Below are 288358 nucleotides of genomic sequence, written 5' to 3'. Positions count from 1 at the left end.
CTTCTTTTCCTTCTTTTTCTTCTCGTTGTTGTTACCTGGTAGCTTTTATGACAAGTGCGCGACGCAAGCGCTTTTTGAATATTTTGTGTTGTAGTTCGTTTTTAATGAGACATGACGGAGAATATGGTGAGGAGGAGGACCTACTTAAATTAATTTGAAAAAAAAATGTGGCGTCCTGTTGTTGTCGGTACTTGGTAGCCCTTATGGCAAGTGGGCGACGCAGGCGCTTTTAGGAATACTTTGAGTTGTAGTTCGTTTTTAATAAGAAATAGTAGAGAATATCCTGAGGATGCAGAAACGCATTTTACCAGACGCAATTATGCCCTAATACTCGTATTTTCTATTTCGAGTCTTCGGTGCGTCGAAATGGCGAACGACTGAATCACCAAAAACAAGGAGGAGAATGACACCAAATGCAAAACGGGATTGTCCATGAAGCGTTTCTTCTTCTTCTTCTTCTTCTTCTTCTTCCCTTTTTCTTCTTCCCTTCTTCTTCTTCTCCGCTTTCTTTTGCTTCTTCTTCCTCTTCTTCTTCTTCGTCTTCTTCTTCGTCTTCTTCTTCTTCGTCTGCTTCTTCGTCTTCGTTTCTTCTTCTTCTTCTCCTCTTCTGCTTCTTCGTCTCCTCCGCTTTCTTCTGCTTCTTCTTCTCCTCTTCTTCTTCTTCGTCTCCTCCGCTTTCTTCTGCTTCTTCTTCTCCTCTTCTGCTTCTTCGTCTCCTCCGCTTTCCTTCTGCTTCTTCTTCTCCTCTTCTGCTTCTTCTCTTCCTCCTCCTCCTTCTTCTTTTCCTCCTCCCCCTCCTGCCCTTCTTCATTTTCTTCTTCTTTCTTTATTTTCCTTCTTTTCCTTCTTTTTCTTCTCATTGTTGTTACCTGGTAGCTTTTCTGACAAGTGCGCGACGCAAGCGCTTTTTGAATATTTTGTGTTGTAATTCGTTTTTAATGAGACATGACAGAGAATATGGTGAGGAGAAGGACCTACTTAAATTAATTTGAAAAAAAATGTGGCGTCCTGTTGTCGGTACTTGGTAGCCCTTGTGGCAAGTGGGCGACATAGGCGCTTTTAGGAATACTTTGAGTTGTAGTTGGTTTTTAATAAGAAATGGCAGAGAACACCCTGAGGATGCAGAAACGCATTTTACCAGACGCAATTATGCCCTAATACTCGTATTTTCTATTTCGAGTCTTCGGTGCGTCGAAATGGCGAACGACTGAATCACCAAAAACAAGGAGGAGAATGACACCAAATGCAAAACGGGATTGTCCATGAAGCATTTCTTCTTCTTCTTCTTCCCTTTTTCTTCTTCCCTTCTTCTTCTTCTCCGCTTTCTTTTGCTTCTTCTTCCCTTTTTCTTCTTCCCTTCTTCTTCTCCGCTTTCTTTTGCTTCTTCTTCCTCTTCTTCTTCTTCGTCTTCTTCTTCTTCGTCTCCTACGCTTTCTTCTGCTTCTTCTTCTCCTCTTCTGCTTCTTCGTCTCCTCCGCTTTCTTCTGCTTCTTCTCCTCTTCTGCTTCTTCTCTTCCTCCTCCTCCTTCTTCTTCTCTTCCTCCTCCTCCTTCTTCTTCTCTTCCTCCTCGTCCTTCTTCTTTTCCTCCTCCCCCTCCTGCCCTTCTTCATTTTCTTCTTCTTTCTTTATTTTCCTTCTTTTCCTTCTTTTTCTTCTCATTGTTGTTACCTGGTAGCTTTTATGACAAGTGCGCGACGCAAACGCTTTTTGAATATTTTGTGTTGTAGTTCGTTTTTAATGAGACATGACAGAGAATATGGTGAGGAGAAGGACCTACTTAAATTAATTTCAAAAAAATGTGGCGTCCTGTTGTTGTCGGTACTTGGTAGCCCTTATGGCAAGTGGGCGACGCAAGCGCTTTTTGAATATTTTGTGTTGTAGTTCGTTTTTAATGAGACATGACGGAGAATATGGTGAGGAGAAGGACCTACTTAAATTAATTTGAAAAAAATGTGGCGTCCTGTTGTTGTCGGTACTTGGTAGCCCTTATGGCAAGTGGGCGACGCAGGCGCTTTTAGGAATACTTTGAGTTGTAGTTCGTTTTTAATAAGAAATAGCAGAGAATATCCTGAGGTTGCAAAAACGCGTTTTACCAGACGCAATTATGCCCTAATACTCGTATTTTCTATTTCGAGTCTTCGGTGCGTCGAAATGGCGAACGACTGAATTACCAAAAACAAGGAGGAGAATGACACCAAATGCAAAACGGGATTGTCCATGAAGCGTTTCTTCTTCTTCTTCCCTTCTTCTTCTTCTCCGCTTTCGTTTGCTACTTTTTCTTTTCCTTTTTTCTTCTTCTTCTTCTTTGTCTTCTTCTTCTTTCTCGTCTTCTTCTTCGTCTTTTTCTTCTTCGTCTTCTTCTTCGTCTTCTTCTTCTTCTTCTTCTTCGTCTCCTCCGCTTTCTTCTGCTTCTTCTTCTCCTCTTCTGCTTCTTCGTCTCCTCCGCTTTCTTCTGCTTCTTCTTCTCCTCTTCTACTTCTTCTCTTCCTCCTCCTCCTTCTTCTTCTCTTCCTCCTCCTCCTTCTCCTCCTCCTTCTTCTTCTTTTCCTCCTCCTCTGCCCTTCTTCATTTTCTTCTTCTTTCTTTATTTTCCTTCTTTTCCTTCTTTTTCTTCTCGTTGTTGTTACCTGGTAGCTTTTATGACAAGTGCGCGACGCAAGCGCTTTTTGAATATTTTGTGTTGTAGTTCGTTTTTAATGAGACATGACGGAGAATATGGTGAGGAGGAGGACCTACTTAAATTAATTTGAAAAAAAAATGTGGCGTCCTGTTGTTGTCGGTACTTGGTAGCCCTTATGGCAAGTGGGCGACGCAGGCGCTTTTAGGAATACTTTGAGTTGTAGTTCGTTTTTAATAAGAAATAGTAGAGAATATCCTGAGGATGCAGAAACGCATTTTACCAGACGCAATTATGCCCTAATACTCGTATTTTCTATTTCGAGTCTTCGGTGCGTCGAAATGGCGAACGACTGAATCACCAAAAACAAGGAGGAGAATGACACCAAACGCAAAACGGGATTGTCCATGAAGCGTTTCTTCTTCTTCTTCTTCTTCTTCTTCTTCTTCCCTTTTGCTTCTTCCCTTCTTCTTCTTCTCCGCTTTCTTTTGCTTCTTCTTCCTCTTCTTCTTCTTCGTCTTCTTCTTCTTCGTCTGCTTCTTCGTCTTCGTTTCTTCTTCTTCTCCTCTTCTGCTTCTTCGTCTCCTCCGCTTTCTTCTGCTTCTTCTTCTCCTCTTCTTCTTCTTCGTCTCCTCCGCTTTCTTCTGCTTCTTCTTCTCCTCTTCTGCTTCTTCGTCTCCTCCGCTTTCTTCTGCTTCTTCGTCTCCTCTTCTGCTTCTTCTCTTCCTCCTCCTCCTTCTCCTCCTCCTTCTTCTTCTTTTCCTCTTCCTCTGCCCTTCTTCATTTTCTTCTTCTTTCTTTATTTTCCTTCTTTTCCTTCTTTTTCTTCTCGTTGTTGTTACCTGGTAGCTTTTATGACAAGTGCGCGACGCAAGCGCTTTTTGAATATTTTGTGTTGTAGTTCGTTTTTAATGAGACATGACAGAGAATATGGTGAGGAGAAGGACCTACTTAAAGGGACGGTCTCGTACAGATCGGGCGATTCCGAAACTTAGCTGAAATTATATTCAAGAGTGCTACAGAAACACAGTCGCGAAGTTTCAACCAGAACAACGAAGTGGTTTTCGAGAAATTTGCAGGAATTTGTCGTGACAGCAGACGACGGAAGTCGCAGCTGGATTCAGCTCCCTCTCATGCAACGTCACATGTGACGTGGTTATGGTATTTATGGTGGCAGCTCGCCCATTGGGCGACCGAAGCGCAATGCACAACACAGTCGGAGGTGTATGCGCTTTGCGCTTGGAAGTTGTCACGCGCGACGTCGTAATGTCTGATAGCAAATTTAGCGATAGTGACGGGTCCCTGTCACTAAGTGGTGAAGATGAGCTCATCGGCGCCGATCGATTGAAGAACCGGGGACGTCGATGAACCTTTAGCTACTGACCCTTTGCCACAACAACGTGGTTATAGCCAGTGAAAGTAGTGGATGATCCCGAATCGATTGACGGGTAAGACTCATCCATAAAAGCGCACTTTTTTGCGTATGTATGTTCCGCCTGATCGTGACACCATTCTAAATTGTACAAACATTGCAGGTGTGTGTGTAGCCACTGCTCGCCAATACCAGCATGTGTTGTGCGCACAATCCGGAACCTGTTTCGATCCGTCACGTACACATGGTGTTGTATTCTCCTGAAAGGTGTTGTAAGGTTTGTTTTTGTTGCGCAGCTTTTTATTTGCATATAAAAATGTGTGTTTCATGGTACGTTATGCAAAATTTCAGACTTGGGCATTTCGTCATATGTATCAGAACTTGGATAGACTGCTGAAGAAAGCTGCTCTCTCTATCCATTCCCGCAAGCGGCAGGAGGTTGTCAACGTGATAAGTGAATGCTTTCCATTCATGTCATTACACCTGGAGCAAATGACATACTCAAGGATAAGCTGATCTACGTCAACGTCTCCAATTACCCCTGGCCTATCTGCACATCTCACATATCCACTCATCCCACATATCTGCATCAAAGACCATGCTTCTGCATCGAATGAGCCCTTATCATCATTGATGATTATAATATTTCATATAAAAAATACCTAGACGTGCATTACGAATGTGCAAGATGGAAAACAGCCTTATTTTTGCTAATGTTATGGCGGTGTGTTCATGACTGTTCAACTGTTTACATATCAAACTTACCTAGACGTCCATGACAAATTTGTAAGACGGAACAGCGGTTTGCAACTTCATGTTGTCTGCCTTATTGTTGCTCATATTACACCGGTGTGCTCATGAGCCCATGCTGACTTAGATTTTGATTCGATATCAGGGATTGCACACGAACATGTCCAGCACGTTGAATATGAAAGATGTGGAAATGTTTAAAAAATATAAAAAATACGTAGACGTGCACGACAAATTTGTAAGATGGAACAGCAGCTTGCAACTGTTCGACATCTCGTCAGTCTTATTTTTGCTCATACTACACCGGTGTGTTCATGAGCCCATGCTGACTCAGATTTTGATTCGATATCAGGGGTTGCACACGAACATGTCCAGCACGTTGAATATGAAAGATGTGGAAATGTTTAAAAAATATAAAAAATACGTAGACGTGCACGACAAATTTGTAAGATGGAACAGCAGCTTGCAACTGTTCGACATCTCGTCAGTCTTATTTTTGCTCATACTACACCGGTGTGTTCATGAGCCCATGCTGACTCAGATTTTGATTCGATATCAGGGGTTGCACACTAACATGTCTAGCACGTTGAATATGAAAGATGTGGAAATGTTTAAAAAATATGAAAAATACGTAGACGTGCACGACAAATTTGTAAGATGGAACAGCAGTTTGCAACTGTTCGACATCTCGTCAGTCTTATTTTTGCTCATATTACACCGGTGTGTTCATGAGCCCATGCTGACTCAGATTGTGATTCGATATCAGGGGTTGCACACTAACATGTCTAGCACGTTGAATATGAAAGATGTGGAAATGTTTAAAAATATGAAAAATACGTAGACGTGCACGACAAATTTGTAAGATGGAACAGCAGTTTGCAACTGTTCGACATCTCGTCAGTCTTATTTTTGCTCATATTACACCGGTGTGTTCATGAGCCCATACTGACTCAGATTTTGATTCGATATCAGGGGTTGCACACTAACATGTCTAGCACGTTGAATATGAAAGATGTGGAAATGTTTAAAAAATATGAAAAATACGTAGACGTGCACGACAAATTTGTAAGATGGAACAGCAGTTTGCAACTGTTCGACATCTCGTCAGTCTTATTTTTGCTCATATTACACCGGTGTGTTCATGAGCCCATGCTGACTCAGATTTTGATTCGATATCAGAGGTTGCACATTAACATGTCTAGCACGTTGAATATAAAAGATGTGGAAATGTTTAAAAAATATGAAAAATACGTAGACGTGCACGACAAATTTGTAAGATGGAACAGCAGTTTGCAACTGTTCGACATCTCGTCAGTCTTATTTTTGCTCATATTACACCGGTGTGTTCATGAGCCCATGCTGATTCAGATTTTGATTCGATATCAGAGCTTGCACACTAACATGTCTGACACGTTGAATATGAAAGATGTGGAAATGTTTAAAAAACATGCAAAATACCTAGACGTGTACGACAAATTTGTAAGATGGAACAGTAGTTTGCAACTGTTCGACATCTCGTCAGTCTTATTTTTGCTCATATTACACCAGTGTGTTCATGAGCCCATGCTGACTCAGATTTTGATTCGGTATCAGGGGTTGCACAGTAACATGTCTAGCACGTTGAATATGAAAGATGTGGGAATGTTTAAAAAATATGAAAAAATTATTAAAAAAATATCTTATTTTTGCTCATATTACATCGGTGTGTTCATGAGCCCATGCTGACTCAGATGTTGATTCGCTGTCAGCAGTTGCAAGCTAACATATTCCAGCATGTTGATTATAAAGGTTGCAGAAGTTGAGTATTTATGTAGTCATCATTTTATTGTCCCTTACTGTAATGTACGTCTGTAGCACTGACCAATTGTGTTAAAATTGGGTTGTTGGTATCGGGTAGTCATAATGATGTTCAGCAGCAAGCTCTCAGCAACCTGTCGTCCTGTCCTGTCAACAAGGTTGTCTTGTCTTTTGCTGCTTGAACATCATATAATCACAACACTGATTTGTGGATATAACTTACATATTTATATTATGCCATACTTTTCTCATATCAGCAATGTGCAGGGAAAAATTAAATAGAGCTGTGAAGCCTGCGAATTTGATTTATATTTGTGACCCATTATAATATGTGTTGATTCTGGCACAGGAAGGAGTACCACTCTCATCAGTTAGCGTAATTAAGTTACTGAAGGGGTACAAGACAACATTATTGAGCATAGTTTCGCGATATACTGCTCCGGTAGGGATAATACTTTAGAGAGGCTATATGCAAAGCAAACTGATGTAGCCTGCTGGATCAAGCACTTCCTTCTCGCAGTACTACCGAGATACGCGGGACTGCCGTTTCGTGCGGTGCCGACAATTTCTGTACACATCATTTTCGGAAATTATCAACAAAGTAATACCTACCTTTCAATACTGCGTATCCAGTTCTTTGGACACCGTTGCCGCTAACAGTTGACTGCGTGACGGCCGGTCGACAACTTTTAGTTTGAGCTGCGTCCGGCGCCGTCTCATACATATCGTGCTCGCAGAACGTCTCTTACCTCATATGCATCGTGAACGAAACGTGCGGAGTACATGCACGCGTGTGACAATCAGACCTTTTGTTGAACATGCTTCGAGTATATGTGACTCCCAACACTATATCCACTTTCGTCACATATTGTCGTCGACAAAATATTTGTTATACACCCGGGTTATGTTTCCACCACTTCCTTACGGAATATTCTTTTCGCAGGTAAGACGAACTAGAAATGCTCAAAATACCGAACGATACGACAGGTTAGTAAATAAGCGTCAACTGCCTTAGGTGGAGTCATCCACGTAAACTCCAGCTCGAAGAAGATGCGAGACGTATTGACATTGTTGTTCGGCCACATTTTACAATACGCGTCTTTCGTTTGACCACACCAAGTGCAGCAAATTTATTGCCGTCGCCGTGATCCTCGAGCACCTTTTGGAAGTCGTCTGCTCTCACCGCTGCAAAAAGGCGCGAGAGCAGACGATTTATTCATCCAATAAGCGGTCTGCCATCGTAGCGGATATCGCTGTTGCCAACAGAAGTCGCGATGTGCTGGCGCTGTTCTTATAAACTTAATTCGTTTATTTAATAACCGTTACGATTCTGGACGAGCGAATTCACAGTATTACGTTTTCAGCAATGAGGAATCGAATGGTACGCTTTGTGGATGGTCCAGGGTGTACGAGACCGTCCCTTTAAATTAATTTGAAAAAAAAAGTGGCGTCCTGTTGTCGGTACTTGGTAGCCCTTATGGCAAGTGGGCGACACAGGCGCTATTAGGAATACATTGAGTTGTAGTTCGTTTTTAATAAGAAATAGCAGAGAATATCCTGAGGATGCAGAAACGCATTTTACCAGACGCAATTATGTCCCAATACTCGTATTTTCTATTTCGAGTCTTCGGTGCGTCGAAATGGCGAACGACTGAATCACCAAAAACAAGGAGGATAATGACACCAAATGCAAAACGGGATTGTCCATGAAGCGTTTCTTCTTCTTCTTCCCTTTTTCTTCTTCCCTTCTTCTTCTTCTCCGCTTTCTTTTGCTTCTTCTTCCTCTTCTTTTTCTTCGTCTCCTACGCTTTCTTCTGCTTCTTCTTCTCCTCTTCTGCTTCTTCGTCTCCTCCGCTTTCCTTCTGCTTCTTCTTCTCCTCTTCTGCTTCTTCTCTTCCTCTTCCTCCTTCTTCTTTTCCTCCTCCCCCCTCCTGCCCTTCTTCATTTTCTTCTTCTTTCTTTATTTTCCTTCTTTTCCTTCTTTTTCTTCTCATTGTTGTTACCTGGTAGCTTTTATGACAAGTGCGCGACGCAAGCGCTTTTTGAATATTTTGTGTTGTAGTTCGTTTTTAATGAGACATGACAGAGAATATGGTGAGGAGAAGGACCTACTTAAATTAATTTGAAAAAAAATGTGGCGTCCTCTTGTCGGTACTTGGTAGCCCTTATGGCAAGTGGGCGACATAGGCGCTTTTAGGAATACTTTGAGTTGTAGTTCGTTTTTAATAAGAAATAGCAGAGAACATCCTGAGGATGCAGAAACGCATTTTACCAGACGCAATTATGCCCTAATACTCGTATTTTCTATTTCGAGTCTTCGGTGCGTCGAAATGGCGAACGACTGAATCACCAAAAACAAGGAGGAGAATGACACCAAATGCAAAACGGGATTGTCCATGAAGCGTTTCTTCTTCTTCTTCTTCCCTTTTCCTTCTTCCCTTCTTCTTCTTCTCCGCTTTCTTTTGCTTCTTCTTCTTCCCTTTTTCTTCTTCCCTTCTTCTTCTCCGCTTTCTTTTGCTTCTTCTTCCTCTTCTTCTTCTTCGTCTTCTTCTTCTTCGTCTCCTACGCCTTCTTCTGCTTCTTCTTCTCCTCTTCTGCTTCTTCGTCTCGTCCGCTTTCTTCTGCTTCTTCTTCTCCTCTTCTTCTTCTTCTCTTCCTCCTCCTCCTTCCTCTTTTCCTCCTCCTCCTGCCCTTCTTCATTTTCTTCTTCTTCCTTTATTTTCCTTCTTTTCCTTCTTTTTCTTCTCATTGTTGTTACCTGGTAGCTTTTATGACAAGTGCGCGACGCAAGCGCTTTTTGAATATTTTGTGTTGTAGTTCGTTTTTAATGAGACATGACGGAGAATATGGTGAGGAGAAGGACCTACTTAAATTAATTTGAAAAAAATGTGGCGTCCTGTTGTTGTCGGTACTTGGTAGCCCTTATGGCAAGTGGGCGACGCAGGCGCTTTTAGGAATACTTTGAGTTGTAGTTCGTTTTTAATAAGAAATAGCAGAGAATATCCTGAGGATGCAGAAACGCATTTTACCAGACGCAATTATGCCCTAATACTCGTATTTTCTATTTCGAGTCTGCGGTGCGTCGAAATGGCGAACAACTGAATCACCAAAAACAAGGAGGATAATGACACCAAATGCAAAACGGGATTGTCCATGAAGCGTTTCTTCTTCTTCTTCTTCTTCTTCTTCATCTTCTTCTTCGTCTTCGTCTTCTTCGTCTTCGTCTTCTTCGTCTTCTTCATCGTCTTCTTCATCGTCTTCTTCGTCTTCTTCTTCTTCTTCGTCTTCTGCTTCTTCTTCTCCTCATCTGCTTCTTCTTCTTCTCTTGCTCCTCCTCCTTCTCTTCCTCCTCCTCCTTCCCCTCCTCCTTCTTCTTTTCCTCCTCCCCCTCCTGCCCTTCTTCTTTTTCTTCTTCTTTCTTTATTTTCCTTCTTTTCCTTCTTTGTCTTCTCATTGTTGTTACCTAGTAGCTTTTATGACAAGTGCGCGACGCAAGAGCTTTTTGAATATTTTGTGTTGTAGTTCGTTTTTAATGACACATGACAGAGAATATGGTGAGGAGAAGGACCTACTTAAATTAATTTGAAAAAAAATGTGGCGTCCTGTTGTTGTCGGTACTTGGTAGCCTTTATGGCGAGTGGGCGACGCAGGCGCTTTTAGGAATACTTTGAGTTGTAGTTCGTTTTTAATAAGAAATAGCAGAGAATATCCTGAGGATGCAGAAACGCATTTTACCAGACGCAATTATGCCCTAATACTCGTATTTTCTGTTTCGAGTCTTCGGTGCGTCGAAATGGCGAACGACTGAATCACCAAAAACAAGGAGGAGAATGACACCAAATGCAAAACGGGATTGTCCATGAAGCGTTCCTTCCTCTTCTTCCCTTCTTCTTCTTCTCCGCTTTCTTTTGCTTCTTCTTCTTTTCCTTTTTCTTTTTCTTCTTCTTCTTCTTCGTCTCCTCCGCTTTCTTCTGCTTCTTCTTCTCTTCCTCCTCCTCCTTCTTCTTCTCTTCCTCCTCCTCCTTCTTCTTCTTTTCCTCCTCCTCCTTCTTCTTCTCTTCCTCCTTTTCCTTCTCCTCCTCCTTCTTCTTCTTTTCCTACTCCCCTCCTGCCCTTCTTCTTTTCCTTCTTCTTTCTTTATTGTCCTTCTTTTCCTTCTTTGTCTTCTCATTGTTGTTACCTAGTAGCTTTTATGACAAGTGCGCGACGCAAGCGCTTTTTGAATATTTTGTGTTGTAGTTCGTTTTTAATGGGACATGACGGAGAATATGGTGAGGAGAAGGACCTACTTAAATTAATTTGAAAAAAAAATGTGGCGTCCTGTTGTTGTCGGTACTTGGTAGCCCTTATGACAAGTGGGCGACGGAGGCGCTTTTAGGAATACTTTGAGTTGTAGTTCGTTTTTAGTAAGAAATGGCAGAGAATATCCTGAGGATGCAGAAACGCATTTTACCAGACGCAATTATGCCCTAATACTTGTATTTTCCATTTGGAGTCTTCGGTGCGTCGAAATGGCGAACGACTGAATCACCAAAAACAAGGAGGAGAATAACACCAAATGCAAAACGGGATTGTCCATGAAGCGTTTCTTCTTCTTCTTCCCTTCTTCTTCTTCTCCGCTTTCTTTTGCTTCTTCTTCTTTTCCTTTTTCTTCTTCGTCTTCTTCTGCTTCGCCTTCTTCCTCTTCTTCTTCGCTTTCTTCTGCTGCTTCTTCTCCTCTTCTGCTTCTTCGTCTCCTCCGCTTTCTTCTGCTTCTTCTTCTCTTCCTCCTCCTCCTTCTTCTCTTCCTCCTTTTCCTTCTCCTTCTCCTTCTTCTTCTTTTCCTCCTCCCCCCCTCCTGCCCTTCTTTTTCTTCTTCTTTCTTTATTGTCCTTCTTTTCCTTCTTTTTCTTCTCGTTGTTGTTACCTGGTAGCTTTTATGACAAGTGCGCGACGCAAGCGCTTTTCGAATATTTTGTGTTGTAGTTCGTTTTTAATGAGACATGACAGAGAATATGGTGAGGAGGAGGACCTACTTAAATTAATTTTAAAAAAAAGTGTGGCGTCCTGTTGTTGTCGGTACTTGGTAGCCCTTATGGCAAGTGGGCGACGCAGGCGCTTTTAGGAATACTTTGTGTTGTAGTTCGTTTTTAATAAGAAATAGTAGAGAATATCCTGAGGATGCAGAAACGCATTTTACCAGACGCAAATATGCCCTAATACTCGTATTTTCTATTTCGAGTCTTCGGTGCGTCGAAATGGCGAACGACTGAATCACCAAAAACAAGGAGGAGAATGACACCAAATGCAGAACGGGATTGTCCATGAAACGTTTCTTCTTCTTCCCTTTTTCTTCTTCCCTTCTTCTTCGTCTCCGCTTTCTTTTGCTTCTTCTTCCTCTTCTTCTTCTTCGTCTTCTTCTTCGTCTTCTTCTTCGTCTTCTTCGTCTTCTTCTTCCTCGTCTTCTTCTTCTTCGTCTGCTTCTTCGTCTTCGTTTCTTCGTCTTCTTCTTCTCCTCTTCTGCTTCTTCGTCTCCTCCGCTTTCCTTCTGCTTCTTCTTCTCCTCTTCTGCTTCTTCTCTTCCTCCTCCTCCTTCTTCTTCTTTTCCTCCTCCCCCTCCTGCCCTTCTTCTTTTTCTTCTTCTTTCTTTATTTTCCTTCTTTTCCTTCTTTTTCTTCTCGTTGTTGTTACCTGGTAGCTTTTATGACAAGTGCGCGACGCAAGCGCTTTTTGAATATTTTGTGTTGTAGTTCGCTTTCAATGAGACATGACGGAGAATATGGTGAGGAGAAGGACCTACTTAAATTAATTTGAAAAAAAATGTGGCGTCCTGTTGTCGGTACTTGGTAGCCCTCATGGCAAGTGGGCGACGGAGGCGCTTTTAGGAATACTTTGAGTTGTAGTTCGTTTTTAATAAGAAATAGCAGAGCACATCCTGAGGATGCAGAAACGCATTTTACCAGATGCAATTATGCCCTAATACTCGTATTTTCTATTTCGAGTCTTCGGTGCGTAGAAATGGCGAACGACTGAATCACCAGAAACAAGGAGGAGAATGACACCAAATGCAAAACGGGATTGTCCATGAAGCGTTTCTTCTTCTTCTTCTTCGTCTTCGTCTTCTTCTTCATCATCATCTTCTTCTTCTTCGTCTTCGTCTTCTTCTTCATCATCTTCTTCGTCTTCTTCTCCTCCGCTTTCTTCTTCTTCTTCCCTTCTTCTTCTTCTCCGCTTTCTTTTGCTTCTTTTTCTTTTCCTTCTTCTTCGTCTTCTTCGTCTTCTTCTTCGTCTCCTCCGCTTTGTTCTCCTTCTTCTCCTCTTCTGCTTCTTCGTCTCCTTCGCTTTCTTCTGCTTCTTCTTCTCTTCCTCCTCCTCCTTCTTCTTCTCTTCCTCCTTTTCCTTCTCCTCCTCCTTCTTCTTCTTTTCCTCCTCCCCTCCTGCCCTTCTTCTTTTTCTTCTTCATTCTTTATTATCCTTCTTTTCCTTCTTTGTCTTCTCATTGTTGTTACCTAGTAGCGTATATGACAAGTGCGCGACGCAAGCGCTTTTTGAATACTGTGTTGTAGTTCGTTTTTAATGAGACATGACGGAGAATATGGTGAGGAGAAGGACCTACTTCAATTAATTTGAAAAAAAAATGTGGCGTCCTGTTGTCGGTACTTGGTAGCCCTTATGGCAAGTGGGCGACGCAGGCGCTTTTAGGAATACTTTGAGTTGTAGTTCGTTTTTAATAAGAAATAGTAGAGAATATCCTGAGGATGCAGAAACGCATTTTACCAGACGCGATTATGCCCTAATACTCGTATTTTCTATTTCGAGTCTTCGGTGCGTCGAAATGGCGAACGACTGAATCACCAAAAACAAGGAGGAGAATGACACCAAATGCAAAACGATATTGTCCATGAAGCATTTCTTCTTCTTCTTCTTCCCTTTTTCTTCTTCCCTTCTTCTTCTTCTCCGCTTTCTTTTGCTTCTTCTTCCCTTTTTCTTCTTCCCTTCTTCTTCTTCTCCGCTTTCTTTTGCTTCTTCTTCCTCTTCTTCTTCTTCGTCTTCTTCTTCTTCGTCTCATACGCTTTCTTCTGCTTCTTCTTCTCCTCTTCTGCTTCTTCGTCTCCTCCGCTTTCTTCTGCTTCTTCGTCTCCTCTTCTGCTTCTTCTCTTCCTCCTCCTCCTTCTTCTTCTCTTCCTCCTTCTTCTTCTTCTCTTCCTCCTCCTCTTCTTTTCCTCCTCCCTCCCTGCCCTTCTTCATTTTCTTCTTCTTTCTTTATTTTCCTTCTTTTCCTTCCTTTTCTTCTCATTGTTGTTACCTGGTAGCTTTTATGACAAATGCGCGACGCAAGCGCTTTTTGAATATTTTGTGTTGTAGTTCGTTTTTAATGAGACATGACGGAGAATATGGTGAGGAGAAGGACCTACTTAAATTATTTTGAAAAAAATGTGGCGTCCTGTTGTTGTCGGTACTTGGTAGCCCTTATGGCAAGTGGGCGACGCAGGCGCTTTTAGGAATACTTTGAGTTGTAGTTCGTTTTTAATAAGAAATAGCAGAGAATATCCTAAGGATGCAGAAACGCATTTTACCAGACGCAATTATGCCCTAATACTCGTATTTTCTATTTCGAGTCTTCGGTGCGTCGAAATGGCGAACGACTGAATCACCAAAAACAAGGAGGAGAATGACACCAAATGCAAAACGGGATTGTCCATGAAGCGTTCCTTCTTCTTCTTCCCTTCTTCTTCTTCTCCGCTTTCTTTTGCTTCTTCTTCTTTTCCTTTTTCTTTTTCTTCTTCTTCTTCTTCTTCGTCTCCTCCGCTTTCTTCTGCTTCTTCTTCTTCTCTTCCTCCTCCTCCTTCTTCTTCTTTTCCTCCTCCTCCTTCTTCTTCCCTTCCTCCTTTTCCTTCTCCTCCTCCTTCTTCTTCTTTTCCTACTCCCCTCCTGCCCTTCTTCTTTTCCTTCTTCTTTCTTTATTGTCCTTCTTTTCCTTCTTTGTCTTCTCATTGTTGTTAAATAGTAGCTTTTATGACAAGTGCGCGACGCAAGCGCTTTTTGCATATTTTGTGCTGTAGTTCGTTTTTAATGAGACATGATGGAGAATATGGTGAGGAGAAGGACCTACTTAAATTAATTTGAAAAAAAATGTGGCGTCCTGTTGTTGTCGGTACTTGGTATGGCAAGTGGGCAACGCAGGCGCTTTTAGGAATACTTTGAGTTGTAGTTCGTTTTTAATAAGAAATAGCAGAGAATATCTTGAGGTTGCAGAAACGCATTTTACCAGACGCAATTATGCCCTAATACTCGTATTTTCTATTTCGAGTCTTCGGTGCGTCGAAATGGCGAACGACTGAATCACCAAAAACAAGGAGGAGAATGACACCAAATGCAAAACGGGATTGTCCATGAAGCGTTTCTTCTTCTTCTTCTTCTTCTACTTCTTCACTTACTCTTCTTCCCTCCTTCTTCTTCTCCGCTTTCTTTTGCTTCTTCTTCCTCTTCTTCTTCTTCTTCTTCTTCTTCTTCTTCTTCTTCTTCGTCTTCGTCTTCTTCTTCGTCTTCTTCTTCTTCCTCTTCTTCTTCTTCGTCTGCTTCTTCGTCTTCTCCTTCTTCTTTGTCTCCCCGCTTTCTTCTGCTTCTTCTTCTCTTCTTCTGCTTCTTCGTCTCCTCCGCTTTCTTCTGCTTCTTCTTCTCCTCTTCTTCTTCTTCTCTTCCTCCTCCTCCTTCTCCTTCTTCTTCTTTTCCTCCTCCCCCTCCCTGCCCTTCTTCTTTTTCTTCTTCTTTCTTTATTCTCCTTCTTTGTCTTCTCATTGTTGTTACCTAGTAGCTTTTATGACAAGTGGGCGACGCAAGCGCTTTTTGAATATTTTGTGTTGTAGTTCGTTTTTGATGAGACATGACGGAGAATATGGTGAGGAGAAGGACCTACTTAAATTAATTTGAAAAAAATGTGGCGTCCTGTTGTTGTCGGTACTTGGTAGCCCTTATGGCAAGTGGGCGACGCAGGCGCTTTTAGGAATACTTTGAGTTGTAGTTCGTTTTTAATAAGAAATAGCAGAGAATATCCTGAGGATGCAGAAACGCATTTTACCAGACGCAATTATGTCCTAATACTCGTATTTTCTATTTCGAGTCTTCGGTGCGTCGAAATGGCGAACGACTGAATCACCAAAAACAAGGAGGATAATGACACCAAATGCAAAACGGGATTGTCCATGAAGCGTTTCTTCTTCTTCTTCTTCTTCCCTTTTGCTTCTTCCCTTCTTCTTCTTCTCCGCTTTCTTTTGCTTCTTCTTCCTCTTCTTCTTCTTCGTCTGCTTCTTCGTCTTCGTTTCCTTCGTCTTCTTCTCCTCTTCTGCTTTTTCGTCTCCTCCGCTTTCCCTTCTGCTTCTTCTTCTCCTCTTCTGCTTCTTCTCTTCCTCCTCCTCCTTCTTCTTCTCTTCCTCCTCCTCCTTCTTCTTCTTTTCCTCCTCCCTCCCTGCCCTTCTTCATTTTCTTCTTCTTTCTTTATTTTCCTTCTTTTCCTTCTTTTTCTTCTCGTTGTTGTTACCTGGTAGCTTTTATGACAAGTGCGCGACGCAAGCGCTTTTTGAATATTTTGTGTTGTAGTTCGTTTTGAATGAGACATGACGGAGAATATGGTGAGGAGAAGGACCTACTTAAATTAATTTGAAAAAAAATGTGGCGTCCTGTTGTCGGTACTTGGTAGCCCTTATGGCAAGTGGGCGACGGAGGCGCTTTTAGGAATACTTTGAGTTGTAGTTCGTTTTTAATAAGAAATAGCAGAGCACATCCTGAGGATGCAGAAACGCATTTTACCAGATGAAATTATGCCCTAATACTCGTATTTTCTATTTCGAGTCTTCGGTGCGTAGAAATGGCGAACGACTGAATCACCAGAAACAAGGAGGAGAATGACACCAAATGCAAAACGGGATTGTCCATGAAGCGTTTCTTCTTCTTCTTCGTCTTCGTCTTCTTCTTCTTCTTCATCATCTTCTTCGTCTTCTTCTTCTTCGTCTTCGTCTTCTTCTTCATCATCTTCTTCGTCTTCGTCTCCTCCGCTTTCTTCTTCTTCTTCCCTTCTTCTTCTTCTCCGCTTTCTTTTGCTTCTTTTTCTTTTCCTTCTTCTTTGTCTTCTTTTTCTTCTTCGTCTTCTTCTTCGTCTCCTCCGCTTTGTTCTCCTTCTTCTCCTCTTCTGCTTCTTCGTCTCCTTCGCTTTCTTCTGCTTCTGCTTCTCTTCCTCCTCCTCCTTCTTCTTCTCTTCCTCCTTTTCCTTCTCCTCCTCATTCTTCTTCTTTTCCTCCTCCCCTCCTGCCCTTCTTCTTTTTCTTCTTCTTTCTTTATTATCCTTCTTTTCCTTCTTTGTCTTCTCATTGTTGTTACCCAGTAGCGTTTATGACAAGTGCGCGACGCAAGCGCTTTTTGAATACTGTGTTGTAGTTCGTTTTTAATGAGACATGACGAAGAATATGGTGAGGAGAAGGACCTACTTAAATTAATTTGAAAAAAAAGTGGCGTCTTGTTGTCGGTACTTGGTAGCCCTTATGGCAAGTGGGCGACGCAGGCGCTTTTAGGAATACTTTGAGTTGTAGTTCGTTTTTAATAAGAAATAGCAGAGAATATCCTAAGGATGCAGAAACGCATTTTACCAGACGCAATTATGCCCTAATACTCGTATTTTCTATTTCGAGTCTTCGGTGCGTCGAAATGGCGAACGACTGAATCACCAAAAACAAGGAGGAGAATGACACCAAATGCAAAACGGGATTGTCCATGAAGCGTTCCTTCTTCTTCTTCCCTTCTTCTTCTTCTCCGCTTTCTTTTGCTTCTTCTTCTTTTCCTTTTTCTTTTTCTTCTTCTTCTTCTTCTTCGTCTCCTCCGCTTTCTTCTGCTTCTTCTTCTTCTCTTCCTCCTCCTCCTTCTTCTTCTCTTCCTCCTCCTCCTTCTTCTTCTTTTCCTCCTCCTCCTTCTTCTTCCCTTCCTCCTTTTCCTTCTCCTCCTCCTTCTTCTTCTTTTCCTACTCCCCTCCTGCCCTTCTTCTTTTCCTTCTTCTTTCTTTATTGTCCTTCTTTTCCTTCTTTGTCTTCTCATTGTTGTTAAATAGTAGCTTTCATGACAAGTGCGCGACGCAAGCGCTTTTTGAATATTTTGTGTTGTAGTTCGTTTTTAATGAGACATGACGGAGAATATGGTGAGGAGAAGGACCTACTTAAATTAATTTGAAAAAAAATGTGGCGTCCTGTTGTCGGTACTTGGTAGCCCTTATGGCAAGTGGGCGACGGAGGCGCTTTTAGGAATACTTTGAGTTGTAGTTCGTTTTTAGTAAGAAATGGCAGAGAATATCCTGAGGATGCAGAAACGCATTTTACCAGACGCAATTATGCCCTAATACTTGTATTTTCTATTTCGAGTCTTCGGTGCGTCGAAATGGCGAACGACTGAATCACCAAGAACAAGGAGGAGAATAACACCAAATGCAAAACGGGATTGTCCATGAAGCGTTTCTTCTTCTTCTTCCCTTCTTCTTCTTCTCCGCTTTCTTTTGCTTCTTTTTCTTTTCCTTTTTCTTCTTCGTCTTCTTCTGCTTCGTCTTCTTCCTCTTCTTCCTCTTCTTCTTCGCTTTCTTCTGCTTCTTTTTCTTTGCCTTTTCTTCTTTTTCTTCTTCTTCTTCTTCTTCCTCTTCTTCCTCCTCCTTCCCCTCCTCCTTCTTCTTTTCCTCCTCCCCCCTCCTGCCCTTCTTCTTTTTCTTCTTCTTTCTTTATTTTCCTTCTTTTCCTTCTTTGTCTTCTCATTGTTGTTACCTAGTAGCTTTTATGACAAGTGCGCGACGCAAGCGCTTTTTGAATATTTTGTGTTGTAGTTCGTTTTTAATGAGACATGACGGAGAATATGGTGAGGAGAAGGACCTACTTAAATTAATTTGAAAAAAATGTGGCGTCCTGTTGTTGTCGGTACTTGGTAGCCCTTATGGCAAGTGGGCGACGCAAGCGCTTTTTGAATATTTTGTGTTGTAGTTCGTTTTTGATGAGACATGACGGAGAATATGGTGAGGAGAAGGACCTACTTAAATTAATTTGAAAAAAATGTGGCGTCCTGTTGTTGTCGGTACTTGGTAGCCCTTATGGCAAGTGGGCGACGCAGGCGCTTTTAGGAATACTTTGAGTTGTAGTTCGTTTTTAATAAGAAATAGCAGAGAATATCCTGAGGATGCAGAAACGCATTTTACCAGACGCAATTATGTCCTAATACTCGTATTTTCTATTTCGAGTCTTCGGTGCGTCGAAATGGCGAACGACTGAATCACCAAAAACAAGGAGGATAATGACACCAAATTCAAAACGGGATTGTCCATGAAGCGTTTCTTCTTCTTCTTCTTCTTCCCTTTTTCTTCTTCCCTTCTTCTTCTTCTCCGCTTTCTTTTGCTTCTTCTTCCTCTTCTTCTTCTTCGTCTGCTTCTTCGTCTTCGTTTCCTTCGTCTTCTTCTCCTCTTCTGCTTTTTCGTCTCCTCCGCTTTCCCTTCTGCTTCTTCTTCTCCTCTTCTGCTTCTTCTCTTCCTCCTCCTCCTTCTTCTTCTCTTCCTCCTCCTCCTTCTTCTTCTTTTCCTCCTCCCTCCCTGCCCTTCTTCATTTTCTTCTTCTTTCTTTATTTTCCTTCTTTTCCTTCTTTTTCTTCTCGTTGTTGTTACCTGGTAGCTTTTATGACAAGTGCGCGACGCAAGCGCTTTTTGAATATTTTGTGTTGTAGTTCGTTTTGAATGAGACATGACGGAGAATATGGTGAGGAGAAGGACCTACTTAAATTAATTTGAAAAAAAATGTGGCGTCCTGTTGTCGGTACTTGGTAGCCCTTATGGCAAGTGGGCGACGGAGGCGCTTTTAGGAATACTTTGAGTTGTAGTTCGTTTTTAATAAGAAATAGCAGAGCACATCCTGAGGATGCAGAAACGCATTTTACCAGATGAAATTATGCCCTAATACTCGTATTTTCTATTTCGAGTCTTCGGTGCGTAGAAATGGCGAACGACTGAATCACCAGAAACAAGGAGGAGAATGACACCAAATGCAAAACGGGATTGTCCATGAAGCGTTTCTTCTTCTTCTTCGTCTTCGTCTTCTTCTTCTTCATCATCTTCTTCGTCTTCTTCTTCGTCTTCGTCTTCTTCTTCATCATCTTCTTCGTCTTCTTCGTCTTCGTCTCCTCCGCTTTCTTCTTCTTCTTCCCTTCTTCTTCTTCTCCGCTTTCTTTTGCTTCTTTTTCTTTTCCTTCTTCTTTGTCTTCTTTTTCTTCTTCGTCTTCTTCTTCGTCTCCTCCGCTTTGTTCTCCTTCTTCTCCTCTTCTGCTTCTTCGTCTCCTTCGCTTTCTTCTGCTTCTGCTTCTCTTCCTCCTCCTCCTTCTTCTTCTCTTCCTCCTTTTCCTTCTCCTCCTCATTCTTCTTCTTTTCCTCCTCCCCTCCTGCCCTTCTTCTTTTTCTTCTTCTTTCTTTATTATCCTTCTTTTCCTTCTTTGTCTTCTCATTGTTGTTACCCAGTAGCGTTTATGACAAGTGCGCGACGCAAGCGCTTTTTGAATACTGTGTTGTAGTTCGTTTTTAATGAGACATGACGAAGAATATGGTGAGGAGAAGGACCTACTTAAATTAATTTGAAAAAAAAGTGGCGTCTTGTTGTCGGTACTTGGTAGCCCTTATGGCAAGTAGGCGACACAGGCGCTTTTAGGAATACTTTGAGTTGTAGTTCGTTTTTAGTAAGAAATGGCAGAGAATATCCTGAGGATGCAGAAACGCATTTTACCAGACGCAATTATGCCCTAATACTTGTATTTTCTATTTCGAGTCTTCGGTGCGTCGAAATGGCGAACGACTGAATCACCAAGAACAAGGAGGAGAATAACACCAAATGCAAAACGGGATTGTCCATGAAGCGTTTCTTCTTCTTCTTCCCTTCTTCTTCTTCTCCGCTTTCTTTTGCTTCTTTTTCTTTTCCTTTTTCTTCTTCGTCTTCTTCTGCTTCGTCTTCTTCCTCTTCTTCCTCTTCTTCGCTTTCTTCTGCTTCTTTTTCTTTGCCTTTTCTTCTTTTTCTTCTTCTTCTTCTTCTTCCTCTTCTTCCTCCTCCTTCCCCTCCTCCTTCTTCTTTTCCTCCTCCCCCCTCCTGCCCTTCTTCTTTTTCTTCTTCTTTCTTTATTTTCCTTCTTTTCCTTCTTTGTCTTCTCATTGTTGTTACCTAGTAGCTTTTATGACAAGTGCGCGACGCAAGCGCTTTTTGAATATTTTGTGTTGTAGTTCGTTTTTAATGAGACATGACGGAGAATATGGTGAGGAGAAGGACCTACTTAAATTAATTTGAAAAAAATGTGGCGTCCTGTTGTTGTCGGTACTTGGTAGCCCTTATGGCAAGTGGGCGACGCAAGCGCTTTTTGAATATTTTGTGTTGTAGTTCGTTTTTGATGAGACATGACGGAGAATATGGTGAGGAGAAGGACCTACTTAAATTAATTTGAAAAAAATGTGGCGTCCTGTTGTTGTCGGTACTTGGTAGCCCTTATGGCAAGTGGGCGACGCAGGCGCTTTTAGGAATACTTTGAGTTGTAGTTCGTTTTTAATAAGAAATAGCAGAGAATATCCTGAGGATGCAGAAACGCATTTTACCAGACGCAATTATGTCCTAATACTCGTATTTTCTATTTCGAGTCTTCGGTGCGTCGAAATGGCGAACGACTGAATCACCAAAAACAAGGAGGATAATGACACCAAATTGAAAACGGGATTGTCCATGAAGCGTTTCTTCTTCTTCTTCTTCTTCCCTTTTTCTTCTTCCCTTCTTCTTCTTCTCCGCTTTCTTTTGCTTCTTCTTCCTCTTCTTCTTCTTCGTCTGCTTCTTCGTCTTCGTTTCCTTCGTCTTCTTCTCCTCTTCTGCTTTTTCGTCTCCTCCGCTTTCCCTTCTGCTTCTCCTCTTCTGCTTCTTCTCTTCCTCCTCCTCCTTCTTCTTCTCTTCCTCCTCCTCCTTCTTCTTCTTTTCCTCCTCCCTCCCTGCCCTTCTTCATTTTCTTCTTCTTTCTTTATTTTCCTTCTTTTCCTTCTTTTTCTTCTCGTTGTTGTTACCTGGTAGCTTTTATGACAAGTGCGCGACGCAAGCGCTTTTTGAATATTTTGTGTTGTAGTTCGTTTTGAATGAGACATGACGGAGAATATGGTGAGGAGAAGGACCTACTTAAATTAATTTGAAAAAAAATGTGGCGTCCTGTTGTCGGTACTTGGTAGCCCTTATGGCAAGTGGGCGACGGAGGCGCTTTTAGGAATACTTTGAGTTGTAGTTCGTTTTTAATAAGAAATAGCAGAGCACATCCTGAGGATGCAGAAACGCATTTTACCAGATGAAATTATGCCCTAATACTCGTATTTTCTATTTCGAGTCTTCGGTGCGTAGAAATGGCGAACGACTGAATCACCAGAAACAAGGAGGAGAATGACACCAAATGCAAAACGGGATTGTCCATGAAGCGTTTCTTCTTCTTCTTCGTCTTCGTCTTCTTCTTCTTCATCATCTTCTTCGTCTTCTTCGTCTTCGTCTCCTCCGCTTTCTTCTTCTTCTTCCCTTCTTCTTCTTCTCCGCTTTCTTTTGCTTCTTTTTCTTTTCCTTCTTCTTTGTCTTCTTTTTCTTCTTCGTCTTCTTCTTCGTCTCCTCCGCTTTGTTCTCCTTCTTCTCCTCTTCTGCTTCTTCGTCTCCTTCGCTTTCTTCTGCTTCTGCTTCTCTTCCTCCTCCTCCTTCTTCTTCTCTTCCTCCTTTTCCTTCTCCTCCTCATTCTTCTTCTTTTCCTCCTCCCCTCCTGCCCTTCTTCTTTTTCTTCTTCTTTCTTTATTATCCTTCTTTTCCTTCTTTGTCTTCTCATTGTTGTTACCCAGTAGCGTTTATGACAAGTGCGCGACGCAAGCGGTTTTTGAATACTGTGTTGTAGTTCGTTTTTAATGAGACATGACGAAGAATATGGTGAGGAGAAGGACCTACTTAAATTAATTTGAAAAAAAAGTGGCGTCTTGTTGTCGGTACTTGGTAGCCCTTATGGCAAGTAGGCGACACAGGCGCTTTTAGGAATACTTTGAGTTGTAGTTCGTTTTTAATAAGAAATAGCAGAGAATATCCTGAGGTTGCAGAAACGCGTTTTACCAGACGCAATTATGCCCTAATATTCGTATTTTCTATTTCGAGTCTTCGGTGCGTCGAAATGGCGAACGACTGAATCACCAAAAACAAGGAGGAGAATGACACCAAATGGGACCAAACCGGGATTGTCCATGAAGCGTTTCTTCTTCTTCTTCTTCCCTTTTTCTTCTTCCCTTCTTCTTCTTCTCCGCTTTCTTTTGCTTCTTCTTCCTCTTCTTCTTCTTCGTCTTCTTCTTCTTCGTCTTCTACGCTTTCTTCTGCTTCTTCTTCTCCTCTTCTGCTTCTTCGTCTCCTCCGCTTTCTTCTGCTTCTTCTGCTTCTTCTCTTCCTCCCCTCCTTCTTCTTCTCTTCCTCCTTCTTCTTCTTCTCTTCCTCCTCGTCCTTCTTCTCTTCCTCCTCGTCCTTCTTCTTTTCCTCCTCCCTCCTCCTGCCCTTCTCCATTTTCTTCTTCTTTCTTTATTTTCCTTCTTTTTCTTCTCATTGTTGTTACCTGGTAGCTTTTATGATAAGTGCGCGACGCAAGCGCTTTTTGAATATTTTGTGTTGTAGTTCGTTTTTAATGAGACATGACGGAGAATATGGTGAGGAGAAGGACCTACTTAAATTAATTTGAAAAAAATGTGGCGTCCTGTTGTTGTCGGTACTTGGTAGCCCTTATGGCAAGTGGGCGACGCAAGCGCTTTTTGAATATTTTGTGTTGTAGTTCGTTTTTGATGAGACATGACGGAGAATATGGTGAGGAGAAGGACCTACTTAAATTAATTTGAAAAAAATGTGGCGTCCTGTTGTTGTCGGTACTTGGTAGCCCTTATGGCAAGTGGGCGACGCAGGCGCTTTTAGGAATACTTTGAGTTGTAGTTCGTTTTTAATAAGAAATAGCAGAGAATATCCTGAGGATGCAGAAACGCATTTTACCAGACGCAATTATGTCCTAATACTCGTATTTTCTATTTCGAGTCTTCGGTGCGTCGAAATGGCGAACGACTGAATCACCAAAAACAAGGAGGATAATGACACCAAATGCAAAACGGGATTGTCCATGAAGCGTTTCTTCTTCTTCTTCTTCCCTTTTTCTTCTTCTCTTCTTCTCCGCTTTCTTTTGCTTCTTCTTCTTCCCTTCTTCTTCTTCTCTTCCTCCTCCTCCTTCTTCGTCTCTTCCTCCTTTTCCTTCTCCTCCTCCTTCTTCTTCTTTTCCTACTCCTCCTGCCCTTCTTCTTTTCCTTCTTCTTTCTTTATTGTCGTTCTTTTCCTTCTTTGTCTTCTCATTGTTGTTACCTAGTAGCTTTTATGACAAGTGCGCGACGCAAGTGCTTTTTGCATACAGTGAACTCTCGTTAATATGACCCCCGTTAATCTGACATACTCGCTTTATGACCGTTTTTCTCGGGAACCGTTCCGCCCGGCATGTAAATCCCTCTCGTTAATATGACAATCCGTTTATCGGACAATGACCACGATTTTTGTCACAAGTAGGGTCAAACACAGGTATTATATTCCCGCTATTATGACCACCTAACATGACCCTCAGAGAAGCCCTCTGGAGAGGCTATCTGGTACCTCGCTCAGAGGATGACACGTGTTAAAGTAGGGTTGCCTTGTTATTTTTTGAGCAGATAAAGTCCGATAACGTGTCCGCAATTGATGGTGCTATTGTCCATTTAGAAAAATTAATGACTCAAAATTGTTTGACGTAGTCATTGTTAACAGATTTTTCAGAAAATAAATCATAATTACGTCAGCTTTCGTTGTGCGTAGAGGTGTGTCCGGTCCGCGGAGGGTCCGTTTCTCGTTAATATGACAATTCGCTTTATGACCAAAATCCGCGGGAACGCCAGTGGTCATATTAACGAGGGTTCACTGTATTTTGTGCTGTAGTTCGTTTTTAATGAGACATGATGAAGAATATGGTGAGGAGAAGGACCTACTTAAATTAATTTGAAAAAAATGTGGCGTCCTGTTGTTGTCGGTACTTGGTAGCCCTTATGGCAAGTGGGCGACGCAAGCGCTTTTTGAATATTTTGTGTTGTAGTTCGTTTTTGATGAGACATGACGGAGAATATGGTGAGGAGAAGGACCTACTTAAATTAATTTGAAAAAAATGTGGCGTCCTGTTGTTGTCGGTACTTGGTAGCCCTTATGGCAAGTGGGCGACGCAGGCGCTTTTAGGAATACTTTGAGTTGTAGGTCGTTTTTAATAAGAAATAGCAGAGAATATCCTGAGGATGCAGAAACGCATTTTACCAGACGCAATTATGTCCTAATACTCGTATTTTCTATTTCGAGTCTTCGGTGCGTCGAAATGGCGAACGACTGAATCACCAAAAACAAGGAGGATAATGACACCAAATGCAAAACGGGATTGTCCATGAAGCGTTTCTTCTTCTTCTTCTTCCCTTTTTCTTCTTCTCTTCTTCTTCTTCTCCGCTTTCTTTTGCTTCTTCTTCTTCCCTTTTTCTTCTTCCCTTCTTCTTCTTCTCTTCCTCCTCCTCCTTCTTCGTCTCTTCCTCCTCCTCCTTCTTCTTCTCTTCCTCCTTTTCCTTCTCCTCCTCCTTCTTCTTCTCTTCCTCCTTTTCCTTCTCCTCCTCCTTCTTCTTCTTTTCCTACTCCTCCTGCCCTTCTTCTTTTCCTTCTTCTTTCTTTATTGTCGTTCTTTTCCTTCTTTGTCTTCTCATTGTTGTTACCTAGTAGCTTTTATGACAAGTGCGCGACGCAAGTGCTTTTTGCATATTTTGTGCTGTAGTTCGTTTTTAATGAGACATGATGGAGAATATGGTGAGGAGAAGGACCTACTTAAATTAATTTGAAAAAAAATGTGGCGTCCTGTTGTTGTCGGTACTTGGTAGCCCTTATGGCAAGTGGGCAACGCAGGCGCTTTTAGGAATACTTTGAGTTGTAGTTCGTTTTTAATAAGAAATAGCAGAGAATATCCTGAGGTTGCAGAAACGCATTTTACCAGACGCAATTATGCCCTAATACTCGTATTTTCTATTTCGAGTCTTCGGTGCGTCGAAATGGCGAACGACTGAATCACCAAAAACAAGGAGGAGAATGACACCAAATGCAAAACGGGATTGTTCATGAAGCGTTTCTTCTTCTTCTTCTTCTTCTTCTTCTCCTTCTTCACTTACTCTTCTTCCCTTCTTCTTCTTCGTCTTCTTCTTCGTCTTCTTCTTCTTCGTCTGCTTCTTCTTCGTCTGCTTCTTCGTCTGCTTCTTCTTCTTCTTTGTCTCCCCCCCCGCTTTCTTCTGCTTCTTCTTCTCTTCTTCTGCTTCTTCGTCTCCTCCGCTTTCTTCTGCTTCTTCTCCTCTTCTTCTTCTTCTCTTCCTCCTCCTCCTTCTCCTCCTCCTTCTTCTTCTTTTCCTCCGCCCTCCCCTGCCCTTCTTCTTTTTCTTCTTCTTTCTTTATTCTCCTTCTTTGTCTTCTCATTGTTGTTACCTAGTAGCTTTTATGACAAGTGCGCGACGCAAGCGCTTTTTGAATATTTTGTGTTGTAGTTCGTTTTTAATGAGACATGATGGAGAATATGGTGAGGAGAAGGACCTACTTAAATTAATTTGAAAAAAAATGTGGCGTCCTGTTGTTGTCGGTACTTGGTAGCCCTTATGGCAAGTGGGCGACGGAGGCGCTTTTAGGAATACTTTGAGTTGTAGTTCGTTTTTAATAAGAAATAGTAGAGAATATCCTGAGGATGCAGAAACGCATTTTACCAGACGCAATTATGCCCTAATACTCGTATTTTCTATTTCGAGTCTTCGGTGCGTCGAAATGGCGAACGACTGAATCACCAAAAACAAGGAGGAGAATGACACCAAATGCAAAACGGGATTGTCCATGAAGCGTTTCTTCTTCTTCCTCTTCTTCCCTTTTTCTTCTTCCCTTCTTCTTCTTCTCCGCTTTCTTTTGCTTCTTCTTCCTCTTCTTCTTCTTCGTCTTCTTCTTCTTCTTCGTCTTCTTCTTCTTCTTCGTCTGCTTCTTCGTCTTCGTTTCCTTCGTCTTCTTCTTCTCCTCTTCTGCTTTTTCGTCTCCTCCGCTTTCCCTTCTGCTTCTTCTTCTCCTCTTCTCCTTCTTCTCTTCCTCCTCCTCCTTCTTCTTCTTTTCCTCCTCCCTCCCTGCCCTTCTTCATTTTCTTCTTCTTTCTTTATTTTCCTTCTTTTCCTTCTTTTTCTTCTCGTTGTTGTTACCTGGTAGCTTTTATGACAAGTGCGCGACGCAAGCGCTTTTTGAATATTTTGTGTTTTAGTTCGTTTTTAATGAGACATGACGGAGAATATGGTGAGGAGAAGGACCTACTTAAATTAATTTGAAAAAAAAATGTGGCGTCCTGTTGTTGTCGGTACTTGGTAGCCCTTATCGCAAGTGGGCAACGCAGGCGCTTTTAGGAATACTTTGAGTTGTAGTTCGTTCTTAATAAGAAATAGCAGAGAATATCCTGAGGTTGCAGAAACGCATTTTACCAGATGCAATTATGCCCTAATACTCGTATTTTCTATTTCGAGTCTTCGGTGCGTCGAAATGGCGAACGACTGAATCACCAGAAACAAGGAGGAGAATGACACCAAATGCAAAACGGGATTGTTCATGAAGCGTTTCTTCTTCTTCTTCTTCTTCTACTTCTTCACTTACTCTTCTTCTCTTCTTCTTCTTCTCCGCTTTCTTTTGCTTCTTCTTCCTCTTCTTCTTCTTCGTCTTCTTCTTCGTCTTCTTCTTCGTCTGCTTCTGCTTCGTCTGCTTTTTCGTCTTCTTCTTCTTTGTCTCCCCCCCCCCGCTTTCTTCTGCTTCTTCTTCTCTTCTTCTGCTTCTTCGTCTCCTCCGCTTTCTTCTGCTTCTTCTTCTCCTCTTCTTCTTCTTCTCTTCCTCCTCCTCCTCCTCCTTCTTCTTCTTTTCCTCCGCCCTCCCCTGCCCTTCTTCTTTTTCTTCTTCTTTCTTTATTCTCCTTCTTTGTCTTCTCATAGTTGTTACCTAGTAGCTTTTATGACAAGTGCGCGACGCAAGCGCTTTTTGAATATTTTGTGTTGTAGTTCGTTTTTAATGAGACATGACGGAGAATATGGTGAGGAGAAGGACCTACTTAAATTAATTTCAAAAAAAATGTGGCGTCCTGTTGTCGGTACTTGGTAGCCCTTATGGCAAGTGGGCGACGGAGGCGCTTTTAGGAATACTTTGAGTTGTAGTTCGTTTTTAGTAAGAAATGGCAGAGAATATCCTGAGGATGCAGAAACGCATTTTACCAGACGCAATTATGCCCTAATACTCGTATTTTCTATTTCGAGTCTTCGGTGCGTCGAAATGGCGAACGACTGAATCACCAAAAACAAGGAGGAGAATGACACCAAATGCAAAACGGGATTGTCCATGAAGCGTTTCTTCTTCTTCATCTTCTTCCCTTTTTCTTCTTCCCTTCTTCTTCTTCTCCGCTTTCTTTTGCTTCTTCTTCCTCTTCTTCTTCTTCGTCTTCTTCTTCTTCTTCTTCGTCTGCTTCTTCGTCTTCGTTTCCTTCGTCTTCTTCTTCTCCTCTTCTGCTTTTTCGTCTCCTCCGCTTTCCCTTCTGCTTCTTCTTCTCCTCTTCTCCTTCTTCTCTTCCTCCTCCTCCTTCTTCTTCTTTTCCTCCTCCCTCCCTGCCCTTCTTCATTTTCTTCTTCTTTCTTTATTTTCCTTCTTTTCCTTCTTTTTCTTCTCGTTGTTGTTACCTGGTAGCTTTTATGACAAGTGCGCGACGCAAGCGCTTTTTGAATATTTTGTGTTTTAGTTCGTTTTTAATGAGACATGACGGAGAATATGGTGAGGAGAAGGACCTACTTAAATTCATTTGAAAAAAAATGTGGCGTCCTGTTGTTGTCGGTACTTGGTAGCCCTTATGGCAAGTGGGCAACGCAGGCGCTTTTAGGAATACTTTGAGTTGTAGTTCGTTTTTAATAAGAAATAGCAGAGAATATCCTGAGGTTGCAGAAACGCATTTCACCAGATGCAATTATGCCCTAATACTCGTATTTTCTATTTCGAGTCTTCGGTGCGTCGAAATGGCGAACGACTGAATCACCAGAAACAAGGAGGAGAATGACACCAAATGCAAAACGGGATTGTTCATGAAGCGTTTCTTCTTCTTCTTCTTCTTCTACTTCTTCACTTACTCTTCTTCCCTTCTTCTTCTTCTTCTCCGCTTTCTTTTGCTTCTTCTTCCTCTTCTTCTTCTTCGTCTTCTTCTTCGTCTGCTTCTGCTTCGTCTGCTTCTTCGTCTTCTTCTTCTTTGTCTCCCCCCCCGCTTTCTTCTGCTTCTTCTTCTCTTCTTCTGCTTCTTCGTCTCCTCCGCTTTCTTCTGCTTCTTCTTCTCCTCTTCTTCTTCTTCTCTTCCTCCTCCTCCTCCTCCTTCTTCTTCTTTTCCTCCGCCCTCCCCTGCCCTTCTTCTTTTTCTTCTTCTTTCTTTATTCTCCTTCTTTGTCTTCTCATTGTTGTTACCTAGTAGCTTTTATGACAAGTGCGCGACGCAAGCGCTTTTTGAATATTTTGTGTTGTAGTTCGTTTTTAATGAGACATGACGGAGAATATGGTGAGGAGAAGGACCTACTTAAATTAATTTGAAAAAAAAATGTGGCGTCGTGTTGTCGGTACTTGGTAGCCCTTATGGCAAGTGGGCGACGGAGGCGCTTTTAGGAATACTTTGAGTTGTAGTTCGTTTTTAGTAAGAAATGGCAGAGAATATCCTGAGGATGCAGAAACGCATTTTACCAGACGCAATTATGCCCTAATACTCGTATTTTCTATTTCGAGTCTTCGGTGCGTCGAAATGGCGAACGACTGAATCACCAAAAACAAGGAGGAGAATGACACCAAATGCAAAACGGGATTGTCCATGAAGCGTTTCTTCTTCTTCATCTTCTTCCCTTTTTCTTCTTCCCTTCTTCTTCTTCTCCGCTTTCTTTTGCTTCTTCTTCCTCTTCTTCTTCTTCGTCTTCTTCTTCGTCTTCTTCTTCTTCGTCTGCTTCTTCGTCTTCGTTTCCTTCGTCTTCTTCTTCTCCTCTTCTGCTTTTTCGTCTCCTCCGCTTTCCCTTCTGCTTCTTCTTCTCCTCTTCTCCTTCTTCTCTTCCTCCTCCTCCTTCTTCTTCTTTTCCTCCTCCCTCCCTGCCCTTCTTCATTTTCTTCTTCTTTCTTTATTTTCCTTCTTTTCCTTCTTTTTCTTCTCGTTGTTGTTACCTGGTAGCTTTTATGACAAGTGCGCGACGCAAGCGCTTTTTGAATATTTTGTGTTGTAGTTCGTTTTTAATGAGACATGACGGAGAATATGGTGAGGAGAAGGACCTACTTAAATTAATTTGAAAAAAAATGTGGCGTCCTGTTGTTGTCGGTACTTGGTAGCCCTTATGGCAAGTGGGCAACGCAGGCGCTTTTAGGAATACTTTGAGTTGTAGTTCGTTTTTAATAAGAAATAGCAGAGAATATCCTGAGGTTGCAGAAACGCATTTTACCAGATGCAATTATGCCCTAATACTCGTATTTTCTATTTCGAGTCTTCGGTGCGTCGAAATGGCGAACGACTGAATCACCAGAAACAAGGAGGAGAATGACACCAAATGCAAAACGGGATTGTTCATGAAGCGTTTCTTCTTCTTCTTCTTCTTCACTTACTCTTCTTCCCTTCTTCTTCTTCTCCGCTTTCTTTTGCTTCTTCTTCCTCTTCTTCTTCTTCGTCTGCTTCTTCGTCTTCTTCTTCTTTGTCTCCCCCCCCCCGCTTTCTTCTGCTTCTTCTTCTCTTCTTCTGCTTCTTCGTCTCCTCCGCTTTCTTCTGCTTCTTCTTCTCCTCTTCTTCTTCTTCTCTTCCTCCTCCTCCTTCTCCTCCTCCTTCTTCTTCTTTTCCTCCGCCCTCCCCTGCCCTTCTTCTTTTTCTTCTTCTTTCTTTATTCTCCTTCTTTGTCTTCTCATTGTTGTTACCTAGTAGCTTTTATGACAAGTGCGCGACGCAAGCGCTTTTTGAATATTTTGTGTTGTAGTTCGTTTTTAATGAGACATGACGGAGAATATGGTGAGGAGAAGGACCTACTTAAATTAATTTGAAAAAAAAAATGTGGCGTCCTGTTGTCGGTACTTGGTAGCCCTTATGGCAAGTGGGCGACGGAGGCGCTTTTAGGAATACTTTGAGTTGTAGTTCGTTTTTAGTAAGAAATGGCAGAGAATATCCTGAGGATGCAGAAACGCATTTTACCAGACGCAATTATGCCCTAATACTCGTATTTTCTATTTCGAGTCTTCGGTGCGTCGAAATGGCGAACGACTGAATCACCAAAAACAAGGAGGAGAATGACACCAAATGCAAAACGGGATTGTCCATGAAGCGTTTCTTCTTCTTCATCTTCTTCCCTTTTTCTTCTTCTCTTCTTCTTCTTCTCCGCTTTCTTTTGCTTCTTCTTCTTCCCTTTTTCTTCTTCCCTTCTTCTTCTTCTCTTCCTCCTCCTCCTTCTTCGTCTCTTCCTCCTCCTCCTTCTTCTTCTCTTCCTCCTTTTCCTTCTCCTCCTCCTTCTTCTTCTTTTCCTACTCCTCCTGCCCTTCTTCTTTTCCTTCTTCTTTCTTTATTGTCGTTCTTTTCCTTCTTTGTCTTCTCATTGTTGTTACCTAGTAGCTTTTATGACAAGTGCGCGACGCAAGTGCTTTTTGCATATTTTGTGCTGTAGTTCGTTTTTAATGAGACATGATGGAGAATATGGTGAGGAGAAGGACCTACTTAAATTAATTTGAAAAAAAAATGTGGCGTCCTGTTGTTGTCGGTACTTGGTAGCCCTTATGGCAAGTGGGCAACGCAGGCGCTTTTAGGAATACTTTGAGTTGTAGTTCGTTTTTAATAAGAAATAGCAGAGAATATCCTGAGGTTGCAGAAACGCATTTTACCAGACGCAATTATGCCCTAATACTCGTATTTTCTATTTCGAGTCTTCGGTGCGTCGAAATGGCGAACGACTGAATCACCAAAAACAAGGAGGAGAATGACACCAAATGCAAAACGGGATTGTTCATGAAGCGTTTCTTCTTCTTCTTCTTCTTCTACTTCTTCACTTACTCTTCTTCCCTTCTTCTTCTTCTCCGCTTTCTTTTGCTTCTTCTTCCTCTTCTTCTTCTTCGTCTGCTTCTTCGTCTTCTTCTTCTTCGTCTGCTTCTTCGTCTTCTTCTTCTTCTTCTTTGTCTCCCCGCTTTCTTCTGCTTCTTCTTCTCTTCTTCTGCTTCTTCGTCTCCTCCGCTTTCTTCTGCTTCTTCTTCTCCTCTTCTTTTTCTTCTCTTCCTCCTCCTCCTTCTCCTCCTCCTTCTTCTTCTTTTCCTCCGCCCTCCCCTGCCCTTCTTCTTTTTCTTCTTCTTTCTTTATTCTCCTTCTTTGTCTTCTCATTGTTGTTACCTAGTAGCTTTTATGACAAGTGCGCGACGCAAGCGCTTTTTGAATATTTTGTGTTGTAGTTCGTTTTTAATGAGACATGACGGAGAATATGGTGAGGAGAAGGACCTACTTAAATTAATTTGAAAAAAAAATGGGGCGTCCTGTTGTCGGTACTTGGTAGCCCTTATGGCAAGTGGGCGACGGAGGCGCTTTTAGGAATACTTTGAGTTGTAGTTCGTTTTTAGTAAGAAATGGCAGAGAATATCCTGAGGATGCAGAAGCGCATTTTACCAGACGCAATTATGCCCTAATACTTGTATTTTCTATTTCGAGTCTTCGGTGCGTCGAAATGGCGAACGACTGAATCACCAAAAACAAGGAGGAGAATGACACCAAATGCAAAACGGGATTGTCCATGAAGCGTTTCTTCTTCTTCATCTTCTTCTTCTTCTTCGTCTTCTTCTTCATCATCTCCTTCGTCTTCTTCTTCTTCTTCTTCGTCTCCTCCGCTTTCTTCTTCTTCTTCCCTTCTTCTTCTCCTCCGCTTTCTTTTGCTTCTTTTTCTTTTCCTTCTTCTTTGTCTTCTTTTTCTTCTTCGTCTCCTCCGCTTTGTTCTCCTTCTTCTCCTCTTCTGCTTCTTCGTCTGCTTCGCTTTCTTCTGCTTCTTCTTCTCTTCCTCCTCCTCCTTCTTCTTCTCTTCCTCCTTTTCCTTCTCCTCCTTCTTCTTCTTTTCCTCCTCCCCCTCCTGCCCTTCTTTTTCTTCTTCTTTCTTTATTATCCTTCTTTTCCTTCTTTGTCTTCTCATTGTTGTTACCTAGTAGCGTTTATGACAAGTGCGCGACGCAAGCGCTTTTTGAATACTGTGTTGTAGTTCGTTTTTAATGAGACATGACGAAGAATATGGTGAGGAGAAGGACCTACTTAAATTAATTTGAAAAAAAAGTGGCGTCTTGTTGTCGGTACTTGGTAGCCCTTATGGCAAGTAGGCGACACAGGCGCTTTTAGGAATACTTTGAGTTGTAGTTCGTTTTTAATAAGAAATAGCAGAGAATATCCTGAGGTTGCAGAAACGCGTTTTACCAGACGCAATTATGCCCTAATACTCGTATTTTCTATTTCGAGTCTTCGGTGCGTCGAAATGGCGAACGACTGAATCACCAAAAACAAGGAGGAGAATGACACCAAATGCAAAACGGGATTGTCCATAAATCTTTTCTTCTTCTTCTTCTTCTTCTTCTACTTCTTCTCTTTTTCTTCTTCCCTTCTTCTTCTTCTTTGCTTTCTTTTGCTTCTTCTTCCTCTTCTTCTTCTTCGTCTTCTTCTTCGTCTGCTTCTTCGTCTTCTTCTTCTTCTTCGTCTCCTCCGCTTTCTTCTGCTTCTTCTCCTCTTCTTCTTCTTCTCTTCCTCCTCCTCCTTCTTCTCTTCCTCCTCCTCCTTCTCCTCCTTCTTCTTCTTTTCCTCCTCCTCTGCCCTTCTTTTTCTTCTTCTTTCTTTATTGTCCTTCTCTTCCTTCTTTTTCTTCTTGTTGTTGTTACCTGGTAGCTTTTATGACAAGTGCGCGACGCAAGCGCTTTTTGAATATTTTGTGTTGTAGTTCGTTTTTAATGAGACATGACGGAGAATATGGTGAGGAGAACGGCCTACTTAAATTAATTTGAAAAAAAATGTGGCGTCCTGTTGTCGGTACTTGGTAGCCCTTATGGCAAGTGGGCGACGGAGGCGCTTTTAGGAATACTTTGAGTTGTAGTTCGTTTTTAATAAGAAATAGCAGAGAATATCCTGAGGATGCAGAAACGCATTTTACCAGACGCAATTATGTCCTAATACTCGTATTTTCTATTTCGAGTCTTCGGTGCGTCGAAATGGCGAACGACTGAATCACCAAAAACAAGGAGGAGAATGACACCAAATGCAAAACGGGATTGTCCATGAAGCGTTTCTTCTTCTTCTCCGCTTTCTTTTGCTACTTTTTCTTTTCCTTTTTTCTTCTTCTTCTTCTTTGTCTTCTTCTTCTTTCTCGTCTTCTTCTTCTTCTTCTTGGTCTCCTCCGCTTTCTTCTGCTTCTTCTTCTCCTCCTTCTGCTTCTTCGTCTACTCTTCCTCCTCCTCCTTCTTCTTCTCTTCCTCCTTCTTCTTCTCTTCCTCCTTTTCCTTCTCCTCCTCCTTCTTCTTCTTTTCCTCCTCCCCCTCCTGCCCTTCTTCTTTTTCTTCTTCTTTCTTTATTGTCCTTCTTTTCCTTCTTTGTCTTCTCATTGTTGTTGCCTAGTAGCTTTTATGACAAGTGCGCGACGCAAGCGCTTTTTGAATATTTTGTGTTGTAGTTCGTTTTTAATGAGACATGACGGAGAATATGGTGAGGAGAAGGACCTACTTAAATTAATTTGAAAAAAGTGTGGCGTCCTGTTGTTGTCGGTACTTGGTAGCCCTTATGGCAAGTGGGCGACGCAGGCGCTATTAGGAATACTTTGAGTTGTAGTTCGTTTTTAGTAAGAAATGGCAGAGAATATCCTGAGGATGCAGAAACGCATTTTACCAGACGCAATTATGCCCTAATACTCGTATTTTCTATTTCGAGTCTTCGGTGCGTCGAAATGGCGAACGACTGAATCACCAAAAACAAGGAGGAGAATGACACCAAATGCAAAACGGGATTGTCCATGAAGCGTTTCTTCTTCTTCATCTTCTTCCCTTTTTCTTCTTCCCTTCTTCTTCTTCTCCGCTTTCTTTTGCTTCTTCTTCCTCTTCTTCTTCTTCGTCTTCTTCTTCGTCTTCTTCTTCTTCGTCTGCTTCTTCGTCTTCGTTTCCTTCGTCTTCTTCTTCTCCTCTTCTGCTTTTTCGTCTCCTCCGCTTTCCCTTCTGCTTCTTCTTCTCCTCTTCTCCTTCTTCTCTTCCTCCTCCTCCTTCTTCTTCTTTTCCTCCTCCCTCCCTGCCCTTCTTCATTTTCTTCTTCTTTCTTTATTTTCCTTCTTTTCCTTCTTTTTCTTCTCGTTGTTGTTACCTGGTAGCTTTTATGACAAGTGCGCGACGCAAGCGCTTTTTGAATATTTTGTGTTGTAGTTCGTTTTTAATGAGACATGACGGAGAATATGGTGAGGAGAAGGACCTACTTAAATTAATTTGAAAAAAAATGTGGCGTCCTGTTGTTGTCGGTACTTGGTAGCCCTTATGGCAAGTGGGCAACGCAGGCGCTTTTAGGAATACTTTGAGTTGTAGTTCGTTTTTAATAAGAAATAGCAGAGAATATCCTGAGGTTGCAGAAACGCATTTTACCAGATGCAATTATGCCCTAATACTCGTATTTTCTATTTCGAGTCTTCGGTGCGTCGAAATGGCGAACGACTGAATCACCAGAAACAAGGAGGAGAATGACACCAAATGCAAAACGGGATTGTTCATGAAGCGTTTCTTCTTCTTCTTCTTCTTCACTTACTCTTCTTCCCTTCTTCTTCTTCTCCGCTTTCTTTTGCTTCTTCTTCCTCTTCTTCTTCTTCGTCTGCTTCTTCGTCTTCTTCTTCTTTGTCTCCCCCCCCCCGCTTTCTTCTGCTTCTTCTTCTCTTCTTCTGCTTCTTCGTCTCCTCCGCTTTCTTCTGCTTCTTCTTCTCCTCTTCTTCTTCTTCTCTTCCTCCTCCTCCTTCTCCTCCTCCTTCTTCTTCTTTTCCTCCGCCCTCCCCTGCCCTTCTTCTTTTTCTTCTTCTTTCTTTATTCTCCTTCTTTGTCTTCTCATTGTTGTTACCTAGTAGCTTTTATGACAAGTGCGCGACGCAAGCGCTTTTTGAATATTTTGTGTTGTAGTTCGTTTTTAATGAGACATGACGGAGAATATGGTGAGGAGAAGGACCTACTTAAATTAATTTGAAAAAAAAAATGTGGCGTCCTGTTGTCGGTACTTGGTAGCCCTTATGGCAAGTGGGCGACGGAGGCGCTTTTAGGAATACTTTGAGTTGTAGTTCGTTTTTAGTAAGAAATGGCAGAGAATATCCTGAGGATGCAGAAACGCATTTTACCAGACGCAATTATGCCCTAATACTCGTATTTTCTATTTCGAGTCTTCGGTGCGTCGAAATGGCGAACGACTGAATCACCAAAAACAAGGAGGAGAATGACACCAAATGCAAAACGGGATTGTCCATGAAGCGTTTCTTCTTCTTCATCTTCTTCCCTTTTTCTTCTTCTCTTCTTCTTCTTCTCCGCTTTCTTTTGCTTCTTCTTCTTCCCTTTTTCTTCTTCCCTTCTTCTTCTTCTCTTCCTCCTCCTCCTTCTTCGTCTCTTCCTCCTCCTCCTTCTTCTTCTCTTCCTCCTTTTCCTTCTCCTCCTCCTTCTTCTTCTTTTCCTACTCCTCCTGCCCTTCTTCTTTTCCTTCTTCTTTCTTTATTGTCGTTCTTTTCCTTCTTTGTCTTCTCATTGTTGTTACCTAGTAGCTTTTATGACAAGTGCGCGACGCAAGTGCTTTTTGCATATTTTGTGCTGTAGTTCGTTTTTAATGAGACATGATGGAGAATATGGTGAGGAGAAGGACCTACTTAAATTAATTTGAAAAAAAAATGTGGCGTCCTGTTGTTGTCGGTACTTGGTAGCCCTTATGGCAAGTGGGCAACGCAGGCGCTTTTAGGAATACTTTGAGTTGTAGTTCGTTTTTAATAAGAAATAGCAGAGAATATCCTGAGGTTGCAGAAACGCATTTTACCAGACGCAATTATGCCCTAATACTCGTATTTTCTATTTCGAGTCTTCGGTGCGTCGAAATGGCGAACGACTGAATCACCAAAAACAAGGAGGAGAATGACACCAAATGCAAAACGGGATTGTTCATGAAGCGTTTCTTCTTCTTCTTCTTCTTCTACTTCTTCACTTACTCTTCTTCCCTTCTTCTTCTTCTCCGCTTTCTTTTGCTTCTTCTTCCTCTTCTTCTTCTTCGTCTGCTTCTTCGTCTTCTTCTTCTTCGTCTGCTTCTTCGTCTTCTTCTTCTTCTTCTTTGTCTCCCCGCTTTCTTCTGCTTCTTCTTCTCTTCTTCTGCTTCTTCGTCTCCTCCGCTTTCTTCTGCTTCTTCTTCTCCTCTTCTTTTTCTTCTCTTCCTCCTCCTCCTTCTCCTCCTCCTTCTTCTTCTTTTCCTCCGCCCTCCCCTGCCCTTCTTCTTTTTCTTCTTCTTTCTTTATTCTCCTTCTTTGTCTTCTCATTGTTGTTACCTAGTAGCTTTTATGACAAGTACGCGACGCAAGCGCTTTTTGAATATTTTGTGTTGTAGTTCGTTTTTAATGAGACATGACGGAGAATATGGTGAGGAGAAGGACCTACTTAAATTAATTTGAAAAAAAAATGGGGCGTCCTGTTGTCGGTACTTGGTAGCCCTTATGGCAAGTGGGCGACGGAGGCGCTTTTAGGAATACTTTGAGTTGTAGTTCGTTTTTAGTAAGAAATGGCAGAGAATATCCTGAGGATGCAGAAGCGCATTTTACCAGACGCAATTATGCCCTAATACTTGTATTTTCTATTTCGAGTCTTCGGTGCGTCGAAATGGCGAACGACTGAATCACCAAAAACAAGGAGGAGAATGACACCAAATGCAAAACGGGATTGTCCATGAAGCGTTTCTTCTTCTTCATCTTCTTCTTCTTCTTCGTCTTCTTCTTCATCATCTCCTTCGTCTTCTTCTTCTTCTTCTTCGTCTCCTCCGCTTTCTTCTTCTTCTTCCCTTCTTCTTCTCCTCCGCTTTCTTTTGCTTCTTTTTCTTTTCCTTCTTCTTTGTCTTCTTTTTCTTCTTCGTCTCCTCCGCTTTGTTCTCCTTCTTCTCCTCTTCTGCTTCTTCGTCTGCTTCGCTTTCTTCTGCTTCTTCTTCTCTTCCTCCTCCTCCTTCTTCTTCTCTTCCTCCTTTTCCTTCTCCTCCTTCTTCTTCTTTTCCTCCTCCCCCTCCTGCCCTTCTTTTTCTTCTTCTTTCTTTATTATCCTTCTTTTCCTTCTTTGTCTTCTCATTGTTGTTACCTAGTAGCGTTTATGACAAGTGCGCGACGCAAGCGCTTTTTGAATACTGTGTTGTAGTTCGTTTTTAATGAGACATGACGAAGAATATGGTGAGGAGAAGGACCTACTTAAATTAATTTGAAAAAAAAGTGGCGTCTTGTTGTCGGTACTTGGTAGCCCTTATGGCAAGTAGGCGACACAGGCGCTTTTAGGAATACTTTGAGTTGTAGTTCGTTTTTAATAAGAAATAGCAGAGAATATCCTGAGGTTGCAGAAACGCGTTTTACCAGACGCAATTATGCCCTAATACTCGTATTTTCTATTTCGAGTCTTCGGTGCGTCGAAATGGCGAACGACTGAATCACCAAAAACAAGGAGGAGAATGACACCAAATGCAAAACGGGATTGTCCATAAATCTTTTCTTCTTCTTCTTCTTCTTCTTCTACTTCTTCTCTTTTTCTTCTTCCCTTCTTCTTCTTCTTTGCTTTCTTTTGCTTCTTCTTCCTCTTCTTCTTCTTCGTCTTCTTCTTCGTCTGCTTCTTCGTCTTCTTCTTCTTCTTCGTCTCCCCGCTTTCTTCTGCTTCTTCTTCTCCTCTTCTGCTTCTTCGTCTCCTCCGCTTTCTTCTGCTTCTTCTCCTCTTCTTCTTCTTCTCTTCCTCCTCCTCCTTCTTCTCTTCCTCCTCCTCCTTCTCCTCCTTCTTCTTCTTTTCCTCCTCCTCTGCCCTTCTTTTTCTTCTTCTTTCTTTATTGTCCTTCTCTTCCTTCTTTTTCTTCTTGTTGTTGTTACCTGGTAGCTTTTATGACAAGTGCGCGACGCAAGCGCTTTTTGAATATTTTGTGTTGTAGTTCGTTTTTAATGAGACATGACGGAGAATATGGTGAGGAGAACGGCCTACTTAAATTAATTTGAAAAAAAATGTGGCGTCCTGTTGTCGGTACTTGGTAGCCCTTATGGCAAGTGGGCGACGGAGGCGCTTTTAGAAATACTTTGAGTTGTAGTTCGTTTTTAATAAGAAATAGCAGAGAATATCCTGAGGATGCAGAAACGCATTTTACCAGACGCAATTATGTCCTAATACTCGTATTTTCTATTTCGAGTCTTCGGTGCGTCGAAATGGCGAACGACTGAATCACCAAAAACAAGGAGGAGAATGACACCAAATGCAAAACGGGATTGTCCATGAAGCGTTTCTTCTTCTTCTCCGCTTTCTTTTGCTACTTTTTCTTTTCCTTTTTTCTTCTTCTTCTTCTTTGTCTTCTTCTTCTTTCTCGTCTTCTTCTTCTTCTTCTTGGTCTCCTCCGCTTTCTTCTGCTTCTTCTTCTCCTCCTTCTGCTTCTTCGTCTACTCTTCCTCCTCCTCCTTCTTCTTCTCTTCCTCCTTCTTCTTCTCTTCCTCCTTTTCCTTCTCCTCCTCCTTCTTCTTCTTTTCCTCCTCCCCCTCCTGCCCTTCTTCTTTTTCTTCTTCTTTCTTTATTGTCCTTCTTTTCCTTCTTTGTCTTCTCATTGTTGTTGCCTAGTAGCTTTTATGACAAGTGCGCGACGCAAGCGCTTTTTGAATATTTTGTGTTGTAGTTCGTTTTTAATGAGACATGACGGAGAATATGGTGAGGAGAAGGACCTACTTAAATTAATTTGAAAAAAGTGTGGCGTCCTGTTGTTGTCGGTACTTGGTAGCCCTTATGGCAAGTGGGCGACGCAGGCGCTATTAGGAATACTTTGAGTTGTAGTTCGTTTTTAATAAGAAATAGCAGAGAATATCCTGAGGATGCAGAAACGCATTTTACCAGACGCAATTATGCCCTAATACTTGTATTTTCTATTTCGAGTCTTCGGTGCGTCGAAATGGCGAACGATTGAATCACCAAAAACAAGGAGGAGAATGACACCAAACGCAAAACGGAATTGTCCAAGAAGCGTGTCATCTTCTTCTTGTTGTCTTCTTCTTCTTCTTCTTCTTCTTCTTCTTCTTCTTCTTCTTTTTCTCCTCCTCCTCTTCTTCTTTTTCTTCTTCTGCTTTTTCTTCTTCTCCTCCTCATTCTTCTCCTCATCCTCCTTCTCCTCCTCCTTCTTCTTTACCTCCTCCCCCTCCTGCCCTTCTTTTTTTTCTTCTTCTTTCTTTATTTTCCTTCTTTTCCTTCTTTTTCTTCTCGTTGTTGTTACCTGGTAGTTTTTATGACAAGTGCGCGACGCAAGCGCTTTTTGAATATTTTTGTTGTAGTTCGTTTTTAATATGATATGACTGCTGAACTCATGCTGAATTCAAGCCGCAGGTATCAGCCTTTAGTCCTTGCGCAACTCGTATCAGCACCGAAGAGCAACGACAATTTCGTCTTTGTCATTTTTGTGGCGGCTGGCACTATCATCAATGCGCATAGAAGCCAAGATCGGTACCCGGCGTGATAAGATGTCTGCGTGATTTCGAGTGGAACGAACCATGGGGAGGGGGGTATATCTTTACGGATACATATCTATGGGTATATGCATTGGTGGCCAAGCTGTATCAGGAAATCTCATGAATTACAGGAGGGTGGTTGGAAAAATTCAGGGGGAGTGTACACCTCCCTGCGGGGTGGGGGTAATGAAACCACTGGAAAGGACCGTAATTATAGTACTTTAGCGTAAACAGCTGAGCGGTATAGTTATTAGGCATTCGCATATACAATTCATCAATGAAAAACTTCACTTGACACACCAACAGAAACAAGTGAGCTTCTTTTCCAAATGAGACGCTGAAAATTTGAAAGGCGTTTCAAGTTCTTCGTACATAGTTCTTCACGAACGATTATCCCAACGTTCAGGAGCACTGAAATTGTCGGTTTACACACTGTATTGTTGATTTTGCTTGCATTTTCAACGTGAAAACTAAAAAAAAATAGGGAAAGAGAGATAATTAAAATTTTTCACACAATGACCCTCGTACATAACTAGTCCATCTCTACTTTTTCCTTTCTTCTCTGCACCTCTCTGCATGTGCTCGGTATAGTTTTTTGGCGCATGATATCCGGAGAGGCTGCTGCTATGCTGCAAGCCCGTGAACTTAGTGTAATAATTAAGATGATGCCATTCTCTGCACTTGTCTCCATTATTTCTTCTTAATTATCATATTACTTACAGTGTAGTTTATCAAAATGCACGTTCAGACCAGATCGCTATAGCTACTTGTTGAGGTTCATGAGTCACAAGAACTGCCCGAATGTGAATGTCCTTCCTAACGTCAACGGCAGCAGCACTACATCGAGCAAGGGTAACAACAATGCCTGAAAACCTGTTTTCATTCCGAATTCTTCATTATTGGGGTAGGGGGGGTGGGGCAGCTTTATTCTATTTAGTGGTCAAGAGCCCTCGGGGCGCAGAATAGCTGACTGCAAGCCATGCACATGCGGCCCGCGTGTGTGAGAGCCCTGATTATCCTGATCTAAGCATTGCTTCATCTTAAGCGAGAAATAAATAATGTACTCGAGGGCGCGTAGCCCCTGTTTAGCGTTATCTCCAAATCTGCTAATGAACAACTTTACTTTGACGTTCGGATGTCTAATTGCCACCAGCGATATTCTACCTTGTTCCAGTTTCTACTCCCCTATACAGGCTATGCTCAACCCCATGCCAGTCTTCGTATACCATGGATCCGTTACAACTGGTCATTGGAAATCTACAATAAACATTGGAGATCAAGTTGAAAGCTAATATAGGCTGGGATTGAAGGAACGGGTCGCACCATCAAACCGCGTTATTGTTGTTTCGTTTCAAGCTGATCTAAACTCGCTGACTGCTATGGAATTTATTTTTGGAGCACCTTACATTTTCCACGCATAACTATACTACTGAATACAACAGACATCTGTCGACGTCTGTACGTCTCTCATAGCCGCAGTTACTTTGCGGCGTTAACACGCAATAAATACAACAAGATCCCTACGGTGCGTCCGATGCACCCTACATTTGTAGTTGTAAGGAGCGAATGCCGCCTCCGTAGAAATACTTTAACCCGCTGGATTACGTCACGAAAATGCTTGCTTTCCAGGCGAGGGGGCGGCAGACGTGCATTATCATTCAGAGATGCGATAACACACCACCGAACGCTTTTCAAAGTGAATCCCCAGAAAAAAGCTCATTTTCCTGTTGTTTTGGTTTCGTCACTGATTTTCCTTTCCCGCGCTTCAGCCAATCAAATTTTCCTACCTGCGGAAGGCAAAATCTGACATGGGACTTTGAGTTAGAAACTGCAACATCCGTTGTAATTGTCTGTTCTTGTGTTGTTGTAAATTGCCCTGTGACCTATCAACCTGCGACAATACCTACAAGTATGGGTAAACAGTATTGTAAATACGCTAAAATAAAATTCACTCAGTGTTCTCTACTTCTTCACCGTATATATGTATACATATATATGTATGCGTGTATACCCATGCTTAATAGCTATGAGCGGGCAGCGGGCCATACCTGTTTCCTTTGCTACACCTGCGAAGTAGCGTTTGGTGAAATCTTTCATTTTCAAGCGACCAAAGAACAAACAGGAGACAAGATCACACACAAGTCGCTGTGTTCTTGTTTCGTGTTTGTTCTTTGGTCGCTTGTGGAATTACACCAACCAGCCCAATATACATCTGTCTATACATGTCTATATACATCAGACATTTTGCCAAATCGTCGCCCATGTGGCACTCACTGGCGCCAAATTGTCAGTTTCGTCTATTTTAGCTCGTAATAGCGAGTTTGAGTGCATCGTACGCTTTCGCCCTAGCGTACGTTAGGGGTAGCGTGTTGGTTCTGCGCACTGCGCGGAGCTCTCTTTGTGGTTTGCGCGTGCGCAGAACCACCAACGCTATCCCTTACGTACGCAAAAGTGATAGCGTACGGTACACTAAAATTCTCTAACAACTCTTGATACCAACTTGATACTGACGGTATCATCATAAAATTACGTAGTCTGTGTATCGTCTGCGGACCGTAGCTGTTGTCTTTGCTGCACCCTTAGAACTCGCACTTAGTCAATTTGTCGTCCAGAAGGCTATGACAGGCGCCAATCTGCCAATTTCATCCGGCAGTCTCCTGATATCTGGAAAGTCTCATGCTCGTCCTCACAGTTATACATCACGTCTTATTCTTTATCTTTAGCGAAAACTCCCGGCCGTGTTATCGGTGTTGTTATCAGGTCAGGGCGCGAAAAGGGAATCGTTCGCCTGAGATATGTCCTCTCTCCCTGCCCAAATCTGTTCCTCCTCACGTACTCATGCACCACCCTGTAAACTTAGCTTCATTGCGTAGTCCTCTGCTATCAGGTCAAGCCGGATTTCAGAGGGGGTGTCTCGGAATGCTGCTCTTTGAATACATACACTCTTTGGTATCACTTTCAGACTCCCCGGTTGGTCACCCCAGGAAAGCATTGCCCTCCGGCGAAGAACATGACTGCCTGTGATTCATTGTACCTTTTTACCTTCGTTTGACAAAGCACGTGTGCTGCCCTCTCCCCTTGTACATATTCCCCTCTCATTCTATGGAATTGTCTTGCGTCACCATGATATCCCATTCCTCTTAAAGACAGCGCTGCTGTCGAATCGTCGAATACCCCCTCTTAGTCTTTAATAAAGTTCCCCTTTTATTCCTTGTCCTCTAGAAGCACGGTCTCCACTTCTGATCCTTATTGAATATCTTTATTTTTCGTGGTTAACCGCATTTGTTTATTTCAACTTATGCGCGTGCAGCCATAGAAGCCATTTTAATCTGTAATTTTTAATTTCAAATACGTCTAGTGTCATTTACCTGTTTCTTTAATGGCTTTTTTTTCTCTTCATTATAATTCACTGGCTTGCAGTGTGGCATTTAGGAGTGCTCAGTCACCCTCCCAGGTGTATATCGCTCGCTGAGCGACGCCTGGTTTGCCAATTCCGAACGATGCGCAGCTACCCATAGCAGACGAGCCGCAAACACGGCGAAACACATGTCCTGTGGTGTTGTCGCATCGTTCCATGAGTATATACTAGGAAAAAAATAGCCGGAGCTCTTTGGCTGCACGTACAGCATATGTTTGTAAGTCAAACGTCGCCATGCCAGTACTGGACAGCTGTTTCGACCTTCTTGGGCCTCATCAGCAGTATGCATGCAGGCAACGTTTGAGCGGATGGCGTCAGAAGGTCACGTAACACGTGATTCCTTCCGTCGGGGTGAGCTAAGTCACCACCGAAAGCCCAGTGCGAAGCCAGTGAAGTATACTAGGAAAAGAATAGCCGGAGCTCTTTGGCTGCACGTATAGCATATGTTTCTAAGTCAAACGTCGCCATGCCAGTATTGGACAGCTGTTTCGGCCTTCTTGGCTTCTTAAAGAACCGGCCTCTTGAAGAAAAGAAAAAACGAAAACCGGCCTCTTAAAGAACGATGAGATAGATTAACATGCAAAGCTTTCGAATTGTTGGACATAAACGAAAACGATCTAAGCATGTTGCACTCCTCCGCAGGCAACCCAAGGTCGAACTCAACTGCTCACGCGCGCTCCACCTGTGTACTGCTATTTTCTGTCCGAATTAACTTGGAAGTAACTCGTTCTTTTTTTTTAGGAACTCCATAACTGCGAGTTACATTTTGGGCTGAAGAACTTAGTTATTAACTTACATTACTTACTTACGTTACATTACTTAACTTACGTTATATTTGTCACACCGTAACTTAACTCATAAAGAGTCCTCAGTCTATGCCTATGACCACGTATATTTATCTTCTTCTGACAAGGTGCAATAAAAAGCGCTAAGATCAATGTCTCACAGCCAAGTATTATTACATAAGCAGTCCACAGCGAATAGGAAATCGGAGCTTGTTGAGTTTGAGAGTTTGTTTCCAACGATATACATTCAACTAACGATGTCTACTGGTTGTAATGGAAATGCTGCTCTTTCCCTTCAGAGATAATGAGTGAAGCAACAAACCACAAAAAGTGGGTGTCCGTTTATTGACCAGCAACTTTGGCACATCCACGAGTTAATATTTTTTTTCTTTCTTGCTACTGTACAAGGAAACCGGTGGTTTGCAGAGGAAAAGCCACATCACCGTTAACACCCAGGGGTAGTGGGTGTTGGTATACAAATCCGGGATGCCAGAGAATTACAGGCGTTGGCATCACCTGCACTGGTAAAGGTGCAGCAGCCAAATTTACAAAGACTGGGGCGTTGCTTGTATTGCTCGGCGTCGCCGTAATAGCTGGAGCCACGCTTGGTCGAGAGTAAGGCGAGGCCTGCTGCATCCTACGCCTTAGTGGTGTCCGTACACGTCCAACTGCCTGCGCGCTCGAATCTGGAGGCGCAGAAACAGGTGCAGCTGCAGCGTTGGTCTGTAGCAGTGAAGGAGTCTCATGCTCTGATGGTTGAAAAATAGAAATGATATTGGCAAATATTGATGTTCTGAGGCTGGAACACATAGAAAGCACAAATACACAGACAGGCTCGAGTGCCCAAGATACTAATGGTAAAAGAAAGTCACTGAAAAGGTTAGTCAGCTGTAGGACTCGGTAATTGGGATACAGAAGATACATGCTATAGATATGATATAGTATATACAAAGATAAAATAGCTGAGACTCACACACACACATATATATATATATATACCTGGAACATTGATATCTTGCAGAGACACACTGTTTCTTGTCGACCCCAGAGCGTGTCACATCCCTACGCTGTGCCGATGAGGGCCAATCAGCTTGAAACGGCCGTCCAACATATGTATATCTTGTTTAACTCGCTCCCTTCATCTCTTGATATTTTTTCAGCATCATGTACATCATTTAGGCGTTATATCTCTTCTCATTTTTCGGAGATTTCTTTTCTTTGACTTTTTCAGATAATTTCCCTTTTGGAGTTGGAGTTTGACGGATTAAAAATTTCCCTTTTGTTGCAGTGCGATTGCATGTGTTTCTCACATTACAATGTGCGTGTGCTCGTTTCTCGTTTTCAATTCAAGTCATGTATTTTTTTTTTTCTTTTCTTCATGTACAGTCTGTTTTGTTTGTGTGCGCCAACATTAGGGTCGTCACGACCGTTCTTGGGCACCAGTAAAACATTATTATTATTATTATTATTATATAGACTACAAGTAATGAAGAGACTTGGGAGGCCGTATAAGGGATTAAAAACACTTGCTACTTTTATTACATTAATAATTAAGGGGGTACTAGAAATAGACTTACAGTTAGGGGTCGACGTTTCAGCAGCAGCGCTGCCTTCAACAGGACTAAAAAGCGTAAAAAGCTTTTTAGTCCTGTTGAAGGCAGCGCTGCTGCCGAAACGTCGACCCCTAACTGTAAATCTATTTCTAGTACCCCCTTAATTATTAATGTAATAAAAGTAGCAAGTGTTTTTAATCCCTTATATCCCTCCCAAGTCTCTTCATTACTTGTAGTCTATTTGTTTTCGCGTCCATCTGTACCCAGTTATACATTCATATATACCGTAATTTCACGCGTATAAACCGCACCGCAGATAAGCCGCAGGTCCCGTTTTTAGGAACGTTTTGAAAATTTTTTGGCAGATAAGCCGCACTCTCAGATGAGCCGTGGGCAATACGACGTGACTGATTTGTGCGACAAAGGAGACCATAGAGAAGGCCATAAACCCTGTGGTCCATACTCCGGGGTCGGCATGGTTTAGAACAAGGGAGGTCAGTTGTAGTGTTCTACCAAGATCGGATTGTGCCCTTGCTGCCTGTTTTTCTTGGATCGATGGGTCAGTGGCCTTCCAGAAGACGTGAATCACTGTCACCTCCCCTGTTACGCACTGCTCGTGCGTCAGCAGGGCGGTGCTGTTCCAGAGACACTGTTGGCACTTTCGTTAAAATCCGCGTATGAGAAAAATACAAGGAAAAATAATCATCAGATAAGCCGCAGAGGGCCTGTGAGAAAAAAAATCGCGCATAAGCCGCGGCTAATACGCGTGAAATTACAGTATATATTTATATATATGATATGTTTACAATTTGACCGTGCACTCCCAGCTGAGGACAGCTGTTTCGTTCTATTTGGAGCTCTTGAGCTTGGCGCAGGGAAGTGACACGATCTTGGGTCGGCGCTAACAGTGTGTCTCGGCGAGGCATCAGTGTCCCACGGTGACGATGCCACCTGTGGAGACCGCGGTGCAAGCCAGCAAGTACATGTACAAATGAAAAATAGACGAGAAATAGCCGAATATATGATTTAGATATGATATATATATATATATATGATAACTCGGTAATCCAGAAGATGTGAGTTCGAGTCCTACAGCTGGCCAACCTTTTCAGTGACTTCTTTCTTTCATCAGAGAGGACATGAGATGCTGACAGTCAGATTTTCTCACCGAAAAAAAATCGTACAAGCAAACAGCCACAAAAATTAAAAAACGCACCTGTAGTACCGCCAACTGCCATGGACGTCGGCACACGTGGTACGGCAGCCGTAACAGCACGCCCGCGGTTGGGTACAGCAGTGCGTCGTCGTTGAGGTGGTGCTGGCTGACGCCCCAAGCTCTCGTTGCGGGGCACTGGACGTGTGTGACACTGGAGCGCTTGCGTCCCCAAGAAGACGCGGCTTCTCGCTCTTCCGGCACACTCCAGGAAGTAGACGAACGGGTCGAGTCCCGTCCTCTCAACGTGCCTCCGCCACAGCTGTTCGTCCAGGTAGCTCTGGATATCTTTCCTCTGTGGGCCCCGGCGGTGAAGCGATCGTTTAAGAAGGCGCCAGGTCGACTCCATTGTTTTAGTGTGCACCTCACAATTTGGTCCCGTAGCCAATTGGCGCCGGTGGTTGACAACCTTGTGTACGTAGTATCTTGGTCTCCCGTGCCGTCTCCACTGCCGAGCGTCTTCGCCCAGAGTTCCGAGGTTCCTGTAGCCGCCCCAGGAGTCCGTGACGATGGTCGTCCCTCTCTCGACGTGGCGCTTGATGAGCGGTATAAGGGTGGCCTTGTCCCTCTTGTTCTTGGGACAAATCACAGCCCTCAGCTTGCCTCCTTCGTGCTGGGCATTTGGGCTTACTTCCCTTTCTACCATGCCCAGAACCCACTGACCTTTCCTGGCACGACCCTTGTGGTGCTTCCACTTGTCGAAGAGACTCAAGTCGACCTCCACGATCTTTCCCCTTCCGCCAATTTTACCTTCCGCCGCAATCTGCCTCTGAACGGCCGCGGAGACGACAGATCTGCACAGGGACAGCCAGCGAACGATCGTCTGATCCCCGATTGTTTTGGTGGCTCTCGAACACTCCAGGGTGACGTACTTGTACGAGTGTTGATCGTGGGCGAAGATGTGCATCAGCTTCAGGGCGAGCTTCAGTGGGATCTTGTAGTTCCTGAACACGGAATCATGGAAGACGGACTCTCCCCAGTTGTGGCCGTGGTTCCTGCACCTCCACCTCGCCGTCCCCTTAGCTGGGCTGAACAGCGTCGCGGGGCGACCGCACATTCTGCAGCGCATGTCGCTACGCAGCGCACCTTGCTCCATGAGCCATCTGATCACCCCGGGTTGACCTAATGCAATTTCGTAGAAATCGGGAGGAATAGATGAGCACCACTCTACGGTATCCGTGTTCATTTTGAAGACTTTTCACTTCAGAAATTACGAGACCAACTATCCTACTTTGCGATATCCACTGTACACAAACCTCGTTACAACGAAATGCGATATAACGAAATAATTTGGATTCCCCGGCAGAGGGCCATAGAGATCAATGCATTTTAACTCCCGCTACAACGGAACACTTCCTAGCCGCCGCCTCGACACAGGGAAAAGAACGAGATAAGGTTTATCCAGAAGATGTGGGTTCGAGTCCTACAGCTGGCTATCCTTTTCAGTGACTTTCATCTTTCATTGTTAATTTCTTAGGCAAATTGAGGCTTTGTATGTATTTGTCCCTTCTATGTTGTTCCAGCCTCAGAACATCAGTTCTTTCATGTATGACCCCAACGCCGATTTTAGGGTCACGAAAACAAAGGGCGCAAGCAGTGTCCTGTTCCCGCGGCAAAAGGTGGCACACGCGATGAGCTTCGGGAGGAATCTGGTGCCTACAAAAGGAAGTCCCAGTCATTCGAAGGATAGCGATTTTTCTTCTGAGGCTTCTCCTTTTCGCGCTGCTTTTGAACTGTCCGGTGGCAGCCAAGTACAGGACGAAGGTAACAGCAAAGAGCTCGAGACGGAAGGTGTCATCGCGTGCGCGTGGGGAAACGCTTCGTTCGCACGGTGACGTAAGTCACGAAATCAGCCTACGGTAGGTGATTTTCTTGACGACGACAAACGTGCCGTAGCGACGGAGAGCCTTACGGAAGACGCACTGCCATAGACGTGGAACGCCTGCGGAATATATTTCAACACAATATGGAGAAAGCTGAGGAGGCTATGGCGGCGTACAGATAATGCGTGACACCTCGTCTTCTAGGCCAACATAGAGTCACTAAATAAGCTACGCTTCAGAGTATCGACACTGAGTTCCGAGAGCGAGCATGCGCCATCTTGTTTCCGCGCCACGCCACCCACATGCACGATGCCATCTATCGTGCGCGGATGAAATGTTCCTTTCGTTTGCAAGCAGCAGTTGACGGCCTTGAGCTTACAGTGACATCCTCGGGACGCTCTGGTTGACAATACATGGATTATCGCGCATCAGTCATACACCCTTCTCTATCCCGGGAACTAATCACTATAATGGTGTGCGTGAACGCAAAAAAATGAACCGCTTCCTTGTGGTCGACAAAAGTAAGTGTCACTCTTATAAGTAGGCAGTGACTTTCTCGGATGAGACCCGATTCTGCCCGGTTATTCTCCCCCCCCCCCCCCCCCCCGAACTTACCTCCGAGCAGTTCGGGTTAAACCAGACTTCTCCCTGAATTCCAGCCACTATGAAACCCTCAAGGGACGTTTCCACTCAAGACAAAACAAAGGTGACACATTAAGAACGGGTCACTTACGCTCCCAGCAATACACCCATATGTGTAAGCACTCCCAAAGCAGCACAGCATCTTGACCCAATATTGGACCGATATTCGCAATGTAGGCCCAATATCGGGCCAACATGCTGTCTATGCCTTCAGGGATTAGCGCTCGTAGGTCTCCCCCCTCCCCTCCGCCAAAAAAAAAAAGATTAGGAAAGGACTTAATATACAAGATGAGAAACACCCGATATCACTCGAAGGCACAATTATCGCATGATTTGTCCCAGATTTACATGTTTAAAAATAGCGCCCGATTTTTACCCCCCCCCCCCCCGAATCTGAGAAAGGCATTTAACCCGAAAAAGTCACTCCCTACTTATAAGGGGACGAAGATCTTCACTATTGACGATACAGACATCAAAAAGCGTGGATGACCGCCGACATATTCCAGAAAAGCATTGGCGATGTTCACGTTCGTAGGGTTCGGGACTGGGTTCGGCTCAATGCCGCAAACGATGTGGACCGAGTCATGGCTGAAGAGACGAATGCAACCAATGCAATTATAACACATTTTCTACTCTGAGATGCATAGATACTTGCCCATAAGCTAAAAATTTCCAGACGCGAATGAGCCTCATGTCCCTGGCGTCTCGTTACCTGGCAAGGCCTAGCGAGCCATGACAAGTGCCCTACGCAGCCAGTATACACAGCCATGCATGAAGCCCTCATTCAGAGCAGCTTCCTTTCCTTTGAACTGCGCTTTGTTCAAACCAACTTTTGGTTTCTGGGAGTCTGAACTGACGGGATCGCACTGAACTAACAGTACGATAGATTGTAACTTCACAGCTGATGCACTCAATGCGAATGGGCTCCATCGGAAGGGTCTTTGAAGTTCCTCGTTGATGTCAAGACAATTTATCCCCCCCCCCCCCCCCTCTGCTTCCCTCATCTTTCCTAATACAGTCGACCCGCGTTTATCCGGACGGCTTCGTTTCCTGTGGAAATGTCCGGATGGAGGGGGAATCGAATACATGAAGCACAAAAATCCAGAGTGATCTTAAAAGGATATCTTTATTGACCATTACACAGAAAACTTACTTTACTGTAACTTACTTTCGTGTAACGTGCAAAGTCGGAAAGGGAGAAAATTCTTCCTAGCAACACCGTCTTTGTGTCAGCAAAAAGGAGGCCACGACCAGGGTTCTCGACCTCGCTTGACTAGGTGTGGGCCAAGCGTCATTCCTGGACAATGACCGGATAACTGAAGCAAGCCGATTGTTGGGCATTAGTCACTTCTGTTCCCTGGAATTCTCGTCCGAGTCCGGAAGCTGAAGTCCGGATAAACGAGGGCGAAATACGTGGGGAGAAATCCGTCCCCGTGCTTTTTTTGTCCGGATAGCGCAGGATTCGGATAAATGAAGTCCGGATAAACGCGGGTCGACTGTAATAATTAATTCACAATTATATTATAATAACTAATTATTATTACCATAATTTTACGCGTAGTAGCCGCTGCTTACGAGTCCCTCTTTTTTTTTTTTTTTTCATAGGTGCTCTGGACTATTTTACCTGGTATTTTTTCCCTACCCTGGTTTTAACGAAAGGGCCGACAGTGTCTCGTGTTTTCTGGGACAGCACAGCACCCCCCTGCGAATGCCCAAACAATGCGTAACAGGGGCGCATCCACATTCAGGTAGACTGACCCCCCCCCTTGTTGCCTTCCGCCATGCAACTCTAACCAAAGTAGTTACAGCGATTTGTGTCTTCTGGAAGGCCACTGACAGGCGTTCCATGGAAAGCACGCAACAAGGGCACCATCTAATAGTAGTAGAACACTAGAAATGACCTTTGACAGAATGGCGTAAATGCAGGCTAGCTGGTGGATAAATTCCATGATAGGCAAGCCTGCCTATCTTGGTAGAAATGACCTCCTTTGTTGTACACCATGCAATGGACCACAGGCTTTATGGCCTTCTCTATGGCCTCCTTTGTCGGAAGACCCCGTTGATGTGATATCCATTTTCACTGCATTGAAGTCACTATTGATCTTGTATCTGCGTCACTGGCTTACCGCACGAATTAGCTGAGTCCTTTTGTCCGCAGCTTACCTGCCAGAAAATTTTAAAATTTTCCTAAAAACCGGCCCTACGGCTTGTACGCGTAAAATTACGGTAATAATAATTTCCCAAAAACAGTAATCTGACAGTAAAGGATTGGTTCACAATGTAACGCATCTTCCCACGCTTCCCTTGGAACGACAACTATGTCAGGACCATAAGCTAACATGAAGCCTCTAGAACGTGTAATTTAAGAAAATTTTGGCTCGCTTTTCAAACCGCAATATTTCCGAGTCAGCGTCGAGGGAGGCGCCGGACTACATCCCGGGACGTTGACGGGAAGTGATATTCTACAGTCGCCGACCGATTTTTCGGAGATGCTCGATTATTCGGACTCGTTCGCCGAACGGCCTCTGGTCCCATAGAGTTCATGTATAAGAACGTCCAAAATTTCGGACGCCGTGCAGCTCCGTCGCTCGATATTTCGGACTCTGTTTGCCCAACCAGCGAATTTCTCTCTTGGGGTGACGGAAAATATTGGTATCATCCGAAATTCGTATCAAAAGAAATCAACCAACTAAAATATTGAGCCAAAAAATAGGCAGTGTTGATTGTTCATTTTCCATTCCTCTGAGTAGAAGAGGTTTTTGGCCAACAGCCCAGCATGTGCTGTTTGTCCGCGAGTCTCTCGACAGCGCTGTAAAGCGAGCTTCACCTACAGCACGCATGCGTTAGGTGAAGCCGACTTGCGGACTTGATGACGGCGGTGCCTATGAGAGTGTACATTTACGAAATGTCGCTTCGGGAAATAGAAGCTGATATAATCACGCAGAGCTGGAAGCGCGTTAGGAAAGCATCGACAAATTTTCCAGCCTATTAGGGCTTAGTAAAGTTTACTTTGAAGCGAAATTCGTTTCAAGCATTCGTTTTTTCGAAGCGAAAAAAAAGAAAGAGAGGACTCCGACTTAACGTAACAAATAACTTTAAGCAGACGTTTCGCCTGTCATACGACGGACATCATCAGTGCAAGACTGAGCGCTCAGTCTTGCACTGATGATGTCCATCGTATGACAGGCGAAACGTCTGCTTAAAGTTGTTATTTGTTATGTTAAGTCGGAGTCCTCTCTTTCTTTCGTTATGTCATCTCCCGGCATTTGGAGTATTTTCGCGAAATTCGTTTTTTCGGACTGCACGATTATTCGGACTTTTGCGCGATTCCCACCGAGTCCAAAAAAATCGGACGGCGACTGTATATTATATTATGTTTATTATGTTTGCTGAAGGCAGTTCTACGACTCTCAGGGGCAGACTCCTGCTTTACAGGCGTTAAAGGGGCACTAAAACGCAAAAGCGACGTGCTCTCAAATGAAAGTCCGTGTTTCAGTTAGTATAACGCAAACAAAATTAGCTCACACAGCGCTATCGTTTAGAAGAAAATGCAATGAAGACAGGGCCGTCTTTGGAAGCAACGAATGGCATCCCCAGGAGGCAAAGATTGGTGGCATCCATTGAGACAGCAGGAGAAGCGCTAGAATACGTATCGTGGGTGTGTGGATTTGGAATGGGTCCTATCGTAGTGTTCCGTATGCGCACGATGCGCACGGCATGATGCGCACGGCATGATTTGCACGGCATGATGCGCACTGCTGCAGTTTTCAATGTCGATTCACTGAATTTTAGCCCACAACAGTTCACACGAATGTTCCACTGACAACATTTACATCCTTCGGACAGCTACGGTAGTCCGCTTCGGAACGCGCACTATGTTTTTCACCGGGACCTCTCCACAGCGTGGCACGCGCAGCATGGACTAAAAACACAGACGCACGAGCTGAAATGACGTTCACTGCTCAGCGCCAAAGCAAGAAAGAGTCCGGTATAATTTTGATTGTAGTAGCTCCGTAACGGAATCAAAGTTTCGAATTACGATAACAAGTACGATAACTTGTTTTTGCATTTTAGTGCCCCTTTAAAGGAGTACAGAAGGCCATCCAAAAAAATTTCAGATTAAGACATCTGATGAAAGCGTCTGTGTCATTTTACCGAATAGCGCGAAAGGTTTTGATGTGTGCAATTTGTTACCCAGAAAAAAAAACTCACATAAACATGGCTCCGCGCGTTCACCCTTAACTCACCACTCCAGTTATAACGAGGATGAGGAGGTATGATGCCACATCACCGATGACGGTATAAGGAGAACTCGTTTTGGTTCGCCGGTCAGTGGGGGTCAGCGCCTTGTCCCTTTGCCGCCGTAAACCTGTTTTGCCAGTTCTCCCGGAGAATTGGGGATAGAAGGAGCGGCTGAAGCATTACCGAGCAAGGAGAAAGGCTTTATCAGAACCCTGAACAGCCGAGTAGCAGACGACAGCGGAGTAGCAGACAACATTTCTCTAGACCAAGCGAATATAGCGAGTAGCGAGCGTTCTCCTTATAGCATCAGCGCGAGGTTCCAGGCAGATCACAGGCTGGTACTGCTCTTCACCGCCGTTGCGCACGGTCGCTTTTTGCGGCGTATTTTAAATTCAATTTCTGCAATAATTATGATTCTGTGGTGCAAATTACTTCGCATGGTGCATCTTATTGGCCTACTTAACAGTTTTATAGCTAGAAAACTGGGTGTTAAAAATGACTTCTGCGCAACTTTAAGTCATTGTAGTAACAGAAATGAAAACTTTGCACTTGCTTCCTCCACAATGAAACGTCATTACAAAAAGTGGGCGAAAAGGTGAGAGCGACAGGGGAGCTCACGTGGTACGTTGCGTTCGGAACGCAATACTTTTATAACATTGTGTCACAGAGGCATAAGCGTTCGGATGTGCATGTTTAATAAGTATTAATCAATTGCATTAAGCATTGCGAGTTTCTTCAAAAGACTTGTCCTCCTCCGCGGGTGTGAACTCGGGTTCTCCAGAAACCCATGCAAGACTACCGTGGCTTCGATAAAAGAGATAGGGCGCAGACTAACTAAGATGATCGATAAAAGAGATAGGGCGCAGACTAACTAAGATGATCGATAAAAGAGATAGGGCGCAGACTAACTCCCTCCGTGAGTTGTTAGGTATTTAGGAGGCTTGGTGTTATTAAATCATTACTGTATCTGAGAACTCTTGTGCTTGTCTTCGTGTCCCGTGTCTCTCGGTTCCTTCATTACCGTGGCTGTATTGCCTGCCTCCACAACTGGAAACATCATCTGCTCTGCAGTACGTCTGCAACTGATGCTTCAAATATCCAGATAAAGGCAAATTGTGGACAAAATCGGCACAATTTTGTCCACTGTGAGTGTGTCCCTAGTAAGCAAGAACGTGTGTTGGAAAGCCGAAAACGGAAAATTGAAAAAGTGTCTCTGTTGCATCCCGTCTTTTGTGCACGCCCAGTGGCCTGTAAGCAGGTGTTACCCTAAAAACACGGGTCCCTATGCACACCCAGTCACTATGATATTTCACTTCTAAATCAATTGATCATTTTGTACCACCTTCGGATGTTGAGTCATGGCTGCGTCTAGCACAGTCTCGCTCCGTCAAAATTGCAGTGTTGTAGGGCTCCGTTTGCACTTCTATCATCTGATGTTCATCTGAACAGTCGTCAGGAGGTTCTTCTTTGATGTGGCACATTCCAACTGTCTCCCCTGAGGCAAAACGAAAATACGAACAACTTTAGGGGGAGTCTCATCACCAGGGGGCGATACTGTACCTCCCCCCCCCCCTCCCAACACAAAAAAGGGGAGAAATAAGCCACATTGTAAAACTTCTTCACAGTAAGTCTTCACAGTTTATCACAGTCCCCTTCTGGAATCTGGTTATGGTTCTACTCACGACATCTACTAGAGGTTTTCCCGGCGATTTTAATCCAAGCGCCATCGAAATTAATCCACGTGCCATGCAAACTTTATGGGGCACGGATTAATTTAGCTGGCACTCGGATTAAAATCGCCGGGAAAACCTGTAGATTATAACGACCGTGCCATAATCATCAACCCGCATGAGGAGCCCGTCCGCACGATCCACTAGGGGTGTTACTCGTCGGCCCGCGAGGTCTGCATCGTGATTGGGCAATGGAAATTTGAATTTTGAACGTGCAGAAGCAGACGTACGAGTACCGAAGCAGACGACAGCAAGAGCTCCTACGAAAACGCGTAGAATGATGATGATAATCAAGATTACAATGAAACATCTTCTGTGGAATATCCACCACTTGTACAAAAATATTACGGTAAGCTGAAGTACAAAGTGTTGTAGAAGTTGAGGAAGCATTAACTGGGCCGATGAGCGGCACCACTGCTAGCTTTCAAATGTGGTGCTGGGAAAGGGTGCCCATGATGTGGTCGTTGTAATCCAGTACGTAGGTCGTGGTTCTACTGCAACTTATCCGTACATGTTCCATGCAGGAACATGTTAGTTGACAAAATGTTGCTTCAAACGAGATAGCCAGACGTACGACGCCTACCCCCCAGAACACTGCACGGAACATTGACTGTCTGAATGACTGGAACATGGCAGTCATAGAAAAAGTCAGGCAACGGCAGGATGCGAACCGCACAACTCTCGATTTTTCGACGACTGCCATTTTTCAATTGTTCATGTTCCCAGGAACATTGGTCTTTGTCTGTTGTGCATTTCAGCCTCGGGACTAGTACTTTCCAGCATGTGCACCCTCTGATTACATACTTTACAAAAACCCTGTTTTGCAATAGTTTCAATAAAGTTTTCCAACAGCATAGTTTGTAATAGTCTGCAATGACACTTTGCAATAGGGTCATTCCATGCCAAACGTCCCAGACGTTGCGCTCGACCATCCCCGATTTCTGTCAAATAAACTGTGGTTGATTGTTCCCATGCAGCCAATGTACTCCCGGCTTATTTTTGCTGGAAAAAATTTTTTCGCGCCGTGGCCGCCTCTTGAAGATTGCGATTTGACAGCTATTGTTTGATTTGTAACCTACCTGGCAAAAAAAATTCTAGCAAAATAGCTTTTGCGGGAATTCCAACCAAATCTCTTCTGAGTGAAGGCAAAGCATAATACTTTCGTGCCAAGACCAGTTGAAGGTTGATGGACACTTTTTATCGAGAGTTCACGCAGAGAAAACTGAAAAATTTTCGGGAACTTTTGGAATTTTTTACGCATCTCTGCAATGTTTTCAGAGCTATTTAAACTGTTTAGCGCTGCTGTGCAGGAGGCATAGAACGTGCTAAAAATATTTTGAGGCGCGCAGACTTGGAAGAGTACGCAGAAAGAAATGATGAATTTCGGAAATATTGCTTCTTACCACATATTCGGATGTCAATTGCACACTGAGGTGGTCCTGATAAAGATATGAGACAAATTGCATTTGATACTGTGCCCCTTGGACATTTATTTTACAAAGTTTCATCGAAACACTTTTTGTTTTAGCAGCGAAAAAAAAAATGTTTAACTTGACCAACCCCCGCACTTATCCAGCATTGCACCTCAAGGCTGCTTCACCCGAAGACGCATTGTCGCAGCTGCTGCCAAACACACACAGGAGCTTCCCAAACCAAAATGCGTTCTTCAGCAAAAAACAAACAAACTAAACAACAAATTAAAGAAATTAATCTTCAAAGCTTCAGGTTTTCATGGGAACGGCCTACTGCAGCGACCCAGTTCAGTAGGAGCACTGGGCCCAGGGATGAACTTCGGTGACAACGGGCACTGGCGAGCTATTTAATAACCATAATCTGTTCGAGCAATGACGCACACAGCGCTAACTAACACTCACTCTACAGCGCCAGGCAATAATGGGTGGAGGGGAGGGGATATGTTTAATGATTATAAAAAAAAGGAAGGGAAAGGTTAGTCATGATGGAGGCTTGCTATTCCCAAAAGCAAAGAGAAACAAACAAATAGGAAGGAGGAGGAACGGATACACAGAAAGTTATGGAGAAACACAGAAAAAAAAACAGACTCTCCTTCACCAGTCGACAACAACTCACAACTCGACTCTTCAACTTCACTCTTTCGGCTATCACCAAAGAACACAATAAGAGAAGGAAAGATTTAAAACTGTCCAAGTGACGTCATTGAATATAAGGAGCCAGCTCTGGAGCAAGGTGTCGCCTCCGATCAAAGTGCCTCTCCTGTATGCGTTTGGCAGTGGCAGCTGTGATGCGTCTACGGATGAAGCAGCCTTGAGGGGCAATGCCGGATGAGTACGGGGGTGGTCAAGTTCAAATTTTTTTTTTTCGCTGCTAAAACAAAAACTGTTTCGATGAAACTTTGTAAAATATATGTTCAAGGGGCACACTATCAAATGCAATTTGTCTCACATTTTTATCAGGACCACCTCAGCGTGCAATTGATGGCTGAATATGTGGTAAGAAGCAATATTTCTGAAATTCTTGATTTCTTTCCGCGTACTCTTCCAGGTCTGCGCGCCTCAATATATTTTTAACACGTTCTATGCCTCCTACACAGCAGAGCTAAACAGTTTAAATAGCTCTGAAAACATTGCAGAGTTCCGTAAATAATGCCAAAAGTTCCCGAACTCTCCCAGTTTTCTCGGGGCATAAACTCTCGATAAAATGTGTCCATCAACCTTCAACTGGTCTTCGCACGAAAGTATTATGCTTGGCCTTCACTCAGAAGAGATTTGGTTGGAATTCGTGCAAAAGCTATTTTGCTAGAATTTTTTTTCGCCAGGTAGGTTACATGTCAAATCGCAATCTTCAAGAGGCGGCCATGGCGCGAAAAATATTTTTTGGGCAAAAATAAGCCGGGAGTACATTCGCTGCATGGGAACAATCAACCATAATTTATTCGAAAAGACATCGGGGACGGTCGTGCGCAATGTCTGGGACGTTTGGCATGGAATGACCCAGTAGCATAGTCTGCAATAGCATACTTTGCAATAGCTTTGGAATAGCATAGTTTGCAAAAGTGTGCAATGGCATAGTTTGCAATAACTTTGGAATAGCATAGTTTGCAATAACTTTGGAATAGTATCGTTTGCAAAAGTGTGTAATAGCATAGTTTGCAATAACTTTGGAATAGCATAGTTTGCAAAAGTGTGCAATAGCATAGTTTGCAATAACTTTGGAATAGCATAGTTTGCAAAAGTGTGCAATAGCATAGTTCGCAATAACTTTGGAATAGCATACTACGCAATAGTTCACTGCAGGAAGTTCCTCAGGAATACTTCACAGATAGCATTCACAACCCGAGTGCATGGCTTACAAAACTTTTACTGTAACAAAAGGAAAGTTAGATAGCAAGCAAGCTGGTGGTGACGATCCATGACATGAAAACCCGAGATGAGATAGAGGACGATAACAGACAAACACAAACACTGTCTCAAAACTCAGCTCAACTTACAAGCACAACTTACTTGAGCTGAGCTTGAGACCGTGTTTGTCTCTTATCGTCCTCTACTTCGTCTCGGGTTTTCAAGTCACGGATTTTTACTGTAACTCTCACCTCCAAAAGCCTGTAAAGCAGGCTCGTTGCAGTGCTGTTGCTGTATCTGGCCCTCGTCTGGTAGACATGGAACATCAGGAGGTTCACATTTTACTCTCGTGAGCTGATAGCTGAACTTTGGGGGCAGCTCCATTTATGACAGCCGTCAATCTCTGATGGGCTGGAAATTGGTGACTCAAATGCACAAGTATCTCTCGGCTCTTCATTAACGCGAAGCAGACACCCTTTATCCCTGAAATGACGTCAAACAGACAAGTACGTTGAGAAACAAATAATACGTCAACGGCTGTCGTATGCTCAGAGAACGTGAACACGCTAAGCGGTGAACCTATTAAACTGCACACTCACTTTTCCTAGGAGCATGGCACGTGTTTAGCTCTTCGGCATGTCCATCGGTCCCGTGTAATAAAATGTGAGTGTCAGTGAGATGTTCTCGGCAGGATCACTTGTGGCCATTGCTTATTCTGGAGAAAGAAGCATGATACCTGTATTAGAATACTTCCTAGTTGAGGAAGCAACGTGTAATTTGTGCAATGGGTAACAACGTGGACAACCGTATTTAAACTGTCATTATGCAAAAAATATAGAACTGTCAGTGTGTCTCTGCAAGGCCATCTTCAACTACACAGGTTAATTAGTTTTTTTTTTTTTTTTTTAATAAACAGTAAAACAGTCCGAAATCGGACACCTCCCCATTGCACCAGCAGGCTCTCATTGAAAATACATGGGGACAAAATTCTCTATGTGTCTATGTAGTTTTTGGATTCCAAAAAGGGGTCCTGTCAGTCTACATTGTAAGTATTCTTTAGCGTGAGCACTTGTAATTGGTTTATCTAGAGCCTTTGTACATGCTCTGCACAAAGGCAATCAAAAGTGGGCTGACGATTCAGAGACAAGTCCTTCAGCTTAATTCCAGGTGGGTTTAAACTCGCAATCAAGCAGCACACTGCTCGAAAGGCTCTGAAGGTAACACCATTGACTGGAATCCGCACGGGATTGAATCTACCAAAATTAGCAATAATTATCAGCGAAGAGTGAGTAGAGAGGTACCAGGTGTCACATATGACTATGAATTGAAGAAGGAGGGCATTTCTGGCGACACAGCTGTGTTCTTTTCCTTTTTCTTTTTATTTGTTTCCCTCGGACACCTCCCAAAGTAGGACACATTTCGGCTGCACCGCGGGTGTCCAAGATAGGAAGGTCTCACTGTATTAATAACGAATTTCGATGCAGCTTGCATAACTACATTCAGGAATGCAGATGTCATGGTCAAAATCGAGTGGCGCTCCTAATAAGCTACGTAGACATGGCGCCCCACATTTACAAGGTACCACACTTCCAAACTCTCAAAGTGCAGAGTAAGGACCTGCCGTAACGACTGCTTGTGTACTACTAAACCATATGTACTAAACCTTGGAACCACTTGTATCAAGATGGAAAGTATGTGTTCAGACGCTTGAACGCAGAACAAGGGACAACAACACAAAAAGCCTCAAGTGCCGAAGAACAATGAACGAAAGAAGAAGTAGCACTGAAAAGGTTGGCCGACTGTAGGACTCGACCCACATCTGCTGGATTACCGGTGCGAGTCCTACAGCTGGCTAACCTTTTAAGTGACTTCTTCTTCCATTCATTACTTGTATACCTGCAAACTTCTATCTTCTATTGATTCTCCCATTCAATGCTTCCATTGCTGAACGTTGTGTGGCGGCATAGTGGTTGGATGCAGCCACGCAGCCGTGGATGCGTGAAATACAATAATATGCCTAAGACTAATAAAATCGCAGATTATGGCACAAAGTTTGAAGAAAGTCCATGCAAGAAAGCCAACACTAAATTTACGTTAATTTTCATATGCGCCATTGAAAAAACGTAATCATTCACGACGGTTATCGTCGTCTGCTATGGTCATACGCTATGTGGTATGTGCTATGGTCATTGATATATTGTTATTGAAGACACTACAGAGATCAGTTGTAAATAAATAGTGCACACAGCGCTTAAAACAACTCTAATTTGTTATTCGCAACGACATCGGCACCATTCTTTCCTATATGGCGGTGACGGTGAGTAAACATGCGGGCGTGTTCGGCGCTGGCTTTAAAGTTAGTGTTTAAAGTGTTTTAAGCGCAGAGCACGCTTGTAGTAATGGCAGATTAGCTTCAAGTATTACTTAGGAGCAGCTCTTTACTTCTAGGCTGTTTTACTTTTCGCGGAAATCTACTCCCAATTATTATTATTATTAGTGACGAGATCTTCTGTTTCCTGCTATCTTGCTCCACGATTGTCCAGGACGAAAAACAATTGGAGAAGCGCCCAAAGAAGAACCTCAAGGATCAGGACACGCACCCCATGCTCGAGTAAACTGAGAAAAACAAGACTTCATCCACAGAAAACGGTAAGCTCTATCTAGCCATGTGACATTAACCTGTAGAATTCACCATGGGTAATGAAATGTTTTAACGTGTGCCACCAGAGGAGGGTTCCAACTTTTTGCTAATTTTCAAAAACCCAATCAAGTCTGAATATGGATGGATTCCGTGGCTCTACACTTTGGGTTGGAAGGTAGCTTGCACTACCTGGCATAGAACTATGTAGCTTAGAAATATACAGGGTGTTCCTTTTAGCTGCAACAAATTTTCATAAAAAGGGGAGTTGCCTTAGGACACTGTTACTTTTGTCATTGGATCACTCGATGGGGCTGCTACTAGGAAGCCGTACGACGCTTTTTCTGTGAGACGTTGAAAGTGAGGGTGGTGATATCAACGTCGTTGACACTCTTTTGTCGACCTCTTGCGGTTTATAGTAGACGACAGCGGTCAAAGACTTAAATCCATAGCGCGCGCTGTGATTGCTTCTGTGCTTCATAAGGGGTTCTAGCGCATCATGAGGATGTCAGGCTTAAATATCGCAACTACAACGTGCCCCCTAAAGTCAATAATGAAAAAGTTGACTGAAATGTTTCTGCTAATTAGTCACCTCATTGAGAGAAAATATGGTTTCCTAGTAGCAGCCCCCATCAAGTAATCCAAAGCCAAGAGTAAGAGTGCCCTAAGGCATCTCACCTTTTTATGAAAATTTGTTGCAGATAAAAAGAAACACCCTGTATAGCATAGCAGTATACAGGGTGTCCCAGAAAACATGTCATTGAATTATCATAAAAAAGCTACACCACCTAGAGTTATGCAGTCAACAGCATTTGTTCTTACTGGGGTTTTGCCACCTCTTGATGTGAATGTCGTGTTATGTAAGTTTAATTACGTAAATTTTTGCGACCTTAAGTCGGATATTTGCAAAGTAAAGATCACTTTTTTACACCACCAGTGTGAAGGGCGTATCTAATTTACTCAAATTAATGCTAATTGACAAGGATATTCACTGTCAATCATCATGACTTCGACTGAATTCGGCACGCGCTTCATATTGCTGGGGTAAAAAAAGTGACCTTTACTTGGCAAATTTCTGAGTTGAGTTAGCAAAAATTTACATAATTTAACTTAGGTTACACAACATTCACATCAGGAGGTGGCAAAAACCTAGTAAGAACAAATGCCGTTGAGCGCATTGATTCTAGGTGGCTCAGGTTTTTTTATTATAATTGAATGACACGTTTCCTGGGACACCCCGTATAGTAGAGTATTATAGTTCGAACAATCGTGTATTGCTTGCGATGCACTTGTCTGGAATCTCCGCCCTGTGGTTGTGGCTGGTCTCCTCCCTGTACCGCTGTTGCCTCGGAGGAGAAATCTTGGTTCACACAATGCCGCGAACCGGTAGAGATCATCCGTGATACTTATGTGGCGTCTGCTAGCATGGGGGAGAAAAAGAATGCTAGCAGACGACGCACTAGGCACTCGAGTATCGCGGGTGATCTCTTTCGGACGGCGGCATTGTGTGAAACAGAGCCTCCCCTCGAAAGTCGAAAATGGGACAGGTTCGTCGCATGCGACATCACCGTCGTTTCAGACAAGTGTGTCACAAGCAGTACCAGCAACCGTGCACATACTAAAGGGACCACGAAAGGATATTTGACAAGCCGACGATCGTTTTTAACTTGTTCCCCTGTACTGAAGCATTCACTCTGTGAAATATGAAGTTAAAAATGGTTCAGATAGCGAAGATATTCTTGTATTTATCGCAGAATCCTACGAGAAATGTAATACAGTCGACCCTCGATTTATGAACACCCCCGGTTCTCCGAAAAATCGTTCATAAATCGAGGGATTCATAAATCAAAAATTCTGTTAACTGAGTACTATCGAGCAAATGGAACAGTATTTCCGAGTTGGGATTGTGTTTATAATGCCATATATTGTGTAATTTTGCTTTTGACCATGCATCCTGCTGTATCAATCTCACAAAGAACAGATGTTAGCGCATTCACACTCTGTTTATTATGCAATACTAAATTGTTTAATTTTGCTTTGGACCATGTCTTCCGCTGTGTCAATCTTGGAAAGAAGAGATGTCACCACATTCGCACTGGACTGGTCTCGGATTTCCTCCGGGATTTTTAACCTCCGTTTATTAATCTCCGGGTGACAGCGACCACCTTATTCATCAACTGAGGTCAGGAACACTTGGTCGCACCTTGCGCGACCCCGGAAAACCCGTTTGTTGTTCGGATTTCGAGGGGTTAAGAACCGAGGGTGCAATACCTGGAAAACGTTTTGTCCGTTCAGGCGTCATTCATAAGACCACGGAATAATCCCTTTGAAGGTTTCTGTTGACCTCGGAACGATCCGTTCATAAATTGAGGGCAAAAACGCTGGGCAACTTCTAGTTGGTTCCCAGAAATTCCGTTCATTATTCGAATATCGAGGTTCATAAAACGAGGGGAAAGTGAATGAAAAAGTTTGGTTCCCCGTGCTCGTGTTCATAAAACGGGGGAATTCACAAATCGAAGGTTCATAAATCAAGGGTAGACTGTATAGCCGTTGACTGTCAGCATGGTTAACGGAACACGTTTTCCTCTTAGAACTTCTTCGTCAGAACATACCTCCGTCGGTGACATACTACGAGTTGCTGAGTACCGAACGATCCATAGATGCTGTGTGTGTGTCACATGATCTCTTCCTCCATTGCTGACAATTTGCCTTTCGCCATATTCCGAGTGATTTCGACGGCAGATATGCGACGTCGTTCTTATCCAAACGGAAACCGTGCACCCCACGTGGTCCCATGGGATGTGTCCTCCTGGTCGTTCACAATTGGCTGAGAGGATCGGATGGCCTGGAAGGCACATATCTGGCGGTCACGCCCCGTTATTTTCGTCTGATAACTGCGCCCCCTGTCTGTACTGAATGCGGTTAAAAGTCTATGTGTGTACGATAGTGAGGGATCACGAGAACGGTTTCCTGCGGAGTACTCGGAATTCGCGAAAGTCATTTCACGGTCCCTTTAATCTCTGTAAAATTATTAGTAGCCCACCAGTTGTTCAGGCATCACCTCGTCTTTCATGTTGCTAAAAAGTTAAATTGGTCTCTGGCATTTTGAAAAGCCAGTGCTTCCAATACGGCCATATCCCCTTGCACCAGGTGAATGCCCTTACATTTCAGTGCTCATTTATTTTCATTTATTTCAGTACTCAGTACAGTGAACCCTCGTTATTATGACCATGGTTGTTCCCGAAAATTTTGGTCATAATGCGGAATTGTCATATTAACGGGGGGATTTGCAGAGGTTTCACTGCATTGTTCCCCAGGAGTATGGTCGTAAAGTGCGTATGTCAGATTATCGGGGGTCATATTAATGAGGGTTCACTGTATACGTTTCAGTTCTACAACCTCTTCTGCCCGCCCACATACGGGGTGTCTGGTGAGAAAGTGTCATTAAATTTCTAAAAATAGGTTTAGCTTCAGAAAATTATGAAACTACTTGGAATACACACACACACAAACTTTTGCCACAGATTCAGGCCGTTTGCATTCGTGTCACACATTAATTAAGCTAATTCTGCTAATTGCACTCGAAAATTAGCCCAGCAAAGGTAACGTTTTTCTTGATGAATTTGGAAGCCAATGGCTATAGCACACTATTCCAACCGAAATCACAGTTTTTTTCAGAAGATTCGTACGAAAATTTGACAGCCACAAAACCGTCACCGTGCGAGGTGCGCTTGCTGATATTTATGTTTGCGGAAATTTTAGTTCCATCCAAATACCCTCCCTCCTATGCGAACAAGGACATAATCACGCCTTCCGCCCTTATCAACGTGCATACCGTCAGTCCCCAGCCAATGATAACGTCGGTTGCCACGGTAACGCCCTCGATCGGGTGTGGCTGTTTCCACTTTGTCTCGATAAAGGCAGAGCCAGCATTTACGCAAACGCAAATTTCATGGGCACGCCTTGCCAAGTGACGGCTTTGCGGCTGTCAAATTGTTGTACAAATCTTCTGAAAAAATCTGTGATTTTGGCTTCGGAATTCATCAAGAAAAACATTACCTCTGCTTGGCTAATTTTCGAGTTCAATTAGCGAAATTAGCTTAATTAATGTATGACGCGAACGCAAGCGGCCCGAATCTGTGGCAAAAGTCTGTGTGTGTGTGTATTCCAAGTAGTTTCATAATTTTCTTAAGTTAAACCTATTTTTTAGAAATTTAATGACACTTTCTCACCGAACACCCTGTATACAGTTGTCTCTCATTAATGTGAACAACTCGGATTATGGACAGCATTTTTTGGGAACGAAACTTCTCCAATGCATTTGCGTCTCGCATTTTTGGACAATGGACGGCACAAATGGCTAGAAACCCCGTAGAACGCTTTCACTAGAATCTACGTAGAATCTACGTAGAATCTTCACTTAGCCACGTAGAATTTCACGTAGGATCTTGTTTCACTATTATGGACAGCTTCCCCTGACGGCAAGCCGTGCACCGCCTGTCGTCTGCTTGCCAAAAATTGGTGTGCATCATGTCAGAACCCTCGCTAACCCACTTTCGGAGCAGGGTACCCGGGAGCAGGTACCCCTGTCACCCCCGGTGAATTTTCACCGGAGGCCTGTTATCCTAACCCCGATTTTTTTTACGGCGGTTACTCCCGACTAGCCAGAGTCGAATCAAGAAACACGTCCAAAGTCAGCATTTTATCTATTTAACTTTTACGTAAAAAAGTAACCCGAAGTAATTTAAATGTCGGACTCACGTAGGACACCCGCGGTGCAGAACTGCGTCGGAAACACTTTTACGAAGAGTTGTAGAAAATGTGTTTTTGATGTATACTTATGTTAACAGAGTTCATCGATGGATAAGTGTGAAGAAGGCTGTGAAAACCAAAAGGAAGGGGATCCTGCCAAAGATTCACAATGCACGGAGGACAGTTGTGAAAGAGTAGCGGAGCTGGAAAAATCGATGGCTGAGACTGAGATAGAGGTAATGGGTACCGTGTTTTATTTATAACAATAAAATAAGTATTTAAAGAGATTGAAACATTTATTTTACTTACTCCGTCCAAAAGCTTGGTTTTCAGGAAAATAAACATTTCAATCACTTTAAATACTTATTTTATTCACTTGCGAGTAGGGTTGGCACCAGGCCGGTATTATACCGGCACGGCCGGTTATGTGCTCGCTCTGCCGGTTGCCGGTAGGAAGGTGATACCGGCATCCTTTTGCCGGTATTTGTCGCTCAAGACCTTTCATAGGGACTTTTACGAGCTTTTCCCTTCAACATTCCACTACAGCTTGAATAAATCTGGAGCACAGACCCAACTCCGCGCAGTCACCAGTTGTTTCCTTAGTTACTCATTATCATTATTATCATTACACACAGGAACACGTCTCCTTGTATTGTCTTGAGCTCTCTCTCTTGTCTTCTGTGTCTACCCTTCCACCCCTCACCCACTTCCCTTTCCCGCGAGCCTTTCCTCCTTTCCCTCTATTCCACCTCCTCTCCCTCAGCCACTATTTGTCACTACGAAAGGTGGCAACCCTACTTGCGAGTGCTAGACTTCTCCCATTTTTGCCTATTTATGAAATAACAACAATATTGACTTTAAGATGATGAACATTCTTTCATTTATATATTTATAAAGGGTTTTACGTTTGCTCCTGTTACTGTTGGTCTTGATGCTTTTAGAAGGCAATATCGAATGAGAACCTCGCTGTGTAGAAAGTGAAATAAGCTCTCCTGCAGTAACCGTACTCATGTCCCCGATTGCTCGATACAGTACATTGGTGGAACGGGATGACAAAGGAACAATCGCCAGCCACAGAAGGAACACGCTAAACGAGGACCCCCCAAAGATCACATATGTTTGGACACGTCAAATTAAATGACTATGCATACTGTAAACCAGACTTGGCTGAACACGTGACAGGCACAATGGGGAGTCATTTCGAACACAATCCACCCATGTGATGGTAATTGAAATAATTGAAAAAAACCATAGAATCACTTCAGAAGCATATACTATTCTTTTTACTAATCAATCAATCAGTGAATCAATATTCTCTCCTTCCTAAACCTTTTTTTTTTTTCTCCATGCTCACTACTCGCTCCTTAAGCCCTCACCATTCACTTCGCCCTATAGTATATTAATGTGACTCTTTAGTGAGGTTGTCACTCGTACAAAATCGCTTCTAACACGCGCTGCTCCGCAGAGGAGAAAAACACGTAGCTCTCCTACATGAAGACAAGATTCCACGTCAGTTGTGGAAATTAGTTCGAATACTGGAGCTCTACAAGGGAAGGGACGGCCAAGTTCGTTCCTGTGTTATCAAGTTGCCGTCTGGTCGTATCACACGAAGACCACTGCAGTTACTCTTCCCATTGGAATGTCTGTAGAAGAAATGAGTTATCAAACTCCTTTGGGGGGGAGGATGATACAAAAACGAAACAACGAACGAATCGAACGGACACTTGTTAGACGACCCCTTAAGGGCCAGACATAAACAGAAGACCAGGCATGTAACCGAATACGCGGCAGGTTGGGGCCTGGAACGTGACTTTAACCGAATTGGACTTGATATCTCCCAATGTACGCACTTCTATTTCCGTCTGTTGTACAATAAAGTAGTGTTCGTCTGTCTTCCTAAGAAAGCAGTCGTGTTTTTCTCCTCTGCGGAGCAGCGCGTGTTAGAAGCGATTTTGTACGAGTGACAACCTCACTAAAGAGTCACATTAATATACTATACGCCCATTAGGGTGCTTTGATGTGCATGTAATAAATAATCACGTGTAAAAAAAAGAATTACTAAGGAAACAACAGCCACATGTGCTTCATCAGATAATGAATTCAAATTCCATGACTGTAATAGTGGGCACAAACACCATGGATCAATGATGCTTTTCGTTATGCGGGAAAGGGTCTTCCATGCAACTCCTCTCGGGATCAGACATCCGCAACGTAGAATCCAAAGGGCTCGTTCGAATGAGGTGGAGTGGCCGATTAAATGCGAGTGAGAGGGTGAAATCTTAATCGCACTAACCATTACTCAGAGTTAGAGGTAGCTCGTTACTGTAACTACGTTACTTTTCTTGGCAACCTGTAACTTAACTCTGTGTTTTTGTGCCATGGTAACTTTCAGAGGAACTCGTTTCTTTTCCGGGTAACTTTGCCAAAGTAACTAAAGTTACTTTTATTTCGCTTTTCACTCACGTCCACTTATATTTTCTTGCTTTCTCTCTGGTTCTTTCATGGCGTTTTATGCCATAAAACGTGATATTCAGTCAGTGACAGTATTCTATTCACGAATTAAGAACCGCTGCCATTGAAATAAAGCTGAACCATTGTGCGCCCACAGGGAATAAGATGCAAGGCATTCGAATTGTTTGACATAAACGAAAACTCAATGCAGGCAACTCAAGGTCGAACTCAACTGCTCACACGCGCTGCACCTGTGTAGTGCTATTTTGTGTTCGAAGTAACTTGGGAGTAACTCGTTCTTTTTTGTTTGTTATGTAACTCTGTAACTGCGAGTTACATTTCATGCTGAAGAACTTCGTTATTAACTTAGTTACATTTTTTGCGCGGTAACTTAACCCGTCACGAGTTCTTTATGATGGGTTACTTCTCGATCTATGCCATTAATCATGACAGGAATTAACCCCTGGAAAATGCCAATATCCTGAATTTGCCCTTGTAAGTTTCCACTGTTGACTTCGCAATGCGGACACCACCCGATTTGCTGGGATATACCCGTCAAACGAAAATCCGAAGCCATGCACAGATTGTCTTCTGCCCACCAAAAATTAGCACGCGTGACGTCCAAACCCGTGCTAACCCACCTGCTGAGCAGGTACCCCCACAGCAGGTACCCTCGGGCGATGGGAGGTGAATTTTCGCCGGCGGGTTGTGACGTCATTTCTGCTAACCCTGATTTTTTGCTCACCGCTCACCGAGAGTTACCTCCGAGTTACGGCGTTGGAGTAAAAAAACGCACTCAAAATCAGGATTACTGTGTTGAAATTTGACATAGAAAAGCAGGTTCTCTACCAACCTGGAAAAGAGAGCATTTTGTAAGGAAAATTTCCATAGTAGTAGCTGAAGTCGGGGGGGGATCGCAGAGAAGTGCCGTCGGAATGTGCGGCAAATCGTGAGTGCCCTTCGATGGTTGAGCAACTTTGCCGCATGTACCAGTTTGCAAATATGACAAGCTCGGAAGCTGAAAATTAGGGCGGCCTCACTAATACTCGATAAGTGATCTGTTCCTTCTTTTCTTTTTTAAATGTGGGATTTGTATCAAAACGTAGCAGCAGCCACCGAGTTCCTTTTTGTTTTGGTCAGCGGATTGGCTTGAAATAGTCAGTGAAGTCCTGGGAAAGTAGGGGAATTTTAAGGCTGCCATTTGGTAGACACCCTGAAAAGTAACCTGAAGTAACTGAAACGCAAGGCTTTTGTGAAGAGTTGCAGAGAATGTGTTTTTGATGCATACAGTCATGCCTCGTTAATATGGAGAGCTCGGAATTATGAACGATTTTTGTGAGGACCAAACTTTTTCGATGCATTTTCGTCTCGTTAATACGGAAGCTTGCTTTTCACACAATGGACGGTTCAGCACGGTGCACATCATATGCAGTCCACGTATTTTTATCTCGTCATTATCTACGGTATCGGTGCGGAGGGCAAGCCTCTTCCCATATTCCACGGGTGAACTAATTTTTTAAAGTAGGATGTTCCGTTGCGTAGGGGGCTATGCCCTCTCCGTTGCAACCATCCACAAGAACTATAAGAGGAAAGGGGGTTATGTGTGGACATGAAGAGCCTGGAAAATACTGTATGATGTCATGACTGTACCCAACACCAGTGATGGCTAGTAGTTAACTACATGTAGTTAAACTACCTGATTGTAGTTAAAAAGTAGTTAACTACTTGCAGAAATGCAGTGTGCAACTACTAGTTCAACTACTATTTCGAGTAGTTAACTACAGTAGTTAGGTTACTGCAGGCGCCAGCTACTTCCAAGCTTTACGGCACGATTGTGCTTCCAACTTTTACTCTGAGCTACTTGTTTGATGAGAACGGAGGTGCAGAACAATTGTGCCATGCATGTGTACTAAATCTTCACTTTTATCGATGCTTGTGAATCATATTCAGGTGTCCAAGAACACTATAGAATAAGATTGGTGTTGATGGCCAATGTTAAGTAGTTATAGATGTAGCTAAAATACATTGCAGTGGTTAAAGAAGTATTCTTAACTATCTCCCCTGAAAAGTAGTTGAACTACTAGTTAAACTACTCCATCACAAAGTAGTTAGTAGTTATAGTTAAACTTAGGGGTGTGCGAATCCGAATATTTTAAGTCGAATCAAATGTCGAATCGAATGGAGGCAAAATTTCCGAATACCGAATCGAATATCGAATATTCGTGCAAAATTTACAATACATGGGTTGCACGTGACATCACACCATAGCTTTCCTAGTGCTTTTTCCCTCTTTCTTTAGGGCCGGCGCACTCCGCCTATACGCGTGCTTCTTTTCCCTCTTTCTTTAGGGCCAGTGCAGCCCATCTATATGTGACTTTCGCACTAAAAGTTTCTATTTTGTAGCCCTTGGCTTTAGTGTAATTTTTCTGGCATTAGCTGTCACAAGAGAGACATGCAATTCTTCTGTTTAAAGCCCCTACTCGTTAATTTTACACGAGAGTGCTTCCTGCTTTTCAGGTGAGCCTACACTTACTGGAGTACTGGAGTGGTTACCTTCATTTCAAAATTTTATGTCAGGCAGTAGCATGTTATACGGATGAGGCGGTAATTGTTTCAGACAACCACAGGCCATTTGTGAAACAAACGAATTGGCATCCTGCCTCAGCTTTGCCATGAACACCCTTTTCGTGGGCTGTAGTCAAATCTATCAAATCTCGTGGGCTGTAGTCACAGATATCAAATCAAAGTCCCTCGTCGGCACTGCTAAACTGCATATGGGAGGGGCGCAAACCCTTCCACAGACGATGTCTACAAAACTAACTTTGGATAACGTACACATAGGCACTGTCCCGCCTGTGTTGGTCCTGCAGCAAGGGCAATTTCGTAAATGAGGCTTCACCTCATGCACGGAAGCGTCAGGTGAAGCCCACTTTCGGGATGTGTCGTTCATATTCGTGGAATAGTCAAATATTCGAATAATCGAATATTGGATATTCGATTCGCGAATCGAATAGTTCGAGCGTTTGATATTCGATTCGAATTCGAGAATTCCAGTTCTTTGAAGGCAATGAGCAGCAGGCTCTACGTGTTGCTGACGTTTTGCTAATGTGCAACGAAGTAGTACACCTTCAGCATTGTTTTCGTTATTTCCTCGGTATTCGATAATACGGACGATTTGCTTTATGGACGATTTTGGTTGGGGACCAAAGTGTCCGTGTTAACGAGAGACGACTGTACTTATGTTAACAGAGTTCATCGTTGGATCACTGTGAAGAAGGTTGTGAGAATCCAGAGGAAGGGGATCCTGCCAAAGATTCACAAAGCGAGGAGGACAGTTATGAAAGATTAGCGGAGCTGGAAAAATCGATGACCCAGGATGAGATAGAGGTAATGGGACCATCTTTTATTTATATATTTATTTATGTCATTACCTCAAGCCCCTCCCCCCCCCCCCTCCAAGGGGCATTAAGTTTGCTGCTTTTACGAGGCAATATCGAATGAGAACTTTGGTGTGTTGAAAGCGAAATAAGCTGTCCTGCGGTAATCATGCTGTCGTTTTCAAGTGTGACTGTCATAAGGGAGACACCTGTAAGTAACATGTAGTACCGGAGTAACATGTTCTGCCTTTGTTTGTAGTAGTGAGGACAGTGAATGTTCTCCATCCTGATGCCACTGACATTCAGTGAGCTTCCCATAGTTTCAATCGCACCCCATAGCATAGAAATCTTGCGGAGAGAGCTAGAAGGAAAGGTGGGGAGGAGGATCTGAGGAGAGAAAGAGGGGGGCTCTTCCCTCTCTCAATGTATACACTCTGAGGCATCCGTGTCGCGTCTGTTGTTGTTGTTGTTGTTGTTTTCTTTCTTTCTTTCTTTCTTTCTTTCTTTCTTTCTTTCAAATCTTAGGGTTTCATGGATTAGGGCTGTGTGTTACTGCTCCAGAAACCTTTTTTTTGCATTATGTTTGGTGTATGCTTACCAGATTCTTTTTTTGCATGCACCGCAGCAACGGTAGGTGATTTTATATGGCGCTACCCTCACCCGTATGTCCAAGTTTCTGAGGTATTCTTCTAGCATACTCCTTAAGATTTCTATGCCCCGTAGCTACCACAGTAATTTTTCATTTCATGTCCCAGCACTTATGGGTGCATTATATTTAGGGCCTGACTTTTTCGGGTTTTATTTTTGGCCAGATTCGGGGGGTAAATATCGGGTGATATTTTTCATTTGAAAATTCGGGTGTATTCGGGTTAAATCCCGTTACGGCATATTCTGTCGTCAGGAATTCGGGTGTATTCGGGTGATTTTTTTTGTTGAATAAAAATTTGTCTTAACATGGAACTAATGTTTAGCAATGTTACCAAACTTTATTTGAACAAGAGATAAACTGATGTTCTGAGGCTGGAACAACATAGAAGGGACAGATACAAACAAAGCCTCAAATTGCCTAAGAAATCAACGATGAAGGATGAAAGTCACTGAAAGGGTTAGCCAGCTTCATCGTTGATTTCTTAGGCAATTTGAGGCTTTGTTTGTATCTGTCCCTTCTATGTTGTTCCAGCCTCAGAACATCAGTTTATCTCTTGTTCAACAGGTGCCGCTTGCGTCGATTTCCGTCGTATGAATGTGTGTATGAGTGAGCAAAAATGTAAGAGTGAAAGGAGGGTGAGTGAGAGTGAGTGGCTGGTTTGTCGTCCCTTCAGATGACGCACCCCGAAAGTCGCTGGAGAGGCGTGTTAGCTTAGCTCAATTGGTAGAGCCCTGGACCGGCAATCCAGAAGATGTGGGTTCGATCCCTACAGCTGGCTAACCTTTTCAGTGACTTTCATCCTTCATCGTTGATTTCTTAGGCAATTTGAGGCTTTGTTTGTATCTGTCCCTTCTATGTTGTTCCAGCCTCAGAACATCAGTTTATCTCTTGTTCAACAGGTGCCGCTTGCGTCGATTTCCGTCGTATGAATGTGTGTATGAGTGAGCAAAAATGTAAGAGTGAAAGGAGGGTGAGTGAGAGTGAGTGGCTGGTTTGTCGTCCCTTCAGATGACGCACCCCGAAAGTCGCTGGAGAGGCGTGTTAGCTTAGCTCAATTGGTAGAGCCCTGGACCGGCAATCCAGAAGATGTGGGTTCGATCCCTACAGCTGGCTAACCTTTTCAGTGACTTTCATCCTTCATCGTTTATTTGAATGCACGCTTATGAGTGTGCCACGCGACCCAGATGTTTTCGTGTAGATTCGGGTTAAACCCGAATTTTACAGATTTCGTTCGGGGGGTAAATATCGGGCGGATACGGGTTTAACCCTAAAAAGTCAGGCCCTAATTATATTGGTGCCGTTTCTGAAAATTTTGCATGTAGCACAAACGTGTCCATTGTAGAAATGTTTTCCCCCAACAGGAAAGGCGGAAGGAAGCTCGTCATTTAAAAGAGGATGGCAATGGAATGTTCAAAAATGGCCGATTCCAGGAAGCCTCGGACGCATACACCCAAGCCTTACGACTGTGTACCTTGGATGCGGCCATTATTTATTCCAATCGTGCAGCGGCTCGGTCTCGATTGGTGAGTGTTACCGACTATCCTTGCGTTTGCTGACCAAGAGCGAGGGAGGCTCCGCCCCTTCGATGCGGGCCAATAGGAGGATGCGGAGGGCAGGCACTTCTCAAGCCTCTATTCTCGTCTGAGAGGTAGCGCAGTGTTACCGTTGTTTTTCGCGTGTCGCAAGGCTTCTGCCATGGCGCGCCAATCTAACCAACTGCCTCGCCGTCCGTTAGCCGGCGTACACGCGACTCCCGCTCGGCCTCGTTCCGATGTTGCGTTGCCGTTGTTGAGCGTTTCTGAAGGTTCAGCCATGGTGCACTAATCTAACCAACAGCTGAACGAGGCTTGGACAGGAGTGTAGCTATCATTATTTCACTTGCTGCAAGGCTTCTACCATGGCGCCCCAATCTAACCAATGGCTTCACCGTCTCTCAACATAGGGATGGGTTCAAGCGGGAATCACGCGTACGCCGGTTAACGGACGGCGAAGCCTTTGGTTAGATTGGTAGATAGAACACTGCGCCACCACTCAGGCAAGAGCAGAGGCTTGGGAAGTGCCTGCCCTCCACTTCCTCCTATTGGCACGTACCCAGGAGACGGAGCCTCCCTTGGTCAGTAAATGCAAGGACAGTCATATTGTTTGCATTGGAGGAGAGGGCCATTTCTAAGGCCCCGGGTTTTCCGCGAGGTATCGCGGAATCCTTCGGTTGGCACAGAATTTCGCAGAATCCCTTGTTTTTAGGGGTGTGCAGATATTCAAGTTCTCAAATTCGAATCAGATATCAGTCACTCCAAGTATATTTCATTCGTGAATCGAATACCCAATATTCGGATTTCCGAATGTCCGCCCATTCGCAGAATATGAGCGGCACCTCCTGAAAGTGGGCTTCACCTGACGGTTCCCTGCATGAGGTGAAGCCTGCTTTACAAAACTCCCCATTCTGCAGGACAAGCACAGATAGATTGTAGCTTAGCTCGAGGTAGCGTTATCCCAAGTTTATTGTGCATAATCCGCCTGAGGAAGGGGCGGCAGCCCCTCCCGTGTGCAGTTTAGCGGTGGCAGTGGAGGATTTTGATTTGATGTTTTGGAGTTTGGCTTACACTTAAATAATGTCTACAGCCCAAAAACAGTAAGGATGTCCTACATATGCAACTTCCATAGGGCATGTATTGTAAGCTCCTTCCTATAATCTTCCTATAAAGTTCCTATAAACTCTGTAGATGCCGAAAGATCTTTCAGCATGTATAGAATGGTTGCAGGGGAGACACGGCATTCTTTGTCAGAGGAGAGCACAAGATATCATGTATGTAATGCTGAGCCACAACAGTGCTTTCAATCTGTAATTTTTTAACACATGTTTTTTGGTCCCACATTATCCAAGAAAATAAAGTGCTTCCTGTTTCAAGCAGCCAATGACTGCTTGCCGCAGAAAATCGCGGAATTTACAAGTCAGTGCTGCAGCAGAAAACCAGGGGCCTTAGCTGTTCCACTTCGATTCGTGCAGGGCCCAACCTTCGTGTCTTTTGATTTTCTTGGTTATTTTTCGGGAGATATCCCCCTCCTGTGGCGTTGGTCCGGCTTTCTGAAATGTTCTGGTTTCGCAAAAACGTGGGTTGCCTCGCCACTTTAAAGTGCTGTATTTTGGCGTTTGTAATGGCAAATGCTTCGACCTTTTTACTATTTAGTTACCGTGTCGTAGGCTATGACCCTGCGACATATTAATCGTCTTTCACCAGCGGAAAGCTTCGTAAGAAAACTGCAATAGTGTTTTTCACAGTTTTTCTCACCCCGTTTATGCCGGTCACCTTTGCAGCATCTCAATAAAATAAGCACTAAATGAAACCTTAATGTTTGCTTTTTTTATGGTGCCCAGCACAAGCAACTGTGTTCCACTATTTAGTGGGAATTTGTGCCCGGATTGACATAGTTATGGAAATTTTGTGAAAGTTCACGAAGCGCGTACTCGAAAATGCCATTTTTTATTCATTTAAGAAAAATTGTGATTCATGGCAAATGCTTTTGCTTTCTTTTGACATAAACTTTAGCCCTGGTATAAGCACTCCAAGGTAGAGTTGCAGGGGTCAGAAATGGAAAATGATTTTTTGTGTTTTTCACGAGCGCCGAAAATTCTCGAATTTAAGCACCCGCAAAAAGATACACTGACGTCATTGAGAAACATGAGCTTCTGTTTTTCGCAAATTTAAGTTCCCACGTCAACAATGGCCTCCACCAAAAGGCGTATATATATTCCACGCGAAATCAACGACTTTTACAGTATGTCATTGCGACGTTGATTGAGATGACCCGCACAAGCAAGGCGAAAAAAACTGTGCAAAATTGAATGGGCAACAATTTTCCTTTTTTTTTTTTTTTTAAGCAAAACGTTATGCTGGTCAGAGATAATGAATATCATGCAGGGTCATAGCCCGTGACATGGGAATTACGTAGTAAAAAGGTAGAAGCGATGTCTATTACAAACACCAAAACGGTGTGCTTCAAACTGAGCATCTTCATCAATGTGCTTCAAACTGCATCTGAGCGAAACACACATTCTTCCTATAGCTATGCTCTTATTTTACATCTCGCGAACCATTGCATATAAGAAAGCCGGAACAACTCCAATGTTCATGCCATAGGTGGGTCTATCTCATAACAAATAACGACGAAAATCGAAGACCAAAAGGTTGGGACCCTGCCTGAATCGAAATGAAATCGCCTTTCGCTGCTGAAAGGGACAGTGATGACCAAAGCGCATGACCTTTTCTCCAAGGAAATGAAACCAGGAAAAGGGAACGGAATCTTTTTTTTGTTTGTTTGTTTGTTTCTGTTACTGCCAGCGATGTTTTAATTTTCATTATGTTTATGTTTCGGTTTTCAGAGCTCCCCTCCATTCTTTTTTTTTTGTAAGCTTTGAGAACGTCACAAAACTTAACACGTCTACGTGTAGCATATTCAGATACGAATTGTGAGGACTTTAGATGTACCTGCATGAAACCTTTACACAAAATTATAGTTCATGGTTTCTTTGAACAGCTCACATAGTTCACACATGTTACTTATGCTTCCAACTTGGAAGTTCCTGTAACTGTGTAAGAACCGCACCCGTAAGTCCGTACGGTCCCATTCGCTGAGGAAGGAATACGCTGGTGCGTGTTCCGTAAACCTTTGTCCATCGCTGTACTTCCCCAGTTAATTTTAGTTCGCTTCATTCAGCTTTATTTAATAAATTTATCCAACTGATTCGGCAGACGATCGTAGCAATTGCCGGTTCTGCAGTTCCCGAGTTATATTACTGTAAACTATTTTTATTTTTGTTTACGTTTCAGGTATTCCGAGTGCGTGACATTCATTTCTGTTGCTTTCACCCTTAACTGCTATGTCTCCGGTATAACACTGTTTCCGTTTCTGTTACCTCCCTCTGGATGAAACCTCATTTTAGGACCAAAAAGAAGCTGCAATAGAAGACTGCACCAGAGCAATAGAGTTGGACCCCTGCTATATTAAGGCCATATTAAGAAGAGCACATCTCTATGAAGAGACTGAGAAGCTTGATGAAGCACTGGCAGATTATAAACGCGCTTTAGAGCTGGACCCCAGCATCCAGGAAGCACGGAGGGCATGTGTGGTGAGGCACAGAGAAACTGTATATTGTTTGATCACGCAACATTTTCTTTTTTTTCTTCTTCTTCTTCTTCAGGTCCTTCCTGATAAGATCAACGAGCGGAACGAAAGGCTCAAAACAGAGATGATAGGTGAGCGGTGATGAGCATCGTGGGGAAACTGGTGTCTTTTCCGTTACAGTGGAGACCACTTATAACGTAACCGCTTATAATGTGGCTTATCCCGACCCCTAATGTTTTTCCCGTAGAACGTAATGTATAGGAATACCGCTTATAATGGTCCACACCGACGCGGGATACCGGTTATAGTGCGGTCGCCGAAGCACAGTGCGCGTTTGTTGGCGAATTCCGAAGCGTGAATCATCCACCGCGGAGAACACTTCTGTCATCTCCTCATGAGGAAGTGGGTAAGGGTGTCTTGCAAGGAGGTTTGCCGGGAAAGCGTCTGACTTCTCTTTGCATTACTCCCCACGTGCCATCTGAGACATGATCAACGCGCAGAACTTATGGAACAATCCTGTAGAGAACGACTTTGTGTCTTCAGCGGACACTTTTGACGGGCACCCATGTCTGCAGCTGAGAGTGAATAGCTATCGATGAAGCGATAGTGTATAAGCAGCCTAGAACCGTGAGGCGTGCAAGCTGGAAAACGACTGGGATGGTGATCGGGACTTTGCGGCACCAGAGACGTCTCGTAAAGATGTGATACTGTCTGTGCACAAACTAAGGTATGTCTGTGCCACGGAGTAAGAAGACTAGGAGATGAAACTTCACTCTCTCCCGCGACCAGAGAATGTACGAGGAGCACGCGCCCCAGCCCACAGTGCCATCTGTTGCACGAGGACGCAAAATTTGACAAGCATGCAGTCACGTGATACTGTTGCTTGCCGGCGGCGCAATTAAAACACGCGAATTAAGCGCTAGAAAAGAAAAAGAAGGTGAAACGCTTTCGCGATCATCGTCTCCCGTCGTCTGCTCAACAGAGACGAGAGAACGAAATTGTTTTCCGCCGATTTCGCTAAACAAGAAGCGCTATGTAGTTGACAAGCGTGACCTTTATTGCCGATACAAGCATCGTTCACGTTCATCAGTTTATCTTCATCCATAGAGGCTGGCGTACAACTCGCGAAAAGCACTGCTTTCCCCACAGCGATCCACGCAAAAGCGCAAAAATGGAAGACAGCGCCGCACTGCCATCTGTCGCGTAAAATCAGCAACTGCCTTTTTTCTCTCCCCCAACGTGACAGCCTCTGGTCGCGTGCCGGCGCTTGCTTCTATGGGCAGTTTCACCTCCTAGTCTTCTTACTCCGTGGTCTGTGCCCAGAGTGGACTGAGCGATGAGGCATTCAGTTGCTGCGCCATTGTTGGCATAGAAATCTTACGGAGAGAGGCTAGAAGGAAAGCTGGGGAGGAGGATCGGAGGAGAGCAAAGCACTTGAACGGGGCTCTTCCCTCTCACAATGTATGCGCTCGGAGGCAGCCATATTGAATCAGCCGAGGAAACGTCGTGTATTTCCAGCCCGTGAAAGCAGCCACAGTTCCAAAACCTGTTGCAACACTTGCTCGGTTGCTCCTCTGCTTCCGTCGGCTACATATTTTGTCAGTGTCCGCCCCTATCCAGTCTTGTAGTCAAGGCTGGTTGAGGCAGCGGAGGAGACGGCGTCCCCATGTGGCGTCCGTGTCGTGTCTGTTTCTTCGTGTGTGTATGTGTTTTCATATATCTTACGGTTTCATGGGTTCTGGCGGTGTGTTACTGTTCCAAAAACATTTTTGGCGTTATGTTTGCTGTATGCTTACTGGATTCCTTTGTTTGCATGCGCCACGACAACAGTAGCTGATTCAGTATGGCGCTCCCCTCGCCCGTACGTCCCAGTCTCGGAGGTTTCCTTCTAGCATACTTCTTAATATTTCTATGATTGTTGGGGACGCACATGCAAGACACGGTCAGGATAATATGCCAGACAAAAATCGCGGCATTTTTACAGGCTCTGTGAGAGCATTGAATAAACAGTTTTTTTTTTTGTACATGAAATCTCTGCGCTGTTCAGTCCGGTGCACACAACATGGTATAACAGAAAGGTGGGTGCCCAATCTCGGGCATGTATTGGCTTAAAATGTGATATTTGGTTTGAGGAGGGGTACAGCTTGTAGTGCGGATTTTCGGCAGTCCCCCAACATACGTCATAAGCGGTCTCCACTATATACGTGAGCACATCGAAGGTGTGTAGTAGAACTGTATACAAAACTAGAGACACTGCAGAAAGTGAATTACATTTTTAACGCGCAGTAAATTTGTGTCTTTTGCTCTCTAGGCAAGTTGAAGGAATTGGGCAACCTGGTGCTTAACCCTTTTGGCATGTCCACCGACAACTTTAAATTTGTTAAGAATGAAGAGAGCGGTGGCTATTCTGTCCAGTTTCAAAAGTGAGATCATTGTCCTGTATTTAGTTAATAAATTGTGTTGTTCCTTTCATTGCAAAGGGTATACGTTAGAGCTTGTCCGACATAGTTACACCTTGTGTTTTTTGGGTTAAAACCCAGTGAAGCCCAACTTTCATTGTCCTCACTTTGTGCCAACATGAGCACTGCGCTCATGTTCAATACGACAGCCATTGGTCTGAAATTGTACTTCGTTTATTTTCCAGCCGATTTAAACCCAGTTTTGCCCCGTTTTACAGCTCCTCATATAAAACCCGAAAACACGGAGGTCCAGACATAACCCCACATTCTCATGAAAGCACTAAAAACTTTATTTACAGAGTGTAATCACAAGAGTCGTTTTCCCTGGAATGTTTTTTGGGTTGAGAGAGCACAGCACAGAAAAAATTGTTTGCTTTTAAAACTTACGATATTTTTAACAATGATACGCTCCAGAAATTTAGAAGCAAAGCTAGTAAACGAGGGTCCTTATTAGGTCAGAGAAAAATTTTCACCACATTTCTCTCCTGGTATGATCGACATGCCAGTCACAAGGGATGTGGCCAGTCATGAGGTACTGCTGCATTATTAAAACCAGGAATTTGCCCCATACATTTTTAGTATCTCTCAATTGTTTAGGAGTAATGTCATCAATGCCACATGCTCATGACAGCCCAGAGTTTTTTATTAGTTCTGAAACACAATCAGGAACACACAATACTAAACCTTCACATTTGTGGTTATTTGTAGTTTGATGCACTGGGAATGTGCAACAACGTTTTAAGGAGGAAATACAGAGACTAAGTAAGAATTCAGTATGCCTGCGCATTGATAACTGGGTATGGCACAGTTTGATATGTCAGGTTAATAGATGCACGTCCGAGCTCTCTGCAGGGGCAGTTGGCTTTACAGCTAGAATAGTTTAGGATTTTGCTGCTGATTTCAGGAAACTTCTGTGCCAACAAACAAGCAATACTAACAGATTGTATTAGTGCTAAGCCCAACTTGAAGAACCAGGTCATGTGGCATAGAGGTTAGTCCAAAGATTCCTAGAGATTGCTATTCAGTGTTGTCATTTATTCTATTTTCCCCGGCACTGAGTATTTCATTGACCTTACCGTGGAGGTTTTCAATATAGTGTGGCTCTAGGCTCTAGGCCGCCTCAGCATTTGTGTACTACAAGTTAAAGCTTGCACGGTACCGTAGCCGACGTGCAGAGATGGGCAGTATTTAAATACATTGTATTTAAAATAGTATTTAAAATATGAATACATGTATTTAAGATACGTATTTAAATACAGGCAAGAAAAATGTATTTATATTTAAATACCGTTTTAGGCGTATTTATATTTAAAATACACTTAAATACACATATCTCATCCTCTTGTATTTGTGGGCTTCTCTCGAGTTCCACATTGTTAGCCTCCAGGGATGAAGGGTATCATCCACAGGTGGCTCCATTTATACACTAATTTAAAAGAATAATGTGCCTGGACTGCTCAAAGTATTTACGGAAGTAGTTACGGTATTTAAATACTGTCTTAATGTATTTATATTTTGTATTTAATTACTTTCATGATAAAGTATTTATAGGCAATATGTAAATACATGAAAACATGTAGTGTATTTTGTATTTATACTTAAATACCCAAAAAGTGTATTTATGCCCATCCCTGCCGGCGACGTGCGAGTTTTCCTGGATGGAGCATTCTGAAACACCAACAAAGCTGAAGAGCATACCAGATTAATGTTGAAAGACGGAAGTCACTGAAAAGGTTAGCCAGCAGTAGGACTCGAACCCACATCTTCTGGACTGCCGGTACAGAGCTCTTACCAATTGAGCTAAGCAAACACCCCCCACCCAGCGACTTCCAGGGGCGCGTCATCTGAAGGGAACTACTCTCTCTCACTCTTACATTTTTCTCTCATACACACAATCGTACGATGGGATCGACGCAAGCTGCATCAGTTGAACATGAGAGAACGGATGTCCTGAGGCTGGGACAACATAGCTGGGACAAATACATACAAAGAATGTATTTGTCCTTTCTATGTTGTTCCAGCCTCAGAACATCAGTTCTCTCAGATTAATGTGCCTATTTTTACTGCGTCTGTTTTATCTGTCACGTTCCCTTGTCATGTATCCCTACAGCCAACAAGCGCTCTTCTTCTTCTTCTTTCGATATGAGCCTATTTTTGCATTTTTATTGCCCATTTTGGTGTTTTTGAGGGCCTATCTGCCTGGCTACTTCCATCGTTTTTAGTGTCTAAATTTCCGGGCCCTAGATAGGGTTGACACCTTCCGTAGTGAAAAATACCGGCTGAGGGAGAGGAGGTGGAATAGAGTGAAAGGAGGAAATGTTTGCGGGCAAGAGAAAGTGGATGAGGGGTGGAGAGTATACAGAGAGAAATAAAGAACGAGCGTACTTGCTCAAGACAACAATGATAATAATAATTCATAACTAAGAAAACGACTGGTGACTACGGAGTTGGGTCTGTGCTCCAGATTTATTCAAGCTGTAGTGGAATGTTGAAGGGAAAACCCCGCAAAAGCCCATATGAAAGGTCTTGAGTCACAAATACCGGCAAAAGGCTGCCGGTATCACCTTCCTACCGGCAACCGGCAGAGTGAGCAAAAAACCGGCCGTGCCGGTATAATACCGGCCAGGTGGAAACCCTAGCCCTAGATACGCTCTCAATTCAAGAAGGCTCCAGTGACGTGAAGTTTGTAGAGTAGTAGCTGTGGTCTCCAGCCAGCCCTCTTGGCACAAAAACCTTTCTCGAGACTGAGGCCACCGCTTTTATACCTCGTACCACACTCTCTCAATGACTGCTCTTGAGATGTCGTTCACAAATTGTAACGCATTCCACAACGCGTGATCGTGACCCAAAAGGTAATTCTCACGATTCTGCTTACAAGCTGTCACGTCTTGTAGAAATATTTTTTTCATTTCTTTGGGTGGGTTAATTTCTTTATTTCATCGGTTCAGGAGACGCAGGGTACAAACTGAGTGGAAGAGCATGAGAGGAATGATGTTCTGAGGCTGGAACAACATAGAAGGGACAAGTACATACAAAGCATCAAATTGCCTGTGAAAAAGTTGAAGAGGATTAGCATTCACTACGAGAGGAATCGAAAGGGAAAGAATGCAATGCAACCATGTTGTGCAGTTCGGAGCCTGTGCGAGGATGCCCTTTTCTTGTTTGTTTGTTTGTTCCCTGGCACTGTTTTTTTTTTTTCTTTTTTTCATTTGACACGCGTCACCACCCAAATCCACCCCCCAATCCAACTCTCTAACCTCAGTCTGTTCATGTGTGCGAGTTTCGAAACATCAAACAATAATTAAATATGGTAAGATACGGATTCTGTGTGTGTACAGTGTTTGCTCTCCATGCATTACCATGTGCTTCTTCAGGTCTCCGGGTAGGGTTGCCACCTTTCGGAGTGAAAAATACCGGCTGAGGGAGAGGGGGTGGAATAGAGGGGAAGGAGGAAAGGCTCGTGGGAAAGGGAAAGTGGGTGAGGAACGTTCTAGCTGGCCCGACACAACCACCACCAGCCTTGCACAACCACTGCTCTTGTCCCCAGCGAATACAAGACTTAGTGAATAACAATGATAATAATAACAATGAATAATCATAATAATGAATAACTAAGAAAACGACTGGTGACTGCGGAGTTGGGTCTGCGCTCCAGATTTATTCAAGCTGTAGTGGTATGTTGAAGGGAAAACCCCGTAAAAGCCCTCATGAAAGGTCTTGAGCCACAAATACCGGCAAAAGGCTGCCGGTATCACCTTCCTACCGGCAACCGGCAGAGCACGCAAATAACCGGCCCTGCCGGTATAATAATACCGGCCTGGTGGTAACCCTATCTCCGGGGTCAGGATATGCGACAGAACAGAATTGGCACTTGGACGGCCTCTGCACTTGTACAGTTTCTATCCCAAGTGTGTCCCGCTCGTGCTCTGCAAGAAGCTTGTTCTGTCTCTGCTGTGTGTTCCTGCTGCGCATGAACTCTGCAGGACAGATTTGCGGGTCTCATTCGTATGGCTCCACGCCCACGTAGGTCTTCTTGTTACACACTGCAGGTTTGTGTTGTGCCTCAGGTCTGCAGAACAGGAGAATGCTCCTTTATGGCTTCTCACCTGTGGATGTCCACATGTGATGCCCAGGGCCATGCTGTGGCTGAATTCTGCAGGACAGAGATTGCAGCGCAAGTTAGTGCTGTGGATGAACACTGCAGGACAGAGGTTGCACTTTTATGGCTGCTCACCCATGTGTGTGTTTGCTTGTGATGTGACAGGGTCGTGCTCTGTCTGAACCCTGCAGGACAGAGATTGCTCTTGAACGGCTTCTCACCGGAGTGTATCCGCTTGTAACGTTGTAGGTATGTACTCTGGCTGAACTCTGCAGGGCAGAGGTCGCACTTTTATATGTCTTCTCCCGTGTGTTCGCTAGTGAAGTGACAGGGTCGTGCTCTGTCTGAACCCTGCAGGTCAGAGTCACTTGTACGGGTTCTCACCTGTGTGTGTGTCCGCTCGTGACGTTGCACGTATGTACTCTGGCTAAACTCTGTAGGACATATATCACACTTTTATGGCTTCTCACTCGTGTGTTCGCTTGTGACGTGAGAGGGTCCTGCTCTGTCTGAACACTGCAGGACAGACATTGCACTTGTACGGCTTCTCACCCGTATGTGTCCGCTTGTGACGTTGTAAGTATGTACTCTGGCTGAATTCTGCAGGACAGAGGGCGCACTTGTATGGCTTCTCACTCGTGTGTGTTCGCTTGTGACGTGACAGGGTTGTGCTCTGTCTGAACTCTGCAGGGCAGAGATTGCACTTGTACGGCTTCTCGCCCGTGTGCGTCCGCTTGTGACGCTGTAAGTACATCCTCTGGCTAAACTCTGCAGGACAGAGATCACATTTGTATGGCTTCTCGCAGATGTGTGTCCGCTTGTGACGTGACAGGGTTGTGCTCTGTCTGAACCCCGCAGGACACAGGTTGCACTTGTATGGCTTCTCGCCCGTGTGTGTTCTCTTGTGACGCTGTAGGTATGTGCTCTGGTTGAATATTGCAGGACAGAGATCGCACTTGTATGGCTCCTTGCCCGTGTGTGTCCTCTTGTGACGCTGTAGGTACGTGCAGTGGCTGAACTCTGCAGGACACAGATCGCACTTGTGTGGCTTCTTGCCCGTGTGTGCTCGCCTGTGACGTGCCAGGCTCGTGCCGTGGCTGAACTCTGCAGGGCAGAGATTGCACTTGAATGGCTTCTCGCCCGTGTGTTTTCGCTTGTGATACCACAGGCCCGTGCTATGACTGAACGCTGCAGGACAGAGATCGCACTTATAGGGCTTCTCACCCGTGTGTTTTCGTTTGTGATACGACAAGCTCGTGCTATAGCTGAACTCTGCAGGACAGAGATCGCACTTGTGTGGCTTCTCGCCCGTGTGTGTCCGTCTGTGATCTTGTAAGTGCCCACTCCGGCCGAACTCTGCAGGGCAGACATCGCACTTGTATGGTTTCTCGCCTGTGTGGGTCCGCTTGTGATGCTCTAGATGTGTACTCTGTCTGAACTCTGAGGGGCAGAGGTTACACTTGTGTGGCTTCTCGCCCGCGTGTGTTCGCCTGTCACTCCACAGCCTCGTGCACTGGCTGAACTGTGTAGGACAAAGGTCGCACTTGCATGGCTTCTGGTCAGTATGCTTGGACACATGATTGTCAGACCATGAGAATGCAGAGGGGCAGACGTTGCACCCAGAACCCTTCTCTCCGATCTGAACATCTGTTGGAGGAGTAGTGGGAGACTTTTCAGACTCATCGTGACTGTGTGCAAGCATGTGGTGTTTGAGGCTGTCTTTCGTCATGTATGCAAGTGCACATGGCTTGCTCAGGTCTGGAGGTCGATCCGTGGGCTGATCGTTCATAGTGAGTAGTGCAGTGTTGTCGTCTTGCAGTTCAACTGTTGTTGTGCTGATCTCGAGCTGTGCGTTTGAAGAAGTGCAGCCTGAAGGTTCTTGATTGCAAGTGCCTCTGGGCTGGTCCTTAATATGGAGCACACCTTCTCTTGCTCCTGAAATTTCAGAAATATGACATAAGAGTACATGCCAATCTAGGCACATCTCTGATTCACAAATTTTGAAAAACTAGATGGCGTCACTTCTGCAATGCCTTGTCACACTGTTCGCGTTCCGACTCCACAAATAATCCCCACTGTGCATGACTGAACTCACAAGCTTTAACCACACCACCCTTTGGTATTTGCTGAGTGGCAGCGTCGAACTTCCAGACGGAAGGCCCCGTGTTCGATTCGGGACAGTCACGACTAGGGCTGTGCGAATATTCGAAATATTCGATATTCGTACCAAATAACGGTACCGCGCTATTCGTATTGGAACCGAAGAACATTTCATCGAATACTCGAATATATTCGAAATTCCGCAAGCTGGCTTCAACTCATGCCACTGAGCGTTTGGCGAAGCCTACTTTACAAATCTGCGCCTCAAATATATCCTGCAAGGTGGCTTCACCTCATGCTTTTGAGTGTTAGGTGAAGCTTGCTTTACAATTTTTGACGATATCCTGCGGACTTGACGATACCCTGCAAGTTGGCTTCGCCTCATGTCTCCGAGCATCAGGCGAAGCTTAGTTTACACTTCTGCCAGTGCTGCGGGGTTGCAGGGATCGTTTAAAAGTCCGATTTGGGGGATCACTGAAAATTGCCACTTTTGAGAAATATTTTAGCAAATGTTGTTTGGATGTTTAAGCTAGTTTAATTATTTTGAGCTTTGGCTGGACCAGCAATGATGTCATAGAAAGAGGGACTTAATCACACAGCCAGCTACTTTATGTCTGGAATGACAATTTTCAGGACAATTCTAGCACAAACGTATTCATCAATGAAATATGTGTATATAGTTTGCAGTCAGTCTCACAAGCTACAACTGAGCACCAGGCTTCAATGCAAGCTTTTGCTTACTATTCAGCCATAAGCACACGTTTTTGTGTGGTATTCGACATTATTCGATTCGCTACTATTCGAATATTTTACTATTCGATTCGTATTCGATTCGAACCCAAAAATCACTATTCGCACAGCCCTAGTCACGACGTATTGTTTTGTTTCTTTTTCTTGTTCTTGTTTTCTTGAGTTACTGTCATTCTGTGCACACTGTAGTGTTTTTTTCCGGAAATCGTCATATTGTTCTTTGTACTACGCTGGTGCACAAATGTGATCAAAAGATACAGATTGCAGTACAGGCAATACGCACACGAATGAAGTTATGAAATCGGGGTTGCCAGCTATGAGCCGGAGCGTTAGTCAAATGCCAACTGAAGGAGTGATGCAATGATCATGGAGAAGTTATTTCATGCCATCAAATCTCGCTCAACAGGCCGGTTTCTTGTAGGCTGTCAACCTGCTGCACTAATAGTAATACTTCACTTCAGCATGTTTTCAGATGTGCATTTCAGGTGCACATGCTAGTACTGAAACGGACACTGATCTCGCTCATGAACAACTGTCTATTCAAACGACACTGCCCAGCTGCACCCGTCTGCACATCGGCTCAGAAGCACTGGCCGTGCACTACTGGCATGTCAGGGAGACATTCACCCTTTAGGTGTTAAGTTTACTTATTAGTTATAAGTGTGCATGTCTCATAAAAGTGATCCTTCTGCACCAGGAAAGAGGAGGAAGGAACGAACCGCCGTAATGGAGTGAGGAAATGTGACAGGCACGGAACAATGTTGCTTACTCGGCGGCGGCAAAGCAAGCTGTCTACTGTGAAGATGACCGCATTAAAGAGCCACGTTTCTCGCGAATAACTGCAGATATCCACGCAGAAGTAGTCGACTGATACAAAAGTATGATAAGTTATAAACATATTAACAGGTTACACAACTGGTGGTGCTATACACACGTTGAATGGCTGTTGGTTTCAACTGTTATTGAAGACTGTCCGTGTGACAGCCTGGGTATATAAATTCCCTTGACCATTTTTTTTATTTACCTTCTGATGCTGAGTGACAGCTGTGTCCCGTCAGGTCCTGCCCTGCCAAGATTTCATCGTTGTAAGGCTCTGTTTTCACAACTGTGATTGAACGGTCATTCGAAGAGTCCCCTCGAGGTTCTTGTTTGACGTGACACATCCCCGCTGTCGTCACTAAATTAAAACAAAACAAAAAAAGGAAGCAGTAAGCCGCATTGCAAAGTTCATGAGACAGTTTATGTCCGTACTCTTTCTGAACCTGGTTGTGCTCTATTATAACTAGGATTCCGCGTTTTCGGTTTTTATTTTTAGACGGACCTGGCGTATGTTTTTCAGTGTTTATTGATTTGCACGAAACCTGCGTGTTTCGATGTTTTTCCTGGCGTGTACATGGTTTACCCAATCTCTAATATACAGTCAAACTCCTTTATAATGAACACCTTTTTAACGAAAATACCACTACAGCAAATTTTTTTGCGGTCCCGCTGGAGCCCTATAGGACCAATAATGGACATTCTTTTTAACAAAAATACCTTTACTGCGGAATTTTTTGCTGTCCCCTGAGTTTCGTTGTAAAGGAGTTTGACTGTATTGGGGAACAGAAATCACATTGTAACTTCCGCTCGACGCTCATTCGCCATGGCATTTTACGGCTGACGAAAACGCAAACTGACATTTTTTCACAACCGCCGTACTTAATGTATCGTTTTCTGATCTGCATCAACAACTCGCCGGGCATGTGCAGCAATTTGTCTCTGTCATGTCCTGGAATGCCCTCTTTTTTTTTTTTTTTCGATTAGAACCAAATGAGGGAAAATTTGTTCGTTGTTGAAAAGGCGTTCACACGCGCAAACTTTCTACACGAACTCGAACCAACCCCCTCTTATGACCCCCTTCGAGACGGTGCAGTATCTGCGTTCTCACGTACCAACTCGGCAGCTCCACCAACAGGCAACCTCACTGCACTAGGATGGTGTGGGTGCAAACGCAACTGTCATATTCAAACATAACTCACTTTATTTTGCGAAAGATACTGCAATCATTATCTTCAAACAATGCCGATACAGAAAACTGTCACTGAATCGTAATAAAAAAACTACACCACCCATAATCGAGCGGTCAACAGAACCTGTTCTCTTTATGGTGACATGGCACTGCTTTGGGAGAGGGATTTTTGTGGGGTGAACATCCATCACGATTGCCAGGCAGCAGGAACACGCTGACAAGGGTCAGGCTTTAAAATCCTCTTTGATCACTCCTCCATCGTACATTTCCCTTCGTGTTGGTCATCGTCAAAAAGTAGGTGTATTGCGCTCTTCAACGAGATCATTCCAGGGCTCATTCATTCCCCGCACATCATCAGAATGGAATGGTTTACCTGGTTCTGTCACTTCAAATACTAATATTATAGAATTCAAAAACAGCTTGTGCGATGTTCTTCACATATACGTAATGCCATTATATATTGTCGCGGCTATCTCACTGATATGTTCATGCCGAAGTTGCTCGTTTATTGTCATTTTCTTGTGTCCGCATATTTATCCATTGTTACTGTGCTTTGACCTTGTATTGTGTCCTGCTCACTCCCCTCTTTAATGCCCCCTGGGCCTTGAGGGTATGTGTATAAATAAATAAGTAAAATAAATACTAAGGAGCACTCAGCTGCCATCAAACGTACCCCTTCTGGCCACCCGGCGGTATATGTTAGAGACTGCTCCTGCACCCCACAGTCTGACCAAAGACTGGCGTATTATCCAAACACAGGCACCAGGACGTCAGATAAATTATTGAAGCATTCTTTGTTGACAAATTTACAGACGCGTGCGCCTGCACACCGTCGATCACTTTGTCCAAGGGTGAATCAGCCTATCTGCGGCTATGTTGGCGACTTCTGTCATTCCGTCAGCGTTGAAAGATTGTTAAAGAGTTGAGCTCATTTTTTCTTGGGAATTGTTGACTGTTGATAAAGGTTCAGGTCTGCCTTGTGCAATGATAACAACTCTAAACCTGTTCGTCTAGGTTCACTTCCTTATGGCTTGCTCTTAAAATATGGGGTTTATTTTTTGCATTAAATCTAGTTGTAAGTTGGCAGCCGTGTCGTTTACATGTTCTGTAACCCTTGTCTCCGTGTTCCTGCTCCCTGGCGACTGTGGTGAGTGACGTTTCGCTGCTGGAGGCTTCTCCGGGGAACTGTAGCTCCATCTGTGGGCTGTTCTTACAAGTATACTGGTCATATGTCGCTGGAGGTTGAACATCGCCTGTACTGCAGTCAGTGGTGCCCTAGTTGTGAACCCAAACGCACAGGAGGCACCACGCCTATGCCAGCGGACAACGTGGCATGCTCAGCTATGGAAAGACACCGAATTCATACGCGTTGAGTGCGACAAAGGGGCTCTGTGCACAGCTGTACCTTCCAGGGGCACCGCTAGGCCGTTTTTTCAGGGAGGGGCAAGATCTCGGACCTGGGTGCCACTGCGCAGTTCCACGTTATTTAGGACAGATTGTGTGCTGTTTGTGGGCGATGTAATGAAAAAGATCAGTCCTATATGAAAGACGGCGGGAATTTTCAGGGATCCGCGGCCTCGACCACGTCAGCAAGGCTCTGGCAAAGTAAAAAAAAAAATGGTATTAGCCCCCCCACCCCAACGGTGGCCATGGTCCCTGCCACACTGAACCTTTGCAGACAAGTACAAAAACACAAAACATGTTCTACCTAACCAAATCACAAATATATAAGCAATATGACTATCAAATGCTTATGGAATATTCTTTGGAATACTCAATAAATACTTTCCACGATTCATCAGGAGTGTACATTGTTCATGAAGCGTTATCCATTTTGGCACACAGTTGGAATTTTTGCCCCCCCCCCCCATCAAAGGGTTAACCCGAAAATGTCAGCACACTGACACCAGCTGAATGTATAGTTTGTGTACAAGGACTTTACCATAAGCATCACCTCCTGATGGATACTCTGTGCACTGTTGTTGCTGGACCTGGCCCCCTTGTGGTAGGCATGCAACATCGAGTGCTTCCGATTTCACTCTCACGAGCTCACCACTGAACTCTGGGGAGAGCTGCATTTCTTGGAGTTGTGAATCCGAGAGCCTGGTACGTCCTCATCCCATGAAAGAGGAAATTGGGTCAGGAAGTGAAACAACATCAGCAACGCAGTCAGTAAGTCCACACAATGTGAGAATCATTTTCTTATGTACTTGACGGTCATGCAATACGTAAGGCTGATATGTATAAATATCTGGGTCTGCATTTTTCTTCTAACCTAAACTGGAAAACCCATGTCAGAATTGTTTCGTCAAATGCTCTGCAGAAGCTTGGCTACCAGAAACGAACGTTAAAATTGGCCTCCACAGATACCAAGCTCCTCGTATATAAAACCTTAGTACGTCCAATTCTGGAGTACGCTTCTGTCGTTTGGGACCCTCATTTCAATAGTGGCATTAAAGTAGCACAGAAGTCATTTTTAACACCCAGTTTTCTTCCTATAAAACTGTTAAGTTTGCCAGTAAGATGCACCATGCGAAGTAATTTACACCACAGAGTCATAATTATCGCAGAAATTTAATTTAAAATACGCCGCAAAAAGGCGACCATGCGCAACGGCGGTGAAGAGCAGTACCAGCCTGTGATCTGCCTGGAACCTCGCGCTGATGCTATAAGGAGAACGCTCCCTGATTGGCCTAGAGAAATGTTGTCCGCTACTCCGCTGTCGTCTGCTACTCGGCTGTTCGGGGTTCTGATAAAGCCTTTCTCCTTGCTCGGTAATGCTTCGGCCGCTTCTTCTATCCCCAATTCTCCGGGAAAACTGGCAAAACAGGTTTACGGCGGCAAAGGGACAAGGGGCTGACCCCCACTGACCGGCAAACCAGAACGAGTCTCCTTATACCGTCATCGGTGACGTGGCATCATACCTCCTCATCCTCGTTATAGCTGGAGTGGCGAGTTAAGGGTGAAGGCGCAGAGCCATGTTTATGTGCGTTTTTTTCTGGGAAACAAATTGCACACATCAAAACCTTCTTTCACGCTATTCGGTATAATGACACACACACTTTCATCAGATGTCTTAATCTGAAATTTTTTTGGATGGCCCTCTGTACTCCTTTAAATTTTTGCATTTAATAGCTCATAAACAGATTAACATACCCCATGAACTTTACTTTACGTTTGCACGGCCGTCTAGTCTTCGGAACTCGCACCCATTGAACATTGTTCCTATGCGTTCACGTATAGATGTTTTTAAATATGTTTTTTTTTCCTCATACAGTTGATGAATAGAATAGGTTACCTGGTGCTATAAGGGAATTACCTGTGAATGACTTTTGTAACCAAGCATGCCTGCTCCTGCTATAGCCTCACAGAGGCTGCAGTATTTGAAATAAAAATAAAATAAATAAATCCTGAAGAGGTATATTAATTAAAGTCGCTGTTTGTCGGAGGGCCAGTATCTGTGTGGGTTTCCAGTTAAGACGAAAGACATACTACCAGTGAGGGGTCATTGACGAAATTTCCCGGAGACATTGTTTTTCGTGTTAAGATAGAAGCACGATGCTTGTCTAGGTTTGACTTTTTTTTTTTTAAAGAGAATCAGTCCTGATAGCTTTCCTTTCAAGGCTTCATTTTTTTCAGACCTTACTGTATCGTCGAAAAAAAGCTTGCAACCTTCCTTTTATGGCCCCATGCTACAACATTCAATTATTCCCAATGTGAATTCTACGGGCAAATGTCAAATGGCTAAGATAAAACTCACTGTTTTCTGTGAATGAAACCTCGTTTTTCTCAACTGACTGGAGCATGAGGTCCGTGTCTTGCTCCTTGAAGTTTTGTCCTAGGTGTTCCTCCAATTGTTTTTCGTCCTGGACAATCGTGGAGCACTAAGATAATAATAACAACTTGGGTAACAACAGATATGAATAGGAAAATGCAATTGCATTAATGTTTGCAACGAACTTGTGAAAGGGAGCAAAAACGTCGATGGCCTGGTGCTGTGACACATTATTTATTTATTTTATTTTATTTATTTCCATATACCTCAAAGGGCCAGAGGGCACATTGATATTATTTTATTTAACATTAACAAGAAGCGGTTGATAGGATTGAGCTTCAAGAGTGAGGATAAGAAAACAGGGCGACATTTTAGAGCAGCATGTGACGGCACTCAAAGCCTCATACTTGACAGTGAGACGGGAGAATCAATGATGACATGTACAAGAAATAACAGTCACAAAGATATCCATGATGGTCATGAAGGTCAAGATATGAAGTTTGCCCAGAATGTGTTTGTAACGTAATTTCACTCGTATTAGCGGCTTATGCATGTTCTTTTTTTTTTTTGCACGGGCGCTTTGTGGCTTATCTGGTGGATATTTTTCCGGGGCATCTTCCCCATACCCTGATTTTAACGAAAGCGCAGACAGTGTCTCCGGAACAGCACTGCCGTTGATCCATGAAAAACATGCAACATTGGCACAATCCGATCTTAATAGAACACTACATCTGATCTCCTTTGTTGCACACCATGCCAACCCCGAAATGTGGACCACAGCGTTGATGGTCCTCTCTACGGTCTCCTTTGTCGGAAGACACGCCAGAGGGGTCGAGTAAGTGATATCCATTTTAATTCATCGATTTTATATCTGCACCACTGGTTTACCGCACAAAATCAGTAGCGTCGTACTACCCGCGGCTTATCTGTCGGAAGATTTTCAGAATGTTCCTAAAAACGGGCCCTGCGGCTTACCTGCGGTGCAGCGTATGCACGTGAAATTACGGTAGTTATAGTACGTAGAGCAATCAAGGCGACGATTGTGATAAACTGAGATGAAGTATCTCTCTGAATGTACTTTTGCACATCGCATGTTATTTAAACTGTTCCATGCAACTGAGGCGAATTCAAGAATAGGAAGTACTATTGAGAAGTATAAGTGAAAGAAGCAAGTTGAATCACGGAAGTTCTGAGTTATCTGCGAGATAATACCAAGCTTACGCACAGCAGCACCAGTAATATCCCTTATATGCGTCAGGAAGCAGACTCAAGTCCCTGACTGACGATTCATATATATGTGGTAAGATTAGTTTCAACAGATGTCCCAGCAGTGAAAACATATGTTGCGGTTGTAACAGGAATAATGAATGGCACTAATAGGAAAGGTGTCTGGACGCCACTTTCTCACACATTTTAGCGAAACGAGGAAACAAAAAAACGCACGGAACAAAGGACGTAATCAATAATAATAATAACTAGGAGTAGATTTACATGAAAGGCCAGTCAGACTGTGTGGTATTAAAACAGTGGAGATCCCAATATCGTCTCCATTGACAGAACACTACATTTCTCTTGCCTTGAAGTGAAGAAGAAAGGCTGCCCTTCAGTAACGCTTCAAGCTACTTTGCCATTACTTGAAGGGTGCTGGAAGGTTTAAAGTTGGCGATGAACATGTAAGTATGTTTATTTACCTCCATGGAGAGGAAAGAATGGTGCCGATGTCGTTACATCGTTGCATGGCGCGAAGGGTGGGTGAAAAGGGTTTAAATATAATGATATGTCTAAGAAGAATAAAATCGCAGTGTATGGCACGCATTTTGAACGATTAAACTGATCATATCACTGAGCCCGTTTTAATTTCCACATACGTAACAGAAAAGGCGTGATGAGGATGGTAAACGTCGTCTGCTACGACACGACCATCTGATGGTGATGATGATTTATGTGCAATTCGTTAGCGAAAATCCCTCCATGTCATCAACATCCCTGTTCTACTTTGAGGTGGTACACAGACTTGAAGCAAATTAACAGCACGTTATATGCTCCAGCCGGAGCAGATTATGATAGCTGTCATAGCAGACGACGGTAACCATCGTCATCACGCGTTTTCCGTTTTTTACTTTTTTCCTCCACTGCGGTAAGGGCGGTAAGTAAACATGTTGACTACAAAAATTAAAGCTTCTGGTACGCTTCTAGTAATGACGAAGTTGCTTCAAGTGTCACTTAGAAGTCTTTACTGTTCACTTCGCGGCAAAGCAAATGTGGTGCTTTGTCGATGGAGACGCTCCCAATTATTATTGATGGCATTCTTTGTTCCGCGCTTAGGCGGCTCCGGGATTGTCCAAGACGAAAAGCAATTGGAGAAGCACCCAGAAGGACAGAACCTCAAGGAAGAAGACACAGGCCCCATACTCGAGTAAGTGAGAAAAACAAGGTTACATCCATGGAGAACAATGAGTTCTATCCAGCCGTTTGACATACATAGGTTGTCGCCCCTTTGTAAGTAAGTGGAGCCCGATGCGAGCTAGGTTAACAGCACAGAACTGACTCTGGCGGAGAAGGGCAGGCTACATTGCTTTCTGGACTAGACGAGCCAGGTTCACACTGCCAACCCCGCGTTCCCTTGCGGAGAAGCTGCTGCTTTTCGCATGGGTCGCTGAGATGCACGTGTATTTTGCTGTTGCAATCATGGATGAAGGAAGACAGTGCGGACAACCACCAGCAAACCACGTCAAACGACTTTTGTTTTCTGCCACGATGCCACTCTGCATGCCGAAAGCACAGCGGTTTGTCTTTCCGCGTTTTCTTAATTCCTCGCGTCGAATGCCACCTACTTTGACACTGGAAAAGGTCTTTGAACTCCCTTTTGAGGTCAGTTACCATTTGCTGTGTGTTAGGTTCCTTTGACGGCTCTATGCTGACTACAGTCACCTTGAACAGTACCATAGATTTTGCAATACGCCCCTCCCACAAAGTGAGGGTCTAGTCAACATCACCAAGGTAGAGAAAGCCAGCGTACTCTTCGCCATGACGTAACAATGTTTGGACAGCCAATGAGGATCGTGGTTTCGACGGCCGTAGCCAATCACAAACATGCTTTCGGCAGTCGCGGCCGTAAAGACAACCACTGTCGTCCGCGAGTTGTGTCCCCGTGTGTTGTGTGGGAAAACTTGGCAATAAAGCATAAAAAGGTCTTCATCTTTCTAAAAAGTGATTTTCTCGAAAGCGTCTTACACTGTTTGTCTAAATATCCAGGTCTGCAGGTTCCAGGTGTGCTGCAATTATTTGCGGCTTTTTGAATTCGCAGAACGGTGAATCGCAGAGCAGACAAATTCCGACTCTATACTTTCACGTAGCGAAGGAGGGAGAGGAGGCTTTCTCTGTCTAGGTGGCATTGTTGCTGTGCACTTTGCCACGTACAGGTAGCCTGTTACTTCTCTCTCTTGATACGGGCAAGTTTGCTCGTTCAGGAGAACGGAAGAGTGCACTTGTGGCGACCCCCCGTGGTATATTATTGGTAAAATGGCTTACGTACCTCTAGCAAGTAGTAAGGACCACTCTGCTTCTATAAATTCCCAGAGTGCATCTTTGCCCCTCGAAGGCGTCCGTCCCTCGCATATTCTGTTCTTCAGGATTCTCCGGACGTTTCCGATAATGTTGCCTCTGTGCAGGCCACGCTTAGGGTTGCCACTTTTCGGAGTGAAAAATACCGGCTGAGGGAGAGGAGGTGGAATAGAGGGAAAGGAGGAGAGGCTCGTGAGAAAGGGAAAGTGAGTGAGGAACGTTCTAGCTGGCTCGACACAGCCACCAACAGCTTTGTGCAACCACTGCTCTTGTCCCCTCCGAACACAAGACGTAAAGAACAACAATGATAATAATAACAATGAATAATCATAATAATGAATAACTAAGAAAACGACTGGTGACTGCGGAGTTGGGTCTGTGCTCCAGATTTATTCGAGCTGTAGTGGTATGTTGAAGGGAAAACCCCGTAAAAGCCCTTACGAAAGGTCTCGAGCCACAAATACCGGCAAATGGCTGCCGGTATCACCTTCCTACTGGCAACCGGCATAGCGCGCAAATAACCGGCCGTGCCGGTATAATACCGGCCTGGTGGCAACCCTAGCCACGCTCTGGACAGGCCGTTCTACCATTTCCGGCACGATATGCACTTTGTCCATCGAAGCAAAACTGTTCAACGCCTCTTCGACGACCTCGACGTAATGCAAATGACGTGGCCTGCGCAAAGCCCGCACTTAAAGGGGCACTAAAATGCAAAAAACAAGTTCACTTCGAGTTGCGTTCCACGTCATGTTAATTTCGTGCTCGTTATCATAATTAAAAACTCTGACTCCGCTACGAAGCTACAATAAAAAATATACGGGACTGTTTCTTGCTTCAGCGCTAAGCGGTGAGGGTCGTTTCAGCCTGTGCATCGTTGTTTTTAGTGCATAGTACACGTTGCAAAGCTGATGGGTGCAAAAATAAATGTTGTCATGGGAACGGTGTCCACTTAGATGACCACTGGTCATAAGCCTTCTGAGGAACGATGCAAAGACACATAAACAAAACACAACAAGAGGGCTCAAGACCAGCAAAGACGTTTAAGTAAATGCTTTTGCTGGTTTCGGTTTGCCTATCATGAAGTTCATCCACCAGCCAGCCTCCATCTAATGTCATTCTGTCTACAAGCTGGTGAACCTGTATCGAATTGCATGGACCTTTCTACTCCATCCCATTGAGGGCAGCATAATTTGCATCCACCGTCGGCTGAAGGCTGTGTACCATGTGCGGGTGGAGATCGTCCGGCACTAAAGTACACGACTGCGACACTGGCTTGCCGAACACACCAGCTTGCAGGTTCGGCAGTTGGTCCGAGTCCCTCACTGCTAGCTCCAACGCAGGCGATGTCTCGAGAGCCTCCTGCAACGTCAAACTCCTTGGTTTTGCCAGCAAAGTCCGTTGAACTCCCTCTTCCCGTGTTGCAGAGTGGTAGCCGGCGGCCTCCGACGTTTGGGCCTGTGAACTCTCTTTGGAAATAGCACGAGCAGTGGCAACATGCAGGGAACAGCAAATATTAAAAAACGATTCAACTGAAAGACGACGCGACATATGCAACGAGAGGGTGCCGAGATATGACATGATATGCTGTATTGTAGGTGTAGGTCTGTCCTTGTGACTGGTAATGTGTGCAGAAACGTTGGGATATATGTTGCAGTGCACTTTGAAAATATGCAGTGTGCATGAACACCCCCTGCCCTAGTCATGAGCCTTCGCTTCTTCATGTCATGTGCTGAAACTAGGAAGTATTATTCTAACAAAAGTGTCACATTTCTTTCTTCAGAAGAAACAATGGCCATAAGTAATCCCATCAAGAACCTTTCTGGCGCCTCTTTTGACTGAATGGGAACCAGTGCACGCACAGGGGAACTCAACACGGATCATTCTCCTAGGAACTGTGAGTGATCACTTTAATCTATACGGTGTTCTGCACTTTAATGCGCTGGCGTTAGAGTCCTCGCTTTGAAAGAATCGAGGCGTGGTCCGTCTGTAGCCACGAAAGTGGAGAGACGAGCTCCGAAGGGAGAGGGCGCGCTGGCAGTGCAGCTGTGATGGTCGACAGGTTCAGACGTATCTGTGTGGGCGCTCTATGGGTCGTGAAAGCTGTGCGGAGGAGTGGCGGCGAAAGAAGGCTGAGGCTGCGAGGCGCTACATTCTTCATAGTGAACTACGAAACTGCCGTCGGAATGTTGGACAGGGCTGAGACTGACGACAAGCGCCAAGCCACGGCGATCCAAGCCAATCTAGGCAAAAAACATGTTTTGTCTTGCACGCTCATTGCTGTGTCTCTTCGTGTCATGTTTGATTTGATGAACACTGATCGGATGAACAGTTTCCTTATTGGACACTGGTATAAGGATGTCAACATGAGGGCAGGTAGCAAAAACTTTATTGCAGCCTGCAGGTTCTGCCCTCATCGCATCCTATCTGGGAACGTGAAAGGGTCCTAGTCAAATAATTTGATTTTTGTGCCAAGATGGCATCACTTTCTAGTCTACAGTAAGCCTTACATCTACCCAGCATAGGTTTCTATACACTCTTAGAAATAGGTCTTCTATCGTGCCGTCAAGAGCTGCCGTGTCTTCTAGATTCACGATCAGGGCCGAAGTTTTAGACGACAGATGCCCACGTGACCTCGGAGAAAAGAAAATACCATAAAAATTGTCTTACTTTTTTTCTTTTTTTTTGGCGCTTACGCCGTGTAGAAGACACGTTTGTCATTTGACCAGGCATCGTACGTCGTGACGTCTATTTCGTGTTGTCTAATAGCGTGGCCACGGTCTCTACGCGCTCAGAGTGATCACCTGACCGGCGTCGAGGGGTCACGTGATTGATCTATGCGATGGGGCCAGACGTCAGTGATTTTCCCAGCACCCCTCCACACATCCCTAACACCCCCCAAAATTTGTCGAACCCCCCCCCCCCCCCCCCAGGAATTGCTCACGACACACCCCCCCAGGGGAGTGTCACCTGGCCCTGTCGAGTATTCAAATCAAACCTTGGTATTTACGACGCCTGAGTTTTACAAGATTTACGAGTGTCAACATGCGTCTCACGCATGTTGACACTCTGATGAAGATATCCATCGAAGGACCACAGATTCCGCGACAGCAGGTGACGCCTGATGGCAGCGCTGACAAGTACCACGAGTTAATAGATAAAGCTTTTGAAAAATGGGTCCAGAAACAAAGGAGGCTGTGAAGGGGAAACTACCGCTTCACATGTAGAGAACTGCTCTGCGCCGTGTGTGCTTGTGTTTTTTTTTTGTTTTTTTGTGTGCGTTTTTCGTGACCTCTCATTGTTTTCTGTTTTTAATGTCACACAACATTTTTACCAGAAATGAAGATGCTCGCAACTCTGAACTACCTAGGTGGTATTTTGAGAGCAGCAAAACAATGTTCACCCTAAGAAAGCGTTATACTGTTTGAAAATTGAATGTTGCTTTGTTTAGCCGGAAACACAGTTGTTAATTTGCAAGTCTTCTAAAGCGCATTTGTACACCCCCATTCCACTCCTTCAAATCCCGATTCCCCCAAAACGGAAATCCTGGGAAAAGCCACTGGGTCACATCATACGTGACGTCATAGGATATGGTCATGTGGTTGTGACGTCATCACGTATTATGTCACAACCCCCACAGATTTCCAACACCGCCCCTAGAAGAAAATCCCGGAAAAATCACTGCCAGACATGCTGGCGGCGCGGCACTGCTCACGCCTCGCCTTCGACGCCTTGACGCCTGCGTTTCCTCGCTTTGGTATGCGTTTCTGCGATCCTTTGCCAGGTAAGCCACCTCCGCTTAATAAATTTTACTGCGATTACTATGCTAGCAGCAGTACTGTGACTACAGTGACTACCCGTTACTTCCCCACCTTCTAACGAGCATTTGGAAGGTGCAAGTGCGAATGGAACTGTCATGGCGATCGTGACAGAACGTCAACGGAAGTTATGTGGTGATGTTGAGGAGGGAAGCTATTCGAGGGGCACTAATGTGTTTTAAGCTGTATCCGGTTCGTAACTCAGTTAGAATTGCCTCTAAACGTGAACCTCATGAGCGCAAACGTTTGTGTATGGCGCAGGATGCGTTTGTTGTTCGGTGGCTACTTTCGACCGTAGTTTGAGTAACCATTCTCTGTCTCAGCTGGCTGCAGTGGGTATGGACGTCACCAACGAAGACTTCATTGGTGTTCAACGTGCCGCGTGCAAGAAATGTGCATGCACTTCGTATCGAAGACTTACAGATATTAGCCGGTACACGGCACAAGTGTTACCCGGAACATGCGTCCAGTGCTGGCACTCACCTGTCGACCACGTGCAAGGTAAAACAAGTGGCCGCGTTGTACGCCTTGCATGTGAGACGAGCTGATTGTAGTTATTTGTTTGTCATGATTGGCTTGACTGGTGCAGAGGTGGGCATTTTGGTGAAACCTCACGGCCCTCACGGGCACATGCCCTCGCTCGCCCTTACCCTCACTGCCCTCACGAGCACATGCCCTCACTCGCCCTCACCCTCACTCGCCCTCACCCTCACGACCCTCATGGGCACATGCCCTCACGTCCCTCACGGGCATATGCCCTCACTCGCCCTCACCCCCACGGCACTCACAAACGCAAGCCCTCACCCATGAAGGTCTTACCCTCATAAAGCCTCCCGTGAGTGCACTCATGAGGTCTGAGGGGCGCCAGGTCTGTGTGAGTGAAGTCACTGGTGAAGCCTGAGGGCATTCAGAAATGAGGTCAAATGACGCATACCAGACGTGCGCAAATTATGAAGGCATTGATGGTATGGTTCCAACGACACAACCACTTTAAAGGGCTGGTGTCCACGTATTTAGCAATTTCGTCTTCATCGCGCTGGGAACACATAAAAGCGTCCTGAGCTGACTGATTACTTGCTGATATGGTTCCAGCGACCCAACTACCGGCTGTGTGCACTTTAAAGGGCTGGTGTGCACGTTTTTAGCAATTACGTCTATGTTGCGCTGGGAACATAGCAGAGTTGACTGACGACCAGACTTGTGCCCGTTGCCAAAAAATAGGAACTAAATACTGTTACCCGTTACTTCAGAAAAAAGTAACTAAATACGTTACTTGTTACCAACATACAAAAGTAACGAGTTCTCATTACTCACTGGTAACGAGTTACTTTTACGTTACCGCTGCATAGTTAAAGGAGCCAACAAACATGCCGTCACTTGCCTTCAAGTGATTATCAATGAGAAATTGCACTTCACAAGAAGCTGATACTCGAAATTTACATCAGTGATCTTCGTTCTCTTTCGTGTGAAGACATCTGCTGCAGAAGTGGGGGTGATAGGAGGTAATGAAAACACAAGAAAAGACACCGGTTTTCGTGCCACCGATCACCAATGGTTCCCAAAAACCTAATGCATTTGAATGCACTCTCACTGACCTCACATTAGAGCCCTGCGTGGATGAGATTTTTGACACCGCGTCCGACCCGCATCCGCACACACGTTATCCGCGTCCGATCCGCATCCGCAGCGTACACAACAGTTTACATCCGCATCTGATCCGCTGAGCAAAACGCACCATCCGCATCCAACCCGCAAAAATCCGCACGTTTCAAAGGACGCGTAACCATCGCAGGAAGCATGTTGGTATAATTTCGGATGCCTCCATGCTGTCACGGAAGGACTCACGACGACAAGCAAAGGTAAACCTTTCAACAAACGCGATATGGAGAGATTTCTGGAACACGTGGAACGCTACCTCGCCGGTGCTCGCGTGGTTCGAGATGCCAGAATGCCTCCTCTCCCGTCTTGGCCGTGCATGGTCAAAGGTGAACCCGAGCATGCGCTCGCTGTCGGCGCGCAATACAAATAAATTGCTCGCCGAAAAGTTACAGCACGCGGTATATCCGCATCCGATCCGCTGCTTTCACATCCGCATCCGATCCGCACATCGCAGGAAGTGCTAAATTTTCATTCGAATCCGCAAGTATCTTGCGGATATCTGTGGATATCCGCTTCCATTGGCGAATGGGGCAGGGCTCTACCTCACACCCCTCAGGCCTCACCAGTGACTTCACTCACACAGACCTGTCACCCCTCAGACCTCATGAGTGTACTCACAGTAGGTCTCATGAGGGGCAAAACCTCATCAGTGCACTCACGGGAGACTTCATGAGGGTAAAGCCTCATGAGGGTAAGAACCTCATGAGTGCACTCACTGATGGCCTGATCGCGGGTTTGCCCTCACTCACGCTCACCTCAAAGGCATTAGGTGAGGTTTAGGGGCACTCATGAGAGCCCTCATGAGTGAGTTAGCCCAGCTATGGACTGGTGTGTTGCTCTCCGCAGCATTCAGTAAGATACCTCTCTGATCTCTCCTACATACAGACGTTAATCCGAGTCCTCTCCCTACGGAGCTGTCAGTGCACAGAGTAATGCACGGTACGTTTGTGCTGTCGTGTAAGATAATCGCATTTGTGGCGAACGCTGCTTAATGTGTCAGTGTAGTTTTAACATTGTGTGCATCCATTAGCAGCCATTGGGTGGGTTCGAGTTTACTTGGCAATCACTGTATGGACATGCGTGCTATAACACGCTTGTCTGATGTACTTCGGATTGAGTGCTTTCGTAGGGGAATGCTAGAATATGTGTAATATGCACCATCTGAGAGCGTGTGATGTCTTCGAGTAGACTTGGAAGTACCAGGTGTTCGGAAAGTGGCTTCTGGGCCCTCTTGCACGAAGCGACCCTAAGTGCCGTAATAGCGGTTTTCGCCCTTAGTGTTCGGGGTTGTGTTTTCGGAAGCGACAGATGAAATGCCTATGTAACCCCAACAATTGCTTATCGGTGTGTCCTGTCCTGCGGGGCAATCATATAGTGGGACACGATGTACCACTAGTGTGTATCTCGTACCATCGCGCTGCCGATGTCCAACTATAGCATTTACATGGTGTTTGTGTGTTGTTGTTGTGATACCAACGTACCATTGCGGTATTTAAATGTGGTCCGACGTACTGTTGCTTTGCATTGTGGTACCGGTATACCAATGTGCTATTTATGTGGTACCAAAGTACCACCGCGGAAGTTGCTTGTGGCGCCGATGTACCGCTGTGTACCATTATATTACCAATGTACCGCTGTGGCATTTATGTGGTATCATTGTGGTACCATGTGCCACTGTGCTATTTATGTTGTGCAGTGGTGGTACCAATGTACTGCCGTAGTATTTACTGGTACACCTGCACCGTTGCATACCATTGTGGCACAAATATTTATGCGGCACTTATTTCGTACTGCTGTGGTGCCAATATACCATCGCGGTATTTACTTGTGGTACCGACGATATGTTATGTACCATTGCGGTACTGATTGTTGTACTGTTGTGGTACCAATGTGCGATCGCGGTACCTATACGTGATACATCGACACCAGAACCGTACTTCAACACCACAAGTAACTACCACAGTGGTACATTGGTACCACTACCGTACAGAAGTGCCACAGTAGTGCATTGGTGCCACAGTAAATTCCACAGTGTTTCATTGGTAGTACAATGGCACATTTGTACCACATAAATCCCACAGTGGCGCACCGGTATCACCATGGCATACAGCTGTACATCGGTACTACAAGTAAATACCGCGGTGGTACTGTGGTACCAGAAGTAAATAACGTGGTGGCACATTGCTACCACAACTGTAACACATAAATGTCACAGTAGTACGTCGGTACTACCATGGCACACAGCTGTACGTTGGCACCACAGGCAACTAACGCGGTGGTACACTGATGCTATAGCGGTACCACGTAAATACCACAGTGAGACATCCGCTGCACGATGATACCAGATAAGTACCAGTGGTACTTGCGACACGGTTGTCTGAAATCTGGGTCCCATGCTATCCCGACGGTCTGCCATTTCAGGTAGACAACTCGCTGGGAATCAAGTAGTAGTAAACACTGACAGCAGGACCCAGACTACCTCTTTACTACTACTTTCCCAGCACAGCTTTGCCCAGAACTCATGCAGAGTCGTTAAAGGAGTAGTCTATAGGCCCACAACTTTGTTTCTGTTTTTGGTCAGTATGGAATGTTAGGCGGCCGAAAACAGTTTTTCCACAATTAGTGCAACCGTAGTGAAATTGGGATGCCTGCAATAGCTCCCCGAACCTCCCGTGCGCGAAACACCCTCCTTCGCCTTCACGATAGGCACGTGATGAGCGCCACCACGCGCGTCAGACGCAAGTGGTGAGGACGCTCCTCATTGGACCTGGGATCACATGATCGAGGTGAGCAACATCGCGCAGGCCGGAGCGTCTGCTACCGCTTCGGAGACTCCGATGTCCGAATGTCCGACGCTGATGTCCGAAACGGAGGGTTTGGAGGCTGTCCACGACACAGCCATAATTTTTTTGGACCGCAGACACCACGGGAAGAACGAGTGGTGCAGCCCGAAATTAACTGCGTCTTGTTCAGCGAAAACCTCGTGCTTCCCGACAGTGTGCAGCCTGTCCGACTGTTTTTACCGCGCAGTTGCTTCAGTAGCTAACAGGTGTAGCCACAATACCACCGCCATCACTTGCTTTCTGCTACTGTGTATTCTGAGATTGCACAGAAGCCACGGATATATTACTCTTCTGATCGTAATCTTATTTTCTCAGGCTGCATATACACTTTGTTTTTTGTTTTTTTAGAAAACGTGATATAAATCATATAAAGAATAAAAGTCAACAAGAAACAGCTCGCAATGTTCGTAGCAGACGGTTTTTCCTATGAACGAATGAGGGGCTCTCTACCACCAACGTCACAGTAGAGTGGGTGTGGTCTTCAGTTGGAGCGCTCCGGCCTGTCACCGCGGCAGCGATTTTCCAAATTAATTGCGCCGTGGCGAAACAACTTTGGACAGAAATATTTTGTGGGAATGCTTTTCACATACTGCTTTACAAGATGACAGAAGTACTTGGCCGTGTTAGATACCACTTTAATGCACCTTTAAGGCATGACACTGAGATTTCAGACAATCGTGTTCGCAAGGAGTACATCGGGTTCCAATGTGGTTTTTGCATTTACAAGGCCACGCATGACATGACAAAGCAATAAGTGATTGTTCCGGTCACGTGGTCATTTCATCTGTCGTTTCCGAAAATGACATCCCGAACGCTGAGGTCGGAAATAGGTAGTGCGGTGTTTAGGATCGCTTCGTGCAAGCATGCCCTGGGACTGTATTCTTGTCAAATGAAAGTAAGACCCTATTTCGCGCTGAACTGTGATCGGCGATATGGTGGCGATTGGTCAATCACGGGTGAGCACGACGTAGAGAGTCTCACTTTAGTTTCATGAGAATACGGCCCCTGCTGTGTTTCATAGCATTCTGGTTGAAGAGTGATGCGGTAACACTATTCTCAGGCGTCCTAACAATACTATCAGTATGATACGATGCATTATTGTTAAGATCGACCGCTCGTAATCAAATTTTTGCCCGGTTGGGAATACTTCGCCTGCTACATTTCCGTGCACATCCGGGGCTTCTTTTTTATTTTTGCTTGCTTTATTTGTAGTACGCCTTCACACTTGCCCAACACGCACTATACATACGGAGTTCGCTTGCATTCCTAGAATTTCTGCACGTAACTTAAAGTAGCACAGAAGTCATTTTTAACACCCAGTTTTTTTCTATAAAACTGTTAAGTAGGCCATGCACCATGCGAAGTAATTTACACCACAGAGTCATAATTATCACAGAAATTGAATTGAAAATACACCACAAAAAGCGACCCTGCGCAACGGTGGTGAAGAGCAGTACCAGCCTGTGATCTGCCTGGAACCTCGCGCTGATGCTATAAGGAGAACGCTCGCTGATTGGCCTAGAGAAATGTTGTCTGCTACTCCGCTGTTGTCTGCTACTGGGCTGTTAGGGGTTTCTGATAAAGCCTTTCTCCTTGCTCGGTAATGCTTCGGCCGCTCCTTCTATCCCCAATTCTCCAGGAGAACTGGCAAAACAGGTTTACGGCGGCAAAGGGACAAGGCGCTGACCCCCACTGACCGGCGAACCAGAACGAGTTCTCCTTATACCGTCATCGGTGACGTGGCATCATACCTCCTCGTCCTCGTTATAGCTGGAGTGGCGAGTTAAGGGTGAACGTGCGGAGCTATGTTTATGCGAGTTTTTTTCTGAGAAACAAATTGCACACATCAAAACCTTTCGCGCTATTCGGTATAATGACACACACACTTTCATCAGATGTCTTAATCTGAAATTTTTTTGGATGGCCCTCTGTACTCCTTTAAGTGTGCTGCAGCACTCTTGCCCAGCAGCTACGTAGCATTAATCATCTTGCCTGTTTCGTTGTGTCACACATTCCGCAGAAGAAATCTACAGCCATACTACTGGAACACCTGCTTGCTCACCACAAAAAAGTCAAAATGGAACGCAGCTTCGCCAATCAAGCCTTGCCATACGGCTTGGTAAGGCTAGTTTGTCCCTGTTTGTGCTATATTCACAATGGAGAACAATGAGCGGTTGGTTTGGGGCAGTTACAGGCAGTACATTACAGCTGCCGCAAAGAGAAAACAGCAGCACAAAGCAGATGTGCCCTTCACAGCAGAGCAGCAGTTTACACCTGGCTCGAGACAACGGACCTGCGGAAGATTCCTCACATCACATGCTCCGAGGTGATACAGCAGAGTGCAGTGTGAAAAATCATTTGTACGCACCACAGCTTTCCTACATGCAGCGCACTTGTGTCAACAGCCAGGTGCTGGTTTGGAGGGCCCAGGTCCATCCTCAAGACAAGACATTAGTAGCAGCGGAGATTTCATTCTGTCGGGTAAGCAATCGGATTGTGGAGTTGGAAGGGATAATTACGCGGTTATCAGCATCAAGACGGAACAAGCTTTTCTTTTTTTCTGTTCAGGAGGATCTACTAATGAATGAATTTCGACGAAGTCGGAGTAGTTACATGATCAGTGTCGTTCATGTCCAATAATTTCTGTAGTTATTCTGTGATAGAATGGTTTCTCGGGTTCCTCTATTACGTAATACCTGTAATTATGGCAAGTTTTGCCACGTTTTTCTCCCCTTTGGCTCATTACGTGTACATTAACGCAGGCGGAGAAATGCATACTGCACTTCATCATGGAGAGGCAGCGGCTCTTCCTTCGTGCACCTCAGGTAGAATTTCTTGCTTCACCATTTCTCACTTCACTTACTTCACAATGATGGAACATTGTTTTTGAAAAAAGTGGTGCTTCCTTTATTTATCAGGATTACCTTCAGCTTCAGTCTTTTCAATGAGCAGCCGCACTAACAGTTGCACCGAATTCACTGAACATAAAATAACTTCGAGGACTGAAAAGGGGTTATCCCTATTTTCACTCACTGCATTGCTAAGGAACGTGTTTCTTGCATTATAGGTGATGCATGCATAACTCCATCCAATGCAGACGGCCATGCTCAGGATTCGAGTGGTGATCACTTAGCACCTGCAGCATCAGGTATGCAAATTTGTGACGATGATGCATATGATGGAAAGCGATATAATACAATTTTCTTATATTTACAGGCACCTCCCTAAGGACAAAGGTTGGTTTTCGCAGCTGTGGGAACTGTAACCGCGTGACTACTAAGTTGAACTTGCTTAACTATCATATGAATAGCTGTCATAGGCACAATGTTATCTACAAATGCTACAAGTATCATGGAACTTCCACATTCTTTCGACGTTACAAGACACATATCAGGGAATGCAATGTCGAAGTGCATGGAACCACTCAAGTTGCGAACGTACTTAACACAACTCTTGCGGATAGCAGTGTGCAAAGTTCACGCTTAACGGCTGACCCTGTGCCAGCAACTGAATCAGCATCGATGGGCGAAAATGAGGCCAACAATGACGCGGATCCAATTCTTGAAAGATGCACTGAGAATGAGCCAACGTGACGAGAACCCCAGTCAGTACTAGAACACAAACTCTCAACCCTTTGTCTTACCCTAGAAGGACAACATAGGGTGCCGAAGTGTGCAATTGACCTTGTGGTTTCCTCAGTGCAGGACTTACTGGAAGGCTTAGGTATACCGCTTGATACCTCTAGCTTACAAAGTGACCACAAGAGGCTTCAGTTCTATCAGAAATGTTGCGTGTATGTGCCGGCAAAGCCTCTTGTCATTGAGGGGAAAAATGGGTACTTTGTCCCGCTACTTGAACTCCTGAGTAGCTTGCTTAGGCAGCAGAGCTTTTGCGAGTCTTCCTGCAGTAATATCCCTGAGCCAAAAGTAGGTGGGGTAGTGAGAGATTTCCACGATGGCCTGCGCTTCCAGTCTCGTCCCCTTCAGTCTGTTCGGAATCGCGTCATTCGAATGCTCATGTATTGTTTGACATCGATCTGGCCAATGCCTTGGGGATGAAGAGAGCGTTCCGTGGGAAGCTCACAGTCTTCTACATACCATTTTTGAACTTTTTGCCTCAGCAAAGATCCGCTGTAGACAATATTTTTCTTCTTGCGGTGGGACATAGCAAGGTACTCCGATCTGTGGAAGCGAAGTCGACTCTTCTTCAGGACGCTTTCGATGCTATCTCGGCGCTGAGCACATCTGGTGTTGTCATGGAAAGTAAACACGGACAGGAAAAGTTTTATGGCTACTTGACTGCATTTCTTGGCGACGCATTAGCATGCCACAAACGTGGCTGGCTTCAATGAATCTTTCTCGTCGAAGGTGAAGTGTCCATGTTGAAAATGCTATGAGGTGAGCACCGCTATGCCGGAGAAGCTTTTCCACACCCAATGCAGTTTTGTGTACCGACGCTCAGATCGCTGAGCAGGTACGAGCTCTTGAAGCAGCCACATCAACTCTCGATCGATCAGCGCTCTCCGCGGAGTTCGGCATCAATGGTCGTTCCCTGTTCTGTCAAGTGCCCTACTTCTCGTTGACACAGAGACTGTCTCCTAGATCCTATGCTTGTCCTTTTTTGGAAGGTATCGTTCCGAGAGAGATCACTTCGCTCCTTCGTCATGCTGTGCTCGAGGAACGGTGGTTCACACGGGCGCAGTTGAGCAATGCCAACACCAGCTTTAATTTTTCTTATCTTGTCAGTAAAAGCAACTACCCTCGGCTCTATGAGTCTGACTTTGCGACAGTAGCGTCGGCAAGTGCTGTATGGGTCCTACTTTTGCATCTCCCGCTGATTTTGAAAGGCAGCTTGCCAAGTGGCAGTGTAGCAGTGCAATGTTTCATGCTTTTCGGGAAGCTAACGCAGATTCTTCTGTCCCCAGTCTTAACTGTAGCATCACTTAGTACCCTAGAAGAGTTCATATCAGAGCATGACAGACTCTTTTGTGAATGTTATAGCACTCGGTCTTTTTTCCCCAAGCTGCATATGTTGATACACATCGTTAACCCGATCAAAAACCATGGTCCGTGTAGGCATCACTGGGTAATATGATTTGAATAAAAAAATGCACTCCCAAAGTCCAAGAAATTTTACAACTTCAAAAATATCCCTGGCTCTGTGAGCAACTTCTTTCAGGTTAGGTTGGTGCACTACCAAGAACCAAACATCCCTTGTGACAGTGAAAAAATCGCGAACGCAAAGTTGCTTTCGTCCATTACACTAACGCAGAAATTCGTTGAGGCTGGTCTAGATCCTCCTGACGTAGGCAAGACTGGGTTGTGCATGAGCAGCGCACTGGCCAATGCCGTTAAAATTGTGCTCAAACATGTTCTTGTAATTGGTCAGCTTAGCGGTGTGCCGCATTTTGTGCAGGTGAAAGACATTGTTGTATTTGTGAACACAACATTCTTTCGTTGCAATGTAATGACACTGGTTTCCATTGACAAGGAGCGGAATGGTTTTCTTTTGAAATGCTTGTCTCGTACAGTTGTACTTACCAGGCGGGCGTTCCTCCTGCCTTGGCCCCTGTACATATATGAGGACGCAGGAGCAATGTTGGCAATTCCTAAATGCATTCTCTGGTGCGAGGAACTAGGGTACGAAGCATAAGCTGCATGATCAGTGCGTTTAGTCTGGCAACTTTTACTGCGGTCAGTTAACCTAGAGACTTTTTTGTGGTTCTCCATATTTCATTTTTGCATTTTAATTTCGTCATCGAGGTTTCATTTAATTTCTTGTCACAGTTTACCGAAATCATAGCAAATGTGTAACAGTACGCTGTGAGTACATGTATAGTTCGCTGTTCAGCTTGCGAATGATGTACAATGAGTAGTTGTATGTGTGCAATAAACGCTCGTTAAGATCACCTTGGACGAATTTGAGACTGAGTGTTATTACAATGGTGCAGGGCAGCAATGCATGGCCGCACGGCCTCCCACAATTTTCACCGGGCCTCCAACTGCTTCTTCGCGGGCAAGAGCAGCAAGAGGAGAGGAGCAAACTGATTCGGCAGCTCAAAGATGAGCTAATCATTTTCCTCGAGTGCGTAACAGGCAACAGTTATCGCGGTCCTTGAAGAAATTTATTGTACAACAATGCTCATTATAAATTCACTGGAAATTTGCAGCAAGAACGAACTGATCACCAGTGGTACCAAAGGTCACAAGAGATGGCAGTACGCAGCACTGGGAAGGGAAATCGCCCACGCATATCCGTCCATGGTGTTCGAAACTGGAAAGTGTGGCACTAGAGCGTTCAAGCAGGCAGCGCAGGAGTGGGTATGGCTAGCTTTTAACCTGATGTTAACGAATTTTATTTGCAATCCTTAGCATGTGTCACGCATTATGAGAAGATGTGCATAAAAATGTCGTGGGTGTGTCAGAACACTGCCTCTGCTTTCCTTTCTAGAGTGTATTCATGCGTAGAACCTCGAAAGCAAGGACAGCAAGAAAAGCGAGAAAGAAGAGTCGCACTTCATCTGTTGTGCCTCAAGCTAGCCGGAAGCAGACAACATTTACTCTGGAGGAGGCCCTTGCGGAGTTAAAGGTACATTGTTTCTCTTTGCTTCCTTCACCATGACAAATGAAAAAAAAAAAAAAAACAGCAGATTGTGCTATTGCAGGTAAAATAATTAGAGAACAGTTAGAAACAGTTCTAGGGCCAGTGACTTTGTGAGTCCAAAATCTTTGCAAGTTTGTTTAGCTAATATTGCCATCAGTAGTGCACCGATACGAAACTGTTCCCAACCTTAAGGCGATCTTGTCCGAATGCCGTACCATTTAGGTATTAACCGTAGTAGCGAAAAGGAAACCAACATCAAGAGCCCGCGTCAGGGTTAAGGGAAGGACCCTTGTCCCTAACAGCGGCTCGTAATGTTGGGCCACCAGACAAATTAACAGCATACTTCCTGAATGAGGACGTTGTAAGTTCTGCCATTACAAATGAGCTGCCCATCCTCATTTATTGCTTTACATGATGTCTTGCAATAGAAGCAGAGGTCTGAACCGGAGCTGAACCGTAATCGAAAACTGGAGAAAAGCGTTACTTGTGACTGAACCCAACCCGAACCAAACAGAAATGATTTTTTTCAGGCTCCTCACCGAACCGGAACTGAACCCAAAAGTATGATGTGGTCGCTGGTTCGCCAGACAGTTTGGCGGCATAGCATTTTGGCACAATTGCTACACGGCTATATTTTTTGCAACTCGCAGCCCCGAGCATTCAATAGCAGTGCATCCGCAAACAGGAAACATAATATGGACGTTCTGATCAGTTGCACAACACTTTGTGGTACCTACAATGGCCTGGCAGTACAATAATACCAAAATTGTGTTTAAAAAGGTGTATGGTACGTCACGGGAAATTGACGCAAGTTTTTGAAAAAAAGGAGACATTTTTTCCTTCAAAATTTGTGGCCCATATACCCATTTGCCTCTACTCATGAACGCCCAAGGCAATCCAATGAAAGCCGTCGAAGTTCCACAAGTTGGATGATGCAGGTACCCTTTGGACTGCTATGTTATCGATTGCTTTAGGCGCTCTTGAGGCTGTGTGTTTGTCTCCTCGCCGCCTCACCTATCATCGTTTAGTCTAAGCTATAGTTTGTACCCTTTCACTGTTGTCGATACTGACCCCTATTTGACTTACCGTAATTTCACGCGTATTAGCCGCGGCTTATGCGCGATTTTTTCTTTTTGCACGCGCGCTCTGTGGCTTATCTACCGGTGCGGCTTATCTGATGACTATTTTTTCCTGGTATATTCCCCATACGCCAGCTTTAACGAAAGGGCCGACAGTATCTCTGGAACAGCACTGCCCTGCCGATGCACTAACAGTGCGTAACAGCGTCGAGTCCACATTCGAGGAAGTTGATCTTCCTGGTGCATTCCCCCAAGCAGCTTTAGCGTTCCGTAAGTGGTGACACTGATTAACGTCTCCTGGAAGACGTGAATCACCAACGTCTGACTGAATCAACGTGAAGACATGAAAAACGCCCAACAAGGGCACAATCCGATCTAGAACTCTATAGAGCTGTCCTCCTTTGTGTTGTACACTATGCCGACCCCGGAGTATGGACGACAGGGTTTATGGCCTTCTCTATGGTCTCCTTTGTCGCACAGATCAGTCGTCTCGTATTGCCCACGGCTTATCTGCAAGTGAGGCCTATCCGCCAGAAAATTTCCGAAACCTTCCTAAAAACGAGTTCCGCGGCTTATCTGCGGTGAAATTACGGTAATGTTGTTCCTATCCAAAGGGGGAAACTGTGAAGCATAAAACAGACGCCACTTTTGTGTCTTCTACCGGGGAAACCACGTGATGCGACGTCATTACCCGTGCTTTCGCGTAATCTCTATGTAGAAACCCCAAAATTACCGTATTTCAGCTGTCTGTAGAAGACATGATAGAAGATCCATTTTTAAGAGGCATTAGCGTATTTTGACTCTAGTCAAAATACGCAAATGCCACAGTGAACCGATGCGAAGATGGCACATAAGCTTTAGGGGGAAGTGTGTGTGTACAGTAGTGCTTCCGTTACAATAGCAATGCCAGATACTAGATAAGCGAGCACCATTTCAAATGGTATTGTTTTGTTTAAATTTTGTTACCTTTTGTAGCCCTTTTGTCTGTCCGCAGAATTTGGAGCGGGGTCTCCAGTGAAAATGTACCTGAGAGTAAGTTGTCAAAAAAATCGTTTAATATTGAAGCCAAATGTAAGCAAATTAAATGTACAAGGTGCTTGATATTCCATAGTGTTCAGCAAAACGTATGTGTGTTACAGGTGTTAATACACCTGAACACGAGGTCTGGTGATAAAGTTTGTGGTCCTTTTCTGGTCTCTGTCTGTCTCTCTCTCTCTCTCTCTCTTTCTCTCTTTCTCTCTGTATACTGGCTTGCACCACAATCTAGTGCATGTTTATCTCCGCATTGCTGTTCTTAGCTGAAGAGTTCAGCAGGGAGAATTGAAACTACTTCGTAGTAGTTGGAGCTGTAGTTTAATTACTGTTCTAAAAAAGTAGTTAGTTTGTAGTTACAATTACTGTTCATACAGGTAGTTAGTAGTTGTAGTTAAACGACTTTCAAAGTAGTTACCGTCCGTCACCGGGCTTTGGCACAAGGGGGACCTCACTCCGCTACCAGAGGGTAAACTGAACGTGCTGGAATGCGTGTTCCCAGACCAAGACCCCTGGAGTTTCAAGGTGTGCCTTACATGTATAGAATCCGTAAAGGGTGACAAAGTGCCCGTATTACTCTACCTCGAACAGATCAGTGTACCTCCTGAAGACTTCGCATCTGCCTGCCCTCAACACAGTGAGCGAGAGACTAATCTCTCCCAGAATACACCTCTCCTAGACTAATCTCTCCTACACTGTTCATGCAGATCCGTAGGCTCATGTACAGCGTGGGTCACTACAGCATAAGGGTTAGGGTTAACGTAGCGGTAGACGCGAGCGGGATGCCGTCTGGCCTTCGCTGGGACGTAGACCAGGACAGGTCGCTCCAGGTGCAAACACATGCACTGATACATACCGATAAGTGTACCGACGCGTGTACGGATAGCCAAACACGTGTACTGTCGGGGTTGGTCACAAAACAAGAGTTGGTGCCTTGGCTGGAGTTCCTGAAGGACGGCACACTTTACAAGTTGTACGAGGTCAAAGGGGAGCTCTCGAAGGGTTTTCAGGTCTTAATGCTAACACATTTCTGTGAGATCCACCGATGGAATGACCATGTTTTTTTTATTTCTGAACCCACTTGTCTCTTTCTCGTAATTTACAGGGGACAAGGGCAGCCAGCAGTTCATTCTGCGTTACGGAAGACGCAAGAGATACTTGTGTCTCTGAGTCATCACGTTCCAGCCCCTCGGATTCGCAACTCCAAGAAATGCAACTCTCCACAGAGTTTGGTGATGACCTCGTAAGAGTCAAATCAGAGCCACCTGATGTTGCCTGCCTACCAGAAGAGAGCCAGGTCCAGCAACAGCACTGTGGCCAGTCTCCGTCAGGAGGTGATTCTATAGTTTGCCATAGTACAAAGCACATTATGCCAGACACACCGTGGAAATGTAATTGATCTGTGGAACACGTTGCCTCAGTCAGTCACTGGCATAGATGATGTGGATGCCTTTGCTGATGCATTGTCTCGTGTGTTTGCATAGAAGCGTGCGTGGCGCGTGAGATTGCCCTTCCCGTTGTCGTGTTGTTGGCTGATTATGGATGCTCGTATTACAACAAAAAATGTTCTTTTTTTTGTAGTTTTTCTTTTTCTCACCATTATCACTTCGCGTTTTGTCCTGCGTATAACCCCCAGCAATGGTTCCTACAGGGACAAACAGTATTGCAAATAAAAAAAATTGCTAGTGTTTAAAACTGGATACATGATTGGAATTCAGGGAGAAATGGGGATTAAACCCGACAGATTTGGGAGGGAATAGTCGGAGCCATTAGTCACAATGAATTGAGTTTATCCCGCAAAAGGTCTGACCTTATTTATGGAACGATCCCGAGGGTCATGTCGTAGAGTGAGATTCTGTGGATGTACTACAGTCGAACCTCGATACTATAACGAAACGCACGGGAACCGCAATTTCTTTTGTTGTATCGAATTGAAGGTCGCGGATCGCGACCTTTGCGAGGGCGCGCAGTGTACATATGCGTCGATAACTCCCGCTACGATGTGGAAAAGTTTTCGTAAAAAATGACAACAACTACAAGTACAGCGCCAAAGAGTCACCTATGGCATTTTATTCTTGCGTGAAATAGCCGGTTATATGCGCCTGCATCATGCCTTGAAGACGCGGTGTCGCGCATTGTTCGTACACCGCCAGAGCCTCCGCAGGTTTCTGCATATCTTGTTGCGATTCTGCAAACGTTCTACGTCTATGGTAGTGCGTCTTTCATTGCTACGGCATGTTTGTCCTCGTCAAGAAAATAATCTATGCTGATTTCGTCACTTACGCAGAACGAAACATTTTCCACACGCGCGCGATGGTGCCTTGCGTCTCGTGCTCTTTGGACTGTGCTCGGCTGCAATGGGACAGTTCAAAAGAATTGCGGATAGGAGAAACCTCAGAAGGAAAATCCCTAACCTTCCAATGACTCAGACTTCCTTTTGCAGGCACCAGATTCCTCCCCACCCTAATCGCGCGTGCCATCTTTAGCCCCAGAAGCAGGACGCCGCTTACGCCCTTTGTTTTCTTGACCCCAAAGTCGGCTTTGGGGTCATACACCCTATCTCGTTCTTTCACTGCATCGAGGCGGCGGCTAAAAAGTGTTTCATTGTAGCGGGGATTAAAATACATTGATCTCTATGGCCCTCTGCCGGGGAATCAAAATTATTTTGCGCTATTGCGAATTTCGTTACATCGCGTTTCGTTGTAACGAGGTTTGACTGTACTGAGACGGCGAACATTTCTGAGGATGTTGTCATACGTCCCCAGTAAACCACAGACGTCCTATGGACACCCATGCAATATCCCAAAATGGCGATTCAGATATCTCTCGGATATACGTGAAAAACCCGAGGATGTCCATGGGTCATCCAGGAGATCAAATTTTACACACAATTTGGTGTCTTCTGGATGTCCACAGGGGATCCAGTAGTCAGCGAATGGATGTATAGGGGACATTAAAGAAGACACATATCCGAAGCACTCATAGGTTTATTAATGTAGTGTCCTTAACTGACTATATAGAGTTCACACATTTGCAGTTTAGTTGTCAAATGCAGTTGCGCTGTCATCAGCTATATCAGATCTATCAGGATGCTTTTGTCACTATATTATGGCTAGACTTTGTAGCAGTACAAGATTCATCACAGTACAGCAACACCGTGTGACCTGCCAGCATTAAAAGCCGTACCTCGCCCGCCGCACTTGGGCCACTTGGGAAAACCCGTAGTAACCTCTATTTGCAAGTTGGATGGAACGATACTGAAATACAAATCGTTACACACACGTTCGCTAAGGGTAGCGTGGCGTAAGACATTTGTAACAGTGACGAGGATGTATCTTCGCAATTCCTGTGTACCTCCATCAACTCAAAGTATACCCAACAACATTCCTGACATCCCTTCCTATCAACCACTGTGTTTTTAATTCAGGTTACCGTCACTATAAGGTCCAACAAATCTTTCCTGGGTCTCCTACAGATATCCCTGGGATCTTCAGGCTGCCTGTTATTGGACATTCAGACATCCAGAGCGCGATATCCTTCCGACATACCAGGGGCATCTGTTGTTTACTGGAGTAAGCCCAAAACTCAATGGAATTGTATGCAATAGATATCCTATGGATGTCGAGATATTCAGGACGTTCGCGACCTTGTAGGGATCTCCCAGGGATATTAATGGTTTGCTGAGTCTGGCTACCTCACGTCACGTAGCCACGAAGGATTCCTTGTTTTGTTCACTGACACGTTTATGTACGCATACGTTGCAATTCGAGTTGTGCGTTGAGAGCTATTCAGCCTGCAGTGGTGCAACTTATATTCTGGTAATGACGATGACAGCGATGGCGCACCGGTGTGTTCCCGACATGGCAAGCTTCTCTACGTAGTATGCTGCTTCGTCCCGAGAAAGTAGACGTATGATAATTTTTATTTTTTAATTGGAGGAAATTTGCATGCACGCAGATATGGAGTCTGAAAGGATACTTTGTGTCAGAGTTCGAGGTAACTCGTTACTGTAACTAAGTTCCTTCCTGTAACTTGGTACTTTTGTGCCGTGGTAACTTTCAGAGAAACTCGTTTCTCTTTCAGCTAACTTTTGCCGAAGTAACTTGAGGGAATATTACAAGTTACTTACTTTTAATTCCTTTCGCTTTTCACGCTCGTCCACTTATTGTCTTGCTTTCTCTTGGTTTCTTTCGTGGCATTTGATGCCATAAAACGATGGTGCATTAGCAATAGCCACGATTCATCGGCTTTCCCTGTCAATATAAGCGAGATTTTAGCAATCTAATTTTAGGTGCTGGCAGCGTTGATTCGCTTCCCTTAGTCAGCCACGCACATCAGTTCTTCTAACTGTCGCTAGCAGGCAGCGGCTTCTGTCTTTGCGGGTTTACTCTTAAACTGTGAAAAGAGGATAAGTGAGAGAGAGTGGTTGGTTTGTCCCTTTAGATGGACGCACCCTTGGAAGTCACTGGGGAAGTGTATCGGCTTAGCTCAGTTGGTAGAGCCCTGGACCGGTAATCTAGAAGATGTGGGTTCGAGTCCTACAGCTGGCTGACCTTTTCACTGACTTCCTTCTTTCATCATTAATTTCTTAGGTACTTGAGGCTTTGTTATGTGTGTGTCCTTTCTACGTGTTCCAGCCTCAGAACATCAATTCCCATCATGACCTAAGCGTGTTGCACTCCTCCGAAAGAAACTCAGTCAAACTGAACTCTTCACGCACACTGCTCTTGTGTACAGCTATTTTGTGTTCGAAGTAACTTTGAAGTGACTCGTTCTTTTTTCTCAGTAACTCCGTAACATAAACAAAGTACAGAAGCCGACACTGAAGATTTTTGTTTAAGTTTAATTTGTACAAACTTTCGCATGGAGGTCCACGCTTCCTCAGGTACAAAGTGAACTGGTGACACACAAAAGTATATATAGTATAGACATATACACGACTAAACACACTTCTGTACAAAGAAAGGGAAAGGAGACATGGTGCCACATGTCTGTGTACAATGAATAGCTGGGCTGATGGATAAGTGACCTCTAACCATTTAAGAACAGTAAAAGGTGTGATTGTGCACAAAAAGGCTCGCCAACCCAGTTTTGCGGGAGGGGGGTCAGGAGTATGGGGAACTAGTGGCCCAGAATGGACAAAGGGGAAGGTTACGGATTATCTAACGGAGTGCCAGATGATGACTGAAAGCGAAGATTCAAGAATTGTGCACAAATAAATATAGATACGTTAGATAAGTTTATATTTTTATATAAGTTTGTTTCTGTGATCTACAGGACTTGACTCCCCTCTTCGTATACGCTTCTAACTCCGTAACTGCGAGTTACATTTCAGACTGAAGAACTTTTGTTATAAACTTACGTTTTTCACGTATTAACTTAACTCGTAACGAGTTCTTTTTGATGAGGAACTTCTCAATCTATGCTTTGTGCAGGCTGTGTGTGTCCTTTCCCACACTTTCCCAATCCTACCTTTTGGGTAGGGGCGGGTAATAATACTATTTTTTATGATAATACTAATACACCACAACAACACATATTACAATATTAATACGCTTTTTGAAAATTGCGTATTATAATACATAATTCCAATACTGTATTATGATACATTATAGCAGTGATGGCCACTAACTACTTCTGCAGTAGTTTAACTATAACTACTTCGCAGTGGAGTAGTTTAACTAGTAGTTCAACTACTTTTCAGGGGAGGTAGTTAAAACAACTTCTTTAACTACTGCAATGTATTTTAACTACATCTATAACTACTTAACGTTGTCCATCAACACCAATCCTATTCTATAGTGTTCTGGGACACCTAAATATGAATCACAAGCAGTGATAAAAGTGAAGATTTAGTACACATGCATGGCACAATTGTTCTGCACCTCCGTTCTCATCAAACAAGTAGCTCAAGGTAAAAGTAGGAAGCACAATCGTGCCGTAAAGCTTGCGGCAAAATCGGAAGTAGTTGGCACCTGCAGTAACCTAACTACTGCAGTTAACTACTCGTAATGGTAGTTTAACTAGTAGTTGCCACTACATTTCTGCAAGTAGTTTGTAACTACTTTTTAACTACAATCGGGTAGCTTAACTAGTAGTTTAACTACATGTAGTTAACTACTGGTCATCACTGCATTATAGTAATAAAGAAATACATAATCTTTTTTTTAAAGTCCAGGGCATACACAACATTTATTTCAGAATTACACTGCCTGTTGCGTGAAACAATAGATGCATTACTGACTATTTCAAAATTTAATTTTCGAATGCTCTCCCGTACGGTCGAAGCAAACGATGTCTCGTGGCGCTTTTGACATTACCAGCCCGCATGGCATTACAGTTAGGATGATAGCCTCCCTGACGAGACTAGTAGATGACAAAGCCTTGAATCCGGGTTTTACGTTTTCCCTGGGTTTTCTGAACACTTTCGAGGTGAATGTCCGCACAGTTTCCCCTGACCTGGACCATCATACATACCAACCCCCCACCCCCCTATATGTCAATGCTACATGCTGTCCCCTCTGCATCTGTACGTGTAACTTATAAGGAAAGAAATGACAGTTATCCTTGCAAGTCCTGCCTCTGTTCCTCGTGAACTGCCACAAAAAATTAGCCGTTCAGAACAAAAATGAGGTATATTCCATGAGCAGGTCACCCGTGGCAAGTTTAAGACGTTCACAAAAGGTACATGCAGACAACGAGATACTTATCTCCCTGTATTCTAGCATGCCAATTTGTGAAAAGACAGAGGGGGTAACGGTACAGTGCGAAGGTGCAATGGCACGAACCTATCTTTCCAGAGCATGGGCTGTTGTCATCAGTGCATACTACGGCAGAGTCGTAAAGGGCTATGGCAGCGTCACATTCTATCCAGCTATGCCGTCTGGAACCACTTGGAACTGTTCGGCACCAGGTACCACTGTATTATACCTGACCACCACACCATTTCCCCATCCGTAATTAATCAGGTTCCCTGGTTCCGACCCCATTCGGGACTGAACCCATAATTTGGCGGGAATGATGGTGGGATTAAATGGGTCCTGCGGGGAAAACAGAACATGACAGGAATAAATCTATGTAGGTCTAATGATCACTGGACATACGTCTCATCCTGAGATGAGGCAAACCAAACATTAACCAGATGCCCATCTGATAATAACCTGATGCGAATCTGATAACCTGGCGCACCATTCTGAACGGTAAATTTTTTTGTGGTGGCTCATGAGAAACGGGCACGACCTGCGAGGCCAACTGTCTCTTTTTTTAAGTTTCCCTTTAGGGTTGCGAAGCAAGTGTGACTGTGAACGGAGTACAGACAGGGACAGATGGAGAGAGGACAGCAGCAAGCAGTGGAATGCAGGGGCAGTTAACGTGTCGCGGGCCAGGTCGGCGGAATTGTGCCGACATTCGCCCGGATAATCTTCGGGGGTGGGGGGGAAACGGGAAAAACCTCATGCCCGGATTCCAACCCGCACCACTTACTGGTCTTGGCTTGGAAGGCAGTCGTCCTGACTGCAACACCGCATGAGCTGATAATGCCAAATATGTGCTTTGCTTTCACCATACTAGGAGAGCACTCAAAGACTGTATTTTTGAGAAAATGTACTATTAATGCCAAATAGCCAGTAGTGCATCTAACTGTCTCCTACAACACTCACTATAAATTGGCACTATAAATAATGCAAAAAATAATATTACTGTGACTGTCTTGAGGCATTGCAATGGGGCTTACTTCTCTCCTTTTTTGTTTTACTTCAGGGGTGACACCTGGCGCATGTGGCATTAAAGAAGAACCTCAAGAGGATCTTTCAAACGAAGAACCAATCACAGAAGTGAAAACAGAGCCTTACAATGTTGCCATCTTGGCGGGGCATGACCAGACGGGACACAGCTGGCACTCAGAATCAGAAGGTGATACGAAATGGTCGAGGGCACTTAAGGGCAAGGGCAGTCCTCAATAACCATTGAAACCAACAGCCATTCAACATGTGTGCAGCACCACCAAGTATAACCTGTCAACCTGTGAAAGTGAATTAGATCCAGTGCTCTTTCGGAAGTTGACGCGCTACACGGCTGGTGGCACAGCACATATTTTGCAATGACCATCGACTTCAATGATGATTGCAGACTGCCTGTGTGACAGGGATAGTATTAGTCAACACCAAACTGAACAGCGCCATATGGACATAAAAGAGGATGCAACAGAGATGCCCTTCAGTTTACTGTCAGGCATGTATCAGTTTTCCAGCACTCACTCTCTTCTATGGAAGACTCTCAAAGGAGCAATATAGATGCGAAGATTCCTTATCCACGATTAAAAGAACAAACAACCGAGAGACACAGGGCACGTAGACAAACACGTAGAAGTCCTTTTGTCGAATCTTTATCCAATTTCACATTATTGCAACTTTTGCAGACTTTACCCACATAAGTAACTGCTTACATATACAGGGTGTTTCAGAAAACGTGCAAAATCTTATTTTTATCTATTTGTCTAAACACTATCGGGCAACACTATTTGCCTCAGGGGAGGTTTTTCCAGCACTTCTGAGTAGTTTTATCAATTTAATTTGCGAGAAATTGAAATTGAATTTTCCCATTTGGTCTGAAAAATTTGCAAAGTCAGCATCACATTTTTGAAAAAACAAAACAAAGCATTGCAAAGTACCATTTAGAAGAAGACGCAATGAAAAGAGTCTCTGGCGGCAACAAGTGGGATCCCCAGGGGGCAAAGATTGGCGGCATCCAATGGGACAGCGTGTTGTGGATTTGCAATGGGTCCCATCGTAGTGTTCCGCAGATGCGTAGCATGATGCACACTGCTGCATCTTTCAATAACAATTCACTGAATTATATTCTACAGCGGTTTTCTGACACCATTTATCTTCATGTCCTTCGGAAAGTGACGCCACTCCGCTTTGCTTGCCAGTCCGCCCACTACATTTTTCACCTGGACAGCTCCATGGTGTGGCACGACCGACTAAAAACACCGATGCACAAGCTGAACCGTCGTTCACTGCCTAGCGCCGAAGCAAGAAAGTGTCCTTATAGCTTCGTAACCGAATCAAAATTTTGAATTATGATAGCAAATACGAAATCGACATAGCATGTAACATAATTTGAAGTACCACAAACAAGTGCGTAAACATGTTTTTGCATTTTTTTGCCCCCTTTAAAACAACTAGGCTTGCTAGCTTTGCTGACAATGAGTAATCAGCATCGTTACGTGCCAGTCACGTTTGTAGGCGCCATTACGGTGATTCGTTCCTTCCTCCCCTTTCCTCTTGCAGAAGTGTCCACTTTTATGAGACATGGACTTATAAGTAATAAGTAAGCTTGAGATTTAATAAATGTGCCCACGTTGTACCAGCAGCTCGTGACCGGCGCTTCTTAGCTGATGCGTAGGCAGGCACATCCTGGCAATCTCGTTAGAAGAAACCGTTGCGCACTCGTGAACTCACTACTACTAAGATCTACTTGTCGTTTGTCAACTCTTGGCAAAATCTCCCCCTGCCGAGGTCAGTAGCATTAACGCCATAGTGTTCAGACAAGTAGATTTTTTCAGACTTCTTTTTCGTGTTATGTGAAATACCTTATATGTACATCTGTTTTTTTTTTTTTTTTTTCACAAATCATTGGTGGCAGGAACTGCGAAAAAAGCCACTATGTCGACCTGACAGGCTCACATAGCAAGCAGTATCGCTCTGTTTGAAGATGGCCCGTTCCACTTGACATGCAGCCGCGCGTAAATGTCATTTTGATTGCTCACGATTCCCTGCACATGTCAATTCTGTGAGCAAATATGACAGCCATGCCAGTGTTATATGAACCCATCTGCATACTCACTCTCCCATTTCTAAAATTACAGATTCAACAGCAAGCACTGACATGGAGCACACAGACACTTGTAATCCAGCGTCGTCAGATAGCCTGAAGCGTCCTTTCGCAATGGAGGATAAGGTGGGGGAAAAGATGCACGAGAGCGACCTCAGTCCAACTGCTTTTTCCTTGTCTGAGAGTGCCAAGAACCACATGCACAAGAATACTCACGAGATGCATTACAAGTGTGATCTCTGTCCTGCAGCATTCAGCCACAGCACACACATGCATTGTCACAAGAGGATACATACGGATGTGAGGCCACACAAGTGCGATCTCTGTCCTGCTGAATTCACCAGGCTCCACCACCTGGACGATCACATACGGACTCATACTGGTGACAAGCCGTTCAAGTGCGATCTGTGTCCTGCAGCGTTCAGGCACAGCACACACCTGCAGCGTCACAAGAGGACTCACACGGGTGAGAAGCCGTACAAATGCAAACTCTGTCCTGCAGTGTTCAGCCACAACACGAACCTGCAGCGTCACAATAGGACGCACACGGGTGAGAAGCCGTACAAGTGTGATCTCTGTCCCTCTGAGTTCGCCCAGCTGCACCACCTGAAAGATCACATACGGATTCACACTGGTGAGAAGCCATTCAAATGCGATCTCTGTCCTGCAGCATTCAGCCACAGCATGCACCTGCAGCGTCACAAGAGGACACACACAGGCGATAAGCCATACAAGTGCAAACTCTGTCCTGCAGCGTTCAGCCACAGCACGAGCCTAAAGTGTCACAATAGGACTCACACGGGTGAGAAGCCATACAAGTGTGATCTCTGTCCTGCAGTGTTCAGCCACAACACGAACCTGCAGCGTCACAATAGGACACACACGGGTGAGAAGCCATACAAGTGTGATCTCTGTCCCTCTGAGTTCGCTCAGCTGCACCACCTGAAAGATCACACACGGATTCACACCGGTGAGAAGCCATTCAAATGCGATCTCTGTCCTGCAGCATTCAGCCACAGCATGCACCTGCAGCGTCACAAGAGGACACACACAGGCGATAAGCCATACAAGTGCAAACTCTGTCCTGCTGTGTTCAGCCACAGCACGAGCCTAAAGTGTCACAATAGGACACATACAGGCGAGAGGCCATACAAGTGCGATCTCTGTCCTGCAGCGTTCAGCAACAGCACAAACCTGCAGCGTCACAATAGGACACACACGGGTGAGAAACCATTCAAGTGCGATCTCTGTCCTGCAGTATTCAGCTACAACATGTACCTGCAGCGTCACAGGAGGATACACACAGGTGAGAAGCCATACAAGTGTGATCTCTGTCCAGCAGCGTTCAGCAACAACACGAACCTGCGGCGTCACAATTTGACACACACAGGTGAGAAGCCATACAAATGCGATCGCTGCCCCTCTCAGTTCACTCAGGTGCACCACCTCAGGAATCACATACGTGTTCATACTGGTGAGAAGCCGTACAAGTGCGGTCTGTGCCCCTCTGAGTTCGGCCTGCCCCACCACTTGAAGGATCACTTACGGACTCATACTGGTGAGAAGCCTTACAAGTGTGATCTCTGTCCAGCAGAATTCATCCGAAGCACGTACCTGGAGTGTCACAAGAAAACACACACAGGTGATAGGCCGTACAAGTGCAATTTCTGTCCTGCAAAGTTCATCCGGAGTACGCACCTGCAGCGTCACAAGAAGACACATGCAGGCCCTGTCCCTCTGGGTTCACCAGGTTGTACCACCTGAATGATCACATAAGGACTCATACTGGTGAGAAACTGTTCAAGGGCAATCTCTGTCCTGCAGCATTCAAAGATAGCAGAAACCTACATTCTCACAAGAGGACACACACAGGCGAGAAGCCATACAAGTGCGATCTGTGTCATGCAGAGTTCAGCCACAGCATGAACCTGTGCTATCACAATAGGACATGCACGGGTGAGAAACCATACAAGTGCGACGTCTGTCCTGCAGCATTCAGCTACAACATGTAGCTGCAGCATAACAAGAGGACACACACACAGGCAAGAAGCAATGCTGGTATGGTCTCAGTCCTGCAGCGTTGAGCAACAGCACGAAGCTGCGGTATCACAATAGGACAAGCACGGGTGAAAAATCATACAAGTGCGATCTCTCCCCCTTTGAGTTCACTCAGGTGCACCATCTCAAGAATCACATGCGGGTTCATACTGGTGTGAAGCCGTACAAGTGCGGTTCAGCTTGCTCCACCACTTAAAGGATCACGTATGGAGTTATACTGGTGAGAAGCCGTAAAAGTGTGATCTCTGTCATGCAGAGGTCAGCCAGAGCACATGCGCCTCGCGATGCACATCATAAAATAGAGCTGTTTTTTTTAAAGAACTTTCTGCCGGTTTACGTTTCTGAACTCACTATACAATGGGTCTAAACTGCCCTTCTTTGTACAATGAATCCTTTACGAATTACATGTTGTCTTCCTAGGGACCTGTTTCTGAAGGGATGCAAACCAGTAAATGATCACTGATATGTGCATTGATTACATATATCAGAAAAGATTTCTGTCAAGGAGGAGCTGTCAGTGTCGAATACATATTTGGGTGCAAATTCTTACATCTGGCTCAAGGGGATCATATCCGTTATGTAGGGACCAAAGTTAAGAAGAAACCTATCTCAGACGGGCATAGCTGAAGCACGGTTTTTATCCATTGCCCTTTGCTCACCAGTGATTATGTTCGCCAAAATCGCATGGGATTCCTTCAATACAGGGAGAAGGATTGACATTTCACTGGCGAATTGTTTAGGTGTGATGGTCAGATGTCGGTACTTCTTCACCGGGACGCAGGTCCTGAATTGGTACAAATGACACGCGAAGGCACGTGAACGTCACCTTCATGTATAGGCTGAGATTTGAAGTAAAGATTGAACTTCACCTTCAGATGGGACCTTACGGCAGAAGCACGGAAGAAGTGATAATTTAATGGCTGCTGCGGCATATCGACAAGTTATGAATGATAGTCACGTCCCTGTTATCTGGAAAATTCGTTATCCTGGCTATATTAGCTAGAAGGAACCTGCTACAATTGACATTTGGCTTAGATATCCGAAATTCGTTATTCATATCTGGATGGGAAGTACGAGAACAGATGTCGTTGAAATTCATGTATCTGGACTACAGTCACCAGTGACCAACCCTGTCTGTCCTTGGCATTTGCCATCGTTTGACCTGTCCCGGAGTGGGGTCACCACTTGCAGGATTTCCCTGTGGGGCAAAGAGGGTCTTTCCTACTTTTTTCCAAGGTGTCGAACCGCGAAAAATACGGGCTCGGTTGGGGTTTGTGTTGCTCGGATTTAATTCTGGTTCCGTTCACATTGGGCCGCGCTAAAAGTCTAACAGATTCGCGAACTGGTCCAGCGCTTCCATTTTATGCCTCCCATAAAACTGCTTTTATCAGGAAATGCGTGGTTAGTGGCATACTGCTGTTTTCTGACAGATTGTTGAGTGCAGCAATAAACACTATGTCAAGATATCTGGGAAGTATTTCACCGCTGATACAGTCAACCATCGATTTATGAACACCCTCGGTTCCCCGAAAAATCGTTCATAAATCGAGGGATTCATAAAAATTCGGAAAATTCCATTAACTGAGTACTATCGAGCAAATGGAACGGTATTTCAGAGTTGGGATTGTGTTTATAATGCCATATATTGTGTAATTTTGCTTTTGATCATGCCTTCTGCTGTATCAATCTCACAAAGAACAGACGTTAGTGCATTCACACTCTGTTTATTATGCAATACTAAATTGTTTAATTTTGCTTTGGACCATGCCTTCCGCTTTGTCAATCTTGGAAAGAATAGATGTCACCACATTCGCACTGGACTGGTCTCGGATTTCCTCCGGGATTTTTAACCTCCGTTTATTAACATCCGGGTGACAGCGACCACCTTATTCATCAACTGAGGTCAGGAACACTTGGTCGCACCTTGTGTGACCCAGGAAAACCGGTTTGTTGTTCGGATTTCGAGAGGGTAAGAACCGAGGGTGCAATATTTGGAAAACGTTTTGTCCGTTCAGGCGTCATTCATAAGACCACGGAATAATCCCTTTGAAGGTTTCTGTTGACCTCGGAACGATCCGTTCATAAATTGAGGGCAAAAACGCTGGGCAACTCCTAGTTGGTTCCCAGAAATTCTGTTCATTATTCGAATATCGAGGTTCATAAAACGAGGGGAAAATGAATGGAAAAAGTTTGGTTCCCCATGCTCGTGTTCATAAAACGAGGGAATTCATAAATCGAGGGTTGACTGTATACGTTCATCTTCGCACTTTATGCCGAAGCCCAGTAGGATCTCTGTGGGCTTCGACTGGAATCCCCCAGTCTTTTGCTGGGCCGGACAGTCATGTAAAATGTGTTGGAGGCCTTCATCCTGTACAGTGTTGCAGAGTGGTCACTCTGCGCTCTCTGACCGAAACAGGCTCGCCTATTCTTTTTCGAGACTGGACAGGAACACTACGTGCCTAGAACAAGAGAGCCCCACTGGCTTTGTAGCCTCTGTAGAACGTTTCCTGGGCAGGGGAGCTCTTGTGTTCTGTCGCTACGAACGCATGCTTCTCTTCTTGGCCACGCGGGGCTTTCCCCCTTTTACTAGGTGTCGCCTTGGACAGTGAAGGGAGTCTGGCCATTAGGAGGAGCCTAAAACAGAGGCTCGACCTGTCAATCAAACTTAGGCGCATTTCATTGGTTACCGTTTTCTATGGGAGCTGCCATGACACCAAATTTTCTCCAAGATGGAGGATGGTGCTTGTAACGGCGAAATGGAGATTTCATGACAAAAACTTTTCACAGACTACTTTAATTTTATACTCTGAGTGTATATATATATATATATCCTCATGTATGCATCTGCAAAATCAGCTTCAACTTTCGCTCTGGCATCATTATTTACGCGAAAATGGGATTTTTCGTCGCTAACATTAGGCCTAGCTAAGACCGTGATACCAAGAAAATTGCAAGAAAGATGACCCTTATACGCAGGAGTTTGCATTACAGTAAAATCTCGTTAATTTGGATTTTAAGGGAGTGCAAAAAAATTCGAATTATCAGGGTTTCCGAAATAACGAATTTACGCAAAAAAAGATTATCTTTATTTTTTTACATGCGCTGCACTCACACAGGTTTATTTCCGTGTATACATGTCACAACATGCCATATGGCATGTTGTGACATGTATATTTAATGTACAAATAGCGAAGTACACCCCCATGTGGAAATTGCCGACTGCCAACCATCGGCCAGTGGTTAGTTTTGGTCAGCAAGCGACTAGTTCAGCATAATAAAGACGGGCCAATGTCGGCCCTAGGCTGCAAACAAACCCGAAAACAATGCAGCTACTACTCGAAACAAAAAGAAAGAAAAGACGGTTTGACGGTTGGCAAAAAGTCGGATGACAGCTGGCCAACGACTCTTTCGGCCAGCCAACGTTGGCGCAATGTTGCATAGTGATAGGCAGAGCGAGGTTTGCAAGTAGTCTGCCAGGGGGTAGATCTGTACCAAGAAACGAGCTCGTTGGCCAAGCACGGTTGCCAAGCTTGGTTCAATCTCGGTATGTTGCCTCGGCGAGAGGGAAACGCGGAATGGTGTAGCACTGCATAAGTTCAACTTTCGATTGGCCAAGTGATTGTCTCAAACCAAAAGCCTTAAGAAACAGAGACATTATCTTCATGGTGAGCTAATACAACAAGCAATTCCTCATTTCAGTGTTGTTTGTGTACGCATCAAATTAAACTTAGACACCTCACCCTTCATTTTGACTCACACGCGAGCAGGACTCTCGAATTTGTGGAAGCTCGCGAGACAAACCTATGTATAGCATATGCTGTTCTTTCTCAGGAAAGAAATGCTATTTCTTTTCTTTATACTGACCTGTTTGATTCTAGTGATCTCGGGCATATTGCGAGCTTTTACGATTCTCCCCCTATGCAGTTCCCCTACGCCGCAAGACAATTGAGTATGAATACGAGCGACGCCACAGGACTGCTTTGGCCTAACTTTGCACAATGCAGGCTGGCCAGGCTACAGATCCGTATCAACAAACAAGCTTGTTGGCCGATCATGCCCCAACCAAGGCCGAGTAGGCCAGTCTGGCTATTGCCAAGCTTGGCCCAACCTTTTTTTGCAAGGACGGCCCAACGACTTTTAGGTGGGAAGCACACATCGGCCCGGCATTCTGCCAGCGTTGTTTTTCTCCTTGGGGGAGCAGCTAAAGCTGCATGTTGCGGCGCGCTGCTTAATAGTTAGGTCATGCATGTTTTTGCAATGGGCCGTGGTTGGCCCATGCACAGGTGTTGTTCCATGGGCCGTTCTAGGGCCCACGTTTACCCAATCAGTACCCAAGCTTGGTTCCCTACTGGCCAGACATCTGCCCTACATCTGTCAGGTCGGCCCTCTACATTGGCCCGAGCTTGTGCCGGCTAAGTCGGCCCGAGTGAGGCCACTGTCAATCCCCAACCTTGGCCCAAGCTTTTTTTGCAAGCTTGGCCCGACAACTTTTAGGTTGGAAGCAGACGTCGGCCCAGTGTTTTGCCAATATTGCTTTTCCCACTGGGAAGTAGCGTTGTCATGCAAAATTTCTCACTGGGCTGTGAGAGGGCCATATATGGGTTAACGTTGGCCAGAAAGGTTGGCCTTATGTTCGTGGCCAATGGATGGTCAGTCTCAGGCCACTGTCAATCCCCAAGCTCGGTCCAACCATGTTGTCTTAGCTTGGGCCAAGGTTGGCTTAGTTGGTCAACTCCTCTCAGCCGACCTTGAGCCAAGCACGTTTTTTCACTTGGGACGGCACTGGCTTTGGATGGATCGTGGTTCCCTATGGCAGGCTTCTTTGTATCAAGGGTCCAGCACATATGCAATTTGTGCTGACGGGCTTTCACAAAAAAGAAAGTTACACAATCGCTTTGCAACTCATGTCCTCCGCTTTCTCAGCACATTGGGGTGTATTTAGATTTGAAGCAGCACGTGCGCAGTACTCCCACGGTCGTTATCATAGAGGTAGTGTACTGTCCGGAACTACTGTTTGTATCGGATGTAAAGGTGGAGAGCAGGCTTTGATAAAGCTTTCCTTGTCCATTCAGAAAGTTCCGCTTTTGCGACTTTTTCTCTCCGTTCCTCCATGGTGAGGGAGGCAGCAGTTGGATATATCACGGGGGTAGGCAGGGCATACATCCAACCAAGTCGTCCTGTTCATAATGTATGTCCACTTTGTTAGGATTTGTAGACTTCCTTTGGCCATCTCCGCTCATCCACATTGCATAGCCGTGTCTCTAAGCAGACTTTACTTGCGGCTTCCTGGGCCGGTGAGACTTGACTGTGGAATTTTCAAATCTTTTTGGCAATATAATGGCTTTAACTCTTGCATGTTATATGCCTTTCGTCTTTGCTGCTTCTCTTCGAACTCTGTTGAGGTCTTGTCGACTATCCTTGTGTTTGCTGACCAAGAGCGATGGAGGCTCCGCCTCCTGGATACGTGCCAATAGGAGGACGCGGAGGGCAGGCACTTCCCAAGCCTCTGCTCTCGCTTGAGAGACGGCGCAGCGTTAGCGTTATTTCGCGTGTCGCAAGGCCTCTGCCATGGCGCACCAATCTAACCAACTGCTTCGCCGCTTGTTCGCCGCAAGCAGCTGCCGCTGCTTTGCCTGCCGCAAGGCTTCGGCCACAGTTTCATCGTCTATCAACATCGGAACGAGGCCAAACGAGAGTCGCGCGTACGCCGGTCAACGGACGGCGAAGCCGTCAGTTAGATTGCTGCGCCATGGCCGAGGCCCTGTCGCAGGCAAAACGGCGGCAGCTGCTGGTTAACGGACGGCGAAGCAGTTGGTTAGATTGGTGCGCCATGGCAGAAGCCCTGCGACACGCGAACTAACGCTAACGCTGCGCCATCTCTTAGGCGAGAGCAGACGCTTCGGAAATGCCTGCCCTCCGCGTCCTCCTATTGACTGGCATCCGGGAGGCGGAGCCTCGCGAAACCGTTGGTTAGATTCATGGTCAGATTGGTGCGCCATGGCAGAAGCCTTGCAGCAGGCGAAATAACGGTAGCTACATTCGTGTCAGAGCCTCATTCAGCAGTTGGTTAGATTGGTGCGCCATGGCAGAAGCCTTGCGACACGCAAAACAACGGTGACGCTGCACCACCTCTTAGGCGATAGCAGAGGCCTGGGAAGTGCCTGCCCTTGTCGTCCTCCTATTGGCAGGCATCCAGGAGGTGGAGCCTCAATCGCTCTTGGTCAGCAAACGCAAGGATAGTCGGTTAGTTGTTGTTGTCAGAGTTCCCTTTGTCCAAGCTCTCAGTCTTCCATTCCACTCTGCTAGATGGTGCCCCACTTGCGTCAGTCGTTCCTCCTCCTGTTGACTTTCGGGTCCGGTTTGGCAGACAAGCCATGCGACGATGTCTTTGGTGTTCTCTTTTTGTCCTTCACTCCACACCAGTTACAAATCTGTTGCCGCATTCGAGTATGACATGTCATAAGGTTTCCGGCACGGAGCTGCACAAGTCACACGAAGGGCTTAAATCATAAAAGAGTTTGTTTCGTCTTGCGTTGGTCTGCAGGGGCCCCGTTCTCGCATGAAACAGGGGTACACTGCCCCTGTCTCCTGTATATGCAGAAGAGGTTGCTGGTTCCTTCTTGTGTATGCTGTAATGTATAAGGCTCTGCTGCTTGTTGACTTTTTTTTTTCTCCAGTCTTCGGTTGCTATATTGGTGACTTTCGTTTGCGGCTGTTTGTCTTGTTGTGCCGGGACTGTATTTTCGTTCTTATTAGTTTATTTTTTTATCCAGTTTGACTTCATTCCACCGTATCTGATGTGTTGAAAAACCCTTTGCGGAGAACGCTTCTTGCAGGTGAATCAGGCGACCCAGCTAGTGCTTCTTTGATCTTGCGTCCCTTGTACTGAAAGTGGGCCATGCCATTTCTTCGCGTATAGCCGCCTTTGCAGTAGCGATGTTTTCTCCATGTGCCCACCTGCCCAATTCTCTGCCATTTCTCCAAGGTAATTGTTGTGTCTGATGGGAGTATGATTGCGTCGTTCGCGCAAGGAAGTACAGGTACAACGGTTGTTTTCCCATAAGAGGCCTGCACTGTACCTGTTGTAGGAATGTCTGCACAAGTTCCACACTACCAAGGAAGTGCTGGAGCTTATGCCCACTTTGTATGACTTTTAATCTAACTGGTGCTTTGGGGTGATATACTTAATTTGTTTGTCTTTCTGCCAGAGAAATGAAGGGCTCTGAAAGTTCACATTTCCCTAGATTTTGCTAGCTATAACTTTGCCAAAGGCTTGGGAAGTAATACCATTATGTGTGCTTTCCATGACCAAAATGAAATAAGGAAAGCTTGTTACTGCCTCTACGAGCAGTATTGCAGTTCTTCAAGAAACATTTACGTGATGTCCTTTTGTCTACTTTTTTTTCCGTTGCTCAATCAACTATCTAGACATGAGAAAACTGATGGCCTATAGTAGTAAGCACTGACCACTAGCTGCAGGCAACACACAAGGGGCTTGAACACCATTAAATTGGCAATTAATTAGCGATTAGGACCCCACATAGTATTCGGAACCATCCAGTGAGTCACCACACTAATTGGGGAGCATTTAACTCGTGTCCAGACCACCCCTAGTAAAAATTCCAGCTGGAAATGCAGTGACAATTTCAGCTGGATTATTGGACTGGTTCCAGCCTGGAATATGACTGGATCTAGCCTGGAAACAGGCTGGTTCCGGCCTGGAATTTGACTAGATCTAGCCTGTAAACGGGCTTGTTCCAGGCTAGAAACAGGCTGCATCCAGCCGGAGAAAGACTGGTCTAGAACTGGTTCCACAGTGGACGCAGGCTGGAACAAGGCTGGATATGCAGCGTGTCTCCAGCCGGATTATCGGGTCCCGATGTAGGAGTGCTTCCACTTCAGTCTGTACCTTCTGCTGGAACTTATGTTCCAAGGCAGGAGGTTCCGCTCAAGTAGAAGCAACTTATACAAGATAAATTGCTACACAAAGCAGAAATTGGAAACACTATAACAAATGAATAAAGTGACAATCAGCAATAAATTCAAATATTTATTTTAACAACAATAACTAACACCCCATAACAGGTGTGATAATAGACATACTACAAATAGTGTACATGCAACAACAGTGGCAACACTATGAGACGATAATGTGACAGTTTGATGGAAAGTTGGGCATGTGCGAAATCACAAAGGTCACTTCTCAATCGCTCGTTTTCATTTAACTGTCCGACAAAGTCCGTCCCGTGCAAGCGGGACAATGACACATCATGAAGGCAGTTCAGATAAGTATCGGGTCACTACTGCACCTCTTGGTTCAGATTTAGGACTTGGGGATCAACCGTGCTACACACGCCGCTTACCCTTTGTCGAAATAGAGCTCGTGCACGGATTCAGGAACAAAATGCATAACAGAGCACACGACTACACAATTGCAAAGACGTTCACACTTTTATATGGTCGGCGAAGGTGAAATGCAGGAGGAAACACCTAAATTACCAGGCTGCAACGCCAACACAACAACCGACGTTTCCAGTTCAAAGCAGATTCTGAGTTAATGCCGATGGCGGTTGGTCGCATTTTACGATGAGAGCATTATGGCTAAAGTTTCAGTTTGACAAACCAGGAAAGCTCACGTTTCGCAGCGTGAAGCTAATCAACAATATTTTTTTTTTGCAATCTACTCATGTACGTGGAGTTCTGTGCATAACATTGCACACCTTTGGGTATTTATTTTATTTATTTATTTATTTTATTATTTTATTTATTTGATTATATTTGGGCATAAATTATTTGCACACATTTGTGAAATTAATTTCGGCTTTTTTCCCCCGTATATAAGCCAACATTATCTTCACAGTGTTCACAGTGAACAATCTCGCACATTCCAGCGTAGTCGCTGGAATATCTCATTTCCAGCTCGGCTCCAGCAGGGAACCATCCTGGTTTCAGAGTGGATGTTGGATGGTTTCAGAATGGAAATCAAACAGCACTAGACCCAGCATGGAAACAGCCTTGGCCAGCCTAGCCCCAGCCTGGGGTGGCCTTACCAGGCTGGTTCCACAGTGGATCCAGGCTGTTTTTTTTACTAGGGACCCTGTGTGTTGCCGGCAATCAGCGGGCATAAAAAAGAAGATAGAAAGAGAGCGGAGAGGAGCAGTTCATTTGAAATTCAACGACACCATGTCGATGAAAATCACTCTGGAATGGGCAGCTCAACACCGACCGCGATGCTGCTTGCTGGCGGCTGGTAGTTGCGGAGATAGATGACAGGTGACTTCCTAGTTGCAATGCATCACACCAGATGGCACCACTATCCCCCTCATTGTGATGTGTGAAAAAAAAATGCCAAAATACTAGTGGCGGGTAAAAACTGCAACAAGAAAGACTGCTAAAGAAATCTAAACATGCGAGGGGTGTAGTTCTGTATCGGGACCACTTGTTTTTAAAAATTAGTAAAAGGGTTAGGAAGGTAAATATTGCATAGAAGTGGAAGGAGGTCATATACTGAATCTAAAAATATAGTAAGCCTTGAAAACCCTGCATCTGATCCATCTGGTTGTTGGTTGTTCCATAGGTTTTAGTTTTGCTTCATCTCCAGGCAGTGCCACCTATACGTGGTGATGTGAACGTGAAGCAAACAGAGGAAAAGATGGCGATTTGAGGGCGGTATATGCCATAAGAAATGCATGGGGTGAGAATTTGCTTTGCTTCTAAGTTTTTGTGTACAAAGTGATAGCATTTGAAAAAAATATGGATAAAACTTCAGGCGAATGACTATCAGTCTGCAAAGTTTGAAGCACCAGTGATCTTGTATTTTATAATGTATTTTGTATAAATTTTATTTATAATGTATTTTATGTGTGTAAGTATTTATTGTAAAATGGTACACATTTCATTCATGCAGAAATGTGCCTTCAGTTTTGAATGAAACTACTTTGCAAAGTACTATCATAATATAGCAACAACCCCCTGTTTTACTGGTGGAGGAGATATATGTATATTGGAACTGAATAAATCTTTATGTATTTTTTAGATTTGTTGTGCAATATAATTGAAGGTTAATTATATTCAGTGCAGAATTGTACTCAATGATTTCTGAAGCGCAGAACGGGCATAGAAGGTGGCTTACAAATCTGATATCTATTTTCTAAATGACTAAGCAAGCTACTGCCGCCAAATATCTCGCACAAGTTCAGCGTCAGGCCGGGTAACCCACAAACGCAAAGTGCATTTAGGGAGCTTTCGTCTTTTTACTGTAAAGTGCTGTAGGGTGATTTCATGCCGAATCAGGCAGGGTGGTCTGGTCGACCTCTCCAATTTTTTTCTTTCAAACATATATTGAGACTTTGTCCCTAGGAGGCAGATTGGCCTAGTAGTTTGAGGCCAGATTGGCAGAAAGTAGTTGAAAATAATTGGCGGTTATTTTTTACTGACTTATGATTCAGATGAGGGCATTTTGAGCACTGCGCTTCCTACGAAGTTTGACACCATAACTATTCATAACTATTCAACATATTCAGCTTATGTCTTTTTATATATTTTCAGGGATGGGTAGCATTGCATCCGAAGTTCTGAAGATTCTAAGGTTTGCCTTTGTGGAGATAAAAAAATCGCAAAGTTGCCTCATTTGTGAAATATGGTACGTTTTGGAACCTCACTAGTCGTCTCTCAATTGTGATACCCGAAGTAATCTACATTGTTGTGTTTGTCTCGAAATGCCCTTTCTTCTCGTAGCGAGTACATCGTATTGTGATTTGGGGCAACGCACCCAACAGTCTTTTTGTGAGAGGTGTCTACCGAAAATGCGTAAACTCGACAGCGCGCATCCCATACATCCCCACTCGTGACAACTTTCATACTACTCACAAAGGTTCTTCATGACTACTCCAAATAAACACAGAAAAAAATTTGCTTAAGAGATGGGCGAACTTACGTTCATAACGCAACGTTACTCACAACGTAACTTCGACATCTCTGAATCAATTTTTTTTATGTGCTGTTTCGAGTCGTCATGAAGAACGTTTGTGAGTAAAATGAATCATGTCACGAGTGGGATGCGCGCTGCCGAATTTAGGCATTTTCGGTAGACATCCCTCACAAAAAGACTGTTGGGCATGTTGCCCCAAATCACAATAGGATGTACTCGCTATAAGAAGAAAGGGCATTTCAAGATTCTTTGATTCGGGTATTCGATTTCTTTTCGGTGCAGATTACTTTATGGACTAGTGAGGTTCCCAAAACGTACCATATTTTACAAATGAGGCAACTTTGCGACTTTTTATCTCCTCAAAGGCAAATTTTAGAATCCTCAGAACTTAGGACGCAATGCTATCCACCCGACAATATGTGGAAAAAAAATCAGCTGAATATGTTGAATAGTTATGAAGATAAGGCGCGTCAAACTTCGTAGGAAACGCAATGGTCAAAATGCCCAAATCTGAATGATAATCCCTTAAAAAATAATCAATTATTTTCAACTACTTTCAGCGCCAATATGCCTCATAGGGAGGAGGCTTTAATGTATGTTCGTTAAGAAGAAAAAAATAGAGAGGTCGACCGGACCACCCTGCCTGATTCGGCGTGAAATCACCCTGTAATGGATGAAGACACACACACACAAAAAAAAAAAATGAACTGGGATTAGCTTCCCGGCATATGTCCCATGGAGAGCTGAAACACGTCCCAATGGCATCGCGCAGGTACGTCCGCTGATTGTCTCTGTGATGTACTTCGGTGTTGCATTCGCACGTTTTGGGGATTTCTGGGGGATTGAATTCAGGCATCCCAGGGATGTCCCCAACGTCCCCCGATTGACATCCCCGCGATGTGTTTCGGATTCGTTTGTGTTGTCTGGGTGTGGGCCTAGATGGCTATTCGGGACCCAGTGTGCAAGAAAAATGCTTGCTCAAGCTCGAGAGACTTAGCGATCAAATCAATAGGTTGAACCACTGCCCTCGTTGGTCATCAGTGTGGAAGACCACTTACAACATGAGTGTGACACACTGCGAATTTTGTAGAATCGAATTTAACCAGCACATGCAGAAGGGGTCGCATCACGACCACACTCCCTCGAAGGCGCCAGTTCCTCAAAGTTTGCCACGACGCTGTGTGATGCGTGTAACCTTACGTGTTGTATAACGAGAGAACTCGTCGTTTGCGTGCACAACCTGCAATATGATTTGAGCTCCCTTCTCCGCCACATGCACGTTCTAAATCTGGGTGAACCGTGGATTTTAGCTTCGAGTTCAGAAAAGATAACAGGGTTCAACGTTGGTGATCTCCATTTCCGGGATACCACGCAGTTTTTCAACGTCTCCTTGTGGAACCTGCTGGAAACGTTGCTTGCCAGTGTTAGCGAGAACGCGTTTCATTGTACCCGCCAAATGTTCAGTGACAGTTTACGTCGCCTCCTCAGGAAAGACGTTTATCTGTACATCTTCGTCGACAGTTTCGAAATGTACAATTTGCCTGCGCCTCCGCAAAAGGAAGCTTTCAAAAGTGACCTGAACGAGCAAGAGATCACGGACGAGGACTATCAGTACATCCTCGACATTTTCAAATTGTTCAAATGTAAGGACCCTCAGTGGTTGCATGCATCTCTACATCAGGCTCCATACCTGCCAGATCTGCGACATCGTGCCGTATTTCGGGAAGATTGCGCTAGGAACGGATGGGGTGGATAACCTACGTGCCGTGTCCCTCACCAGTTACACATAGAACAGCGCCCTGATGCTCACTGAAGTCCAACTCGAGCTCATGAGCGATCACGAGATGTACGAAACGATTGAGAAGGGAATCACGGGATGCATGTGTAACAGCTTCCACAGATACTGTCGGGCTAATCACGAGGGGTGCGATGATTACGAACCCCAGCAAGAAAAGACTTTTATCAAGTACCTCGACATGAACAGTATGTACCAGTACGTGATGACTTTTCATCTCTCAATAGGTGGTTTCGAGTGGGTGAAAGTTTTGAGTGAAGTTACGTGGAAGCGTACACTCACCATCTATTATGGTTTGTAATGTTGAGGCCTCGCGCATACCTGCTTCCAACACGCGCTGCCATACAGGGTGGATCTGTAGTACAGACCCCGGAATTCCAACAAGGAAGCTGGGCAAAAGTACATAAAAAAAATATTGAGATGGAATTTTCCTTCCATTTGAAATAACCACCTTGTAATCTCGAAGCACTCCGTGTGAGTTTGCAAATACTAAGAAGCAACATTGTTCAGCTCATATGTTGTGTTGGGACATGTTGAAAGGGTTCAGAAACTTTAATAGATGTGATTGATTACACCATGGACACATTATACTGCATGCTAAGATACTGAGGAAAATGAATTCTTCTACGTGCCATACTGAGCGTGGTACAACACAGCGTTATAGCTCAGAGTTGTGACCATCCCCACTGGCAGCCGTAGGCACGTGATTTCTCGTGTACTGCCTGACTGGTGGCGGTGAGGGCTGTGATGTCAGAGCCGCATGAGTGCCGCGTTGGGTTTTTCCTGGGCTTTCCTCAGACGCTTTCAGAGATATGTCGGCACAGTTCCTTTAGAAGTCGGCCCAGGACGCACATTCCCCCAGGGCGTCAGTCGTGAAGTTGCCCACATCTGTGAGGCCGACAACGGCGAGCCCTTTGGACATCACCACCACCACCACCGCATAAGTTTCGGTATTCACTGTGTCCATTTTTTCCGCTTCTGTTACCCTCTTCACGGTGAAGCAAGGTGGAACAAGATTGATTTTCTCAATGTTCCTCACGAATCAGAAGTGGGTTAAGGCTACGTGGTAGGCTTGTCGTACCCCAAAGAACTGCACGTGCTCACCAGGGCACCAAAACACCCAACACTGGCACCCAAACACAGGTGTGTGGACCAGAACAAACTCTTCCCCTACCAGTGACATCTGAAATACGTGTTGGCGCTGAACGCCCCTCCCACAAATAAACCCTTGCTAACGTGCAACGACAAAGAGCGCTACGTCGTTCACTATGCATTGCTCACTCTGTGAGGTTGGGCATGAAAATAGAACGTGTTCACAGGAGCCTCTCGTTCTGCCACATCAATTTTTTGTACAAAACCATTTCGAACAGTACATTCGGTAAATCGATGCAATATGTGAGACACATGAAAAACAGCTATAGCATATGACAAAGAAAGCACGCTCCAAAAAGCTAGCTCCATCGACTGTCAGCATTTTCACATTCGAGTGACAAGTGCACCTTGTACGAGGTGAAACAGCGTCGCATCAAATGCACGCACCCCCTTTACGTGGACGCTTTTCGGGCCATGCGGTTCACGCTTAAATTGTTTCTCTCCACTCTATTTCTACCTATATTTTATGACCACTAGTTGCCCACAACACACAGAGTGGTCTGGACCTGAGCTAGATGCTCCCCAGTTAGTGAGGTACCTCCCTGGAGGGTGCTGAGTACAGTGGGGGATCCTAATGGACCTTTTTCACAGAGCCATTTATAGAGAGAGTTTAGCCATTAGGAGGAGCCTAACTTAAGCGCGTCATGCGACGTCACGGCTGAACGACCTCCCTCGTTGTGCTCTATTGTTATGCAGTCGTCAACCGGTCGCCGACGACATATTGATGCTGATCGTTGTTTACATTCCGAGGAGAGAAGTCACGTGCGTACTCCTTGCTTCGAAAGCCTTTCGTCCTTGAACGCTTTCAGTTTGGCAACAAAGCCCCCCTTATCTCTGGCGCCAGTGGGTCATAAGCCGGTTATCCCTCTAGATTACATTCAACGCGACCACGAAGCTGTCGATCAGCTTGCGGACAGCATCAATATGGCGTGGACTAAATGGCTGATAAGCGGATTCCGCTCGGATTCAGGCTTTTTGGGCGGCGCAACGACAACTCTGACGTCAAAATAAGCTTCTCCCATGAGGCGGCAAAAGATCAAAGAATGGCCAAACTCTCCCTATAAATGGCTCTGCTTTTTCATGTACGTGTCGCAGCCTAGTGGCTCTCCAACGAATCATGCTTGGCGCGCGTCAAAACAAATCCACGTGGATAGCACAAAAGACCGAAACCGCTCAGGAGTGGGGCCGACAAGGTCGCGCCATTCGTGCGGTCTCCCCACTGGTCCCCACTTCTGTCGTCCCCATAGTGAGCCATCTAGTGAAGACTGTGATAATCCTCTTCGGCGCCTCAAGGTCACACGCATGCGCATAGGCAATTGTGAGAAAGCTCCATTAGCTCTAATTGCAAATTTAATGGTGTCCTGCCCGCATGTGTATTGTGGGTAGCTCGTAGTCAATGCTTACTACTTACGCGAAGTGAAAAAGAGAATATCACAGACCACGGCGGCACAGTTACCGGGGCAACGACCGGATTTCTTGCGTCGCTCCGTCCAAAAGTTGAACTTGACCAATCTGTGCGTCTGTCGAAGGAGCTTGCATCACCTCACAAACGGACAATAGTGTGGACCACACTTTCCTCCCAGCGTTGAGCGCACATGCAATGAGACTTTTGTGCGGACATGCAAATGCCGACCAAGCCGATGCAACCTCAGTAAGGTATCCACTTATGCCTGGTTCTCAGTATTGCGTTTTAATGCGTTCGTTAGTGTTGCGTCCCTCTGCTAACCGATGCAAGCACCTTCATAAGTGATGGACGCATAGGTTCGCAGAGTTAAATTTTTGGACGGAGCGATGCAGGAAACGCGTCGTAGCCCAGATAAAGCCTCGTCCGAACTATTCGCCTTATTCATAAGTGGGCGCCATCTATGTGAGGAGACGAGAACTGCGCTTGCGCGCCATGTTTCTGTGAACTGATGCAAGCCCCTTCGAAAACGACGGGCGCATAGGTTCTCAGAGTTCAATTTTTGGACAGAGCAACGCAACATATGCCGGTCGTAGCCCCCGTAAAGCCTCAGCCGCACTATTGCGTTTTAATGTGTTCGTCAGTGTTGTGTCCCTCTGCAGACTTATGCAAGACCCTTCGGAAGCCACGGACGCTTAGGTTCTCATAGTTCAATTGTTGGACAGAGCGACGCAGCAAATGCCGGTCGTAGCCCCGGTAAAGCCTCGTCTGCACTACAGTCGAGCCCGTTTATTACAATCTTCAATATCAATAACTCTCATACTACAATGAAATTGTAGGATCCCGTCAGCAAGCCCATTGAAACACGTGCAAACAAAACTTCGTTTGTACAATGGTCATAGGAATGCCTTGCTCGTGTATAACAATGGGATTTTGCTCTGAGCCCGGGGAAAAAATGAGAACAGAACTCAAAGAATAGGGTTCCATTCGTTCAGCAATGCAAGCTAGGTTTCTTGGAACACTTTTGAGGCCTTGCGTCCTTGGGGATTAGACGCCCGAGCAGAGGGATTAGTGAGTCACGAGACAAAACTGCGTAACCGCAGCTAACGCACGCGACCTCGGAGAGGGTGGCGGAGAGACGTTTTCCTCTTTCTCCTCCACTTCGACACCGGGAGTGCCTGCAGAGCCGACAGCACACATTGCAGATCGTAGGCACGTGAATATTCGACTGCACTCGCAACCATGGCGTCCGCGTCGTCGGGAAGTCAGCTGAAGAGAAAAGCTATCAGCCTCGAGACGAAGCACAGCATCCTCGACGACCATCGTTCCGGGATTCCAGTGAAGACCTTGGTTACAAAGTATGGTCTTTCGCAGCCGACTGTTTCTACAATCATCAGGAACCGGGACAAGATCCTTGCGTCCGCGACACTGGACGGTGCGTCCGGGAAACGAAAGAGAATGTGGGGAGCAGCACTCCCGGACGTCGAGGCCGCTCTCTACAAGTGGTTTCTGGAAGTCTGTGGCCGGAATATCCCCGTAAGTGGTGCCGTTCTCACAGCGAAAGCGAAGCAACTGGCCTTTCTGATGGAGCACAAGGGGTTCAGTCCTGGAAACGGTTGGCTGCACCGCTTTAAAGAGAGACACGGCATCCGATTCAAGAAAATCGTCGGCGAAGCAGCCTCCGCAGACATCTCAAATATCGACGAATGGATGGACATGCACGCCGCGAAAATCGCCTCGTACGACGAACGGGATGTTTTCAACGCAGATGAAACTGCCTTGTTTTTTCAGCTCCTGCCGTCACACACACATGCATTGAGAAACGAGACGTGTGCTGGTGGCAAGCACAGCAAAGTTCGAGTGACGGTCCTACTGTGCTGCAATATGGACGGCAGCGATCGCCAAAAGCTGTTTGTGATCGGCAAGTCAGCGAAACCACGAGACTTCCGAAGTCTGTACAGCCTGCCCGTGCATTACAGGAGCAACTCAAAAGCATGGATGACGAAGGTGCTGGGCCCGCTTGCACGAAACAATCCTAAGTGTAACACTTGGCAAGTGTTGCACTAACGCGTTAGTGCACTAAGTTTAGGATTGCGGTTAAGTGGCTTGCACGAACACTTCGACGACCGCCCTAAGTCAAGTAATCTAAAGTGGATCGTGGCTACGAGCAGTAGCAGTTTTCGGAAGCTCTCATTGGTAGAAAGAGAACTTCCGGAGTTCATCCCAGGAAGTCGTGCGTCACGGCATGTTTGGATTCTGGGAAGTCGTCTGCTTCTGCCGTCGCACGTAAACAGTTTGTAGAACCAAAATAAGGTATTGTACTATCATTGTAGCTGCAAGAACGAGTTAGGTCACTTGTTGCGTGCTTTTATTAAATAAAATAAAGCCTGAGGCCCAAAGTATGTCTCGAATTGCTCGATGATTGGGAACTTATCGCCAACGGCAGTGCCGGTGAGAGGCACTTCGCGTGCGGCGATCATTTTGAGAGATGTTGCTAACGAAAAGCACAACACGTACGGCACCCACAGCATAAAAAAATGAGACGTTGTTAGTATTGCGAGGAAAATGCGTACTGTATTGCGAGATACAGTTGGGGCCAACGACGAATCTTCGATACACGGTTCATAGCGGCCGACATGTTAGTCCTAAGCTTTAGTGCGGTAGTTTAGGGTGCTCCTAGGACCCTTGGCCAGCGTCCTAAATTGCGCGGAGCGAGCGCCACCACTTTAGTGTTGTAGAAGTTTCGTGCAAGCCACTTACGGCTCCTGCACTACACTAAGTGGGGAACTCGTTAAGTTTTACACTAAGTTCGTTTCGTGCAAGCGGGCCCTGTTCGCCGAGTGGCTTGTCGAGCTCGATCAAGAAATGGCAAGGAAAGGCAGGAAGATCCTCCTCCTGCTGGACAACTGCAGCGCACATCGCGTCAATCCCCGGCTGTCTAACGTGAAGCTACCGTTTCTACCTCCAAACAGCACCTGCAAAACTCAGCCGCTTGACATGGGAATCATTGCAAACTTTAAGGTTTGCTACAAGCGGAGAGTGATCGAACGGATCCTTCGCGACCTCGGACCCAAGCCGGCGGCCCGTACCACTCCCGTGACGAAGATTACCCTAAGCATGGCCGTACAAATGATGTACGCTGCCTGGCATGAAGTGAAGCGCCAGACAGTGCGGAAATGTTTTGTTAAAGCTGGAATACGCGTTCCTGACGAAAACACAGGCCTGGTAGATGAGGAAGTGGAGGCAGCCTCAATCCAGGGAGAAGTGGAGGCAGCGTGGGAGCGGCTTGCGCCCTTAGACGACGTGACACTCGAGGACTTCCTGAACGCAGACACCTGCGCATCAACGCGTGAGGAAGCGACAGATGCGTCCATCATCCAGGAGGTGTGCCCAACCCGAAACGATGAACACAGTGAAAGTGAAAACGATGATGAAGACGACTGCCCAGTCACGGTGCAGCGCGCTGTGGAGGCTATCACGGACCTCAGGAAGTTCGTGGCTGCACGCGGCCTCGACCAAAACTTTTTTTTGTGCTTGGATAAACTAGAAAAGAGTGTTTGCAACAGCGGTCCAAGGCTGAAGCAAACGACGTTGTTTTCATTTTTGCAATAAATCAGGTATGGCCAATCTGCATTACTGTTGTTCTCGCATGTTTCCCGATTGTACCACATACTGCGCGACTATTTCGCGAAAACTCGCATATGACAATACTCTGTTATAACAATTGAAATTCGTGTTCCCGTCAATATTGTTATAAACGGGCTCGACTGTATTGCGTTTTAATGCGTTCGTCAGCGTTGCGTCCCTCTGCGTTCTGATGCAAGGCCCTCCGCAAGCGACGTATGCATAGGTTCTCAGAGTTCAATTGTTGGACAGAGCGACGCTGCAAATGCCGGTCGCAGCCTCGGTAAAGCCTCGTCCGCACTATTGCGTTTTAATGCGTTCGTCAGCGTTGCGTCCCTCTGCGAACTGATGTAAGGCCCTTCGCAAGCGACGTATGCATAGGCTCTCAGAGTTCAACTGTTGGACAGAGCGACGCTGCAAATGCCAGTCGCAGCCTCGGTAAAGCCTCGTCCGCACTATTGCGTTTTAATGCGTTCGTCAGCGTTGCGTCCCTCTGCGAACTGATGCAAGGCCCTTCGCAAGCGACGTATGCATAGGTTCTCAGAGTTCAACTGTTGGACAGAGCGACGCTGCAAATGCCGGTCGCAGCCTCGGTAAAGCCTCGTCCGCACAATTGCGTTTTAATGCGTTCGTCAGCGTTGCGTCCCTCTGTGAACTGATGCAAGGCCCTTCGCAAGCGACGTACGCATAGGTTCTCAGAGTTCAACTGTTAGACAGAGCGACGCTGCAAATGCCGGTCGCAGCCTCGGTAAAGCCTCGTCCGCACTATTGCGTTTTAATGCGTTCGTCAGCGTTGCATCCCTCTGCGAACTGATGCAAGGCCCTTCGCAAGCGACGTACGCATAGGTTCTCAGAGTTCAATTGTTGGACAGAGCAACGCAGCAAATGCCGGTCGCAGCCTCGGTAAAGCCTCGTCCGCACTACAGTGAACCCTCGTTAATATGACCCCCGATAATCTGACATACGCGCTTTACGACCATACTCTTGGGGAACAATGCTGTGAAACCCCTCTAAATCACCCCCGTTAATATGACAATTCCGCATTATGACCAAAATTTTCGGGAACGACCATGGTCATAATAACGAGGGTTCACTGTATTGCATTTTAATGCGTTCGTCAGCGTTGCGTCCCTCTGCGAACTGATGCAAGGCCCTTCGCAAGCGACATACGCATAGGTTCTCAGAGTTCAATTGTTGGACAGAGCGACGCAGCAAATGCCGGTCGCAGCCTCGGTAAAGCCTCGTCCGCACTATTGCGTTTTAATGCGTTCGTCAGCGTTGCGTCCCTCTGCAGACTTATGCAAGGCCCTTCGGAAGCGACAGACGTTTAGGTTCTCAGAGTTCAATTTTTGGATAGAGCGACGCAGCAAATGCCGGTCGTAGCCCCAGTAAAGCCTCGTCGTCACTATTGCGTTTTAATGCTTTCAAAGCGACGGATTCAGAGGTCGCAGAGTTAAATTTTTGAAAATTGTACCTTCCAAGTTCCAAAAATGTTTCGATATTGGAAAATGCAGGAAATGCTGGTTGTTGCCCTGGTAACTGTGCTGCCACGCGCTCTTATCTTCTTTTACCTCACTTCAGAGTCAGCTGTAAGCCGTTTCTCATATAATATCGTCGCAAAAGTGTGGACGTGAAATCCATATGCGTCTGTCACACAGACACGCTCATACACAATACAGCGGAGCAGCCTTAAAAGTGTACAAGTAACATAAGTCACATGTCCTTCCCCACTGTCTTAATTATTTTGGTTCACGCTGCTCCAGTGATAGTATGTTCTCCACTGGAATGTCTCCACTGGAAAGTCATATATGGAAAGTCTCATATGGAAAGTCTCCGCTATACAGCCGATGTTCTAAACAAAAGTAGTCCTATGTACTGATAGTGCAATTGTGTTGGCACACTGCCTCTGTGTTACGAACTAACTTGTACAATGTTGTGGCGGACTATTTTTGACACGCTTCAGTACGGTATCAAATCGACTCTCTGTAAAATGCTGTCTATCTCGTGTTGTCTCTATAAAATTCTGTCCAGCATGTGAAAAAAGCGATTTTAGGAACACAGTAAGAAGGCCATACCCAGCGTCAACGCTATTTGCAAGTGTTCATCAATTTCTCATTTCTCTGGCTAAAGCGAAAACCTGACCACTAAAGGCGTCAATGCAGTTAACACCTGTAAGCTACTGACCACACATTTCCTGATAAAGGAAGTTCTGTGGGAGGTATAAAACAGAAGTGTTGAACCAGTTTGATGTTGTTCGACACCCTGGTAACGACACCTGGTAGGATAGAAGACCCCTTTTCCCCCACAGGGAAATCCCGCAAGCGGCGAACAGGTCAGACAACAGCAAGTGCCAAGGAGAGACAGCGTTGCTCACTGGTGACTGTAGTCCAGGTAAGTGAATCCCAATGACATAAGTTCTGTCGAACTTATCGATGTGCAGTAGCAGCCATTAAATTCATCACTTCTTCCGTAGTTCTGCCATAAACTCCCATCTGAAGGCAAACTTCAACACTTACTTCAACATGTGCATTCACGTGTCACTTCTGATGAGAAGGTACCGACATCTGACGTCACAACTAAACAAGTCGCCAGTGAATCGTTAAACCGTCTTGTATTGAAGGGATACCACGCAATTTTGGCAAACGATCACTGGCAAGCACAAGGGCATCGGATATGAACCGTGCTTCAGCTATGTCCGTCTGACAGATAAATTTCGTCACAACTACAAAACAAATGCTCTCCGTAAGCCAGATGTAAGAATTACAACGAATTATGTATTCGACACAGACAGCTTTTACCTTTTTATAACCAGCTGCGAGAAATCTTTTCTCTGATGTACATATGATAGCAAATACCAGTGATGATTTTCCGGTTTGCACCACTTCAGAAACAGGTACATAAGAAGAAGACTTGTGATTCCAAAAGTATTCATTGTATTAAGAAGGGCAACTTAGGCCCATTCCATTGTGAGTTAAGAAGAAAAGAAAAAGTTCAAAAGAAAAACAGCTCTACTTTCCCCTATCGCCTGGGGCGTGCTCTGGCTAACCTCTGCAGGACAGAGATCGCACTTGTACTGCTTCTCACCAGTATTAATCCGTATGTGACACTTCAGGTGGTGCAGCTGAATGAACTCAGAGGTACAGAGATCGCAATTGCATGGCTTGTCGCCCGCGTGTGTCCCCTTGGGACGCTGCTGGTGCGTGCTCCGGCTAACCCCTGTAGGACATAGGTCGCACATGTACGGCTTCTCACTCTTGTTTGTCTTCTTGTGACGGTGCAGGTGCGTGCCATGGCTAACCTCTGCAGGACAGCTTCCATCACTACCCCTTGTGACGCTGCACGCTGCTCGCTCTGGCGGACCGCTGCGGGAGAGAGATCGCACTTGTGTGCCTTCTCGCCCGTGTGTACCTTCTTATTGCGCTGTAGGGGCGTGCTCCGAGTGAAGACTGCGAACAGAGGTCGCACTTCTATGACTTATCACCCATGTGTGTTTTCTTGTGACACTCCAGGTATGTGCTCTGGGCGAACTCTGCTGGACAGAGGTCGCACTTGTATGGCTTCTCAACCCATGTGTGTCTTCTTGTGACCCTGCAGGTATGTGCTTCGGGTGAACTCTGCAGGACAGAGATTGCACTTGTATGGCTTCTCACCAGTATGAATCCGTATGTGATCCTTCATGTGGTGGAGCCGACTGAACTCAGAGGGACAGAGATCGCACTTGTACGGCTTCTCACCCGTGTGTGCCTTCTTGTGACACTGCAGGTGCGTGCTACGATTGAACTCTGCAGGACAGAGATCGCACTTGTACGGTTTCTCACCAGTATGAATCCGTACGTGATCCTTCAGGTGGTGCACCTGAGTGAACTCGGAGGGACAGAGGTTGCACTTGTATGGCTTCTCACCCGTATGTGTCCTAATGTGACGCTGCAGGTTCGTGCTGTGGCTAAACGCTGCAGGACAGAGACCACACTTGTATGGCTTCTCGCCGGTATGTGTCCTCTTGTGGCGCTGCAGGTTCATGGTGTGGCTAAATGCTGCAGGACAGAAATCGCATTTGAATGGCTTCTCGCCCGCGTGTGTCTTGTTGTGATGCTCTAGGTGCGTGCTCCGTATAAGCACTTCAGGACAGAAGTCACACTTGTACGGCTTCTCCCTAGTATGAATCTGTACGTGATCTTTCAGGTGGTGCAGCCGAGTGAACTCTGAGGAACATAGATCGCACCTGTATGCCTTCTGGCCCGTTTGTGTCTTCTTGTGATGCTGCAGGTGTGTGCCGTGGTTGAACGCTGCAGGACAGAGACTGCACTTGGAATGCACCTCATGAGTAGGGTTGTGCATGTGGTTCTTGGCGCTCTCAGACTGGGAGAATGCAGCTGGACTGAGGTTGCAGTTGGGCCTGTTCTCTCCCACCTTATCCACCGTCGCGACAGGATGCTTCGGGTTATCTGACGACGCTGGAGTGAGAGTTCCTGTGGGCTCATCCTCAACATGAAGCATGCCAGTGCTTGCTGCTGCACCTGAAATTTTAGAAATGGGACAGCGAGTGTGCAGATGGGTTTGTATAACACTGGCCCAGCTGCCACATTTGCCCACAGTTTTGACATGTGCAGGGAATCAAAATTACATTTACGTTGCGACTGCGTGACAGCTGGAGCAGGCCCACCTTCAAACACAGAGATACTGTTTGCTATGTAGGCCTGTCAATTCGCCACGGCGGCTGTTTTTCGAAATTCGTGCCACAAATGATTTGTGGAAATAAACAGATATACAGGGTGTGTCATGTAAGACTGACGTATTCCATTGAGTTTGAGTATTCCAATTGAGTGTTCCAAAAGTTGAAATAGTGGTTGGTAATTTTTAACATCAGTTTTACGTCCTGATTTACGTCCGCCAGTCGTCTGGTACCACTTTACTATCTGGGGATTTAGTAAATGTTAGTCAAATAATATGACATCCGTTCGGAATACCTCTTTGAAAATGCATGGGCCTCTATGTGCGAGTTGAAAGTGTGGGTCTGTTAACTACGATGAAAACAGAGTATTAACATTTGACACCAGACCAGTATTTTGCACCACTGGACACCAGTATTAAAACCACAGGGAACTGGCCACCACTAGACTCCTGCACTAGAACATTCTCCAGTAGATCGTTCTGCGGTGTGTAGCATATCTTGCAACATTATTATGGATAACTGAACAAGCTTGAAAATCGTTGGATAATGTGGAAGAAAATATGTGTCTGTGTTCCTGGAGTTCTCTCTTCTATGTTGGCCTTAGAACCTATTGATATGTCCCTCGTACTGTATTTACTCGTGTATAAGATGCACATTTGTTTACCCGAAAGTGAGGTACTGCATTCAAGCGAATATTGGAACCCAACACTAAGAGGTACATTTAAAGGGAGACTTCACAAGGATTCAGAAAAAAATTAGGTGAGCATCATACCAAACATGAACCATACCCTCCATACCGAATACACCATTTGCATTCATTTTACGCGGGTAATTAATTCCTAAATGATGACAGCAGCAAAACTGAAACCGAGGGATGCCGTGACGTCACCCGGGATTGTCATCTGCTTCCAAGCCTGCATTCTTTCTCCCTTGGCGGAGGCCAGATGATGTCAGCAGAGTGTTGCTTTCAGCGCCCTCTCGCTTCATCGAGACGAAGCGCTAGCTTCGTAATATTTCGTATATGCGTGCCCTATTACAGGACTCTGCAAAAGTTAAATGAGCGATGAGGTGACATTCACCATCGCTCGAAATCCTGCCTCGTCTGCCAATCTGTCCACCAGCGGTCACCATGCAAAACATTTTCACCCTCTGGTGCGTTATAGCTATGCAATCGAATTTACGTTCTACAAAAGTCGGAAAAAGCAGCCGCAGACAGCCGACACAATGTTCTCGTGACATGGTGAAGGCCGATTTTCGGCTGTCAATCTTCTGTCAAAATCCTTCGAAAACCCCCATAATTTTGTTTGGAATAGTGTGTTAATGAGCTTCCGAATTCAGGAATAAAAATGTTGCCTGTGCTTGGCAACTTTTCGAGTTTAATTAACGCGTAGCGTGAATGCAAACGGCCTCAATCTGTGGCAGAAGCCTGTAGGAGTGTATTCCAAGACAGACTCAGAGTATATACTTCAAGTAAAACTTATTTTTACGAATTGAGTGGCATCCTCTTGCGGTCTGTATGGTATATAGTACCACCCCACGCGGTGACTGGGTTAATGGCCAGGATTCATACCTTCGTGTATGCGTACAGAGGTTTTGAGGATTTCTTCGTGGTCCCATTAAAAACCTAACCAAAATAAAATATGGTGGGATACAGATTGCGTCCCTACAGCCTTTCCTCTCTGTGCATTACAGTGAACTTCTTCGGGCTTCCGGGCTGAGGACATGCGACAGCAAATAAACTGGCACTCGGACAGACTCTTTCACGTGTTCGAGGCCTTCGCACTGGTTCATCTTCCATCCAAAGTGTGTGCTCCCAACATGTGAAGCCACAGGTTCGTACACTGGCTGAGCTAGCCTGTGCTCTGCAAGCAGCTTGTTCTCTGACTGGTGTGTGTGTTCGTGCCGTAGTTGAACTCTGCTGGACAGAGGTTGCATCGGTATGACTTCACGTCCATCTACGTCCACTTATGATGCTGCGGGTTTGTGCTCTGCCTCAAGCTTGTCGAACAAAGAATGCTCTTCTAGACTAAGACTAAGAGAGCACGAGAACAACGTAAAGGGCAATGTAGTGAGCGCCTTGGGGGCCCATGTAAAACGGCGTAGGTGCGCTGGATATGACAGTGCACTATTTTTCTTCTGAGCAAAATACGGATGCCGCGCTTTAACTTGTGTTCAAATCGAAAGCGATGCTAACAGTCCCGCTCCACGAAATGGTTGTAAGGGTGAATTACTGATTGTTTTCAACCACCAAAATGTTTCACAATTTCTGTGAGTGAATTTTTGTGAACATATAAGTCTTGTATTTCCTTCGAAGTCATAACTGCCATGACACTCTGGCGGTTTTCTATGCCGTAACACATGACAGTAGTGGCGGTGTTCGGCAGCAGTAATGATTTGAAATGACGCAATATAAAAGCGCCTTACTAAAATGAAAGCGGTACCGTAAACGTATAACACGACTCAAAGTGCGTCGCGACACATGTGCTCCCTGCGCCTCCCATTACTTCGAGCTCCGTTTATACGAACAAATATCTCGGCTTCCTCGAGTTCGAACTAGCGGGAGTCCACTGCCTGATAGAAAACTGATGGGCATTTCTGTTGCTTCCCCTTTTTTGTCCATGTGGCACCATTCAGTCTGATATCGACTAGTACTATCTTTGTCGCACAGGCAGTCTCCAATCACCGCTGAAGCTAATGGTCATTGAAAATATGCCACCAGCCACCAACCGTATAATTCGTCAACTTTTCAAAGAAGAATGGATCCAATTCACTCTCACAGGTTGTTAGGTTACACGCTTGTGTGAGATGTGGAGCTACATTCATGTTCAATGGCTGTTTGTTTCAATGGTTATTGAAGACTGCCGGTGTGACATCCTGGGCATATCTCCCCTTGACCATTTTGTATCACCTTCTGATGCTGAGTCATGGCTGGGTCCCATATGCTCGTGCCCTGCGAAGATGGCAACATTGTAAGGCTCTGTTTTGACTTCTATGATTGGGTCTTCATTCGAAGAATCTTCCTGAGGTTCCTCTTTGATGTGACACATCCCAAGTGTTGCACCTGAAGTAAAACAAAAAAAGGAGAGAAGTCAGCCACATTGCAAGGATTCAGGTCATGTGACTGCTGCCCCTGTACCCTTTCTGAATCTGGTTATATGCTCCATTACACATAGAAGGAGTGTGCTGCTTCTCGCAACGAAAGGTCGGCATAGTGCAAATGCTGCATGGGTTGATGCATGGGCATGTGAACTCCGTAGACCTCTGTAGTTTTTTATCGCATGTCCCGTTTCTCGGGACCAAGCAGCATACTATTATAGTCAGTGACAGCTTACAAATGGAACAAATTACAAATGGAACCGCCCACTCATCCATGGAAGGCTCCTGCGATTGGCCACCGGCCTTTGCACGACGCTCTGCTTCACGATGTAGTCCCGGTTCTCTCTCTCCTTCTAGTCCCCACTTGGCCGCGCCACACTACATTTGCGCACGTGGAGTGATTCTCGTGTGGGGGCGGGGTCAAGTGTATGACTTATGTTGTCACTGACTATAAGTAGAGGAGCTCCTCGTGTCTGGATCAGATCGGGGTGCCAGCGCTGTCGTCACCGGTACCAAACTATATGGTGCGTCACCCAGACTGAAGGGCCCGCGGCGCACACCTTGAATTGCTGCTTATCTGTACACACTGTGTTATAGTACGATACAATCAGGACACGAGTAAACTAGGAATCCTTTGTTGCTATATGACGAGAGATACGCTAGATAGATGCCTAAATACATGGACGCTAGACAGCTGTCTATATAGACACCAGAAGCTAGTTGGTTGCTAGATTGCTAGTTAGATGGCCAGATAGAACGCTAGTAAGATAGATGCTAGATGTAAGATAGAAAACTAGGAATTCTTTGCGACTATGTGACATGAGGTAGTCAGACGTACGACAACATCCTCAGAAATGTTTATCGTCTTGTCTCGGTGCTGCATCTGCAGAATCTTACTGTGACACGTTCCGATGGTCTGACGATGTGACGGTCAGACTTTCTTTTTTTTTTTTCGTTAAGTCCAATTTGCATCCATATATTCCTTAACAAGTCCGGGAGGGAATAGTCCCAGATCTTGGAGGGAATAATAAAACAATTGAATTCAAACCTCATTTCCCCCTGAATTCCAATCACGAATACAGTTTTAACCTCTTATCGCACAAGCAATTTTTTTCTTTGCCATTACCGCGAGTTACACGCAGGAAAAGCAAAATGATAATGTACTGAAAAAAAATATATATATATATATAGCTATATAATAACGAATAAGTGAGCCACAGACAAAGATTTACATGAAAGGAAGTAAAACAGTTAGTAGTTTAATGCATTCGTTAACGTAAATAATTAGCTCTTAGATTTAAAAACTGACAAAAATGCAGATGATCGACGTTTCGGAGGACACTCCTCCTTCTTCAGGATAAAGGTAAATGACTTTGTGCAATGGCTATATATATATATATATATGCGGAAAGAAATGAACATTTTTGGTGGCAATACACCCATCCATTAGCAGTCAACAACACAACAACGGGAAGGGCAACATCACACGCCCCGCACGCTTCTATGGAAACACACGAGACAACGCATCAGCGAAGACATCCACATCATCTACGCTAGTGACTAACTGGGGCAAAGCGTTCCACAGATCAATTGCATTTCCACGGTGTGTATGGCTTAATGTGCTTACTATGGCAAAGTACAGAATCACCTCCTGCCGGAGACTGGTCACGGTGCTGTTGCTGGACCTGGCTCTGTTCTGGTAGGCAGGCAACATCGTGTGGCTCAGATTTTACTTTCACGATGTCACCACTGAGCTCTGGAGAGAGCAGCATCTCATGGAGTTGCGAGTCAGAGAAGCTCGCCTCTTCCTTTATGCAAAATAAACTGCTTGCTGCCGTCGTCTCCTGTAAATTACAAAAAAGACGCCTCACTACAAGACCGGTGGGACCGAACTACCCAGGATTACCCTACACCAATGAACACCGTCGGGACAGAAAACTAAATCACCAGTATACCCTTTCCTCCCAGACTGTACAAGAACACACTGAAGAGGGGAGCTCATCGAAAGAAGAACCGTGTGGTTACCAAGTTGGAGACGGGACAGGTCTTTCTGCCAGGTCCACACACTGACTACAGAGGGACGAGACCTTTTCAGGTCCAGACAGAGCAGGTCGCTTCAAGGAGACACGTGGACCAGCTTCGCTGCAGCAACACCACCTAGACAGAGAAAGCCTTTGCATTGCCTCCTCTCTCTCCTTTGCTACGTTGACATATAAAGCCAGAATTCGTCTGCTACTGCGAATTCAAGAACCCGCAAATGATTGCAGCTCTCCTGGAACCTACAGACCTAAATATTTAGACAAAAAGCGCGCGAGAGATGGACTGAGAACGTTTTGCGTTTTATTTCAAAGTTTTTGCCAATTAGTACGCGGGCACGTCCAATCACAACTCGCCATGACCACAGCCGCTGAAAGCACGTTCGTGATTGGCTACGGCCGTTGAAAACACGATCCCGATTGGCTGACTCTTAAAGGGGCCGTAAACAGGTACAAAAGGTGCACATTTCTTTGTGTTATATTATTGAAACTTAGGCAGTGAAAACTCCTTGTAATTACTAACGGTCACAAACAAAAGGCGCTTGCATACGGATGAAATATTAACTGCACTCTTTTGCATTTTAGCTCCGCCCCGCGCTTTAACTTTACGTCATTTTGACGCAGTGCTTTCCTCACCAATTACGATTGAGTGTTCCACGTATGATTTTATTTCAAAAGCGGAATTGGATTAGATGAACGTGAATCCTTTTCTATTCAAAATCTAAACAGTTACAGCCTCAAACTGAAAAAGAAATGCGTTTAATTTAGGTATCATACGCGCACTACATTTTCTGTGGGCAGTAGCACGCAGCACACCGCGAGCGCGACTGAATATCCGGGACTAAAGTTCCGGAATCTTAGGTATATAGGTGCGTGATGGAACATCTTCGTCACCTTCGAATGCTTCCGATAACTGCGCTGCCGTACTTTGGTTTGAGCCACGCGGCATCGTGTCACCAGGTCGCGTGGTACAGTGGATAGCGTGCTGGCCATGTCACGTCGTGACTGGGAGGAACCCGGGTTCGAATCGTGTCATGCGATAGCAGCTCAACTGTTGACGTTTGCACCAGCCGGAGATGTTGAAGATGTCATGACGTTGAATTTCGGAACCACGGAACGGAAAACGTCGTTTCACACAAACAAACTGAGCACTCCGACTCACAGCTGATAACGAAGTATGTTTATTGGCTGGTAATTTGAAACGTCATGTGCGCAGCTCGGCCCCCCGATTGGACGGCAAAACGCTACGTAGCCATGTGACGTATACGTGGTGGAGAGAGGCTCGCTGGTTACTCATCTTTGAAAGCAGTTATATGGATCAATGAGCTGGCATGAGCCGAACGAAATGTATATTTGGGTATTATGATCTGCATTCTTTCATGGGGTATCATTATTTCAGAAATGCTTGGTGGCCTGTTTACGGCCCCTTTAATTGTTAGGTCACGTCGACGAGCGCGCAGGCTTTCTGTATCTATCTGGATGCTGTTGCTGTACTGCCCTGCGCAGGCTTGGCACTTGGGCTGTTTTGTACTCTCTATTCTTTCTTCATTAAACTTGTTGCCCGCCCAGCGTGCTTTTGTCTGTGTCAATTCTGTCTCGTCTTTACTGCTGGTTACATCACACTTAGATATGTACCAACGGGCCCAAATATTTACTCTTCTATGTCATCGTGCACATTTTTTACACACCATGGCGCACACAGGGAAGTGTCGCACGGCTATATAGAACTCACTGTTTTCTGTGGATGGAATCTTGTTTTTCTCAAATTGCATTCAGAAATGGGGTCTATTTCTTGCTCCCTGAGGTTCTGTTCTTCTCCAATTCTTTTTCGTCCTGCACAATCCTGGAGCACTAAGATAGCACGGAGCAAAGGATATCATCGATGATAATAATAACAGTAATAATAACTGGGAGTAGATTTATGCTTACGGTCAGCCTATTTTGTGCGGCGATGTTACCAAAATAATGAAGATCCCACTGTCGTCTCCATTGACAGAGCACCACATTTATTGAAGTGAAGAGCAAAGGCTGTTTCTAAGTGACACTTGAAGCTACTTTGCCATTACTAGAAACGGGCTAGAGGCCTTTAAGTTTGTGCCGATGCCGAACATGCGAACATGTTTACATGGAAGAAAGGAGGAAAGAATGGTGCCGATGTCGTTGCAAGCGTTGCAACCCGCGAAAGGTAGAAATAGAAATAGATAAAATATAATTATACGTATAAGCAAATGTGTAATTCGTTCGTACCACTCATGTGCAATTTGTTACCAACAGTTACCAACATGTCTCTGACGTACACAGACAGCCTTATATCTATTTGTTGCAGCAGACGGTCGTAGCAGACGACGTTAACCATCCTCGTCACATTACTTTTTTTTTGTTGCGCGTGTGAAACTTAACACCAGTTCAGTGATATCGGCAACTGAATTCTTTAAAATACGTTTCAGATACCGCGATGGTATTGTTAGACATACCATTATATTTGATCTCTTTCTACCCTGCCAGTCGTGCAACGTGACATCGGCATTGTCATTGACATGATTCGTTCCTCCTTTCTTCCATGGCGGCCTCCATGCATGGCGGTAAGTTAACATGTAAACGTTGAAAGATGAAAGCCACTGAAAAGGTTAGCCAGCTGTAGGGATTTGTTGTTTGTTTGTATCTGTCCCCTCTATGTTGTTCCAGCCTCAGAACATCAGTTTATCTCATGTAAACGTGTTCGACACAAACTTTAAAGTTTTTAACACGCTTCTAGCAATGGCAAAGTAACTTCAAGTGTCACTTAGAAAAAGCCTCTGACTGGCATTACGTGTAAAAGCACCCCAATTATTATTAATATTGATTACATCCTTTGTTTTGTGCTATGGGTGTCGCAGGATTGTCTGGACGAAAAATAATTGGAGAAGAACCTCAAGAAGCAAGGCATAGACCCCACGCTCACAGAAAAGAACTCAGAAAACATCGAGTTCTCTCTAGCACCGTGACTTTAGTCTTGGTCCTTGGATACCATTAAATGCTGCGTCACAAAAGGACGGTTCCAACTTTTTGCGCATTTTCAGAAATACTATCTGGTCTGAATGTCTTGAAATGATACTAATTGTATGGACAGATTGGTGCATGATAGCGAACTTTCGGCGGCCCTTGGGTTCGCAGTCGAAACCCGCTCGTTTCCAGAGGTCCGATCACCTTGCAAATTTTAAGCCAGGTTCGCTGAGGTTCGCGTACTTGACTTTTCTAATGAAGTTTAAAGAAATGCAGCGACTGATAAAGCTCTTTAAAACCGAAATAGCTGTTTGTCAAACATGACATGTCAGTGGTCAGGACGCATGATAACACAGGTCTCTTAGTGCAAAAGGAAACTTTAATGAAGATGGCGAGCGATTAAGCCCTCCATCGTACACGTTACATCTCGTCCTCCCGATCGATTCCTCAAGAAGGAAAAAAAAAAAACAAGTGAGGGCGCTCTTCCCTCTCTCCCTCCGTCTCCACCGCTTCTCTTCTCTTCCGTGAGATGGCGGCAGGTGTCCTAATAGTCTAACGCAGAACATTGCTTTAGGCTAGTCGATACAAGCTCACAATGAAACAAGTGCAACAAAGTGCGCTCACTAGCACTTATGCAATGTTTACGAAAAACAACAGTTCTTGTAAACACTACCACAGGAAGTGCAATGGAGATAGTAATAAAAATGTATCGGCATCTATCCAGCCTACAGCTTATGTCGTCTGTCAGCGTCTGCTTCGGAATAGTTTGAAAGCTATGTCTATAGGTCTGTCGGACGGACCTGATTCTTGATGCAGTGGGGTTCGTCGGATGGTCCGTGGTATGAGGAACTAGACTCTATTTCCTAACCAGCCTAACCTAGAGCTGCACGAGGCTAGCTTGCACTAACCTAACATTAACCTAACCCAACCTAAACTAAACTAACTTGATCTAACATGACATAATGAAGAGCCGACGGACTACGATGTATAAACAATCTTGTCCATTCGGCGGATCTCTCGTGTGAGTCCGACGGACCTCCAGACACTTCCCAGTTTGAAATTGCGTATTATGAAGAAACACGGTTTATTGTCCGCTGGCGTTTCTCTCTGGTGCCAGCAGGTGACCCGCGTTATATTTTTTTCCTTTTCAGGTTTCGAGCCCCCTTGCTAGTGTAATAAATATACGAGGTGCCCCAGAAAACGTGTCATTGAATTTTAATTAAGAAACTATGCCAGAATCATGCAGTCAATGGCATTTGTTCTTACTTGGTTTTTGCCACCTCCTGATGCACCTGGAAGGCGCGTATGGTCATTGCAACAGGAACTCCCTTTCCCTTCCAGCCGACAAAATACTTTCCGAGCTAACACACGTGTTGCCCGCTTTCTTGATCAGCCAGGCCTCCCAGATCTCTCTGCTTTTAATATTTCCCTCTTATCTTTGCTTTTATAGAAAATACCATCACACTTGCACTTCCTTGTGTGTATAAACAAGATATCTTGTTTACTGTTTTTATAAGAATTACAATTATAAGGAGAAGAGTTAACGTAAGAATTGTAAAAACAGTAAACAAGGTAACTTGCTTATACACACAAGGGAGTGCAGGTGCGATGGTATTTTCAATAAAAACAGAATGAAATATAGGAAGCTTTCACCTACGTCTTGCAGTGACGTGGCATGCTCGTAAGCTCCTCCCAGTGATGGTCACTTTTCGTGTTAGCGACACCCTATCAAAAGCAGAGAGATCTGGGAGGCCTGCCTGATCAAGAAGGCGGGCAACATGTGTGTTAGCTCGGAAAGTATGTTGTTATGTGAAAGGGAGTTCCTGTTGCAATGACTATAATGCCTGTGATGACAATGATGTGATGTGCAATGACTATAATGCCTAATAGTGACCTGTTGCAATGCCTTCCATGTGGCATGTCAGTAAAGTGGTTGAAAGTGATTGCCCACTCTTGAGTGTGTCTTATGTTTGTCCTGTTTTTAACGCTCTTACGTCATGAAAGTCTGTCACCAGCAAGGCCAAAAAGATATTTTATTTAACTACATGTAGTTAAACGACTAGTTAAACTACCTGATTGTAGTTAAAAGGTAGTTATCAACTACTTGCAGAAATGTAGTGGAAACTACTATTTAAACTCCTACTTCGAGTGGTTAAATACAGTAATTAGGTTTCTGCAGGCAACAGCTACTTCCGATTTTGCCACAAGCGTTACGGCACGACTGTGCTTCCGACTTTTACCTCGAGCTACTCGTCTGATGAGAACGGAGGTGCAGAGCAATTGAACCTCTGAATGCAATAAGGGGATAAGTCGACTTATCCTCTTTTTACTATTTTTGTTGCAATGACATCTACGTACCAGTATGCACCTGCCAATGAAAATTTAGGACCTTATTGCGATTTGTTGGCCAGCTACAGCATGGTAAAAAATGGGAAATGCATGTGTGTCAATGGGATGGACAATCAGATCAGGCCCCTTTTCTCATTTTGGGATTTTTCGACATATCCCCTTATTGCATACAGAGGTTCAATTGTGCCGTGCATGTGTACTAAATCATATTTTAGCGTACACACACGTTTAGGTGTCCAAGAACACTACAGGGGTTGGTGTTGACGGACAACGTTAAGTAGTTATAGATGTAGTTAAAATACATTGCAGTAGCTAAAGTAGTTGTCTAAACTACTCCCCCGAAAAGTAGTCAAACTACTAGTTAAACTACTTCATTGCAAAGTATTTAGTAGTTATAGTTAAACTACTGTAGAAGTAGTTCGTGGCCATCACTGCAGTTTGGCAACATTAGCAAGCTCCCCTCCTCGTGGGCTGTCAAGCGAAGGTGACCCCGCGTCCGGTGTGAGCAGAATTGAAACGAAATTGAGAAGGCAATGCTTAAAAAGTTCAAGGTCTAAGTAATTTTAGCGTCACACTAAAGCTTCTGATGCTTGAATATCGCCAGTGTATACTGCTCGCCGCTCGCGACAAGTCCTTCCGAGAAGTGTCGTGGAACAGGTGGCAATGGCTAGAGGCCTTGTCTTTTGACCATGGAAATTTATTTCTTTCATTGTAGTAGGATAAATACATTTAATGCAGAAAAAAAATAAAAAAAACAGTCATAACCACCATTTACGGTATCGTTCCTGCTGATAGAACTGATCTATTCACTTTTTTGTATGTGTGTGCTTTCAGTGCTGTTGTTGAAACAACAATTTATAACGCCTATAATGCCATTTTCTGTGCCCAAGTCGAGATTTTTAGCGCCTTTTGTAGGCGCCTACAACAAGTTTTTTTTTTTGTGCCTAAATATCTGGGCTCTAGTTATGGCATACATACGCTGCAGTGCATTCTAAAAACATGCATTTTGCATGAACATCCTAGCTGTGGTCATCAGCCTTTATATCTTACAAACACCAGGTGCTCAAACTGGGGAACATTTTTCTAATAAAAGTATCGTCTTTCTTTCTTCAGAGAAGACAATGGATACAAGAGCCATCAAAAATCTTTCTGGCACTTCTCCTGACTGACCTGGAACCAATGCACACACAGAAGAATTGAACACAGACCACTCCCCTGGGGACAGTGAGTCAGTGCTTTAATCCATTACAGTTACGGTAACATAACGACTACAGTTAGCTGCTTACGACTTGGTTACTTATGTTATATGGCCAGCTGCCATTTGCAAACCGTGTGTTTGTATGTTCTTCATACAAACACACGGTTTGCAAATGGCCATATAACAAGTATCGCACGCCTCAAAAATTCCTTTTCGAAAAAAGGAAGAGAGCTATGTACTGCTCCTATGCATGCAACTGTTCCTACCGGCAGGAGACAAAGGGGCAAACCCTGGACCGAGTGACGTCGAACATACGCATTACGATTTGACGTCAAACATATTACATGTATATTACATAGCTTACATGTAGTATTATAATTTACATATAATACATACAATTTTATGGTCACTTTAACGTATCATAAATGAAACTAAAATCTGTACTGTTTTCAGCATTTTTCTGTTATCTCTGCATTCGACGTGTTGTTCATGCATTTTTTTTATTTCTCGACCCAAATGTTCATTCGTAACTTGCAGGACACAAGGGCTGACAGCTGTTTATTAAGGAAGAGGCAAGAAATACTTTGAGTCATCACGTTCCACCGCATCTGATTCGCAACCCCAGGAAATGCTGCTCTCTCTAAAGTTCGACGGTGACCTCTTGAGGGTAAAATTGGAACCACCTGATGTTGCGTGCCTACCACAACAGGGCCAGGTCCAGCGACGGCACTGCGACCAGCCTCCATCAGGAGGTGATGTCATACTTTGCTATAGTAAACACATTAGGTCACATACAGCCTGCACATGCAATTCATCCGTGGAACAAGTTGCTCCGGTCAGTCACTAGCATGGACGGTGTGGACGCCTTTGCTGATGCACTGTGTTGTGTGTTTGCATAGAAGCGTGCGACATTGCCCTTCCCTTAGTTGTGTTGTTGAGTGCTTATGGATGCGCGTATTACCACCTAAAAATGTGAATTCCTTTCTGTGGTTGCTTTTGTCTGGGCATTATTACAGTGAAACCTCGTTAATGATTACCTGGCAGGGACGCGAAAAAACTACGCACTAAGCGGTAGTACGGCTTAACCAAAAACTCAAAATACAAGTCCACGTACCTGCCTAATGGAAGAAAAATGGAACATGTTTGACAAAATGAAGATAGATATCGCCTTTTATTAACTTTGCAACAAGGTAGTCCATTACTTTCGCTTCGTGCCGAGGCGGCTTCAAATCCACCAACATTACTGGCGAGCTGTTCAAGAAGACCCCGTTTTCTGGCAAACTGATTGATGGTATGGATGATGTCCTACTTTCTCCTTGATGTTCAGGACACGGTGGCATGGCGCTGTCCCACAAGCCAACACACGTGACAAACAAGTGAGAAATGAGACTATAGGAGGGGGGGGAGGTTTGGGGCCTGCTTCCACACTCTACTCTGCTGATAATGACGTCTCCTCCTCACCCCTTTTCTGGAGGAGCCACATGCTTCCAAATCTTCGTTCTTGGGGTAGGGGAGGAGCTTTTTTTTTTTGTTCTGCACGGTCTGTTTCAGAACAAAAAAGTACGCATTAACCGATATTGAGGCTGCGAGCAGCTACGGCTTAAGTGGGTAGCAAATAGTACAATGGTTTCAATGGGAGTCGCGACAGGGATTCAGCGCAACTTCGGCTTAAGCGGGTACATATTAACGACGTTTCACTGTATTTCAGTTTTCCTGCATACAACCACCCACTAATGAAAATTGCCAAGGTGATATGTGGATAAAGCTGGATACATGATTGGAATTCAGGGAGAGATGGGGTTAAAACAATCTGTTTGTAGAGTGCTCCTTTGGAACATATCACAGTACGATTCTGTACTTCTGAAGTGACAAACATTTCTGACGATGTTGCCATACGTCTGGCTATCTCACGTCACATAGCCGCAAGGGATTCCTTGTTTTGCGTGTAAGTTACGTACAGGTAAGTCTTGGATGTACAGGTCATTTACATTTGCCTCTTGCGACAACAGCGACAGCGCACCGATCTGCTCCCGACGCGACGCGCTCCTCCACTTAGTAAGCTGCTCTGTCCCGAGAAGTGAGGCGTGCGATAAACAAAGAATTCTGGGAAGTTCACATACATACACACAACAAGCACGGAGTCTCAAACAGTTGCGGACAGTTGCGCTGGCTGTACTTGTCCGTTCCCGTACCCACATTTCCGGTACCCCAGCACCGTTCCAAAACGTGGAACCTTTCACCAATAGCCCTTTCCCATGCTTCGACTCACGCAGCATTCATGCTGTGCCGACCTTTTCTGATACGGGAAGCAGCACACGCCTCTAGACCCGGCTTCACCAACGCTGGTCAACTCTGAGCCGAAATTAAGGGTTGCCAAAACTTCATTCTTTTTTATGAATGTTACTTGTTGATGCGATGAACGTTTCAGTGACAGTAACTTCCTTCAGTGAAGCACAGCTAAGTGCTAAATTCAAGTTAAGGGACTTTCGATCTCAGTTCAAATGTTATTCGGCATTGGTAGAACCGGGCCCAGCCACAACAGAGCGCAACCAGGTTCAGAAAGGGTACAGGTTGGTGGTCGTCACATGACCCGAAGCATCGCAATGTAATGTTGCTCACTTCTCCCTCTTTTGTTTTACCTTAGGGGCGACACCTGGCAGGTGTCGCATTAAAGAAGAACCTCGAGAGGAATCTTCAAATGAAGATCCAATCACAGCAGTGAAGACAGAGCCTTACAACGTTGGAATTATAGCAGAGCAGGAGCAAATGGGGCACAGCTGTGGCTCTGCGTCACAAGGTGATACAAAAAGACTGAAAGGGATTTATACTCAGGCTGTCATGTGGGCAGTCTTCAATAACCATTGAAACCAAAAGCCATTGAACTGAGTTAAGGCTATAGTGTGGGCAAATTGGTACATCACGGATTGGGGAAAAACAAGTTGGATTGGGGAAAAACAGCTCGAAAACTGTTGACAACTGACTAACATTGAACATGCATGTAGTGAGCAATGAACATTAGCTTCAGTGGCGATTGAAGACTGCCTGTCTGACACCGATGGTACTCAGCACTGAGCTGAATGGTGTCATGTGGCTAAGAAAGGGAATGCAACAGAAATGCCCTCTAGTTTTCTGTCAAGCATGTATCAGCACTCACTCTCTTCTATGGAAGTCTCTCAAAGGTGGCAAAATAGACGCGAAAATTCTTTAACGAATTTTGCAATATTGGAACTTTTGCAAGGTCTAACCCACACAAGTAACTGCATACCCATACAGCACTCACCTAACGGAATACAAAATCGTATTTAAAAAATATACTTGTCTGAACATTATGAGCTCAACATATTTGCCTCAGGGGTGATTTTGCCAACACTTTTGACGTAGCCTTCTAGCGTCCCAGTTGTCTCATGTGATACAGCCACAAAGACTTCCTTGTTTTCAGGTGTCCTAGTTGTCTCGTGTCGTATAGCCACAAAGGATTTCTAGTTTTCTAGTGTCCTAGTTGCCTCATGTCCTACAGCCACAAAAGATCTTTAGTTTTCTAGTGTCCTAGCTGTCTTGTGTCATATAGCCAGAAAGGATCCCTAGTTTTCTAGCATCCTAAATGTCTTGTGTCATATAGCCACAAAAGATTCTTAGTTTTCTAGTGTCCTAGTTGTCTCGTGTCATATGGTCACAAAGGATCTTTAGTAGGGTGTGCGAATATTCGAATTCTCGAATCGAATCGAATATCAAACGCTCGAATTATTCGATTCGCGAATCGAATATCCAATATTAGATTTTTCGAATATTCGACTATTCCACGAATATGAACCACACAACCCGAAAGTGGGCTTCACCTGATGCTTCCGTGCATACGGTGAAGCCTGCTTTACAAAATTGCCCTTGCTGCAGGACCAACGCAGGCAGGACGGTGTTTAGTTTAAGATAACGTTATCCAAAGTTACTTTTGTAGACATTGTCTGTGGAAGGGGTGGCACCCCTCCCACGTGCACTTTAGCGGTGCCGACAAGGGACTTTGATTTGATGCCTGTGAGGTTACCTCTAAAAAAGTTAGAACTCTTGAATAATGACTACAGCCCACGAACAAGAAGGGTGTCTTAAAGCTGTCCTTTACGTCTAAAATTTTAGTAGTGCAATTTCCGAGGGCGAGTGCAAAGAAACTAAAAGGTGTTCATGGCAAAGCTGAGGCAGGATGCCAATTTGTTTGTTTCACAAATGTCCTGTGGTTGTCTGAAACAATTACAGCCTCATCCGTATAATATGCTACTGCCTGGTATAAAATTTTGAAATGAAGGTAACCACTCCAGTACTCCAGTAAGTGTAGGCTCACCTGAAAAGCAGGAAGCACTCTCATGTAAAATTAAAGAGTATGGGCTTTAAACAGAAGAACTGCATGTCTCTCGTGACAGTTAATGCCAGAAAAAATACACTAAAGCCATAGGCTACAAAATCGAAACTTTTAGTGCGAAAGTCACATATTGTAAATTTTGCACGAATATTCGATATTCGATTCGGTATTCGGATTTTTTTTCCCCATTCGATTCGATATTCGATTCGACTTAAAATATTCGGATTCGCACACCCCTAATCTTTAGTTTTCTAGCATCCTAAATGCATGTCATGTAGCCACAAAGACTTCCTAGTTTTCTAGAGCCCTAGTTGCCTCATGTCCTACAGCCACAAAAGATTCTTAGTTTTCTGGCATCCTAGTTGTCTCGTGTCATATATCTACAAGGGATTCCTAGTTTTCTAGCGTCCTAGTTGTCTCGTGTCATACAGCCACAAGGAATTCCTGTCGGCTGATGTTTTTGTACGTAATATGTATAGATAAGTTGCAACTCGAGGTGTGCGCTGAGGGCTACTCACTCTGCGGCAACACGGCATACATTCTGGTACCAGCGATGACGGCGCTCCGAACTGCTCCCGACACGACAAGCTCCTCCAGTCAGTATGCCTGCCGCTTTGTCCCGAGAAATGAGACGCGCGATAAAAAGTTCTACGAAGTTCACATAGACACACACGGCAGACATGGAGTCTCGAAAGGATATCTTGCGCAGGCTGTACTTATCCTTTCTCACACCTTCCCATTCCCACCTTTCCGGTACCGCTTTCACCCTTCCAAGATCTTTCACCCAACAGCACTTTCCCATGCTTCAACTCGAACAACATTCACCCCACTTTTCGTTACAGGCCGTGGTGCACACTTTCTAGGTGTAGTAGAGCATGCAACCAGGCTTAGAAATGGTACAGGGGCAGCAGTCACATGACTTGAATACTTGCAATGTGGCTTACTTCTCTCCTTTTTTGTTTTGCTTCAGGAGTGACAGCTGGGATGTGTCACATTAAAGAAGAACCTCGAGAGGACTCTTTGAATGAACATCCAATCATAGAAGTGAAGACAGAGCCTTACAACATTGCAGTCTTGACAGAACAGGACCAGATGGGACACAACTGTGATTCAACATCAGAAGGTAAATACAAAACGGTGAAGGGAATTTATGCCCAGACTGTCACATGGGCAGTCTTCAATAACCATTGAAACCAACAGCCGTTGAACATGCGTGTCGCGCCACCAAGTGCATAACCTGTCAACCTGCCCAGGCGTTTTGGATCCAGTGTTCTTTGAGAACGTGTCGCGTTATACCATTGGTGGTGCTGTGCATATTTTCAACGGCCATTGGCTTCAATGGTAATTGAAGGCTGCCTGTGTGGCAGGCATATTAGTCAACACCAAACTGAATGGCACCATGTTGTCAAAAGACGGGATGCAACATAAATGCTTTTCAGTTTTCTGTTCGTCATGTATCAGCTTTCCAAAACTTGTTCTCTTCTATGGCAGTCTCTCAAAGGAGGCTAGTTCCATCTCAAATCGAACAATCCGGTACACTTGATGTCTCGAATGAACGGGAAAAAAATATATGTTGAAGCCATCGGTGAGTTAGGAGAAATAAACGCTTTCCGAATTCTCTGCGCTGCGTGGTTCGGGAAGTAGGGGAGGAGGAAAAAACTGCCTCTCATAAGACGATGTCGTCGCGCGCGGGTTTGAGCGTTCGCTACAAGGCTATTTCTTGTCGCATTATAGAAATTTCTTTATCTGGCTTTAGACCACTTAGGGCACAATAGGATCCTGCGTTGGCAGTGCTGTCTCCGTTTTTGTTTGTCTACAAAAAAATACCAAAGTTGACTCAAAGTGCCGAAAAGCACCATATTCACTGCAACTTTGAGGACGATGTACAAAACGGATAAGATTGAGCTTTATGCCGTTTAATTTGTCATTCATGTGGCTATCGAATGATGTATAATTTGTTGCTCTACTCTGTCAGGAACGTAAGCGATACCTCTTTCAGTAACACCATACCACCGAAAAATGACGAATTTCGGAAGCCTTTATCTAAAAAACCCCACCAAAAACTTGCCTCGAAAATTTTATATGTTGTAGGTAGTTCCTTAGGCTATGCACAGAAGAAAAATAAAAAGTCGGACTTTATCGGTAGGCGCACTGTGATTTTTTTGCAAGCCCTATACGCAGAGCGCATTCAAACCTTGGCACCGTGTCCCGCGTGTTGCAAAATCGAATTTTCCAAAGGGACTTTCAACTTCTGTCTTCACATAAAAAGTAATTGCTATCATTTGAAACCGTTCTGAGCGCTTGCGTTCATAATAGTGTTGTAATCGCTGAATGTAGATTGTGGAGCAACCATATGTGCTCACGTTTTTTGCGGGATGACACACATGCATTGCAGGTGCTGGGAGCCCGTCAAGAACAGAATTCTTTAGAATACTTTTGCGTCTTTATAAGAGGTATGTTTGTCCACGGTGATCATATCGAAGCATATTTACAGTACACAGAATAACAAGAACTTGACAGCGAAGAAGACAAGGTGACGAAGGTGAGAAGGTAACGTAAGTTATGCAGAGCATTCTGGGTGGATGAGAGTGCTCGTGTCATGAACTGCTTTAGGCCGTTGTGGAAGCCACTTTCCTTAATGTTACTTTTGATGGCAGGTTCTTGTTAGATTTTCTTTCAAATGTGGGCAACATTGCTGCGTGTTATGATTCAGCCACCTTTGCTGTGAAGTACTTGAAGCAGCTTCTGCATAGCTGACCCACTTCTGTTACGCCTTCGGCTTGATCTGCTGGAAGCACAGTCTTTATGGCAGCTACGCCGATCTCCGAAGCAAAGCGAAAATCCTTTGTCTATAGCACTTTTTTCTTGTGTATGAGGCGGTAGTTAGCGAAATCCACACGATCAGCACTGTACAACGAAGAGGTCATTGAGGTAGGTGTGATACCAGGACGACACACTACAGTAATGCAGATGTCGTCGCACACTCTGTATAAGGGCACTCCATGCACTTCTGTAGTCGAGAAGTGAGTGAAGCGTCTTCTGTGTGTAGGCGAAACTTTGCGCAAGGTGTCTTCAGGGAGTAAATGCGATCAGGACCTTCCCATGGTCGCAGTATGTCGAACCGAATGACATACTGGACAGCGGCGCCGGTCGGGCTGTTTCAGCAAGGTTCACAAAAGGCACCATGAATTAGCCTTGAGTGTGTGCGTATGACACTACAACATTTTCCTCAGTGCAATTTCCCCCCTCCGAGGTCATGAGGCCGTAGGAAAGGAAATGTTTCAAAGAATACTGGAAGTCACTGCGTCCCTCCTGCCATAATGCGTACAGTAAATATGCTTGTTTAGAATAACCTTGAACAGATATGCCTCTTGCAAAGATGTAAAATTATTATGTTCTTCCCTTGCTCCCAGCACTTGCAATACATGTGTGACATCCCGCAAAAAATGCGAGCACATCTGGTTGCTCCACAATCTAGATTCAGCGATTACACCATTCTTATGAACGCAAACGCTCAGAACCTTGAAAAGGAAACCTTGAAACCTCAGAATGGTTTCAAATGACGGCAGTTACTTTTTATGTGAAGACAGAAGTTGAAAGTCCCTGGAAAATTCTATTTTGCAACACGCGGGACACGGTGCCTCCGCTTGAATGCGCTCCGCGTATAGGGCTGGCAAAAAATTCACAGTGCGCCAACCGATCAAGTCCGAATTTTGATTTTGCTTCTGTGCATAGTCTAAGGAACTACCTACAACATATAAAATTTTCGAGGTAAGTTTTTGGTGGGGTTTTTTAGATAAAGGCTTCCGAAATTCGTCATTTTTCGGTGGTATGGTGCTACTAAAAGAGGTATGGCTTACGTTCCTTACAGAATAGAGCAACAAATTATACATAATTCGATAGCCCTATGAATGACAAATTAAACGGCATAAAGCTCAGTCTTATCCGTTGTGTACATCGTCCGCAAAGCTGCAGTGAATATGGTGTTTTTCGGCACTTTGAGTCAACTTTGATATTTTTTTGCAGACAAACAAAAATCGGTACAGCACTGCTAACGCAGGACCCTATTGTGCCCTAAGTGGTCTAAAGCCAGATCAAGAAATTTCTATAATGTGACAAGAAATAGCCTTGTAGCGAACGCTCAAACCCGCGCGCGACGACGTCGTCTTATGAGAGGCAGTTTTTTCCTCCTCTCCTACTTCCCGAACCGCGCAGCGCAGAGAATTCGGAAAGCTTTTATTTCTCCTAACTCACCGATGGCTTCAACATATATTTTTTTCCCGTTCATTCGAGACATCAAGTGTACCGGATTGTTCGATTTGAGATGGAACTAGCCAGGAGGCGAAAATAGATGCAGATATTGTCCAATTTCGCATTATTGCAACTCTTGCAGACTTTAACCACATTAAGTAGCTGCATACATACATAGGGGTTCCACATAATGTGATACAAAGCCATATTCAAAAATCTATTGATCTAAACACTATGGGGGTCAACACTGTTTACCTCGGGGGAGATTTTGCCAACACTTCTGAGCACCTTTATCGAATTTGATTGGCATAAAAATTTCTTTATTTTTTTTCCATTTGGTCCGCAAAATGCGTCGAGGCAACATCACGTTTTTGACAGAAACAAAGCACACATAATATTTACCCTATTACATTGCAAAATATGTTCCCTACTACGTTGGTAATAGCAATAAAAAAATTCCTGTCTTTTCGGCATGCGCACGTTCTTGGCCTAGCTCAGTTTGCCGTGAAGTTAATGGAAGACGTGGTCGAAGAAAAACGGTCACGTGCCCGTTCCTGTTTCCTTCTCGCCCTTCGTTCAGATAACTTTTTGTTGCAACCACGCTGCCGTTGTCAGAATAAGCTGACAACGTTTTAGAAGAATTTTAGAAGAAAAACCCAACGAAAACAGAGCCGTCTTTGGCGGCAACGAATGGGATCCACAGGAGGCAAAGATTGGCGGCACCCAATGAGAGGGCAGGAAAAGCGCGCACTTACCTATCATGGCCATGCGGATTTGGAGCGGGTCCGATCGTAGTATTTCGTATATGCGCAGCATGATACGTACCGCTGCATTTTTCAATTCCGGTTCACTGAATTGTAGCCCACAACAGTACTCGCGAATGTTCCGCTGACAACATTTGTCCTCGTATCCTTCAGACAGTGTTGCCAGTTCGCTTCGCAACGTGCTCTGTCGTGCGCTATGTATCTGCATGGCGTGGCACGCGCAGTAGGGACTAAAAACACCAATGCACGAGTTGTAAACGACGTTCACTGCTTAGCGCCGACACAAGAAAGAGCACGGTATGGTTTCGATTATAGTGTTCCGTAGCAGGAACAAAGTTTTGAATTATGATAACAAGATCGGAATTAACGTAGCGTGTAACGTAATTTGAAGTGAACTTGTGTTTGCATTTTAGTGCCCCTTTAATAATTAGGGGTTTTTGTTGTTGTTGTCGTCTCACAGTCGTAGCGTGACACATTTAACTGAATAGGAGGCATGCCAAGTTTTAAACTGACTTTTGAAAGCTGTACCATTCATAGTATATAAAGGTAGGGAAACCACACGAGGAGGAAGTGGCTCTGGTAACACTTCCATTAATTCAAGCTTCACAGTAATGCGAAAGTTTACATTGCATTGAATTGCATTGAATTATCTGAGGGTCAGACCAGTGCCACCTAGATAGAGAAAGCCTGCACATTACCTCCTCTCTATCCTTCGCTGCGTGGACATTATAAGTCGGCATTCGTCCGCTACTGCGATTCACCGCTGTGCCAATTGAAGAACCCGGAAATTATTGCAGCTCACCTGGAACCTGCAGAGACCTGAATACTAGTTGGACGAGAAGTGCAACACGCCTTCCAGAAAATCAGTTCTAAGAAAGATTGAGACCGTTTTGCAATTTATTTCCAAGTTTTCCCATTTAGTATGCGGCGACATTCGACGACAGTTCTTCCTCCACGGCCACTATCGCTGAAAGCCTGTTCGGGATTGGCTACGGCTGTTGAAAACACAATCCTGGCTGGCTGACTCGTAATTGTTACATCGAGCCGAGGAGCGCGCAGCCTTTCTGTATCTAGATTCTGTTGGTCAGCCTAAGGAATAGAAAAAAAAATGGAACAAAGTCAGTGTCACTTTATTAGCAAGAATATGTCTGCACTCTCGATGTCCGACTCCTGCTAGTATTTCAGGAGCCAGAGAAAGAACTGGTACGCTCCCTGTTAAGGACCAGCCAAGAGGAAGTGGTGATCGAGCAGCTTCAGGTTCCACTTCTTCAAATGCGCAGTTCAAGGTCGACACAACAACAGCTGAACTGCAATTCGACAATGCAGCACTGGTGACTACGAACTGTCGACCCACAGGGCAACCTCTCAAGCAGAGTAAGACTCAAGAGGCAGGCAAATTAGGCAAAGAGAAAGAAGGACCGTATAAGCGTTCAACGTTTGTTCAACTATATGCATCGAGATTGACCGCAAGAAAGTTCACCCGAAAAGTGACGACACGAAGACACTTGCATGTGACGCATGTTCCAATACATTCCATCACCAGTCAACCCTGCTAGAGCATGCAAACCATCACACAGGAGAAGGGTTGCAGAAGTGCAGGCCGTGTGCACTTGTGAGAGTGTCTAGCTCACGCAACGGCGATCTCAGCACTGCAGAGTTCAGCCTGAGCAGGACCCTCAGGTGTCACAGGCAAATACGTACCCTCAAGAAACCATATAAATGCGATATTTGTCCTGCACATTTCAGCGATAGCTCAAAGCTGCGGAATCACTGGCGAACACACACGGGTGAGAGGCCCTACAAGTGCGATCTCTGTCCTGCAGAGTTCAGACATAGCACAAGCCTATCAAATCACAAGCGGGAACACATGGACGAGAAGCCATACAAGTGCAATCTCTGTCCTGCAGAATTCAGCGACAGCAAGAAGCTGCGGAATCACAAGCGAAAGCACGCGGATGAGATGGCATACAAGTGCAATCTCTGCCCTGCAGAGTTCAATAATGGCACAAGCCTGTCATGTCACAAGCGAACACACACTGGCGAGAAGCCATACAGGTGCAATCTCTGTCCCAGAGCGTTCAGCGAGAGAGCGAACCTTTCGCGGTCACAAGCGAGCGCACACAGGTGTGAAGCCCTACAAGTGCAATCTCTGTCCTGCAGCGTTCAGCCGGAGCACCAATTTGTCACGTCACAAACGGACACACACGGGTGAGTAGCCATTAAATTGCGACCTGTGTCCTGCACAGTTCGGCCAGGGTCACACGTGGGCACACACAGGCCAGAAGTCATAAAGGTGACCTGGTCTAAAAGGTCAGAGGTCAAAAGGCCTAAAGAAAGGCCAGAAGTCATAAAGGTGACCTGGTCTGCAGGACCTGAAAGGTCTTGCAGATTTCACTCGCAGCACGCACTTGCGATGCCACAGGCAGCACTCGTGATTGCACTAGTGATAAGCAAGCTATGCTATTACTAGATATGTATGTAATTTCATTTTCTAAAATTCCTGTCTGTGAGTTACTGCTGATGGCCTAACAAATTGGTATTTAAAGTGTGAGTCAACAATAAACGTTTCAGTTGAGAGTACAGTCTTGTTTCCTTCCTTTTGTGTGCATGTGTCACTTGCTCTGTTTACGTTTGGTATTGTCGCAGGCAGACACACACAAGCAAGAAGCCCTTCAAGTACTCTGCGAAGTTCAGCCATAGTGTGCAGCTAAAACATCACCAGCGGACATACGCAGGCTAGATAATGTTTTCTTTTGCCAGAATGCCACCCTGCAGAATCACAAGTGAACACACATGACCAGGCAGCCCTACAAGTGCAATGTCTGCTCTGCGAAGTTCAGCCACGTCAACGGAACTGGGGCATAACATGCAGAGGCACACAGGTGTAAAGGCACAGAAGAGCATTCCTTGTTCTGCAAACTTGAGGCACAGCGTTATAAGCGGAATACACACGTATGAAGCCATACAAATGCAACCTCCGTGCTGCAGGAACACATACAAAGTTCATGCTCAACAGGAACACAAACAGCTCAGACAACAAGCAGCTAGGGCTAACACGAGCACGGGCTAGTACAGCCAGAGCGCTGACCTGTGGTTTGACATGTATCCAAGACATGCTTTGGATAGAAAATGTACAAGTGCAGAGGCCACGTACACTTGAAACGCCATCCAAGTACCTCTTTAATTTCTGTCGCACATCCTCAGCGTGGAAGGCTTGAAAAAGCTCATGGTAATGCACAGAGAGGAAAGGCTGTATCCTACCGTATTTTATTTCTGTTGTCTGTTTAAAGGGACCACAGAGAAACCCTCAAAACCGATTCACCAGGTGGAGTATGAACCAAGGTAACTGCTGCCGACCTGACCGTTGCTAGCGAGACAAAGGAACTATACAAAGTGCTCCATGAGAGGGTGTCACTCAGATCTAAAAATATCATGCTACACATTAATTGAACTAGGTTGTATAATTAAACTTGCCAAATAAATGCAGCATTTCTCTTCCTGAATTCAGAAGCCTAGAGCCGTAACACGCTTTTACCAAAATTACGTTTTTCTTCAAATTTTTTTGCAGGATTTCTTTTAAAAAAAACGACCTCTGGGTGAAGCGTGCTTGCTTTATTTGTGGAACTGTCGGCTCTGTCCAGATGCCGCCCCCCTTGTGCGAGAGGAAAATAAACTATGCCACCATAAAACGTTTCGCCTTTCTCAACGTACCAACACCAGTCACCGATGATGGCGGGCTGCAGAGACAGGGGCTGCGATCGGAATAAAATGATCGATGCGATGATCGGTGTACAGCGACATATGTTGCTCCCCCCTCACGTGACAAGTGGTGTACAACACGCACAGCTCAAGCATGTGGAAGCGGCACGCGAACTGCGAAGAAAAAAAAACAAGAAACGAGGGATGCTTGTTCTGTGATGTGCTGTTTTCACTAAAGAAAGCATTTTTTACTAGGAACGAAAGGAAAAGAGCCCCTGAGCTTGCTCTGCAGGTTACATACGCTGATCTTTCTTTCGCAGGAACTCGTTAAATTTGTTGTAGAACAGTCTGCACTAAAAAAAATATTTAAAAATTGGGGGTCGCCCCCACCAGTAAATACGCCACTTCAAGACACAGACAACGTAGAAGGGAGAACTCTTGGAACTAGAACACATATTTTCTTCCATTTTGTCGAGCGGTTGTCTAGCCAATTCAGTTATCCTGCGGCTAATACGATATTGAGAATGGTCTCATTATAAAACGTTAAATCTCCCTTTCCATCGTACTTAACAAGCCCCGATTTCGAACTGACACATACAGGACGTTTGGCCTAACGTGAAAGAAATCATATTAAAGAATCTACTTGTCTGAACACTATGGGGTCAGCACTATTTATCTCGTGAGAGATTTTGCCATGCGTTCCGAGAACTTCCATCAGAAATTAAATTTTCCCAATTCAACTCCAAGTCAGTCTGAGTTCGTCAGTACTTTTTTACATAAACAAAAATCACATGTCCACTCTATTACAGAATACATTCTCTGCTACAATAATAATAGCCGGGAAAAAATTTATGAGAACTGTCGTTTCGGGGGGCACAAATTATGGGCGGAGCTCAAGATCCCCGAACGAAGCCACACGAGGCAGGGGTACTAAAACTGAAGGCAAATTCGCACTCAGAAACTCATTTATTCAGGTTCTAGCATTTCAGCGGTGCGTAAAACCGCATGACAGTGTTACGCGTCATATATTAGAAATTCATAATTCACAATACAGTTCGTTAAAGAGACAGTGAAGTAATGAAGACAATGTATCAATGAAAAAATGGCTGGGAAGCAAGCGAGCTTGTGAAGATGATGCATGATGTAAAACCCCCGAGACAAGGGAACACGAAGGGTTCGTGTTTGTGTCTGTCCCTTCGTGTTCCCTAGTCACGGGGTTTTAGATCATGCATGTATCAGTGCTCACTTTTAATTTCGAACCATTGGGTGTATGACACCAGTTCGCTTGCGTTCATGGAGGTAAGGTTAACGCGCGAATGAGCACGCGGCCGATCTGCACTGAACGCCGCCGCCGGCGATGATGCGATATTAGGCTAGCCGTTGTTGCCACACACTATCCTTTTCTTCCGACGTCCGCATGATCCATATCGGCGACCCATCATCGGGTGTAAATCTGCACAGGCAGACCGTTATTTTGTGTTACTCATTCCTGATCGCGCGATCCAACCTATGCTGGACGTACAGATGTAGATGTCGGGTATTGTCCAGAAATACGAGTATTTTGGGCACGTCCTACCAGATTATAACAACCATGTCATACATCAGTGTGTCATACGCACTGCTTCCCAGCGCGGCATTTGGAAGGTAGTGGTGGCGCTACTTATCGGTCCGGTTATTAATTGTTTCCGCAATTTCTGCAATACTTTGTACTTCAACTTACCTTAGTACCTTTTACAAAAGGTGGATGTTCCACAGAAGATATTTCATTCTAAAGTTGATTATCATCATCATTCTACGTGTTTTCATAGGAGCTGCTGCTGTCGTCTGCTACGGTCAACAGTCCACAGGCTAGTTCTCCAGTGGGTTCCAGCCCATTGTGGTGTCGTGAGGAATGAGCAGGCCGACAGCGCCTCAGAAGCAGCACTCTCGTATCGGAAATGGACCAGTATCGTTCTGCTGAGAGGAGACCGCCGTTCCATTCTGCGACGCCTTGTGACACATTTGGCTTCCCGCCAATGGACAACCGACATTCCCCCTCCCCCCATCTGTGTTGAGCAAAGTTGATCCAACGCTCGCTTTCCGCATGCCACGAAACATCTCACCAGCTCCGGTGGCGCAGCGGTAACGCGTGCGCTTGGAGACTGGGAGGTCCGCGGTTCGAATCCGCGGGCCGGCTGTGCCGTCTGGGGTTTTTCCTGGGTTTCCCTCAGCTCAGATGTGTAATAGGCGTATGCCGACAGTTCCCCTGAAGTCGGCCCATGGACATCCTCTTCACCCTTTCCTCTCATCCTCTCCACCACCTTTCCCTTCCCGAGAAACATATGCCGCCTAATCAGGCAGGCAGACCTCTCGGGTCCCTCCCAACGACACTCCTCCTCCCCCTCCTCCACGAAACACCTCTCGTCAAGATGTGCATTAATCCACCGAATGCGGCTCGATGTGGCCTTTACAGCTCAGTGGTGTTACCGCTTGAGACAAGTTGACTCTCCCACCTGCTGCCACTGTGGTGCTCTAGAGGATCTGGAGCACATTCTTCTTCATTGCCCCCACTACCAACCTTCCCGAACCACACTCTCAGAGTCTCTTAGTCAGCTGGACTCTCGCCCCTTCTCCCTATCGAAATTGCTTGGTCCCTGGCCCAATCCAGCCCAGCAACGATCTGCGCTCAAAGCTCTTTTGACATTTCTGGACACCATCGGACCTCGATCGGTATTGTGAAGGGGCTCATTATTTCATTCCCCATATACCCACCAGCAATGGGGTAGAGCATCGCCTCCGACGATGAACCTCCCCACTCTCCATCTCAAAGTTGTTTTTATTTGTCTGCTACGGTAGTCGCACGTCCACTTCTGCGCGTTCAAAATTCAAATTTTCATTGTTCAATCATGATGTAGATCTCGCGGGCTGTCCCGGGCCGATGAGTTGCGACTAGCGGATCGTGCGGACGGACTCCTCATAGGGGCTGCCGATTATGACATGTTTCATTATAATCTAGTGGGTCGTGATTTAGGGCTGTGGCTTTAAGTGGCCCCAATTGGCCAAAATCATAGAGATTCTGTGATTCTGAAAAAAACAAAAAAAACAGTGAGAAGAAACACTGCACTGCAGGCATACAGCAGGTACTAGGTATACTAAATTGAAAGGTGCCAAATATGTAACGGAGCCACGAATAACCTCGGGTAGTGTGGTCTTAAGTAAGTCGATACAAAGGGCATGGCCATCAGTATCATCATCATCATCAACATCATCATAAGCAAAGGCAAGGGCAGCTCCCCACAAGAGCGGGGAGCTGGACATCAAGCACAACCACTAAGAAGGGGGGAGGGACATCAGGGGATGTGGGATGGGTGACATTTCAGGACTTGTGCCTCTTGGCAAAGTACCTTAGGTAAAACATAACGGAAGAGAAAAAAGTACTGAGTCTAAAAGTAAGGGAAGTCGAGACCAGAAGAATTCCACTTCCACAGGTAGAGAAAGGGAAACATTACAAAACAGGGAGATTTCGAGGCAAGAACCGGTACGCTGTTGACTAATATCTGTGTCACACAGCAAACTGAATGTCATTCCTGGCAAATGACATGTGCACTGAATGACATTCACACCTTGATGGTAAATAGCAATACATGCGTGGGGAATTCATTCCCTTCGTGCTCTCCCACCAACAGCGTACCCTAGCAACAGAGAGGTAGCAAACACAACAGCAATAAACAGTTCGAAGAAACCCCCTCACTGCTTGAACTTGGTTTGGGATAGCAGTACTTCATCTTTTGTAGTTTGGGATGTTTCACGAAGTATACGGCGAGTGAGGTGGCAATACAGCAGGTTGGCGTGACGGCGTGACAGCACCCATTAGCAGTGATGGCCACCAACTACTTCTACAGTATTTTAGCGGTAACTACTTCGTGATGGAGTAGTTTAACTAGTAGTTCAACTACTTTTCAGGGAAGCAGTTAAAACAACTTCTTTAACTACTGCAATGTATTTTAACTACACGTATAACTACTTAACGTTCTTCATCAACACCAATCCCTTGTGGCGTTCTTGGACAACTAAATATGAATCGCAAGCAATGATAAACTTTGGCTCAAGCCATTGCTACGATCGTTAAATACAAAGCTTGTGCCTACGCGATAAACTAAGTTGCAGTTTTGATTCGTAGCAAATGAGGCTTCACTACACAAGCACTAAAAGAGAAGATTTAGTACACGCGCACGACACAATTGCTCTGCACATCCGTTCTCAACAAACAGGTAGCTCAAGGTAAAGTCAGAAGAACAATCGTGCCGTAAAGGTCGCTGCAAATAAGGAAGTAGTTGGCGCCTGCAGTAACTTAACTACTGTAGTCAACTACACAAATGTACGAAGTTGGGGTAGTTGGTATCTTGATATATTCTTCAATGCAACAATAAACACAACAGGGAAGACACGAAGTTGACGCCACGGCTGCTTACTCACAACTGACAGAATATTTATTTCGGGACGGACAAGGAAAATTACAGCATCTACGATGAACAGGTTTGAAACACGAATAAGATACACTGTTCCCCCCACTGTTACAACACATATGCTTAGCAGATAACCCGTCATTATCTAACACCTTCACACATGCCACACATGCTTGACAAAGTACCGAGCATATTAATCCACATCAGAGATTACATCGTATGCAGATATGCTATCTAAAAACAGGCCAATGGAGGGATGGCTTACACACACATCCCCTTTCTTTATTATTAAAGATGCTTCAGCTACCTCCCTTGCTACCTTTTGTTTGAACATATGCTTTACCACTGTGTGCCCAAAAAGTGGCTTGCACACGCATGCTCGACAGTGAACGGCAAGGTGCCCTGAGGGAGTTGAATTGGACACCGCTGCCCTATTCTCAAGCAGGCTCATGCGGAAGGTCTCAGATTCACCCACTCCTCAACGTATGAAATATGCAAAAGGCTCTCCTGACCGAACCTTAGTCAGTCTCGACTGGTGCATATTCTACAGGAAGTAACCCACTCACCGAAGTATTTAATACGTAAAAGGCTCTCCTGACCTAACCTTGGTCGGTCTCGACGGGTGCATATTCTACAGGAAGTGACCCATTCCCCAATGTATGAAATATGCAAAAGGCTCTAATGACCTAACCTTGGTCAGTCTTGACGGGTGCATATTCTACAGGAAGTGACCCACTCCCCAACGTATGAAATATGCAAAAGCCTCTAATGACATAACATTGGTCAGTCTCGACGATGCATATTCTACAGGAAATGACACACTCCCCAAAGTATGAAATATGCAAATGACTCTCCTGACCTAACCTTGGTCAATCTTGACGGGTGCATATTCTACAGGAAGTGACTCACTCCCGAACGTGTGAAATATGCAAATGGCTCTCCTGATCTAACCTTGGTCAGCCTCGACGGGTGCATATTGTACAGGAAGTGACCCCCACCGCAATGTATGAAATATGGAAAAGGCTCTAATGACCTAACCTTTGTCAGTCTCGACGGGTGCATATTCTACAGGAAGTGACCCACTCCCCAACGTATGTAGCACGTAAAAGGCTCAAATGACCTAACCTTTGTCAGTCTCGAGGGGTGCATATTCTACAGGAAGTGACCCACTCCCGAACGTGTGAAATATGCAAATGGCTCTCCTGACCTAACCTTGGCCAGTCTCGAGGGGTGCACATCCTACAGGAAGTGGCCCACTCCCCAAGGTATGTAATACGAAAAAAGCTACCTGACCTAACCCTGGCCAGTATTGATGGCTGCATATTCTACAGGAACTGACCCACTCCCAAATGTATGAAATACGAAAAAGGCTCTAATGACCTAACCTTTGTGAGTCTCGACGGGTGCATATTCTGCAGGAAGTGACCCATTCCCCAACGTATGAAATATGCAAAAGACCTAACCTTGGTGAGTCTCGACCGGTGCATATTCTGCAGGAAGTGACCCATTCCCCTAGCGTATTAAATATGCAAAAGGCTCTAATGACCTAACATTGGTCAGTCTTGACGGGTGCATATTCTACAGGAAGTGACCCACTCCCGAACGTGTGAAATATGCAAATGGCTCTCCTGACCTAACCTTGGTCAGCCTCGACAGGTGCATATTCTACGGAAGTGGCCCACTCCCCAAGGTATGTAATACGAAAAAAGCTACCTGACCTAACCCTGGCCAGTATTGATGGCTGCATATTCTACAGGAACTGACCCACTCCCAAATGTATGAAATACGAAAAAGGCTCTAATGACCTAACCTTTGTGAGTCTCGACGGGTGCATATTCTGCAGGAAGTGACCCATTCCCCAACGTATGAAATATGCAAAAGGCTCTCCTGACCTAACCCTGGTCAGTATTGACGGCTGCATATTCTACAGGAAATGACACACTCCCCAGTGTATGAAATTTGCAGAAGGCTCTCCTGACCTAACCTTGGTCAGCCTCGACAGGTGCATATTCTACAGGAAGTGACCCACTCCCCGACGTACGTAATACGAAAAAGGCTCTCCTGACCTAACCCTGGTCACTATTGATGGCTGCATATTCTACAGGAACTGACCCACTCCCCAACGTATGAAATATGCAAAAGGCTCCCCTGACCTAACCTTGGTCACCCTCGACGGGTGCATATTGTACAGGAAGTGACCCACTCTCCCAATAACCTTGGTCAATCTTGACGGGTGCATATTCTACAGGAAGTGACTCACTCCCGAACGTGTGAAATATGCAAATGGGTCTCCTGATCTAACCTTGGTCAGCCTCGACGGGTGCATATTGTACAGGAAGTGACCCCCACCGCAATGTATGAAATATGGAAAAGGCTCTCCTGACCTAACATTGGTCAGTCTCGACAGGTGCATGTTCTACAGGAAGTGACCCACTCCCCAAGGTATGTAATATGCAAAAGGCTCTAATGACTTAACCTTTGTCAGTCCCGATGGGTGCATATTCTACAGGAAGTGACCCACTCCCCAACGTATGAAATATGCAAATGGCTCTCCTCACCCAACCTTGGTCAGTCTCGAGGGGTGCACATCCTACAGGAAGTGACCCACTTCCCAATGTATGAGATACGAAAAAGGCTCTAATGACCTAACCTTTGTCAGTCTCGACGGGTGCATATTCTACAGGAAGTGACCCACTCCCCAACGTATGTAGCACGTAAAAGGCTCAAATGACCTAACCTTTGTCAGTCTCGAGGGGTGCATATTCTACAGGAAGTGACCCACTCCCCAACGTATGAAATATGCAAATGACTCTCCTCACCCAACCTTGGTCAGTCTCGAGGGGTGCACATCCTACAGGAAGTGACCCACTTCCCAATGTATGAGATACGAAAAAGGCTCTAATGACCTTGTCAGTCTCGACGGGTGCATATTCTACAGGAAGTGACCCACTCCCCAACGTATGTAGCAAGGAAAAAGGCTCTAATGACCTAACGTTTGTCAGTCTCGAGGAGTACATATTCTACAAGAAGCGACCCACTCCCCAACATATGAAATATGCAAATGGCTCTCCTGACCTAACCTCTGTCAGTATTGACGGGTGCATATTCTACAGGAAGTGACCCACTCCCCAACGTATGAAATATGCAAATGACTCTCCTGACCTAACCTTGGTCACTATTGATGGCTGCATGTTCTACAGGAACTGACCCACTCCCCAACGTATGAAATATGCAAAAGACTTTCGTGACCTAACCTTGGTGAGTCTCGACCGGTGCATATTCTGCAGGAAGTGACCCATTCCCCTAGCGTATTAAATATGCAAAAGGCTCTAATGACCTAACATTGGTCAGTCTTGACGGGTGCATATTCTACAGGAAGTGACCCACTCCCGAACGTGCGAAATATGCAAATGGCTCTCCTGACCTAACCTTGGTCAGCCTCGACAGGTGCATATTCTACAGGAAGTGGCCCACTCCCCAAGGTATGTAATACGAAAAAAGCTACCTGACCTAACCCTGGTTAGTATTGATGGCTGCATATTCTACAGGAACTGACCCACTCCCAATGTATGAAATATGCAAATGGCTCTAATGACCTAACCTTGGTCAATCTTGACGGGTGCATATTCTACAGGAAGTGACTCACTCCCGAACGTGTGAAATATGCAAATGGCTCTCCTGATCTAACCTTGGTCAGCCTCGACAGGTGCATATTGTACAGGAAGTGACCCACTCCTCAGTGTATGAAATTTGCAGAAGGCTCTCCTGACCTAACCTTGATCCGTCTCGACAGGTGCATGTTCTACAGGAAGTGACCCACTCCCCAAGGTATGTAATAGGCAAAAGGCTCTAATGACTTAACCTTTGTCAGTCCCGATGGGTGCATATTCTACAGGAAGTGACCCACTCCCCAACGTATGAAATATGCAAATGGCTCTCCTCACCCAACCTTGGTCAGTCTCGAGGGGTGCACATCCTACAGGAAGTGACCCACTTCCCAATGTATGAGATACAAAAAAGGCTCTAATGACCTTGTCAGTCTCGACGGGTGCATATTCTACAGGAAGTGACCCACTCCCCAACGTATGTAGCACGTAAAAGGCTCTAATGACCTAACCTTTGTCAGTCTCGAGGGGTGCATATTCTACAAGAAGTGACCCACTCCCCAACATATGAAATATGCAAATGGCTCTCCTGACCTAACCTCGGTCAGTATTGATGGCTGCATATTATACAGGAACTGACCCACTCCCCAACGTATGAAATATGCAAATGTATCTCCTCACCCAACCTTGGTCAGTCTTGACGGGAGCACATCCTACAGGAAGTGACCCACTTCCCAATGTATGAGATACGAAAAAGGCTTTAATGACCTCACCTTGGTCAGTCTTGACGGGTGCATATACAGGAAGTGACACACTCCCCAACGTATGAAATATGCAAAAGGCTCTAATGACCTAACCTTGGTCAGTCCTGACGGGTGCATATTCTACAGGAAGCGACTCACTCCCCAACGTATGTAAAAGATGTAAAAGCCCTTTGGCCTTTCGGAGCCTTTTGCATTGAGCGATCTAACGTTTCACGACGTCCCGCTGTAATCTGGACGGGCGGTCCATTGTCTGTTGGACACTTCCCACAGGTCAACAGGTCCCCGCCAGCACTGCCAAACGACAACGGGTAGGGAGCTCTTCCTCTGGCGAACCCGACAATCCACAGGCCATGGCTGTTCCCGATAACACCATGGACACTTCGGTACCGGCAGCTCCTCAGCAGACAGATGAAATGAACGATGGCAACCATGCCTCTTCTTTTCATGACCCGTTCACTACTGTCACCTACAGGAAGAACCGAACCTGCGGTATTCCCATACTGTTTCGACCAACAACTAGTGACTACTCCTTCTGGAAGGTGAATCCTAATGCGGTCGCTAGTGAGATACGCCTGCTAGCCCAACAACAGGTTATGCACCACCGTTTCCACCAAGACGGCTCTCTCTTCGTCTCCGTACGGTCCGAAGCAGCTGTCCGCAACCTTTTGTCAGCTAAGTGCTTAGCTGGGATTCCGGTGTATCTCCAATACCCCATCGTACCCCAATCGCATGGCAGAAATATGGGCGAGATATATGATGTTCCCACAGAGTATTCGAACGACGACCTCGTGCTCCACCTCAAAGACGAAGGGGTTTTATCTGCACGGCGACAGATTCGGCATTCCATGTCAGAAGATTACAGTGATGTGTTTACCCCGTTACGAAGCGTTATCCCGACTTTTGAATCTACAATTCGTCTTCCCCACCGAATTGCCCTCGGATTTCAGATCTTCACAGTTCAAGAGTGCACAGAAGGCCCCATGCAGTGTTATAACTGCCAACGATTTGGCCATATTGCACGAAATTGCCGAGGTTCTACACGGTGTGGCACAAGCGCCGGGCCTCACCAGAGATCGGACCGCAACAATAAAAGAGAGCCAAAGTGTGCTAACTGCAAATCCAGCCATCCCGCATCATTTTCTTTGTGTTCTGTGAAGACCGCCGCCACCAAAAGGCGCCAAGACCAGACACTACGACTTTCGTCTGACGCTTCTAGGGGTGGTAGTGCCACACTCCCGTCTGGTACAAATGCGCAAGAATTTCCTGCACTTCCCCCTCGATCTGCACCAGGTGAACGAGGGTCGCTGAACACAATCGCGGCTAAGCCCATCACAAGCAGCCACACACCGCCTCCCCGTCCATCAAGGCAAATTACACACACTTACGCCAGCGTGACGGAACCAGCAGGCACGAGGAGGCAGTTACCCTCATCAGCCCCTGAAGATGTGCCTTCTCTGGGACTCTTCTCAGCGGTACTCGCTGCCCTTAAGGCAATTGTCTCTGCTTTTCCTGGTGCGTCGCATCTGCCCGAGGTCCAAGCCCTTCTGGCACTCGAGGCATTATCTTTGCATCAGCATGACGGCATTGTATAGAAAGGCCATGTGGATGCAGTGGAATCCTTGAAGCCTGCGTAAAAAGCTCCCCGATTTTAAATTACATCTACAACACTACAAGTTCCCTTTCATAGCTGTATGCGAACACGGCATGTATTCTACACATCGCGTTAATGGATACACAATCTCTCGATCTCATCAATCCTCTGAGAGCAGAACAGCGCTATGCGTTCATAATGACCTAGTTTGTCATCGCTCTTATGATTATGTCACCTGCAAGATCCGTCTTGGCCCCACGCTGTTAACGGTCGTCAGTATCTACATACGTCCCGCGGTACAGGTCCCGTGGAGTGACCTCGAACGCTTTCACAAACAGGATACTTTTTCGTGAGGGCCTCAGAACATCTGTGCACACCGGTATGTCCCCAGAGGCTCTCTCGCAAGCTATTCGCCGCGGTATTCAGGACGCGATGGTCATGTCTAAAAGGGTAACAGGACATGTCGGTCATTCTCTAGCAATTAACCACCTTAGGGCATTACGTCGCCGAGCAGAAAGAACGGCTCGTCGGACAGGGCAACTTACAGACATTGTGGAATACTGCCGGATGAAAGCTAACGTAGCACGAACTTAAGAAAGAGGACAGGAAGCGTTGGCGTAAGTTTTGTCACCATCTTTCACCGTTTGACCCGGCCACGAAGATCTGGCGGACAATCCGATCTCTGAGGGAGGCGCCCCTCAAAACAATCCTCTGACGGCCTTGGCTATCGTTAAGGGTGTAGACGAAAACACGCTAGCGACAGACTTCTGGGTGGTACTAACGACACCGGCGGCTGCCTCGACGACACCGCTACACCGCAGTTTTGTCCACAGTTTGACGGCTGAACTTCACCAAGACTGGCCCCGTACACCGGAAGTTCTGGACCGCGACTTCACACTGTGATAACTAGTAGAGACATTAAGTAGCAACAGCAACGTTTATTCCAAGGTGGAACCGCGACTGGAATGCAGCGCGGACCGGCAAAACATCAACCACTCAGCGCGAGCCAAAATCAACCATAGCTTCGTCACCTGAAGCTCTATCACACCGTATCTGTCTGGTTCACGACGACTGCGTAACGGGCAGCGACGACTGCCCGTGACGGCGCTCGGAGTTTCGATCCAGTCGAAGCGTGACTGTCGTTGTGATCCGCTTCTGTCGGTAAGATATGAGGGCGGTCGGAATGAGAAAACTGCGAGAAGGTCCCGCTTGACGTCCCTTCAACTTCCGGAAACGGCAAGGGAAACTCTTCATTAGGATAGTCAATCGCTGCAGGGCAACATCGTACATCGGAAGCGGGAATGGTTTCGTACATCTTCAGGGCTCCACAGTTTCTCTCCGTTTCAGATAATCTTTATGGACTATGTGAACTTTCCCACAGGCATCTGTCACTGGCACTGTAAAGATGACGGAGCCCTGCTTACTCACAATCGTCCCTGTCTTCCAGTGTCCCTTCTTGGAGTTGTCCAACATCCAGACTCCTTGGTCGACAGAGAACTGTCTCTCCTGAGTTCGTCTCGTTTAATTTCGCTTTTGACGCTCCCATGCTAGACTGTCTCTTTCAGAACACGTCGACTCAGATGGACGGACAAGATCAAGTAGGGAACGATACTCTCTGCTATTCAACAGCATTCACAAGGAGGACGGCCTTTGGTGCCATGCGGGGTCACTCGGTATTTAAAATGAAAGTCACGAAGTCTGTCCTTGTCACCTCCCTCTTCGAACCGACGTAGAGTAGTCTTGAAAGTTCTCACAAAATTCTCCGCCAGACCATTTGACTGTGACGTGTGGAGTGAGGACGTGGTGTATTCCACGTTGTTTCAAGAAATCCTCGAAGGCCTGACTTGTGAATGGCGGTCCATTGTCTGTGACGAGAACTTCCGGTAGTCCGTTTTGGACAAAAATATCTTGAAAAGCACTGATCGTTTTCAGAGCATTGGTACCAGTCATCTGGACGATGTCCGGCCATTTGCTGAAGGCATCAATAACAGTCAAATAGTGCTTCCCATGAAGCTCTGCAAAATCCGCGTGAAGACGATGCCACGCCTTGTCAGGTTGCTCCCACTGATGTAAGGGAACAGGAATCTCCTGCGCAGCCACTGCCGAGCACTGCTCGCAGTTCCTGACCCTGGATTCAATGTCCTTATCTAGACCATGCAGGCCACCAAATATACGAACGAGCAAGCATCTTCATTTTGGATTGGCCGATATGGCAGTCATGCAGAATATCCAGAAGTTTGTTCCTCAACTTGGTTGGCACAACTGTGCGCATTCCCCAAAGTATGCAGCCCTTGTGCATCGTTAGCTCTGTCTGCCGTGAAACATATTTCGCTACCTTTGTTAGCACGGGCTCCTCAAGAGTGGCAGCGGCAATGTCCTTGGCCGTCACTGGAAGGGTTGACATGTGGTCATCTTGAACCGCAAAAATTTCTTCCGTTTTCCAACGTTGAAAACATCCTCTTCTGCAGCCTTGTTAAATTCATGGTCCGGTCCTTCCGGAAGCCGGGAGAGACTGTCTGCGTTCGCAATTTTGGACGATCCCTTGAACTGGATGTCGAAGCTGTAGGACATCAGGATGAGTGCCCAACGCTGTAACCGGCTTACTGTCGTTACAGGCATACCTCTTGATGGCCCAGGAATTACCTTAAAGGGACGGTCTCGTACAGCCGGGGCGATTCCGAAACTTAGCCAAAACTAGTTTCACGAGTACTGTACACATACAACCGTCAAAGTTTCATTCGGCATGACCAAGTCGTTTTCTAGGAATTTGTCGAAACGCGCAGTAAGAGCAGACTACGAAAGCTGCGCTTCTCTCATGCATACGTCACGTATGACGTCGGCCTGCGGGTGCGTCGTCGTTGTCATGGTAATTGTAACTTGCAGAAGCACCTTGGGTTGAGTAATCCCCTTTGCTCTCGAAATGGGGACACTCAGGCATGGTCACACTCCGCGAGTGGAGAATGTAGTCCGAGCATTGACTGTGGGGTCTCCCATAATGTGGCGCACAATCGGATAAGTGGAAGCTAAGTCACGTGTTTTCTTTCCGTGAGTATTTAATGCTGTTTTTAAATAAACACGTACTCCTTCTCCATGTACGTCGTCAGCGACACTTCATTTCGAAGCGTGATCAGTGTACAACGGGGAGTGTAATGGAAGCGCGCGTAATATATTTTTGGTCGGAGCTGTAATGCGACCGTGCGCGCCGATGGCCAGCGACTTCAGATTTATGATTGTGGATGGGGTTGTTCTGCGACTTTTAACTTGTCTCTGAGGATTAACATAGTTGTTCTGAACCACCATGCTTGCCACTACTTAGAATGCGCGTTTTTCACCTGAGAACTGAAAGAAAATGTACGAGAGTTGCCGCGGTGCACAGTATCTTCTGAAAGTCGTCTGCTCACGCCGATGCACTAGCGCGCGCAAAAGCAGACGATTTCTGTATCCTATCACGGACTTACCCGCAGGGCGACGTGGCCATTCTTATTGTTGCCAACACAGATCGCGGCATGCTCTGCAATTTAATTCGGTTATTTAATAACTGTGGCGTGTTTTGTCGGGTAAATTAGCAGTATTTCATTTTCAACAAAGGGCAATCTAACGGTACACTTTCTGAAAGGGCAGGGGGTACGAGGCCGTCTTAAGGGGCTTGTGGTCGGTGCACAATACGAATTTACGGCCCCACAGGTACTAGTGGAATTTCCGGGTGTTGTTTCCAATGCAGCCCCCAATAGACGGATTATCTCCGATGAATAGAAGGATTAGCCATTGTGTAGGGTACACCACTAGAGGGCGCTACGAGCGACGCCTCACCCACTAGGGGCCGCTGCTGTCGCATTCCGCGGATGACGTCATTGCTCCTTCGGGGAGCATGGTGAGAGATAGCGGGAGGCATTGGATGGCGATGCGAAATAGAGCGCCCCCTTGTGCAAGGCTGTGGTGGCGCTGCGGGCGACATGACAGACGCTCTCGGTGGCGGCTCTCCACGGCGGTGTCATGGTCTCGTGACCGCGATACGCGGCGTCGGCGGCAAAAGGGTTTTGGGTCCAGCGTTGTGTACGAGTCTTTGAGCGAGTTTATATTAATCTCACTCCGTTTATTGTTCAACTGATGGTTGTTGTTTGAGAGCTCAATTGCTATGCTGTGAGATTGGGGTGTACGGCACGCATACGGCATACGACAATATAAATAAATAAATATAAACAAAAGGACGTGCACGATAAATTACGCCACATTATTATGGCTTCCCGTGTTGCTACACTTTGCATTATAAAGGCGCTTTCGCTAACCAGTCCGTTCACAAACAGCCGTGTGCATCCCTTGGTGTATTTATTAGACTTGGATACTTTCCTTTTAATTGCCTAATAACGCTTTTGTGACTCGAGCGCGTATATTAGAAGGCTCCAGACTCGCGCAATATTATTTTGGTGATGGCGCATATGTTCAGACAAGAGCGGAGGAAAGTTGTTCCCCCCCATTTGCTTTATGTATTTATTCACCTCAGTATGTCATTCTCACATACTAGTTTAAATTTAATTAGCGATTAGTAATACTGCAGTATATGCAATTTAGCACACTACAGTGCTGTAAGATATATTGTACAAGCGCCTTGGCTGCAGAATCACTGGGTGGATATCTGTAAAATTTTAGTGCCTTCTTTTCTGTGGTGGTCTCACTAATAGGGATTCAGTTAAGTGTTGTGGCAATTCCAATGTAAACAGTCATCTGCTATATTGGAAAGTGAGTGATTATGGTCAAACAAGTCAATTAACATGATACCTTCTACAATACCATCTGTGATTCCTAAATGTCAGTATACAACAAGTCAGTATATGACAAGGTATGAAGAAATGTTAACGTAGTGCATGCTATTCAAAGCAAGTTCTTCCACATCCCCCCCCCATCTACAAACACCCAGAAAACAAAAACAAAAAAACTGGTCTTGGGTTTGCCTCTGGAAACATAATTTAACTACACAAATGCAGATATGTGCAGCCAAACACATTTGCCATAAGGAAAGCATGAAGATTATTGCAGTTGCAACGGTCATGTCAGTAGGTCATGTACATCTTGGTATTTTCGAAATTTCCCAAACATTTCCATGTCTTTTATATTCAACATACTGGACATCTAGTGTGCAACACTTGATATCGAATCAAAATCTGAGCCAGTATTGGGTCATGAACACACCGGTGTAATATGAGCAACAAAAAGGCAGACCACATGTCAACAAGTTGCAAACCGTTGTTTCATCTTGCACATTTGTCATGCTCATCTAGGTATTTTTGAAATTTCAAAAATACCTAGATGAGCATGACAAATGTGCAAGATGAAACAACGGTTTGCAACTTGTTGACATGCCGTCTACCTTATTGTTGCTCAGGATACACCGGTGTGTTCATGACCCCATACTGGCTCAGATTTTGATTCGATATCAGGTGTTGCACACTAGATGTCCAGCACGTTGAATATAAAAGATATGGAAATGTTTGAGAAATTTCAAAAATACCTAGATGAGCATGACAAATGTGCAAGATGAAACAACGGTTTGCAACTTGTTGACATGTGGTCTGCCTTTTTGTTGCTCATGTTACACCGGTGTGTTCATGACCCAATACTGGCTCAGATTTTGATTCGATATCAGTTGTTGCACACTAGATGTCCAGCACGTTGAATATAAAAGATATGGAAATGTTTGAGAAATTTCAAAAATACCTAGATGAGCATGACAAATGTGCAAGATGAAACAACGGTTTGCAACTTGTTGACATGTGGTCTGCCTTTTTGTTGCTCATGTTACACCGGTGTGTTCATGACCCAATACTGGCTCAGATTTTGATTCGATATCAGGTGTTGCACACTAGATGTCCAGCACGTTGAATATAAAAGATATGGAAATGTTTGAGAAATTTCAAAAATACCTAGATGAGCATGACAAATGTGCAAGATGAAACAACGGTTTGCAACTTGTTGACATGTGGTCTGCCTTTTTGTTGCTCATGTTACACCGGTGTGTTCATGACCCAATACTGGCTCAGATTTTGATTCGATATCAGGTGTTGCACACTAGATGTCCAGCACGTTGAATATAAAAGATATGGAAATGTTTGAGAAATTTCAAAAATACCTAGATGAGCATGACAAATGTGCAAGATGAAACAACGGTTTGCAACTTGTTGACATGTAGTCTGCCTTTTTGTTGCTCATGTTACACCGGTGTGTTCATGACCCAATACTGGCTCAGATTTTGATTCGATATCAAGTGTTGCACACTAGATGTCCAGTATGTTGAATATAAAAGACATGGAAATGTTTGAGAAATTTCAAAAATACCTAGATGAGCATGACAAATGTGCAAGATGAAACAACGGTTTGCAACTTGTTGACATGTGGTCTGCCTTTTTGTTGCTCATGTTACACCGGTGTGTTCATGACCCAATACTGGCTCAGATTTTGATTCGATATCAGGTGTTGCACACTAGATGTCCAGCACGTTGAATATAAAAGATATGGAAATGTTTGAGAAATTTCAAAAATACCTAGATGAGCATGACAAATGTGCAAGATGAAACAACGGTTTGCAACTTGTTGACATGTAGTCTGCCTTTTTGTTGCTCATGTTACACCGGTGTGTTCATGACCCAATACTGGCTCAGATTTTGATTCGATATCAAGTGTTGCACACTAGATGTCCAGTATGTTGAATATAAAAGACATGGAAATGTTTGGGAAATTTCGAAAATACCAAGATGTACATGACCTACTGACATGACCGTTGCAACTGCAATAATCTTCATGCTTTCCTTATGGCAAATGTGTTTGGCTGCACATATCTGCATTTGTGTAGTTAAATTATGTTTCCAGAGGCAAACCCAAGACCAGTTTTTTTGTTTTTGTTTTCTGGGTGTTTGTAGATGGGGGGGGGGGGGGATGTGGAAGAACTTGCTTTGAATAGCATGCACTACGTTAACATTTCTTCATACCTTGTCATATACTGACTTGTTGTATACTGACATTTAGGAATCACAGATGGTATTGTAGAAGGTATCATGTTAATTGACTTGTTTGACCATAATCACTCACTTTCCAATATAGCAGATGACTGTTTACATTGGAATTGCCACAACACTTAACTGAATCCCTATTAGTGAGACCACCACAGAAAAGAAGGCACTAAAATTTTACAGATATCCACCCAGTGATTCTGCAGCCAAGGCGCTTGTACAATATATCTTACAGCACTGTAGTGTGCTAAATTGCATATACTGCAGTATTACTAATCGCTAATTAAATTTAAACTAGTATGTGAGAATGACATACTGAGGTGAATAAATACATAAAGCAAATGGGGGGGAACAACTTTCCTCCGCTCTTGTCTGAACATATGCGCCATCACCAAAATAATATTGCGCGAGTCTGGAGCCTTCTAATATACGCGCTCGAGTCACAAAAGCGTTATTAGGCAATTAAAAGGAAAGTATCCAAGTCTAATAAATACACCAAGGGATGCACACGGCTGTTTGTGAACGGACTGGTTAGCGAAAGCGCCTTTATAATGCAAAGTGTAGCAACACGGGAAGCCATAATAATGTGGCGTAATTTATCGTGCACGTCCTTTTGTTTATATTTATTTATTTATATTGTCGTATGCCGTATGCGTGCCGTACACCCCAATCTCACAGCATAGCAATTGAGCTCTCAAACAACAACCATCAGTTGAACAATAAACGGAGTGAGATTAATATAAACTCGCTCAAAGACTCGTACACAACGCTGGACCCAAAACCCTTTTGCCGCCGACGCCGCGTATCGCGGTCACGAGACCATGACACCGCCGTGGAGAGCCGCCACCGAGAGCGTCTGTCATGTCGCCCGCAGCGCCACCACAGCCTTGCACAAGGGGGCGCTCTATTTCGCATCGCCATCCAATGCCTCCCGCTATCTCTCACCAAGCTCCCCGAAGGAGCAATGACGTCATCCGCGGAATGCGACAGCAGCGGCCCCTAGTGGTGAGGCGTCGCTCGTACCGCCCTCTAGTGGTGTACCCTACACAATGGCTAATCCTTCTATTCATCGGAGATAATCCGTCTATTGGGGGCTGCATTGGAAACAACACCCGAATTTCCTAACGCCGAAAATGATGGCCAAGGCCTCTCGTTCAATTTGGGCATACTTTGTCTCTGCAACTGTGAGTGTCTTTGACGCGTGCGCGATTGGTCTATCTACCCCGTGGAACCTGTGGCAGATAACTGCTCCGAGAACTTTTGGAGACGCGTCGACTGCCAAGAAAATTTCCTTAGTGGGATCGTAGTGTGTTAATACCTTCGCTGAAGCTAGCATGATCTTGATGCTCTCGAAGACTTCGACGCGCACGGAAGTCCAACACCACGACGCTCCCTTCTTGAGTAAATCATTTAAAGGTGAACACACATCCGCCAGACCCTTCAAGTACTTGCCATAGTGCTGAACCATGCCTGAGAAGGAACGTAGTTCCGATGCTTGATTGGGCGGTGGCATGTTAAGGATCGCTGACACCTTCTTCGGAGAGCGCCGAAATCCGTCGGCATCCACGATGTGACCGAGATAGTCCACTTGGGTTTGCAGGAAAGCACACTTCTCCCGCTTCAGAGTGAATCCGAATTCTTGCAGTCTTATTAGGACCTTAGACAGATTGCCGAGATGTTCTTCGTCGTTACGGCCCGTGACAATACTGTCGTCGAGATAGCAAGCCACAGACGGCAGCCTTGAGATAACTTGCTCCATCGTGCGCTGGAAAACAGCAGGTGCCGAGGCTATCCCGAAAGACATACGATTGAATTGGAAGAGACCCTTGTGCGTATTTATAACCAGCGATTGGTTTTTGCTTCTTCGTTGAGTTCCATTTGAAAGTATGCCTCTGTGAGATCGAGCTTCGCGAATTTCTCACCGCCGTCGAGAACCGCAAGGAGCTCTTCCGACCTTGGAGTGGGATATTGTGCAACGGTCGGCTGCGGGTTAACCGTGACACTAAAGTCTCCACAGACACAGGCGACCCCGTGCACGGACGGAACCTTCCGAGGCCAGGACAGAAGAGCGCTGAAAATGTTCCCAAAATCTCGTTCAGTGACTCCTTGGCAATACCGACGCTCCCCACAAACAGCCTGTTGAGGTCGATATCCCATCGCCTAATCCACTCTCTTCCAAGTAAATTCGTGTGTTCCATTCGTGTGAACAACATCTGCCACCTTTGCGTTCGGTTTCCGAAAGAAACATCCAATTCCGTTTGTCCACGGAGTGGAATTTCGCCCTTATTCAAACCGCGTAGTCGATAAGGCGAAGTCTCTAGCGTTCGGTTGCTTCGGTAGCTCTTCGGTTTCCCAAGCGTTATAAACGTGCGGTCATCCAGCAACATGGCGCGTGAACCAGTATCCACTTGCAGTGTGATATCCTTGCCCAAAAGGTTACAAGTCAGATATCGTCCATCCTGTTCATGTGCAAGCAACACGTCCGTAACTAGCTTGACTCTGCTCGAGTGCTTGGGCTTGTGTTTCCCGGTGGACATCGATGCACGTCCATTCTGACACATGTTAGCTATATGACCAGCCTTCCCGCAAGAGTGGCATTATTCTTTTTTGAATCTACACGCATCGGGTCCGTGGTTGGTATTCCCGCAGCGGAAACACCTGCGACGGACGGTCTCTGGTCCCGCAGTCTTGTGGACAGGAACGTCAGAATGGAGCTGGCGTGACTCTGCTTCTGCGCGGCCAACGAACTCTCTGCCACACGAATGGCTGACTCCAACGTCAACTCTTTTTCCAGGACAAGTCTTGCTCGCACCCTCGGATCCCGTAAGGCAGCGATGAAGGCTGTCAACAACGAGCATGCCTTCATATTCACAGCGGCCAACAATGGCTGAGAGTCTTTCCACAAAGTCCTTGACCGACTCGTTTTCCTCTTGTCGGGACGAGAAAAGTTTGAAACGTTCAAATTCTTTGAACCGCTTTGGTGTGTAATGTTCCGACACCTTCGCCATGATGTACTGGAAGAAACTTCCATAACGTCCTTGGGTTGCAGTATATTTAGGGTTCTTTGTTTTCGGGGTTTATTATTTTTGAAATTCGGAGGGTAAAAATCGGGTGATTCTTTCGAAAGGAAATTTGGGGAAGAATCTGGCGTGTTCTGTCACGTGTTTTACGTTGTCGGATCTTTCCGGGTGAGTCAAGCTGCAGGGATGAACAATGGAATTCAGACAAGTGTAAAAAAAAGCCGTCCTTTTGTACTACCTAGGAGGTGACCGACAGGAGGACCTTCAGGTGTTTTCTTGGGTGCTTAAGAACTAAGGTTGACAACGTGATTTATCCTTTTCGTGGCTCATTGTGAAGCCACATGAGGTTGAAAGACTCCGCGGAATTCGGGGAGAAATCGGGTTGTGCCCGAATTTCAGAAAATTGGTTCGGGGTGCAAATACCGTGAAAAATCGGGTTTAACCCGAAAACGAAGAACCCTAAGTATATTGTACAGGCGCTTGAAAACTTCCGGGCTCAACGAAGGAATGAGGAGATCTCTCTTGTCGGCGTCGTCGGTAACTCTCCCTACCCGAATTGCAGCGAGGAACCCCACTTGAAACATGTTCCATTCTTCCTTCGAAAGATCGAACGTTTCCCGGTCCACGAAAGCCGCGAAGTCCCTGAAGTACTCCACTCGTCGAGCTGGATGACTCTTCGTCCTTTACTAGCATTGTAGAAGGTCAGACTCGTCGCCAGTTGTGATAACTAGTAGAGACATTGAGTAGCAACAGCAACGTTTATTCCAAGGTGGAACCGCGACTGGAATGCAGCGCGGACCGGCGAAACATCAACCAGTCAGCGCGAGCCGAAATCAACCTTAGCTTCGTCACCTGAAGCTCTATCACACCCACTAATCGAGCTAAAGGTAGCGTTGAAGCTTGTGAACGCCGGTTCGTCCCCGGGACCCGATAAAATCACCTATGCCGCACTGCGAAACCTTGACGGGCGATCACTCCAAGCTCTCCTTCATGTGTACAATACGTGTTGGCAACAAGGATCTTTACCACCTACCTGGAAGGAGGCATTGGTTGTCTTGGTCAGTCTTGACGGGTGCATATTCTACAGGAAGTGACCCACTCCCCAACGTATGAAATATGCAAAAGGCTCTCGTGACCTAACCTTGGTCAGTCTCAACGGTTGCATACTCTACAGGAACTGACCCACTCCCCAACGTATGTAATACGTAAAAGGCTCTAATGACCTAACCTTGGTCAGTATTGACGGCTGCATATTCAACATGAACTCACCCACCCCCATCGTGTGTTTAAGACTTTAATTGACCCGTCCTAATGATTTTTATTAGTGCCCACGAATGTAATAAATAAAGTAGCTGCAAAAGAAAAAGGAAGTAAACAGGTGAGCTTTTGTCCGTGTTCCGGGAGAGAGACCGCACGAACGGCTAGACAAAGTTCTTCGATTTCCGCAGGGAAGAAGAGGGACCGCTACTCATGGCGCGGTCAAAATAGTTTTTCTTACGTCAAACCCCACAGCGCGTTCTCCTCTCCTCTTGCGTTATGTGATAACCCATTGCAGTTATGCTCTCGCATTTGACCCAGATCTGCAAACCATTGTCGCCCAATTTCACAGTATCCCAGCATTTTCTTACAAGTTGATATTAATCCTCGTTGCACCAGCAGGAAGACCGCTAATTTTTCTCCCTACTTTCTTCTTTCTTCACCCTTTCTTTCGCCTACTTTGGTATGTATCGGAAAGTATAACAACAGGAAACGAGAAACCGCAGTTATGAGGTTATGGCACTGTTATGCACAGCTTTGCTTCGTATCTTACAATTTGCCATCCTTGTTTCTTTTTTCTTTCTTCTTCTCCATCTTCTTCTTCGAATACGTACTGAGCAACACGCATCTTTTTTTCTATCTGACGCAAACCGCGGTGACTCATTAAAACACCTACGTGGTAAATGCATATTCTGCGAATCCATGCAGCACAACAGTTTCCAGTCGCCGCATAATCTATATCCCCGTCTCGTTCCGCCCCCGCGTAGCCACAACTGATAGCAACTGCAATGACGCATCGAAGAGTTAGCCGTGTTTCCAGAAATGGAAAACAAGAAACGGAAGTGTAAGCTTGAAACAAAATACTGTTGTGTCGGACGGTGCCATCACAGCGGAAAGACAGCAAGAAGGGGTTCACTTGTTCCTGGAATTTTGGGAATCATGAACGCTTATTCTATCGCTTATCCGGAAGAGCGTACGAAAAGAATAGGGGGAAGGGTTGTCGGAAAGAATGTTCCCGAAAAAAATGCCCGCTCAAGAAAAGTTCCTAGTAAGGATGTCCCCGAAGGAAATGTCCCTGACTAGCCAATGGTATGCAGGCGGCGGTATTTTGGTTGTACTCCAGAGCTAGCTAGTTCCTAATGTGCGAAGGCCTGAAAACCTCTCGGCGAATATTACTGCCGTTTGCAATTTTATGTCAGAGAATTGCATTGAGTCTTTGTAATATCCAAGCATTATTATTGCAGTGGACAAATATCGGCATCCATTCCAATAAAATAAAATAAAACACAAAAACTATTACCAGGTATAATTTTCGTTTTGTTGTATTTTCTTTGCGCTTTTCCGGTTTTTATACCAAAAGTCGACCGTACAGCCGATGGCTTGGCGAATTGTCGTTGTGTGACAGTAAGAAACAGACGACGACGACGAAAAGACAGACACACGCAGGTTCAGCACAACTTTATCCGTCTGTTTTCGTGGTCCCTAGTCTCCGGGTTTTACTCTAATGAACGCCAGCTCACTTTTTATTAGCAATGCTTTCATCGATTTTTCGTGGTCACCAGAGAGCCTTGTGTACATGTCCACAGCCGCAGGTTTCGTCCATTAAGAAAAAAAAAAGTTGTGGGCGTCTGTTTGAACGGGGCGGACATACGGCATCTGATCCTAAAACTACAAGGTTAGTCTAGCAAACGTTACACATTTTGATCGCATCTTAAAAATAGAAGACGGGGTTTATCCAACACCAAACTTTGCAGACTGGTAGCCATTTGTTTGAAGTTTTGTTGGAATTTTTTCTGAGCATTATGGTCCTGTAGAAGAAAAATTAAAAATCAAGCAAAATCTCGCCCCATGCATTGTCAGGAAGTTGCCGCACGCTGCACAGCTGTGAGAATGCTACTGCGTGCCCAGTGCTACCAAGTACTGCGTGCCCAATGGCTGTTTGTTGTGTGTCCATTGTAGGGTCGATGGGGAAGCAGACGTCTCTGGAAGGAGCAACTACAGTCGTGTCTCGTTAATATGGACACTTTCGTCCCCGAACAAAATCGTCCTTAAAGCGAATCTTCCATATTATCCAATACCCAGGAAATAACAAAAAAACAAACAAACAATAGCGCTTTATTGAAAAAAAAATCCAGAACTAGTAGTCCAGAAAAAAAAAATCCAGATTGCACATCGACTTAAGCTCAGCAAAATGTCGGCAACATGTAGAGGCTAGAGCTCAACAGCATTGTCCTCAAAAAACTGAAGAGCCGTTTGCAGTCCCACTTGAGCCATAGCAGATGTGACCGCTGACTTGGCGTTGCTAAAGTCGTCGAGAGCCTGACCAGAGCCTGACAACTGACCTTGACAACTGCACCACCTCTGTTCTCACAAGCTGCTGAGAGCAACTGCACTACTAAAAGCACAACTCTGTAGCGAGCAATGATATATGCCGTTTAGAATAAACATGGTTTTCTTGTGGCCCGCGGGATGGCGCGCCGGAGTGCCCATACTTTGTAGCCCTGCCACGAGGCGGCCCGGTACCCTAGAGGGATTGAGGTCAGAAACTTCCCCCTCACCGAGGTCAACGGGTTAAAAAGGCAGACGGGAGGCCGCCCGGGGGACTCGAGTGTCCGACGACAGCTCGACAGCAGCGTCTTGCTCTTGTGCCCTGACCACTGTCGGCTGTTGTTCTGCACTTTGGCCTCCCGGCGTCTGCGGCGACCCTGTTGCCCTAGTTGGGGCCCGAAGTATCGGACTAGTTGGGCACTCCGAGTAGTCGTGACAAGCGAGCCACGGTGACGCAAATGTGACGGTGCGTTTGTCGGTTATTTACATCGCGACAAATTGGTGGAGGTGCAGGCTCGACACCCCGAATATAATGGACAATCCAAGCGAGAAACGGTCAAGAGGGAGACAACGAAGGGACCGACGTGCACGCGTTCAGAGCACGCTGCCTCTGGACCCCAGCAAGAAGTGGCGAGACTACGACGAGGCCGTTCCCCGCAGCATAAACGAACGTTTCGACAAAATCTTCGCAATTGCGAAAGAATGCTAAAGTAAAGAAGAAAATTAATGTCAACGTCAGCAGGAAACGACAAAGTGTTAAGAAGCAGAACCATACCAGGTACTACGAAAGAGCCGGAAACCATGACCGTCAATGAAGCCCCCGCCAACAGCTACCTCCTGCCATACGGGCCGCCCCCCACTTTCAAGGGAACACCGGACGAAGACGTCAATGACTTGTTGAAGCTATACGAGCGTTACGCGGCAGCGATGTCGTGGAACGACGCACAAAAAGCGAACAACCTGGTGGTTGCACTGCAGGGCGAGGCGAGACAGTGGTTCGTCACACAGCTCCGAGGGTCGAAAGCGCAGGAGGACACCTGGGTCGGTTGGCAGCAAGCCTTGCAGAGAGACTTCGGAGGCGAGCACGTTCAAGACTGGGCCTTCATACAGCTACAGGAACGGCGACAACAACCAAATGAGACCCCCCAGCAGTACGTATCCAGCATACTACAGCTCTGCAGCCGAGCGAACCCTCTGATGACGGATCCAGAAAAGGTCAGGTGCCTTCTCCGTGGCCTCCGACCCGAGATGATGGAACGCGTCGCCATTACAAATCCACGAACACCAGCGGACTTTCTTCAACACCTGCAGAGGCTGACACGGCCCGTCATGCTCTGCTGACCATGCCGACTCATCCCTTACCAGGATTCGCAACGAACGCGGCTTTCGCGACAGACCCAGCAAGCGTGTTGTACACGAGAGAAGACCGACACCGGACTGCAACTACAAACATGGGTCAAGACACAAGAGCGATTCTGGGCGCCCTACAGGACAGCGTGCGGACACTGACGGCAGCCATAGAGAGGATGGGCCAAGTGCAGCAACAGCAATTCCCTCCGCGACGAGCACGCAGTCAAACAGGCCAGCCTGTGTGCTTCCGCTGCCATCGATCGGGTCACATAATGAGACAGTGCCCGGAGCGACCCGTTGAACCACCCCCACAAGGAATACACGCGGCTCAACTGTCACGACTGTCTCCGACATTCCGGCAACCAACGTTGGAACAACAGAGCAGCCCCCACCAGCAGTATCGGCAGCCACCAGCGTCGGAGTGGAGTCAGGCTTACCTGGCCTCCCAGCCAGCGGCAGCCGCACCAGCGCAAGGACCAAGTCAGCACCAGGGAAACGGGGCTAGCAGGGGTCTAGGTGTCCGACCCCAAGCCTGTCAAGAGGACCCTGTATGCATGACCTATCATGTGTCACACCTTATCACCGTGCCAGCCACCATCGAGGGCATCAACATTGACGCCATCTTGGACACTGGGGCCGCTGTAAATATAGCATCCGGTGAATTCGCACGCCGTTCAGGACAACCTATACGACCAGCAACGTCGGCAGTGCGCGGTGTTAATGGTGAACTGGCAAGCAGTGAGGGAGTGGTGGAACTTGCGGTGAACATAGGGCCCGTACACGTGCAGGCTACGTTGTGCTCACAGGCTGCCCATACGACATTTTATGTGGACTACCTTTTTGCACGGACTCGAATTTGGTGCTGGACTTTCCAAATAATGCAGTTTTTCTACAAGGACATTTTTTCCCGCTTCGCCTGGATGATGATATCTCCCCGCCGTTGGGGGACAAGGAACCCATCCACGCGCACTGTACACGACAAACGAAGGTACCACCCCACTCCGAGGTCCTCCTCGAAGTTTCTATAGCCATGAATGGGACATTCGTTGTTGAACCTGAAATAAAGCTTAAGGACACGCCCCGGCCTGTTGTAGCCCGCACACTAACCAACGTGTCATGTAACAGGGGATTCGTTCGCATTGCAAACCCGTCGCCGTCCGCGCTTACGATTGCACGAGGTGCCACAATTGGTAGAACCACGCCCCTGCAGGAAGTAGAGATCAGCACGTCACACGCCAAGAGGTCACATGGCCGCCTACAAGACGTTGAGATCAGCGACAATGTCCCAGCAGAAGAGAAAGAGGCCATCCGAGCGTTACTACAGCAATACAGCCACCTCTTCTCCACCGACGAGAGCCCAGTGGGATTGACTCATGTGATCGAGCACGAGATCGAAACGGGCAACGCCAGGCCAATTCATCAGAATCCCTACAGAAAGGCAGTATTCGAACGTCAGGTGATCGAGGAACAAGTCAACGAAATGCTGCGGAAGGGCGTGATACGAGAGTCGTCGAGCCCGTGGTCTTCACCGGTAGTGCTTGTTCGCAAGCGTGATGCCTCCTGGCGATTCTGTGTTGACTTTAGGCGCCTGAATGCTGTGACCAAAAAGGACGTTCACCCACTTCCGATGATCGACGACATCCTGGACGTCCTCCATGGTTCGCGCTACTTCACAACATTGGACTTGGCGTCAGGATACTGGCAGGTGCCCATCCGGGAAGAAGACAAGGAGAAGACTGCTTTTACGACCAGCTCAGGACTATATGAGTTTAATGTAGTACCTTTTGGTTTGTGCAATGCGCCCGCCACCTTTCAGCGAATGATCAATAGAGTGCTCTCCAGTCAACTTTGGAAAATCTGCCTTGCGTACCTTGACGACATCATAATCTTCTCCAAATCCCTTACGGAGCATCTCCGTGATCTTCGTAGTATTTTGGACGCGCTGGACGGAGCGGGCCTGCGCCTTCAGCCGAAGAAATGCATCATCGCGGCAAACAGCATCCGCTACCTTGGCCACGTAATCGACGGAGAAAACATCCGACCTGATCCGGACAACATCCGGGCCGTAAAAGAATGCAAGAGGCCAAGGAACGCAAAAGAGACAAGAAGTTTCTTAGGACTCTGCAACTATTATCGATGATTTGTCAAGGACTTTGCAAAAATCTCACAACCGCTAACAGAACTCACCCGAAATGGCGTCAAGTGGTCCTGGGACAGCAGATGCGAAGAGGCTTTCTGCGAGCTCAGGCGGCGACTGACCACGGACCCCGTTTTAAGGCTATTCAACCCAAGCTTGCCAGTCGAAATCCACACCGACGCCTGTGGTTATGGGATTGGTGCAGTACTGGTACAGAAAGATAAATCGGGAGAGCACGTGGTTAGCTACGCCAGCCGACATCTGAACACGGCAGAAAGAAACTACAGTGCCACGGAGCAAGAATGCCTCGCCGTCGTTTACGCCACCCGCCAGTTTCGGCCGGTGTTTGGCATACCATTCACTGTTGTGACGGACCAAGCGAGCCTAACGTGGCTCATGACAACTCGGAACCCGAACGGACGTCTTATCCGGTGGAGTCTGTTGCTCCAAGAATTCAACATCACTCTACGTCACCGGCCAGGCACACGGAACTGCAACGCCGACGCCCTGTCACGGCTGCCCTACGACCCTGCACCGGAAGGTCAAGAGGAATTTCCGGTGTTCGTGGCAGGGGACGAGAGAACAAACGTCCGCGCTTTGCAGGAGGCTGATCCTTTCTTGAAGCCGATCATACAGCACCTACGACACCCCGAGGCATCCGTGGCGAGAAAGGTGAAGCGCGCCGCACGGGCATTCCGCCATCTGGACGGTGTGCTCTATCGTTCAACAAGACACCTGGGCAATGAAGGACTAGTGCTGGTAGTGCCGAAGCCACTCCGGAGGGAAATTCTCGTCTCTTGCCACGATGACGTCACGGCGGGACACCTCGGATTGCGCCGGACCCTGGAAAAAATAAAGCAGAGGTACTTCTGGCCAAAGATGTTCTCTGATATCACACGCTACGTGCTGTCTTGCCCTGACTGCCAGACACGAAAAACCCCATCGACAAGGCCTGCAGGGATGCTTCAGCCCCTGCCGCCAGCCAAAATACCATTCCAACGTGTCGGCATGGATTTCTTGGGCCCACTGACGCAAACAGAGAACGGAAAGAAGTATGTAGTGGTGATTATTGATTACCACACTAAGTGGGTGGAAACCATGGCTACCCCGGCAGCGACGGCATTCTACGCGGCAAAGGCCTTCATGGAGACCGTGGTACTGCGTCACGGCGCGCCAGGTACCGTCGTGACAGACAGAGGCCAGCACTTCGTCGCAGAAATGATGGAGGAACTATTCCGGCTGACTGGCGCCAACCGCACACGAACAACGGCGTATCACCCGCAGACCAACGGCCTCTGTGAACGGTTCAACAAAACGCTTGCGGACATGATCAGCAAGTATGTCTCCAGCAACCACGGCGACTGGGACGAGTTCCTCCCATACGTCACCTTCGCCTACAACTCCTCAGTGCACTAAACCACAGGTTACTCCCCCTTCTTCCTTCTCTACGGACAGGAGCCTACGTTGCCAATTGATGCCATGCTTCAGCTGCCGGAGTCATCATCCCCACCGAATGAGGAGGTCTTGCAGCGATGGGAAACGGCGAGGCAGCTAGTGGCGGAAAGAGAGAGGAGGGCACAAGAGACAAATAAGGCACGGTACGACCAGCGGCGACGGACCCAGACCTTCTCCCCGGGCGACTTGGTCTACGTCAAGATGCCAACGGCAAAGCGAGGGAGGACCAGTAAATTCCTTCACCCATACCACGGGCCCTTCCGCATCACCAGACAAACGGCAGAAAACGACTGGGAGGTGGAAAACCGAAGAGGAAAACGGGACGTCGTGAATGTGAATCGCCTGAAGCGGTACATAATACGCGTCGAGGACCCCCATTCGCCGGCACAACGACAGGATGACACGGGGACAGAAACCGCGGAGGAACCAGCAAACGAGATGCGTGCGGAAAGTGACCCACGCGAAGAAGATACTGGCCATGCAGGAACCAGCGACGCTGATGAGTCTGTGGACGCAGAGTCGTCGGATGAGGAAGTGTTTGTGGACGCCGAGGAGTTCCTAGAGACTAATCGAGTGCCGGAAGACGCCGAGGAAACCGGACTCCCACCGGAGAGGCCGCGACGCAACACAGTACGGAGAAGACATGACGACTTCCTGTATTATTGACTTCGAAGTGTTGTATGGACTAATGAGCGAGGACACTCACACTTTTCGTACGCGGAAGGAATGTAGCGAGCAATGATATATGCCGTTTAGAATAAACATGGTTTTCTTGTGGCCCGCGGGATGGCGCGCCGGAGTGCCCATACTTTGTAGCCCTGCCACGAGGCGGCCCGGTACCCTAGAGGGATTGAGGTCAGAAACTTCCCCCTCACCGAGGTCAACGGGTTAAAAAGGCAGACGGGAGGCCGCCCGGGGGACTCGAGTGTCCGACGACAGCTCGACAGCAGCGTCTTGCTCTTGTGCCCTGACCACTGTCGGCTGTTGTTCTGCACTTTGGCCTCCCGGCGTCTGCGGCGACCCTGTTGCCCTAGTTGGGGCCCGAAGTATCGGACTAGTTGGGCACTCCGAGTAGTCGTGACAAGCGAGCCACGGTGACGCAAATGTGACGGTGCGTTTGTCGGTTATTTACATCGCGACAACTCCTTGCACAAAAGGGTCAATCGCCCGTGGACTTCATGTCGGAACAGTCATGCCGGGCATTTTACTGGCCATTCGTGTCCACAAATAACCCCATTTCCCCTTATAGGTCCTGTGGACAGCTGTGAAGAGGATGGCAGAACTCCCTTTGTACAACGAAACGTCTTACTTTCAGCAGCTCTCCTGTAGAATGTGGGGAGACGTTTGCCCACCATATGGGTACCGTACATAATAACGACACAAAAATACGTGGACTACATATGGTTTCTACCTTGCTGAAACCGTCCATTGTCCGAAAAGCGAGTTTCCATATAAACGAGACCCAAATGCATTGAAACAGTTTGGTCCTCACAAAAATCGTCCATAATTCGAGTTGTCCATGTTAACGGACCACGACTGTATTCGAGTGCTGGGTCATAAAGTTTGCCATTTATTTTAGATGCCCCGTTATTACTGTTCACTCATCTCAATAAGAAAGGCTACATGCCAAACCACTGACCGATTTTCAGTTATGAGGGCAAACGTTCCGATAAATCGCCATTCACTTCTATATATTCGTCCCGTGAATTAATTTAAGACGGATTTTTTGGATAATTAAATTTGTACTTTGGCAACCCAGTGCACCGGAGGGGCACACTATAAATATTCCAACGAACAGCGTCATTCGCGACACACGCGCATCAGGTACGTTATTATTCACTTTATTCCTCGTATTCATTTTCCCTTTAACACCACGTAGCTGCTGTAAACATCCTGCAGCGCATCGTACACGTGCTTCAGCAACGTTCTTGGAAATAATTTGTCAATCCTTTCGACTTCGTCGTAACCGTAAAGCAGACGCCACGTGGCAACGGCACACCAACTGGGCCACTGCTTAATGAGTTTTGTCTGCTAGGAAGCGGCCGTGTTTTCAAAATGTCGGCGCTGACTCACAAGCTTTGTAGAGTCACCTGGCCCAGCGCAACAGGCCTTAGCACGTGTGTGTGTGTGGGGGGGGGGGGGTCCTCTCAGGAGCTTCAATACCGGGAAATGAATACCATGTACGCCGTGCTCTCTGGCAAAGGCAATTCGAGGCTCGTCGATGATTTCTCAGAAATCTCATTAAAAACTTCTCAAAGGCTTCAGGAACAGGGTTTTACGAAGGACAAAAGATGCACGTGCGCCTGCACGGAGTGTCCTATAAAAGCCAGGACAGTGCCTATAGTCAACACATCCGAAATATCCTCCCTGCAGGTAAGCACTTCTTTGAGAGGTAACCGCTCTTTATACTTCCTATACTGGACTAGCATGGTTTTCTGTTAGCAGTGCTGTCCTATGCGTTGGCTATTATGTGCCGTAATGCACTTGAATACGCCTAATCACTTCATAACAACATCTTCCGGCGCGGTCCTATATCTACGACGTTTGTGAGATAAGACTTGTGTCTGTTGGAAATTCCCTCCCTCGAATATCTTGACTCAAAGTTGACTTTGAAAAACGAGGGCATGGGATAAAAGGTATAGACTTTTCGAGACATCCATTTATCATCACAAAAGCACAACAGCCGAAAAGCGTATTTTCGGCGTCAACGCGTACGTCGAAGTTTTAGGCAGAGTTCGAGGTAACTCGTTACTGTAACTAAGTTCCTTTTTTTTTTGTAACTTAACTCGGTACTTTTGCGCCGTTGTAACTTTCAGAAGAACTCGTTCCTTTTTCTGGTAACTTTACCAAAGTAACTTAAGTTGCAAGTTACTTTTAACTCGCTTTTCACTCACGTCCACATATTTTCTTGCTTTCTCTCCGGTTCCTGCATGTAATTTTATGCCATAAAACGTGATATTCAATCAATGACAGTATTTTATTCAGGAAGTAAGAGCCGGTGCCATTGAAATGAAGCTGAACCATTGTGCGCCCACAGGGAGTAAAATGCAAAGCGTTCGAATATACCTCTACCAGAGAAACGTCGTCATGACGACAAGACTGAAACCGAAACAAATCGGAAGGAGATGGCTGGGTTCCACGAACGGGCACTTGTTCGCTGCCTCCCATTGAAAGAAAAGCAGGACCGAGGGTCACGTCCCTTTAATCCCCCCCCCCCCAAGACCGTGGCTTTCTGCGCGACCTTGTTCACCTCTAGCTGCGAGCGTAGCTCAATTCCACCAAATTTGTGGCACTGTTGAACACTATGACGTCATTTGTTTACAAACAGGGAGAGGTCTATTTTTGGACATAAACGAAAACGATCTAACCGTGATGCAGTCCCCCGCAGGCAACTCATGCTCTGACTCAACTGCTCACGCGCGCTGAAACTGCGTAATGCTGTTTTGTATCCGAAGTAACTTGGAAGTAACTCGTTCTCGTAACTCAGTAACTGCGAGTTCCATTTCATGCTGAAGAACTTCGTTATTAACTTAGTTACATTTCGTACACGGTATAACTTGTAACGAGTTCTTTTTGACGGTTAACTTCTTAATCTATGGTTTTGGGACCCTGACCTTAGATGAGAAACGCTCAATTCAATTTTAAGTGTCGTGCAAACTACACATCGTGGTATCTGAGGAAATGCGTTTTTTTTCTCTTCCCTAGGAAAGCTTCAACAATCTCTCCGTGGACACAATGACGCCTCTACGTTTCGCTGTTGTCTTCGTCCTCCTCTTTGGTAACACTACTAGAATCTAATATGGGAGGTTCCAAAAGCTACACTTCGAAAGCCGTGGTGATTTCCAGCCGACATTTCTTCTACTAACCCGTAGAAGATGTCCTACGCCTAGTAGAAGAACAGAGAGTGTTGGAAACATCGGCGGCTTCCGAACTTGGACGTTTATCTCCATCTTTTAGCCTTAGCGGAGTGCTTCAGGATAATTCAGCTTTATTTGGGTTGACAATAATGGTGAACCGACTGAAAAACGCCGTTATACACTCTCCCTAACCTTTCCTGTTTTACCTTGAACATATCCCCCGCCGTAAGACAGCAGAAAGTTTTCTTCACGAAGGCTTTCCCTGCCATTCGGTAGCACGTTTAGAAACATGAGATTGTCACGTAAACACGTGCTCAGGACACGTAACAAGCTGTCGAAAGCTCTATATAGCAGGTGGCGCAACCGCTCACCTGGTGGGCAGCCCGTGGCCTCCAAGTTGCAGGGAACTTGAGAGAGTGAAAAACTTAATATTTACTTTTCTTTCTAAGGTGTATTTGTCGCGAGTGAAGCTGCACCGGAAGGGCACGAGCTTGAACGTAAGCGCTTTTGATAGCGATGTTACCATAGACGTCATTGTGACGACTCTTTCGTGTTCCTTTGCAGGTCGTGACGGTGACCCTAACATCTGCGTTTGTCTCGAGGGTATTACGTGCCCTAACGGCCATTGCACCTCGCTGAGCAAGTGCAAGAAATGCTCCGTGATCGTGGGATAAACATCGCTGACCGACAGCCCCGAAAGGATCAATTCGCATGTATTAAGTGACGGACCCTGGTATTTTCTTCTCTCAACACGATCCTAGGTGGCGGGAACACTTGAGGGCAATAAATGGTATAAGCAGCAGACATTGCGTACGTTTCATGGTATAGAAGTGCAAGGGTGCAGCCGAGCTGGTACATTGAAAAAGGACGATAAAGCCTGAGACAAGGAACATGGAATAGAAACAGAAACATAGGAAACAACAACGTAGGAACAGAAAGGAACGTGTCGTGTAGCTATTTTCTCTTCCTTGTCTCAGGTTTTATCGTCGTTTTATTGCGTACGTTTGTCTTTCGATTTTCTGTTTAACGACTGCATAAACTCGATTTTCATCGAATCCCGTGCGCCCGTACAATGGACCATTTCCGACAACGCGTATGCGCGTGCCCAGCCCTTGAGTCCGACATCTTTGAGTGGAAAACATCGCTATGAACCCACCTGCGGGAAACTGTCATGTTCATTGTGGGGAGATAATCGGTTTCAAGGTTACGCGGACGTTTGAGGTCTGGTAACGAGTACAATGCGCTTCCGCATTCTTCTTCCAATCTTCTCTTGCTACTTTCCCACGCAACGTGCCAGTCCGAAAAGCGCGTCCCCATTATTGGGGGAAAGACACGACGTTCGACATTCTGTCGCCAGGGGCGACGCGAATATGGAAATGGTCCATTGCTCGCCGTGCAGAAATAACAACACGTCACGTACCCTGTGCAGTCTGAAAAACACAACTTTACGGCACAACACACTCGCCATCAACCACTGAGCCGCATGATAAGATTTATCGGCTCACACGTGAGGAATGAGTTCAGCCTTTCTCTAGGAATCAAGATTGCCACGAAAAGTCACGCGCAAATCTCGAAAAAGAACAAATCTGGAAAGAGGAGGATATCATATCCTGAACAACGGTGATCCTGAGCGCCCTAGCGATGATGTTATGTCCCTAAAGTACACCGTGTCCAGATACCTTATGGACATTTTATCACCTCCGGATATACGTATAGAGGCTTGTGAAAAATTACAATCTTCTCAGTTATTGATTTTTCCTCTTTTTCTGTTTTTTTCTATATTTCCTATACACCAAGATGGCGGCGCCGTTATACCACCTGACGTCATTTCTTTGTAAACACGGAGAGGCCTATCGTTATCTCGTCTGCGCATTATGCAATGCGAAAACAAAGGTTTATTAAAGCTTTTGGGTGGTGAAGATTTAAGAGTTTATAGAAGATGGCGGTTGAAGTTCAGTAGACGGGCTTTTCTAATTAGCCGAAGTGTTCAAAAGCGAAATAATGTACTGAAGTGAGAGAAGAAAAAACAAGAATGTGTGGTATAGAAGTTTTTTTTTATATATGCATCTGAACAACCCAATCTGATGCACTTCTACCGCTGGAGAAACACGGGAGTGAAGCCTAGCGGATTCGAAACTTATCATTTTGCGAAAGGTAGGGTCGGAAATGAGCTAAATCACCTCACTTTAGTGAGGTTAGGTTAAGTTAGGTTCTACAGATTGGGGGCTCTGGGGGGGGGGCGCCGTCCCCCCCCCCCAAGCACGCACTAGGCGGTGCGAGCGTCGAGACTGTGCCTCGGGTTAGGTCAGAAGGTCCTCAGCCAAGATATGGCGGATTGCCTGGAAGAAACGAGCGATAAAATTTAATTTTTGTATGTTTGGTACGTTATACGACGTTGATTTTTGTTTGATTTCATCCGTAATTTTCTCATGTTTCTGGTAAAATCATCTGTTATTTGATGTCTACTTCCGTTTGTTTAAAAAAGCCATAAGCCAGTCTACGGAACTACATCCAAGATGGCTGCTCGTCGACGCCGCTTTGGTGCCTTACCTGCCGTGCCATCACCTCGTAGGGCCCCGTCGTCTCCACAGGTACCAAGTTGCCATAGAAGACTATTTTAGAGGAAATCCCACGTGACCTGACGTGGCTACCTTTCCTTTTTACTTCTTTGAATGTGTCGCCAATAACGTAGAATGACGTGGAGCGCGTTCTTCTCGCACTACTTCCCTCCTTTCGGTTCTGCTTCTCGACATTTTTTTTTTAAATTCCGTGTTAGCGCCGCGGAGCAACTGTGGCTATGAGCGGCGTACAGACGTGGACAGACGGAGAGAGGACAGCAGGAAGGAGTGGGAGGGGGACAAGGGTTAGTGTGCGTCCATGGCCGACTTCAGGGGTAACTGTGCCGACATTCGTCTGGAAAGCCTTCCGAAAAATCCAGGGAAAAGCCTCCGAGAGCACAGTCGGTGGTGGGATTCGGACCCGCTACCTCTCAGTCTTGAGCACGACCTTAGCTGCCACCATGTCGTCTTTTTTACAGCGACACAGAGGAAGACAGAGGAAAAGAAAGAACAGCCACAATACAAGCTGTGCAGCGAATAAGTATACTAACCGCTTTTATGTTCCCCGTTGAATGGCTTTTATTGTTCGTTAACATTAACGTTAATTATTTCCACAAATCAGGAAAGAAAATGACAACGCTTGATCGGCTATAATCCGTCGCGACAACGCTTCCGTATTTTGGGGCGCGCGGAACCCGGCGGGACCATTATTTCCGCCCATGCAAGCAGGGACCATTTTTTCCGGAACCCGAGACCGAGGCAAGGCACAAGAAGAGCAAACGCGCAGCAGCCAGCGCAAAGAGGACCCCTGATGAGGAGCACGCATTCGTACCGTGGCCAGTACGATTGGCGGCTCTGAAGAGCAGGGAATAGATCTCTACCCGAGAAACGTCATTCTGACGTTGGTACACAGACTGAAACCGAAACAAATCGGAAGGGGAGGACTGGGATCCACGAATGGGCACTTGTTCGGTGCCTCCTACTGAAAGAAAAGTAGAACCGAAGGTCGCGTCCCTTTCAGGGACCATCCCAATCCGCCTCAAGACTGTGGCTTTCGTTGTGCGATCTTGTTCGCCCATAGCTTCGAGCGTAGTTCAGGTCCACCGAATTGGTGGCGCTGTCGAACACTATGACGTCACTTGTTTACAAACAGGGTGAGGTCTATAGGAGGCAGCGAACAAGTGCGCATTCGTGGAACCCAACTCTCCCCTTGCGATATGTTTCGGTTTCAGTCTGTCTACCAACGCCATGATAACGTTTCTCGGGTAGAAGTTTATTACGATAGATAAAAATAAACGTCCTCAAAATTTTTAGGCTTGCGCCACAATACCTTCCCCAAATTTTTTTTCGTTTGATTTAGAAACACCTCCTGCTAATCTTCTTCCAACATTAAACAAGCTCAAAGGTGTGCCACAACAAAAATGGCTTCCGCCAGATCGCCGAGACCGGCAAGTTCTCGCAGGCTATTAACGACAGTAATGGCATGTTTTCTCGGCACCATCTCACACTGTACAAACACTGTTCGAAAATACTTGTGTGAAAATATTGTGGTGTCGGAGCCGCTCGCTTTTTCCGACCATTTTTACCTGTACCACGAAGCCTACCGTCGCGGCTACACGCCTGGTCACCGATGCAAGTGTCACTCGTTGAAAGTGACACCAAATCAGTCCGTCTAACGGGGGTATAAAATGGACGACTCCCCATCAAAGTAACCTCCTTTCGTCACACGTCTCTCTGTTGCTTACACAGGGGTGCCTTCCAATTTTGGGGGCGCTCCGAACCATGTCCTTGAGCGCCACATATGGCCGAAAGCGCACAACTCGATCGCGTACCCGCGCAAACCGATTAGTTTCGGAATTATGTTGCGTCTGTACTGCGGGTTTCTGGAAATAAAATCCCCGAGTAAATGTTTCAGGACTCGAGCTTACGGGAAGGAGAGGCGCTAATTAGACACGTCTACGGATTAGAAGAAGAAATTGACGGCGACGTCACGCTAATTACACGGGGTAATACATCTCGGAAGTGAAAGACAGCGTCAACGTTCTTTGAACAGTACCATTTGATCAAATCATTTACATAAAAATTGACGTGATCGGTAAAAAACAAACAAAAAAAAACGCTTTCGTAAGCCGTCAATCCGTATTCCGTGAGAGTTGTGGAAACCTCAGTTCCCACAACCCCGAGGCGTCAGCCCGTCCGTTCCGCGCGCGAAGGAACAAGCAGCACCACAACGAAATCAATGCAACATACGGTTTATTCACATTCCAACAAAGCTTCTCGTTCGGCAGCAGGCAATCCCAAAAAGGTTTCCACAACTGGCGCCCAACGTGGGGCACGAACCCCGGACCGTTAGGCTTTTAACCTAACGGTCCGGGGTGCGTGCCCCACGTTGGGCGCCAGTTGTGGAAACCTCCGTTCCCAAAGAGTGTACTGCACGTGCATTGCACGCGCAAATGCAAACGCCTCCGGCGCTTCGGACTTTCGACTCAGTCCGCAGCATGGGCGGTCCCAGGATTTTTTCCGATCGAGTCCGCGAATCCTCGACTCCTGGACGGGGATTCGAGATTCTCGAATCCCAGTGCCCAAAGCGGCGAATCGAATGTTTCGAATCCACCAACCACGTTTGTTTCTTTTTCAAATTGGCGCCTCCGGTGCCCGCCGAAAGCCTCATTGACCAACGGGTGTTTTCTTGTTTGTTTGTTTACGTTGCTCTAGACTGAAAGAGTTCAAGCAGTAGCTCCTACGCTACGAGTTTAAAAGTAACCCGGTTTTGTTTTTGATAGCTGCTTTGATGGAAATAATTCATACGCGAGAACTTATGTATTTCCCGTAGTCGTTCAACAACATGTTAAATAAGTTACGTTTAAGAATTATACGGGTATATTTTCTCCTGTAACTACACTACTTAATTTGTTTGTCATTAAAGAAAGGATTCGAAAGATTCGAGATTCGTGGATTCGCAGAACCTTCCTTGGATTCGGATTCCTAAAATTCGTCCCACCTCGAACTTTTCCAGGGGGAGCAAAGCCTTTTTCTTTTCCTGGAAATGGCCGCTGCGGATTGAGCGGGTGTTCAGAGGTTCGGATTATGACGTCAGAGAATAATCATGACGACCAATATGCCTAAAGAGCCACAATTTTCACAAGTGACCTTGGAGTTCCCAGAGGGGACACACCCCCTTACCCCCTCTAGGCACGCCCATGGCCCATATGGCGTGAAGCATCACTCAGCACACGCTATAAGTTTAACAAGTTCATATGCGATAGCACACAGATATGTGGCAGCTTGCTGCGTGAATGAATGAATTACACAACAACGTAGCGTTCCGATCTCTAGAGTCGTACCCATAATCCCAACTACCCCGCTTTGCCCCCCTTGTGTCATACCCATAATTCCTGAATCGTTACCTTACAGCAACACAAACAACGTGTTTGAGTACGTGAAAAAAGTCACAACAGTTCGTGCACCAGCAAACCACGGCAATCGGGTAAAATGAACCGGAAAACCCAAGCGGGATATGCTGCTGTCACCCGCCCGTCTCACCTGGCTTTCTCGTATGATTTCCCGGGGAAACGGTACGACTTTACTGCACGAATCCGATCCATCGTGTTCTTCAAGCTGTTAAAACAACTGCTTACAATACAACAGTATGAACCTCTACCCGAGAAACGTCATCATGACGTTGGTAGACAGACTGAAACCAAAACAAATCTGAAGGGGAGGGCTGAGTTCTACGAATGGACACTTGTTCGCTGCCTCCTATTAAAGAAAAGTAGGACCGAAGGTCGCATCTCTTTCAGGGACCATCGTAATCCCATCAAGACCGTGAGTAGTAATAGGGGGTGCCGAGGCTACATGGGGGCGAAACTACAGGATCCTTGCCCCTGAGCCCTGCGCGTATTTTTCCCTGCGCGGCGCGTGTGCGGAGGGTTGTCCGCGTGCTTATCGGCGGGGGAGGGCTGCGCGTGCGCTCATCGTAGCGTATTTTTCAGCCTGGGCAGACTTCTTGGGCCATACATGGGCCGACTTCACATATTTTTCTGATACAACAGGTGAGCGGTTTACATGCAGAGACATGCAAAGAAGGGTCATTCACAAAAAGTACAAGTGAAAATATATTTATTAATGCCAATTGTAATGCCAATCAAGTTGAGATATATTTATTAAAGCCAATAGTGCTGGGAATTGTGCCAATTGTGATGCCAATCAGGTGAAGGAGAAAAACCCAGCCAAAAAACCTTCACCACCTGTAACAGGGCGGCGCTCGGATGGAGGGCTGCTGTGGTGGGCGGAGCGTGACCGGAGGGCTGCGTGCGCGCTTACCCTTCAGCCTGGGCTGACTTCTTTCACCATTTTCCTACTTGGGCCGACTTCCTTCCCGCGACCGGCGGGCGGCGCTCGAGTGGAGGGCTGCTGTGGTGGGCGGAGCGTGACCGGAGGGCTGCGTGCGCGCTTACCCTTCAGCCTGGGCCGCCGACTTTCGTCATTTTTCAGCCTGAGCCGACTTGAATCGCAATTTTTTTTCCAGCTACAACAGGTGTGCAGTAGGCTGTTTAGATGCAAAGGATAGCCATACACAAAAGTACAAGTGAAAATATATTTATTAAAGTCATTAGTGCGAATGGGAAAAACTTAGCCAAAAATCTGAAGTAGAAGGAACACAATACACGTAACAAAGAATATGCTTTTAAAGGTATGATACAATAGCATTGAATAGGTATCACAGATCAAACAAAATATTTTTTATTAACTGTAATCACACAAGTTTTCAATGAATCAGAATGCAGTAGCACATTTAAAATATTCTTAATCAATATGATTACAATCAAAATTACAAGTTTTATTATAAAAAGTCTGAGATGTGAGAACGTGATAGATGTAAGTAATTTGGAGCACGATAGCTAAGTTTAATATTCCAATATGACACAAATTTAATTAATCAATTTCTATTGAAGTGAATAGCACAGACATAGGGCAATAATTCGAATCAACACATAGCATTAATATAGAACCAATCATCCAACATGTAGGGAAATAATAGCTAAATACCACTACATTGATTAATCAAAACAACATAGTAATCTATCATTCAGAAAATCAGAAGAAAAAATCAAACTCATCAGAAAATAGACATGTTAAAAATGAACTTCACAACATAGCACGCTCCTAGCCAACAACCAGATCTGATGATATCTACCCTGATTTGTTGAAGACGGCTGCCAATAGATGTATGGAAGACCACGGAACACGAACGACAAGAACGACACGAACACAAGAGGAAATAAAATCTATACCACCACAAAGAAGATATTCCTAATCAAAACAACACAGTAATCTATCATTCAGAAAATCAGAAGTAAAAAATCAAACTCATCAGAAAATAGACATGTTAAAAATGAACTTCACCACATAGCACGCTCCTAGCCAACAACCAGAACACGAACGACAAGAACACAAGAGGAAATAAAATCTATACCACTACAAAGAAGATATTCTTAATCAATATGATGACAATCAAATTACAAATTGTATTATAAAAGTCTGAGACGTGAGAACCATCATTGCAATAGCGTGAATATCTGTCATAACATTTCGAGCGCAATAGGGAATCTCAATTTCATATTCCAACATTACTCAACTTTTAATTAATCCATTTCTTATTAAGTGAACAGCATAGACGTGAGGAAATAACGAGAAACAACACAATCAACAGCTACAATTAAGCGCACCATCCAACACATAGAGAAATGATAGCTAATCAATCTATCAAAAGGCGAAATAGCACGGACTTAACGCTGAAGAACACAGGAACACGCGGCGACACGTAAACAACAACAGAGGAAAATAATCTATTATTGAACCATCATAAAATCGACCAATATACAATTTTCATTCTAACAAACACTACGAACCTTGATGGAGGTATCCAAGACGTAGAAAATATGCACTGTTTTCACTCTTTTCCTCAAAGCCGGGAGACTTTATGTCTCTATCTATGTGACCATAGCACCGCGCATGCTTTATCACTCAAAGGGTTAGGGGCTATATTACTTCATCCAGCAAACGGGGCGCTCTAGAGGTCAGATAAGAGAGTTCAAAGGCGATATATTTTATTGTGCAGCGCAAATAGATGTCGATATCACTCGCGGGGATCACTATCTTTTCCTATCCTTTCCTTGAAACGGAAATCTTTCATCAAAGTGGTTGACAAGTCGACTAAGTTTGTAGAGATGCGATATTGTTATTGAACATGTAGAGAAAGTCCAAATTATTAATTGGTAGCAACGATACTCAATCAAAAACGAGAAACAAATTTAATTACATAAATTTTTGTAATATCTTGCAACAGAAATTTCTAATGAACCACACAGAAATATCAAATGTGAAATGCAACTCAGAGTTATGAGGCATTCCCATCTTAGAGGTACTTACTTATGTCAATCGAGTGAACAATTGAAACAAATACAAGACAATAATTATTTCAGGCAGTAAGTTCACAACTCATAGAATATCAGTCGAGTGAATACTTGAAACAAAATCAAAACAATAATTCTCACGACAGGTGGTGATTATGGCATTCGAAATCAGATAATAAAATTTTAATCAATAAAATAAACATAGATATGCTTTTAATTAAGTGTAGACGTGCACTTGAAAACAGAAGAGACAATTGCTCTACTTTGAAAAGATGGACAGATTTTGTACTCGATACCATAAGTCATGGGAAGATGTGATAAAAAACTGCTTCGAAAAGGATGAGCCGCGAAACGATTTCATTATCGCTGCATTTCAATACGTCCTAGACATGCTCGTATTCGGAGAAATGGTACAAACTACAGAACTGAAGGTGTAAGAATTTATATGCCGAATCTACAATACTTATAAAAATATCTGCACATCAACGTCGGAAGGGCCACTGGGATTAATGGCGGAGTTTTTGAGGTTTGCCAACGAAGAATTGAAATACACTAGACCAGATGTAATTGTAATCATTGCAATGGGCATTGCGTTCATCAAGAAAGCAGTCGGATCAAATTATCATATACAAGCGGTCTATATCGCACGATTCATTACGGATTTGTTGAAATTACACATATCTGAGATGGAAAGTACATAAAATCTTATCACGTGATATGTTCCACTACCACGGCAACGCAATTATTTTCTTCTACCAGTCTCTGCAACGATGTCGAATCAACAGAAGTTCAATATTGTCGTGCAAGGTCTGATGTATTATCACCTGTTGAAACTCAACAAACATATCAATTGCAGTGGACCACTGGACGATTTTCATCTAATACTCTCTTGTACGCCATTCAAGAATCTTCATACAAAGAAAGGAAACATCAATAAGAGACTGTGCAAGTTCATCGCGACAAAGTGCAAGTTGTTCAAGCAATACAAACACGGCGACAACATAGCGCCTGCGTTAATCAACACTGGATTGAAGCGCCCAATAATCAGAATAAACTATTTAATGTCTTCGGAATTCATCAATGAAGACAGCAAACGAAAACTTCAGAGTTTGAAATAGAACTGTAATTTATCGAAATAAACAACTGTATAACTGAAACAATAAATGTAATCTTTGTCATCATTATAATGAATTCTTCGCATCACAATGAAAAACACTTTACATTTAGCATGGCTAGACTGAGAACAATGATCGCTAAGGAAACGAATATTCCACAATTTGTGTAAGAATTCTCATATGGAATGAGACCTGACCACCAAATAGGTTTTACTCGACTACACTCTGTACAAGTTCAACACCCGAAGGATAGAATTGCCGGAGAAGGATCGATCATTGAAATTTAGAGACATGATACATCAGTCTATGATTACAAAAAGGATCACTAATCTCATGTGAAAACTTATCATATTTCATGAATTAAATTCCACAGTGCATGTATATTTCTCAATCAGTTGCACTAGCCCAGACATAGTAAAAGAAGAAGAAAAGGCGACTTTGACAAGCAACCCGATTGGAGTGCGGAACAAATAAATAAATATTTTTCTCAACACAATTGTCCGTTTGTATGACTGGACAGCAAAAATGAGCCGTCCAAGATAGGGCAAAACGGGAAATAAGGCAAGATAACTGATTGCGGCGGGATAAGTCAAAGCGTTCGCGACACAGTGTCCTCGACTTTTACAATCGCATTGGGGTTCAGTGCCTGGGAGATAATACGAAGCCTTCGCGAAAAGCGAATCTATTATCAGATGCCACAATGCAAACGAAAGATTTTACGAGCATGACGTGCAGGCCACGTCTACATTTCTAATCACATAGTATTCGTAACACATGGCACACAAACGTATATGAAATAATTTCCAAGTGGCAATCAGATTTTGGGAGAAGCGGATCACACAACCGCCATCAGAAGTGCTTAACCAATATACAATGAAGATGAATGTTATGCATAAACACAATGGAAGATATGTTATATTAATTATAATAACCAGATCAGCGCAGGTCACACGTAAACGTAGATCCAATTCACAAAATATACTTGAGATTTCCCGTAACCATACAGAAAAACTATCAAATTATTTTAGTGTCATAGCACCCGGGCACTACAAATGGAAAGGCCATACTTTAATTTTATAAGTCTTTAGCTCATAACGTTGTAAAACGCAAATTTCACACTAAAGATCGTTTTCTTCTTTAAATTTTCAAAGTCAAAACTGCACGCTATTTCTTGCATTTTTCTAAAGATATAGATTAAAAAGTTGTGCATATACTCACACATACTATACAAGATATTTGATTGTGGATTAATTGCTAAAATTTATCGATTCACATTCAGGAGAAGTGGTGACTACCACACATCAGTAAGAGTTTAATTAAAATTTGAACAGGTGTTCCGATCTATGATCAGTGTTGTAGAATGTGTAATTTCACAATATGCAAGCTTTACCTCGCACACTTTGACGAGCACTCTTTCACGATGACAGAGAATTTAATCAAATGGATTGATATTTTCTGTATACACTATAACATAATGCGAATTCTTTATGTCGTGGATATTAAAAGTTACGAATATTTTCCGAACGAAATTTACTTAAAACTCGAAGAAAGGGTCACCCGCGTCGACGAACCCGTTTCCGGAAAAAGCAACACGCTCGCGTGCGGTACCGCGTTAACGCGTCGGGCGCAGAATCGCGTTCGGTTTCGGGTACGGCATTGAGGAAACGCGGCCCGGCGTGTTGCGATATAGAGTATCGTTGCTACCAATTAATAATTTGGACTTTCTCTACATGTTCAATAACAATATCGCATCTCTACAAACTTAGTCGACTTGTCAACCACTTTGACGAAAGATTTCCCTTTCAAGGAAAGGATACGAAAAGATAGTGATCCCCGCGAGTGATATCGACATCTATTTGCGCTGCACAATAAAATATATCGCCTTTGAACTCTCTTATCTGACCTCTAGAGCGCCCCGTTTGCTGGACGAAGTAATATAGCCCCTAACCCTTTGAGTGATAAAGCATGCGCGGTGCTATGGTCACATAGATAGAGACATAAAGTCTCCCGGCTTTGAGGAAAAGAGTGAAAACAGTGCATATTTTCTACGTCTTGGATACCTCCATCAAGGTTCGTAGTGTTTGTTAGAATGAAAATTGTATATTGGTGGATTTTATGATGGTTCAATGATAGATTATTTTCCTCTGTTGTTGTTTACGTGTCGCCGCGTGTTCCTCTGTTCTTCAGCGTTAAGTCTGTGCTATTTCGCCTTTTGATAGATTGATTAGCTATCATTTCTCTATGTGTTGGATGGTGCGCTTAATTGTAGCTGTTGATTGTGTTGTTTCTCGTTATTTCCTTACGTCTATGCTGTTCACTTAATAAGAAATGGATTAATTAAAAGTTGAGTAATGTTGGAATATGAAATTGAGATTCCCTATTGCGCTCGAAATGTTATGACAGATATTCACGCTATTGCAATGATGGTTCTCACGTCTCAGACTTTTATAATACAATTTGTAATTTGATTGTCATCATATTGATTAAGGATATCTTCTTTGTAGTGGTATAGATTTTATTTCCTCTTGTGTTCTTGTCGTTCGTGTTCTGGTTGTTGGCTAGGAGCGTGCTATGTGGTGAAGTTCATTTTTAACATGTCTATTTTCTGATGAGTTTGATTTTTTTCTTCTGATTTTCTGAATGATAGATTACTGTGTTGTTTTGATTAGGAATATCTTCTTTGTAGTGGTATAGATTTTATTTCCTCTTGTGTTCGTGTCGTTCTTGTCGTTCGTGTTCCGTGGTCTTCCATACATCTATTGGCAGCCGTCTTCAACAAATCAGGGTAGATATCATCAGATCTGGTTGTTGGCTAGGAGCATGCTATGTTGTGAAGTTCATTTTTAACATGTCTATTTTCTGATGAGTTTGATTTTTTCTTCTGATTTTCTGAATGATAGATTACTATGTTGTTTTGATTAATCAATGTAGTGGTATAGATTTTATTTCCTCTTGTGTTCGTGTCCCATAGTCTTCCATGGTCTGTGCTGTTCACATTTAATTAAATACAACTATCAGAACTTCCCACTATTGCATTGATGGTTCTCAAGTATTGCGATATATATATATATATATATATATATATTTATATATATATAATATATATTATATATATATAATATATATTATATATATATATATATATAAGTATTAGACTTTTTATAATACAACTTGTAATTTGTTTATAATCATATTGATTAAGAATATCTTCTTTGATTAAATGTTGTGACTGTTTCTCGTTTTGATAAGGTGTAGCTATTATTTCCCTACATGTTGGATGATTGGTTCTATATTAATGCTATGTGTTGATTCGAATTATTGCCCTATGTCTGCACTATTCACTTCAATAGAAATTGATTAATTAAATTTGTGTCATATTGGAATATTAAACTTAGCTATCGTGCTCCAAATTACTTACATCTATCACGTTCTCACATCTCAGACTTTTTATAATAAAACTTGTAATTTTGATTGTAATCATATTGATTAAGAATATTTTAAATGTGCTACTGCATTCTGATTCATTGAAAACTTGTGTGATTACAGTTAATAAAAAATATTTTCTTTGATCTGTGATACCTATTCAATGCTATTGTATCATACCTTTAAAAGCATATTCTTTGTTACGTGTATTGTGTTCCTTCTACTTCAGATTTTTGGCTAAGTTTTTCCCATTCGCACTAATGACTTTAATAAATATATTTTCACTTGTACTTTTGTGTATGGCTATCCTTTGCATCTAAACAGCCTACTGCACACCTGTTGTAGCTGAAAAAAAAAATGCGATTCAAGTCGGCTCAGGCTGAAAAATGACGAAAGTCGGCGGCCCAGGCTGAAGGGTAAGCGCGCACGCAGCCCTCCGGTCACGCTCCGCCCACCACAGCAGCCCTCCACTCGAGCGCCGCCCGCCGGTCGCGGGAAGGAAGTCGGCCCAAGTAGGAAAATGGTGAAAGAAGTCAGCCCAGGCTGAAGGGTAAGCGCGCACGCAGCCCTCCGGTCACGCTCCGCCCACCACAGCAGCCCTCCATCCGAGCGCCGCCCTGTTACAGGTGGTGAAGGTTTTTCAGCTGGGTTTTTCTCGTTCACCTGATTGGCATCACAATTGGCACAATTCCCAGCACTATTGGCTTTAATAAATATATCTCAACTTGATTGGCATTACAATTGGCATTAATAAATATATTTTCACTTGTACTTTTTGTGTGCGACCCTTCTTTGCATGTCTCTGCATGTAAACCGCTCACCTATTGTATTGGAAAAATATGTGAAGTCGACCCACGTATGGCCAAAGAAGTCTGCCCAGGCTGAAAAATACGCTACGATGAGCGCACGCGCAGCCCTCCCCCGCCGATAAGCGCGCGGACAACCCTCCGCACACGCGCCGCGCAGGGAAAAATACGCGCAGGGCTCAGGGGCAGGGACCCTGTAGTTTCGCCCCCATGTAGCCTCGGCACCCCCTATTACTACTACCGTGGTTTTCGGACGCGACTTTGTTCACCTCTAGCTTCGAGCGTAGTTCAACTCTACCAAATTCGTGGCGCTGTCGAACACTATGACGTCATTTGTTTACAAACAGGGAGAGGTCTATTGTGTACCCGACATTCTTTTTCTTCCATAGAGATGCCATTGCAGTACAGCAGACCCGGGCGAAATACGATGACAATAGGCGAGTTCAGAAAATCCGAGTGCTCTTTGCGCGCGCATTGCATGATTTGCATCCGGGGCGCTTGCTGAGAGGGGGAACCAAGGATAATCCTTCACGTTTCGCTTTCGCTGACCTTGGCACGCTGATCGTGGACAATGGACCGGTACGGCAGAAATCGGAACAGTTTGGAGGCCACCCGTTCCTTTCGTATTAGTAAATTCTCACAGTTCAAAGCGACACTAAGCACTTTGGGATTTTCTGAACTCGTCTCCTGATGTTCTGTGGCTGGAACATGTAGAACGGACAACTACGTACAAAGTCTCAAGTGCCTCATGTGGGTTCGAGTCCTACAGCTGGTTAACCTTTTCAGTGACTTCCTTCTTTCATCGCGAAATACGACACACACGATCCACTAGTACGGCAGCTGTACAACAGGGGCTTGATCAGCGCTAAGGTTGCAGAGCGAAACTCTAGTGGAACAGGCCTATAGGCGAAAGCGTACTGGGCGAACGCAATGCATTCTGGACAGGTCCTGGTCAGACGTCACAGCGAACGGCAACGCACACATGACCTTAAAGGGAGACTCCGGAGCAATCCGAAACTATTATAATGACTGTGCAAATAAGCTCGATACATTCTTCCGAAGTGATAAATAAAGTTGATTTGGCAATCGATAACTCAGTAGTTGCCAAAAGAGCTGCGAAGCTCAAAACGAAACAGAAACTTCTGAAGGTTTCCTCTCCTACCTCCTGTACCCTGCGTGACGTCTCCGGTAGTTTCGTGCGGGCCACCGGCAGTTTTTCGGGCGCGCGCTTTATAACTTCTTCGTGTCACATGGATGGCCAGTCATATGCTTCCTCGATTTCGTTCTAAAATATTCGCCAGCTGTAACAGCAATGCATACCCAGTAAACCATTAATATCACCAGGACATCCCTACATGGTCGCTAACGTCCTGAATATCCGGATATCCACACGATACTCATAGGACGTCCCAGAACGACATTCGCGTTTCGGTTTTACTCAGTAAATACCTAATGTCCCAGGTATGTCTGCAAGATATCCCACTTTGGATGTTTGGAAGGAAGAAGTAGCTTGCAGGTCCCAGAGATATCATTGGATTGAACGTCGCAGGAACATCCCGTGGACGTCGTTTGGAGATATATGGATAAATTTGTGACATCTTGTTCTAACAGCAACTTTTTTGTGTGTGCTGAGATCAAGGAAAACTACGCATGGGGGAAGAAGTAAAATCGTTATGTATTTCTATCCTCTGCGTGCTGCTGTCCTTGCAAAACATTTGTGTGTGCACAACTACTCGTCACACAACAGAGGAATTCGATCACTTTTACAGCTCCAATCAGCAGGTAATCACAATAGCTAGGTATATCACAATAGGTATAGACAATAGCTTGAATTAAAAACAAGGTATTTGACAAGAAAGAATGCTAGAAACGCTATTGGGTATACCTTGACACTTCAGATAGACGGGTTATTTGCAATGTCGCACCCCCTCACCGTTACAAATGCTTCACGCCCCAATACACTTAACGAACGTGCTATGTGGCGGATGGGGAGGGTGAGAGCACGTTGGCTAATGCGGTCTGCTTTGATTGACCGTGTTGCGGTCGCAGGCAGTATTGCTTGCAGTACTGTTTGTGGAAAGATTTGTTGGATATCCAAGTGGTTTCTGCCTCGATTAGTCTACTGCCCAATTAGGGGGTGTGGTATGGCAGTTAATATGTCCGTTCCGTACAGAGCCCATCAAGCGTTGACACATGCTCAGGGATTTAACCACATCCTGGGAATATCCAAATATCCTGTGGTGACGTCTATGCAACATTCTTTGAATGTGGAAAATCGTGAGACAAATTAAGTCTCCTGGACGTACATGTGACGTCTACAGGCTCTCTGAAATAAGCCCTGGGATATCCAAATATCTTTTTCACGATATTGCACGGACATCACCGGGATATTTGTGGTTTACTGGGTACAGAAAGCCGTACACGAGGAACACCGGTGAGGTGAGGACCAGTGTTGCTGGACTGCTTTTCGCATAGGAGCGCCTAACCACTCAAAGGAAATATTCCTTTTCTCATTATCTGCGCCACTTGGGGATGAGAAATTGTACTCACTGAAATATCATAGGGTACGAATTGATGTCGCACTGTTACCTCAACACGTTTTTGGTGCGGAGTCTCCTTTAAAGGATGTGGGAGCCTATTTCCCGCTCCCGGGCCCCACGTTGGGCGCAAATTGTGGAAGCCTATTCCCACACTCCGGGGCAAAGCCCGTCCATTCGACCCTCGTGGAAGGCGAGACACAGAGACAACGTCAAGATACGGAAAGAAGATCGATATATTTACTCACTCACATTATGTATGGCGTACATGGAGAACGTTTCCCAAGCTTCGCGAAGTTCCGAGCACTGTCTCCGAGATCAGCCGCTCCAGGCTCTGTCTACACTCACACGCGCTCACGGTTTTTGATGTGTCCTAGCCAAGGTCCCACCCACAGCGCGTGAGGCTAATATCTGACCTAAACACGGGTTTTACCTTCTTGAGCCTCATCAGCAGTACGCAGGCCGGCAGCGTTTGAGCGGATGGCGTCAGAAGGTCACGTAACACGTGATTCCTCCCGTCAGGGTGAGATAACTCACTCACTGAAAGCCCAGTGCAAAGCCAGTGAAGTATACTAGGAAAAAAATAGCCGGAGCTCTTTCGCTGCACGTATAGCATATGTTTGTAAGTCAAACGCCGCCATGCCAGTACTGGACAGCTGTTTCGGCCTTCTTGGGCCTCATCAGCAGTACGCAGGCAGCAACGTTTGAGCGGATGGCGTCAGAAGGTCACGTAACACGTGATTCCTCCCGTCAGGGTGAGATAACTCACTCACTGAAAGCCCAGTGCAAAGCCAGTGAAGTATACTGTAATAACTGTACCTGTACTAGGAAAAAAATAGCCGGAAAAAAATTCGCATTGGTTGTTGTTGTTAAGGCTGGGTTAGACCCGCACAGCACTGAAATTACATTGTTATTGCTATTCGCCGATAACTGTTGGGTAAATCATGTACACGTAAGGAAAAACATCGAAAAACTCCGATTTCGCGAAAATCGTACAACAATCGCAAAATATACGCCGAATCCGCCCGAAAATAAACATCGAAAACGCGGAACCCTAATTATATGATAACCCATTGCAGTTATACTCTTGCATTTGACCCAGATCTGCAAACCATTGACGACCAATTTCATAGTATCCCAGCATTTTCTTACAAGTTGTTATTAACCCTCGTTGCACCAGCAGGTAGACCGCTAATTTTTCTCCCTACTTTCTTCATCCTTTCTTTCGCCTACTTTGGAATGCATCGGAAAGTATAACAACAGGAAACGAGAAACCGCAGTTATGAGGTTATCGCACTGTTATGTACGGCTTTGCTTCGTATCTTACAATTTGCCATCCTTGTTTTTTTTGTTTTTTTTTCTTTCTTCTTCTCCATCTTCTTCGAATACGTACTGTGCAACATCTTTTTGCATCTTTTTTTCTGTCTGACGCAAACCGCGGTGTGTCATTAAAACACCTACGTGTTAATTGCATATTCTGCGAATCCATGCACCACAACAGTTTCCAGTCTCCGCATAATCTATATCCTTGTCTCGTTCATGGTCATAACCTTGTTATTTTAATAACGTTTTGTGTCGCATTTTGTTTTTATATTCCATGAGCACATGCGGCTGCGAACACGTGTTTGCAGAGGAAATACGCATTATCTCACAGTGTATCATTAGGGCTGTTGCGCTTTGTCTGTTTTTGTCCCTACCTCGTCTCGGGTTTTCAAGTCATGGTTTGAGGAGGGCGACTGGAGCGCCACTCCTGCCCCTACCGTCGCAATGCTACAACACACGGCCGCTCCCGCGTAGCCACAACCGATAGCAACTGCTAGGACGCATCGAAGAGTTTGCCGTATTTTCTGAAATGGAAAACAAAAACGGAAGCGTAAGCTTGAGACAAAATGCTGTTGTTACACTGTACTGTTGTGTCGTACGGTGCCATCACAGCGGAAAGACTGCGAGAAGTGATTCACTTGTTCCTCGAATTTTTGGAATCATGAACGCTTCTATCGCTTATCCGGAAGAGCGTACGAAAAGAGTAGGGGGAAGGGTTGTCGGAAAGAATGGTCCCGAAAAAAATGCCCGCGCAAGAAAAGTTCCTAGTAAGGATGTCCCCGAAGGAAATGTCCCTGACTAGCCAGTGGTATGCAGGCGGAGGTATTTTGGTTGTACTCCAGAGCTAACTAGTTCCTAATGTGCGAAGGCCTGAAAACCTCTCGGCGAATATTACTGCCGTTTGCAATTTTATGTCAGAGAATTGCATTGCGTTTTTGTAATATCCAAGCGTTATTATTGCAGTGGACAAATATCGGCATCAATTCCAATAAAATTAAATAAAACACAAAAACTATTACCAGGTATAATTTTCGTTTTGTTGTATTTTCTCTGCACTTTTCCGGTTTTTATACCAAAAGTCGACCGTACAGCCGATGGCTTGGCGAATTGTCGTTGTGTGACAGTAAGAAACAGACAACGACGACGAAAAGACAGACACACGCAGGTTCAGCACAACTTTATCCGTCTGTTTTCGTGGTCCCTAGTCTCCGGGTTTTACTCTACTGAACGCCAGCTCACTTTTTATTAGCAATGCTTTCATTGGTTTTTCGTGGTCACCAGAGAGCCTTGTGTACATGTCCACAGCCGCAGGTTCCGTCCATTAAGAAAAAAAAACAAGTTGTGGGCGTCTGTTTGAACGGGGCGGACACACGGCATCTGATCCTAAAACTACAAGGTTAGTCTAGCAAACGTTACACACTTTGATCGCATCGTAAAAATAGAAGACGGGGTTTATCCAACACCAAACTTTGCAGACTGGTAGCCATTTGTTTGAAGTTTTGTTGGAATTTTTTCTGAGCATTCTGGTCCTGTAGAAGAAAAATTAAAAATCAAGCAAACTTTCACTCTATGCATTTTCTATGGCCTGTCTCACTCAAAAGCCGCCATTTTCTGCTCTGTGTGGTTCAGTTTCATTTCACCACACACAGGTGGCACCAGCATACAGGACAAGACTGGAACAAGAGGATTGGTGCATAACGCCAGAATCGGCATGCGACATCGTTGTAGGCAGCGCTACCTGTGTGAAGTGATGTGAATGTGAAGCAGGCACAAGAAAAAATGGCGGTGTTTGCGTGGGATAGGCCACTGAAAATGCATGGGGCGAGATTTTGCTTTATTTTTAATTTTCTTTATACATGACCATAGCGCTTAGAAAAAAATTCGAATGAAACTTCAGATAAATGGCTATCAGTCTGCCAAGTTTGGGATGGGCCAAACCTAGTCTTCTATTTTTACAGTGCGATCGAAATGTGTAACGTTTGCAAGAATAACCCTGTAGATAGTCAGGAAGTTGCCGCACGCTGCACAGCTGTGAGAATGCTACTGCGTGCCCAGTGCTACCAAGTACTGCGTGCCCAATGGCTGTTTGTTGTGTGTCCATTGTAGGTTCGATGGGGAAGCAGACGTCTCTGGAAGGAGCAACTACAGTCGTGCCTCGTTAATATGGACACTTTCGTCCCCGAACAAAATCGTCCTTAAAGCGAATCTTCCATATTATCCAATACCCAGGAAATAACAAAAAAAAACAAAACAATAGCGCTTTATTGAAAAAAAATTCCAGAATTAGTAGTCCAGAAAAAAAATCCAGATTGCACATCGACTTAAGCTCAGCAAAATGTCGGCAACATGTAGAGGCTGGAGCTCAACAGCATTGTCCTCAAAGAACTGAAGAGCTGTTTGCAGTCCCACTTGAGCCATAGCAGATGTGACCGCTGACTTGGCGTTGCTAAAGTAGACAGAGCCATAGACAGAGCCTGACAACTGACCTTGACAACTGCACCGCCTCTGTTCTCACAAGCTGCTGAGAGCAACTGCACTACTAAAAGCACAACTCCTTGCACAAGGGTCAATCGCCCGTGGACTTCATGTCGGAACAGTCATGCCGGGCATTTTACTGGCCATTCGTGTCCACAAATAACCCCATTTCCTGCGGACAGCTGGATGGCAAAACTCCCTTTGTACAACGAAACGTCTTACTTTCAACAGCTCTCCTGTAGAATGTGGGGAGACGTTTGCCCACCATATGGGTACCGTACATAATAACGACACAAAAATACGTGGACTACATATGGTTTCTACCTTGCTGAAACCGTCCATTGTCCGAAAAGCGAGTTTCCATATAAACGAGACCCAAATGCATTGAAACAGTTTGGTCCTCACAAAAATCGTCCATAATTCGAGTTGTCCATATTAACGGACCACGACTGTATTCGAGTGCTGGGTCATAAAGTTTGCCATTTATTTTAGATGCCCCGTTATTACTGTTCACTCATCTCAACAAGAAAGGCTACATGCCAAACCACTGACCGATTTTCAGTTATGAGGGCATTTGCGTTCCGATAAATCCCTATTCACTTCTATATATTCACCCCGCGAATTAATTTAGGACGGATTTTTTGGATAATTAAATTTGTACTTTGGCAACCCAGTGCACCGGAGGGGCACACTATAAATATTCCAACGAACAGCGTCATTCGCGACACACGCGCATCAGGTACGTTATTATTCACTTTATTCCTATTCATTTTCCCTTTAACACCACGTAGCTGCTGTGAACATCCTGCTGTACATCGTACACGTGCTTCAGCAACGTTCTTGGAAATAATTTGTCAATCCTTTCGACTTCGTCGTAACCGTAAAACAGACGACACGTGGTAACGACACACCAACTGGGCCACTGCTTAATGAGTTTTGTCTGCTAGGAAGCGGCCGTGTTTCCAAAATGTCGGCGCTGACTCACAAGCTTTGTAGAGTCACCTGGCCCAGCGCAACAGGCCTTAGCACGTGTGTGTGTGTGTGTGTGGGGGGGGTCCTCTCAGGAGCTTCAATACCGGGAAATGAATACCATGTACGCCGTGCTTTCTGGCAAAGGCAATTCGAGGCTCGTCGATGATTTCTCAGAAATCTCATTAAAAACTTCTCAAAGGCTTCAGGAACAGGGTTTTACGAAGGACAAAAGATGCACGTGCGCCTGCACGGAGTGTCCTATAAAAGCCAGGACAGTGCCTATAGTCAACACACCCGAAATATCCTCCCTGCAGGTAAGCGCTTCTTTGAGAGGTAACCGCTCTTTATACTTCCTATACTGGACTAGCATGGTTTTCTGTTAGCAGTGCTGTCCTATGCGTTGGCTATTATGTGCCGTAATGCACTTGAATACGCCTAATCACTTCATAACAACATCTTCCGGCGTGGTCCTATATCTACGACGTTTGTGAGATAAGACTTGTGTCTGTTGGAAATTCCCTCCCTCGAATATCTTGACTCAAAGTTGACTTTGAAAAACGAGGGCATGGTATAAAAGATATAGACTTTTCGAGACATCTATTTATCATCACAAAAGCACAACAGCCGAAAAGCGTATTTTCGGCGTCAACGCGTACGTCGAAGTTTTAGGCAGAGTTCGAGGTAACTCGTTACTGTAACTAAGTTCCTTTTTTTTTTTATCGAGGTAACTCGGTACTTTTGCGCCGTTCTAACTTTCAGAAGAACTCGTTCCTTTTTCTTGTAACTTTACCAAAGTAACTTAAGTTCCAAGTTACTTTTAACACGCTTTTCACTCACGTCCACATATTTTCTTGCTTTCTCTCCGGTTCCTTCGTGTAATTTTATGCCATAAAACGTGATATTCAATCAATGACAGTATTTTATTCAGGAAGTAAGAACCGGTGCCATTGAAATGAAGCTGAACCATTGTGCGCCCACAGGGAGTAAAATGCAAAGCGTTCGAATATACCTCTACCAGAGAAACGTCGTCATGACATTGGTAGACAAGACTGAAACCGAAACAAATCGGAAGGAGATGGCTGGGTTCCACGAACGGGCACTTGTTCGCTGCCTCCCATTGAAAGAAAAGCAGGACCGAGGGTCGCGTCCCTTTAATCCCCCCCCCCCCCCCCAAGACCGTGGCTTTCTGCGCGACCTTGTTCACCTCTAGCTGCGAGCGTAGCTCAATTCCACCAAATTTGTGGCACTGTTGAACACTATGACGTCATTTGTTTACAAACAGGGAGAGGTCTATTTTTGGACATAAACGAAAACGATCTAAGCGTGTTGCAGTCCCCCGCAGGCAACTCATGCTCTGACTCAACTGCTCACGCGCGCTGAAACTGCGTAATGCTGTTTTGTGTCCGAAGTAACTTGGAAGTAACTCGTTCTCGTAACTCAGTAACTGCGAGTTCCATTTCATGCTGAAGAACTTCGTTATTAACTTAGTTACATTTCGTACACGGTATAACTTGTAACGAGTTCTTTTTGACGGTTAACTTCTCAATCTATGGTTTTGGGACCCTGACCTTAGATGAGAAACGCTCAATTCAATTTTAAGTGTCGTGCAAACTACACATCGTGGTATCTGAGGAAATGCGTTTTTTTTTCTTCCCTAGGAAAGCTTCAACAATCTCTCCGTGGACACAATGACGCCTCTACGTTTCGCTGTTGTCTTCGTCCTCCTCTTTGGTAACACTACTAGAATCTAATATGGGAGGTTCCAAAAGCTACACTTCGAAAGCCGTGGTGATTTCCAGCCGACATTTCTTCTACTAACCCGTAGAAGATGTCCTACGCCTAGTAGAAGAACAGAGAGTGTTGGAAACATCGGCGGCTTCCGAACTTGGACGTTTGTCTCCATCTTTTAGCCTTAGCGGAGTGCTTCAGGATAATTCAGCTTTATTTGGGTTGACAATAATGGTGAACCGACTGAAAAACGCCGTTATACACTCTCCCTAACCTTTCCTGTTTTACCTTGAACATATCCCCCGCCGTAAGACAGCAGAAAGTTTTCTTCACGAAGGCTTTCCCTGTCATTCGGTAGCACGTTTAGAAACATGAGATTGTCACGTAAACAGGTGCTCAGGACACGTAACAAGCTGTCGAAAGCTCTATAGCAAGTGGCGCAACCGCTCACCTGGTGGGCAGCCCGTGGGCTCCAAGTTGCAGGGAACTTGAGAGTGTGAAAAACTTAATATTTACTTTTCTTTCTAAGGTGTATTTGTCGCGAGTGAAGCTGCACCGGAAGGGCACGAGCTTGAACGTAAGCGCTTTTGATAGCGATGTTACCATAGACGTCATTGTGACGACTATTTCGTGTTCCTTTGCAGGTCGTGACGGTGACCCTAACATCTGCGTTTGTCTCGAGGGTATTACGTGCCCTAACGGCCATTGCACCTCGCTGAGCAAGTGCAAGAAATGCTCCGTGATCGTGGGATAAACATCGCTGACCGACAGCCCCGAAAGGATCAATTCGCACGTATTAAGTAACGGACCCTGGTATTTTCTTCTCTCAACACGATCCTAGGTGGCGGGAACACTTGAGGGCAATAAATGGTATAAGCAGCAGACATTGCGTACGTTTCATGGTGTAGAAGTGCAAGGGTGCAGCCGAGCTGGTACATTGAAAAAGGACGATAAAACCTGAGACAAGGAACATGGAATAGAAACAGAAACATAGGAAACAACAACGTAGGAACAGAAAGGAACGTGTCGTGTAGCTATTTTCTCTTCCTTGTCTCAGGTTTTATCGTCGTTTTATTGCGTACGTTTGTCTTTCGATTTTCTGTTTCTAGATTTTCATCGAATCCCGTGCGCCCGTACAATTACTCGCCGTGTAGCAATAACAACACGTTACGTACCCTGTGCAGACTGAAAACACAACTTTACTGCATAACACACTCGCCATCAACCACTGAGCCGAATGATGGATTTATCGGCTCACAAGTGAGGAATGAGTTGAGCCTTTCTCTAGGAATCAAGATTGCCACGAAAAGTCACGCGCAAGTCTCGAAAAAGAACAAATCTGGAAAGAGGAGGATATCATATTCTGAACAACGGTGATCCTGAGCGCCCTAAACGATGATGTTATGTCCCGAAAGTGTACCGTGTCCAGATACCTTATGGACATTTTATCACCTCCGGATATACGTATAGAGGCTTGTGAAAAATTACAATCTTCTCAGTTATTGATTTTTCCTTTTTTTCTGTTTTTTTTTCTATATTTCCTATACACCAAGATGGCGGCGCCGTTATACCACCTGATGTCATTTCTTTGTAAACACGGAAAGGCCTATCGTTATCTCGTCTGCGCATTATGCAATGCGAAAACAAAGGTTTATTAAAGCTTTTGGGTGGTGAAGATTTAAGAGTTTATAGAAGATGGCGGTTGAAGTTCAGTAGACGGGCTTTTCTAATTAGCCGGAGTGTTCAAAAGCGAAATAATGTACTGAAGTGAGAGAAGAAAAAACAAGAATGTGTGATATAGAAGTTTTTTTTTTTATATGCATCTGAACAACCCCATCTGATGCACTTCTACCGCTGGAGAAACACGGGAGTGAAGCCTAGCGGATTCGAAACTTATCATTTTGCGAAAGGTAGGGTCGGAAATGAGCTAAATCACCTCACTTTAGTGAGGTTAGGTCAAGTTAGGTTCTACAGATTGGGGGCTCTGGGGGGGGGCGCCGTCCCCCCACCCCACCCCCCCAGGCACGCTCTAGGCGGTGCGAGCGTCGAGACTGTGCCTCGGGTTAGGTCAGAAGGTCCTCAGCCAAGATATGGCGGATTGCCTGGAAGAAACGAGCGATAAAATTTAATTTTTGTATGTTTGGTACGTTATACGACGTTGATTTTTGTTTGATTTCATCCGTAATTTTCTCATCTTTCTGGTAAAATCATCTGTTATTTGATGTCTACTTCCGTTTGTTTAAAAAAGCCATAAGCCAGTCTACGGAACTACATCCAAGATGGCTGCTCGTCGACGACGCTTTGGTGCCTTACCTGCCGTGCCGTCACCTCGTAGGGCCCCGTCGTCTCCACAGGTACCAAGTTGCCATAGAAGACTATTTTAGAGGAAATCCCACGTGACCTGACGTGGCTACCTTTCCTTTTTACTTCTTTGAATGTGTCGCCAATAACGTAGAATGACGTGGAGCGCGTTCTTCTCGCACTACTTCCCTCCTTTCGGTTCTGCTTCTCGACATTTTTTTTTAAAATTCCGTGTTAGCGCCGCGGAGCAACTGTGGCTATGAGCGGCGTACAGACGTGGACAGACGGAGAGAGGACAGCAGGAAGGAGTGGGAGGGGGACAAGGGTTAGTGTGCGTCCATGGCCGACTTCAGGGGTAACTGTGCCGACATTCGTCTGGAAAGCCTTCCGAAAAATCCAGGGAAAAGCCTCCGAGAGCACAGTCGGTGGTGATTCGGACCCACTACCTCTCAGTCTTGAGCACGACCTTAGCTGCCACCATGTCGTCTTTTTTACAGCAACACAGAGGAAGACAGAGGAAAGGAAAGAACAGCCACAATACAAGCTGTGCAGCGAATAAGTATACTAACCGCTTTTATGTTCCCCGTTGAATGGCTTTTATTGTTCGTTAACATTAACGTTAATTATTTCCACAAATCAGGAAAGAAAATGACAACGCTTGATCGGCTATAATCCGTCGCGACGACGCTTCCGTATTTTGGGGCGCGCGGAACCCGGCGGGGCCATTATTTCCGCCCATGCAAGCAGGGACCATTTTTTCCCGTAGATCAGGTCCACCGAATTGGTGGCGCTGTCGAACACTATGACGTCACTTGTTTACAAACAGGGTGAGGTCTATAGGAGGCAGCGAACAAGTGCGCATTCGTGGAACCCAACTCTCCCCTTGCGATATGTTTCGGTTTCAGTCTGTCTACCAACGCCATGATGACGTTTCTCGGGTAGAAGTTTATTACGATAGATAAAAATAAACGTCCTCAAAATTTTTAGGCTTGCGCCACAATACCTTCCCCAAATTTTTTTTCGTTTGATTTAGAAACACCTCCTGCTAATCTTCTTCCAACATTAAACAAACTGGCCTCAAAGGTGTGCCACAACAACAATGGCTTCCGGCAGATCGCCGAGACCGGCAAGTTCTCGCAGGCTATTAACGACAGTAATGGCATGTTTTCTCGGCACCATCTCACACTGTACAAACACTGTTCGAAAATACTTGTGTGAAAATATTGTGGTGTCGGAGCCGCTCGCTTTTTCTGACCATTTTTACCTGTACCACGAAGCCTACAGTCGCGGCTACACGCCTGGTCACCGATGCAAGTGTCACTCGTTGAAAGTGACACCAAATCAGTCCGTCTAACGGGGGTATAAAATGGACGACTCCCCATCAAAGTAACCTCCTTTCGTCACACGTCTCTCTGTTGCTTACACAGGGGTGCCTTCCAATTTTGGGGGCGCTCCGAACCATGTCCTTGAGCGCCACATATGGCCGAAAGCGCACAACTCGATCGCGTACCCGCGCAAACCGATTAGTTTCGGAATTATGTTGCGTCTGTACTGCGGGTTTCTGGAAATAAAATCCCCGAGTAAATGTTTCAGGACTCGAGCTTACGGGAAGGAGAGGCGCTAATTAGACACGTCTACGGATTAGAAGAAGAAATTGACGGCGACGTCACGCTAATTACACGGGGTAATACATCTCGGAAGGGAAAGACAGCGTCAACGTTCTTTGAACAGTACCATTTGATCAAATCATTTACAAAAAAATGGACGTGATCGGTAAAAAACAAAAAAAAGACGCTTTCGTAAGCCGTCAATCCGTATTCCGTTAGAGTTGTGGAAACCTCAGTTCCCACAACCCCGAGGCGTCAGCCCGTCCGTTCCGCGCGCGAAGGAACAAGCAGCACCACAACGAAATCAATGCAACATACGGTTTATTCACATTCCAACAAAGCTTCTCGTTCGGCAGCAGGCAATCCCAAAAAGGTTTCCACAACTGGCGCCCAACGTGGGGCACGAACCCCGGACCGTTAGGCTTTTAACCTAACGGTCCGGGGTGCGTGCCCCACGTTGGGCGCCAGTTGTGGAAACCTCCGTTCCCAAAGAGTGTACTGCACGTGCATTGCACGCGCAAATGCAAACGCCTCCGGCGCTTCGGACTTTCGACTCAGTCCGCAGCATGGGCGGTCCCAGGATTTTTTCCGATCGAGTCCGCGAATCCTCGAATCCTGGACGGGGATTCGAGATTCTCGAATCCCAGTGCCCAAAGCGGCGAATCGAATGTTTCGAATCCACCAACCACGTTTGTTTCTTTTTCAAATTGGCGCCTACGGTGCCCGCCGAAAGCCTCATTGACCAACGGGTGTTTTCTTGTTTGTTTGTTTACGTTGCTCTAGACTGAAAGAGTTCAAGCAGTAGCTCCTACGCTACGAGTTTAAAAGTAACCTGGTTTTGTTTTTGATAGTTGCTTTGATGGAAATAATTCATACGCGAGAACTTATGTATTTCCCGTAGTCGTTCAACAACATGTTAAATAAGTTACGTTTAAGAATTATACGGGCATATTTTCTCCTGTAACTACACAATTTAATTTGTTTGTCATTAAAGAAAGGATTCGAAAGATTCGAGATTCGTGGATTCGCAGAACCTTCCTTGGATTCGGATTCCTAAAATTCGTCCCACCTCGAACTTTTCCAGGGGGAGCAAAGCCTTTTTCTTTTCCTGGAAATGGCCGCTGCGGATTGAGCGGGTGTTCAGAGGTTCGGATTATGACGTCAGAGAATAATCATGACGACCAATATGCCTAAAGAGCCACAATTTTCACAAGTGACCTTGGAGTTCCCAGAGGGGACACACCCCCTTACCCCCCTCTAGGCACGCCCATGGCCCATATGGCGTGAAGCATCACTCAGCACACGCTATAAGTTTAACAAGTTCATATGCGACAGCACACAGATATGTGGCAGCTTGCTGCGTGAATGAATGAATTACACAACAACGTAGCGTTCCGATCTCTAGAGTCGTACCCATAATCCCAACTACCCCGCTTTGCCCCCCTTGTGTCATACCCATAATTCCTGAATCGTTACCTTACAGCAACACAAACAACGTGTTTGAGTACGTGAAAAAAGTCACAACAGTTCGTGCACCAGCAAACCACGGCAATCGGGTAAAATGAACCGGAAAACCCAAGCGGGATATGCTGCTGTCACCCGCCCGTCTCACCTGGCTTTCTCGTATGATTTCCCGGGGAAACGGTACGACTTTACTGCACGAATCCGATCCATCGTGTTCTTCAAGCTGTTAAAACAACTGCTTACAATACAACAGTATGAACCTCTACCCGAGAAACGTCATCATGACGTTGGTAGACAGACTGAAACCAAAACAAATCTGAAGGGGAGGGCTGAGTTCTACGAATGGACACTTGTTCGCTGCCTCCTATTAAAGAAAAGTAGGACCGAAGGTCGCATCTCTTTCAGGGACCATCGTAATCCCATCAAGACCGTGAGTAGTAATAGGGGGTGCCGAGGCTACATGGGGGCGAAACTACAGGATCCCTGCCCCTGAGCCCTGCGCGTATTTTTCCCTGCGCGGCGCGTGTGCGGAGGGTTGTCCGCGCGCTTATCGGCGGGGGAGGGCTGCGCGTGCGCTCATCGTAGCGTATTTTTCAGACTGAGCAGACTTCTTGGGCCATACGTGGGCCGACTTCACATATTTTTCCGATACAACAAGTGAGCGGTTTACATGCAGAGACATGCAAAGAAGGGTCATACACAAAAAGTACAAGTGAAAATATATTTATTAAGGCCAATTGTAATGCCAATCAAGTTGAGATATATTTATTAAAGCCAATAGTGCTGGGAATTGTGCCAATTGTGATGCCAATCAGGTGAAGGAGAAAAACCCAGCCAAAAAACCTTCACCACCTGTAACAGGGCGGCACTCGGATGGAGGGCTGCTGTGGTGGGCGGAGCGTGACCGGAGGGCTGCGTGCGCGCTTACCCTTCAGCCTGGGCCGCCGACTTTCGTCATTTTTCAGCCTGAGCCGACTTGAATCGGAATTTTTTTTCAGCTACAACAGGTGTGCTGTAGGCTGTTTAGATGCAAAGGATAGCCATACACAAAAGTACAAGTGAAAATATATTTATTAAAGTCATTAGTGCAAATGGGAAAAACTTAGCCAAAAATCTGAAGTAGAAGGAACACAATACACGTAACAAAGAATATGCTTATTAAAGGTATGATACAATAGCATTGAATAGGTATCACAGATCAAACACAATATTTTTTATTAACTGTTTTCAATGAATCAGAATGCAGTAGCACATTTAAAATATTCTTAATCAATATGATTACAATCAAAATTACAAGTTTTATTATAAAAAGTCTGAGATGTGAGAACGTGATAGATGTAAGTAATTTGGAGCACGATAGCTAAGTTTAATATTCCAATATGACGCAAATTTAATTTATCAATTTCTAATGAAGTGAATAGCGCAGACATAGGGCAATAATTCGAATCAACACATAGCATTAATATAGAACCAATCATCCAACATGTAGGGAAATAATAGCTAAATACCACTACATTGATTAATCAAAACAACATAGTAATCTATCATTCAGAAAATCAGAAGAAAAAATCAAACTCATCAGAAAATAGACATGTTAAAAATGAACTTCACAACATAGCACGCTCCTAGCCAACAACCAGATCTGATGATATCTACCCTGATTTGTTGAAGACGGCTGCCAATAGATGTATGGAAGACCACGGAACACGAACGGCAAGAACGACATGAACACAAGAGGAAATAAAATCTATACCACCACAAAGGAGATATTCCTAATCAAAACAACACAGTAATCTATCATTCAGAAAATCAGAAGTAAAAAATCAAACTCATCAGAAAATAGACATGTTAAAAATGAACTTCACCACATAGCACGCTCCTAGCCAACAACCAGAACACGAACGACAAGAACACAAGAGGAAATAAAATCTACTATACCACTACAAAGAAGATATTCTTAATCAATATGATGACAATCAAATTACAAATTGTATTATAAAAGTCTGAGACGTGAGAACCATCATTGCAATAGCGTGAATATCTGTCATAACATTTCGAGCGCAATAGGGAATCTCAATTTCATATTCCAACATTACTCAACTTTTAATTAATCCATTTCTTATTAAGTGAACAGCATAGACGTGAGGAAATAACGAGAAACAACACAATCAACAGCTACAATTAAGCGCACCATCCAACACATAGAGAAATAATAGCTAATCAATCTATCAAAAGGCGAAATAGCACGGACTTAACGCTGAAGAACAGAGGAACACGCGGCGACACGTAAACAACAACAGAGGAAAATAATCTATCATTGAACCATCATAAAATCGACCAATATACAATTTTCATTCTAACAAACACTACGACCCTTGATGGAGGTATCCAAGACGTAGAAAATATGCACTGTTTTCACTCTTTTCCTCAAAGCCAGGAGACTTTATGTCTCTATCTATGTGACCATAGCACAGCGCACTCAAAGGGTTAGGGGCTATATTACTTTTTCCAACAAATGGGGCGCTCTAGAGGTCAGATAAGAGAGTTCAAAGGCGATATATTTTATTGTGCAGCGCAAATAGATGTCGATATCACTCGCGGGGATCACTATCTTTTCCTATCCTTTCCTTGAAACGGAAATCTTTCGTCAAAGTGGTTGACAAGTCGACTAAGTTTGTAGAGATGCGATATTGTTATTGAACATGTAGAGAAAGTCCAAATTATTAATTGGTAGCAACGATACTCAATCAAAAACGAGAAACAAATTTAATTACATAAATTTTTGTAATATCTTGCAACAGAAATTTCTAATGAACCACACAGAAATATCAAATGTGAAATGCAACTCAGAGTTATGAGGCATTCCCATCTTAGAGGTACTTACTTATGTCAATCGAGTGAACAATTGAAACAAATACAAGACAATAATTATTTCAGGCAGTAAGTTCACAACTCATAGAATATCAGTCGAGTGAATACTTGAAACAAAATCAAAACAATAATTCTCATGACAGGTGGTGATTATGGCATTCTAAATCAGATAATAAAATTTTAATCAAGAAAATAAACATAGATATGCTTTTAACTAAGTGTAGACGTGCACTTGAAAACAGAAGAGACAATTGCTCTACTTTGAAAAGATGGACAGATTTTGTACTCAATACCATAAGTCATTGGAAGATGTGATAAAAAATTGCTTCGAAAAGGATGAGCCGCGAAACGATTTCATTATCGCTGCATCTCAATACGTCCTAGACATGCTCGTATTCGGAGAAATGGTACAAACTACAGAACTGAAGGTGCAAGAATTTATATGCCGAATCTACAATACTTATAAAAATATCTGCACATCAACGTCGGAAGGGCCACTGGGATTAATGGCGGAGTTTTTGAGGTTTGCCAACGAAGAATTGAAATACACTAGACCAGATGTAATTGTAATCATTGCAATGGGCATTGCGTTCGTCAAGAAAGCAGTCGGATCAAATTATCATATACAAGCGGTCTATATCGCACGATTCATTACGGATTTGTTGAAATTACACATATCTGAGATGGAAAGTACATAAAATCTTATCACGTGATATGTTCCACTACCACGGCAACGCAATTATTTTCTTCTACCAGTCTCTGCAACGATGTCGAATCAACAGAAGTTCAATATTGTCGTGCAAGGTCTGATGTATTATCACCTGTTGAAACTCAACAAACATATCAATTGCGGTGGACCACCGGACGATTTTCATCTAATACTCTCTTGTACGCCATTCAAGAATCTTCATACAAAGAAAGGAAACATCAATAAGAGACTGTGCAAGTTCATCGCGACAAAGTGCAAGTTGTTCAAGCAATACAAACACGGCGACAACATAGCGCCTGCGTTAATCAACACTGGATTCAAGCGCCCAATAATCAGAATAAACTATTTAATGTCTTCGGAATTCATCAATGAAGACAACAAACGAAAACTTCAGAGTTTGAAATAGAACTGTAATTTATCGAAATAAACAACTGTATAACTGAAACAATAAATGTAATCTTTGTCATCATTATAATGAATTCTTCGCATCACAATGAAAAACACTTTACATTTAGCATGGCTAGACTGAGAACAATGATCGCTAAGGAAACGAATATTCCACAATTTGTGTAAGAATTCTCATATGGAATGAGACCTGACCACCAAATAGGTTTTACTCGACTAAACTCTGTACAAGTTCAACACCCGAAGGATAGAATTGCCCGAGAAGGATCGATCATTGAAATTTAGAGACATGATACATCAGTCTATGATTACAAAAAGGATCACTAATCTCATGTGAAAACTTATCATATTTCATGAATTAAATTCCACAGTGCATGTATATTTCTCAATCAGTTGCACTAGCCCAGCCATAGTAAAAGAAGAAGAAAAGGCGACTTTGACAAGCAACCCGATTGGAGTGCGGAACAAATAAATAAATATTTTTCTCAACACAATTGTCCGTTTGTATGACTGGACAGCAAAAATGAGCCGTCCAAGATAGGGCAAAACGGGAAATAAGGCAAGATAACTGATTGCGGCGGGATAAGTCAAAGCGTTCGCGACACAGTGTCCTCGACTTTTACAATCGCATTCGGGTTCAGTGCCTGGGAGATAATACGAAGCCTTCGCGAAAAGCGAATCTATTATCAGATGCCACAATGCAAACGAAAGATTTTACGAGCATGACGTGCAGGCCACGTCTACATTTCTAATCACATAGTCTTCGTAACACATGGCACACAAACGTATATGAAATAATATCCAAGTGGCAATCAGATTTTGGGAGAAGCGGATCACACAACCGCCATCAGAAGTGCTTAACCAATATACAATGAAGATGAATGTTATGCATAAACACAATCGAAGATATGTTATATTAATTATAATAACCACATCAGCGCAGGTCACACGTAAACGTAGATCCAATTCACAAAATATACTTGAGATTTCCCGTAACCATACAGAAAAACTATCAAATTATTTTAGTGTCATAGCCTCCGGGCACTACAAATGGAAAGGCCATACTTTAATATTATAAGTCTTTAGCTCATAACGTTGTAAAACGCAAATTTCACACTAAAGATCATTTTCTTCTTTAAATTTTCAAAGTCAAAACTGCACGCTATTTCTTGCATTTTTCTAAAGATATAGATTAAAAAGTTGTGCATATACTCACACATACTATACAAGATATTTGATTGTGGATTAATTGCTAAAATTTATCGATTCACATTCAGGAGAAGTGGTGACTACCACAGATCAGTAAGAGTTTAATTAAAATTTGAACAGGTGTTACGATCTATGATCAGTGTTGTAGAATGTGTAATTTCACAATACGCAAGCTTTACCTCGCACACTTTGACGAGCACTCTTTCACAATGACAGAGAATTTAATCAAATGGATTGATATTTTCTATATACACTATAACATAATGCGAATTCTTTATGTCGTGGATATTAAAAGTTACGAATATTTTCCGAACGAAATTTACTTAAAACTCGAAGAAAGGGTCACCCGCGTCGACGAACCCGTTTCCGGAAAAAGCAACACGCTCGCGTGCGGTACCGCGTTAACGCGTCGGGCGCAGAATCGCGTTCGGTTTCGGGTACGGCATTGGGGAAACGCGGCCCGGCGTGTTGCGATATAGAGTATCGTTGCTACCAATTAATAATTTGGACTTTCTCTACATGTTCAATAACAATATCGCATCTCTACAAACTTAGTCGTCTTGTCAACCACTTTGACGAAAGATTTCCGTTTCAAGGAAAGGATACGAAAAGATAGTGATCCCCGCGAGTGATATCGACATCTATTTGCGCTGCACAATAAAATATATCGCCTTTGAACTCTCTTATCTGACCTCTAGAGCGCCCCGTTTGCTGGACGAAGTAATATAGCCCCTAACCCCATATCCCATAACCCTAGCCCTCCATCCGAGCGGCGCTCGGATGGAGGGCTGCTGTGGTGGGCGGAGCGTGACCGGAGGGCTGCGTGCGCGCTTACCCTTCAGCCTGGGCCGCCGACTTTCGTCATTTTTCAGCCTGAGCCGACTTGAATCGCAATTTTTTTTTCAGCTACAACAGGTGTGCAGTAGGCTGTTTAGATGCAAAGGATAGCCATACACAAAAGTACAAGTGAAAATATATTTATTAAAGTCATTAGTGCAAATGGGAAAAACTTAGCCAAAAATCTGAAGTAGAAGGAACACAATACACGTAACAAAGAATATGCTTATTAAAGGTATGATACAATAGCATTGAATAGGTATCACAGATCAAACAAAATATTTTTTATTAACTGTAATCACACAAGTTTTCAATGAATCAGAATGCAGTAGCACATTTAAAATATTCTTAATCAATATGGTTACAATCAAAATTACAAGTTTTATTATAAAAAGTCTGAGATGTGAGAACGTGATAGATGTAAGTAATTTGGTGCACGATAGCTAAGTTTAATATTCCAATATGACACAAATTTAATTAATCAATTTCTATTGAAGTGAATAGCGCAGACATAGGGCAATAATTCGAATCAACACATAGCATTAATATAGAACCAATCATCCAACATGTAGGGAAATAATAGCTACACCTTATCAAAACGAGAAACAGTCACAACATTTTATCAAAGACGATATTCTTAATCAATATGATTATAAACAAATTACAAGTTGTATTATAAAAAGTCTAATATCGCTATACGTGAGAACCATCAATGCAATAGTGGGAAGTTCTGATAGTTGCATGTAATTAAATGTGAACAGCACAGACCATGGAAGACTATGGGACACGAACACAAGAGGAAATAAAATCTATACCACTACATTGATTAATCAAAACAACATAGTAATCTATCATTCAGAAAATCAGAAGAAAAAATCAAACTCATCAGAAAATAGACATGCTAAAAATGAACTTCACAACATAGCACGCTCCTAGCCAACAACCAGATCTGATGATATCTACCCTGATTTGTTGAAGACGGCTGCCAATAGATGTATGGAAGACCACGGAACACGAACGACAAGAACGACACGAACACAAGAGGAAATAAAATCTATACCACTACAAAGAAGATATTCCTAATCAAAACAACACAGTAATCTATCATTCAGAAAATCAGAAGAAAAAAATCAAACTCATCAGAAAATAGACATGTTAAAAATGAACTTCACCACATAGCACGCTCCTAGCCAACAACCAGAACACGAACGACAAGAACACAAGTGGAAATAAAATCTATACCACTACAAAGAAGATATCCTTAATCAATATGATGACAATCAAATTACAAATTGTATTATAAAAGTCTGAGACGTGAGAACCATCATTGCAATAGCGTGAATATCTGTCATAACATTTCGAGCGCAATAGGAAATCTCAATTTCATATTCGAAAATTACTCAACTTTTAATTAATCCATTTCTTATTAAGTGAACAGCATAGACGTAAGGAAATAACGAGAAACAACACAATCAACAGCTACAATTAAGCGCACCATCCAACACATAGAGAAATAATAGCTAATCAATCTATCAAAAGGCGAAATAGCACAGACTTAACGCTGAAGAACAGAGGAACACGCGGCGACACGTAAACAACAACTGAGGAAAATAATCTATCATTGAACCATCATAAAATCGACCAATATACAATTTTCGTTCTAACAAACACTACGAACCTTGATGGAGGTATCCAAGACGTAGAAAATATGCACTGTTTTCACTCTTTTCCTCAAAGCCGGGAGACTTTATGTCTCTATCTATGTGACCATAGCACCGCGCATGCTTTATCACTCAAAGGGTTAGGGGCTATATTACTTCGTCCAGCAAACGGGGCGCTCTAGAGGTCAGATAAAAGAGTTCAAAGGCGATATATTTTATTGTGCAGCGCAAATAGATGTCGATATCACTCGCGGAGATCACTATCATTTCGTATCCTTTCCTTGAAACGGAAATCTTTCGTCAAATTGGTTGACAAGTCGACTAAGTTTGTAGAGATGCGATATTGTTATTGAACATGTAGAGAAAGTCCAAATTATTAATTGGTAGCAACGATACTCTATATCGCAACACGCCGGGCCGCTTTTCCCCAATGCCGTACCCGAAACCGAACGCGATTCTGCGCCCGACGCGTTAACGCGGTACCGCACGCGAGCGTGTTGCTTTTTCCGGAAACGGGTTCGTCGACGCGGGTGACCCTTTCTTCGAGTTTTAAGTAAATTTCGTTCGGAAAATATTCGTAACTTTTAATATCCACGACATAAAGAATTCGCATTATGTTATAGTGTATATAGAAAATATCAATCCATTTGATTAAATTCTCTGTCATCGTGAAAGAGTGCTCGTCAAAGTGTGCGAGGTAAAGCTTGCGTATTGTGAAATTACACATTCTACAACACTGATCATAGATCGTAACACCTGTTCAAATTTTAATTAAACCCTTACTGATGTGTGGTAGTCACCACTTCTCCTGAATGTGAATCGATAAATTTTAGCAATTAATCCACAATCAAATATCTTGTATAGTATGTGTGAGTATATGCACAACTTTTTAATCTATATCTTTAGAAAAATGCAAGAAATAGCGTGCAGTTTTGACTTTGAAAATTTAAAGAAGAAAATGATCTTTAGTGTGAAATTTGCGTTTTACAACGTTATGAGCTAAAGACTTATAATATTAAAGTATGGCCTTTCCATTTGTAGTGCCCGGAGGCTATGACACTAAAATAATTTGATAGTTTTTCTGTATGGTTACGGGAAATCTCAAGTATATTTTGTGAATTGGATCTACGTTTACGTGTGACCTGCGCTGATGTGGTTATTATAATTAATATAACATATCTTCGATTGTGTTTATGCATAACATTCATCTTCATTGTATATTGGTTAAGCACTTCTGATGGCGGTTGTGTGATCCGCTTCTCCCAAAATCTGATTGCCACTTGGATATTATTTCATATACGTTTGTGTGCCATGTGTTACGAAGACTATGTGATTAGAAATGTAGACGTGGCCTGCACGTCATGCTCGTAAAATCTTTCGTTTGCATTGTGGCATCTGATAATAGATTCGCTTTTCGCGAAGGCTTCGTATTATCTCCCAGGCACTGAACCCGAATGCGATTGTAAAAGTCGAGGACACTGTGTCGCGAACGCTTTGACTTATCCCGCCGCAATCAGTTATCTTGCCTTATTTCCCGTTTTGCCCTATCTTGGACGGCTCATTTTTGCTGTCCAGTCATACAAACGGACAATTGTGTTGAGAAAAATATTTATTTATTTGTTCCGCACTCCAATCGGGTTGCTTGTCAAAGTCGCCTTTTCTTCTTCTTTTACTATGGCTGGGCTAGTGCAACTGATTGAGAAATATACATGCACTGTGGAATTTAATTCATGAAATATGATAAGTTTTCACATGAGATTAGTGATCCTTTTTGTAATCATAGACTGATGTATCATGTCTCTAAATTTCAATGATCGATCCTTCTCGGGCAATTCTATCCTTCGGGTGTTGAACTTGTACAGAGTTTAGTCGAGTAAAACCTATTTGGTGGTCAGGTCTCATTCCATATGAGAATTCTTACACAAATTGTGGAATATTCGTTTCCTTAGCGATCATTGTTCTCAGTCTAGCCATGCTAAATGTAAAGTGTTTTTCATTGTGATGCGAAGAATTCATTATAATGATGACAAAGATTACATTTATTGTTTCAGTTATACAGTTGTTTATTTCGATAAATTACAGTTCTATTTCAAACTCTGAAGTTTTCGTTTGTTGTCTTCATTGATGAATTCCGAAGACATTAAATAGTTTATTCTGATTATTGGGCGCTTGAATCCAGTGTTGATTAACGCAGGCGCTATGTTGTCGCCGTGTTTGTATTGCTTGAACAACTTGCACTTTGTCGCGATGAACTTGCACAGTCTCTTATTGATGTTTCCTTTCTTTGTATGAAGATTCTTGAATGGCGTACAAGAGAGTATTAGATGAAAATCGTCCGGTGGTCCACCGCAATTGATATGTTTGTTGAGTTTCAACAGGTGATAATACATCAGACCTTGCACGACAATATTGAACTTCTGTTGATTCGACATCGTTGCAGAGACTGGTAGAAGAAAATAATTGCGTTGCCGTGGTAGTGGAACATATCACGTGATAAGATTTTATGTACTTTCCATCTCAGATATGTGTAATTTCAACAAATCCGTAATGAATCGTGCGATATAGACCGCTTGTATATGATAATTTGATCCGACTGCTTTCTTGACGAACGCAATGCCCATTGCAATGATTACAATTACATCTGGTCTAGTGTATTTCAATTCTTCGTTGGCAAACCTCAAAAACTCCGCCATTAATCCCAGTGGCCCTTCCGACGTTGATGTGCAGATATTTTTATAAGTATTGTAGATTCGGCATATAAATTCTTGCACCTTCAGTTCTGTAGTTTGTACCATTTCTCCGAATACGAGCATGTCTAGGACGTATTGAAATGCAGCGATAATGAAATCGTTTCGCGGCTCATCCTTTTCGAAGCAATTTTTTATCACATCTTCCCATGACTTATGGTATCGAGTACAAAATCTGTCCATCTTTTCAAAGTAGAGCAATTGTCTCTTCTGTTTTCAAGTGCACGTCTACACTTAATTAAAAGCATAACTATGTTTATTTTATTGATTAAAATTTTATTATCTGATTTAGAATGCCATAATCACCACCTGTCGTGAGAATTATTGTTTTGATTTTGTTTCAAGTATTCACTCGACTGATATTCTATGAGTTGTGAACTTACTGCCTGAAATAATTATTGTCTTGTATTTGTTTCCATTGTTCACTCGATTGACATAAGTAAGTACCTCTAAGATGGGAATGCCTCATAACTCTGAGTTGCATTTCACATTTGATATTTCTGTGTGGTTCATTAGAAATTTCTGTTGCAAGATATTACAAAAATTTATGTAATTAAATTTGTTTCTCGTTTTTGATTGAGTATCGTTGCTACCAATTAATAATTTGGACTTTCTCTACATGTTCAATAGCAATATCGCATCTCTACAAACTTAGTCGACTTGTCAACCACTTTGACGAAAGATTTCCGTTTCAAGGAAAGGATAGGAAAAGATAGTGATCCCCGCGAGTGATATCGACATTTATTTGCGCTGCACAATAAAATATATCGCCTTTGAACTCTCTTATCTGACCTCTAGAGCGCCCCGTTTGCTGGACGAAGTAATATAGCCCCTAACCCTTTGAGTGATAAAGCATGCGCTGTGCTATGGTCACATAGATAGAGAGATAAAGTCTCCTGGCTTTGAGGAAAAGAGTGAAAACAGTGCATATTTTCTACGTCTTGGATACCTCCATCAAGGTTCGTAGTGTTTGTTAGAATGAAAATTGTATATTGGTCGATTTTATGATGGTTCAATGATAGATTATTTTCCTCTGTTGTTGTTTACGTGTCGCCGCGTGTTCCTCTGTTCTTCAGCATTAAGTCCGTGCTATTTCGCCTTTTGATAGATTGATTAGCTATTATTTCTCTATGTGTTGGATGGTGCGCTTAATTGTAGCTGTTGATTGTGTTGTTTCTCGTTATTTCCTCACGTCTATGCTGTTCACTTAATAAGAAATTGATTAATTAAAAGTTGAGTAATGTTGGAATATGAAATTGAGATTCCCTATTGCGCTCGAAATGTTATGACAGATATTCACGCTATTGCAATGATGGTTCTCACGTCTCAGACTTTTATAATACAATTTGTAATTTGATTGTCATCATATTGATTAAGAATATCTTCTTTGTAGTGGTATAGATTTTATTTCCTCTTGTGTTCTTGTCGTTCGTGTTCTGGTTGTTGGCTAGGAGCGTGCTATGTGGTGAAGTTCATTTTTAACATGTCTATTTTCTGATGAGTTTGATTTTTTACTTCTGATTTTCTGAATGATAGATTACTGTGTTGTTTTGATTAAAAATAACAAAGACGGTTAAGAGCATCAGCTGTTTACTATATACATTAAAAACAAGACTTTCGTGCAGTAGGCTGCACTTCTTCAGGTTTGAGGACCTGTTACAAGTGGTGAAGCATATATCAAAAAACCAAGTCACATGGTACAAGAGAAAAGGGTAAGGGTGAAGAGAACTACAAACGCGATACAAATATCAACAAAAATGAAAATGAAAAACAAAACGCAATCAGTAGGAGGTGGCTCGACAAGGTCAGACAGACATACATACAGACGAGTCGGAGTTGTACGTGGAGGAAACCAGTGAACAGCACATGAATAGGTACAGCAGCCAGTTGGCACAAAAGGCTTTAGAATGCGTACGGGGAATTAGGGCTCAAGGGCGAAGGATTGAGGACACACAGCACCTTGATGGCTAAGAGCTTCCAGACTCTGGGAAAGTAACGCGGAGTTGGTGTCTTACTGATTGTGTATCATCGTGTATGATGTGAAAAATGGCAGACAAGTTATAATACAATAAATAGACTCATAGTGTAAAGGACTGTAATGGACCGCCGTACACGTTGATGCCGTGCGGCTGTAACGTTGCAAATTTCGAAATGAAAAAGGATTCTCGATTTTTGCGTTTGATGTCATTAGCGTACCCGGATTCTAAAATGGTGATAAGTATATGCGTATGCAGATCATGTCCCGGAAGATTAAAATGTAGCGATACAGGTGACTGGCGTTTATTAACAATATCTGATTTATGGCCATAAAATCTTTCACGGATGGTGTTACGTGTTTCGCCTATGTATTGTTTATTGCACAATTTGCATGTAATGAGATAGCAAACATTGAATGAGTTACAGTGAAGGGACTGCCGAATAGAGAAAACGAAACCATTAACAGTGCTACAGGTGGTGGTACATGTTGCAATAAATAAGCAAGTTTGGCAGCGGTTGCTGTTGCAAGGAGCGCAACCGGGACTCTGTTGATTATTGCGAGAGGGAGTGAGTAAGTCGCGTATGTTACGTGATCTCCGAAATGTAATAGTCGGAGCATTAGGGAAAATGTCTTTGAGATATTCATCGGCGTGGAGTATGTTTAAATGGCGTTTGAACACAGATCCTACATTACGGAGTGTGCGGTTGTAAGGTGTAATGAAAGTACATTTATTATGACTTGATGCCTTATTGGATTCACGAGAAAGCAACCTTTCCCTGTCTAGGGAGGCGGCTCTGGCTAGGGCATTGTCGATGAGATCATCGGGATATCTACGCTCCTTGAAGTCATTGCACATGTCCTTTGCATGCTTCAAAAAATCCTGTGTATTGGAACATATGCGTTTTAAACGTGTGAGTTGTCCAAATGGAATGTTTCGCTTTTGGATATTAGGGTGATGGCTGTTGAAATGAAGGTACTGCCGTTTGTCAGTCGGCTTCTTATAGAGATCTGTGACGAGTTTACCCGACTCGAGAGAAACAGTGACGTCTAGAAAGTTGATTGAAGTACGAGAGTAGTTGCACGTGAATTTGATGGAATTGTGTCGTGAGTTAAAATGATCAAAAAATGAGAGTAGAGAGGTTTCGTCAGCTGTCCAGATGGCAAAAATATCATCAATGTATCGCAGGAATACTAATGGTGTCACTGGAAAAGACTCTAAGGCTCTTTGTTCAAAAAGGCCCATGAAGAGGTTTGCGTAATTAGGTGAAACACGGGAACCCATCGCTGCGCCCTGAACTTGGACATAATGTTTGTCGTTAAAAACAAAGTTGTTGTACTGCAAGACTAACTCAAGAAGACAGATAATGGTTTTAGTTTGAAGAAGATCAGACAGAAAGGAGGAAAGAAAAAGCTCTACAGCGTTGACACCTTCATCATGGGGAATATTGGTATATAATGACGTCACATCCATAGTTACCAGTATAGCGTTGTTGAGGTTAGGAGAACTGTTATTAATGGAATTTATTTGGGCGAGGAAGTTGTTAGTGTCCTTTACATAAGAGGGAAGTTGTGGAGGAATATGCTTGATGCAGTGATCTAAGACGAGGGATATTTTCTCAGTCGGTGTATTAACACCCGAAATTATAGGCCTGCCAGGGTGGTTAATTTTGTGCATCTTTATAAGGAGATAAAAAGAACCAGGCGTGGTGTTCTTTGGCTTAATAAAGTCTGCTATATTGCGCGGGAGGGTGTCCGCCCATTTGGTCGAACGCCGTTTGGTCGAACGCCGTTGGATCGAAGGCGTTTGATCGAACGCCGCTTGGTCGAAAGCCGTTTGGTCGAAAGCCGTTTGATCGACGCCGTTTGTTCGAAAGACGTTTGTTCGAAAGACGTTTGTTCGAAGGGAATTCAAAGCTGCATGCACTGTGTTGTTTCTGTAACTTCTCCACTTTTTCTGTAACTTTTGACTCTAGCATATGGAGCAGGCAATCAGTGTCCTCTGCTTTTTTTATTTCTTCTTTCTTCTTTCTTTTGCTTTTTGCAGCCGAAGAGGGGAGACCACTGGTTAGTTGCAGACGTTTGTCATTTACCAATCAGTAGGACACATATTGAAGAAAGCTGCACAGGTTGAGAGCAGCCGATAGTCTATCCTTGTTCTGGGCACCCTTCTTATTGCTGGCGACATATTTAAAGGGAACGGTCTGAAACGGGATACTCATATGTGCAAAGCCACTCGAAGTCTGTGGGTGCTAAGAACGAAATTTCGCCATGGTACAACGAGAGATATTAAATTAACAGCATGTAAAACCTTAGTTCGACCTTAGAGTATGCATCTGCAGCCTCGAATCACTACACATGCACGATATCCGAAGAAATAGAGAAAGTACAAAGATCTGCTGCCTTATAATCTTGCCTAAGTTTCGAAGGACTTCTTCGGTTACATGTCTGTTGCAAGAACTAAATTTAGGTTCACTTGCACATAGGCGAAAAGTAAATAAACTGAAACTGCTCTTTCTCCTATACAGTGGTCCTATACAGTTGATTACAAACAATAATCCACTGTTAAAATTTGTTCACATTCGACGGGAATAAACATCAAAAATTTCATTTACTTATTTTTTAATTCATTTGCCAAAATGTTTAATACTTGACGTCTATTATTATTTCACAAAGGGTTGGGGATTAACAAGTACAGCATGTTTAGTCACGATGTGTCAGAGCGGAAAAACCTATTCGGTTGTCCAACGGGTTAACGGTGAACAACCCTGGCCCTTGTACTGCTTTTTGGACACTAAAAAGTGGGTTAGCTTGAGGAATGTGTTTACGGGGAAGCAGATTACACAAAGTTAAATGTTCCTTAGGATAACTGCATTTAGAACTGCAGCTTTTTTTTCTTGTCTTTTTTTGTCATTTTTGACACCCCAAGTGAACCAATTAAAAAAATCGATCAAACGACCGCTGCCATTTCGATCAAACGGCGTTCGATCAAATGGCTTTCGACCAAATGTCCTGCGTTCGATCAAACGGCTTTCGACCAAACGGCGTTCGATCAAATGTCCCGGAACCGCGCGGGAGAGAGTTGTCTTTGGTAAGTTCTAAGATCTTCTTGTTGATTATTTGGCAGAATAATGACGTCGGGTCGCCATCAAGAGGTCTGTAAAAAGTCTCATCATCAAGGTGTTTGTTTGCCTCATCTATGTAGGCCGATGCATTCATAACGACTATTCCGCCACCTTTGTCAGCAGGTCTAATAATGATATCTTTACGTCTCTTAAGATTCACTAAGGCCGTCCTTTCTGCTTTAGATAAGTTAAAATTATTAGCGTTGTTATCAATGACAGTTAGGCATTTAATATCGTTATAAACCGCTCTAATGTAATTGTCAATCATGGGGCTTGTTTTCGACGGGTCTGGTGTCCAGCTTGAGGGTTTCTTAAATGGTGTTATCTCTGTATGTTCACTGCCGTGGAAAAACGTCTGCAGGTGCATTCTACGACCTAAGCTCAGAAGGTCATTTAGGATTTCGAAATTGTCAGTGCTGGGAGGGGTGGGCACAAAGGTGAGACCTTCGGATAACACATTTACTTCTGCTTTGTTTAATGGTACGTTAGCGAGATTGAATACCACGTTGTTTGTGGCTGAACTGGGATATGTATGAGGTGTCAAAGCATCGCAAATATCAAGATCCTCAATCGGAGTGAGTTGAATGCCGTCGCGTTTCGCCTTCTTGGACTTAGTGCGTTGCAGGACGGAAAGTTTACGGACACAAAAAGAGCGCGGCTCATCCAGCTCATCCGGCGATAGTACACGGCTAAGTTGTCGAAGTTGATTGTCTGTGTCCTTAATGACATGTGAGGCTTCATTCTGTGAGATTCTGATGAGGCTTATGGAAGCATGGGTCAAGATATTGGACCAACTTTTGGAATTACGGGGAGATTGAAATTTAAATGAGGAACATGCACTCAGCAGCAAACCTTTAGGAACAACGTGTTGTCTAATGCAATCGGTATAAAAATACGAGTGGGAAACAAACCTTGCTTTCTTATCTAACAATTTTCGAGCCTTCAGGAAAGAAGGGGACTTTGAATTGTCCGAGATGAGTCAACGTGAACTTGAGCTTCGTGTGTTGTACCGTGAAGTGCGGAATCCTGGTTTCCTGAAAGTGGCCCCTCTCGAAGACGAAGGGGACGTAGGCTTCGGAAGGCCGTCGTTGGACACCGGGCGAACTGGCGAGCTGGAGACAGGGATGGCACTTACAGTGGGGTGCACAGTATCCAAACGAGGACATTCACGCACACTGGGCACTGGGGGCGAAGAAGTTGAGGGCTGCACAAGAACGTAATTACCATCGGAAGAGGCGTTGCAGGTAGAGTCACATTTAAGGTCACGTGGTGCGCACTGGGTGGCATGTGGAGGCACAGACAGAAGATGATGGCTAGAATCCGACTTGCTCGGGCCTGCAAGTGGCACAACAGGGCTCAACGGGGCTGTGTATGAGACGGGAGTTGTGGCATGTTGGGCTTGAGGTTGCGGGCTCGGCGAAGGAAGGTCAATCGGAGGAAAATCTTGGAGGTTCAGATGAAACGTATTGTTGGGCTCCAGGGGTGAGCAAGCGGCGGAAGAGAAGAAACGCTTGATGCAGTTGCGATAGTGTGATGAAAGAACTTTGGCCCCGCGGAGGTTGAGGTGGTGACCGTCTAACGCCAGAAAATCCCATGGAGACTGATATAGGCGGTTGTGTCGGATGTAGCCGATGTCGTCGTTGACGATTGACAAGTACCAAAAATGTTGGTTCATGAAGTTGATGTTGCGGTTAGTCTCATAGAGAAAACGGGACTGGTCACACGACAGGTAGAATGACGGGAGGCGAGGGGGGATGCTTGACATCACCACAAAAACGTGTGGTCGGGAGGAACGGATGTGTGACAAAAGGGTGTCAAAATGTTCCACACAGTGAAAAATGGAAGTCTCACCGACGTCGATGGATCCGACTTGGAAAAAGATAACGTCAACATCTTGAGGCAGAGTATTCACCACACTTATGAAGTCCAGGATTTTACCACCAGGAACAGACTTGATCGTGAGTTGCTTGTCGCTGAGAAATTTGGGGACGAGTTTGATTAAAGAGTTACCCACTAATGCGATGTGGGGGAGATGCTCCGCTCCGGTGGAACTTGACAAAGTAGGTGACATCGTAGAACGTGAAGAAAAACAATGTGCAAGTTTCCGGCGATGCAGAATCAAAAATAACAAAGACGGTTAAGAGCATCAGCTGTTTACTATATACATTAAAAACAAGACTTTCGTGCAGTAGGCTGCACTTCTTCAGGTTTGAGGACCTGTTACAAGTGGTGAAGCATATATCAAAAAACCAAGTCACATGGTACAAGAGAAAAGGGTAAGGGTGAAGAGAACTACAAACGCGATACAAATATCAACAAAAATGAAAATGAAAAATCAAAATCAGAATCAAAATCAAATCAATCAAAAAACAGCCATCACCCTAATATCCAAAAGCGAAACATTCCATTTGGACAACTCACACGTTTAAAACGCATATGTTCCAATACACAGGATTTTTTGAAGCATGCAAAGGACATGTGCAATGACTTCAAGGAGCGTAGATATCCCGATGATCTCATCGACAATGCCCTAGCCAGAGCCACCTCCCTAGACAGGGAAAGGTTGCTTTCTCGTGAATCCAATAAGGCATCAAGTCATAATAAATGTACTTTCATTACACCTTACAACCGCACACTCCGTAATGTAGGATCTGTGTTCAAACGCCATTTAAACATACTCCACGCCGATGAATATCTCAAAGACATTTTCCCTAATGCTCCGACTATTACATTTCGGAGATCACGTAACATACGCGACTTACTCACTCCCTCTCGCAATAATCAACAGAGTCCCGGTTGCGCTCCTTGCAACAGCAACCGCTGCCAAACTTGCTTATTTATTGCAACATGTACCTCCACCTGTAGCACTGTTAATGGTTTCGTTTTCTCTATTCGGCAGTCCCTTCACTGTAACTCATTCAATGTTTGCTATCTCATTACATGCAAATTGTGCAATAAACAATACATAGGCGAAACACGTAACACCATCCGTGAAAGATTTTATGGCCATAAATCAGATATTGTTAATAAACGCCAGTCACCTGTATCGCTACATTTTAATCTTCCGGGACATGATCTGCATACGCATATACTTATCACCATTTTAGAATCCGGGTACGCTAATGACATCAAACGCAAAAATCGAGAATCCTTTTTCATTTCGAAATTTGCAACGTTACAGCCGCACGGCATCAACGTGTACGGCGGTCCATTACAGTCCTTTACACTATGAGTCTATTTATTGTATTATAACTTGTCTGCCATTTTTCACATCATACACGATGATACACAATCAGTAAGGCACCAACTCCGCGTTACTTTCCCAGAGTCTGGAAGCTCTTAGCCATCAAGGTGCTGTGTGTCCTCAATCCTTCGCCCTTGAGCCCTAATTCCCCGTACGCATTCTAAAGCCTTTTGTGCCAACTTCTGTCGCTTCAACAGCCTTCTCTGGCCGAGGACCGAACATCAGGCACAGAAGTGTATGACGTAAGTCAGACCAGTGATCCAATGAATTGTGATGAATCACTGGACCAAGATATGGGGGACCCTTTCACGCTGGTGACTTACAAGAAAAATAGGCCTCAAGGCATCCCTGTATTGTTCAAGCCAGTTGACCCTGGAAAGTCGTTTTGGAAAGTCAATCCCAACGTGGTAGCGAAGACTATTCGCTCTGCGGCCCAGGAATCAATTCTCCGTCATCGTGTCAACGCTGATGGCTCCATGTGCATCTTCGTCCAGACGGAAGGGGCAGTGTCGAATCTGATGACCCTTAGTGAAGTGGCTGGGGTGGCAGTTACTGTCACCATCCCCTCCTCATACGTTAATAACATGGGGAAAATCTATGACGTCCCACTGGAGTATACCGACGAGGAACTCACCTCGTATTTGGAAGAGGATGGCGTCATAGCCGCTCGGCGTCAAGTGCGGCATGTCTCTCATGAAGATGGGTCGGACCAGTACATCCCCCTTCGAAATGTCATATTGACCTTCAAGTCCAACAGAAGGATACCTGAGGAAGTTAAGTTTGGCTTCTCAACGCATAAGGTGCATGAGTATGTGGAAGGTCCAGTGCAATGCTATCACTGTCAGAGGTTCGGTCATCTTGCTCGAAGCTGTCGATGGCCACTACGGTGCAAGTTCTGCTCTCAGCCGCACACGCTCAAGGAATGTACAGCGCGGCGCCAACCGAAATGTGCAAACTGCGAGGGACCGCATGCTGCATCGCATTCTTTATGTCCCCGAAAGAGGGCAGCTACAAGGCGCTTTCAGGCTCGTGTTTTGACCAACGCCCCTTCCCCTTCCCCTGGGATCAGGAAGGCACGACGTAGTGCACAAACGGACGGAGGTTCAACTTTAGGTCTCCGGGCGGCCAAAAGTGATGGTCGACCACAAACTACTGCGAGATCCCAAAGGGCACCTCAGCAGGTCTCAAAACCAACAGTCAAAACCCCCAAACCACAAGCATTTAAGCCTCAACCGAGTAGGCATGTGCGGCTCCTAGATAGTCAGCATGACATCCCTAATGCTACCACTCCTCTCCGTGCAACTTTCGCGGCCGCAGTGCGAGGTCCAAGGAAGACCGACGAGACTCTGCCAGCAGCGCCTCGACGGCTGAAATGGCACTCCCCCCAGTCTTCGAATGACTCCTGTGTCATCATCCCCTTAGTTCTTGCTGCTATGAAGGCCATTGTTGCTTGTTGCCCTGAGGCTGCGCGGTTGCCCGAAGTCAAGGCTCTTCTAGAGATTGACAGCCTTTTCCTCGGTCATGGAGCAAATCTATAGGAATGCTGTCTTAATGCAGTGGAACGCGCGCAGTCTGCGCAACAAGCTGCCAGATCTTAAAGAATTTCTACTTCGGCATCGAATTCCCATGTTGGCTATTAGTGAAGCTTATGTTGAGAAGGACTTCAGACTCAGCGGTTATAGGTTGGTCACGCAAGAAGATACAGATTTCTCAAGGACGGTTCTGCTTGTTCGACGCGATTTCAATGCAGCTGCCCTTCCAACGCCGAAAGTGGCTGGTCTAGACTGTATCCGTTGTAGAATTCGCTTGGGTAAAACTGTCGTCACTGTGGTGAACCTATACGTGCCGCCGTCAGCTAAGGTGTCCAAGACCGATCTGAAGGCTGTGCTGGACAATTTAGAGTATCCTTATCTAGTGGTCGGTGATATTAATGCTCACCACTCTGCATGGGGTAGCACCAAAACTGATCGTCGAGGGAAAATATGGATGGAGCTGATCGAGAGCATGGATCTCTGCATCCTGAATGATGGATCACACACGTTTTTGCGGAGGTCCTTCACTACGGACGTTCTGGACGTCTCCTTCTGCTCAAGAGATATCTATAGGAAGCTCCATTGGTACACGGACCTTGATGGCAGGGGAAGCGACCACGTGCCCATATACATCACGTATGATGGATATTCAACGAGAGCGGGATGTAGAACGGCGAAATTAACAGACTGGCGTTCGTTTCGTACAGCATGTGGAGATAGGGCCCACCCTTTGCTTTCTGTGGATCAGCTAGCGAATGTCATTGCCGATGCCCTTGCCTCGTCCTCTAAAACAGTCAACGTGTGTTCTGGTCACTTAGGGTCTAACCCTCGTGTGGAGCAATTACGTGCTGTCCGAAGGCGCGCTGAACGTAAAGCTCGACGGACAGGAGATCTTTCTGATATACAGGAAGCAAGACGCGCGAGTAGGCTTGTCCAGAAAGAACTCCGAAACCTTGACCGTCAACGGTGGCGGCACTTCTGTTGCTCCTTATCACCTTTTGAGAGCCCTGCTCGGATATGGAGAGTCGCAAGAAGTTTAAAGGAGAACCCTCCAGTTCGGAACCCACTTGGAGCTCTTGCGCTCCTAACATCTACGTCTGAGAAAGAGGTGGCCAGGGAATTCTGCCGTGTCATTACGAAGGGAGCCAATGTAACCAGCACCGAGGAGTACCTAACCCATACAGCCCATGTGACATCTATTCTCGAGCATGCCAACCCACCAGCTGTCCCTGCCTTGGATATGGACTTCTCCTTGGCAGAACTTTCGTCAGCCATTTCAGCTGCATGCAAGAAGTCTTCTCCAGGCCCGGACGCCATTACATACACAGTGATCCGAAACCTTGACCCTACTTCCCTTCAGGCCCTGCTGAACATCTGCAATCACTCGTGGAGGCATGGACAGGTTCCTAGGCAGTGGAAAGTCGGCCAAGTGGTACCGTTGCTAAAACCAGGAAAACACCCATCCCAATTGGCATCATTTCGCCCGGTAACTCTGACCAGCTGCTTGGGGAAAGTTATGGAAAGAATGGTCTTGCGTAGAATTGAGTGGTGGCTCGAAAGCCGTTCCTTCTTCCCTCAAGAGCAAGCTGGGTTTCGACGGCACCGCAGTTCGATAGACTCTGTCCTCGACTTGGTCACGTCGGTGGAAGAGGCACGACGAGGCAGGAAGATCTCGGCGGCGGTATTTCTTGATGTTAAGAGAGCATACGACACCGTTAGCCATCCATCAATCTTACATGCTCTATACAGCGCTGCGCTCTCACGTACAACGTTGCTTTGGATAGCCGATTTCCTCAGTCAACGAGGTATTTTCGTCCGGACAAGACAAGGCGACACAGAGCAATTCCCCATCTCTCAGGGGGTACCACAAGGAAGCGTCCTAAGTCCGCTCCTCTTTAATGCTGTTATGGCGGGCATTGGAACCTGCATTCAGCGGAAAGTCAACCTGTCCCTGTATGCCGATGACATCTGTGTTTGGACTACAGGCACTTCCCGTCCAGCACTCCGTCAGCGTCTTCAGCGCACGTTAGATGCCATTCGCCTCTACTTACTCCAGGCAGGAATGGAGATATCCGTAGAGAAAAGCGCAGTTCTAGCCTTCACGCGCAAAGACATGCATAGATATCGCCTGTATATTGGTGCAAGCCCACTGGAGCAGGTGACACATCACAAGTTCCTAGGCGTGACTCTATCATGGAATTTGTCGTGGAAGCGCCACATAGACGTCATTGAACAGAAAGTCCAACGCTGGGTCAACGTGATTCGTCACTTCGCAGGTATGAGATGGGGGCGAGACGAGAAGGATCTTCTCATGCTGCACAATGCCCTGGTTCGTGGCTCAGTGATGTACAGCCTTCCCGTCCTACACGGACTTCCTCAGACACTGATTCAAAGGATTCGAGCCATGCTAGCGCGCAGCCTTCGGGTATGTCTTGGGGTCCCACGAGGCGCTGAAACCCGTCTAGTAGTGGCTGAGGCCAGGGACATCCCCATTGAGGTTCTCCGTACTCGGGAAACTGCACGCCACTATCTGCGTCTACGTGCCCATCATAACCGTCACACTCTGGTTCGCAAGCTTCACGCTAGACGGAACGCGACGGTTCATGCTGCTGTGACATCATTCAGACCTCATATCCCCAAATTCATAGTCGACCAGACGGCACCCAAAGTGCCTCCATGGACGTTGCCACCGCCGTCTGTCACTGTCTCCATCCCCGGTCTCAAGAACAACAAAAAGAACTATCCTGATTTTATTCTTAGGCAACTTACCCTTGACTTCGTCGAGGCTCAATACCGCAACAGTACCGCTGTATACACGGATGGATCGTCGACCAGGGACACTTCATCTTCAGCCTTTGCCATTCCGTCACAGTCTGTTACACGTGGGTGTCGTCTATCTCACCGTACCTCATCGACATCCGCTGAACTTTATGCTATCTTGTTATTTTTGACATATGCGGAAGACTGTGAACCGCGGCACTGGGTAATTTACACAGACTCCAAAGCAGCTCTCCTGTGCATTAAGAACATGGGCATCCGCGGTTCCCTTGCCTCAGTGGTGATAGACATCCTGTGCGCCCTGAAGTCCCTACAAGATCGCTCCCACTACGTTGCCTTTCAGTGGGTTCCAGGGCATTGCGGAATAACTGGGAACCACGAGGCCGACGCTGCCGCTGCCGCTGCACACCAACAACGACCTTCTATGCCCATTATACTCTCGAGAGGAGACAGAAGATCCCTCCTCAGGCATTTGTCCGATTCCTGGTCTACCCTACAGTGGCAACACGACATTCCAACTATGTCCTCTTTGGGGAATGTAGACCCAACGCTGTCATACCGACTGCCTGCAAAGCTTCCTCGTCCTCTGAAGTCACTCATCCACAGGCTACGTCTGAATGTGGCCTTCACTCCGTCCTATCGATACCAGCTAGGCTGTGAGGATAGCCCTATGTGCAACGAGTGTGGCGTACTTGCCAACGTTGAGCACATACTCCTCAGCTGCCGGACCTATCTCAACGAGAGGCGTGCACTGCAGTCGCAGCTTGCCACCCTTGGCTGCCGCCCCTTCAACTTGTCGACCATCCTCGGCCCTTGGGACACCGCGGCCGACTCCAGGACGGCCTTACGTCACGTGGTTGACTTCTTTGAGGCGACAGGCCTAAAGGACTCACTATGACCCCAGCAGCGCCCTCGGACACTCCCACCACCACGATCACGTCAAGCATCGTCATCGCCACTTCGATCATTCCCGTCATCTCTCATCGTCATCACTGATCATTGTCACCACTCATATTAGACCCCTAGCTATGGGGTAGCGTTCCACTCCTAGAGTGGAAAACCTCCCCACTTCATCATCACAATATATATGTTGTTGTTTTGTGCCAACTGGCTGCTGTACCTATTCATGTGCTGTTCACTGGTTTCCTCCACGTACAACTCCGACTCGTCTGTATGTATGTCTGTCTGACCTTGTCGAGCCACCTCCTACTGATTGCGTTTTGTTTTTCATTTTCATTTTTGTTGATATTTGTATCGCGTTTGTAGTTCTCTTCACCCTTACCCTTTTCTCTTGTACCATGTGACTTGGTTTTTTGATATATGCTTCACCACTTGTAACAGGTCCTCAAACCTGAAGAAGTGCAGCCTACTGCACGAAAGTCTTGTTTTTAATGTATATAGTAAACAGCTGATGCTCTTAACCGTCTTTGTTATTTTTGATTCTGCATCGCCGGAAACTTGCACATTGTTTTGATTAGGAATATCTTCTTTGTGGTGGTATAGATTTTATTTCCTCTTGTGTTCGTGTCGTTCTTGTCGTTCGTGTTCCGTGGTCTTCCATACATCTATTGGCAGCCGTCTTCAACAAATCAGGGTAGATATCATCAGATCTGGTTGTTGGCTAGGAGCGTGCTATGTTGTGAAGTTCATTTTTAACATGTCTATTTTCTGATGAGTTTGATTTTTTCTTCTGATTTTCTGAATGATAGATTACTATGTTGTTTTGATTAATCAATGTAGTGGTATTTAGCTATTATTTCCCTACATGTTGGATGATTGGTTCTATATTAATGCTATGTGTTGATTCGAATTATTGCCCTATGTCTGCGCTATTCACTTCAATAGAAATTGATTAATTAAATTTGTGTCATATTGGAATATTAAACTTAGCTATCGTGCTCCAAATTACTTACATCTATCACGTTCTCACATCTCAGACTTTTTATAATAAAACTTGTAATTTTGATTGTAATCATATTGATTAAGAATATTTTAAATGTGCTACTGCATTCTGATTCATTGAAAACTTGTGTGATTACAGTTAATAAAAAATATTGTGTTTGATCTGTGATACCTATTCAATGCTATTGTATCATACCTTTAATAAGCATATTCTTTGTTACGTGTATTGTGTTCCTTCTACTTCAGATTTTTGGCTAAGTTTTTCCCATTCGCACTAATGACTTTAATAAATATATTTTCACTTGTACTTTTGTGTATGGCTATCCTTTGCATCTAAACAGCCTACTGCACACCTGTTGTAGCTGAAAAAAAAATTGCGATTCAAGTCGGCTCAGGCTGAAAAATGACGAAAGTCGGCGGCCCAGGCTGAAGGGTAAGCGCGCACGCAGCCCTCCGGTCACGCTCCGCCCACCACAGCAGCCCTCCACTCGAGCGCCGCCCGCCGGTCGCGGGAAGGAAGTCGGCCCAAGTAGGAAAATGGTGAAAGAAGTCAGCCCAGGCTGAAGGGTAAGCGCGCACGCAGCCCTCCGGTCACGCTCCGCCCACCACAGCAGCCCTCCATCCGAGCGCCGCCCTGTTACAGGTGGTGAAGGTTTTTTGGCTGGGTTTTTCACCTTCACCTGATTGGTATCACAATTGGCACAATTCCCAGCACTATTGGCTTTAATAAATATATCTCAACTTGATTGGCATTACAATTGGCATTAATAAATATATTTTCACTTGTACTTTTTGTGTATGACCCTTCTTTGCATGTCTCTGCATGTAAACCGCTCACCTGTTGTATCGGAAAAATATGTGAAGTCGGCCCACGTATGGCCCAAGAAGTCTGCCCAGGCTGAAAAATACGCTACGATGAGCGCACGCGCAGCCCTCCCCCGCCGATAAGCGCGCGGACAACCCTCCGCACACGCGCCGCGCAGGGAAAAATACGCGCAGGGCTCAGGGGCAGGGTTCCTGTAGTTTCGCCCCCATGTAGCCTCGGCACCCCCTATTACTACTCACGGTCTTGATGGGATTACGATGGTCCCTGAAAGAGATGCGACCTTCGGTCCTACTTTTCTTTAATAGGAGGCAGCGAACAAGTGTCCATTCGTAGAACTCAGCCCTCCCCTTCAGATTTGTTTTGGTTTCAGTCTGTCTACCAACGTCATGATGACGTTTCTCGGGTAGAGGTTCATACTGTTGTATTGTAAGCAGTTGTTTTAACAGCTTGAAGAACACGATGGATCGGATTCGTGCAGTAAAGTCGTACCGTTTCCCCGGGAAATCATACGAGAAAGCCAGGTGAGACGGGCGGGTGACAGCAGCATATCCCGCTTGGGTTTTCCGGTTCATTTTACCCGATTGCCGTGGTTTGCTGGTGCACGAACTGTTGGGACTTTTTTCACGTACTCAAACACGTTGTTTGTGTTGCTGTAAGGTAACGATTCAGGAATTATGGGTATGACACAAGGGGGGCAAAGCGGGGTAGTTGGGATTATGGGTACGACTCTAGAGATCGGAACGCTACGTTGTTGTGTAATTCATTCATTCACGCAGCAAGCTGCCACATATCTGTGTGCTGTCGCATATGAACTTGTTAAACTTATAGCGTGTGCTGAGTGATGCTTCACGCCATATGGGCCATGGGCGTGCCTAGAGGGGGGTAAGGGGGTGTGTCCCCTCTGGGAACTCCAAGGTCACTTGTGAAAATTGTGGCTCTTTAGGCATATTGGTCGTCATGATTATTCTCTGACGTCATAATCCGAACCTCTGAACACCCGCTCAATCCGCAGCGGCCATTTCCAGGAAAAGAAAAAGGCTTTGCTCCCCCTGGAAAAGTTCGAGGTGGGACGAATTTTAGGAATCCGAATCCAAGGAAGGTTCTGCGAATCCACGAATCTCGAATCTTTCGAATCCTTTCTTTAATGACAAACAAATTAAGTTGTGTAGTTACAGGAGAAAATATGCCCGTATAATTCTTAAACGTAACTTATTTAACATGTTGTTGAACGACTACGGGAAATACATAAGTTCTCGCGTATGAATTATTTCCATCAAAGCAACTATCAAAAACAAAACCAGGTTACTTTTAAACTCGTAGCGTAGGAGCTACTGCTTGAACTCTTTCAGTCTAGAGCAACGTAAACAAACAAACAAGAAAACACCCGTTGGTCAATGAGGCTTTCGGCGGGCACCGGAGGCGCCAATTTGAAAAAGAAACAAACGTGGTTGGTGGATTCGAAACATTCGATTCGCCGCTTTGGGCACTGGGATTCGAGAATCTCGAATCCCCGTCCAGGATTTGAGGATTCGCGGACTCGATCGGAAAAAATCCTGGGACCGCCCATGCTGCGGACTGAGTCGAAAGTCCGAAGCGCCGGAGGCGTTTGCATTTGCGCGTGCAATGCACGTGCAGTACACTCTTTGGGAACGGAGGTTTCCACAACTGGCGCCCAACGTGGGGCACGCACCCCGGACCGTTAGGTTAAAAGCCTAACGGTCCGGGGTTCGTGCCCCACGTTGGGCGCCAGTTGTGGAAACCTTTTTGGGATTGCCTGCTGCCGAACGAGAAGCTTTGTTGGAATGTGAATAAACCGTATGTTGCATTGATTTCGTTGTGGTGCTGCTTGTTCCTTCGCGCGCGGAACGGACGGGCTGACGCCTCGGGGTTGTGGGAACTGAGGTTTCCACAACTCTAACGGAATACGGATTGACGGCTTACGAAAGCGTCTTTTTTTTGTTTTTTACCGATCACGTCCATTTTTTTGTAAATGATTTGATCAAATGGTACTGTTCAAAGAACGTTGACGCTGTCTTTCCCTTCCGAGATGTATTACCCCGTGTAATTAGCGTGACGTCGCCGTCAATTTCTTCTTCTAATCCGTAGACGTGTCTAATTAGCGCCTCTCCTTCCCGTAAGCTCGAGTCCTGAAACATTTACTCGGGGATTTTATTTCCAGAAACCCGCAGTACAGACGCAACATAATTCCGAAACTAATCGGTTTGCGCGGGTACGCGATCGAGTTGTGCGCTTTCGGCCATATGTGGCGCTCAAGGACATGGTTCGGAGCGCCCCCAAAATTGGAGGGCACCCCTGTGTAAGCAACAGAGAGACGTGTGACGAAAGGAGGTTACTTTGATGGGGAGTCGTCCATTTTATACCCCCGTTAGACGGACTGATTTGGTGTCACTTTCAACGAGTGACACTTGCATCGGTGACCAGGCGTGTAGCCGCGACTGTAGGCTTCGTGGTACAGGTAAAAATGGTCAGAAAAAGCGAGCGGCTCCGACACCACAATATTTTCACACAAGTATTTTCGAACAGTGTTTGTACAGTGTGAGATGGTGCCGAGAAAACATGCCATTACTGTCGTTAATAGCCTGCGAGAACTTGCCGGTCTCGGCGATCTGCCGGAAGCCATTGTTGTTGTGGCACACCTTTGAGGCCAGTTTGTTTAATGTTGGAAGAAGATTAGCAGGAGGTGTTTCTAAATCAAACGAAAAAAAATTTGGGGAAGGTATTGTGGCGCAAGCCTAAAAATTTTGAGGACGTTTATTTTTATCTATCGTAATAAACTTCTACCCGAGAAACGTCATCATGGCGTTGGTAGACAGACTGAAACCGAAACATATCGCAAGGGGAGAGTTGGGTTCCACGAATGCGCACTTGTTCGCTGCCTCCTATAGACCTCACCCTGTTTGTAAACAAGTGACGTCATAGTGTTCGACAGCGCCACCAATTCGGTGGACCTGATCTACGGGAAAAAATGGTCCCTGCTTGCATGGGCGGAAATAATGGCCCCGCCGGGTTCCGCGCGCCCCAAAATACGGAAGCGTCGTCGCGACGGATTATAGCCGATCAAGCGTTGTCATTTTCTTTCCTGATTTGTGGAAATAATTAACGTTAATGTTAACGAACAATAAAAGCCATTCAACGGGGAACATAAAAGCGGTTAGTATACTTATTCGCTGCACAGCTTGTATTGTGGCTGTTCTTTCTTTTCCTCTGTCTTCCTCTGTGTCGCTGTAAAAAAGACGACATGGTGGCAGCTAAGGTCGTGCTCAAGACTGAGAGGTAGTGGGTCCGAATCACCACCGACTGTGCTCTCGGAGGATTTTCCCTGGATTTTTCGGAAGGCTTTCCAGACGAATGTCGGCACAGTTACCCCTGAAGTCGGCCATGGACGCACACTAACCCTTGTCCCCCTCCCACTCCTTCCTGCTGTCCTCTCTCCGTCTGTCCACGTCTGTACGCCGCTCATAGCCACAGTTGCTCCGCGGCGCTAACACGGAATTTTAAAAAAAAATGTCGAGAAGCAGAACCGAAAGGAGGGAAGTAGTGCGAGAAGAACGCGCTCCACGTCATTCTACGTTATTGGCGACACATTCAAAGAAGTAAAAAGTAAAGGTAGCCACGTCAGGTCACGTGGGATTTCCTCTAAAATAGTCTTCTATGGCAACTTGGTACCTGTGGAGACGACGGGGCCCTACGAGGTGACGGCACGGCAGGTAAGGCACCAAAGCGTCGTCGACGAGCAGCCATCTTGGATGTAGTTCCGTAGACTGGCTTATGGCTTTTTTAAACAAACGGAAGTAGACATCAAATAACAGATGATTTTACCAGAAAGATGAGAAAATTACGGATGAAATCAAACAAAAATCAACGTCGTATAACGTACCAAACATACAAAAATTAAATTTTATCGCTCGTTTCTTCCAGGCAATCCGCCATATCTTGGCTGAGGACCTTCTGACCTAACCCGAGGCACAGTCTCGACGCTCGCACCGCCTAGTGCGTGCCTGGGGGGGTGGGGTGGGGGGGACGCCCCCCCCCCCAGAGCCCCCAATCTGTAGAACCTAACTTAACCTAACCTCACTAAAGTGAGGTGATTTAGCTCATTTCCGACCCTACCTTTCGCAAAATGATAAGTTTCGAATCCGCTAGGCTTCACTCCCGTGTTTCTCCAGCGGTAGAAGTGCATCAGATGGGGTTGTTCAGATGCATATAAAAAAAAAACTTCTATATCACACATTCTTGTTTTTTCTTCTCTCACTTCAGTACATTATTTCGCTTTTGAACACTCCGGCTAATTAGAAAAGCCCGTCTACTGAACTTCAACCGCCATCTTCTATAAACTCTTAAATCTTCACCACCCAAAAGCTTTAATAAACCTTTGTTTTCGCATTGCATAATGCGCAGACGAGATAACGATAGGCCTCTCCGTGTTTACAAAGAAATGACGTCAGGTGGTATAACGGCGCCGCCATCTTGGTGTATAGGAAATATAGAAAAAAACAGAAAAAAAAGGAAAAATCAATAACTGAGAAGATTGTAATTTTTTACAAGCCTCTATACGTATATCCGGAGGTGATAAAATGTCCATAAGGTATCTGGACAAGGTACACTTTCGGGACATAACATCATCGCTTAGGGCGCTCAGGATCACCGTTGTTCAGAATATGATATCCTCCTCTTTCCAGATTTGTTCTTTTTCGAGATTTGCGCGTGACTTTTCGTGGCAATCTTGATTCCTAGAGAAAGGCTCAACTCATTCCTCACTTGTGAACCGATAAATCCATCATTCGGCTCAGTGGTTGATGGCGAGTGTGTTATGCAGTAAAGTTGTGTTTTCAGTCTGCACAGGGTACGTAACGTGTTGTTATTGCTACACGGCAAGTAATTGTACGGGCGCACGGGATTCGATGAAAATCGAGTTTATGCAGTCGTTAAACAGAAAATCGAAAGACAAACGTACGCAATAAAACGACAATAAAACCTGAGACAAGGAAGAGAAAATAGCTACACGACCCCAGTAAACCATTAATATCACCAGGACATCCCTACATGGTCGCTAACGTCCTGAATAACCGGATATCCACACGATACTCATAGGACGTCCCAGAACGACATTCGCGTTTCGGTTTTACTCAGTAAATACCTAATGTCCCAGGTATGTCTGCAAGATATCCCACTTTGGATGTTTGGAAGGAAGAAGTAGCTTGCAGGTCCCAGAGATATCATTGGATTGAACGTCGCAGGAACGTCCCGTGGACGTCGTTTGGAGATATATGGATAAATTTGTGACATCTTGTTCTGACAGCAACTTTTTTGTGTGTGCTGAGATCAAGGAAAACTACGCATGGGGGAAGAAGTAAAATCGTTATGTATTTCTATCGTCCGCGTGCTGCTGTCCTTGCAAAACATTTGTGTGTGCACAACTACTCGTCACACAACAGAGGAATTCGATCACTTTTACAGCTCCAATCAGCAGGTAATCACACTATAGACACTAGCTTGAATTAAAAACAAGGTATTTGACAAGAAAGAATGCTAGAAACGCTATTGGGTATACCTTGACACTTCAGATAGACGGGTTATTTGCAATGTCGCATCCCCTCACCGTTACAAATGCTTCACGCCCCAATACACTTAACGAACGTGCTATCAACATCTTCTATTTCAGTGTATGCTCTATCCATTTGCTCTGGTCTTCCTTCAAGTCCGCGTATGTGGCGGATGGGGAGGGTGAGAGCACGTTGGCTAATGCGGTCTGCTTTGATTGACCGTGTTGCGGTCGCAGGCAGTATTGCTTGCAGTACTGTTTGTGGAAAGATTTGTTGGACATCCAAGTGCTTTCTGCCTCGATTAGTCTACTGCCCAATTAGGGGGTGGGGTATGGCAGTTAATATGTCCGTTCCGTACAGAGCCCATCAAGCGTTGACACATGCTCAGGGATTTAACCACATCCTGGGAATATCCAAATATCCTGTGGTGACGTCTATGCAACATTCTTTGAATGTGGAAAATCGTGGGACAAATTAAGTCTCCTGGACGTACATGTGACGTCTACAGGCTCTCTGAAATAAGCCCTGGGATATCCAAATATCTTTTTCACGATATTGCACGGACATCGCCGGGATATTTGTGGTTTACTGGGTACAGAAAGCCGTACACGAGGAACACCGGTGAGGTGAGGACCAGTGTTGCTGGACTGCTTTTCGCATAGGAGCGCCTAACCACTCAAAGGAAATATTCATTTTCTCATTATCTGCGCCACTTGGGGATGAGAAATTGTACTCACTGAAATATCATAGGGTACGGATTGATGTCGCACTGTTACCTCAACACGTTTTTGGTGCGGAGTCTCCTTTAAAGGATGTGGGAGCCTATTTCCCGCTCCCGGGCCCCACGTTGGGCGCAAATTGTGGAAGCCTATTCCCACTCTCCGGGGCAAAGCCCGTCCATTCGACCCCCGTGGAAGGCGAGACACAGAGACAACGTCAAGATACGGAAAGAAGATCGATATATTTAGTCACTCACATTATGTATGGCGTACATGGAGAACGTTTCCCAAGCTTCGCGAAGTTCCGAGCACTGTCTCCGAGATCAGCCGCTCCAGGCTCTGTCTACACTCACACGCGCTCACGGTTTTTGATGTGTCCTAGCCAAGGTCCCACCCACAGCGCGTGAAGCTAATATCTGACCTAAACACGGGTTTTACCTTCTTGGGCCTCATCAGCAGTACGCAGGCCGGCAACGTTTGAGCGGATGGCGTCAGAAGGTCACGTAACACGTGATTCCTCCCGTCAGGGTGAGATAACTCACTCACTGAAAGCCCAGTGCAAAGCCAGTGAAGTATACTAGGAAAAAAATAGCCGGAGCTCTTTCGCTGCACGTATAGCATATGTTTGTAAGTCAAACACCGCCATGCCAGTACTGGAAAGCTGTTTCGGCCTTCTTGGGCCTCATCAGCAGTACGCAGGCAGGCAACGTTTGAGCGGATGGCGTCAGAAGGTCACGTAACACGTGATTCCTCCCGTCAGGGTGAGATAACTCACTCACTGAAAGCCCAGTGCAAAGCCAGTGAAGTATACTAGGAAAAAAAATAGCCGGAGCTCTTTCGCTGCACGTAGCATATGTTTGTAAGTCAAACGCCGCCATGCCAGTACTGGACAGCTGTTTCGGCCTTCTTGGGCCTCATCAGCAGTACGCAGGCAGGCAACGTTTGAGCGGATGGCGTCAGAAGGTCACGTAACACGTGATTCCTCCCGTCAGGGTGAGATAACTCACTCACTGAAAGCCCAGTGCAAAGCCAGTGAAGTATACTAGGAAAAAACATAGCCGGAGCTCTTTCGCTGCACGTAGCATATGTTTGTAAGTCAAACGCCGCCATGCCAGTACTGGACAGCTGTTTCGGCCTTCTTGGGCCTCATCAGCAGCACGCAGGCCGGCAACGTTTGAGCGGATGGCGTCAGAAGGTCACGTAACACGTGATTCCTCCCGTCAGGGTGAGATAACTCACTCACTGAAAGCCCAGTGCAAAGCCAGTGAAGTATACTAGAAAAAAAATAGCCGGAGCTCTTTCGCTGCACGTAGCATATGTTTGTAAGTCAAACGCCGCCATGCCAGTACTGGACAGCTGTTTCGGCCTTCTTGGGCCTCATCAGCAGCACGCAGGCAGGCAACGTTTGAGCGGATGGCGTCAGAAGGTCACGTAACACGTGATTCCTCCCGTCAGGGTGAGATAACTCACTCACTGAAAGCCCAGTGCAAAGCCAGTGAAGTATACTAGGAAAAAAAATAGCCGGAGCTCTTTCGCTGCACGTAGCATATGTTTGTAAGTCAAACGCCGCCATGCCAGTACTGGACAGCTGTTTCGGCCTTCTTGGGCCTCATCAGCAGTACGCAGGCAGGCAACGTTTGAGCGGATGGCGTCAGAAGGTCACGTAACACGTGATTCCTCCCGTCAGGGTGAGATAACTCACTCACTGAAAGCCCAGTGCAAAGCCAGTGAAGTATACTAGGAAAAAAAATAGCCGGAGCTCTTTCGCTGCACGTAGCATATGTTTGTAAGTCAAACGCCGCCATGCCAGTACTGGACAGCTGTTTCGGCCTTCTTGGGCCTCATCAGCAGTACGCAGGCAGGCAACGTTTGAGCGGATGGCGTCAGAAGGTCACGTAACACGTGATTCCTCCCGTCAGGGTGAGATAACTCACTCACTGAAAGCCCAGTGCAAAGCCAGTGAAGCATACTAGGAAAAAAAATAGCCGGAGCTCTTTCGCTGCACGTAGCATATGTTTGTAAGTCAAACGCCGCCATGCCAGTACTGGACAGCTGTTTCGGCCTTCTTGGGCCTCATCAGCAGTACGCAGGCAGGCAACGTTTGAGCGGATGGCGTCAGAAGGTCACGTAACACGTGATTCCTCCCGTCAGGGTGAGATAACTCACTCACTGAAAGCCCAGTGCAAAGCCAGTGAAGTATACTGTAATAACTGTACCTGTACTAGGAAAAAAATAGCCGGAAAAAAATTCGCATTGGTTGTTGTTGTTAAGGCTGGGTTAGACCCGCACAGCACTGAAATTACATTGTTATTGCTATTCGCCGATAACTGTTGGGTAAATCATGTACACGTAAGGAAAAACATCGAAAAACTCCGATTTCGCGAAAATCGTACAACAATCGCAAAATATACGCCGAATCCGCCCGAAAATAAACATCGAAAACGCGGAACCCTAATTATATGATAACCCATTGCAGTTATACTCTTGCATTTGACCCAGATCTGCAAACCATTGACGACCAATTTCATAGTATCCCAGCATTTTCTTACAAGTTGTTATTAACCCTCGTTGCACCAGCAGGTAGACCGCTAATTTTTCTCCCTACTTTCTTCATCCTTTCTTTCGCCTACTTTGGAATGCATCGGAAAGTATAACAACAGGAAACGAGAAACCGCAGTTATGAGGTTATCGCACTGTTATGTACGGCTTTGCTTCGTATCTTACAATTTGCCATCCTTGTTTTTTTTTTTCTTTCTTCTTCTCCATCTTCTTCGAATACGTACTGTGCAACATCTTTTTGCATCTTTTTTTCTGTCTGACGCAAACCGCGGTGTGTCATTAAAACACCTACGTGTTAATTGCATATTCTGCGAATCCATGCACCACAACAGTTTCCAGTCTCCGCATAATCTATATCCTTGTCTCGTTCATCGTCATAACCTTGTTATTTTAATAACGTTTTGTGTCGCATTTTGTTTTTATATTCCATGAGCACATGCGGCTGCGAACACGTGTTTGCAGAGGAAATACGCATTATCTCACAGTGTCTCATTAGGGCTGTTGCGCTTTGTCTGTTTTTGTCCCTACCTCGTCTCGGGTTTTCAAGTCATGGTTTGAGGAGGGCGACTGGAGCGCCACTCCTGCCCCTACCGTCGGAATGCTACAACACACGGCCGCTCCCGCGTAGCCACAACCGATAGCAACTGCTAGGACGCATCGAAGAGTTTGCCGTATTTTCTGAAATGGAAAACAAAAACGGAAGCGTAAGCTTGAGACAAAATGCTGTTGTTACACTGTACTGTTGTGTCGTACGGTGCCATCACAGCGGAAAGACTGCGAGAAGGGATTCACTTGTTCCTCGAATTTTTGGAATCATGAACGCTTCTATCGCTTATCCGGAAGAGCGTACGAAAAGAGTAGGGGGAAGGGTTGTCGGAAAGAATGGTCCCGAAAAAAATGCCCGCGCAAGAAAAGTTCCTAGTAAGGATGTCCCCGAAGGAAATGTCCCTGACTAGCCAATGGTATGCAGGCGGCGGTATTTTGGTTGTACTCCAGAGCCAGCTAGTTCCTAATGTGCGAAGGCCTGAAAACCTCTCGGCGAATATTACTGCCGTTTGCAATTTTATGTCAGAGAATTGCATTGCGTCTTTGTAATATCCAAGCATTATTATTGCGTGGACAAATATCGGCATCAATTCCAATAAAATAAAATAAAACACAAAAACTATAACCAGGTATAATTTTCGTTTTGTTGTATTTTCTTTGCGCTTTTCCGGTTTTTATACCAAAAGTCGACCGTACAGCCGATGGCTTGGCGAATTGTCGTTGTGTGACAGTAAGAAACAGACAACGACGACGAAAAGACAGACACACGCAGGTTCAGCACAACTTTATCCGTCTGTCTTCGTGGTCCCTAGTCTCCGGGTTTTACTCTAATGAACGCCAGCTCACTTTTTATTAGCAATGCTTTCATCGATTTTTCGTGGTCACCAGAGAGCCTTGTGTACATGTCCACAGCCGCAAGTTCCGTCCATTAAGAAAAAAACAAGTTGTGGGCGTCTGTTTGAACGATGCGGACATACGGCATCTGATCCTAAAACTACAAGGTTAGTCTAGCAAACGTTACACATTTTGATCGCATCGTAAAAATAGAAGACGGGGTTTATCCAACACCAAACTTTGCAGACTGGTAGCCATTTGTTTGAAGTTTTGTTGGAATTTTTTCTGAGCATTCTGGTCCTGTAGAAGAAAAATTAAAAATCAAGCAAACTTTCACTCTATGCATTTTCTATGGCCTGTCTCACTCAAAAGCCGCCATTTTCTGCTCTGTGTGCTTCAGTTTCATTTCACCACACACAGGTGGCACCAGCATACAGGACAAGACTGGAACAAGAGGATTGGTGCATAACGCCAGAATCGGCATGCGACATCGTTGTAGGCAGCGCTACCTGTGTGAAGTGATGTGAATGTGAAGCAGACACAAGAAAAAATGGCGGTGTTTGTGTGGGATAGGCCATTGAAAATGCATGGGGCGAGATTTTGCTTTATTTTTAATTTTCTTTCTACATGACCATAGCGCTTACAAAAAAAAATTCGAACGAAACTTCACATAAATGGCTATCAGTCTGCCAAGTTTGGGATGGGCCAAACCTAGTCTTCTATTTTTACAGTGCGATCGAAATGTGTAACGTTTGCAAGAATAACCCTGTAGATAGTCAGGAAGTTGCCGCACGCTGCACAGCTGTGAGAATTCTACTGCGTGCCCAGTGCTACCAAGTACTGCGTGCCCAATGGCTGTTTGTTGTGTGTCCATTGTAGGTTCGATGGGGAAGCAGACGTCTCTGGAAGGAGCAACTACAGTCGTGCCTTGTTAATATGGACACTTTCGTCCCCGAACAAAATCGTCCTTAAAGCGAATCTTCCATATTATCCAATACCCAGGAAATAACAAAAAACAATAGCGCTTTATCGAAAGAAAATTCCAGAATTAGTATTCCAGAAAAAAAAATCCAGATTGCACATCGACTTAAGCTCAGCAAAATGTCGGCAACATGTAGAGGCTGGAGCTCAACAGCATTGTCCTCAAAGAACTGAAGAGCCGTTTGCAGTCCCACTTGAGCCATAGCAGATGTGACCGCTGACTTGGCGTTGCTAAAGTCGTCGACACCAGAGCCTGACAACTGACTTTGACAACTGCACCGCCTCTGTTCTCACAAGCTGCTGAGAGCAACTGCACTACTAAAAGCACAACTCCTTGCACAAGGGTCAATCGCCCGTGGACTTCATGTCGGGAGGAGGAGGAGTGTCGTTGGGAGGAACCCGAGAGGTCTGCCTGCCTGATTAGGCGGCATGTTTCTCGGGAAGGGAAATGTGGTGGAGAGGAGGAGAGGAAAGGGTGAAGTGGAAGACCGAGCGGAATCCGCTCGGGGGGAGGATAGCTGCGTCCATGGGCCGACTTCAGGGGAACTGTGCCGGCATACGCCTATTACACATCTGAGGGAAACCCAGGAAAAACCCCAGACGGCACAGCCGGCCCGCGGATTCGAACCGCGGACCTCGCAGTCTCCAAGCGCACGCGTTACCGCTGCGCCACCGGAGCTGGTGGACTTCATGTCGGAACAGTCATGCCGGGCATTTTACTGGCCATTCGTGTCCACAAATAACCCCATTTCCTGCGGACAGCTGGATGGCAAAACTCCCTTTGTACAACGAAACGTCTTACTTTCAACAGCTCTCCTGTAGAATGTGGGGAGACGTTTACCCACCATATGGGTACCGTACATAATAACGACACAAAAATGCGTGGACTACATATGGTTTCTACCTTGCTGAAACCGTCCATTGTCCGAAAAGCGAGTTTCCATATAAACGAGACCCAAATGCATTGAAACAGTTTGGTCCTCACAAAAATCGTATTCGAGTGCTGGGTCATAAAGTTTGCCATTTATTTTAGATGTCCCGTTATTACTGTTCACTCATCTCAACAAGAAAGGCTACATGCCAAACCGCTGACCGATTTTCAGTTATGAGGACAAACGTTCCGATAAATCCCTATTCACTTCTATATATTCACCCCGTGAATAAATTTAAGACGGATTTTTTGGATAATTAAATTTATACTTTGGCAACCTAGTGTACCGGAGGGGCACACTATAAATATTCCAACGAACAGCATCATTCGCGACACACGCGCATCAGGTACGTTATTATTCACTTTATTCCTCGTATTCATTTTCCCTTTAACACCACGTAGCTGCTGTAAACATCCTGCTGCGCATCGTACACGTGCTTCAGCAACGTTCTTGGAAATAATTTGTCAATCCTTTCGACTTCGTCGTAACCGTAAAACAGACGACACGTGGTAACGACACACCAACTGGGCCACTGCTTAATGAGTTTTGTCTGCTAGGAAGCGGCCGTGTTTTCAAAATGTCTGCGCTGACACACAAGCTTTGTAGAGTCACCTGGCCACGCGCAACAGGCCTTAGCACGCGTGTGTGTGTGTGGGGGGGGGGGGGGGTCCTCTCAGGAGCTGCAATACCGGGAAATGAATGCCATGTACGCCGTGCTTTCTGGCAAAGGCAATTCTCGTCGATGATTTCTCAGAAATCTCATTAAAAACTTCTCAAAGGCTTCAGGAACAGGGTTTTACGAAGGACAAAAGATGCACGTGCGCCTGCACGGAGTGTCCTATAAAAGCCAGGACAGTGCCTATAGTCAACACATCCGAAATATTCTCCCTGCAGGTAAGCACTTCCTTGAGAGGTAACCGCTCTTTATACTTCCTATACTGGACTAGCATGGTTTTCTGTTAGCAGTGCTGTCCTATGCGTTGGCTATTGTGTGCCGTAATGCAATACGCCTAATCACTTCATAACAACATCTTCCGGCGCGGTCTTATATCTACGACGTTTGTGAGATAAGACTTGTGTCTGTTGGAAATTCCCTCCCTCGAATATCTTGACTCAAAGTTGACTTTGAAAAACGAGGGCATGGGATAAAAGATATAGACTTTTCGAGACATCCATTCATCATCACAAAATCAGAACAGCCGAAAGGCGTATTTTCGGCGTCAACGCGTACGTCGAAGTTTTAGGCAGAGTTCCAGGTAACTCGTTACTGTAACTAAGTTCCCTTTTTTTTTGTAACTTAAATCGGTACTGTTGCGCCGTTGTAACTTTCAGAAGAACTCGTTCCTTTTTCTGGTAACTTTACCAAAGTAACTTAAGTTCCAAGTTACTTTTAACTCGCTTTTCACTCACGCGCGTCCACATATTTTCTTGCTTTCTCTCCGGTTCCTTCATGTAATTTTATGCCATAAAACGTGATATTCAATCAATGACAGTATTTTATTCAGGAAGTAAGAACCGGTGCCATTGAAATGAAGCTGAACCATTGTGCGCCCACAGGGAGTAAAATGCAAGGCGTTCGAATATACCTCTACCAGAGGAACGTCGTCATGACATTGGTAGACAAGACTGAAACCGAAACAAATTGGAAGGAGATGGCTGGGTTCCACGAACGGGCACTTGTTCGCTGCCTCCCGTTGAAGGAAAAGCAGAACCGAGGGTCGCGTCCCTTTAATCCCCCCCCCCCCAAGACCGTGGCTTTCTGCGCGACCTTGTTCACCTCTAGCTGCGAGCGTAGCTCAATTCCACCAAATTTGTGGCGCTGTCGAACACTATGACGTCATTTGTTTACAAACCGGGAGAGGTCTATTTTTGGACATAAACGAAAACGATCTAAGCGTGTTGCAGTCCCCCGCAGGCAACTCAAGCTCTGACTCAACTGCTCACGCGCGCTGAAACTGCGTAATGCTGTTTTGTGTCCGAAGTAACTTGGAAGTAACTCGTTCTCGTAACTCAGTAACTGCGAGTTACATTTCATGCTGAAGAACTTCGTTATTAACTTAGTTACATTTCGTACACGGTATAACTTGTAACGAGTTCTTCGGTTAACTTCTCAATCTATGGTTTTTGGGACCCTGACCTTAGATGAGAAACGCTCAATTCAATTTTAAGTGTCGTGCAAACTACACATCGTGGTATCTGAGGAAATGCGTTTTTTTTTCTTCCCTAGGAAAGCTTCAACAATCTCTCCGTGGACACAATGACGCCTCTACGTTTCGCTGTTGTCTTCGTCCTCCTCTTTGGTAACACTACTAGAATCTAATATGGGAGGTTCCAAAAGCTACACTTCGAAAGCCGTGGTGATTTCCAGCCGACATTTCTTCTACTAACCCGTAGAAGATGTCCTACGCCTAGTAGAAGAACAGAGAGTGTTGGAAACATCGGCGGCTTCCGAACTTGGACGTTTGTCTCCATCTTTTAGCCTTAGCGGAGTGCTTCAGGATAATTCAGCTTTATTTGGGTTGACAATAATGGTGAACCGACTGAAAAACGCCGTTATACACTCTCCCTAACCTTTCCTGTTTTACCTTGAACATATCCCCCGCCGTAAGACAGCAGAAAGTTTTCTTCACGAAGGCTTTCCCTGTCATTCGGTAGCACGTTTAGAAACATGAGATTGTCACGTAAACACGTGCTCAGGACACGTAACAAGCTGTCGAAAGCTCTATATAGCAGGTGGCGCAACCGCTCACCTGGTGGGCAGCCCGTGGCCTCCAAGTTGCAGGGAACTTGAGAGAGTGAAAAACTTAATATTTACTTTTCTTTCTAAGGTGTATTTGTCGCGAGTGAAGCTGCACCGGAAGGGCACGAGCTTGAACGTAAGCGCTTTTGATAGCGATGTTACCATAGACGTCATTGTGACGACTCATTTCGTGTTCCTTTGCAGGTCGTGACGGTGACCCTAACATCTGCGTTTGTCTCGAGGGTATTACGTGCCCTAACGGCCATTGCACCTCGCTGAGCAAGTGCAAGAAATGCTCCGTGATCGTGGGATAAACATCGCTGACCGACAGCCCCGAAAGGATCAATTCGCACGTATTAAGTAACGGACCCTGGTACTTTCTTCTCTCAACACGATCCTAGGTGGCGGGAACACTTGAGGGCAATAAATGGTATAAGCAGCAGACATTGCGTACGTTTCATGGTATAGAAGTGCAAGGGTGTAGCCGAGCTGGTACATTGAAAAAGGACGATAAAACCTGAGACAAGGAACATGGAATAGAAACAGAAACATAGGAAACAACAACGTAGGAACAGAAAGGAACGTGTCGTGTAGCTATTTTCTCTTCCTAGTCTCAGGTTTTATCGTCGTTTTATTGCGTACGTTTGTCTTTCGATTTTCTGTTTAACGACTGCATAAACTCGATTTTCATCGAATCCCGTGCGCCCGTACAATGGACCATTTCCGACAACGCGTATGCGCGTGCCCAGCCCTTGAGTCCGACATCTTTGAGTGGAAAACATCGCTATGAACCCACCTGCGGGAAACGGTCATGTTCATTGTGGGGAGATAATCGGTTTCAAGGTTACGCGGACGTTTGAGGTCTGGTAACGAGTACAATGCGCTTCCGCATTCTTCTTCCAATCTTCTCTTGCTACTTTCCACGCAACGTGCCAGTCCGAAAAGCGCGTCCCCATTATTGGGGGAAAGACACGACGTTCGACATTCTGTCGCCAGGGGCGACGCGAATATGGAAATGGTCCATTGCTCGCCGTGCAGAAATAACAACACGTCACGTACCCTGTGCAGTCTGAAAAACACAACTTTACTGCACAACACACTCGCCATCAACCACTGAGCCGCATGATAAGTTTTATCGGCTCACACGTGAGGAATGAGTTCAGCCTTTCTCTAGGAATGAAGATTGCCACGAAAAGTCACGCGCAAATCTCGAAAAAGAACAAATCTGGAAAGAGGAGGATATCATATTCTGAACAACGGTGATCCTGAGCGCCCTAAGCGATGATGTTATGTCCCGAAAGTGTACCGTGTCCAGATACCTTATGGACATTTTATCACCTCGGGATATACGTATAGAGGCTTGTGAAAAATTACAATCTTCTCAGTTATTGATTTTTCCTTTTTTTCTGTTTTTTTCTATATTTCCTATACACCAAGATGGCGGCGCCGTTATACCACCTGACGTCATTTCTTTGTAAACACGGAAAGGCCTATCGTTATCTCGTCTGCGCATTATGCAATGCGAAAACAAAGGTTTATTAAAGCTTTTGGGTGGTGAAGATTTAAGAGTTTATAGAAGATGGCGGTTGAAGTTCAGTAGACGGGCTTTTCTAATTAGCCGGAGTGTTCAAAAGCGAAATAATGTACTGAAGTGAGAGAAGAAAAAACAAGAATGTGTGGTATAGAAGTTTTTTTTTTTATATGCATCCGAACAACCCCATCTGATGCACTTCTACCGCTGGAGAAACACGGGAGTGAAGCCTAGCGGATTCGAAACTTATCATTTTGCGAAAGGTAGGGTCGGAAATGAGCTAAATCACCTCACTTTAGTGAGGTTAGGTTAAGTTAGGTTCTACAGATTGGGGGCTCTGGGGGGGGGGGGGCGCCGTCCCCCCCCCCCCCCCCGGCACGCTCTAGGCGGTGCGAGCGTCGAGACTGTGCCTCGGGTTAGGTCAGAAGGTCCTCAGCCAAGATATGGCGGATTGCCTGGAAGAAACGAGCGATAAAATTTAATTTTTGTATGTTTGATACGTTATACGACGTTGATTTTTGTTTGATTTCATCCGTAATTTTCTCATCTTTCTGGTAAAATCATCTGTTATTTGATGTCTACTTCCGTTTGTTTAAAAAAGCCATAAGCCAGTCTACGGAACTACATCCAAGATGGCTGCTCGTCGACGCCGCTTTGGTGCCTTACCTGCCGTGCCGTCACCTCGTAGGGCCCCGTCGTCTCCACAGGTACCAAGTTGCCATAGAAGACTATTTTAGAGGAAATCCCACGTGACCTGACGTGGCTACCTTTCCTTTTTACTTCTTTGAATGTGTCGCCAATAACGTAGAATGACGTGGAGCGCATTCTTCTCGCACTACTTCCCTCCTTTCGGTTCTGCTTCTCGACATTTTTTTTTTAAATTCCGTGTTAGCGCCGCGGAGCAACTGTGGCTATGAGCGGCGTACAGACGTGGACAGACGGAGAGAGGACAGCAGGAAGGAGTTGGAGGGGGACAAGGGTTAGTGTGCGTCCATGGCCGACTTCATGGGTAACTGTGCCGACATTCGTCTGGAAAGCCTTCCGAAAAATCCAGGGAAAAGCCTCCGAGAGCACAGTCGGTGGTAGGATTCGGACCCACTACCTCTCAGTCTTGAGCACGACCTTAGCTGCCACCATGTCGTCTTTTTTACAGCGACACAGAGGAAGACAGAGGAAAAGAAAGAACAGCCACAATACAAGCTGTGCAGCGAATAAGTATACTAACCGCTTTTATGTTCCCCGTTGAATGGCTTTTATTGTTCGTTAACATTAACGTTAATTATTTCCACAAATCAGGAAAGAAAATGACAACGCTTGATCGGCTATAATCCGTCGCGACGACGCTTCCGTATTTTGGGGCGCGCGGAACCCGGCGGGGCCATTATTTCCGCCCATGCAAGCAGGGACCATTTTTTCCCGTAGATCAGGTCCACCGAATTGGTGGCGCTGTCGAACACTATGACGTCACTTGTTTACAAACAGGGTGAGGTCTATAGGAGGCAGCGAACAAGTGCGCATTCGTGGAACCCAACTCTCCCCTTGCGATATGTTTCGGTTTCAGTCTGTCTACCAACGCCATGATGACGTTTCTCGGGTAGAAGTTTATTACGATAGATAAAAATAAACGTCCTCAAAATTTTTAGGCTTGCGCCACAATACCTTCCCCAAATTTTTTTTCGTTTGATTTAGAAACACCTCCTGCTAATCTTCTTCCAACATTAAACAAACTGGCCTCAAAGGTGTGCCACAACAAAAATGGCTTCCGCCAGATCGCCGAGACCGGCAAGTTCTCGCAGGCTATTAACGACAGTAATGGCATGTTTTCTCGGCACCATCTCACACTGTACAAACACTGTTCGAAAATACTTGTGTGAAAATATTGTGGTGTCGGAGCCGCTCGCTTTTTCTGACCATTTTTACCTGTACCACGAAGCCTACAGTCGCGGCTACACGCCTGGTCACCGATGCAAGTGTCACTCGTTGAAAGTGACACCAAATCAGTCCGTCTAACGAGGGTATAAAATGGACGACTCCCCATCAAAGTAACCTCCTTTCGTCACACGTCTCTCTGTTGCTTACACAGGGGTGCCTTCCAATTTTGGGGGCGCTCCGAACCATGTCCTTGAGCGCCACATATGGCAGAAAGCGCACAACTCGATCGCGTACCCGCGCAAACCGATTAGTTTCGGAATTATGTTGCGTCTGTACTGCGGGTTTCTGGAAATAAAATCCCCGAGTAAATGTTTCAGGACTCGAGCTTACGGGAAGGAGAGGCGCTAATTAGACACGTCTACGGATTAGAAGAAGAAATTGACGGCGACGTCACGCTAATTACACGGGGTAATACATCTCGGAAATGAAACACAGCGTCAACATTCTTTGAACAGCACCATTTGATCAAATCATTTACATAAAAATGGACGTGATCGGTAAAAAACAAAAAAAAAAAAAAAACGCTTTCGTAAGCCGTCAATCCGTATTCCGTTAGAGTTGTGGAAACCTCAGTTCCCACAACCCCGAGGCGTCAGCCCGTCCGTTCCGCGCGCGAAGGAACAAGCAGCACCACAACGAAATCAATGCAACATACGGTTTATTCACATTCCAACAAAGCTTCTCGTTCGGCAGCAGGCAATCCCAAAAAGGTTTCCACAACTGGCGCCCAACGTGGGGCACGAACCCCGGACCGTTAGGCTTTTAACCTAACGGTCCGGGGTGCGCGCCCCACGTTGGGCGCCAGTTGTGGAAACCTCCGTTCCCAAAGAGTGTACTGCACGTGCATTGCACGCGCAAATGCAAACGCCTCCGGACTTTCGACTCAGTCCGCAGCATGGGCGGTCCCAGGATTTTTTCCGATCGAGTCCGCGAATCCTCGAATCCTGGACGGGGATTCGAGATTCTCGAATCCCAGTGCCCAAAGCGGCGAATCGAATGTTTCGAATCCACCAACCACGTTTGTTTCTTTTTCAAATTGGCGCCTCCGGTGCCCGCCGAAAGCCTCATTGACCAACGGGTGTTTTCTTGTTTGTTTGTTTACGTTGCTCTAGACTGAAAGAGTTCAAGCAGTAGCTCCTACGCTACGACTTTAAAAGTAACCTGGTTTTGTTTTTGATAGTTGCTTTGATGGAAATAATTCATACGCGAGAACTTATGTATTTCCCGTAGTCGTTCAACAACATGTTAAATAAGTTACGTTTAAGAATTATACGGGTATATTTTCTCCTGTAACTACACTACTTAATTTGTTTGTCATTAAAGAAAGGATTCGAAAGATTCGAGATTCGTGGATTCGCAGAACCTTCCTTGGATTCGGATTCCTAAAATTCGTCCCACCTCGAACTTTTCCAGGGGGAGCAAAGCGTTTTTCTTTTCCTGGAAATGGCCGCTGCGGATTGAGCGGGTGTTCAGAGGTTCGGATTATGACGTCAGAGAATAATCATGACGACCAATATGCCTAAAGAGCCACAATTTTCACAAGTGACCTTGGAGTTCCCAGAGGGGACACACCCCCTTACCCCCCTCTAGGCACGCCCATGGCCCATATGGCGTGAAGCATCACTCAGCACACGCTATAAGTTTAACAAGTTCATATGCGACAGCACACAGATATGTGGCAGCTTGCTGTGTGAATGAATGAATTACACAACAACATAGCGTTCCGATCTCTAGAGTCGTACCCATAATCCCAACTACCCCGCTTTGCCCCCCTTGTGTCATACCCATAATTCCTGAATCGTTACCTTACAGCAACACAAACAACGTGTTTGAGTACGTGAAAAAAGTCACAACAGTTCGTGCACCAGAAAACCACGGCAATCGGGTAAAATGAACCGGAAAACCCAAGCGGGATATGCTGCTGTCACCCGCCCGTCTCACCTGGCTTTCTCGTATGATTTCCCGGGGAAACGGTACGACTTTACTGCACGAATCCGATCCATCGTGTTCTTCAAGCTGTTAAAACAACTGCTTACAATACAACAGTATGAACCTCTACCCGAGAAACGTCATCATGACGTTGGTAGACAGATTGAAACCAAAACAAATCTGAAGGGGAGGGCTGAGTTCTACGAATGGACACTTGTTCGCTGCCTCCTATTAAAGAAAAGTAGGACCGAAGGTCGCATCTCTTTCAGGGACCATCGTAATCCCATCAAGACCGTGAGTAGTAATAGGGGGTGCCGAGGCTACATGGGGGCGAAACTACAGGATCCCTGCCCCTGAGCCCTGCGCGTATTTTTCCCTGCGCGGCGCGTGTGCGGAGGGTTGTCCGCGCGCTTATCGGCGGGGGAGGGCTGCGCGTGCGCTCATCGTAGCGTATTTTTCAGCCTGGGCAGACTTCTTGGGCCATACGTGGGCCGACTTCACATATTTTTCCGATACAACAGGTGAGCGGTTTACATGCAGAGACATGCAAAGAAGGGTCATACACAAAAAGTACAAGTGAAAATATATTTATTAATGCCAATTGTAATGCCAATCAAGTTGAGATATATTTATTAAAGCCAATAGTGCTGGGAATTGTGCCAATTGTGATGCCAATCAGGTGAAGGAGAAAAACCCAGCCAAAAAACCTTCACCACCTGTAACAGGGCGGCACTCGGATGGAGGGCTGCTGTGGTGGGCGGAGCGTGACCGGAGGGCTGCGTGCGCGCTTACCCTTCAGCCTGGGCCGCCGACTTTCGTCATTTTTCAGCCTGAGCCGACTTGAATCGGAATTTTTTTTCAGCTACAACAGGTGTGCAGTAGGCTGTTTAGATGCAAAGGATAGCCATACACAAAAGTACAAGTGAAAATATATTTATTAAAGTCATTAGTGCAAATGGGAAAAACTTAGCCAAAAATCTGAAGTAGAAGGAACACAATACACGTAACAAAGAATATGCTTATTAAAGGTATGATACAATAGCATTGAATAGGTATCACAGATCAAACACAATATTTTTTATTAACTGTTTTCAATGAATCAGAATGCAGTAGCACATTTAAAATATTCTTAATCAATATGATTACAATCAAAATTACAAGTTTTATTATAAAAAGTCTGAGATGTGAGAACGTGATAGATGTAAGTAATTTGGAGCACGATAGCTAAGTTTAATATTCCAATATGACACAAATTTAATTAATCAATTTCTAATGAAGTGAATAGCGCAGACATAGGGCAATAATTCGAATCAACACATAGCATTAATATAGAACCAATCATCCAACATGTAGGGAAATAATAGCTAAATACCACTACATTGATTAATCAAAACAACATAGTAATCTATCATTCAGAAAATCAGAAGAAAAAATCAAACTCATCAGAAAATAGACATGTTAAAAATGAACTTCACAACATAGCACGCTCCTAGCCAATAACCAGATCTGATGATATCTACCCTGATTTGTTGAAGACGGCTGCCAATAGATGTATGGAAGACCACGGAACACGAACGGCAAGAACGACACGAACACAAGAGGAAATAAAAGCTATACCACCACAAAGAAGATATTCCTAATCAAAACAACACAGTAATCTATCATTCAGAAAATCAGAAGTAAAAAATCAAACTCATCAGAAAATAGACATGTTAAAAATGAACTTCACCACATAGCACGCTCCTAGCCAACAACCAGAACACGAACGACAAGAACACAAGAGGAAATAAAATCTACTATACCACTACAAAGAAGATATTCTTAATCAATATGATGACAATCAAATTACAAATTGTATTATAAAAGTCTGAGACGTGAGAACCATCATTGCAATAGCGTGAATATCTGTCATAACATTTCGAGCGCAATAGGGAATCTCAATTTCATATTCCAACATTACTCAACTTTTAATTAATCCATTTCTTATTAAGTGAACAGCATAGACGTGAGGAAATAACGAGAAACAACACAATCAACAGCTACAATTAAGCGCACCATCCAACACATAGAGAAATAATAGCTAATCAATCTATCAAAAGGCGAAATAGCACGGACTTAACGCTGAAGAACAGAGGAACACGCGGCGACACGTAAACAACAACAGAGGAAAATAATCTATCATTGAACCATCATAAAATCGACCAATATACAATTTTCATTCTAACAAACACTACGAACCTTGATGGAGGTATCCAAGACGTAGAAAATATGCACTGTTTTCACTCTTTTCCTCAAAGCCAGGAGACTTTATGCCTCTATCTATGTGACCATAGCACAGCGCATGCTTTATCACTCAAAGGGTTAGGGGCTATATTACTTCGTCCAGCAAATGGGGCGCTCTAGAGGTCAGATAAGAGAGTTCAAAGGCGATATATTTTATTGTGCAGCGCAAATAGATGTCGATATCACTCGCGGGGATCACTATCTTTTCCTATCCTTTCCTTGAAACGGAAATCTTTCGTCAAAGTGGTTGACAAGTCGACTAAGTTTGTAGAGATGCGATATTGTTATTGAACATGTAGAGAAAGTCCAAATTAATAATTGGTAGCAACGATACTCAATCAAAAACGAGAAACAAATTTAATTACATAAATTTTTGTAATATCTTGCAACAGAAATTTCTAATGAACCACACAGAAATATCAAATGTGAAATGCAACTCAGAGTTATGAGGCATTCCCATCTTAGAGGTACTTACTTATGTCAATCGAGTGAACAATTGAAACAAATACAAGACAATAATTATTTCAGGCAGTAAGTTCACAACTCATAGAATATCAGTCGAGTGAATACTTGAAACAAAATCAAAACAATAATTCTCATGACAGGTGGTGATTATGGCATTCTAAATCAGATAATAAAATTTTAATCAAGAAAATAAACATAGATATGCTTTTAATTAAGTGTAGACGTGCACTTGAAAACAGAAGAGACAATTGCTCTACTTTGAAAAGATGGACAGATTTTGTACTCGATACCATAAGTCATGGGAAGATGTGATAAAAAATTGCTTCGAAAAGGATGAGCCGCGAAACGATTTCATTATCGCTGCATCTCAATACGTCCTAGACATGCTCGTATTCGGAGAAATGGTACAAACTACAGAACTGAAGGTGCAAGAATTTATATGCCGAATCTACAATACTTATAAAAATATCTGCACATCAACGTCGGAAGGGCCACTGGGATTAATGGCGGAGTTTTTGAGGTTTGCCAACGAAGAATTGAAATACACTAGACCAGATGTAATTGTAATCATTGCAATAGGCATTGCGTTCATCAAGAAAGCAGTCGGATCAAATTATCATATACAAGCGGTCTATATCGCACGATTCATTACGGATTTGTTGAAATTACACATATCTGAGATGGAAAGTACATAAAATCTAATGTCTATTAAATGTCTTAATAAACTATTTAATGTCTTCGGAATTCATCAATGAAGACAACAAACGAAAACTTCAGAGTTTGAAATAGAACTGTAATTTATCGAAATAAACAACTGTATAACTGAAACAATAAATGTAATCTTTGTCATCATTATAATGAATTCTTCGCATCACAATGAAAAACACTTTACATTTAGCATGGCTAGACTGAGAACAATGATCGCTAAGGAAACGAATATTCCACAATTTGTGTAAGAATTCTCATATGGAATGAGACCTGACCACCAAATAGGTTTTACTCGACTACACTCTGTACAAGTTCAACACCCGAAGGATAGAATTGCCCGAGAAGGATCGATCATTGAAATTTAGAGACATGATACATCAGTCTATGATTACAAAAAGGATCACTAATCTCATGTGAAAACTTATCATATTTCATGAATTAAATTCCACAGTGCATGTATATTTCTCAATCAGTTGCACTAGCCCAGACATAGTAAAAGAAGAAGAAAAGGCGACTTTGACAAGCAACCCGATTGGAGTGCGGAACAAATAAATAAATATTTTTCTCAACACAATTGTCCGTTTGTATGACTGGACAGCAAAAATGAGCCGTCCAAGATAGGGCAAAACGGGAAATAAGGCAAGATAACTGATTGCGGCGGGATAAGTCAAAGCGTTCGCGACACAGTGTCCTCGACTTTTACAATCGCATTCGGGTTCAGTGCCTTGGAGATAATACGAAGCCTTCGCGAAAAGCGAATCTATTATCAGATGCCACAATGCAAACGAAAGATTTTACGAGCATGACGTGCAGGCCACGTCTACATTTCTAATCACATAGTCTTCGTAACACATGGCACACAAACGTATATGAAATAATATCCAAGTGGCAATCAGATTTTGGGAGAAGCGGATCACACAACCGCCATCAGAAGTGCTTAACCAATATACAATGAAGATGAATGTTATGCATAAACACAATGGAAGATATGTTATATTAATTATAATAACCAGATCAGCGCAGGTCACACGTAAACGTAGATCCAATTCACAAAATATACTTGAGACTTCCCGTAACCATACAGACAAACTATCAAATTATTTTAGTGTCATAGCCTCCGGGCACTACAAATGGAAAGGCCATACTTTAATATTATAAGTCTTTAGCTCATAACGTTGTAAAACGCAAATTTCACACTAAAGATAATTTTCTTCTTTAAATTTTCAAGTCAAAACTGCACGCTATTTCTTGCATTTTTCTAAAGATATAGATTAAAAAGTTGTGCATATACTCACACATACTATACAAGATATTTGATTGTGGATTAATTGCTAAAATTTATCGATTCACATTCAGGAGAAGTGGTGACTACCACACATCAGTAAGAGTTTAATTAAAATTTGAACAGGTGTTACGATCTATGATCAGTGTTGTAGAATGTGTAATTTCACAATACGCAAGCTTTACCTCGCACACTTTGACGAGCACTCTTTCACGATGACAGAGAATTTAATCAAATGGATTGATATTTTCTATATACACTATAACATAATGCGAATTCTTTATGTCGTGGATATTAAAAGTTACGAATATTTTCCGAACGAAATTTACTTAAAACTCGAAGAAAGGGTCACCCGCGTCGACGAACCCGTTTCCGGAAAAAGCAACACGCTCGCGTGCGGTACCGCGTTAACGCGTCGGGCGCAGAATCGCGTTCGGTTTCGGGTACGGCATTGGGGAAACGCGGCCCGGCGTGTTGCGATATAGAGTATCGTTGCTACCAATTAATAATTTGGACTTTCTCTACATGTTCAATAACAATATCGCATCTCTACAAACTTAGTCGTCTTGTCAACCACTTTGAGGAAAGATTCCGTTTCAAGGAAAGGATACGAAAAGATAGTGATCCCCGCGAGTGATATCGACATCTATTTGCGCTGCACAATAAAATATATCGCCTTTGAACTCTCTTATCTGACCTCTAGAGCGCCCCGTTTGCTGGACGAAGTAATATAGCCCCTAACCCTTTGAGTGATAAAGCATGCGCTGTGCTATGGTCACATAGATAGAGACATAAAGTCTCCTGGCTTTGAGGAAAAGAGTGAAAACAGTGCATATTTTCTACATCTTGGATACCTCCATCAAGGTTCGTAGTGTTTGTTAGAATGAAAATTGTATATTGGTCGATTTTATGATGGTTCAATGATAGATTATTTTCCTCTGTTGTTGTTTACGTGTCGCCGCGTGTTCCTCTGTTCTTCAGCGTTAAGTCCGTGCTATTTCGCCTTTTGATAGATTGATTAGCTATTATTTCTCTATGTGTTGGATGGTGCGCTTAATTGTAGCTGTTGATTGTGTTGTTTCTCGTTATTTCCTTACGTCTATGCTGTTCACTTAATAAGAAATGGATTAATTAAAAGTTGAGTAATGTTGGAATATGAAATTGAGATTTCCTATTGCGCTCGAAATGTTATGACAGATATTCACGCTATTGCAATGATGGTTCTCACGTCTCAGACTTTTATAATACAATTTGTAATTTGATTGTCATCATATTGATTAAGGATATCTTCTTTGTAGTGGTATAGATTTTATTTCCTCTTGTGTTCTTGTCGTTCGTGTTCTGGTTGTTGGCTAGGAGCGTGCTATGTGGTGAAGTTCATTTTTAACATGTCTATTTTCTGATGAGTTTGATTTTTTTCTTCTGATTTTCTGAATGATAGATTACTGTGTTGTTTTGATTAGGAATATCTTCTTTGTAGTGGTATAGATTTTATTTCCTCTTGTGTTCGTGTCGTTCTTGTCGTTCGTGTTCCGTGGTCTTCCATACATCTATTGGCAGCCGTCTTCAACAAATCAGGGTAGATATCATCAGATCTGGTTGTTGGCTAGGAGCGTGCTATGTTGTGAAGTTCATTTTTAGCATGTCTATTTTCTGATGAGTTTGATTTTTTCTTCTGATTTTCTGAATGATAGATTACTATGCTGTTTTGATTAATCAATGTAGTGGTATAGATTTTATTTCCTCGTGTGTTCGTGTCCCATAGTCTTCCATGGTCTGTGCTGTTCACATTTAATTACATACAACTATCAGAACTTCCCACTATTGCATTGATGGTTCTCACGTATAGCGATATTAGACTTTTTATAATACAACTTGTAATTTGTTTATAATCATATTGATTAAGAATATTTTCTTTGATAAAATGTTGTGACTGTTTCTCGT

General features: G+C 44.9%; 8 protein-coding genes and 3 long non-coding RNA genes across 23 annotated transcripts; 8 read left to right on the top strand and 3 right to left on the bottom strand.

Annotated features, from left to right (window-relative positions):
* Positions 1-44892: 44892 nt before the first annotated feature.
* LOC135378848 (uncharacterized) lies at positions 44893-61072 on the bottom strand. 2 transcript variants are annotated; one of them, XM_064611984.1, is made up of 6 exons: positions 60983-61072; positions 59686-59801; positions 59338-59569; positions 55382-55534; positions 47336-48454; positions 44893-45315 (listed from the first exon to the last, which is right to left on the bottom strand). In XM_064611984.1, exons 3-6 carry the CDS (start codon positions 59468-59470, stop codon positions 44963-44965), a joined length of 1758 nt encoding a protein of 585 aa, XP_064468054.1. In that variant the 5' UTR covers positions 59471-59569; positions 59686-59801; positions 60983-61072; the 3' UTR covers positions 44893-44962. The 2 variants fall into 2 exon arrangements, with proteins under 2 accessions (XP_064468054.1, XP_064468053.1); XM_064611983.1 differs by lacking the exon at positions 60983-61072 and adding an exon at positions 60750-60955.
* A 345-nt stretch (positions 61073-61417) lies between these two features.
* LOC135378847 (tetratricopeptide repeat protein 1-like) lies at positions 61418-80549 on the top strand. 3 transcript variants are annotated; one of them, XM_064611981.1, is made up of 8 exons: positions 61418-61735; positions 63801-63906; positions 66575-66712; positions 72177-72314; positions 74315-74476; positions 77896-78081; positions 78154-78208; positions 80389-80549. In XM_064611981.1, the coding sequence occupies exons 3-8, from the start codon at positions 66584-66586 to the stop codon at positions 80502-80504; spliced, it is 786 nt and encodes a 261-aa protein (XP_064468051.1). In that variant the 5' UTR covers positions 61418-61735; positions 63801-63906; positions 66575-66583; the 3' UTR covers positions 80505-80549. The 3 variants fall into 3 exon arrangements, with proteins under 3 accessions (XP_064468051.1, XP_064468052.1, XP_064468050.1); XM_064611982.1 differs by having other exon boundaries at positions 63798-63906; XM_064611980.1 differs by lacking the exon at positions 63801-63906 and having other exon boundaries at positions 61420-61735.
* Positions 80550-83259: 2710 nt separating this feature from the next.
* On the bottom strand, positions 83260-95006 carry LOC135378846 (zinc finger protein 883-like). Its single transcript, XM_064611979.1, has 5 exons — positions 94960-95006; positions 93254-93359; positions 91436-91606; positions 88510-88662; positions 83260-86570 (listed from the first exon to the last, which is right to left on the bottom strand). Exons 1-5 carry the CDS (start codon positions 94963-94965, stop codon positions 85102-85104), a joined length of 1905 nt encoding a protein of 634 aa, XP_064468049.1. The 5' UTR covers positions 94966-95006; the 3' UTR covers positions 83260-85101.
* A 260-nt stretch (positions 95007-95266) lies between these two features.
* LOC135378845 (zinc finger protein 135-like) lies at positions 95267-127219 on the top strand. Of its 2 annotated transcripts, XM_064611978.1 has the most exons (18): positions 95267-95414; positions 95594-95684; positions 98613-98726; positions 100470-100613; positions 100971-101148; positions 107170-107268; positions 107338-107475; positions 107538-107630; positions 107912-107974; positions 108217-108297; positions 108366-108385; positions 111100-111233; positions 111319-111469; positions 111600-111737; positions 114969-115197; positions 121622-121774; positions 123732-124919; positions 124982-125109. In XM_064611978.1, the coding sequence occupies exons 5-18, from the start codon at positions 100986-100988 to the stop codon at positions 125005-125007; spliced, it is 2676 nt and encodes an 891-aa protein (XP_064468048.1). In that variant the 5' UTR covers positions 95267-95414; positions 95594-95684; positions 98613-98726; positions 100470-100613; positions 100971-100985; the 3' UTR covers positions 125008-125109. The 2 variants fall into 2 exon arrangements, with proteins under 2 accessions (XP_064468048.1, XP_064468047.1); XM_064611977.1 differs by having other exon boundaries at positions 95268-95414; positions 123732-127219.
* Positions 127220-142276: 15057 nt separating this feature from the next.
* On the top strand, positions 142277-143101 carry LOC135391119 (tigger transposable element-derived protein 6-like). Its single transcript, XM_064621220.1, has one exon. The coding sequence runs from the start codon at positions 142277-142279 to the stop codon at positions 143099-143101; it is 825 nt and encodes a 274-aa protein (XP_064477290.1).
* Positions 143102-143899: 798 nt separating this feature from the next.
* LOC135391109 (tigger transposable element-derived protein 6-like) lies at positions 143900-144646 on the top strand. Its single transcript, XM_064621210.1, has one exon. The coding sequence runs from the start codon at positions 143900-143902 to the stop codon at positions 144644-144646; it is 747 nt and encodes a 248-aa protein (XP_064477280.1).
* A 2778-nt stretch (positions 144647-147424) lies between these two features.
* Positions 147425-156274, bottom strand: LOC135378844 (zinc finger protein 501-like). The gene is made up of 4 exons (XM_064611976.1): positions 156195-156274; positions 154054-154270; positions 152239-152391; positions 147425-149175 (listed from the first exon to the last, which is right to left on the bottom strand). Exons 2-4 carry the CDS (start codon positions 154196-154198, stop codon positions 148220-148222), a joined length of 1254 nt encoding a protein of 417 aa, XP_064468046.1. The 5' UTR covers positions 154199-154270; positions 156195-156274; the 3' UTR covers positions 147425-148219.
* Positions 156275-156966: 692 nt separating this feature from the next.
* Positions 156967-178639, top strand: LOC135378842 (uncharacterized). Of its 9 annotated transcripts, none has more exons than XM_064611974.1 (6): positions 156967-157044; positions 160907-161017; positions 161529-161743; positions 163636-163788; positions 166310-166462; positions 175862-178639. In XM_064611974.1, the coding sequence occupies exons 3-6, from the start codon at positions 161620-161622 to the stop codon at positions 175903-175905; spliced, it is 474 nt and encodes a 157-aa protein (XP_064468044.1). In that variant the 5' UTR covers positions 156967-157044; positions 160907-161017; positions 161529-161619; the 3' UTR covers positions 175906-178639. The 9 variants fall into 9 exon arrangements, with proteins under 9 accessions (XP_064468044.1, XP_064468042.1, XP_064468040.1 ...); XM_064611972.1 differs by lacking the exon at positions 175862-178639 and adding an exon at positions 173645-173767; XM_064611970.1 differs by lacking the exon at positions 175862-178639 and adding an exon at positions 173115-173614.
* A 26628-nt stretch (positions 178640-205267) lies between these two features.
* On the top strand, positions 205268-207665 carry LOC135373445 (uncharacterized). Its single transcript, XR_010416466.1, has 4 exons — positions 205268-205379; positions 206712-206784; positions 207313-207360; positions 207428-207665. It is a non-coding gene; the product is annotated as an uncharacterized LOC135373445 (long non-coding RNA).
* Positions 207666-230144: 22479 nt separating this feature from the next.
* Positions 230145-231098, top strand: LOC135373438 (uncharacterized). The gene is made up of 3 exons (XR_010416465.1): positions 230145-230219; positions 230746-230793; positions 230861-231098. It is a non-coding gene; the product is annotated as an uncharacterized LOC135373438 (long non-coding RNA).
* Positions 231099-275769: 44671 nt separating this feature from the next.
* On the top strand, positions 275770-276652 carry LOC135373433 (uncharacterized). Its single transcript, XR_010416464.1, has 3 exons — positions 275770-275844; positions 276373-276420; positions 276489-276652. It is a non-coding gene; the product is annotated as an uncharacterized LOC135373433 (long non-coding RNA).
* Positions 276653-288358: the final 11706 nt, after the last annotated feature.

Source organism: Ornithodoros turicata, chromosome 1 (assembly GCF_037126465.1).
Source record: "Ornithodoros turicata isolate Travis chromosome 1, ASM3712646v1, whole genome shotgun sequence".
NCBI lineage: Eukaryota > Metazoa > Arthropoda > Arachnida > Ixodida > Argasidae > Ornithodoros > Ornithodoros turicata.
This window is presented reverse-complemented; position numbering and strand designations above follow the sequence as displayed.

Excerpts from the sequence above, each read along its gene's own strand:
- LOC135391119 (XM_064621220.1), top strand. The coding sequence starts at position 142,277 with ATGGCGTCCGCGTCGTCGGGAAGTCAGCTGAAGAGAAAAGCTATCAGC.
- LOC135378846 (XM_064611979.1), bottom strand. Across the intron at positions 91,607-93,253 it reads GGTTTCATTCACAGAAAACA|GACGTACCAGGCTCTCGGAT; the intron begins GTGAGTTTTATC and ends TCATGGGATGAG. Across the intron at positions 88,663-91,435 it reads ATCAGGAGGTGATGCTTATG|TGACGACAGCGGGGATGTGT; the intron begins GTAAAGTCCTTG and ends GTTTTAATTTAG.
- LOC135378844 (XM_064611976.1), bottom strand. The coding sequence starts at position 154,198 with ATGCTGCTCTCTCCAGAGCTCAGTGGTGACATCGTGAAAGTAAAATCT. Across the intron at positions 152,392-154,053 it reads TGATTCTGTACTTTGCCATA|GTGCAACACTTGGGATGTGT; the intron begins GTAAGCACATTA and ends GTTTTACTTCAG. Across the intron at positions 149,176-152,238 it reads CCATGACTCAGCATCAGAAG|GTGCAGCAGCAAGCACTGGC; the intron begins GTGATACAAAAT and ends CTAAAATTTCAG.
- LOC135378847 (XM_064611981.1), top strand. The coding sequence starts at position 66,584 with ATGGATAAGTGTGAAGAAGGCTGTGAAAACCAAAAGGAAGGGGATCCT. Across the intron at positions 66,713-72,176 it reads TGGCTGAGACTGAGATAGAG|AGTTCATCGTTGGATCACTG; the intron begins GTAATGGGTACC and ends TTATGTTAACAG. Across the intron at positions 74,477-77,895 it reads CAGCGGCTCGGTCTCGATTG|GACCAAAAAGAAGCTGCAAT; the intron begins GTGAGTGTTACC and ends ACCTCATTTTAG.
- LOC135378848 (XM_064611984.1), bottom strand. The coding sequence starts at position 59,470 with ATGGAGCTGCCCCCAAAGTTCAGCTATCAGCTCACGAGAGTAAAATGT. Across the intron at positions 48,455-55,381 it reads CCATGACTCAACATCCGAAG|GTCAACCCGGGGTGATCAGA; the intron begins GTGGTACAAAAT and ends AAATTGCATTAG. Across the intron at positions 45,316-47,335 it reads GGCAGTTGGCGGTACTACAG|AGCATGAGACTCCTTCACTG; the intron begins GTGCGTTTTTTA and ends TTCAACCATCAG.
- LOC135378845 (XM_064611977.1), top strand. The coding sequence starts at position 100,986 with ATGGACGTCACCAACGAAGACTTCATTGGTGTTCAACGTGCCGCGTGC. Across the intron at positions 101,149-107,169 it reads ACCTGTCGACCACGTGCAAG|AAGAAATCTACAGCCATACT; the intron begins GTAAAACAAGTG and ends CACATTCCGCAG. Across the intron at positions 111,234-111,318 it reads GAGCTAATCATTTTCCTCGA|CAAGAACGAACTGATCACCA; the intron begins GTGCGTAACAGG and ends GGAAATTTGCAG.
- LOC135391109 (XM_064621210.1), top strand. The coding sequence starts at position 143,900 with ATGGCAAGGAAAGGCAGGAAGATCCTCCTCCTGCTGGACAACTGCAGC.
- LOC135378842 (XM_064611966.1), top strand. The coding sequence starts at position 161,620 with ATGCTGCTCTCTCTAAAGTTCGACGGTGACCTCTTGAGGGTAAAATTG. Across the intron at positions 163,789-166,309 it reads CTGTGGCTCTGCGTCACAAG|GAGTGACAGCTGGGATGTGT; the intron begins GTGATACAAAAA and ends GTTTTGCTTCAG. Across the intron at positions 166,463-171,539 it reads CTGTGATTCAACATCAGAAG|GAGCCAGAGAAAGAACTGGT; the intron begins GTAAATACAAAA and ends CTAGTATTTCAG.